This window comes from Leucopleurus acutus, assembly GCF_964270905.1.
Source record: "Leucopleurus acutus genome assembly, chromosome: 10".
NCBI classification, from domain to species: Eukaryota; Metazoa; Chordata; class Mammalia; order Artiodactyla; family Delphinidae; genus Leucopleurus; species Leucopleurus acutus.
The window spans coordinates 31,729,000-32,017,357 of NC_139153.1; the positions used below are offsets into that span (position 1 = coordinate 31,729,000).

The 288,358-nt window shown below is 44.0% G+C and overlaps 2 protein-coding genes across 18 annotated transcripts in view; both read right to left on the minus strand.

Annotated features, from left to right (window-relative positions):
• Positions 1–1,035: 1,035 nt before the first annotated feature.
• FLNB (filamin B) lies at positions 1,036–139,529 on the minus strand. 3 transcript variants are annotated; one of them, XM_082848665.1, is made up of 47 exons: positions 139,102–139,529; positions 83,249–83,497; positions 80,899–80,996; positions 78,342–78,489; positions 69,343–69,461; positions 68,435–68,512; positions 67,367–67,529; positions 66,611–66,808; positions 63,696–63,833; positions 61,919–62,045; positions 60,814–60,950; positions 59,192–59,385; positions 58,067–58,180; positions 57,326–57,469; positions 56,949–57,072; positions 56,454–56,614; positions 55,375–55,465; positions 54,937–55,106; positions 50,184–50,301; positions 47,532–47,794; positions 45,676–46,273; positions 44,579–44,752; positions 43,415–43,577; positions 42,691–42,851; positions 39,047–39,214; positions 37,926–38,018; positions 36,776–36,899; positions 35,594–35,750; positions 34,323–34,512; positions 32,062–32,309; positions 29,094–29,165; positions 28,264–28,366; positions 27,180–27,320; positions 24,710–24,838; positions 23,804–23,977; positions 22,936–23,094; positions 22,411–22,614; positions 21,222–21,374; positions 20,996–21,118; positions 18,232–18,498; positions 17,469–17,606; positions 15,995–16,110; positions 12,422–12,554; positions 9,437–9,613; positions 4,923–5,141; positions 3,584–3,787; positions 1,036–2,651 (listed from the first exon to the last, which is right to left on the minus strand). In XM_082848665.1, exons 1-47 carry the CDS (start codon positions 139,391–139,393, stop codon positions 2,464–2,466), a joined length of 7,902 nt encoding a protein of 2,633 aa, XP_082704791.1. In that variant the 5' UTR covers positions 139,394–139,529; the 3' UTR covers positions 1,036–2,463. The 3 variants fall into 3 exon arrangements, with proteins under 3 accessions (XP_082704791.1, XP_082704792.1, XP_082704793.1); XM_082848666.1 differs by lacking the exon at positions 37,926–38,018; XM_082848667.1 differs by lacking the exons at positions 63,696–63,833; positions 66,611–66,808; positions 67,367–67,529; ... (4 more) ...; positions 83,249–83,497; positions 139,102–139,529 and adding an exon at positions 62,555–63,545.
• Positions 139,530–188,192: 48,663 nt separating this feature from the next.
• The window catches only part of SLMAP (sarcolemma associated protein), a 150,808-nt gene continuing 50,642 nt past the window's right edge, over positions 188,193–288,358 (minus strand). For 2 of the 15 annotated variants that reach the window (XM_082848668.1, XM_082848675.1), the window contains exons 3-24: positions 275,167–275,314; positions 258,384–258,456; positions 254,098–254,134; positions 252,399–252,461; positions 247,940–248,035; positions 247,609–247,680; positions 246,123–246,263; positions 244,686–244,827; positions 242,963–243,127; positions 242,826–242,876; positions 242,284–242,334; positions 237,031–237,093; positions 223,373–223,432; positions 217,962–218,042; positions 217,620–217,679; positions 205,779–205,901; positions 204,280–204,354; positions 201,708–202,028; positions 201,191–201,308; positions 197,845–198,016; positions 193,878–194,012; positions 188,193–190,331 (exon numbers count right to left, since the gene is read on the minus strand). In XM_082848668.1, coding sequence (XP_082704794.1) covers positions 190,239–190,331; positions 193,878–194,012; positions 197,845–198,016; positions 201,191–201,308; positions 201,708–202,028; positions 204,280–204,354; positions 205,779–205,901; positions 217,620–217,679; positions 217,962–218,042; positions 223,373–223,432; positions 237,031–237,093; positions 242,284–242,334; positions 242,826–242,876; positions 242,963–243,127; positions 244,686–244,827; positions 246,123–246,263; positions 247,609–247,680; positions 247,940–248,035; positions 252,399–252,461; positions 254,098–254,134; positions 258,384–258,456; positions 275,167–275,314 — 2,340 coding nt within the window. In that variant the 3' untranslated portion in view covers positions 188,193–190,238. Of the gene's footprint in view, positions 190,332–191,707; positions 191,798–193,877; positions 194,013–197,844; positions 198,017–201,190; positions 201,309–201,707; positions 202,029–204,279; positions 204,355–205,778; positions 205,902–217,619; positions 217,680–217,961; positions 218,043–223,372; positions 223,433–237,030; positions 237,094–242,283; positions 242,335–242,825; positions 242,877–242,962; positions 243,128–244,685; positions 244,828–246,122; positions 246,264–247,608; positions 247,681–247,939; positions 248,036–252,398; positions 252,462–254,097; positions 254,135–258,383; positions 258,457–275,166; positions 275,315–276,628; positions 276,689–288,358 lie in introns of those variants that run through there. The other 13 variants (XM_082848676.1, XM_082848674.1, XM_082848678.1 and 10 more) reach the window with 13 other exon arrangements.

Here is a 288,358-nt window from a genome sequence, read left to right on the forward strand (position 1 = left end):
TGTTTTCTTCTTCGGGCAAACTCAGCCGACTGCTGCCTCTCCAGACCCACTGGGCAGAGCCTGCATTCCCCAAAGCCCACGGGCCTCCTGGGGTCCAGGACCAGACATTCACAGTGCAGGCCCACAGACAAGGGTGCTCCCTTCAGAAGGACGGGCAGGAGGAACCTCCTTGTCTCCAACCCTCCTCCCACCTCTCAGAGGGACACAAATCGCCATCCTTGATCAACAGCCAGGTGTCAGGAAGAAACACAGAAAGATCTAGAGTCTTCCTTCCCTGCCCTTCCGTCCACCGCTCACCCCCAATACAAGGCTGGGGGTCCAGAACAGACTTCCCATCATCATGGCAACTGCCAGAGGCTTGCCTGGGGGGGCGGCTCCTGTTCCCACGGTGGGATAAGCAGGGAGGCAGAGCTTCCACTCTAGGGACAAAAAGGCAGGGGGCCCAGGGTCTGCCCCAAGTCAGCTTTGGGACTGCAAACATGTCAATGCAGCACCTGAGTTAGTGTCGTCACCATAAAATCATGTCACAGCACTGCTGCAGGGCAAGAGGAGGCAAGGGCTAAGTGTGTCCTAAGCACACAGCAAGGAGAAGCTTCCCGAACAGAAAGGAGGAACAGAGGCAGAGAGGATGGAGGGAAGGCGGCACCACCAATTCCAAACCCTGCTGTCCAAGGGCGATGGGATGACAGGTGATACTGCTTCCCTATTTCAAGGGTTTCCCAGGTCATCAGGAAAAAGACTCTCTCACCTTTTTTTTTTTTTTTAAACCATAGCCTTCCCCTCAGTGGGTTTCACATCTGGGACTCTTAACCAGGTCAAGCCCTAGCAAACCTCTCCGGGAGGCTGTGTTGGTGCCAGGACCCCTCACCCTGAGGCCTGCGGAGAAACAGAACGTCCCCCCGCAAAAAAGAGGCGAGGCTCCCTGTTACGACAAGTTGCTTAGCCTGCGTTCTTTCGGCCAGGGTTTGGGAGAGCCGGTCAGAGACGCAAACCATTTACCAAAGGACACCATCCAAGAACACCTGGGGAGCTTACGGAGCGAACGCTGTATTTAATAAGTTATAAGATACAATTTACAGTTGGCATTTGGTTCCAGTTTTGCTTCCACATCCCGGTTTACGAAGCCTGTGGTCCTCTCACATCAGGCTTCGGGCCACTCCAGTTCCTAACAGGTGGGCTTTGCCAACACTCACCCTCAGCTGCTACACCTCGGGGAGGGTCACCCACCTCACCCTGTCCCATCCATGGACACACTCGAGATGACAGTGGCCACCTCCTCAGGACGAAACAGCAAATCTGAAAGGGCTGCCGGCCCAGACCACACGACACATCCGGGCCCTGCGGTCAGGCAGTCCCCGAGTGCTTTCACTTTATTCCAAAGCAGGTCTGCAAGAAGGCATGCAAAATGCCTGGTACCCCCCATTTTCGGAATTTTGCACCTGCTCACTATTGCTTTCCAAAGAGCCTCGGGTTACATGTGGTCAGGGCCAAATACGCTTTCATTATTTCTGCAAATGGTCAAGGACCACCAATGAGCTGCTGTCCTTCCCTCCCCTGTTATTCCCTGACTTTCAGGCCAAAGGTTGGCAGGAGTTTCCGTCTATAATTATCTTCCAGAAAAAGTTCACGCTGGGGCTGCCTGGGGGTGAGTGTGGAGTGTTAGGTCACGTGACAGGCCTCTGCTAACACCTGGACCCACCTGCGGTGTCTCTGGACATGCTGGTGAGACTCATCAAACAGACAAATGGCTGGAGCGTATGTTAAGAACAGGGCTAGTGTTGGTTAAAAAAAAGGGGGATCTTTGGCAAGTGGGGGGGCTGCTTGCCACTGCAGAGTTTCCTCAGACCCAGCGACTGAAACGGACTTTGAAAACAAAGGCAAAGACATGGCTGTCAAGATGGTCACATGCAATGACTCTGCAGGGAAATAAGTAGCAGGATGAGGGGAGTGGCACCAAGAAGCCATTTCGGCCAGTCTGTCACCTCGGACACTCTGCACTTTGAGAGACGGGGGCGGGGTGGCAGTAGTGTTAAAACTGGTGTCACCCAATGGCCTTTTCTTACGTGATAGGGTCATCTTCTTTTCTAAACGACAACATAAACTAGGCGTCCCCATTTTCCCTGCCCTTCCGTCCAGTCCTGTTTTGCAAACTGACTAGACAACTTCATGTCTTAAAAATATCAGCCTTGTCTGTTCTTGTTCTGTCTGCAGGGGGTGATCTGTGCCAAAAGAGGTCCAGTTTGCCGGGCCTATTGAACAAATTTGCATTTCCTGAGTCCCCAACATGACCCTGAAGAGTCAAGTTTAGGACTTCTTTCTGAAGGTACTTAAAAAATCATGGCAATGTTTTTGGGATGGGGTTTCAGACCCACAAACGGGCTGGAGGACTTTGTATAAAACGAGTTACAAACAAGCAACAAAAGCAACCACCAGAACGCCTCCCAGGACTTGATGAGAACTGTTTTAAGGCACAGTGACATGGAAGGGGCTGCCAGGGATGTGCTCCTCTCCCCACTTCACGGCCAGAACGTAATCCCCCTTCTCCTTGACGATGTATGTCACACTGTATTGTTGGTTGCCCACATGCTTCATGGAGACTTCTTCACAGGGGGTGGTGGGCCCGTGGACCCCGATCAGCAGCATGTTGGAACCTGGGAGGCAGAGGAAGGTGGTTACTCCATGAAGATGCATCCCAGAAGGCAGAGGAAGAGGGGGGGATATGGGAGCCAAAGGAAAGATACCAGTTACTGCCTGTTAAGCTTCTCTGATGATGCTGGGGACCTTTGAGAGGTGGGAGAGTGCAGCAATTGCGAGCAGGACTCTCATGGCTTCAAATCTCTGCCCTGCCACTTCCTGGGTGGGTGACCTTGGATATGGTACTTCACCTCTCTCTGTCTTAGCTTCCCCATCTGTAAACAGGGGATGACACTAGCACCTACCTCATGGGCTTCTTGTGAGGTTTAGAGGAGTTATTGCATGTGAAGCCCTTAGCACACAGTAAAGGCTATGTAAGTGTTGGCCACTCTGATCTCATTTATTCTCATGAGAACCTTCAGGAAGGTCCTATGACTATTCCCATTTTAGAGCAGAGGAAACTGACTTTTAGAAAGAGATTTAGTAACTTTCCCATGGTCACTCGGCTAATAAGCTTTGGAAATTAAGGAAGGAAGGGAGGGAGGGAGAGAGGAAGGGAGAAATAAGTAAGTGGTGAAGCCAGGTTTCCAGCCCAGATGTGCTAGATGCCAGAACCCAGGCAACTAACATTGACACCCAAATAAATACCCAAGTTCAAGTTGCAATTACAGCAATTAGTGACAGAGGAGAGGCCAGGTTACTGATACAATGCAATGAGGATAACGCGACCTTTCCTATGTACCTTGAGGTCATTTGGAAAAAATCAAGAGGCAAATCATTTAAAAATATTAAGTGCAGAACAGGGCAATGAACACGGTTACTTGCAAATGTCTGGGTTACATGGGTGGGTGCGCACTGCAGACCAGAGCAGGAAAGACCAAAGTACACAGAACAGAGGGTGTCTGTCGCCCCATGCCCTCCATTCCCCGAGCAGGGCCAGGCTGCCTACCGGCTTTGCTGCAGTCCACCAGGAAGGAGCTCTTCTGGCCCACAAATGCCTTCGAGAGCCCCGCCCCCTTGGAGGTCACCTTGCTGGCATCTGAGGATGCCTTGGGGATGGCGCTATAGCAGGTCTCCGTGGAGGACCTGGTCACTGACTCCACCAGGATGGATGAGGTCTCGTTGGCCGAGCCGGGGCTGACCAGACGCTGGCCTAGGACATGGAAGGGAGAGAAGCAGGCATGACTGACCAGACAAGGCAAGTACCCCATGCAGAAGCCCCAGAAGAGCCCCGGCTCCCCAGCACCTGGATCCAAGAGCCACCACACCCCTACCTCACGCCCCCCAACACCTGGATTTAAATGCCACAACTTTTCCATCTCACCCCCATAATGTCTTCTGTGGGGTTCTGGAGTCCTGCCCCACACAACTAAGATCTGGTTTCTGGGTATATGGGAGAGTCTGGCCTCGGCTGACTTGACCTGGAAGTCCTTCCAGGTCATAAGCATGGGCCCCAGGAATATAACCACATGCCGCCCTATGGAATGGATATCTTTCCATTTATATAAAATACTCTACGTATAAGCAGTGTAAACATGTGGGACGACACCGACAAAATACCAAAAATGATTCGGCATATTTTTTTTTTTTTTGGGTGGTGCGGCGGAGCCTGTGGGATCCTAGGTCCTTGACCAGGGACTGCAATTGCGCCCTCGGCTGTGAAAGCGCTGAGTCCTAACCACTGGACTGCCAAGGAGTTCCCCTCTCGGCATATTAGAAGATGGTTTTTCTATCTGAATTTTTAATTTACTTAATTTTAATTGAATTTTCTGCAATGAACCTATGCTACTTATATGACAGTGAACCAAGCAGAAAGAGACACGTGGAAGGAATTCACCACAATAGTTATGGTGGTTACCTTGGGTGGTGCGGTGAAGTGGTTTTTACTGTTTGGTATTTTTTCCAGTGCTCTGAAGGAGGCACATTTTTATAAATTTACTAAAAACTTTTGATTATTTTAAAAGTGAAGGTTAGAAATGAGGGGAATTTTCAGGCCCTGACCTAAACAAATACGTAAGATCTCAAATATGTAAACATTCCTTCTTTTCTGTTTGAGACAGAAAACCACCTAATGTGCTTTCTCAACTTCTACACCCCTACTCTGCCTGCAAGTTTTCGAACATGCAGTCACTCTGACATGTCCTACCATTTCTTTACATTCAAGATTCAAAGCAGATTCAACATCTCTAAAATCATCCAGTTTCTACTATCGAATAGCTCTGCTGATAATCTGACAAGATCACCTCCACAGGGGGAAGAATAACTTTAAAGGTGTCTGTGGTTGTTACCTGTCACCTTGGCCTTGAACGGGCTGCCCACAATGTGGTTGGGCCCGCCATATTTGACGCCAATTAGGTAGCTTCCAGGAGCCATGGGGGTGTACATGACTTTGTACCCTTCGGGGGTTTCCTGGCAATCCATTTTAACCTTGGATGGGCCTTCAATGGTGACGGACAATGTCCCTGGCCCTGCTCGGGTGGTGTTGATGAAAAATTCAGACTGGATACCTGGGAGAAAGGAAGCAGGAATAAAGATCACGTGGAAGGTTTGGAGGGATGGGGAGGGTGTGCTTTGGGGAGCGTTCTGGGGGCCCTGAAGCAGTGGCGGGGCACACGGAGGTTCCCTCTCAGAGGGGTCACCTTGGTGGCATGGGAACCCACCAGTACTAGCTCTGAGCTGCTGGCGCAGAGAACCTCAGGCCCTGGGGGATGGTAACCCCTTTCCAAGGCCCAGGCAGGAGTGTGTCCAACATTCTGTCCACAAGCACGCACCGCCTTGTTTTCTCCTCTGGGCACGAGCTGTGGCTGAGGGCGAGAAGCCTGAGTCATCAATGAGAGCCTGAAATGTTGCTTCCGCCCCCAAGGGCCAGCTCTGCCCCCAAGGGTGGGGGAAGCGTGGGCCCCTCTGACCTTTCCTTTCTCCTCTGGTTGGACTTGGAGAAGCCCAGGCAGCCCAGCGCTGCCTCCTTCCTCCTCAGGCTCCTAGCCCCAGACACCACGCTGAAGACCGGGGTAGCCGCTAGGACCTGCCAGCCCTGCCACTTTGCCTTGAACACAAGAACAGGACCAGAACAGCAGCTCCTGCTAATACCCCTGGCACCACTCCGGCTCCAGATCCTGTGCCCGTCATTTTACATGCCCAGTGATTCGTCTTTAACAAACGACAATGAGGCTCAAGGAGGTTCAACCACATGCCAATCAGAGCTACAGGAGAAAGGGGCAGAGCTGGTACTGAAGCAAGTCTGAGGGGGTTCAGACCCCAGGCCCGTCTCCCGGCCTCTGGATGGGCAGCGGGGCTGCCTCAGATGCCCTAACTGCAGCTCCAGGACATCCTACTTCTTGCCTGCCTGGTTCATGAGGGCCTCCTGCACAGACATCCTCCCTCGTGACAGAAGGAAAGCTGGGCCCAAAGACAGTGCCAACCAATGACCACTGTGGCGTTCCTGCCTGAGCCCAAGGCCCTGAAAAAGGCCCCACTCCCCCAGGCCCCTTTCTAGTTCAGAAGGGGAAGAGGCGGTCAGTCACCAGCTGCACACCTGCTACAGTGCCCTCTACGGGGCATCCCCGGCATAGCATTCTGCGGGGCTGGGCTTCTTCTAGAGCCCCGGACGCGCCCCAGCTGGGAACTATTTTGGTTTAATTATAGCTCGGAGGCCGCCGGAGAAAGAATTACTGTTCTGGTTATCAATAAGACAAAGGAGCTGCTATCATGCAACCCGGAATGCAACCCAGATGTTTCTGGAAAAGCTCCCGAGGCTCCTGTCCCAGCACCACCCCCTCACCCTGCCTCCACAACTGTCTCAACCTTGTCTCTATACTGTGCAGCCCAGGAGCCCTTCACTCAGCCGCTGCCCTGCTGAAGCAAGGGCGTTGGGGGAAAGGGAGGGGTATTCAAACAAGGGACAGCGTTTCCACGAAGCAGCTGCAAGTGACAGCAAGGAAAGATACTTTTAAAGTGAAGATGAAAAGACCTGGCTGCAGTAGAAAGGACAGGATTGCTCCATTCCTAAGAAACATCAGTTCATCCTGATTGTGAGGGTCCAGAAAGGAAGATGAGGTGGGAAAAGAGAAATAAGGAATTACAGGGCAAGAGCAACCTATCAGGTGGGCTCCTTTATTATTCCCATTTTACAGGAACAAAGTGGAGGCTCAGTGAGGTCAAATAACTCACCCTAAGACACACAGCTGGGGAATGGCTGAACTGGGGTTTAAACATAAGGTGTGTCTAACCTGGAGCTAATGCACTCGCCTGAGAGCAGATGGGAGAGAGAAAATCCACATGCAGGAGTCCCTCTCATCACCACCTCCAGCCAGAATCAGTACCCCAGATATCTCTGGGCATGGCGGTGTTCCCCTGTACCCCCGTGTATATACAGATGAGTTCCTGTGAGTTTAATGCATGTTTAATGCAGCCCTACTCCATCTTCAAGGTGGGTGAGGGGTAACGGGAGGGAAGGAGGCTCTCCCCTTACATCTCGTGCACACTGGGGTTCCTGGGGCATTTCATCAGGAAAATGGCTCTTCCAGCCAGAGAGTCTGGAACTCCCTGGTCTAACTCCTGACCTTCTCAGTCCCTCTGCAGCAGACAGTCCCACCCCAAATCCTCCACATTCCCCTGCTCTAAAACCTGCAGAATTGACCATTTAAAGCGTGAGCCAAGAGATACCGCCAGCCCACCCATAAAAACACAGGGAAGCTTGCTTTGTTCCGAAGGTCAGGATGCAGGCCCTCCAGCAGCCGGGCAGAGACACCTTTTCATTCCACACACACTGCAGCTGTGTAATCCTGGGATGGATATTTGGAAAAAGGCCTGGGAGCGGGAAGGCTAGAAAAACAAGACGCCTTCCCCTTGACAAGAGCAATATTTACACAGGATTTGAAACAGGCTTGTTCTGTACCTCTCCCTCCTGGCTGGAAGTCTCCCTGCAAGACCAGCTCCTTCCCTCAGCAGCATCCAGTGCTGGCAAAGCACAGCCTGAAACCTGAGCTCCTGAGAAGGCTTGCGAACAGCCAACAGGAAGCACGAGAGGCCCTGGGCACAGCGGGTGTGACCCAGCAGGGGGATGGGTGGCTGCTGGCAGCACAGGAGACCTCAGTGGCTGCTGCGGGGCCTGGACCAGGGCCTGCTGGGGCTCCAAGTGCCAGGAGGACCCCACCTGGGCTTCAAGGGTGGATGGCTTGTCAGGAGCCAAATGCCTGCACTACTGCCTGGGGACCTTCCAGGGCAGCTGGGAAGATAGGTGTCCTTGTGTAGGACACCCCACAAAGCAGGCCAGGGATGTAGCCACTGCCTCGGGGCGAGCCAGCCATTTAGGGAGGCAGCAAAACTCAGGGGTTAAGTGAGCAGGCCTTGAGGTTGTGAACCTGGACTGGTTCTGGCTCTGCCCGCTCCAAGCTAAGTAAGCTCAGGGAGTGACTCGACCTTTCTGAGTTCTCACCTTGCTCATCTGTATAATGGACACTGCCTCGGGTGAAACAATACAGTGCCTTTTACAAAGGGCAAGCTGCTGGCCCAGAGTTCAGTGTGGAGCCAGACAGGATGGGCCTGGGGAGGTGAGAAGTGCTCGTGCAGACCCTGTGGGAGGTTTTGCTGAGGCCACTGCTGTGGCCAGAGTCGCACACCAGCCGGTCAGTCGCTCCTGCACCCGGGCAGGGCCCCTCGTCCCCTTACGACACTCACTCCACAGGGCTGGATGCCGGGAAACCACGGCCACTCATCCCCTTGCCTGTGGGTCTGCTCTGTCCCACTCACCATGTGGGGTAGGGGGGAGACTAACAGCAAACTGTGCGCACACAAGGAACTCAAGAATCCTTCCTAAGAGGCCCCAAAGTAACACTCAGACGCAAACTGCGTCCCAGTGAGTCCACGCCTGCAAAGAAACGTTAAGTGGACAAGCTCCCCACCCTGGCACCTTCCAGTGACACACTAGACACCCCTGATGCCCACCTCTACATTCACGGTATGGACACTAACTACAGCCTTTACGAGGCAGGTAGATCTGTAGGTTTTGACATGGAAAGTTCCTTAAGATGTCAAGTGACAAAAGCAAGTTGTACTGAAATACAAATAGCACTAAGACTATTCCTATAAAATAAAACTCCACGTCTACCTTTTTAACAAACCGACTAGCTAAGCAACCAAGTGACCAAGAATGAAGACCAACAAAGAGACAATTGGAAGGTCCTCCCCTGATCTGTTAAGCCGTGTTTCCTCCTGGACCCAGAGGGAGGGAGGGAAGAGAAGCAAGATGGAACTTTACATACTTCCTCACTGCCAGTATTTTTCACAATCAAACGTGTTCCATCTGTGGCAAAGGCTAAAAAAGAATTTGACTGTTTTCGTCTTTTCTCCTCCCCCGTTAGGATTAGAATAAAAAGGAGCCAGGCTGTGACAGGTCTTACTGCCGACTGAATGTGTTTCTAGGAGGCCAGGGTCCACGAAAGGAGCTGGTGGGTAGGGGACCTCCCCAGAGGCCCGTTACATGCATCATGAACTCTGTGCAGGCAAAGGACCCCTCAAAACAAAAGATGCTGTGTTGTATTCCCTATCAGTGTCCCGGTCCTAAAAGAACCTGGCAAAGGAAGACAGCTGCAGCACCACAAACGGTAATGAGCTGTGAGAACGCAGCCATCAAGCCCTCACTCTGGATTTACCGCAGGTCAAGCGAGAGCCTCCCAAGGGTGCATTACTGACGTTTCCCTGGGGAGAGAGGATGGCCGGCTTCCCGGGGGCTTGAAGAGTTCCACCTGCTCTTCCCCGGGGACAACTCCGTTAAAGACAAGAGGCAGAGGCAGTGTGTTACCTGTGGTGCCCCCCTCCAGCCCTGAGCCGTAGGCGGACACCAGGGCAGGGTTCCCCGCTTGTCCGGGTTCCCCGACTCGTACTTTGAAGGGACTTCCAACCACGTGGCTCCCGTTGAACTTGACGTCGATCGTGTGGACACCATTCTCGTGGGGGATGAAGCGAACAGCATACTTATCTGGGAGAGTGAACAAAGGCACAGGGTAAAAGTGGGCCCGTGGACCCGACCAAGGTGGGTGGGGACGAAGGACAGGAGCCCAGCCTGAGAGGGCCGATCTTACATCACTAACAAGAAATGGCCCTGCTGCAAGCCTGGCACCCAATATGTTGGTGATCAAAACCAGATGGGCCTATTTGTCTGTACCTAGACAGCCCTTTGGGAAATGCATCCAAATCTCAAATTCTGTGTTTAATCCTCTGTGGCTTTGGCCTCAGAAAAACACTTCCTTTATGAAAAGCTCACTTCTGGCGCAGCTTCTCTGCTTGGCCAGGGGAAAAAATGGTTCCAACTGAGACTAATGCTCCTTAATTAAGCTCCAAGCTAGCAACGGCCCCACGGGGCAATGGCCAGGTCTCTCACTGTGTGTCTGGCTCACAGCATGTGGTAAGACGACCTATAAACTGAAATGGGCACCTAGAATATCCTTCCACCATGCACCACTTGACCACCCCTTCCTCCTGGAAGTGCTCCCAGCTGGGATGCAGAGTCTGTTCTCCTCCAGTCAGTCTCTCAGCCTCTCCCTGGCTCCTTGTACCCTCCATCCCCTTTAGAACTTTTGTTGCTCAAAGCTCCACCCAAATCCTCTTGTCTTCTCCTCTGGACTCTCTCCATATGGAGCTGCCACCCATATCCTTCAACACTGCACGTCCCCCATCAGTCCCCAGCTGGTACCCACCCCTCCTCTCTGAAAGCCAGTGTGCTACAGGGAAAAGTGATCCCACCCCCATGTCCACGTATGGTCCTTGATTGGGTCAAATTAATGTGGGATAGCAGGGGGAGAAATCCCTCTTTCCCCAAGCCTAAGTCAATTAGCACATGGCATTTAGCCACACAGGAAGGGACTCAGGAACAGGCATGTATGTTCAGTGAGATAGGAGGGGAGGTTTGCTGGAGACTTCTGCAAAAGGAGCATCTAAGACTTCTGGAGAAAGAATCTTGAGGAGAGAATGTCTCTCTTGATTGGTGTCATGCGCTGCTGCAGCCACCTTACCACCAAGAGGAAGGCCACTTTCAGAATGAGGTCCACAAATCAGAAGAAAGAGCAGAGATGTTTGGGTCCTTGGAGAATATAGCTGAATGGCTGAATTAAATTGGTGCTGAAACCCATCTTAGATCTTGAACTTTCCACTTACGTGAATTAACAGACCCCCTTGTAATGGACCGTGTGTGTAATGGACCCCCTTTATTATGTGAATTGGCCTGAGATGGGTGTTCTGTAATTTGTCACCAACGGCATCCTAACTGCGTCAGGCTGGTGGTCTCAGACACTGCTAGGGCTTCAAATACTGCCTGGGGCTGAGGACACCATATCTCACTTGGTGGTTAAATTCCAATGCAGTAGAGATCTATCAAATGTTCCCACTTGGATATCTCAGGGACACTTAAAAACCTCTCAGAAAATAAAGTATTCAACTCTGTAAGGCAGCGACCAGCCCTTGCTCACCCATGGCTGCTGTCCCGAGCTTTGTTAACTGCACCATCATTTTTCTACCCCATCACCAAGCTACACGTAACCTTTCTGAATTCACTTTCATTCCCTATGGCCAACTGGTCACCAAATGTTATAGTTCTCTGACCTCAAGTCCTTCCTCTGCATTTCTAACACTGCTGATTAATCCTGTTTTCTCAAACGGACCACTCTGCGAGCGTCGGCTTACCACCTTGCCTTTCAGATGTACCAACACATTCACTATAATGTGGTCAGACTTAAACCATTATCTAACCAGATATGGGTTTAGAGCCCACACATTCGTTCCTTCTGAGGCTCCCCACTGCCCTTTCTTCTTCCGCCCAGTGGGAGGAAGATGTCTAAATGCCAACCCAGGTCCCAGGTGTCTACCCTCACTGCACGCAGAGCAGGGTACACAGTAGACGCCCAATAAGGGCAGTGGTCACAGGGCTCTTCCTCATGTATCAGGGCCCACATTCAATGTTACCTCCTCCGAGAAGTCCTTCTGACCTTGTCAAAGCAGAAAGCCTTTTCCTCTCATGCTCTGACCATCTTTACCATTTGGTTCTCAATTCTGCTGTGCTGTTGGTGATCAGCTGGGGTCCTCACCTGTGCACTGCACCTTTCTGGCTCACACTCTTTAGGTCCTCACTAGACTCTGTGCTCCTCCCTGAAGGCAGGAATCATGACTTCCTCAGCCTTACCTTCCTGTCAAGTCTCTGATACTTAATAAATTTTCACTAGAAAAATGGTCTCGTTCAAGTTGATTGACATCACAGAATTCCGTACACCAAGGCAGCGAGCAAGAGAATCTCATGCTATTAAGTCCTACTGGGGACCCAGATTCTCTCTTTCCTTTTTTTAGCCGCACGGCTAGCGGGATGTTAGTTCCCCAACCAGGGATTGAACCCGGGCACTCAGCAGTGAAAGTGCAGAGTCCCTGGACCGCCAGGGAATTCCCCAGATTCTCTTTTCTTAATTGACAGCAATCAACCTTTTTCTCAGAGTAAAGAGAGATCAGAGTGTACTTATTCATTTCATAAGGTAAACAATAAAGATCTGTGATATTTTATTAAAATATGAGAGAACATCACAATGAATGTCATGTGAAAGAAATCTGAAAAACAACTGAAAATAAAGAAGTATATGTTTAAAAAAAAAAAAAAAAGCCTGCCCCTGGCAAATGTTTATACCCTAATTTATAAACAGTGTCTGGCAACAGCAAAGGGAATCCGAAGGCCTTGCAGAGGCTGATGACCCCTCTGTCAGGATGCATGTTTGCAGAAACATTCCTGGTGCGGGCGCTGGTTGCTTACCTGGCTCCAGCTCAGACACGTGGCATTCCTCCACGGCTCCAGAGGGGCTGTGCACCTTTGCATCGATCTTGCCTTTTGCCCCATTCAACCTTATAGCAAAGGAGGCTGGCTGGTTAACTTTTAATCCTGATTCCTGAGAATTTAATACATGAGATGCGTTACAGCCCTCGGCGTTCTTGTTCAACAGCATACACAGACCCAACCCAGGATTCCAGCGGGGGGACAGTTCTCATGTAAACAGGCCTGGAATATGTTTTTCTATATAACACCTGGCAACAAAAGGGCAGGTTGAGTAACTCCACGTTTCTAGCGTTAAATATAAGAAAGGAGAGACACACATCTGCATGGTCTTGTATCTAAACCATCTTGATTCAGAGATGGTTCCTAGGTGTGGGGACTTAAGACATCCTGGCCAGCAGGATTACAGTTTCAGCATCCCAAACAAGAGCTGTACAGGCCAGAAAATCCAGAATCTTCCAGATCTGCCCCCTCCCTCAAAAAAGAAGAAAGAAAGAAGGAAAAAAAAGACTTCCTCTCCCCACCGCCTTTTTAGGAGGAGGCTGGCAGCTGATAAAACCCTGCACTCACTAACATGAACGAAGGCTTTGTATCTCAAGGGTGGAGATGCAGAGAACTTTTAATAAACTTGTAAAGGGCCACACATGATTTTTCTTTCATGCAGTACTGCACAGTGGCTAAAAACCAGCAGAACCTGGATTTACTGCCATTTCCTAGCTACATAACTAAACTGTTGAACCTGTTTGAGTCTCAGTGTCCTCCTCTGTAAAAACAGGCATAATAACCAAATCTACCTCAGAGAGCTGCTGTGAGGATTAAACGAAGTTATGCATTCAAGGCACTCAGCACAGGGCCTGGTCCATACATAGGAAAGTTTAAAAATGTCAGCTCCTATTAACATGCATTTAGAAGTTGTTAGTCCCCCCAAAAAAGCCATGGGAGAAGTGTAGCTTTTGCTCTTGAGTAGATCAGTTTCACTCTCCATGCTTTGTCTTGGAAACTACATCCTCTGCTGGGAGAAGGGGATTGGAAGTTCAGATGCTTAAGATATCTTAAGATTGGCCAATTCTGAATAGCAAAATTTTACAAGCCAGCAGTTTTGATGTAAACATGGTTGGACAGCTACTCAGATGATAACTCTAAAGCAGCAGGGCTCACACTTAATGTGCAACCGAGGGTCTTGCTGAAATGCAGATTCTGATTCAGTGGGTCTGAAACGGACCCTGGGACTCCCTGTTTCTAAGAAGTTCCCAGGGGATGCTGAGGCTGCTGGTCCAAGGATCACATCTTAGCTTCAAGGCGCTATAAGCAGTGCTGCCTCGTTCAGTAGTCACTAGCCACATGTGGTTATATACAGTTAAATTTAAATCAATGAAAATTAAAAACTCAGTTCTGGACTTCCCTGGTGGTCCAGTGGTTAAGAATCCGCCTGCCAATGCAGAGGACATGAGTTTGAGCCCTGGTCCGGGAAGATCCCACATGCTGCGGAGCAACTAAGCCCGTGAGCCACAACTACTGAAGCCCAGGCGCCTAGAGCCCGTGCTCTGCAACAAGAGAAGTCACTGCAATGAGAAGCCCGCGCACCGCAATGAAGAGTAGCCCCTCACTCGCGGCAACTAGCGCAGCAACGAAGACACAACACAGCCATAAATTAAAACAAACAAACAAACAAAAAAACTCAGTCCCTCAGTTACACTAGCCACATTTCAAGGGCTCAAGAGCCACATGTGGCTCATGGCTACCATACTGCTCATCGGAGATGTGGGACATTCCCACTGCTGCAGAACATTCTACTAGACTGAGCTGCCCTAGAGGAGGACTGAACACAAAATTAAGGAGTCTTTGATCGCCAGACCACCCCCATGCCACACCCTCCCCTACAGAATGCCAGCCAACTCCAATTTTCTAAGAAGTCTCAAAAGCAAGACAAAACAATACATGCCTCTCTTTCCTAACCAGCACCAGATGTTGCCGTGCAGCCTTGCCAATAAATCTCCAGTAAATAATTTACATATCACTTGCCATCAGGTGACGTGGGGAGAACAGGGGACAAAGTTGACACACAGGTCCCTCCTGTTGTAGCAGCTGGTTACACAAGCTTGACGGACATACCAGCCTGAGGCATACTTGTTTAAATATTTTATGACCAAACTGTTATAAGAGGACTCTATGGAAGTTTCTTGGAGCCGATTTCTCCACATCAGCTCCTTTTGGACAGAAGCGTTTACGTTACCTGAATTCCCTTGCCACTAAATCCTCAAGAGGGAGATAAACGCCTCACAAGATCCAAAAGAAATCTTCCAGATGCGTGAAGGCAGCTCTTTGCCCTCCGCAAATGCCAGCTTTATCTCCCTCCGTAGGTTTTAGTTAAGTTGGCCACAGAAGGAACTTCTGTTAAGAAGTCTTTAAATGAAACACAAGAAAAACATCTGCACCACAGTGACCAGTCAGTATCCTTGGTACTCTCCAGATGAGGCCGCTTCAATCTGTAGACCGTGACCCTGGTCTGGGTTCTGTTTGGGTTCCCTAATGTTTGAGACAACTAGCAGTACCAGTCCCCCTCAGGGGAAAGTTAGACTCTCAAATGTAAACCAAGTACACGGAACCAATCTGAGATATGAGGTTGAGTTTTCATCAATCCAATATGTTCAGGAACTGGGGGGCAGCTGAAGGCTATTTAGAAACCCCTCTACCCAGAAATCACATTCTGGGATTTTGGTGTTATTCCGCAGCCAAACTGCTACATCTGATTCAGTGTCCTAAGACCCAAGGGCGTCCCCAATACTTCTTAGTTTGGCTGAAGGCTCTAATGCAACCCTGAATTAAGCGCCCTGTTTAAGCCAGGGTGAAAAGTTGCATTTCCTGCCATTCTAAGAGGTTGGGCTATGTAACCACCTGCCACATGCCAGGGTTGGGATTAAGGCGGCCGCTGTTAAGAGCATGGTTCTGGAACCCCCAAGACCTCACTCTGCCTCATTCTAGCTGGTGCCCATAGCTGGATCCTCTCTGCATCTCAGTTGTTCTATCTTTAAACGAGGGGTGGGGGTCAAGAAAAGCTACTCACCAGACTGTGGCAAGGATTTAGGGAAATAACACTGATACAGTTCTTAACACAGTGTTTTGCACGCTTACTATAAATAAATCAGCATCATAAAATAAATCACAATTGACTTTCTTGAGGAAAAGGAAGCCAATAATAGCAAGCTGGACATCACTGGACTGTTCGTTTTGTGTTTGTTTTGTTTTGAAAGCCCTCCTTAACCCCTGACCAATTATTAACAGGCCTTCTTTGTTTCTCTGGAGTGAAGATTTAGAAAACAAACTCGTCTGCAAATGTTGAGGAGTTTTGCTGACCGTGGCTGCTTTCTGCTCGCCCCAACGGTCTCATGTCCTGAATGTGACTCTGCTGCAGGAAAGGTCCCCTACACCTGGCAGCATCCGTGGTCAAAATGTGCTGGGGTCCCTGGCACAGTCGGAGATTGAAGGGGCCTTGGGAGTCCAGGGCCTCACTGGCTGGGCTGTGGCCAAGGAGACGGATGTTTCCTTGTGTCTCACCTGAAGGCTCAGAACAGTGAGGCGGCGGGCATCGTCAGAGGGCGCGATCACCGGCACCAGGTAGGGACTTTCTGGGATGTGCTCATCATTGAACTTGATAGACACCTCGTAGTTACCTGTGGGGACAGGAAAGACCCATCATGTCAGAGATTCTGGGAAGGTGGTTCCAGAGTGGCCTCTTGTTTCTCTAGCTAGGGCCAAAGTGCCTTCCGAGAGACCCTGGCCCGCTCCATGGCTGTGGCTGATTGGGTCAGAGAGGGTCACCTGGCTCACACCAGGCCAACGCAATTTTCTTACTTGGAAAGGGCAGGGATTCTTTTTTTTTTTTTTAATCTTAGATATTCTGTTTAATAATTTCAAAGAGCATTGAAGCACTGAAGTGTTTGTTCTGTGTTTTGCCAGCATATATGTGAACCCCCACACCGATCACGCATCAACGTCTGGTGTGTATTCCCAATTTCTCTCCAAAGGAGAGGCTTACGACAGAGCATTTTATTAAAAATTATAGACTTAAGAATAAGAAGGGCTTCGTGTAACTAGGATCCCATTACTGATCCTGAACTATGAAGTGTAAGACATAAACTCTGAGAACGGGGGTAGAAGCAGAGTGATAGCTAGGAAAGAAAATCTAGTCAAGGAAGAAGGTCAGGGATTCTTAGCCTGGGCCCACACAAAGGGTCTGTGTACAGTACTCAGGAGATCCAACAAACTCGAATGGGAAAAACGCACATCTTTATTTTTCCTAACCTCGAACTGAAATTTAGCATTTCCTTCCTTTAGAAAAGTTGACAAGAAACCACAGCACATTAAGACTTGTGATTCTGTCAACAAAAACCATCACTTTCCAGCTTTATACATATATCTTGACATACCATTTACACTCACTGCCACTTAGAAAATAAGGTAGGTAATAGACCATCACCAAATCGTACGATTTAACGTATTAATGAAAACGTGTATACGTTGCTATGTTGCATAGTTGTTCCTTTAAAAAGATTTTGATAACAATCTTTTATTAAAATTGATTTCTTTTATAATCTGAAGTATTTTATTTCATGTGTTTAAAAATATTTCCTGAGATGGTCCCCATGGGCCTCACCAGATGCCAGAAGGATTCATGGCACACAAAAGGTTAAGCACCCCTGATCGAGGAGCTCAGATGCTGAGGCCACTCTTCTGGGGCAGCCACACCAGCCACTGGCCACAGGTGGGCAGAGAGAGGCTGGTCAGTGGGAAGAATGAAACAGTTGAACAAGAGCATAAAGCAGTGAGGCCAAGAGACAAGGAGAACAAGAATTCCTACCCCTTTGAGGCGTGGCTGGATATCCTGCAACTGGATTTCCAGGACGCATTCCCATGGGCCCATACAGATAAATTCCTCTTCTACTGGAGCTAGCCTGATGAGTTTCTGTTCCTTACAACCCAACCATCCCTACACAAGGAAAACGTCCTCCATTGGCCCCCGAGTACCTACCAGGCTCTTGGGCAATATAAGACACACCACATGATCCGTTTTTATGGTCATCAAACGTAATCTCGGCCTTACTGGGGCCCTCAACAGCGATGGAGAGGCCCCCGGCACCTGCCTCCCGGGTCCAGATGCTGAATTCAGCTGAGACAAAGAAACACCTGGTCAGTGACTGAGCCCGGTATAGGCCCCTCTTCTGGCTCAAACATGGGGTGCTGGGTTCTGTTTGTTGCCAGCCCTTTCCTCTTTCTCTAACCCCAAGCAGAACCCAAGCAAGGGCATTGGTGACGTTTGCTAAGCCCCATCCATGACTACACTAAGCTCATGGGCGATCAGACATCTTTGGAATACATGCAAACCAAGTCAGAACAAGATGAGAACATTCAGTTTCATCCCCAGAGACTTTCCCACCACTGCAAGGGACCGTCACAATCAGTTTTATAGAATTCTAGCATGTTTCGAAGAACATTAGCCTGCAAGATGCCCTGGAAACGGTTTTATGACCCTGAGGCTCTCTTAGAGACTCACAACACACACCCATAAATTACAGGCTCCGAGAAGTCCTTCAGTAAGACATTTGTTTAGCTTTGGGTAAGCAATTCCCAAATGTCTTTAGCCACGGAAGCCTTGTTTTAAAGAATGCCCCTTCACACCATCCCTCAGTAACACACAAAGTCTTCCTTTCAGAACAGGGTGAAGAGTGCAGGATGCTCACTCTGCCAGGCTGAACTCAATCTTCTCAAGTAAAAAGCCTGCCCAGAACGCTCACCTGGGACTCCTGCTTCTCCTCGCTCTAGGCCAGGGCCTCCTGCCCGGACCTTCTGGGCGCCCCCCTCACCCAGAGGCCCCACAGTGAACTGGAAGGGGCTGCCGGTGACGTGCTGGCCGCGGTACTTGACGCTGACGGTGTGAACCCCCATCTCCTGGGGCACAAACCGGACACAGTGCGAGTTCTTTCCCACAGGCACAATCTCTGCCTCGGTCACTCGGCCTGAGGGGCTGGTGACGTGGGCCGACATGTCACTGCTGTCGATTTCTGAAAGGGGGCAGAGAGAAAAAGAGGAAGGTCAGGGCGAGGGCCTGAGGGGGAACAGGACATGCAGGGCAAGCAGCAGACGGCAAAGCGAGTGTAGGCCAGGGGTGCGGGGTGCTCAGGCTTCCTCCCTTCCTGGTTGGATGCCTGCCCTCCTGTCTCCCTCAAATCCCTGGGTGGTCGTGGCCAGCATGGAGAGTGCAGGGCCCTTCCAGCCACCCGGTGCAGAGAATATTCTGGGGGCACTGACACATCTTGCCTCGCCGAGCACTTTGACAGCCTTCCTGGCTGGAGCTGAGTTAATTCCACACAGCAGTGTCAAACCAGAGCTTGGGCTGATAGTTATAGCATGTAAACAGCAACAACAATGATGGCTCAGATGTTTCTAAGCAGATGTGACATGGGGCCATCAGTCATGCTTACAGGGGCTCTTTTCCATAGGTAAGGACAGAAAACACAAGAGCCCTCATCCCTCATTGTCAAGAAGCCTTGGCATTTCTTTCAGGCAACAAGACAAAATGCGTTTAGAGGAAAAGGTGAACCCAGGTTGGTCCCAGTGGCAAAGGGGAAACCATGCGTGAGCAAAGCTTTGAGCAAACCGAAAACAAGAGGCCACACTTCCAGAAACATGACGCCTCGGGTCCCCAACACCAGGAAGCAGACGCGTCTGCTCCACCCAAGGTGCTCTGCCATGCCAGCGACCGTGCCTGCACTGACGAGGTGGAGACAGGCGCGCCGCATGCTGGGTGACCAAGTAACGCCATCACCTACAGCAGCACGAGACCGCACCCTCCAGCCCTACAGGATCTGGGCAGCAGCTCATGACTCTGAGCCCTGAGGACAGAGAAAGGAAGGAGGTTGAGGGGAGGGTCACCCCACATGGCCTGGGTCCGGAGGATATCTGGAGGCTGGAGGGCCATCCTCCCCTCTGATTGACAAGAGAGGGTGTTTTAGGTAATGATGGAAAAAGTTAGTCTCAGCCAGAGTCATCTAATACCACTGAAAAGAGTAAGAAGGAGTCAAGAGCTAGACAAGACTTGAGGGAAAGGGTGACTGACCACATCACACAAAGATAAGAGACAAACAGGCAAAGGGAACAGGAGAGAGAATTCCCCAAATGAGAAATGTGAAGCAAACGAAAGCACAGTCCACTCGTCTAGTGACCAGAGAAATGCAACTGAAAACTGGATACCGTATCTTTCCATCAGATTGATCAAAGTGAGAACCAAAGACAGTGGCCAGTGCTGGTGGGGAAACAGAGAGACAGGCATCAGTTCGTTTTCTGGAGGACAGGCTGCCAAGGCATAGCAGCATCTGAAACGTACTGGCCCAGCAATCCCACTCCCGGGCACCCATCCGAAGTGATGACAGATGTCACAGAGCACAGATTAAGGGGGTCAAGGGATGGAGATGAGCATACATGAAATCAGAAAACCCAATGAGGACATGCACCTAGACGTGAATTGGAATCTTATACAGTCATGAAAAGGATGATGGGGAAGTATACTTTGGTGTGGAAAGATGCCCACGATACAGTGAGTGATAAGTGCACCAGAGGGATCTGAGACCGAGCCCGTGTGTCTAGGAGGCTGGAGGCATCCAGGCTCCAGCTCTGGGCCTGAAACGTGAACCACAATCTCCCTGGACGGTGGGATATGAGGTTAGACTTACTTCCCGTTTTTGAGCACCTGAACTTTTTTATGATCACAATCAACACGGTGCGTTTTAAGTGATTCTTAGTCTGGACGCTACAGTAATGAGGTTTTTACCAACGGTGTGTCTAGAAAGGAAGAACCCATCAGGTAATGCTGAGAAGGCAGAGCCAGAGATATACCACAAGTCAGGAAAGACGGGAGATGCCGTGTGGACCTTCCTCTGGAAGCTAGAAGCTCATCACAACATGAGCTTCATCGGAAGACGATTTAGATTTTCTGTCTCCATAGAACCTGCAACTCCATAGCACATGGCAGAGGAGCCTCAAGCCTTCCCTTACACAGTCACTTCTTAATAGAAAGGATCTGGGCCACATTTCAGACAGACGACGGCTGTGTTGGGCAAAGGGCTAGATGTGGTCCACCCACCCAGCCTTACTTCTCAGGCCTCACTCCAATTTTAGGAATGAAAGATATGAACGGGAATTAGAAGGATGTCACTGGGCTGACACCTCCTTCCAGATACAAGCATCAGCAGGGCCAGTTCTCTCACTATTAGTCTAGTCGACAGACAGTAAATGAAAGTCTAAAAGCTTATCTATTTGTCCCCCATGTGGTACGATAAAGCTATTTTCATCTGGAAGAAGGAAAAGTAAATAGATTTACTTTTCTTGGATGGGCCTCTGTGAAAATAAGTATTAAAAATATTAATGAATAAATTTAAAAAAAAAATTAAATTCAAAAACAGTCCCCCCCCCCAGCAGACTCAGATGGTACATTCTGGGCCAAGCCCGGACTTGGTTTCCGGTGGTGCCCACTGCCCTGACCCATGAGCCCCTCGTGCTCACCTGGGATCTTGAGGTTCAGGTCACAGATGCTCCCAACAGTGGCCACAGATGGGGCTCGACTGGTACGGGTAATGCTCTCCTTGACTCTTCCCTCCCCGCTGATCTTCACGGTAAAGGGGCTCCCTGCAAAAACCGAGCAGGCCCTTGAGAGCAGCCCAGAGGCCACGTGTGGCATTTACAGAAAACCCAAGCACGGGACAGGGAGAGCAGATGGGGCCACACATACCAGGCACGTGCTCATCGGCGAATTTGGTGGAGACGATGTAAACGCCAGGCACGGTGGGGAAGTAGGAGACCTTGCAAGTGCCGTCCTCCAGGTCCTCTGTCTGGATGTCCACTTTGCTGGGGCCTTCCACGGCCAAGGAGATGCCGCCATAACCTGCAACACAGTAGCCCGTGGCTGCTACGACAGCAGCTCATCAGGAAGGGGGAGCCTGATGAATGCAGAAAGGACCTCCAGCCCTGGAAATGCTCCAGAAAGCAGAAAGACAGTAACGGTGGCCCCTGTTGGACAGCGCTGGGCACAGGAGTCAGTTAAACGCTCTGAGAAATCCTGGAGTGAAATATCCTGGCTGAAGGTGGCCTTGACCACACTCTCTTCTCAAGGGTATCCACTAATATCCCACCGACCCTCTGTCTTGCAGAACCCGCTGCGGGGGACACTTTGGCCACCTGCTTCCAGGAATGGCACGTGCTGTCTGGGGGTTTACTACCAGCTGCAGGCCTGAGAATTTGACATTTTTAACTGCTCCTAGCTGCCTCGGATGCCCAGCCAGGGAACCACTAAGACAGCAGATCTAAAGCTTTAATAACCTGAGGAATCAACAGAGAACATAAGCCCATCAGGACCACAAAGTCTCCAGCTCCTTGCCTTGGGAAGGTGACTTTATCCAGAAATCACCCATGCAAGCCCATCACTCAAAAAGGCAGAAGGTGAAGACTCTGGGATGCGGAGTAGCTTGGAGTGGCCCAACCTAATTCGGACCATCTCTAAGAGGAAACAGGAAGAAACTCCTCACTTGCACGAAAGCAATGCTCAGCTGAACATGACTTTGACCCGCTGGCCCAACATTCTTAGTTTGAAATGAGTCAAGGAGACCCTGGAGAGCTGAGACAATGGTGGGAATGTTGATAATGAAACAGATCTGCGAGTTGTTGTGGCTCTGGGTTCAAATGCCAGAAGCAGATGGGGCTGCTAACCCTGCGAGCCTCAATTTTTTCATCTAGAAAACAAAGATAATACCTACTTTGTCACTGCTCTTGGGGCTTAAATGATAATCATGTGAAAGGGTCTGTAGCTTGAAGGACGCTCACAAAGAAAAGAAGGTTGGCAGGATGAAAAGATGCAGTAATGTGAGCAGGAAGAAGCCAGTTAAAGCTCCGGGCCTCTTCCCCTGGGACCACCCCCCACAGACCTGCATCCCTCGTGTCCACGATGAAGTCAGACATCTCAAAAGTCCGGCCTTCTGACAGGCCACGGCCGTAGACTTTGGCTCTGCGGGCATCCCCGATCTCTGACTGGACCACCATGATGGACACGGGGCTGTTGGCCACGTGGTTGCCGTTCTTCTTGATGCTGACCAGGTGTTCACCCACCTCCCGGGGGATGAAGGAGATGCCTGGATCAGAGCACAGATTGGGGGTTATGAGGTGGGAGGGAGGGGTGAAGGGGAGGAAGCAGGAGGGAGACACACTGGCAAGAACAGAAACAGGACTTCCTTCCTGACTTTCTGGCAACCCAGGGTATCCAAGAGGCTCGTCAGCAACATAAGGCAGAAATGCCTGGACTCTGACCATGCATGTGACCCAGCAGTTTATCACATCACACTCCAAGGTGCTACCAATTTCCCAGGCAAGGACTGGGATCCCGGGCAAGGAGGGAACCCCCATCTCCCACTCAAGACGTCCCGGCTCCTGCCGGGAGGGCAGTCTGAGCTCACCGATGTGATTGTTGGGCAGCCTCTTCAGGAGACAGGGCTCGTCGCGGCCGGACGGGGCCTTGATGCTGGCCGTCAGGGTGCTGAGGTCAGTCTCACTGATGTCGAGCAGGAAGTCGGCGGCAGAGCCCAGCTTCACCTGAGAGCACCGTCTGCTGTCGTCTGGGAAACACCAGCCCCAACACAGCTCCATTACACGTGGTCACCCTGGCTCTCCAGAGCTCTCACACCACATGCCATTTATAGATGAACAGGCAAGAATTAATCACGCAAACTTAAGTGACAAAAACACTCCCCAGACAATAAGCAGACCTAACCAACGAAGAATGACTGCTACTTATGTCTGGTTACAGGGAAGACCTGAGTCCACACAGACCACATTTATAACCCACTGAGAGCATGATCTGAACAGAGAGCACAACAGGGGTCAGAAGCAGGGCTTTGAGTCAGATAATCTCCACCTGAATCCCAGAATACCCACATGAACTTGGCTAAGCCAGTCTCTCCAACCCTCAGTTTTCCCATCTGTAAAAGGGACACAAAAATCTATCCAGAAGTGATGCCGACGAGCATCTCTGAGCTCACTCATGCAATAAGTATTATTTGAATGCCTCTATCTGAGGGCCTCCTTATTTGGACGCTGGAGTCAGACTGGCACAAATAGCGCCCTCCAAGTGATGTGCTTGCTTTTCCCGGGATTACCAACTGAAGGAGGAATTTAGCCTATCTAATGTTGGCCTTGCACCCTTAGTTTGTTCCCAAGGAGACGCTGTGAAACCTAAATCTCAGACGTGCCTAGCCTGCTGCGCCAGGTGTGATGGGAGGGGGGCCTATTGGGGCAGGGAGTCCCCAGCAAGTTGGGCAACTCTACCTGTGATCTTGGCTGTGAAGGGGCTGCCAGGGATGTGTTTGTCATTGTACTTGACCAGAATGCTGTAGTCGCCTGGCAGGGTGGGCAGGTAGGTCACTGTGCATGTCCCATCTTTGTTGTCAATGCAGCTGATTTCCGCCTTTGAGGGTCCCTCAATAGCCAAGTCCAGGCCACCTGTGAATGAGAGGAGGGAAGGAGAGCCATCAGGGAGGGTGTTTCTGTGTTTCAAAAGGCATCACCGCTCATCCGGGACAGCCCTGCTGCCAGGAACGTCAGACTGACACAAGCCACGGACAAGGGGCGTAGGTCAGAACAAAGCTATTTACATGGTGAAAGTGTCACTGGGAAGACACTCCACCATCTGAATCCTTCCTGCAAGTGACCCTGAAGTTCAATTCTTCCATATGTGTGGGACGAGGAAGGGATGGAACCCCACGCGCCAATCACACGCACGGGAGAGAGTGTCACACACGGACTATCACTGCTGCTTGGGGGCTGGATGCCATCATGAAAATCCCATTAGAATCGCAAATTTAGAAATTCCTGTGATGACAATGCCCATGGGCACAGAGCTAGAATAAGCCACTAAATGATTCATGTGGCCCTGTGGATACATGTACAGGTGCAAAAAGAACAAAACCAAAAATGTTATCTATCAAAACACACGTAAATTTCAGGAAAGTCACATAAAACATTTCATAGTATGAATGTGATTTTAATCAGAACACGAAGGACTTTAAAATTTCTGTTTTGGGTAGAAGACAGAGGAGCTCTATATAAGAGATTTATATGAGAGAAAAGACAAGACAGATACTACCATTCAAGAGCCTTATTTTTAAAGGCTTCCCTGGAATTGCATCCCCTTAACTCTCCAAATGACAGCTGAGACCCACAGAACCACAGTACCTTCTCCTGCGTCCTCGGTGACAATGGTGAAGGTGGCGGTTTTGTTGGCCACTCCATACACCAGGCCCGGGCCATATGCAGAAACACTCCCGCTGTTGGGGTAGTTCACGTAGAACTGGAGCGGGCTCTCTGGGTTTGCAAAGAACACACACAAAGTTGGGACTCATAGGGGGTTGGGGGGCTTCACCTAACAGCAGCGGGTGTGGCATCTCCTGGGCAGAGCAGAATGCAAGAGGAGACGCTGTGGGGCTCCCCATCCTAGGATACCCAAGGGGGTCTACTCACTATCGACCCTTCAGTGATCACATGAGAAAAACAGTCCCCAGGGTGCTCCAGACTGGAGGGGGGCTGAGGCAGGGGAATCTGGCTCAAATGGACAAGTAAGGAGGGAACAGCTACACCGGGGCTGGGTGATGGGGGGGGAGCAGTGGAGAAGAGAAATGATCCACTATAGATGGAATGTGACTGGAGAGGTCCTTTGGGAAGGCCGTTTGCCCATGACTTTCAAAGTCTGTGAGCCCAGCCCGAGGAATCTATCCCACTGTGGTCGTCTCCACTCAGGCCCACTCCCAGCCCTAGGCAAGTACTTCCATTTCCACAGAATTCAGGTGCAAATTAGGAAAAGAACCCAGGGTCCAACAACAGGGGGGTGGTTAAATCAACATTAGTCTACTTGCAGGTCACTAAAAATAATGAGGGAGATCTATGTATACTAACTTGAGAGATTAGCCATAATGTGTCGCATTAAAGAGAAAAAGGCAAATTGCTACATAAATGTCAATATCCCATTATATTAATACCCTATATAATATTAACACCTATTATAATACCTATATAATAATATACACCCATCATAATATATTCCTATGTAATATTAATACCATTATCCCAGTCCAAAATAGAACAAAATTGCATGCATATTTGTAGGTACAGAGAGAGACATTTGAAAAGATACACACACCAGCATTGGAAGCAGAAGGAAAATGGTAGAAGGACATTTTTACTTTTTCTGTATCTGCATCTTTAGAACATTTAAACAGAAGCAGATAAATACATGTTTGCTTTAAACACATAGTATCCGTACACATACACATAAACTAAAGCAAATATCAAACTGGGAGAAGTATCTGCAACTCCTATCACAAAGGGCTTATCTCTCCAATATTTAGCCTGCTCTCAGAAACTGATATGACAAAGGCCAATCGTCCAAGAGAAAAACTGAGCCAAGGATACACACGTCCAGTTCAGAGAAAAAGAAATACAAATAACATTGATACTTAGCCATATAGAAAGTTGCTCAATTTCATTCACAGGAGAAATACAAACAAAGCAATACTGGTTTTTAACTATCAGTCTGGCAAAGATCCAAAAACTTGAGAGCCTATTCCACTGGCAAATTGGCGGAAAAGCAGGTGCTCTCCTGCATGGCGGGTGGGTATGTGAACGGCAAGAGATTGCGTGAAGGGCGCTTTGGTGAGATCTGTCAGAATTGCAGGGCTGTTGCCTGTGCCCTGCAATTCCTGCCCTGGGAACCAAATACCTCAGATACACCCTGGCAGGTGTGAGATGATGGATGTGCAAGGCTATTATTCACTGCAGCATGACTAGTAATCACAAAAGGTGGGGAAGAACCCAATTGTCCTCCAGTGGGAGAAATGGTTCACGTGTAACGTTCACCCAAATGGCCGGACACCATGAACACTCTCTACTATTCAGATGCGCAAAGTTCTCCAAGATATACTATTAGATGAAAAGGGCAAGGTCAGAATAACGTGTAGCGTAGGCTACTGTTTATGTAACAAAGGGAGAGGGATTAGACATCTGTATTCCCATCTGTTGTAGACTCTTAAAAATATTCTGAAATCTAGCATAAAACATCAACAACAGTCAGGTTCAAGGAGAGGGCAGATGGGGGATATGGGTGGGAAGGAAACCCTTCTCCACATCATTTTTAAACTATGTAGATAGGTTATGTACTCAAAAAAAAAGAAAAAGAGTAACACTGCTGGTTGATGGACATGAAACTTGAGCTGGCTTTCCTTGTCAAGGGCAGTGTGACAATAAGGCAGCTTGTCCTCTTCTCACAACCTCTTCTCCCGTCCCACGCTGCTCTGGGCTCTGCAGGCCCAGCTGGAAAGTCCCTTGACGTGCCTCACATTTTTCTCCCAGCTCACCCTTTGGCCATGCTTGGCATAGTAACAAAGACAAACAATCGTGGACCAAAGGGCCTGCACTGTGACCCAGGACACTTAGCTGTGTCATCCCTGATGGAAATTAGCTGGATCTGCTGGGGTCATAGCCTGTTTGGTTTTGCAGGGACGCCTACACTGCATTCCCAAATCTGCCACTGAAAACCACACAGCAGGTGACTCAACGACTGACTACAACCTCCCAGATGTTCACGTCCTGAATCTTGGAGTCCTGCAGGGCCAGGGCGCTGCAGTCAGCCAGGGCGCTGAGCCCGACTTACCAGGGATGTGGCTGCCCATGTATTTGATGTGCATCTCGTGGAGCCCGACCTCAGTGGGAGCGTATCTGACAGTGACCGTGCCATCCTTGTTGTCCACAATCTCAGGTGTGGCTGTCTTCCCAGAAGGCATGTGGACCTCTCCTGTTGGAGCACATGGAGACAGGGCAGTGAGCCCACCAAGACTTCCCCCAAGAAGCTGAGCACAGAGGCACACGTGGCCTTCACAATAAAGGTTTTCAGATACAAGAACACTTCACACCGTTGCCTAAAACACCACGTTCCACAACCGGAAGCAGAGACGTACCTGCCTTTATTTTGTTCTATTTTGTTTCCACAAAATGCAGCAGGCAACTCACAAGTAAAGGGTCTTCTACTTTTTTTTTTTTTTTTTTTTTTTTTTTTTGCAGTACGCGGGCCTCTCACTGTTGTGGCCTCTCCCGCTGCGGAGCACAGGCTCCGGACGCGCAGGCTCAGCGGCCATGGCTCACGGGCCCAGCCGCTCCGCGGCATGTGGGATCTTCCCAGACCGGGGCACGAACCCGCGTCCCCTGCATTGACAGGCGGACTCTCAACCACTGCGCCACCAGGGAAGCCCGGGTCTTCTACTTTTGTACTGATAAATGAGAAGCTCAAACAGGACTTGAGAAGACCATGAGACCAATTGGATTGGTAAAGCGTCAACTCAAAGAGAAGCAGGCATTGAAAGGAGGCTAGGAGAGGAAGTAACTCTTGTACAACAGACCTCAGTGTCAATGTCACATCTGGAAAAGTGGAAGAATAAGAGAAGGCAAGAAAAGGGGGGAATAGGAACGTGATGGTCGAGAGAGATCTAAACACAGTGGTTCTCCCCTTACAGAGCATCTCCGGCCCTCTCTCCAGGATGCAAGTTATAAATGAACCACCTCTTCTGAGATACACATATACACACAGGACATTCTGCAATCCCATGGGCTCATGGACTGACCCAGGGATGCTGGGTTCCGGACCCCAGGTCTGGGGGACAGGTGGAACCAGCTCCTGCGCACTGTTTGGAGAGCTAGTGCAAGTTGAGTGAGAACAAGACGGCTTTCACGACAGTGCTTACCGGTGATTTCTCCTTTCCTGACTGCAAACGGAATGACCAAGTCGAAAGGCTTAAACCCCAGGCCGTTCATGTCACTCACTGGGACATAGGCCTCTTCAGTTACCTAAAAACAGGAAGCAGTGGTCACTGGGTAAAGTGGACAACAGTGTGAGCTGGGGAAGCTTCAGGGGGCAGAGCAACTGGGAATTTTGCAAGCTCGTACAGCCAGGATTTGGGGATGCGGCTGCCCATGCGTTGCGGGCTTTGGCTAACGGGCTCTGGGGCCAGAGCAGAACCTGAAGAATTGGAGGAATCATGCTGACCAATTGCTAAAAATCCCTAGGCTGTTTGCTTGTGAAATTCCCAGTAGCGCCCATGGGAAAGCGGAAAAGTGAGAGACAGCAATGTCTGTGAGTCCCAAGAGGTTCCACCTGGAAAGGTTTAGTTGCCTGTGGCCTGGAAAAGAAGGTGCGTTTTAAGTGGCAGAAAGTAGCAGCGGTGGCTTTCCCCCTGAACAGAAACCAAATGTGCAAGTGGTGGCTTTTAGAGTCTGCAGGAGGGCTGAGACAGCTGTCCATCTTTCTCTTTAAACGTGGAGACAAACTGCACCGAGCGTGATCACAGACATGGTGGCGGGCGATTCGTGGAGCACGAACGATGACACAGGTGGGTCTCATTACAGAGAAAGCCGGAATCATTGTGATGCACTGATCAGTGGGGACAAACCAATGACCAGGACACCCAGAGGGCTTAAGCAATCCCCAAAAGCAGGCTGCAGCTTTTCTGCAATGAAGGCTGAGGAAACAAAGACATGGAAAAGGGAAAAATAAAAACAAAAACAAAAAGTGTACCCAGGGCCTGAATCCGGGGGGACATGCATTTACCGGTGCTTCCTCCACAGCTGCGACTTTCCCATCTGTGGCCTGGTCAGTGGCAAATGGAAATTAGTTGGGAATCACATTGAGGGACATTGCGACTCAGTAGATTCTACAACCCGAGGGCTGCTTCCTCCCCATCTGTCTTGCCTAGCAGAGAGCTACTCCCTGTAGCGGGAGCCTACCTTCTTCCCACCATTGTGGAGAGCAAGTTGGCATCTCCTCTTCCAATGTCAAATCCATATGCCCTCTGAACCCATGACCCACTTCTAGGAAGCAAGCCTATAGAAATACTGGCAGGAAAGTCTATAGGTAAGTCATGTGTGCAAAGGATTTTACTGGAGCCATTCATTGTTGGGAAAGGCTGAAGTAACCTAAATGTCCATCTGTAAGGGAGTTGGTTAAGTAAATTATATGAGTCTGTACAGTGGACCCCGGTGCAGCCATTCTGAAGAAGCGATCAAGTCAGATCAATTAATATGGAAGGGTATTTACAGCATATTGAGGGAAGGAAGCAAGTGGCAAAGCAATGTGCATGGTTAATCTCATGCACAAAACTGACATGTTTCTTGTATAAGCAGGAGAAAACCTAATGCTGGTCACCCCTGGAGCATGAAATTGGGAAAGGGGTCTCTTGTTACTTGGTATGTGTCTATAGTTACGTTCTAAAAGTTTTTATAAATTCATTTTTTAAAAACCAGAGACTTTGTGTTCCTGATCCAATCACCCTGAGAAGGGATGGGTCCCCTCTCAGTGCCTTCTTCTCCCACAATAAAAGAATTGAAAAGCCTCCCTTCTGGAGGAAAACGTCCGTGCTCATGTTTAGCCCCTTTTGTGTATTCTGGCATCTCAGAAAGGGGGCTTCACTTACAAAGGCAGCTTTGTAAGCGTCAACGTTTGCAACAGCCCTATCCCCCACCCCCTGGACCATCTCAGGTTGGGCGACTCCGGGACACATTAGCCGGGAAGATCTTTCAGTGGCTACGCTATAGCCTTTGATCAGTGACTTCTTTTTTTTTTTTTTTTCCTTGGCAGTACGCGGGCCTCTCACTGCTGTGGTCTCTCCCGTTGCGGAGCACAGGCTCCGGACGCGCAGGCTCAGTGGCCATGGCTCACGGGCCTAGCCGCTCCGCGGCATGTGGGATCTTCCCGGACCGGGGCATGAACCCGTGTCCCCTGCATCGGCAGGCGGACTCTCAACCACTGTGCCACCAGGGAAGCCCTGATCAGTGACTTAACAGTGACAGGCAGAGAAGCTGCTAGACCCGTGACTTGCTGTGCACGTCTGTGAGATGTATTTAACTGAACCAGCCTGCTGGGGCTCCTGCAGACATTTGCTGCAAAGGCAGTACAGGGTGTTCATGTCCTTTTGGCCCCAAGCCTGCAGGGGAAGACAGCGAACCTAGCCCCAAGAGGCCAATGAATAGAAAGTGAGCCCATCTAGGTAAGGCTGGAGGAAGCTAGGAACGGGAGAATGAAGACCTAAAGCATGTGCCCCGAGTGTCATCCCTTCCTGCCTTCAGCAGTTGTTAGGGGGCTAGTTCGTTTTACACAAAGGATCCTTGCTCTGTGTGCATTCCAGGGCTGAATGGACTTTCATTCCTAACGAGTTTGGTGGCCTCCACTGCAGGTTTCTGACTCATCTGCTAAAATGGTCCTTGGTATTTTCTTCCTGATTTCCTCACTCACACCCTCCAAATGTGGTCTCTTATCTCCAGCCCATCCCACCAGCAGGGCTGTGACCTCTGCCCAATTCTAACCAACCAGATAAAAACTCCTGTGGGCTAAAAACAGATTCTTACAACTACAACTGGGACTTCTCTGTAAATAAGAAGGACATAAACTTTCTAGCTGCATCTTTTTCTCCCCTGAGGAGAAAAACACTCCCAAATTAACAGCGTCAAAAGTGTTTACATCCTCGAGACATAAAAAGGCTCCAGGTCTCTGGCACAACGTTTATAGATAAACAAACATCTATGGAAAAGAATAAAGGTTCAGCAGATTATAGAGTGGGAGACAGACACGGGCTTCTGTCTGGAATGGAGTCTTTGTGTCCTTCTCTGCTGCTGCATAAAGTGAAATCATTAGATGGAGCTTTGTAGGCTGTGCGTGGGGCCAGGCCACTGAGTTCTGTAAACTTTGTGGTCTGCTGCCCATCAAAGGACACAGGTGAGGACGGTGCTCAGCAGCTGTCCAGAGCAGGCAGTCTGGGTTCAGTGGACTTGAGTCTGATCCCCGCTCCTATACGGCATTTGTAAAAGGGCCAACAATGCTTAGTTTTAAGGGTTAGATGAAGGACTGCTCCTGAGGTTTCTAACCCCTTTCCTGGTTGAAGAACCTCAATAATCAAAGGAGGATCTAAAAGTCACTCAGATTTGAAAATTAAAGGGCCGAGCCATTCTCTGGCTCAGAGGTTTTGCATAATGGTTTTCTTTTATTCCAGATGTTCCTAGCTTCAAAAAGACAAGTTATTTCCCCCTCATCATCAAAGTCTGAATCTTTCCAAAACACAACTGGTGGTACTTTGAGTCCTGGGATATCAGAGTCAAGTCTCCAGACATAACAGCCTCGGGAACCTCTCTCCTCCAGGGGAGGAGAGAGGAGGAAGAGCAAGCAGGATGAAAAATTGTAATGTTTTACTCATAGACGTTTTTGTCAAAGCGTATCTTTCTGAGCTGGGCTTAGGCCAGGACATTGCCTAAGATCCTTAAGAATGATGGACACTCTGGTTGCCAGTGATTTCCTAAAACTCCTTAGAGCCAAAGGGTCCCTGGGTTTCTAGAGATTACACAGGATTCTTCAAGGTCATGACTGCTTAAGACAATTTTTTTTTACAGAAAAGAAAAAAAAAGTGGCCGGGGATGTCTCAGCCAGGGTTTAACCAACAGCAGTCATTACTGTTCCTGCTAACAACAGCATGCTCTAGAGAAGGAATTTTCCTTACCATGACAGTGAAGGGGCTGTTGGGAATATCAACGCCACCAAAGCGCACGTAGATGACATAGGTGCCCGGCTTGGCGGCCGTGTAGAAAATGTCATAGGTGCCATCCTCATTCTCGATGACATCAGCCTCAGCCTCAGTGCCGTCTGGGGTCAGAACCGTGCAGGTCACTTTGCCTTTCCCGGCGGTCTTGGCGTCTACCACAAAGCCCACTTCCTCGCCAGTTTTCACAGTGGAGGCGATTCCAGGACCTGGAGAAAAGTTTAGGAGGAGAGAGTGGAAGCTTCAGCCGCGGACAGCAGCTGAAGGCCCAAGAACAAATCACACACGTTCGTGTTGTATCTGTGAATGTTAGACCTTCAACTACCGCTGTGCAGAGGGATGTCCCAGAGATGCCCTGGGGAAGATGCTGCTCCAGGGAGCATTCTATCCATTACTTATTAAATAAGGTGTATCTGCAAGTTCTGAGTGATAACCATGTGTTAAACCGGCTTTGCCAGCATTCAAGTGTATGGGGATGAAGGTCATCTTTCATCAGCAAACACGTATTGGGCATTTTCTTAAGTGCCAGATACACACAAAGGTGAGCAAACCACAGCCTCAGCTCTCAATATGCTCAAAATCTAACAGGGCAGATGCATGCAGGCTGGACACCAAGAATGACAGCTCAATCTGTGTTGGAAACACCGAGGGGGGACTAAGTTATCAAAAAAATAATCAATGGTTCTTCAAAGAAGCATCCTGCAGCACATCTATGGAAAGTTCTAAGAATTTATATCCCAGGGTTGCCACATTGACAGAGGGCTTCCTGAGAAAGGGGAAATGGCTGAATTCTGAAGGCTGGGTACCCTTGGCTAGGGAAGACTTACAACCTCTGTCTCCAAATGATGACCCGTCTATCTGTCTGTCTCTCTGACTTGTGGCACCCCTTTACTGAGGATCCACAGATCAGGGAGTGCAAAAAACTATGAATTAAAAGCACCCTGGCAGAAAAAAAAAAGCAAAGTGTGTAGAAGCGACAGGGAGTGATAAGAACATGCTGAGACAGTGAGTAGTAAGGGAAGACTAAAGTTTGGCGCTGAATGACAGACTGAGAGGTAGGGCCAAAGGAGCCCCCAGGCTGAGCAGAGTATCCTGCCTGAGCTGCGGGAAGGAGGAGAGCCTGGAAAGCCAGGAGGAAGTTCCCACCCAGTATTCACATGCCCTCAGGTTGGCAAAGACAATCCAGTTGTCTCTGGAACAGCACAGACCTAGGAGGTGGCAGACTGGCCATCGTTACAAAATTTCTCAGTCTTGTGGTGGATGAGCCAAAAAGTGCCAAGCTGAGCAATTTACAGCCTCACCCTGAAAGCCAAAAGATTTTCTCCTTTCAGAACAAGACGAGAGGGCTTCCCTGGCGGCGCAGTGGTTGAGAGTCCGCCTGCCGATGCAGGGGACACGGGTTCGTGCCCCAGTCCGGGAAGATCCCTCATGCCGCGGAGCGGCTGGGCCCGAGAGCCATGGCCGCTGAGCCTGCGCGTCCGGAGCCTGTGCTCCGCAATGGGAGAGGCCACAACAGTGAGAGGCCCGCGTATCACACACACACACAAACAAGAACAAGACGAGATATGAGAGAAATAGGACACATCCAGGGTGGACCTCTGTTTAGTTTTATTTAAAGAGAAGCAAATCAGCTTCATTTCAGAGATGGGGATTCATGGTTTGAAATCTGCTTGAAGCAACATCAGGGTTGCCCATGATATTCAATTGGTCGTGTCTTAGAAATGGAAGGAACTGTTATGCTCTAATATTCCTGGAGAATTCCCGAGAGACTCAGACGTAAGTCCTGAGTGTTGAGGAAAAACCTAGATCCTTTCCTGTGCTTCTCTAGCCCTGGCCTGAAATGCTCTTGAATATATCTCAAATAACTAAACCATCTACTCATGAAAGGCATAAATTTGATGCTTTTCATGGGAGCCACAGTTGAAATCGCAACAACTGAAATCTCCACAATCACCCACTTCAAAAGTAACTGTAATAGTTTCCATGTGCCTGGCACTGTGCTAAGCACTTTTCATGTCTGACCTCATCTAATCTCTGCAATAACAGTCTCTGATCCTTGGAAGAGCTTCTTGAACTTAAATGTTTTCCAAAAAGATCTTCCATCTAAGTCTGCCTGAGGCTAAGAGTGGTGGAGCATCTTGCCCTGATCACACAGCTATTAAGTGGCAGACGCTGGCTTTCTGATGCCAAAACACACGCTCCTGTCCTTGATCTGCACTCACCGGTGGCCAGGCACTTGCTGGCATCGCCCGTCTGTGTGGCCCGGATGCGGTAGGGAGACAACGGGATGTCGTCCCCACCGTAGGTGACCCCAATCATATAACGTCCAGTCTTGTCGGGGATGTAGGTAACAGCGTATGTGCCGTCTTTATTGTCATGGACAATGGCTCTTTTGGGTTTTCCCTCTTGGTCCTGTGGGTCACAGAGAAATGCTATTTAGGATGTTGTCATCAAGATGTAGAAACCATTCAAAGAAAACCTTGACAGATTTTGCTCATTAATTAATGCCTCTAGCGGGAGGAAAAAAGAATTACTGGCTTAATACATTTTGGGAGGTGGTGGGAGCAGAGGGTCATAGATCCCTTTAACACTGTGATGGACATGGTCAATTTTTAGTGAATTTTCTGTCAAGGGAACGAACAGTTTTAGCTCCAAATCCATCGAAATGTAGGAAGACAAGGGGGCAGAGGCTCCTGCTTCTGCACCAGCACCTTCACTCTCCCTTCCGTCTTTACTAATAGGAACCTAATTCTTAGCTAGGTATGCTGCTTCCAGAATACGAGACGCCACTTCCTAGTATCCTGGGCCACTAGGTACAGCCATGGGACTTATGACAAACTTCTGGCAAACGAGAAGAGAGTGGAAGTCTCATGAGGGACTTCTGACAGGGCTGCTTAAGAGAGCTGATTGAGTCGGAAGGTCCCATCGTCCCTTCTGCTCTCTTCCTCTTTCTGGCGTGCCATGTGGATTGGATGGCCAGAGCACCAGCAGGCTCATGGTCCATGAGGAGACCTTAGGGACAGAAGCCACACGTTAGGACACAGGAGCGGAGAGGTGGAATGGAGCCTGCTTCCTTGATAAGCACATAGCACCCAGGCGCCTTGCCCGGCCTCTGGGCCTGTCTAACAAGAGAGAACTATCCCATGTGTTTAAGCCACTCTTATTTGAGGGTTGACTGTGATATGCAGCAGAACTTAGTCTTAACTAATCCAAAGGGTAATTTTAAACATTCAAACAACAAAACATAGGAATAGATATGACAGAGAGCAAAATATATGAGATTCACCAAAATGTGGTACTTGAAGCTATACTCTCAGACTTCTCAGGCAAGCCTGTCTGTTGTCCTGTACAATTACCGACTCTCTAGTGAGGAAATCAGACAAACATTTGTGTGAGGCTAGAAATTAGTTGTTAAAATCCTGGTTCTTATCCCTGGCTGCGAAATTAGGTCTTATTAATGAAGTTTGGCTCCAGAAAAATCATTCAAGGTTACCGTTATCTGAACAGCAAGCAGGCCTTCTCCGGCATCTCTGGCATCGATGGCAAACTCCACAGGCAGGCTGGCAGGCACACCATAGGTACTGAGGCCAGGGCCACTGGCGGTCACTTTGCTGGCATCGTATGTGGGAAGGACCTTGACCTTAAAGGGACTTGACAGACATACACACCCCAGTTCAGTATGGATACACTTCAACCCAGCTACATCTGACCTCTCTTACACAAGAGACTGGGATTGAGAGGGAGGATTTCTACAGCATATAAGACTTAAGTGCCAAATCCAGCAGAAATTTACAACCGTGTAACCATCATACAACAGACCAGCTTTCCATAAGTGCATTCCATGGGTTACAAACTAATTTCCAAATTAGTTTGGCAAACATGGGGTTAAACACATTTAACCCACTTTTGTTTTACTAACACAATGATCACCAAAATGGAAAGAAAAAATATTAAAACTGATGTTTCCATATTATCTTGTCCTCTTATTTTCTATTTTTAGTATGTTTTAGATGATATAAGACCTATTAGTCAAATACCACATAAATGTAATTTATAAATTTTACCTTTCCACAGAGCTAGAGCTATATGTATACCTTCATGTAAAAATATGCACATTTGGGGTACAGGTGAAACTTTTAAATTCTAAGTATGATAAAAAAATCTTTGGAGACTCTTCTGAGAGGTAAAGAACTTTAAGCAACATTTTTTCTATTAATAGGAATGAGGAACAGGTTTTTATTCAACACCTTCTGGGAATGCTATGGCCAACCAAATTCTCAATTAAGAAGTAAAAATTGTTGCCCTAATCAGAAAACAAGTTGCATGGTCACCAGAAAGAAGACCTTGATGAACTAACGCACTCCTTACTGTCAGCTCACCTTTACATTAAAGATGGCTGAAAGGAACAAATGCGGGGGGGCACCAAGAGAGCAGGAGGCACAAACATCAAGGCTAGTGCATTTTAACACCTGTGCAGAGCATGCCGGTTCTCAGTGATGCTGATCAGATGGATGGCTGGGTAAACGAGTGGACAGATACATGGGTGGATGGATGCGTGGGTGGGTGCACAGATGGATGGATACATGGATAGATGAACGGATGGGGGGGCCACCAGAGCAGTGCTGGTCACCAGAGGGGTGGGCTTGAACCCCTTCCCTAAGTGACAGAAGCTTACCTACGAGGGATCTCTTCATCAGCATATTTAACAGAGACCATGTAAGGCCCCTCCTGGGACGGGGTGTAGGTCACTGTGTGTGTGCCATCCCCATTGTCCACCACGTTCACGGGCTCCACCAGACCTGAGAACAGAGACGAGAGGGCTGAGGAACTGCCTGGCTTCCCCTTCACTCCACCTGGGCTGAGTTCATGAAGGACCACATTCATCCATGAGAGCTATTGGTTTCCACTGATAACACAAAGGCAAGCAGGCCATAATCAGAGGCCTAAGAAATCACAGGAGAAAGATTCCCCAATTCACAGCTGCAGAAATGACCCTGAGAGACACCTTTAGCTTTCTGTTGGCTGAACTACACTCCGTCGGACCTAGAGTATAATTAAGGAGACTGCCTGCACTTGTTGCTGGAGGGCATATGGTGAAGATGCTTGTTGCAGACATGCTATCCTTTCAAGCTGGTTAGGCATGCTTGGGATGAGGTAATTTTACTCTACAGCCAAGAAAGGGTCAAAGAGTCCAGAACTCTGAACAGCAAAATTTAACCAATGGGCCAGCCAGTTAAAACTTGTATCCAGGGGCTTCCCTGGTGGCGCAGTGGTTGAGAGTCCGCCTGCCGATGCAGGGGACACGGGTTCATGCCCCGATCCGGGAAGATCCCACATGCCACGGAGCGGCTGGGCCCGTGAGCCATGGCCGCTGAGCCTGCACGTCCGGAGCCTGTGCTCCACAACGGGATAGGCAACAGCAGTGAGAGGCCCGCGTACCGCAAAAACAAAAAAAAACAAAAAAAACTTGTATCCACCTCTGAGCAAAGACCATCACGGCAGCAGCATGCTGGGTGTAGGGCGCAGGGCAGGTGAGGTGCCGATCTCATGAGGGTGAGAGGGCTCTCAATGTGACATCTGCAGGGGATGGTTAGAGGTCACTTTAAAGCATAATCAAGGCATGCATTAGGTTGGTAGATTCTAGATCCCAGTTCTGAACCTGAGTGTCAGGATGCATCAGCTGAAGGGTAGGTAGATTAATCAAAGTGTGGCATACTCATTAAGCAATGCACATGAGGCAGGTACAAGGCAATTTCAGAGTTAAGGCCAGCAAGAGACATTCGGGTTACGTAAATCAGAGCAGCAGCTAATAGGAAAATGCAAACCTGTCTCCATAAAGTCACCCTTCAGGTCCCGTTTAAAGAACTCTGACATGGCTTTCAAGGGGCTGAGCCTTGACTGGGAATCCGTCTCATCAGCTAAAATTAAAAGGCTGTTATTTCAGAGTCCTCTGTAATAGACGTAGATATCTCAGCAAAGCTTTTCTCTTTCTCCCCTCTGCCCTGCCCTGTCTCTCTCTCTCTCTGTCCCTCTACCCCGCCCCCACCACACACACACACACAGGTCTTGAAGCTCAGTAACTTTGCGGAATCAGATTCCAGCCCTATGACTTCATTTCCCCCAAAACCATTTCTGCTCTGAGCTTCAAAGGGCATAACCTCCTGCTGAAACCCATTAAGGAGAAAGTTCCTCTTCAAAGAAGGAAGCCCTCATTTGCCACTTCTGTGAAGCCAAGAACACATCACTGAGTAAAAATCCAGATAAGTTAAGATATTAGGCAGAGAATGGCACATTTTAAATGCTGGAAGAGGAAGTGTGATCACCTACTGAAAAAGGTAAATGTCAACGCACATCAGGGCTCGTCCCAAAATGGCCTGCTAGCCTCACCCAACCCAAATTCCAGGCTGCAAAAGGGGAGGCCAAGTTGCCAGCAAAGCCCATTCCCTAAGAGACCACCTCTCTCCAGGGAGCTGGGACAATGACAAAGCTACGTGTCACATGGGCTGAGTATTGCTCATTTCCAGAAATCTGGGGTGTGTTCCCACATGAGCACCAAATCCAACACCCACGCAAATCCAGACCCACCCCAGTCACCTCACAAATGCTGAAACACATCATTAAGCAGTTGCGATAATTTTACATGTGAGAGCCCAGATACTACTTGCTTCATCTTTCTACTTTCAAAAAATAAAACAAAATTTTAAAAAGACATTTAGGGTCATATTATTAAATGACAGAAAAGACAGGCCGCCGGAAAAATAACAGGCCTGCCAATTTTCTAAGCATAAACTTCTACAGTTTAGCTAGAACATGGAGCAATAAAGCAATTTAAGAAATTTAACCTAAAGTTCATGACTAAACTCAAAAGCAAAGTGCCTGCTCTGGGTCATGGCTGCCCCAGTCCAGGGCAGGTGAGTGTCGGCAGGAAGGCAGGATGTGTACTTACCTCGTGGGCCCATGACCCTCACTTCCAGTGGGGCCAGGCCGGCCTTGCTGCTGTCCACCGTGAAGGACTGCAAGACACGAGCTCGGACACCCGAGCCCACCCCAGGGCCAGCGATCTTGACCTTGCTGGGGTCCACAACATCCTTCACAGGAACCCTGAAGGGGCTGCCTAGAAAAGAGGTCACAGGATTCTAAGTACAGCCCCCCCTAGTGCCTGGAGACCCTCCTTGTGTGCACCCAGAATTGCACCATTGCTCTACCCAGGCCCTCACTTACACCAGCCCCAGTCAGTTTCTCCTGCCTTGCTGTGTTGTGCACCCAAGTGCACCTACTGTGTACAGACATGGCGCCAGGTTCTGGGCCCAGAGTGCTTAACAGCTCTCCAGGAACCCCATGCAGGAGAAGGATGAGGTAAGCAAGTCACTGTAACATCATACACAACCCATGTTGGGGACTTGTACAAGGTGCTGGTGGAGCACTCAGAAGACAATGAATCTGGTCTCTGGGAGACCAGAGGACGCTTTCCAATAACATATGAGACATATGGGTGAGCAGATGTCACTGAGAAGGGTTTCAAGCAGAGAGACTGGCATGTTGCAAAGGCCTGGAGGTGAGGGAGAAGACAGGCTGTTGAAGGAACTGAGTGGTGGAAGGAAGGCATGGAGAGGACTGCAGGCTGTGCAGTCCACATCCAACATCCTCTCCCATAAAAGGCTCCTCAGGGGCCCCTGGACTCCTGGCCCTGCAACGTAGCTAGCACCGCCCTCCCACCACCACTCATGGCTTTCTTGGTTCCCTGGCCATTTGGGTGAAGCCTTGCTTTCTCCCTGAGTGTAAGCTGTGGTCCCCCTGCATGGCTGACCCCACCGCTGACACTGGGGCCCTCTGACTCTTTGAGGGTATTGATTTTAAAGACTGATGAAGCATGGGAAAGGCAGGGGGATTGGAATTTGAGAAAAGCACTAAACACAGAAACAGGAACTGGGCCAGGACCCTCATGGGATTCCTCTACCAAGGGAGACCAAGTAAGACTTCCCCAGAGGTGGGCCAGAAACAGAAGCCCCAGCACCCCCAGCACCATGCCTCAGGCTGCCAAGTCCATCACCCAGGGGCAACACCCATCTCCTGCAGAAGTTCTCATCCTCCCTGTGACGCCTGGTAGTTAACGATGTCTAACCGCCACAGAAGCCGAGGTCTCTCTGCTTTGTATCCTAGAACATTTGTACTTTGTAGAATCAGGGGTGGTAAATAACAAAGATCACACAAAGAACCAAGGCCCTGGCTTTTTTAACAATAGCAGGGCTTCAATGGTATCTGATTTCTTGGTTAACTGAAATCAATGGCTGACCCTGGCAGAGACAAGCACCACGCTCCATGCTGGAGTTTAGTGATACAAAAGGGAATTTTATTTTAAAGAGAGATCGTTGAGGATTTCAGTATCAAGAAGTGATGGCAATGAACTAACTTTGAAGCCAATCTCCAAGGTGGCCTCCAATGGAAGTGGTCTGAACTCAGCATGAAGTAGCCAAGAACCAACAAGGTAACTTTAGGTCTAGAGTGGCAGATACCAGGCAATCTATGCCAGTCTCCCATTCTGTGCTCCAGGCAGACATGATCAATCAATCACAGCAGCCTTTCTTCCTGACGCAGTCATCCCACTTAATCCAGTGGTCAAAACAGCCATCACCAACAGACCACAGCTGACCCACCAGAGGAAACCTGGATATGCCATCGCGGGTAAGACAGGATACTTGGTTAAAAATAACCCTACTATGGGTTTGTGTCAGGCCAGGAAAAACCAGGCTAATATTTAACCAACCAGAATTTCTATGAAAGCAAATTAGAAGCTACCAGGTTCTTGAATGTTTCACAGCAGAACCTCATGCGCTACCTTTGCTATGAAGCCTGACACTAAGACAATCAACCAACGCTTTACTGAATGACTCTGACTGGGAAAATTCTGGGGTCCAGGAGAAGTTGGCATTTGGCTCTGGAAGGCAAAAGAGCCTGAAAAATAAAAAAGAGGCACCATCTACATCTGATGAAAAAAACCCTAAATGGGTCTCTTTCTGTTGTTATGCTCCAAGTTGGCCATTTGCTTCAAGCTTGTGCATCAGCCACAGGGGCCCAACCTCTCACCCCCTTCTGCAAGGGGAATTCCAAAGCTGATGGCATCCACCAGATTTTCTCAATAAGGTCAAACTAGTTTTGTTGCCTCCACTACCAGGAAATGCTCATCCCACTACTGCCTGCCTGGTGGGAGCCACCAGGTCATCTGCCCTGGCAACAGCCTTCTACCCATTCTCCAAGCTCTATTCTCCCATCCCATGAAGTGCACAGTTGCAAAACTCCAAAAGGTCCTCTTGGCTCTGTATTGTCCCTGAGCCCCGCTCTCTTTCTTTGTAAACACTTGGCAGGAAACTCACGGACGGCAGGAGCTTTGTCTCGTCTGTGGCTGAATTCTCCCTGACTAGTGATTATAGGAATTAAAAAATCTATATTGGAAGAGCTGCAAGGACAAGTTTGATTAGAAATGTCATTTAAAATGAATTATGGCTTCAATGAACATCTGAGTAGAATGAGTTTGGGCTGAATTTCAATGCTTTCTGATCAACGTGAAAAAGGAGGAGCGAGCGTGAGTGCGAGTGTGTGTACACATCTGCACATGATACGGGGAAAGAGCAGACAGAGTCAGGAAAGCATGTGGTCAGTGGACACTCCAGCTTCCTGGAAGTCAATCCATAAACCTGAAAGTAGGGCCCTCAGCCTGCCCCCTCCTCTCTCTGTCTCATCCTGGCTTATGGCCTTCAGAACAACACTGCCCCACCCGAGGTTTCTCCTGCTCTCACCACACATGAGACAAGGCATAAGGTGACTCAGGAGCAGCCCTGGAGTCCTTAGACTTCCGTCCATACCTTACCACACACTCACCTACCCTTCTAGACGTGTGTTGGGTGGCAATCATTTCACTATATAAACAGAACTAGAATCTATGGAGATTCCCCTGCTGGAGCATGAAAGTTGGAGGGCCCTTCACTATTTAAGTCATATTTTTTTAATGTTTGAATAATTTATAGCAGTGGTTCTCAACTACAGGTGATCTTGTCCCCTAGTGGATATCTGACAATATCTGGACACATTTTTGGTTGTCACAAAGTGGGTTAAAAAAATACCAAACAATGAACAGGAAATTACTATTATTATTCCTATTTTACAGTAAGTGTACATACTACATCATTAAACAGAAATTAATATATAAGACCCTGAATTTGTGTGTCATTATCAGCTACCAGGACTGTCAATGGAAAACAGAAAACAAGATGTGTATAAGACGAATAAGAACTAACCACAAAATAAAGTGAAGATTTTCAACTTTGTAAAGAATCAGCTTTCCTTTAAGATCTAGGTCCTTCAACATGTGAACAATCATTTTCAGTTAAAACTCCAAGCCAATGGTTTTTGGCATAATACTGGTCCTCTTAGGAGTTGGGATATACTTGGAGATGCAGCCCTAAGGAAAATTCTCACTTTGCAGCTACTACAAATATCAGACAGTTTTTCCCATTCAGTGAGACAAGCAAAATCAAACCCACTTTCATGCAAAAATCAATAATTCTTTGGGTGCCCTTCAGAAGGATAGCTTACCGGGGATGTGGGCTCCTCCATACGTGATATTCACGTCGTAATCCCCTGGAGCAAAGGGGATGTACTCAGCACTGCAACTGCCATCTTTGTTGTCTCTGCAGTTTATCTTTGACTCCGATGGTCCCTCGACAGTTATGCCAAGACCCCCAATTCCTGCCCCTCTGGAAAGTGTGAGTAAAAAGGCCAAGTTGTACTAGTGGTTCATGCCAGTCTGCTTATTTCCAAAATTCCTTTAAAATCCCTCTATAAACTATCCCATTTCGCCAACCAGAAACAGTGTAATATAAATAAAAACAGCTTCGGCCCTTCCTTTCCAATGCTTATCCTTCATTGTTGCATTGGCTGGGTCTGAAAGTACAATTCAGGTGTGAGACTTGTAACCAGTTTTAATAGGAATACTTCTAATATTTCACTTACATATGAAATTGGTTCTATATTTTTGAATTATCACGTTAAGTAGCTTCCATCTAGTCCTGGTTTGTTCAGCAGTTTTATGACTATTATCAAGTGCTTTTTGGTACTTTTAAAAGCATACTTGGTCTTTCTCTGTAATATATGTCTCTATGGAAGAAGGCGCCTCACATATGAAATACAAAGCCTCCCAAAAGTTGGGAGACCATGATACATATGTAGGATACACCTATAAAACTTCCTGAAAGCAGTTAAACTACTCAGGGCTACTCCTTTTACAGAGTCAACACACAGATCCCAGGACCCTGCTTACCTGGTAACCACAGTAAAGACGTTGGGTTTGTTGGTAAAGGCCTCTTTCAATCCAGGTCCTTGAGCTTGAACCCGAGATGGTTGGCAGCCTTCGGTTACAGCCACTTTAAAGGGACTGTTTGGGATGGGCACATCATCATATGTCACCTCCACTACATGGAGGCCTGTTCAAAACAACATATAGAAACATATTTGCACAGGAGTCACTTACTTGTGGCAAATAATACTCTAGCAGTCAAGTCTATGTGTTATCCCATGTTATTCGAAAAGAACAGGTTGAACAAACAGCAAAGTTGGTATGATTTGATTTTTTTAAAAAACACAAACTGTTTGCGCTTTTGTTCACTTGGCAGTCACATACCACCCCCCATCCCCCAACACACACGCAAGGCCTCTCCTCCCAGCAAATATCACTAAGTCTGTTTTGAAGACAGTCATCTTAAACACACCATCCTGATTTGAGAAAACTCCACCTAGCCACTAACCGAAAGACAAAGAGAAACTCATGAAATAGAATAGACAAGCATCCACGAAAAGAAAGTGAAAATATCTACACCATAAAGTTTAGGGATTATATATCCAGATAATGAGGACATACGGTGCTTTTTTTTTTTATGCTTTATCAAAATTTTAAATTAAAAAATTTAATTTTAAAATTTAAATTCTTAATATTCAAGAAAGAAATTAATTATGTTAAAAAAATTGCACAGGGAATTCCTTGGTGGTCCAGTGGTTAGTACTCCATCCTTCCACTGCTGGGGGTTGGGGTTTTGATCCCTGGTCGGGGAACTAAGATCCCACAAGCCACGGGGCATGCCCAAAAATAAATAAATAAACAAAATAGGAGGTAAAAATTAAGGGAGAACTTTCCCCCTTCAGGAAAAAAAACTGCACAAACGAGCAACATGCCATGACATCACCCCATAACCTGCTCAGATGAGGCTAAACACAGCCCAACTGCTACACAACAGGGCCAGCACGCCCGGCACTGAGCAAGCAGGTGGCTCTGTTCGGGAGAGAGGTTTCCACATTTCCCGGTCACCGTGCATGTGCTTCTGCTGAGACGGTCAAAGCACGTGGGGCAGGAGTTAGCGCCAGCCACCGGGAGGAAGCAGCCCCGCAGAGCTCTGAACGGGGGTCCTGCTCCGAGGAGAAGTCAACTCACCCTTCTCGAAGGGCGTGTATTCCACCTGGTAGGTCCCATCAGCATTGTCTGTGACGAAACACTCGGTGGAGGCCCCGGAGGGGTTGGCAATATGGGCCTTGATGTGGTCGCCTCCGACCTGCGTCAGGGGCCGTGAGTCGACCGTGAAGTCGGTGGTGGCTTCCCGAAACACATCTGCGGAGCAATCACACGGATAAGAATGTCGCTGTCACCTCAGTGTCAGGAGCAAACCCAAGAGCCAAGGCTCTCGGCACTTCAGAACACACTCGTTTAGGTGATCGCAGACACCCGGTTTCTCTGACTCGGAATCAGGAATATTAATGCCTCCCCGCCTTCAGTCTCCTTGGCAAAAGAAGCTTCTTCCTAAGCCAGGTAACAACACAACTGCCTGCACACTTCTTGGGACAAAGGTGGGATCTAGGTGGGTTAAAGGCTGAAGACAGCAAGTGTGGTATTAGCCAGCAGTACATTTTAAACCTTTTTCAGATAAGTGCCCAAAATACAATTATGTTGTGTTTCCACATTTAAAGAGAAAAAAAAACAGGGGCTTCCCTGGTGGCGCATGGGACACGGGTTCGAGCCCTGGTCTGGGAGGATCCCACATGCCGCGGAGCAACTAAGCCCATGCGCCACAGCTACTGAGCCTGCGCGTCTGGAGCCTGCGCTCCGCAACAAGAGAGGCTGCGACAGTGAGAGGCCCGCGCACCACAATGAAGAGTGGCCCCAGCTCGCCGCAACTAGAGAAAGCCCTCGCATAGAAACGAAGACCCAACACAGCCAAAAATAAAACTTAATTAATTAATTAATGAAAACACAAACAAGATTTCTGGCTTTGTCAGGAAAAAAAAAAAAAGGGAAAATCTGCTGACAGTGTTGGGAGTGTGAAGAAACAGAAAGCTGGGGTTGGGCAGCAGAAACACCACATGCTCACCCCTTCACTCTGCTCCCCTCTACTGCTCCCTGATGCAGAGACCACAGGTGAGTTATCTTCTACCTGGCCCGACCCCTATAGTCATTTGAGTTTGCAGCCCTGACTCTCTGAGCTTCCAGTGAGCCCCTGTTACTTTGGCAGCCACCCTCTTTTTCATGAAACCCACCTTTTCCTTCTATTCCTGGCCCAAAGACTTTGACCCTGCTGGTGTCCACGGCAGGCTCCACCTTGACCCTGGCGGGGAAGTGCGGTACAAGCTCACCGCCGTACTTCATAGTCAGCGTGTACATGCCGGCGGTCAGGGGCACGTAGGTCACCGCATAGGTGCCGTCTTTGTTGTTCTCGATACAGACTTCAGCTTTTGCCCCCGAGTCCGAGACGGCTTCCAGGCCCAGGGCCCCCGGGCCTGCTTCTGAACAGTCCACACTAAGAAGCCCTGCCTCGCCCACTTTCCCATGCTCCAGCCCTGGGCCCGATGCCACAACTTTGGAGGGATCAAACGGCATTTCAATGTCAGCTTTGAAGGGAGAACCAGGTATGTGGACTTCTTCAAAGAGGATGTTGACGAAGTACTCCCCGGGCTTTGTTGGGAGGTAGGAGACGGAGCAGGTCCCGTCGCCATTGTCCGAGCATTCAATTTTGGCCTCACAAGGACCTTCCACGGTTAGGCCCAAACCTCCAGTTCCAGCTCCTTTGGTGTCGATGATGAACTCGGCAGGCTTGCCCACAAGACCGCCTTCAAGGCCAGGACCGTGGGCCTTCACCTATTTGGACAAAGAATAAAAATCAGACTCTGCCCGAAACTGGTATCGCTGCTCAGCCAGCACCGCTTTCAACAGCCAAGCCTGCCATCGGCAGTGAACTGCCCCTCAATGAAGCGGTCCTTCTCCCTGGGGCCTAATGTGTCACACACACTCACCCACAGCACTGAGTTACAGCCACAAGCAGTGGATGCTGCAAACGGCTGAGAAAGGGAGACCTGGCGGTGAACTCATTCAACACGAAAGGGCGTGTCAGAGGCATGGCTTTCTCTCTCCTGCCAGGCCTGGCTCGAGGGCTGGAGCTGGACACCTAACATCTAGTCCAACAAACACACTCGGGTTTCCTGGGTTGAACACTCACTGAATGGCTTTCATGGACCTCACTGTTGCTTTGGCTGCTATACCTCCCTCAACAAATTCTGAATAATAAAAAACTGAACTATAATGGTGAATACATGTCATTATATGTTTGTCCAAACCCATACACTGTATAACACCAAGAGTGAACCCTAATGTAAACTATGGACTTTGGGTGACAACGATGTTGACATAGGTTCATCCATTATAACGGGTGCACACCACTCTGGTGGGCGATGGTGATAATGGAGAGGTTATGCATGAGTGGGGGAGGCGGGATCTGGGAAATCTCTGTGCCTTCCTCTCAATTTTACTGTAAACCTAAAATTGCTCTAAAGAATAAAGTCTAATGAAAAAATTAAAAAACGAACAAACATTAAAAAAAAACCCACTTGCTTTTAAAAGAGGGAGGGGACGAGGCTTTCATCTCTTATTCAACACATAACACAGTTTTATAGGATTCATGCCGTTCAAAACACCGGAAATAGTCTCAAACCCTTGACTCAGGGCTACTAGGAAGAAATGATAATGAGTAGAACATATTTTTATACTTCATTATAATAGCTCACCGTGTGTGCCAGATGCCAGACTGAGGCCTCCACACCCACCATCTGACCTCACCCTTACAGGCTCACTTTGAAGCAAGTACCGTTACCGTGCTGACAAATGAAGGACAGGAGTCCCTCACCAAACCCTCACAGCCAGAGTGAGAGAAGGAATAGGGCTGGGGCCCAGCTGCCGAGGGGACCCTTCATGCTGGATTGTAGGAGGGAGAACTACGGAGAACGGGCTGTCATCACAAAACAATTATCTAAAAGGTCTTTGCTGGGCAGAACCAGAGGACTAACTATATGTTATTATCTGCCAACAGAGGACAAGTTCTGGAACAAAAACGAAAGCTGACCTTGGTGGGATCAGGCGGCAGTGAGGCCTCCACCGTGTAAGGGCTCCCGGGCACGGGGTGTCCATCGTAGGTCACGTCAACAGCATACAGCCCCTCCTCCCGGGGAATGTACTTGGCCGTGCTGCTCTCCCGGCCCGTCATGGGCGCCACCAGGCATGGCACAACCTTCCTTGAGGGGCTCAGGATCGTCACGTCCAGCTTCCCCTGACCTCCCGCTCCCCTGCTGTCAATGGCGAACTCCTGATCCTTCCCAACTTCGACTCCTGGAAAAAAGGAAACAAGCCAAAGGGATGAGCTGACCCTGCAGCAAAAACACAGCTGAGGGCAGAGATGGTTCCTTGGACACAGGACGTCTTCTCAGCCTCTACAACAGACCCTGGCTGATGCAGGACAAGAGGCAAGACCGAGTAAGAATAATCACCATTCTGGCCTCAATAACAACCAGTACAAGAACATTAATGAATTCCTTATGATAATAATAATGATAGTCGTCATTCACTGAATGCATTTTACATACCAGGCATGAGGACGGCATATCATCTCCTTTCATTTTCAACACAATGCTACAGGGTATTTATTAGTAACCAAGGAATTTAACAGAAGGGGAAACTGAGGCTCACAGGGGTTAACTGACTTGCCTGGGGTACATACATGTCCACCAGACCACAAAGCTGGGACTCAGATCTAAATTTACTTGACCTCATAATCTGCAGTAAGTTATAACCTGATACTGTTGTCTCTTCTTTAATTACTTTTGGTGTTAACTTTATATCAAAATACTCCCAGAAGCCAATGTTTTATTTACTAATTCTTGGCAGCAAATTCAGTCCTACAGCCAAGAACGCAAAAGTCACAGGGTTGGCCAATGCAGAGGCACTGAAGCAAGCCCTGAGAATTGACTCTCTGTATTGTGCTGATACATGAAAGGTCTTTGCAAAGCAGGGCCACAGAAAACCCATGTGTTACATTTGACAAAAACAAGGAAAGGACTCTGAACCCAAACAAAAGCACTGGGAGCCTAGGGTCCCCACCACAACCCAGGCAAGTCCTGACTTGGGCAATACAGGGCCTGCCAAGATGAACAGTTTCAAGCCACAAGCAAAGAGGTCTCGGAGCTCCACATCCCAAAGACTTTTCCTAATTGGCATCATACTTTTCCTAGTTTGGAGTCAAAACCCTCGGTGTCTTGGAGAAAGGAGTAACAAGGAGACATGTTAAGGATTAGACAGTGACTATTCTTATGCTTAGAGCTGGCTGCTGCCAAGGAACAAAAACCAACATCGGGCTCTCGCTTCAGAGCCCCCGGAGCTGGGAGCTGGCCTCACTCACAACTCGTACATTTGGGTCACAGGGCACCGAAGGTGCTCACCGAGGGTCCCGCTGAGACCTGGAGAAACCCACAGAACTAGAGGCCTGCCCTGAGGGTGTGCACAGAGCCCCACGTGACCCTGAAACCAGGAGACCATGTACCACTGAGATGCAGCCAGGCTGTGGCCGTGCCAACAAGAGGATGGAGGCGTGAACGTTCTCTAACATTAACGTTCTCTGACGCAAAAAGGCAGGCTGAAGACCTATGGGTATTGCAGGGTAACTTTAGTGCAAAGTAAGCGTTGCCAAACATTTTCTGCTGGCACTAAGTATGTGCAGACGCAGAAAGAAGATGTGCGAGGACAGAAACTAAACTGGTAACTTTGGTTAACCCTATAGGGAGTGGGAAAGGTAATGCTTCAACTAGAACATATTCTTGTCTGTGATGTTTTTTTTTTTTTTTTTTTGCAGTACGCGGGCCTCTCACTGTTGTGGCCTCTCCTGCTGCGGAGCACAGGCTCCAGACGCGCAGGCTCAGAGGCCATGGCTCACGGGCCCAGCCGCTCCGCGGCACGTGGGATCCTCCCAGACTGGGGCACGAACCTGTGTCCCCTGCATCGGCAGGCGGACCCCCAACCACTGTGCCACCAGGGAAGCCCCTTGTGATGTCTTTTAGATGAAAAATGGATTTTTGTATGACCTGTGTAAAAAGTACTTTTATGATCACGTGTTAAACTTGACAAGCTGAGTGACAAGTACATGAGTGTTCATATTGTACTATTCTCTTCACTTTTTCATTTATTCATTCAGTTATTTCATCTATTTAAATGAGCTTGTACTAATAAGATACCTGACAAGCTAAAGGAATATCCAGACTTGGGTGGGGAAATGCACTGTAGTTGTGGTTTCTGAGAGCCCGGACGTTGGCTTTTATGCTTGACCCTAAGGTGGATTCAGTGGCCAAGGAGTGTTGGCACAATAGAAATTTGTCAGAGGGCAACATGCCCCAAATTCTCTGTCATAAAAACTTTCTGCTGTGATGCCAGCAGTTACCGAGGACTGACTATGACCCAGCTCCTGAATTATTAGCTCATTTAATTCTCACAATATTCCCTTGAGTATTCTTCCCCCACCTCCACGGAACAAATGAGAAAACGGAGGCTTGGTGAGGTGAAGGGGCAGGTAGGGTCACAGAGCTACTCCACGGGATAGCCCTAATTCAAACCTGTCTGTCTGACTGCAAAATCTCATATGGCAGAATTTGCTTCCCTGCAAATTGTCTTTGAAGGGGATGTAACTGCTCTTCAATGACCCATCTCCCCCCACCATTCATGACGCACTTACTGTTTTCCAGCCCATTAATTTTTATCCTGCTCAGATCCAGCGGAGCGGCCACGCCCACCGTGAAAGGGCTTTTAGGGATGGGATCGCCACCGTATGTAACCAGAACCTGCATGCTGCCCTGGAATGAGAGAGAAAACCGAGGACACGTTTGGGTACCAACATCCTACCTTGCTGTTTCAACCTGCCTTCCAGGTCTTTCATTCTTCCCAGAGACACAGAGTATAAGACTCCAGCTGATTCAGAAAGCATCTCAGATATATTTCTCTAAGTTTTTGAGCTCCATGGCAAGAATGACAGAGAAATAATCAGACGAAAAAGAGCAACTAACAACAACAGGGACAGCTTAATGAGCACACCATGCTCATCCTTTTAAGCATTTCCTTAATTCAATCTCAAAACGGTCCTAAGAGGGCGTTCCCGCTGTTCTTACCATTTTTCCAGGAGATGAAACTACAGCTCAGGAAGGTAAAATCACTTGCCCCAGTGCAAGAGCGGGGCCTCATGCCCACGGTACCCAAACCTGTGTCAGTCCTAGCCGCTCTGCCATGTCACCTCCCCACCCAGCTAAACAACCAGCCCTGGCCATAGGCAAAGCAGGGAGGCCAGGGGGCCTCCAACCGAACAAAATCTTTTGTCTCCATGTCCTGGGATTTCAGGCCACTAGGCTGCGAAATGAATTTGCAAGAGTTTGCCCGGGGCTGTTCTGAGACCACTGCACAGTATCGAAACTCGCGCATCTGTGGCAATGAAAGAAAAGTTGCCAGTTGTGAAGGCAGACTGAGCCTGTGGGGTTGGCAGTCCCCTCGCCAGCAGCCCCGAGGCCATGGAGGCACAGCGCGGACAGTCCTGGCCCACTCGCTGCTGGCTTCCTCTCTCCACGGTCGGCTGAGTCCCCTCCCTCCAAACCAAGGCTCCATGAAAGCCCACAGCTGTCTCAGTAGATTAAGGCCCTCCTCACCTCAAATGTCTGGGCATCACGTAAGAGGATGTGGGAAGGGAAGGAGCAAGGGGGAGGGAGGGATGATTCCTTGCAGGAATACAGAGGGCTCGCTAAAATTCAGTCCCTGCTGAAAGCTGTCACGGACCAAGTGTTAAAAGGGTGTAGCTTTTGGCCTATGAATATTTTCTCACATTCCTTGTGTAATAAAGAAGGAGGGAAAAGACAAGACAAAAATTAGTTGCATCAATGAAGGAGGGAGGACTGACTTTCCAGGATGTATTAGCACTGCACACAAAAGCAATGAGCCCACTATCTGAAGAGTATAATATCTCATGGTAAGATGTACGTGGTCACATTCAACAGAGCGGGGGCTGGTTTGTTGCTTCAGCCCTCAAGGCACTGCCAACATGCCAGCTCTTCCCGAGGGTATGCCCCCAAACCCCGAACTCCTCGAGGGCTAGGCCTCCCAGCTAACCAAGGGTCCCGGAAAAACCTTCTCCACCACCCACTAGAATTCAGGAGACCACTTCTCTGGAGTGCCAAAGGAGTGAGGGGAAAATCCTCTTTCAGTTAAGCCCATCTGTCCCATGAAAGAAAGCATATTCTCATTACCAGTTATACAAAACACAACAAAACTGAGACAGGAAATTAACTGTACCTTAAATAACCTAATGAGGGGGAGAAAGAAAGCTTAAGAGATCTACACCTGCGATGGCCTGTAGCATTTCAAGATTTCCTCTGAGGCCCCAGCCAAGGAACGGCCTATGCATTTTCCCCAGGAGGCTAGGAAGTGAGGAAGATCTGAGCAGTGACCACCAGTGCATTTCAGAGACTTTGCTGATGGCCACACAGTTGTATTTTATTTATTTTGGGGCCACACCACACGGCACGCGGAACTTCCCCGACCAGGCATTGAACCCACGCCTCCTGCAGTGAAAGCGCGGAGTCTTAACCACTGGGAAGTCCTGCCAGATGGGTTTATCCTCTCCCTTCCAGGCTTCTGTGACCTTCATCTCATTCGGCACGAGACCCACGAGGAAAGGACCGAGAAAGCTACCCACAGCCCCCTCCTCCAGAGACCTCTGTGACAGCTATGGCCACCAACAGTAATAACCTTTCAAGGGAGGGACTGTTCTCCTGTGAGGCCCAGTGAGCTCCGGGGGCTTCCTAAAGGCGCCACAGCAGCATGTGGAGTTCTCAGTTCCCAGTGGCTCCTGACTCGGCATGTCGGGGAGCTGTTGCCACCGGCTCCTCAAACCACTCTGTTCAGGGAAGCTTGGGGTGAGAAACTGAAGACATTGAGGCCACAGACAACGAAAAGCACAGAAGGCAAAATCCTCCAGGGAAACTGTCATTGTATAATGGCCCTTCTACCTTTGACCTCTGGGCGGGTCTTCAAGCCCCAGCCCAAGAAGTCCACTCCCCGCTAAGGCAAAAACTCTGACCACTGTCTTCCAACAAGAACAGGATCAACCAGCAACGTCCATCACTGGTCCACGGCAGGCAGGTGAGCTGTGGACTGGGGCCCTGCAGGGGACAGCAGCCGCCTGCAGGTGTCACGGAGCAAAGAGCCAGCAGTTGGGTGGGGGCCGCAGTGCCTCACACAGCAGCCCAAAATCTGAGGGTTAAGCATTCACCCTAAGCCAGGATCCACCCTTGTCTCTCCACACACACTCAACAGCTGCATTTCTGGAAAGTTCCAGCCTCTTAATCCCTAAAACCACCACAAGAAGGTGCGCCTGTGGGCAGCGACCTGAAAAGTAACCCCGTGCGGCTTTCTGGGCTGACCCAAGTCTCTTAACCACATCCAAGAGCAGAGCTCAAAGGCACGCTTATTTCACCCAATCTTGAGCTGTTAGCTGTCAGCTCTTCAGAAAAGAGAGTTCAAAGTAGAATGAGGATGTGTCAGCTCCACTCTCCTACCAGATTACAAAGTTCTCATGTCGTTTCTGCTTGTGAGTTGAGGCTCCACTTCGTTTATTCACCCATTCGGCCATAAATCATACAAAGCAATTACAGCACCAGACCCTGTGCTTGGGGCTGAGAATGGAAAGATATATTATATAACATGATACCCTAACCTTGGAAACTCACAATCTAAGAGTAGAGATTTAATCTGTTTGCTTTGCCATAGAGAAACAGGCAGAATTGCAATCTGCCCAAATAATAAAACAGTAAACCTCACTCTAAACAACAAACGAGAGGGATGGGAGAGGCACCGTGGAGTCATCGCAGTAAAGGCAGGGACTGACAGCATTTGCACAAATAGCCCCAAGAGGCCACCAAGCATGCCAACAGCCCTCAGACCTGCTGCGATCAGACATATGGATGAACTTGACCTTGGGGTGACTCTAGAGTAAGGCGCTTCCCACTCTAGCTACGTTTCAAATGTGATAAAACAGGACTGGGCTCCCGACCTCCACCTCCACCTCGACTGGCAGCTGGGAGCATCCAGGGCATCGGGTTCTAAAGTCCTTTCTGGGGGTGCAGGTCAAAACCTGAGGCTGTCCTGATGTCTGCAACTTACTTTCTAGCAACTCAGCCGAAACACAAAAAGGTATATAGGATCAAGAGTCTCAAAATGTTTTCACAAGAGTCTTGTGATCTTGACCAGCGATCATGGCCATGCTTTCTTGTACCTTCTCCTAAGGAATGTGGAGAATTGGCAACAAAGATGCTATCAAGCTGGTGTTGCCAGTGGTAAGGCTCCCATCAGCCCTGATAAGCATCACTAGGAAAATAATTACCTGAATAATTAGCACAGAGCAGCCTGATGAGAAAACCGTATTCATCTACAAAAGTTTTCGTTTTACCATTACTAATAATGAACCCTCATTAGGGTAAAGAGAAAAGGAAGAAGCACATGTGGAGATAAAGGGCCACATAGAACCTGCCCTAGAGAACCTCGCACTGCCAGGCAAGTTCTCATAGTAAAGATTCCATCTCCAAGCATGTGTAGCCCCCAGTGCAGGGGGGACACCCACACCACTCCCTCAACCTCACTGTACCCCTCATTCTTTCCCACTACACCCTGGCCAGGTCCTCACTGAGAGGGCCCAGGGCAGAAGTGATGCTTTTCAAACAGTGCTTCTATAGAAAGCATCGCCCTTCCTCTCTTAAAAATGGCATTTCTCACATAGGGGGACTCTTCGTCAAGAATGAAGGAATCTCAGAGGTTTGGAGTGACTGTTTAGAACGCTATGCATAAGTGGGAGAATCCAGGCTTTTCTATAGGAGCTCCCCAGACCCTAGACGTGTAGCCATGAATCAAAATAAAATTTTAAATAAGTAAACATGAATTCATACAGAGAGGTAGATTTTTAGGCCCTTATTGCCTCAAACAACCAGAGCAAAGCAGCCGGGATGACAAAATCCTGTCTGTATTCCTGTATTTTGTAAAAGGGAATAATTTAGTGCTTGAAGTACCATTTCGGGCTTGAGGGACTAAAGGCTCTTTGAGAAAGACCCCACTGCACCACCTCGTAAAAAGGGTAAACTAAGGCAAAAGGGCCAGCAAGGACAAAGGCACGGCGATTCTTTCCCTGTGAGTAATTAGTAAAACACTAAAACCAAGAACGGAGGTGGGAAATGGGGGTGAGAAAAAAGAACTAGCTTCCTGCTTGTTCTTGGGGAATCCTCCAGGCCCTCCTGGTAGAACCCATCAGGCTTTTCGTCAGCGTTCCCAGAGGGGCTCAGAAGGAAAGGGGGAATCTCCTCCTGCCACAGAGCAGCACAGCTCAGAGCACAGATTGCCGCCCCCCCTCCCCGTGTCCAGAGTGACCCAGCCCAGCACCGAGTGGGGAGGGGCCCTACCTGCTGGGTGGGCGTGTATTTAACGGTGTGGGAATAGTCATAATTATCAATGACGTCCAAATCCTTCACGGTGTCGCCAGGAAGGGGGCTGCTGAACTGCACGTTGAGGGGGGCTTTTCCGGCCCCTTTGGTGTAGACGGTGAAGTGGGTCGGTTTCCCGTTTTCCACACCTGGGAGGGGACAGTGAAGTGAGGAGACAGGCCCAGCTGGAGGGGTTTCACTTTTAGCACCAGTCTGACAGGTTCATCAGCACAGGCTTCCGCAAGGCAGTAGGTGGAGACAGGGGCTGGCGTTTGGCCAGCGGCTCAGCTGAGCAGGGCCCCTGCTGAACTGGAGCCCCAACAGAGCCCCTGCTCCAGGGGAGGTAAGTCACTCACGGCCCTGGACCAACCATGCCCACTGCCTCCAGGGTGACCTCATGCACACATGCCACCTTACCTGCTTTGCTGAGCCCCGGGCCTTCTGCCTTCACTTTGCTGGCGTCGTGGGAAGGGTCGACTTTGACTCTGAAAGGGCTGGCGGGAATTTCCTGTAGCAGAGACACTGTCTCAGTAGGAAAAGTCCCTGAAGCCACTGCCTGAGCTTAGCCTTCTGCCCAAAGCAAAGGAGGAGACCTCAGCATGACTTCCACTCTAGCAGATGGTGAGCAACTTCCGTCACCATTAGTCAAGTCTTCAGGCGCTAGCATCAGGTAAGGACCATCAGTGGTCACTCATGAATACCTGGATCCCTGACATCACAGCTAAAGGATGGGTTTCCACAAACCACTCCGACAACTCTCAGCCTTTGACACCAAATGCTGAGTACTTAGGATACAAAATACTACCAAAAATAAAACCCCAAACAACAATAATACACGGGGTCGGAGGAAGGAAAGGGGCATTCCTCCAGGGACAACAGAGAGTTAGGGTTTGAGGAATGCAAGGAATTGATTATAAATGCAATGACTGCAATTCTTCAAAAAGAATCTTTCAGAATAAAGGCAGAACAGGTTAAGTGGATGAAGCCAACTCAAGACCAATACCTTTAAGGCACAGACCTTTCTCCTGAGGTCCCTATCTTTACGTAAGATGAATCTGAATCACCAGAATTCCACTATTCCCTGTTTCAGGGTACTGCGCCTTCTTGTCTTCATTATCACATATAAATATGAATTCTATCTGAAATTCAAAACCCCTCTCCCTAGAAAAGTTTAAAGCCTGAGGCCAAGGTCATCATTGCAGAGAAAGTATAGCACACATCTAGAAACGAATTACGTTTCATTCAAAAACCGGATGAAAGTTTGTAATGATCCAATTTCTTTCCAGAGTCTGGCTTTTAACCACTGACTACACGGCCCCACTTTTGTTAGAAAGTGATACAATTTTAGTTCTGGGTGTTTGTTCCTTCTTGGTTTTAAGGAAGCAGAGAGGAAAACTATTGGGCAGAGTTCTCAAGACACCTTCCCTGTTGCTGAAAAAAGCAAAAAGGAAATATGAACACAGGTGGCCAGAAAGAACCCAAGTCCAAACACACACCTGAGAGGCAAAGAGAACTTTGATAGTGTATCGCCCGGCGGCAGGAGGCACATATTTGACAGTAAACGTGTCATTGGCGTTGTGAATAATGTCAAAATCCACGTCTTCCTCATCGTCACTTAACACCCGGGCATCACATTTAATGCCAACGCTGACATCACCTGGAACAGACCAGCTTATTAGCACCGGTTTACGAGAAACAGCACGTCCCATGCAATCACTTCCAGCTCAGGCTCACACCCCAGAAAAGCAACTGGGAAGTTTCCAGTAAGAAACCAGAGAAAGGGATGGTACTTATAATGGTTTTGCAGACAGAATGGAGGATTAGCAAAGATATCACCACAGAACTGACACACAGGCTCATCAGATGAACAATTACCTATTCAGGTGGGTTACTATCTCCTGGTTCAAAGTTCATTACCCATGAAACGTTACAAAGAGAACTTCCTTCCCCAAGAAACAACGAGCACTGAGTCGGGTGAAGCCCCCTCTCACCTTCGCCAGCCTCGGTACAGTCCACTGTGAAGTGAGTAGGCTCGTGCGCCTTCAGTCCACTTCTCTCCACTCCTGGCCCAAACACTTTGACCTTCTGGGGATGGCTACCCTGCCTGATGTTGACCTAGAGAGGACGGGGAGAAAAGTTGTAATCAAGTTCTTCTCCCCGTGGATCCAGTAAAGACACTCTCAGTTGTTAGAATGTTATACTTCTGGGCAATCTACAGCACTCGGCCCTTTGGGCCACTCCATCTTCCAAGGCCCACCAAGCATGGGTCTTTCCATATATTTGCCTTGGCCATCAAGCATGGACTCCAGACTGGCCTCAGGACTGGGCTTTTTCATTACCACGACCAAGGTTTCACCTCACAACCTACCCTGTAAGGGCTGTGCGGGATGTTGACACCTCCCCAGACCACGGCGATGGTGTGCTTGATGGGCTTCACCGGGGTGTACGAGCAAGCGTAGGTGCCATCCGTCCGGCTCTGCATCTGGACGTCAATGGGCTGGCCGTCCCCGTCCTGCAGAAGGGCAGAGGCTAAGAACAGAGCTGACCCTCACACTGTCTCCATCCACTGTGGCCTCCCAAGACAACCAAGTCACTGCTCACTCATCCCACAAAATCTCATGGAACACCTATGATAGCACCTATGAACACAAGTGATAAAACACTACATGCATGTATGTACGCATTTTTACTTACTAAGAGAAAACGGTCCCAAAAGAAAGCCATGGTCACTCAGTGCTTCTTAATTTTAATTTCTGCATTTAAATCCTTGGGCCAAATTCAATTAAATTAGATAAATATATTTGATAAACCCTTGTTTACAAACCCTCCCATCACAGTGTGAGTAGCTTCAGCCACACTGAAGGACATTTACAGGGAAATCTGAAACAATCAAGCCTCATTTCCACGGAGCACAAATCATAAAAATTTGCCCCTTGCTTTACATGTTAGAATCTCACTTAGTCCTCACATAAACCCTACAAAATAAACACTGTTATTCGCAGTGTGTGGATGAGGAAACCGAGGATCAGATGGACTGAGCGACTTTCCATTACGTGGATGGATCCTGTTACCTGACAATTACCTGCACAGGTCGTCCCTAGAAACTTACCTGAGCAAATATCTTTAAGGGAGCTTTGCCGGCAGCCTTAGGATCCACGGTGAACTCGGCCAGATTGTTGACGATGCAGCCAGATTTCTCCAAACCTGGCCCGTATGCTTGCACCTGGGGCAAAGGGCCAATAGTGATTCTCCTTCTGTGTAATGCCCTAACTGTGCTGCTATCAGAAGACTGGTAACCAGGAAATGGGAGAAAAGGAAAACAACTGTGTCTGGCTTCACAGTACCTACATAATAGGATGGTTATGGGAAGGAAAATGCTAAAGTAGGCTGGGACTTAAAAATAAAAACATGCAGGAGAAAAAGTCTGTGAAACCAGGCCCCAAACTGGCCTGTGCTCCCTGCCTTAATCTGTGCAGTAACCGGGGCAGGGACCTCCAGCCATGCCCACCTCCAGTTTCCATGCTCCTGCTTTGTGAGGGCTCAGAACCTCTCCCACTGACAACACTCCAAAAGTTTGCAGCCCCAGAGAGTAAAGGACCAGCAGTCGGCCAAAGACGAGCAGCTGCCAGCCTGGACTGATGTCACCCTACGGTCAGCTGTCCAGGTGGGCCAACAGCAGCACACAGGGCGGGGGCAAGGGCTTCCTCCTGTCAGCCAGGCTGGCTCAGACTCGATGCTAATCAGCTTGCTAAATGTTTGAGAGAAGCTCTTGCAAACACTGCTCCAATTTAAGAGAAGGGGAGCTGGGGAGGAAAATTTTAAAACCTTTATCTATGGATCACCTTGAAATAATAACTACAGCAAGTGGCAAGACTGAAATATGATGCTCGGGGTTGCGAGAAAATAGCAGCTTACAGAGCCCCCTCTGCGGGCCAGGCACTGTTCTAAGGGCTGTCTTCATTCACATTACCTCCTTGAATCATGACAGAAACTCTGAGAGGCAGACACTCGTATCATTCCCATTTGATAGAGTCAGAGAGGTAAGTTACGTGCCCCATGTTACAAATGTACTAAGAGGTACTACCAGGCTTCTAATTCAGGCCTTTTTCCTTCCTAAGCTCTCAAAGGCTCTCCTCTGCGATTTCTCCACATGCTGCTCAAGGAAACTCTGTGGGCACTGGGAGGAGTGCCAGGAGCCAGAGAAGAGAGCACAGAACATGACAAGTTGATTCACCAGATCCGGGTTGTAGTCTCCCGAGGCGGGGTGGATGTAGGCCATGTAGGGACTGTCTTTGATGTCCTCATCGTCACACATGATGTGAACGGCATATTCACCGGGCTCCTTGGGCCAGTACTTGACATCACACGATCCGTCGTTCTGGTCATCATACTCAATCTTCGCCTGGGAGGGGCCTTCAATGGCAAACCCTGGGGGATAGGGTGGGAGGATCCCCCTGGTTACATGGCGGAAGGTATCTAGTCTGGGTTACTACTAACCCACTCCCTCCGCCTCCCTGAAAACCAAGTGTTAGCCAGAAGATTGAAATCTGTTTAAGTCCCTTTCCCACAAAACCAAGCCTACTGAGTCTTCACTAGAGACAGAAGGTTGGATTTTATACTTTTTTTTTTTTTAAACATCATCAAAGAGGAAGGTCAACCAGCAAATCTTTCTGTTGGCAATATGGCAACACAAGCCAAAAGCCTTAAAACAATGCCCATCCTTTGTCCCACCAAATCCACTGCTGGGCTTTTATCTGAAGGAAGTAACCAAGGATGTGTGTAAACAGTTAGATACAATGATATATATACAGCATTGTTTTTATAGCAAAACCCAAACTAGAGAGCCTAACAGTAGCTATATCGATGCACTGTAATTCCACAGAAGCCATGGGAAATCAAGACATATCCTATATTTGCCTGAGGCAGAAAGATATAAAGGCTACCCCCAGGTATTTTTGCAGCAGATCAATATTTGTATGCCTATGTACAGGGAAAAAGTCTGCAAGGATATACCTAAAGGCTTAATGTTACCTCTAGTCTACAAGGATATACTGGATTGGCCAAAAAACTTCGTTCGGGTTTTTCCATAACACCTTATGGAAAACCCGAAAGAACTTTTTGGCCAGCCCAATATTAAGATGTTTATTATTTCTCTAAAAGGAAAAGTTCCATGTGATTTCCTCTTTTCCCCTCTTTGCTTATTTCTATTAGCTAACAAAGAGGTCCTCAAACTTTGGCCGCTGGGCCAAATCTGACCCACTGCCTGTTTTTGCAGATAAGGAACACAGCCATACTCCCTCACCTACGGATTTTCTATGGCTGCTTTCACGCTACAATGCAGTCATATAGTTGCGACAGAGAGAATATGACCCGCAGTACTGATAGATTTACTATCTGGTCCTTTACAGAGAGAGAGGTGCTGACCATTGTTCTAAAATGATCATATATACATCAGACGTTTACTTAAAATATACTCAGTTATGCTCCAAAGAGTATTTACTCCCCAAATTTCTAGTTTGAGCAAAATTCATTCACTGATCTAAACTCAGGATCAGTCAGTAATATCTGCCGTGTGCCTACTGTGTTCCTGGCGCTGTTTTAGACACAACATCCATAAAAGGCCTCTGCCCTCAAGGTGTAGTGGATGAATGAATGCTGGTGCCAGAGGCAGAGGGCAGCTGGAAGGTCGGGGGAGATGGGAACTGCAATTCCACAGCAGTACCCAGAGGTGGCCTCAGATGGTCAGGCGGCCAGGAAGCCCCGGGGAGTGAGGCTGAGAGGAGGCCTCAATACACAGCCTGACACGTAATCCAGGTACCCTGCAATCTCAGCTCACCAAAAGCTGCTTCCACTCACCCAGAGACCCCACCTCAGAACCAACGGACTCTACCACGAAGTCCGCCGACCGCCCAACAATCCCGCCATGGAGGCCAGGGCCCCATGCACGGACTTTCTGCATGCCTGCTTCAGGGCCAACTTGAACTTCAAAGGGGCTAGAAGAAAAGGAACAGAGGAACCATTAAAGAGGAGCAAAGAAGGGGCTACGTACAGCTATAAGCTCTTTACACATATTCTTTCCACTGGCCTGATACTTTTCCCTGCAGTCCCAATCTCCAGCCAAGCCCTTCCTCCAGCCAAGCAGGTTCCCCCACCATTGTTATGTCAACAATATCATGTAATGGGGCTGCTTCAAGCCACACTGCCTTAAACTATCCTGGTCATTTACCTTTTGTGTGCAGGGCTTACAAGACTGTGAGCCCGGGAAGGCTAAGAGAATGCATACTTTTCTATCTGCTGCTTATGCTATAACAAGAAAACTAGGTTGACTAGGCTTTATCTCATACGTGAATGAATGTGCTTTAACTTTGGCACAGGAGATTCTTAAAAGTTTGCTTAGATTCTCAGAAACTTATAATATGCCCAGATATTTCTCAAAGTAAACTGAATTTATTCAGAGTTTAAAGTTGCCCCCAGGAAAGCTGGAAAGTATGTGAATGCAGGGAAGGCAACTGAAGCCCACAAGGCAAAGCTGTAGACTGTGTCCCTCGGTTCCTGACCACACTCACGCAGAGGATTTTAATGTAAACCATAGCAGATTTTGACATTTTATCCATGGCATTCCCGAACAGAGGCACACAGTGAAAGGAGAATCGCAGTATATATAAGGGATATAGACACTCAGCCCATTTGCTCTGTATTACTGTTCCTTCTGGCCTTCTGCCTCCCACCAGCCCCAAACCGACAGCATTTGATTTAAAGCAAGGCAGCTGAAACCACAGCGACTTTCTGCTGCTTTTGAGAACAGGCCAAATGTCTGTGTGCTGCTCTGAAAAAAGAAAAAAAAGAAAGCTTTCAACAAAGCAGCTCTCTTTCCCTCCTGCAGCCCAGGAAGCCGCCACCATGAGTCTGCCCTGGGCCAAGCATGCCTCTGGAGAAGACGCAACTCCAGCTGGAGACTCACCTCTTTGGAATGTGGTGTCCCCCCCATGTGATGGCGATGCTATATTTCCCCGGGGTGCTGGGGTAATACTCAAATGTATATACTCCATCCAGAAAGCCTTTCTGCTTCACCAGCTCCTCCAGACCCTCTGTGGGAAGGAAGCACACCATCTTTCCAATGCAATCCTAGGCTCAGAACGAGAATCCACAAGACAAGGACAGAAAGACAGCGATATCCAGGGGGCTTCCCTGGTGGCACAGTAGTTAAGAATCCACCTGCCAGTGCAGGGGGCACAGGTTCGAGCCCCGGTCTGTGAAGATCCCACATGCTGCGGAGCAACTAAGCCCGTGCACCACAACTATTGAGCCTGTGCTCTACAAGCCTGCAAGCCACAACTACTGAGCCCACACGCCACAAGTACTGAAGCCCACGTGCCACAACTGATCCCACATGCTGCAACTACTGAAGCCCACACACCTAGTGTCTGTGCTCTGCAACGAGAAGCCACTGCAATGAGAAGCCCACGCCCCATAACGAAAAGTAGACCCCACTCGCCGCAACTAGAGAAAGCCCGCACGCAGCTTCACGCAGCCAAAAAAGAAAGAAGCCACCCATTTTAGCCGCACCACAAAAACTGGAGAGGGAGCAAACCCTTACGAGTATTTGGCATGAGGCTGAGGTTAGTATCCCGGTATATCCTTTTCAACTAAAGCCAGATAATGAAAGCGAGAAAGCTCTTATATGCTGTCTCCAAGAGGACAGGTTTTAGAGGCTACCCCACAAACTCCAGACTGAGCCATCAGGCAGGAACTTGTTTTATGTTGAGCCCTGAGGTTTGGCTGGGAAAGCCATTTAGTAAAGCAAGAATCCAAGGTCAGAAAAAACACGCCTCCTCAGTCCCTGTAACAACAAGCCAAGGGGGGCGGGCAGCCCCAGAGCAGCCTGACACCAGGTCTGGGCAGTCTAGAGCCTCGGCTGCCCTCAGGGCACTGCCTGCCCCAAAGCTCAGTGCTCTGAGATCAAACATTAACTTTCTGGAGCTCAGAACACTCCTGCCCCAGCCTGTAGGAACACAAAGAGTGAGAGCAGTCCTGGAGCAGGAAGCTGAAGATTCCACGAAGCTTGGAAGTGAAACGGCCAAGGCTGCTGCACCTGCAACTAGAAATGCCGAGCTGCTTCTCTGATCTGGGGGAAAACTGGAGGATGGAGCAGATACCCGTCTTCCTGCTCTCTGTCTCCTTTCCCAAGACAGAGCAAGAATGAGCTGTAGGGTGCAAGGCACTCTTCCACAAATGGCATTAATCTACAAAGAAAACTTAATCTTAGGGAATTATCCTCCTTCCATAAGCAATGATCATAGTAATTAGGTACCTGACATCATTTCATCCTTTATAAAATGTAACCTGTAGAGGGAAAATTACTGGCTTTGGAAACTGAGCTTGAATTCCAGCTCAGATGCTTACAAGCTATGTGACCTTGGTCAAGACCCTTCCTCTCTGAGCCTAGGTTTCCTCAAAGAAAAGAAAAGGGGCCACTTCATGTTGCTGTTCTAACTCCATTATTTATTGCTATTCCCAGAAGCCTTAAAATAACATGAGGCTGTCAAGCCACCACTGTTCCCACATCCAGGGCAGACATTATTAAATGATCACTGTTTCCTTCTGCATGGAGCCCTGAGAGCCTCAAATCTTTGACATAGCTCTCTGGGATAAACTGATCAGAACTGGCTGTGCAATGATCCATGGCTGCAAAGCTGGCCGAAATCACACCTGAGATGGGGAAACAAAGGAGCACTTACTAGGACCCTTTACGGTTACGCCGAGCTCTCCACTTCCAGCAGCTTTGGTGTCAACCTTGAAGTCTGCAGTTTCTCGGATGCGAATGCCTTTTGGCTGTAGGCCTCGGCCACTGGCCCGGCAGGCATTTGGATTACAGGCTGCAAGCACAGTTTCAACATCAATTCAACCTTTCATTCTTTAGTCCGAGTTGAGCAAGCCAAGGTAACTTTGAGCCACCCGCCAAGAAAATGTTTGCTTTACACAAAGAGTATGCAGCAGCTGTCTGAGACCAGGGGTCCAGTTCAGGGAGCACACCAGGCTAGCAAATAAAGACACAACATAACTTTGTCCGGGCACACTGCACAGGGACTGGGGAAAAATTACTTTGGCAAAGAAAGCAGGAGAGCACAGCGTGGATTTGCTGGGCTCCTGGTAGTGGCTGAATTCTGGCGTTTATCCTCTTGGTGGTGAAAGAGAGTTAAGACCTAGGGCTGGACATTGTTCAAACCTCATTGCCATACTCAAGGGCCCAGTAATTGGGAAGACTGGGTCTACTTGGAAAATGGAGCACTTGAAAACATCTGACCTTGTTCCAAACTTTAGATCAGCCATTTCTAAGTCTAAATGTTGCTGTCTTCCGCAGGAAGAGCCAGAGGATAGCTCAAAAAAAGACCAGGTCAACCCCACCTCTGCCAAGGCAGACAAACATTTCAGTGCTGTCTGTTACAAGGTCCTCAGAATGTGGGCAGCTATAAATGCAACAATTAGGAATAAACACCACTCTCAATTTGAATTCTAGCTCTAGTTAAAAAACCCAAAGTTGTAAGTCTAAAAATTAAGTACAAAGGTAGCTTCTAACATTCCTTACATAAGAGTTCCACAAAACTGTTCCATGGGGTTTGTCAGAAGGTTGACAAAAGACATTCTTGGGGCTTCCCTGGTGGTGCAGTGGTTGAGAGTCCGCCTGCCGATGCAGGGGACGCGGGTTCGTGCCCCGGTCTGGGAAGACCCCACATGCCGCGGAGCAGCTGGGCCCGTGAGCCATGGCCACTGAGCCTGCGCGTCCGGAGCCTGTGCTCCGCAACGGGAGAGGCCACAACAGTGAGAGGCCTGCGTACCGCAAAAAAAAAAAAAGACATCCTTGTGCCCTAGGACTTTTTTGACAACATGAGCTACCTTCTCATCGAGTAGAGAAACAGGAGATTAATGGGTAAAATGTCACATTGCTCCTTTCCAAACATGACACTGCATATCTGACAGCTCTCTATACGCTAGGGGGGTCACAAACTCCAGAAGACAAGACTCTTTACAGAAGGAAGATAGTTCCTCCTCTGGCTCCTCCTCCCTGCAATGTCCTCAGGTGGACATTCCCAAAGAGACATACACACACCCTTGGAGTAGAGATGCTTTTATGTGGTTCATGGATGAGCATAACGTTATTGGTTTTCCATTGTAAAAGTGACATAAAGCTTCTTTTTTCTTAAAATCATTTAAGTGGAGGAAGGTATAGTACATCAAAAGAAAAACTATTAATTAAATACTAACTAATACAAGTGACAGATGGATATGCCAGAAATGAAAAAGGTCGTCCATGAGTGAGAGGAAGTCAGAAAACACCACTGGAACTAGGAAAGCTGTTCAAAATTCTTTCTTGCATTATGTCAAAGGGAATTCTGCTCCTGAATACATTGGGTTGTTTTTTTTTTCTTTGTCAAGGGGAGAAAAGTTGGTCATACCAGAAATAAGTCACAACAGGATGACAGGACTTCCCTTGGAGGGTTTAAATGTGTCTTTAAAAACAACAACAACAACAACAACTCATGGAAATTCTGAACATGGGCAACAGTCTCAACATCAAAAGGATAACCACTCAGTTCATATAAACACTAAATGGAACTAAAGAGCTTGAAGGCAACCACCTGATTTTCCACTATCTTGAGATGTCTTAGTGATGTTTAAATGTAATTAGAGAGTGGGTTTGGGGTCTGGCTGGACAAGTGGTACTAACACCTGCACTATAATTTCCCGAAGTCACAAACAGCACAGGTCCGGTTGACAACTGCAGGCAGCACAAAGAACTGGCAATGGAAGCCCCACCAACCAGCCCTTACCAAGCGAGATGCCTCTGGCCCAGTGCTTTCAACCAGGAAGCCAACAGCTTCGGGGTCCAGGCTGGCCCAGAGGCAGGATTCAGAAGAGGAAGCCAGGTCTGCAGGTGCAGATGCAGAGGACAGAACAGGGAGAGGCAAGTATTGGTTAGAAAAGGTAGCAGAGTTGGGGAAAAAAAAAAGAGTAACAAAGTCAGAAGGAAACAGTCTAACATTAGAGAAAAATGCATGCTTCTGGCTGCAGAGGAAGTTTAACAGCATGGTTAAGGGGCTGACAGAGACCATGGTTCTATTCCTACTGAGGCCTACTCCATAGTCACTGATACCTTATGATACCTAAGCCTTGTGTCTACGCCTGCAAACTGGGGATAACAATAGCCCCTGCAACACACTGGCTGGTGTCATGATTAGATGCAAGTGTGCTCAGTGCCTAACAGCCAGTAAAGGAGGCTGCAGGGCACCAGCAATGCCACTGCTGTTAACATCAGCCACAAACGCCACCTCCTCAAACAGCTTCAGTCCTGTATCTCTCAGTGAGGATCATGAATCCTAGTATGAGTGTTTTGGGACAGATTAAATAAGTTAATACATAAAGCACTTAGGTCACTGCATGGCTCATAGGAAGATATTAGTATTAATATCTTGAGGACAAAGTAGATACTAGTATTAATGTCTTGAGGATACTTCCTGCCAAAGGGGCCCTGGCAGCAAAGGGACAGGCCTGAGTTCAGTGCTGGGCCCTGACCATTCTCGTGGCCTCACAGCCCAGTCATGCACAGCTAGCCTGAATGACAGAAGCAGATGTGGTCAGCTCCCCTGGCACTCACCTTCCCCGACCTGTACAACGAAGGGACTCTTGGGAATGGTGTCCCCAGCAAAGGAGACCTTGACCACATGGGGGCCAGGCTGCACTGGTTTGTACACACATCGATACACCTGGTTTCCTCTGTCTTCCACGAGCAACTCCACGGTGTTCTTCCCCTGGGGATCTTCCACCACCACACCAATGTCACCCACGCCAGCACCTAGCAGACAGAGAACATTCCACGAGCCCAAGTCACCCTCTAGAAAGCTCCCTGCTGATGAGGGCAAAAGTAGGTAGAAAATGCAAACTGCAGGAGACAGAGAGGTACGCAGAAGGTTCACACCTGGACCTGTTTCCCGGTGGAGGGGAGGAGGGTCATGGCCAACTTTCCTTTTCTCCCATTCTCTATTTTCTACATTGAAAAGAAAACTGACAATTCAAGAATTGTGGTTTATTCATCTCCTTTCTTACCAGCCCCCACCCAGGACCTTGCATGGAATTTGGTCCAGTAGATGATTCATAAACCTTAGTTCTTTGGAATATTTATTTAGCCAAGTCAGAAATGTATACAGAAATTATTAATAATAATCAAAGTTAAGCTTGAGTATGAGATTTTAGAGATGAAAAGCTGATTTTGAAAAATCTAAGACTATAACCAACACATTTGAAAAAGCTGTTTTTGTTGTTGGTTCTTCAATTTAAAAGACGAAATGTCAGGCATCCCAAGCCTTCAGGTTCCTGAGGATTATCTCAGGCTTTGCAAGAGGAGAGGTGTTACCTGCTGTGTAGATGTCAAAGTAGGTGGGCTTATTGGCGATGTTCCCAGCAGCTTCCAAGCCCGGACCTTTCGCAGTGACTTTACTGGCGTCTCCCTGGGCCTTGTCGACATTTACTTCGAATGGGCTCTTGGAGATGTGCTGTCCTGCAAAGAGGACTGTGACCTACAAGTGACAGGCAGGTGAGACATCATCACTTCTTCCTGCTCAGCGACAACACTGCATCAAGCCACATACACCGACAGCCTTCTCGTTCATCCTCCCGATCACACACACAAAGGTGAGGGAACCAGGAGCCCTGGGGAAGTGGCCTCAATGGGACTCCCATCTGGCTCCACCAGTCACACAGCTAGGCCTGGGACAGCACGCCTTTAGCAAACTAAAACACATCAGACGTGCCTAAATTAGCCTCTATAGTAGGATATACACAAATACTTATACTTCAATCTCTAGACAACAGGCTCTTAAGGCAGCTGCAAGTGAGACCACTGTCTCCCTAATATAATGCACAGTTCTAGAATATCAAACCTAAGAGTCAAAGTATTTTTCAAGGGACCAAGATCATTTTCAGATACATGGATGTGAGACACAGTACAGATTTCCATCTAAACTTTGAGTCAAAGTTCTCATCTTTTAAATTTTAAGGGTTATCAGGTTGGGTGGGCCACTGGCCTCCACTATAGTCATTTGGCCTTCTGTGCACCCAGGCTTCGATGCTGACAGAGGCTGCAGAGCACCGTGAAGAAGGATACTTAAGCATTAAAGACAAAGAACCCACAGCTTAGCATTTACACTCCAGGCTTGCAGCTACAATTATTAGTTACCTAGGTGGAATCACAAAAATCTTATGACATTGCAAAGGACTTAGTGAAATTCAACCAATCTGCACTTAGTAACTAATGTGTTAAGTCTGACTCGGAGGGATCCCAAATTTTCTACAATGAACGTGGATACTTTTATAAACAGAAAGGAAAATCAGAAGTGAACTTAAGAAAACCACTCTTCTTCCACATATAACGATGCAGGCTCAGAAGGGCAGTCCAAGCAAAGGTCATGACGTCTTATCTTACTTTGTGCAGTCCGGTGACCTTGGGCAGATACTCCACAGAGTATGTCTTGTTCTTATCGCTGTCAGGGGTCACTTGTGCCTAGGACGGAAGAAGAGCAACAGTTAGAGAAGGTGCCGGCTGTGAGTGAAAGCATGCTATGCCAGCCAAGGTCCTGCAGCAAGGTGCCAGGCCAGGAATCTGCCTTGGCTATTTTCTGCCCCACCACTCCTGCAGGATGCCCCAGGAGGGAAGCAGCCTGAAGTCACAGAAACAAAATCACACAGCACACAGGAATAACCCGGTCAGGATTCTCCACTGTCTCCTGGCTGTCACTCTCCAGATGAGAGAGACTATGAAGCAATTAATTTAAACCTTTATTGGCCCACTAGTTATTAAGACCTTATGAAATGCCAGGCCCCGTGTCAGGTACCAAAAATAAAACAAATCAGGCACAATTCCTACCCAGTGGGAGAAACAGACAATACGCCAGTAAGCTTAGAACTTCAGATGGTGCTAAGTACTGGGAATAAAATATAGTCTTAAGAAGGTGAGTAGACAAAAGAAACAGTTATGTGCAAAGGCCCTGAGGGAGGAACCAGAGGATGGTCAGCATGGGAAAAGAGTAGAGACTCAGTATTTTTACTGTATTGTATTTTATCAGTAACAATAGCTAAATCCTTTATAAAATAAAGGATACTTTATTTCATTATATTAAAAATTGTGTCCTAGGTATGAATTTATATGATTTTTCAAGGCACAATCCCTGGGCAAGTTACTCTAACCTCTGTTAAGACTCAGGATCCTTTTGGTAAAAAACAGCTTTTGTGGTGAGCTTTCATGAGGCAAATGGAGGCACAGTCCCTGGGCCTGTTACAAACTCCACAAGCTCCATGGGATGCTAACAGGGAAGGCAGCATCCTCCAACATACCTCCTCTTTGTTCCCTTCTGGGTCCTCGACAAACACCATCACGTCTCCTTGCCCGGCGCTGATGGTGTCCACAGTGAACTTGGCCGGCTGCTTCACCATGTTTCCAGTGAGCTCGATTCCTGTCACAGGTTTACACAAGCACATTACACGCTGGGCCAGGCCCCAACACAGGCTATCACCCATCATGTCTCCTTCTGGGATCTGAGAGATGGGATCCAGCTCTGCCACTGTCACATGGGAGACGGCGACAAACTGTGATGAGGATAATCAAACAGGTCAAAACCCCTAATTTTGTCCTGGTTCTTTAAGCAACATCCAATTCTGAAATATTCAGCACACTTAGGTCAAAAGGCTATACAACTGTGAAAATGACGTGGTAACTAATAGCAGTGGGGCTTGCCTTGAGGGGGAAGACGAATGAAGTGCAGAGAATGGCTCTTTTTTTTTTTTCTTTATTTTTGCAGTATGCGGGCCTCTCACTGTGGTGGCCTCTCCCATTGCGGAGCACAGGCTCCGGACATGCAGGCTCAGCGGCCATGGCTCACCGGCCCAGCCGCTCTGCAGCATGTGGGATCTTCCAGGACTGGGGCACGAACCCGTGTCCCCTGCATCGGCAGGCAGACTCTCAACCACTGCACCACCAGGGAAGCCCGCTCATTTTTTATTAAAGAGAATTTTTTGTTTTTTGTCTTGGCCATACCACGCAGCTTTCAGGATCTTAGTTCCCTGACCAGGGACTGAACCCGGGCCACCACAGTGAAAGCACCAGAGTCCTAACCACTGGGCCACCAGGGAATTCTATAAAGACGACTTTTTTATTACTTGAAATGTTTTTAAATTGGATTATTATTTTTTAATTAAACTTTTAATTAAGATGATTGAGCAAATTAATTTGAGATAGATTCACATACAGGTGTAAGAGATAATAATGCCCATTACCCAGTTCCCCAAATGGATACATCCTACAAAACTCGAGTACAACATCACTACAAGGGAACTAACCTTGACAAAGTCAAGATACAGAACATTTCCATCCCATAGGGAACTCTCGTGTTGCCCTTTCATAGCTACCCCCTCAGAGTGCTACTCTGTAACCTCTCAGGGTACCAATCTGTTCTTCATCTCTATAATTTTATCATTTCTAAAATGTCATATAAATGGAATCACACATTACGTAAACTTGGGGGATTAGCTTTTTTCCACGAAGCATAATTCTCTGCAATTTCATCCAGGTTTTTACGTGTATCAGTAGTTTGTTCTTTTTATCACTGAGTAATATTCCATGATATGAATGCACTACTGTTTAACCATTCACCAAGTGAAGGACATCTGGGTTGTTTCCAGCTGTCTATTACTGATAAAGCTGCTATAAACATTCATGCACAGGGTTGTGTGTGTGGACATAAGTTTTCATCCCTCTGGATAAATGCCAAGGAGTGCAATTGCTAGGTCATATAGTAGTTGCATGTTTAGTTCTTTTTAACACTGTCAAACTGTGCTCCAGAGTGGCTGTAGCATTTTACATTCCCATCAGCAACGTATAAGTGTCTTGTCTTTCATCCTCTTAACTGCAAAAAGTTTCAAATTGTTAAAAAAAAATTTTTTTAAGTAAAATCCAGTCCTCAGGCCCTTTGTCTACGCAACATTTTGAGTTCTGTTTGAGATGGTGTCCAGGTAGCCTGTAGGACGTAAGCTAAGGAAGCTTATCTTGCAACAGAGTGGGGTGATCCAGGAGTGCACCCTTCATTGACAGAAAACCCTCACACAGTCCAATGCTCATGTACCATGCCAAGAGCTCAGCAGATCATACTTTTACAAATGTTTTAAGCTTTTTAACTTTGATGGGGTCCAACTGATCTTTTTTTTTTCCCTTGATGGATCATGCTTTTGGTGTCAAGTCTAGGAATTCTTTGCCCAGTCCTAGATCCCAAAGATTCTCTTCTATACTTTTTTTCTGAAAGTTTTATAGTTATATGTTTTACATTTAAGTCTGTGATCCACTTTGAGTTAATTTTTATACCAAGTGCGAGACTTAGGCCAAGGTTCATTTTCTCTGCCTCTGGATGTCCAACTGCTATTGAATCTTGTGCGGAAAAGGCTCTCCTCCCTCCACTGAGCTCCCCCGTGCCTTTGTCAAGAATCAATTGTGCTTATTTGTGTAGGTCTCTTTCTGGGTTCTCGATTCTGTTCCATTGATCAATGTGTCTATCCCTCCACCAATATCACATAATCCTGATTTCTGTAGCTTTATAATAAGTCTTGAGAGCAGGTAGACTGAATCCTCCCACTCGTTTTTTCAAAATTGCTTTCCCTACTATAGTTCTTTTGTCTTTCCATATGTTTTAGAATAATAGTCTTTTCTATATTTATAGAAAAAAAATCTCGTTGGGATTTTAATATCAATTGTGTTAAACTTATATGACAATTTGGGGAGAAATGACATCTTTACTTTTTCAACCCACAAAACCAGTGTATCTCTCCATTTATTTAGATCTTTTTGACTTCTTCATCAGTGTTTTTGTAGTTTTCAGCATATAACTCCTATCATGTTTTAGTACATTTCCACCTATTTCTCAGGGTTTTTTTTGAGCAACTGTAAATGACGAGGTACTTTTAATTTCAGTATCCTCCTGTTCATTCTGGTAGACAGAAATACAATGGATTTTTACATGCCGATCTTAACATCCCGTGACCCTGCTGAACTCATTTGTTCAAGGAGATTTTTTTTTTCTGGGGGTAGATTTTTTATGGTTTTCTACATAGACAATCATGTCATCTACAAATAGGGACATTTTATTTATTGCTCTCCAATACGTACGTCTTTTATTTCCTTTTCTTGCCTGACTAGACTGGCTAAAATCTGCATCATTACGTTGAAAAACAGTGGTGAAAACGGACATCCTTGCCTTGTTCCCAATCTTAGGGAACATGTTCAGTCTTTCACTATTATAATGTTAGCTGTAGGTTTTTTGGGGTGGCTACTCAAATTTCAAACTGAGGAAGTTCTTCTCTATTCCTCTTTTTTCTGAGTTCTTATCATGGATGGCTACTGAATTTTGTCAAATGTTTTTTCTGTCAGTTGATATGATCACGTGACTTTTCCTCTTTAGCCTGTTAATATATGTTGACTGATTCTCTAATAATGAGCCAGCCTTGCATCCCTGGAATAAACCCTACTTGGTCATGATGTATATAATTCTTTCTAAATATTGCTGAATTTTATTTGCTCACATTTTATTGAGGACTTTTACGTCTATACTCATGAGTGATACTGGTCTGCAGTTTCTTTTTTGGCACTGCCATTGTCTGATTTTGTTATTAGAGCAAAACTAGCTTGATAAAATGAATTGGGAAGTCATTCCCTTCTCATATTTTCTGGAAGAGATTGTGTAGATTTGGTGTTAATGCTTCTTTACATGTATGGTAGAATTCTCCAGTGAAATCATTTGGGCCGAGATTTCTTTCCAAAGATCTTTCAAATTACAAATTTAGTTTATTTAATGGATATAGGACCGTGCAGGTTATCTATCTCATCTTGGCTGAGTTTTGGTAGTTTGTGGTTTTTGAGGAAAGTCTATTATAGTTATCCATATTTTTGCTTATCACGTTCTCTCTTCCTGTTATTCCAAAATTCCTTCTTTCATTGTTTCCTTTCTCTCCAGAGAATTTCCTTTCCCAATCCTTTCAGGGGATGTGCCCATAACAAATGGTTTTAGTTTTCCTTTATCTGAGAATGTCTTATTTCCACTTCATTCCTGAAGGATATTATCCCTGGATATAGGATTCTGGGTTGACAATCCTTTTCCTTCAGCACGTGAAAAATGTTGTGTCACTTCCTTCTGGCCTCTGTGATTTTTGATGAGAAATCTGTCATTCTATGTTTCCACCATACGTAAGATGTCATTTCTCTCCTGCTGCTTTCAAGCTTGTCTAGTTTCTTGAAGTCTGTCTAAGATGTGGCTTGGGGTGTGTGTGTGTGTGTGTGTGTGTGCGTGTGTGTGTATCCTGCTTGGGTTTAGCTCAGCTTCTTGAATCTGTAGGTTTATGTTTTTTGGCAAATTTGGGAAGTTTTCAGCCATTGATCTGTTGAAGACATTGGGTCATTTGTTACTATACCTGGATTTACATTAGGTTTCCAATAAATAACCTAGTTTAAGAAAAATTGGTGATAGATTGTTATATAACAAGATAATGTTCATACCCTGTTAGGTAAGAAATGCAAATTGAAGAAAATATAGAGTCTGAACTCATTTCGGCATATGGCTGGAAAGAAATACCTCCAATTTTTTTTTAAATTTATTTAATTAATTTATTTTTGGTTGTGGTGTATGGGCTTCTCATTGCACTGGCTTCTCTTGTTGCAGAGCACGGGCTCTAGGCGCACGGGCTTCAGTAGTTGTGGCTTGCGGACTCTACTGCACAGGTTCAGTAGTTGTGGCACACGGGCTTAGTTGCTCCGCGGCATGTGGGATCTTCCTGGACCAGGGCTCAAACCCATGTCCCCTGCACTGGCAGGTGGATTCTTAACCACTGCACTCCCAGGAAGTCCCTAAAGAGTTATTTATTTAATTTATTTTTGGCTGCATCAGGTCTTAGTTGAGGCACGCGGGATCTTTGTTGTGGCGCACAGGTTTCTCTCTAGTTGTGGTGTGTGGGCTTAGTTGCCCTGCGGCATGTGGGATCCTAGTTCCCTGACCAGGGATCGAACCTGCGTCCCCTGCATTGGAAGGAAGGTTCTTTACCAGTGGACCACCAGAAGTCTCTCTACATTTTTCTTTTGCTTAAAATTTACATAATGATTGGGTCATTTAACAAAAAGATTTAAATATTTATAAATACCCGCTCCATCTGACTCTGACAGCCTGAGGAACGACCTACTCTGCACACTGTCCAAAGCCGGGGACTGGGCTTGTCTACCCTGGTTAACCATGGTTGGTTAGAGGCTGAACCACGTTCCACACTCTGTAAACTCCTTTGGAGCTAATGCTTACCGTGCAGAGAAACAACTGTTCCCTAGGATTATTCAGAACGAAGTGTGCTGAGGGCTCACTATACAGCAACTGCTCCATACAGAACACAGGTTTCATTAAAGGTTTCTGCTTAGCTCATGCATTCACGCTTTCAACATACCAAACTCCACAAGGGATCCCACCACAAAGACCTGTTTGTGGCTGTAGATTAACCTCACCCTGGCCCTCTCTCCTTTCAGTTAATGGGTCTCAGTGAATGGATCTGCAAATGCTAACCGGCTGGTAACTGCAACCTGATCAACATCCAAAATAAAATAAAACAGGGACTTCCCGGGCTTCCCTGGTGGCGCAGTGGTTGAGAGTCTGCCTGCTGATGCAGGGGACATGGGTTCGTGCCCCGGTCTGGGAAGAGCCCACATGCCACGGAGCGGCTGGGCCCGTGAGCCATGGCTGCTGAGCCTGTGCATCCGGAGCCTGTGCTCCACAACAGGAGAGGCCACAACAGTGAGAAGTCTGCGTACCGTAAAAAAAAAAAAAAAAAAAAAAAAAAATCAGGGACTTCCCTGGTGGTCCAGTGGTTAAGAATCTGCCTGCCAATGCAGGGGACGCAGGTTCGATCCCTGGTCCAGGAAGATCCCACGTGCCATGGAACAACTAAGCCCATGGCCACAACTACTGAGCCTGCGAGCCACAACTACTGAGGCCCGTGCACCTAGAGCGCGTGTTCTGCAACAAGAGAAGCCACCACAATGCGAAACCTGCGCACCGCAACAAAGAGTAGCCCCCACTTGCTGCAACTAGAGAAAGCCCGCACGCACCAATGAAGACTCAGCGCAGCCAAAAATAGATAACTAAATTAATTAATTAAAAGAGTACATACTGTATATAAATAAATAAATAAACAAACAAACAAACACATAAATAAATAAAACCAAACCTACCAACCGTTTTAGAAACTAGAAGATGAAATGTTCTCTATGCCTTGGTTCTGTTGGCAGAAATAAAACAATGTGGCCACATAGGAGAGAACAAATTGTCCCTCCCCTTGTCTCATCATGTACAACGTAATATCTAAGGTGCTGCCCATGTGGCCTCACATGTGGCCCTGCTGCCTAAAATGACCATTTTGTCTTCCTACTTAAAAAGAAAAAAAATTAAACACAGAATTACCATATGATCCAGCAACCCACTTCTAGGTATATCCCCTCAAAACCGCAAGTACGGACTCAGATACTTATATACCCATGTTCACAGCAGTATTATTCACAATAGCTAAAAGGTAGAAACAACCCAAATGTCCACTGACAGAAAAATGGATAAACAAAATGTGGAATATGTATACAATGGAGTATTACTTAGCTTTAAAAAGGAATGAAATTTTGATACATGTAACAACATGGATGAACCTTGAAAACACCATGCTACATGAAGTAAGCCTAACACAAAAAGACAAATACTGTAGGAGTCCACTTATGACTACCTAGAGTTGGCAAATTCATAGAAACAGAAAGTAGAAAGGTGCCTGCCAGGGCCTGAGGGGGAGGTGGGGATGGAGAGTTACTGTTTAATGGACACAGAGTTTCAGTTTGGGAAGATGCAAAAACTCTGGAGATGAATAGTGGTGATGGTCTCACAACACAGTGAATGTATGAATGTACTTAATGACACTGAATGGTACATCTAAAAATAGTTAAATTGGTGAATGTTGTGTTATATGTATTTTACCACAACAAAAAAATGCAAAGAATACACACATATGCATACATATGTGTGTGTATGTTTCCTACCTAAGTGCATACAACTTATAAAGAGGCAGATGAAGGAAATGGCAATGACTAGCCACATTCCTTGACTGCAGCAAGAGGTCATTTTCTAGAAAACAGCACCATGAAAGGAAACTGTTTCATATTAACAATGGGGAAACATGACAGCCAGTGATAAGGTTATTGCAAACAAGCACTTTATGCCTTGATTAGATTCAATCCATTTGACCAATTTTGTTGACAGGAGATTTGGCTGTTTGCAGCTTTTTTGCCTTTAAGGAAGAATAATCTTTCAAATCAGATTCCTTATTCCAGTCACCGTCTTTGGTTATAGCTTAGAGAAGCACTTTTAAAGCAAGTGTGGACATGCCAACCTTCAACTGACTGCACTGCGGGGAGGGCTTCAAACAAAGTCCCCAGTCTCCATATAACACAAATGATTGCACAGACCCCACCTCATTGCCAAAAGGACTTCAAACGGTAAGTGGGTCTCTTCCAGAACTATCTGTCCTCTGGTCTAAATCACGCTAAAAAGACAGATGAGAAGGACTTGGATACTGAGGCTGAGAACAGCACACGGTCAGCACCACTGCCCTGGTCGTGTGTCATCTCAAGACTAAGCTGATGCTGGGACTTCCTTGGCGGTGCAGTGGTTAAGACTCCGTGCTTCCACTGCAGGGGGCATGGGTTCTATCCCTGGTTGGGGAACTAAGATCCTGCATGCCTCATGGCATGCCAAAAAAGAAAAAGAAAAAAGAAAAAAGAAAGAGAGACTAAGCTGATGCCAAGTAGGGCAATGCTATCTTCAAAGGGAATGAGTACATAGACAAGAGCTCTGGATGTTTACAAAGTCAATGTCATTTTAAGAAAAACAAGAAAGCGGAAATTATCCTAGATTAAGAGTCTAAGGTAAAATAACAAGCAAATGTAGAAAGTGAATCTTAATCAGATCTTGGTTTGTAAAACGAGAAAAACTGTAAAATACAATCGTAGGACAAGAGAGAAACTTGAATATAAACTGGATATTAGTTGTCATGAAATTATTGTTCATTTTCTTATGTGTGATAATGAATACTGTGGTTACAAAAGAGGATGTCCTATTCTTACGAGAGACTTGGCTGACGCACTGAGGAGTGAACTGTTACCATGCCAGCAAATTATTTTCAAATAATTCAACAATCACACACATGCACACACACACACACACATGGGGCGAGAGACCACATTAGCATGTTAAGAACTGTAGATTCTAGGAGAGGACATACAAAATACTTTGTGTGTGTAAATGTTATCCTAACTGTAATTATGAAAATGAAGAAATAGAATGCACTCTTCCCCCTTGCCACAGAAAAGGGAACAAATTGTATCTTGCTGTACTTATCTTTACCAGAATCCACACTGGGCTGAAATGCAACTATTCTCTTTAAGTCAGGTGCCAACCAGAAAACCAAATTCCTCAAAATGCCTTTGACCCACTCTAACGGTCTGAGCAGAACACTCCGTGGCAGCTGGCTAAGAGAGCATAAACAGGATGTCTTAGCAAGGAAGTATCTGCCAGGGGTTAACAATAGCTCCCACTGCATCTGGAAACCTGCAGCAGCTTTAGCATAACTGAAGGAGAAATGAATCAGCAGTCAGAAGACCCAGGCTCCTGCCCCACCCCACCATGGTAATCTGGGGGACCTCCCCCACCCCCTCTTCCCTCCACCCCGACCTCCCCTTTCCTCTGTGGATTGGGCCTCTGATTCCTCATCTGAAAAATGGGAACAATAGTCCTTTCTTCATCCCAGGGTTACTGCACCCAAGTCACAAAGCAACAAACTCATCAGTCTCCATCACATTAAAGCAGCAGCGTTTCTGAAAGCCTAAATTCACAAGGCAGAAAAAGATGGTCATAAACAAATGGACCTTTAGGTAGAAAACATCTGACACAGGAGGCCTGGGGTGTCTTTAAGTATGAAGCCTATACATTCTTTTTTTTTTTTTTTTTTTTTTTTTGCGGTACGCAGGCCTCTCACTGTTGTGGCCTCTCCCGATGCGGAGCACAGGCTCCGGACGCGCAGGCCCAGCGGCCATGGCTCACGGCCCAGCCGCTCCGTGGCATGTGGGATCCTCCTGGACCAGGGCACGAACCCGTGTCCCCTGCATCGGCAGGCGGACTCTCAACCACTGTGTCACCAGGGAAGCCCGTGAAGCCTATACATTCTTGATTCTCAATAATCAAGACTAGAGGACAAGCCTCAAATCCAACACGACCAGTGCTTACCTCTGCCATAGGCCCTGGCTTTCTTGGGGTTGAGTTTCGGTTTAAGAGGAGCCCCTGGCTTGAGCTTGGCTTTGGGGAACTGGGACAGGTAAGTCATCACCGAGTGCTCATCCACATCCGGGTGAATAATTTCTTCAGGAGTGATGACCTAGAATAATGACATGGTAGATGAACACCCAGAACATATCACTTTGCAACTATAGAAGTTTTTGCAAAAATCTCTTAAAGCAAACACTACTCTCAATAAAGTGAAACTACATCAAACTGGCATGGCAAAATCAGTTTTTTTTTTTTAACCTTTTAGAAGTGTCACCATCCCCTTTGGAAGCTGAGGACCCTTTCCAGACAATTCTATACGTAATTTCCAGAGGTTCATACCTCCCCACCCTGAAAAAAAAAAAAAGGCCACTCACTCCTTTTTCCAGAAAAGATAAGCTATATCAAGTAAGGAAGAAGAAATAAGAACATGTGGGATTAAAACATATTACCAAAAAGTGCATAGATAAACTGGCCTTTTTCTTTGCTCTTTTATTCATTGTCTGCATTTCTATTGGCTCAGCTACTAATAAAAAAATAAAGCCAAAAAGATAACACAATGACATATTAGATATGTGCTCTTGTAATATACACCGAATGTTTCTGTCCTTCCCAAATTCATATGTTAAAACCCTAATCCCTGGTGTGATGGTATTAAGAAGTAGGGCCTTTGGGGGTAAGTAGGTCTAGATGAGATGAGATCATGAGGGTGGAGCTCCCACGATGGGATTAGTGCCCTTATAAGAAGAGGAAGAAAGACCAGAGCTCACTCTCTCTCCACCTCAATGTAAGGACACAGCCAGAAGGCAGTTTGCAGCTGTCTGCAAGCCAGGAAGAGAGCCCTCACCAAGAAGTGTATTTCCTGGCACCTTGATCTTGGAATTCCCAAGCTCTAGAACTGAGCAATAAATGTCTGTTGTTTAAGCCACCCAGTCAATGGTATTGTTATAGCAGCCTGAGTTAAGACAGGTCTCAATACATTAAAAGTCATTTAAAAAATAGGAAAGGGGAAATTTTCTCCTGACATTCAGCTTAGGAGCAAGATTTGACCTGTGCTGGACAGGTGGCCTCCCTGAAGGTGTCACAGTCCCAGTTCCACCAGCTGACCCAGCCCTAAACAGCACAAAAACTTCTCCTGCCACCAAAAGGTAAGCCACACCTCCTCAGAAGACTCTGTCTCATGAACAGGTCAACCAAATGCAGATAAACAACATATGTACCCAGCTTCCCCCACTCCATGGTAAAAAAGAAAAGAGGCAACATTCTGATAATTAGCCTGCAGCAACAAAACAGCTATTTGGGTTGGTACAGTCACCTCCAATACGTTTTGTAAAATGTAGGATGTACGTTGATTTGGCATTTCTCCTAGGCAGCTCCTTCAACAACTTTACACACTGCCAACATCACATGAATGCCAAAAGGAGATGGGTTTTGGTTTAAGGGGAGACGAAAAACATATCATACCACTTCCTGAGGGTGGAAGAGCCAAGGAATGGGCCTTGGAGAAGAGACATGATGCCAAAACCAAACCAAAGAAATATAGGCAAGATTTTCTACCTCCCAAGGGATCCTGTTACAAATACAGTGAACTCAGCTCTGAATACCAACTCAAGACCTTAATGGAGCCTGTAATGAGGTCATCCATCCCCTGGCACTGGCTACCCACAACTTTTCTTGATTGAGTCTTTGAACATGGGAGTCACAGTGTCAGGGGTTGCTATTTAAACTCCTTGGAAGGGCTTAGAAGATTGGACCTCAACTAAGCAACGTGGCTACTGTAGACGGTATCCAAGACATATTCAATTTCCAAGTTCTGTTGTTATATTCCTTTGTTAGGATTATGAGCAATATGAATTCTTAAACACTTTCCATTAATGGCGAGTTATCCTGGTTTAAACTTCTTAAAAAGTTCTAAGTGACTTTCTTGAAGATATTGGATTTAAAAAAATGTTTAATAGGTTAAAAATGGTCAAATACTGGCAATTTCTTATGGTTAAGGTCCACATTTGCAGCCTGGCATCCAGACATGGCCTTTGTGATCTTTGGAACAGAAATACTAGAAAATTCAGGACTTCCCTGGTGGCACAGTGGTTAAGACTCTGCACTCCCAATGCAGGGGGCCAGGTTCAATCCCTGGTCAGGGAACTAGATCCCACACGCATGCCGCAACTAAGAGTTCACATGCCACAACTGAGGAGCCAGTGAGCCACAACTAAGGAGCTCGCCTGCTGCAACCAAGACCAGGCACAACCAAATAAATAAATAAATGAATAAAATAAATATTAAAAAAAATACTAGAAAATCTGTCACATGTGACAGTGAAGATCTTTAGGGGATCTACAAGCACCTAAGTCAATGAGAACCTATTAATATGGGTAAACTGAGGAAGATGGGAGACAGCCACAGACAATGCTCATTGAAAGCTGACCACTGAGGAGGTCAGACTGCCTGCCAGACCCAAAGGCATCCACAGAGCATCAGGGGAAACAGCTTCGTGGGACACGCATGCTTCTACACATACCTGTGGGACACCCAGCCAGTCGTCTGCCTGCTGCATGGCTTCTCGTGCATTATCCACAGGCTTTCGTGGATCCCAGGATTCCCAGTCTGGGCACAGACCTATTAACATCACACAAAAGATGCTGTTAGTATTAACTGACTGAAGAGGTTAAAGGAAACCAGGTGCCTAAACTAAACTCACTCAGTCTCTTGAGAGAACAGTTTCTTCCAAAAATCTTAGTGAACTGCATGCTTTATGGGCCAAAAGTATCACAGATATGAGTGGGCCAAAAGTATCACAGATATGAGTATGCCAAGGTAGAAACTATTCTGCTTGAGCTGAGACTTCTTCTTCAGGCTGTTATCTTCTTGCATTCAGAGAGGAATTTATCCATTCCTTAAGGGTGTGGTGTAAATAAATGAACAAACAAAGCCTGTAAAACCATTTGGGCCTGGTACCTTTTTGCAGCAGAGATTGTTTGGACACATCACACTCACACTTCTGTGCTCTGGTCACCAAATGTGTGGGGTTGACATCAGCTGTGTGTCCTATGATTTAACTTAATTCTGACAGTATCTACCTGGAAACAGCATCAGAACCCACAGGCTAAAGGGCTCAGTCCCACAAGACTCCTCCAACCCCAACTTCAGAGCCCAATCACAAGTCCAGATTTGTCACCTGGGCTTCTGACCAACCAGCTACTAATCAGAGGTTCCTACCACCCCCTCCTCAGGTTGGATTGTTTCCTAGAGTGGCTCACAGATCTCAGGAAAACAGTTCACTTACTGGGTCACTGGTTTAGTATAAGGGGATTTCACTAAATGGAAGAGATGCACAGGGCAAGGTGGGGGAAGGGGCAAGGAGCTCCCATGTCCTTTCAGGCACACCACCACCCCAGGACCACCACGTGTTCACCAGCCGGAAGCTCCCCAACCCCTGAAGCTCAGGGATTTTTATGGAGGCTTCATTACACAGGCTGGACTGATTCAATCACCTGCCATTAGTGGTTGACTCAACCTCTATCCCCTTTCCCCTTCCTGGAGGTCAGGGGACAGGGGAGAAAGTTCCAACCCTCTAATCACTGATTGGTTCCCCCGACATCCAGCCCCCATCCTTTGGGGCATCCCAAAAGTCACCTCATTAACAAACTCAGGCATGACTGAACGACACCACTACCACAGCTCTTTTCGCTTAGTAAATTCCAAGGGTTTTAGGAGCTCTGTGCCAGGAAAGGGGACAAAGACCAAACATATATTTCGTATTATAAGTTACAAGATCACAATCCCAATCCTGGATGTACCTAGAAGACTGAACGAACATCCTGTGTACTTACAACATTCACTTGCTCTAAGGCCTAAACCTAGAATTATCTCAAAAACCTTTGTTACCACAAGAAGTATAGGGCTGGAGTAAAAATCCCCAGGTTTAAACTGGAAAGAGGCACCCTAAAATGTGTCTTTGCATGGAAGCAAGAAAGAGGGCCCTGGGAAATGAACTAATGCTGAGCTTTGAGTTACTTCTGGATGACACCAGCTTACAGGCTCTCAAGGAAGACTGGGGCCTAGGGCCAGCCCTCCTTCCCTATCCAGTTGACACCAGCTAGTTGAGCGTGTTGAGAACGACTAGCTTACTTAATACCAACGTGCTCAGCATATACAGAGCAATCAGTAAATGGAAAATATGATTATTTGGGCAGATTTTTTATTAAAAACAAGTTTGGACGTGCACATAAACACAGGCTCTGGTTTTTCTATTGAGAGTGTATCAGCAAACTCTACCCATCAATCTAAACCCTCCAGTGAGGATAATTACTACCTTGGTGTACATTCAACCACTCAGAAAGGAGGAGCCCATCAAGGGTGGAAAAGACTCCAACTGGATCCTTACCAAGCACTATTTCACAGCAATGCAGAAAGAAAAGGTCAGAGAAAGCCATATATAGTCAACCCAGTGGTTGACAAAGACGGGTACTTTCCACTCAATATAAGTTTTTAGATTTTCATGCCAAACCACCTAATAGGGCACATGTTAAAGCCAATGGGAAACTAGGCACCAACTGTGGAAAGAGGGAGAAGAAGCAGGACTTGGGGTCTGGAAGCCGAACTCAAGTTCTGCTCCGAGCATGAAGGCAAATTCATTCAGAATTTGCGTAAATAATTCAACAAGTCTATGGATAGACCTATAAGACCTGCCATCAGAAAGGCAAATGGAGCCATTTTTAGTTCCTTTAGTTATCTTACAATGGGCTAAAAACCAGGAGAAATAGACCAATCACAGCAAACCTAGCTTTCCCACCAAAAACCAAGAGGTTTAGGGGTCCACATACCCCACCCCTCCGGAAGGGATGGCTCAGGCAGCCATTGGCACTTACCTGGAGCACAGCTGTCTACCAGGGCTCCCAGGGCTTTGCCATCTTGCCAGTTCTGGTTAAAGTTGGTGATGGGCAAGTAGGGGATCTTGTTCTGAATCCACCCCAGCAGCCTCTGCTTTGGCGTCTGCTTCTTGGCATCGTCGTCCCCTTCATCCTCCCACACAGGCATGGAGATGGAGTAGTGGAGGATCAGCGTCCACACCAGGCCCAAGATGAGCTTCAGGTTCCCATCCACGATGGCTTTGCTGTCTGAGCAGAGAGACACAGGCCTGGTCAAGCCTCTGGTTTGCACAGGTATGAATCACATTCTTTGTAAGAAAGTAAATGGAGTCCTCAACAGTTAGAGAACCACACTGAGCTATATGAGAGTGAAGGGATGCAATGCTGGCATTTGCTTCAAAATACTTAAGGATGCGAAGAGATGAAATAAGATTCCAAAACGTTGTTAACCAGTGTCATTGGATTATAAGTCCATGAAAACGCATTATTCCACTGTCTCTATTTTTACATGCATTTGAAATTTTCCATAATAAGAGTTTTTTTTTTAATTTCAAGAAATCATTTCAGAAATATAGACAGTAACAAGAGGTGGCTGCATTCCAGAGATAACCACCTGTTAACCTGGCAGTATACTGTCTACAAGATCGTGTGCACACATGTGTATGCGTTTGCTGCCGGAATTTATATTATACTATAAATTATAGTATATTATACTATAATATAATTTATATTATACTATATGATCAGTCTTGAAATCTTTCTTTTCACTAATCACTATGTCCTAGATATCTTTTCCCTATAAAAAGTTGTTTCTGTTTACACCCCCATCTACATGTTTAAGAGGTCATTTTCCCTCAGATCTCACAAATACTGGGTGTTATCAATCATTTTCATCTCATTTCTCTGACAAGTTAGTCATTCATAAAAGAAGACTGTTAGTTAGCTTAACGAACAGTTAAGCTAATCTAATTGGGCAAAGTGTTGCCAGGAGGATAAGTGACTGGCCAAAGGCATGGCCCCTTTTCTAGTCATCCCCCAGCTTAACAGGACATGCCCTGCCACTGGCCAGCCCCTTCTGGAACTCTCACTGCCACTGGTTTCTACTTCCTACTCCCCTTGGCTTCCCTGTGGCTCTCTGTCCTTTTTCCAATCTCCATCTACACCCATCAAACTTCAAACATTATCTCCAAGATATCTGTCTTTCTGCCTGTCTCTCCATTTCCTACACCCTAAACAACCTTTGTTACAACCCCCCATTCTGCCAGGACCCCAAGGTGAAAATGTCCGAATCATCTTAGACTCCTCCTCCAAAGCCCTGGAGCAGTTCCCACAACAATTCTCTCCCTACCTCTTGGCAAATCCTTTTCTACACTCTCCCCCAAAGTACGTGGCCCCTCCTCCCCTCTCTGCTTCCTCAACAGCCATGAAGCTCCATCATTGTTCACATAACCTGAGAACCATCCTTCTAGTCAGGTATCCCTGTGCTTCCCCATTCACCAATGGTCCCTGCTGCCCAGGGTTAAACTCTCTAGACATGTAGCACCTTGAGAGACCTACACAACCTCCACCCGGCCTGCTTTTCCACCCTTGTCACCGCCACCCACCACATTTCACATTCCAGACTCCTCACTCCTGGAGCACATCTTGCTGTGAACCCCCTGGACTTCTCCACCTCTTCTGTATTCCCTATGATGACAAGGCCCTTCACCCCATCCTCCTGCAGGACAAACCCCAGATAATCATTCAAGGGCCAGATCTAACAGATAGTGCACTTCACTCCCACCAGCCTCTGTGTAACCACACCAGGGTCCTCTCATGACAACAACCATTCATTCCTCAGCCTCCCCCCCACCCCCACTCCAGGGATGCGAGCTCCTGACGGGGAGTAACTAAGCCTTCTTCATCTTGCAGCTCCCCACGCCCTGTCCCTCCCCCTCCCACCCACCCACCGCAAGCCACCTGAATGTTGGTTAAACACACGTCAAAATTGCACTTAATGAAACCCAGCTACAACCACATGAAAAATAAACTCACATGCTGTTAAGGAGTAAATGGCATGCCATTCAATACTGAAAGGGTGGGGCTTTTTTTTAAATCAACCTGTTTATTGTTATGTCCTCTTATAAGAAAAAAAAACCCTCCTAAAAGCTCACACCCAAACCCACAGAAATCAAAGGTAATTTCACAGTTGCAGGTCAGTCATAACAAAACTTGATCACGTAAAACTGGATAGCATAAAGATTATCACGAACTGGTTGGTCAGACACACTAACTTCGAGCAATCCTCATTCAAAGTTAAGGTGCCCAGGGATTTTCTACATAATGAACTGTATAACTAACTATTAAGCAGGACTGTCTGCATAACTCACGGGGCCCAGTGACAAATGAAAATACAGGATTCCTTGTCCAAAAAGTATTAAGAATTTCAAGATGGCAACAGCAGAGCATTAAACCAAGCACACAGAACCCCCCTGAGCACAGGGCTCTGTATAGCTGCCCGGGTCGTGCAACCATGAAGCCAGCACTGCTCCTGAGGTCCTGTGGCCAAAGGAGTGGTGATGCACACGAAACACTGAACCCCTGCACAGAATACAGGTATCCAAGGAATTCATTCTGCTAGACCAGCTGACAGTCCTTGACTGTGCCTGAAATTTTAGGATTAGATGTCCTGTTACGAGTGCGTCTTTAAAGTGCTATTGATTACTGAGTTACTACCTACCGATGGTAAAAAAAAATTCCACGTCAAACCATTTTCCATGCCAGTTTCCTTTATTCAGCCTAAGGGGAGAAGAGCAGTCTTCAGAAGGGTGAGGGGAGATAGGGGGAGAAGCAGAGCGTGTGTATGCTTATTGCTAATCCGGGTAAGGGGTGGACCCGGCCACGTCTGGTCTTGCACCAGGCAGAATCTGAACAGGTCAGAGTCTCATCCAGCCACAGGCATCCGTCTGCAAAGCTCAAACTTCCCCGAGTTATGTTTTAAATGCTTTTCGAAGGCAAACTTGCAGATTTCGTCCATAAATCAAAACGTGAAACCAGTTTGCTCTATTTTTACCCAGCTTACACATGTTGGTTTAAAGGAATGAGACATGAGTCTTTTTCAAAAAGATTTGGGGGAAATATGACCCAGTAAAAGTCTGAGCCAAATTCACGAAACATACAAGGCCCAGAACTTCTGTTTCCAATGAATTCAAGGTGGGCGTCCAAATGGGAAAGCCCCCATTAAGGTCTCATTGGGATAAATGATACTTTCATTCTGCTGTTCTAAGAAGCTGTCCTCATTCCAAAAGTGATTTTGACAGGTGAAAGTTCAAATGCTTCACCAAGCTCTTGGGACAATAAAAAGATGGCGACTTGCCCAAAATGCCTCCCCATTCCCACCCATATGAAGTAGGAGGCTCCCCAAGCCTTGAAAATGAAATGCTACACAGCATCACAATGTCCATGTGTAACCATCACAGCAGACTACAGAACTTTCAGCCGTGAGCGTGCCCTGTGATGTTTATGTCAAGTGTAAACATGCAGCAGAGGCGGAAGGAGGAAAAGGCCAGGTCAGCTGGAAGCCTCTCAGGCAGGATTCCACCTTCCTGAGTTACTGAGGGCCTCTTTCAGGAATAAAATAAGCCAACGCCCACCATGCCTGCCCGACCTCCTAGAATCTGCTTAGATTGTCAGCGGGTTGGAATCTGGCCACAAGCTTCTCCTCCCCAAATTCAACCAATCACAATCCCCATGTAACTGGTCCTGGCTCTGGACAACACTGGCCCTCCAACCACACACACCTTCTGGAACTACTTAAAATTAGCCCAAGTTGCATACAAGTGAGGGCAATGGCTTTCCCCCCCGACCCCAATAGCTAGACAGTTAACTCAAGCTATTACAAGTGGTAGGATGGGGTGTTTTCACATCATTTCAGCACATGAGTTTCCCAGTCCTGTTAAGCAGCATTCTGGAATGGGTGCAAGTATGGGGGTGGAAACCAGCTGCTTTTAGGCAATCTTCAGCAGCATCTTAGAAACATCTCCTTTGTAGACAAGTTCCCCACCAGGTAAGAGAGATGGTGATCTTCTACCTCTCTACTTTTACCAGGAGGGCTGGACCCAGGCAACCATCAGCGCTCCTACTCCGTTCACGGGGTCAACCCTCTCTCCTGGCTGTTGCCAGGGTGTCAGGGGTTGGGGGTCTGGGAGAAGGGGCCTGGGGGGACACCATCCCTCATTTTTGCTCTCCTGGCTAAGGACAGCAGATCATATTGCAGCTGGCTGCTGGGTCAGAAGCAGCCAACATGTGGCTGTAGGAATCCAGGAGAGGCAGGAGTCTCAGGAAACCTTCCAGTGTGCTTGGGGACAAGTCACCAAGGCCATACTCTGCACTATGACTTGGCCGCCTGGGGAACAGGCTGCCACACACCCTGCTCCCTGTCCTCTCACTCTGTTACCCTCTGAGAGGCAGTGTGGCAGACTGGTCGCAAGAACGGACTCTGAAACCGGCAGCTCAACTAGGTATGCCACTTGACAACCTGCTCATCCTCACTGAGCCTCATTTTTCCTTGTTTCCCAAATGGGAATATTCACAGTCACCACCTTCACAGGGCTGCTGTAAGGAGTAGGTGGGTTAGGAAATTCTAATAGCCAAGCACACTGCCTGGCACACAGCAGGTGCTTAATTACCCCCTTCCCTCCCTTTCTCATTCACCTAATATCTGAGTACCTGCTATGTGCCACTCTTTCCTAGAACCAGAAGCCCAGAAGCTTTATTCCCAGTTTGTACGCAAGCAGGAAACAAAAAGGTAAGAAACTACCTTGCGAATTAATGGGAGGATAAAATGTTCAATATGTCACTTCTCTGAATCAAGCAATTCATCCAGAGGTTAGGCCTGAGACCCCCAGAGAGGAACAAAGAACTGCCCAGGAGCAAAACTACTGATAGGGCTTCCCTGGTGGCGCACTGGTTGAGAGTCCGCCTGCCGATGCAGGGGACACGGGTTCGTGCCCCGGTCCGGGAAGATCCCACATGCCACGGAGCGGCTGGGCCTGTGAGCCATGGCCGCTGAGCCTGCGCATCCGGAGGCTGTGCTCCGCAACGGGTGAGGCCACAGCAGTGAGAGGCCCACGTACCGCAAAAAAAAAAAACAAAAAAAAACTACTGATAATTTATCAGGACCCTCCTGAAAGAGAATATGGTACAAAGAGCAGCCCATGTGAGCCAAGGGTCTGGCCCTCCTTGACTTCCAAGCTTCACCTTGCCACAGGCTCATCCTTGATTCCTGGCCTCAGCCCACTTGGCCCAGAACTCTCTCCCCAGCTAGCTAATGCCTCTTCTGCATCCAACTCTGCAAAACTAGAACAGGTCCCCTATTAAGTGCCCCTTCGAGGCTGTGTGCCCTCCTTTCAGTGTAACTACAGCTGCGCTTAAATAATCACCTACCGGGAATTCCCTGGTGGCCCAGCGGTTAGGACTCGGTGCTTTCACTGCCGTAGCCTGGGTTCAGTCCCCGGTCCAGGAACTAGGATCCCGGATCCCGCAAGCCGAGTGGCACGTCCAGAAAAAGAAATTTTAATAAGCACCTGTCACGTCTGCCTCCTCTGCTCAAGGTGTCAGCTGCGCAAAGGCAGAAACGGACCATTGAGCTTCCCGCTGATCGCGCAGCCTGGACCCCTGGCTGTTTGGGGGACAGGCTGGCACAGGCACACGTCCCTGCCTGCTGAGCTCCAGTGCTCTATGAGGGGCGGTGCTGCCTGTGTAGAGTGTATGCAAAAAGTACACGCACAGCCCTTTCCGGCAGGGTTTAAACTGCTCCAGACTGTGGCCACCTCCGCACCCCCAGCAGGCAACACAGCACGCGGCACAGAGGGCAGGCGGGGGAGGTGAGACCCTTAAGGTGTAGGCTCTGTAGGTATGGGCTCCGCGCCACCACACTGGTTGTAGGATCCTGGCCAAGCCATCCAACCCCTGGGCACCTATAAGTCGAGGATAATGTTGGAACAGGAGCACAGGGTTGCTGGGAAGACTAAGTACGATAAGACACCTCCAGCACTCAGACCCCCACTCAGTCAGTTTTTGTTAAATGCTGGTATTGTTACTATTATTCTTACCACCAGTGACTTCAACATGCTTCTGTCAACATTGAGACAACAAGGCAAAGGCAGAAGGTAAAAGGAAAGCTTAGCAGTGACAGGTGGTGACCTGCAAGTTCGCGCTGGGGCTTCCTGTCAGCATCGGTTGTTTGCAGCGTCCCGTGCAGAGCTGCCCCAAGGTAACCCCGCACTGCAGCGCTCACATCACCTGGCCCAGCACCACACAGCAGCCCGGTGCTCACTGATATCCCAGGTCGGCTTGGCAGTTTCCCTCCGTCCTGCTTCCTTTCCCAAGCTGAACAAACTATGGCTGAATTGTCAGTCAAGAGGGCACCCTGAACTGAAAGGAGACAGTTTACCACTTTCCTCGGTTTCTCAGTCAAAACCAAGCCCAGGGACTTCCCTGGTGGCGCAGTGGTTAAGAATCCACCTGCCAATGCAGGGGACACAGGATTGAGCCCTGATCCGGGAAGATCCCACATGCCGCGGAGCAGCTAAGCCCGTGTACCACAACTACGGAGCCCACGTGCCACAACTACTGAAGCTCACGTGCCTAGAGCCCGTGCTCTGCAACAAGAGAAGCCACTGCAATGAGAAGCCCGTGCACTGCAACGAAGAGTAGCCCCTGCTCGCAGCACCTAGAGAAAGCCTGTGCACAGCAATGAGGACCCAATGCAGCCCAAAATAAGTAAATAAATTTTATTTAAACAAAAACCAAGCCCAGGGGCTTCCCTGGTGGTGCAGTGGTTGAGAATCCGCCTACCAATGAGGGGGACACAGGTTCGAGCCCTGGTCCGGGAAGATCCCACATGCCGCAGAGCAACTAAGCCCATGCACCACAACTACTGAGCCTGCGCTCTAGAGCCCACAAGCTACAACTACTGAGCCCGCATGCCGCAACTACTGAAGCCCGCGCGCCTAGAGCCTGTGCTCCACAACGAAGAGAAGCCACCGCAACGAAAAGCCCGTGCACTGCAATGAAGAGTATCCCCCACTCGCCGCAACTAGAAAGCCCGCACGCAGCAGCAAAGACCCAACACAGCCAAAAGTAAATAAATAAATTTATTTAAAAAAAAAAAAAAAAGAAACAAGCCCAGACGCCACTTGTTCTCGAGGTCATGCAGAAGACCATCTCAGTCGGCTGCCCAGGACGGGAGTCACATTTCTGGGGGTGCAACAGTCCTTGCATCCACACATCAGAGGATGAACGGTGCACTTTGACCCCTTGGCAGGATGAAGGGGGCCAGGCTGACTTCTCCACACATACCCCTGCCCCTACCCCTCCGGCTCAAGGCTTCTCTCCAGGGCCTGGAACCAACAAAAGGCTAAAGAGGACAAGACAGACTTTTCTAACCAGGTGACTCACACCTCTAATGACTAAAGGATACCATGGCAAAGTCTACTCTCTAGCCACTAAAACCCTCCCTCCCCTTCTCCCAGGCATGTGGCTTCCTGCTAGACGGTCCCGCAGTCTCCCCAGTTCGGTGATGCGGTTGCCTCACCAGTGGACAGCAGAAGGAAATGTGCCACCACGTGGCCTTGGGCAGTAGGTGGGCCTCCTCTGAGCACTCTCCCCACAACAGCCAGCCAGAGCACCTGGCACTGCAGTCACTGAGCTGTGACGTGTCCCAAAAGAGGCCAGGCAAGGTGATGGAAGGAACCTGGGTCCCAGCATAGGGTGCCCCGCCAACCTAAAGCCTGAAAAAAGCCACTGTATTTTTCTAAAAATCTCTTCGTTACGCCAGTTTAGCCGTAATAAGAGGATGTTCTGGGCCTTGAAGACCTTAAATCACATGGGCTTATTCTTATTTCTGTCAGTAAGATAAAATACAGACCACAATGAAATAAGGGTGGATCGGGGCACTGGGGTCAGCTGGATTTCCGATTCTTTTCCTTGCTCATGAACTACTCAAGGATGAAAAAAGAACTGTTTGAATTAACAAATTTTACATACTGCTATGTCAGGGTTCAGTTAAGAGAGTTCATTTGGAAGGCCTTTTCATGTTAGTAATTTTTCAAGAGTTGATACAATAGACCAAGGGTGGCAAGTGGTGTTGGCACATGAGGTGAAACTCTTTCACTGTGTTGAGAAAGCTTCTGAGGCCCTGTCTTGTTTCAGTGAGGAAGACTGCTGAAATGGATTACCAATGCCTGCCATAAACAAGGAAGGGGGAATAGAGAGGCTCAAATTACTGTGCAGATTAGCAATGCCTGCCCTGGGCACAGCTTGAGGAATGGTGGCTAGGATTTCTTTGCAAGAGAATGGAGTAAGCATTCCCAAATCCCTGATTTGAGATTTCATTTATAGGTCCATAACACGTTACTTATGCATAACCCCAGATTTCAAATTTTTTGCTTTGCCAGCTATTGCTTCTGTTCTCTCTCATTTGCCGGACTTCTGCCAAGAATAATTAGAACAAATTATTTCATAAATATCTTATTTTTATTTTGGTACAGAGATTTTGGTGGACTTTCAGACCATAGATACTGTGATGGTGCCCTGTTTCGTAATTTATCCCAAACACCTACTTTCTGGTTAAGAGGTATCCTTTATTTAAAAGTTGCGTTTATGGGAATTCCCTGGCAATCCAGTGGTTAAGACTCCACGCTTCCACTGTGTGTGTGTGTGTGTGTGTGTGTGTGTTGGGGGGAGGTGGGCAAGTTGGATCCCTTGTTGGGGAACTAAGATCCCACAAGCTGCACAGTGTGGCCAAAAAGTTGCATTTGCATCACCCAGTAGGCTTTCTTTTCAATGCCACTTTTGAAAAGTTACCACTTTTGAGAATTCCTTTATATCCAACAACGAAGTCCGCTGAACTAAATGAGACGAGTATAATAAAGGGCCTAGGAAATAGTCTCTTCCCACTTACTATTAGTGGGAAATCCCTGAAAAGTTAGAAAAAGGAATCTAACCTTGTTAGATAGGTTAAAGAAAGAAGGAAAAAAGAGGGACTTCCCTGGTGGCGCAGTGGTTGAGAATACGCCTGCCAATGCAGGGGACACGGGTTCTATCTCTGGTCTGGGAAGATCCCACATGCCGCGGAGCAACTAAGCCCGTGCGCCACAACTACTGAGCCTGTGCTCTAGAGCCTGCGAGCCACAACTACTGGAGCCTGGACACCTAGAGCCCGTGCTCCGCAACAAAGAGAAGCCACCGCAACGAGAAGCCCGCGCACCGCAATGAAGAGTAGCCCCCGCTCACCACAACTAGAGAAAGCCCACGCACAGCAACAAAGACCCAGCGCAGCAACGAAGACCCAGTGAAGCCAAAAAGTAATTAATTAATTAGTTAATTAATTAAATAATAGAAGGAAAAAAGAAAGGTGCACCAAAATGTATCTAAACTAGTTTTTTTGACCCCAAAGCTGCAGGTCCCTGCACTAACTGGTTGCATTGCTGCCTCACGGTTCTCCTGGGCGACCAGCAGGCCAAGGGCCCCAGGGATTCCGGAGCTTGACCTGTGAGTCAAGGAGCCCAGAGTCCAGCCACTGGGAGGTGCGGGTAAACCCCAGCACGAGCTCCCGAGGCCTCAGCATGGAGGCGTCTGTCCCTCACTCACAGCTTCGAGCCACAACGCTCTGAGAACATGTCCAGCTGAAATAATAAACGCTGGCTGTGAATGGAGGGCCTCGTCACCTTTTAACTCCAGCTCAGTCTGTCATGTGGCGAGGCCACCCCATCTGAAACACAGCTCACTGTCCATGCTGTGCACACATGCACAGCCCACTGGGAAGCCCACAAGGAAAGGAGTAAGGGCAGGAGGAACCACGACTGGGAAAGACTCCTAAGCACCTCCTCTCCTGACATCAACAGCAGCCAAAATACGACAGCAGCTCTTTCTTCCAGGCCTCTCCTCTGGGTCACATGCATCACTGCATGCAACCCTCACAGCAAGCCTATAAGGATGGCTTTTGTGGTTAGTCCCATTTTACAGATGAGAAAACAGAGGCTCACAGAGGTGAAGGCATCTGCCAAAAGTGACATAGGGGAGCCTAGATTTAAACCCAGTTCTCGCTGTTGCCAGAGCCCAAACTCTTATCCTCCCTACTTTTCTGAATACTCACTACGTCATGGCAGCTCCACGAGGCAAGTAGTTACGACTCACATTTTACAGATGAGGAGACTGTGCACAGGGACAGGACCCACCCCCGGGCAACACGGCCAGTAAGCATCTGTGTATGGGAGGGGAACCCGACAGGGCTTCTGCACTTCTAACGGCCCCAGTCATTCCCAGGATCCCTAAACGGCCATGGTTCTAGGAGAAAAACACGGTAAATGGACAGCATGGAAAGTGACAGCACAAGACCTGGGAGGTACAAGCGGGAGTCAGAGCTGGATCATTTTCGTCTCCTTTAGTCTCCTTTGTCTCAACCATGACTTGCTCAGCCTCTACTGCACCCTAGGAGCTGGGGATTCTAAAGATCACCGCCCTGGCCCTGCATCTGGGAGGTCCTCCTTGCGTGTACCGCTGCTCGGCAGGGGAAACTGAGGAAGATGGGAGAAGACCCAGCTCTGCTCTTATTCACCCAAACCTATTAACATGTGTTTTCCCTGGAAAACAGAAATTAGGACATTCACGTACTTGAAAGCTCACTTTATTCATCTGTTCTTGCATCCAACAAATAACTTCCTAGCTGCCTACTGGGTGCCAGGCCCTGTGCCTAATACAAATTACAGTTTCAAGTAAGAAAATAAGCTAAATTGGCTTTAAAATATTCCACAAAGAGATACAGCATTATTATAATGTAAACCGGCATTATCCCACAAGGCAAGACACTGAAGATCGCTTAAAGAAAGAGAAGGAAAAAAACACACAACTTTATGCCTTTTGTCTCTCATGCTAGGCTATGTCCCTTGAGGGTTCTTTTTTCCTTTTATAATTAAGAATAAAAGTTAAAAAATAATAACGATGATGAATAGGATAGGTATTCATCCTTCTACCGCAAACTTGTAAAAGTTGAGCCTTGTTACAAAAATCAGATCAAGGTGACTTCCTCAGTCTGAAAGGGGAGAAATCAGTTTGCATTTTTCCCCCCGGTACCTCACCTCATGTTACAAGTCATATGAGCCTGTTATAGAAATGGCAGGCTGCCCAAAGATTGTGAAGTCATAAAAGGAACAAAACTCCCAATTTAAAGTCTTGAATGGGAACCAAGCTGAGAGAAATTCCAAATAATTTATAACTGCTGGCTCTCACCATTACCAACAGCAAGAGGAGGAGGTTGGAGAAAAGGAAATTCTCAAGGGATAGATACTGGGGCACGGTCTCCGCTTTACCTATATTGCCATTTTCCCGACAGTTCCTCTCTGTACGAGGTCTTTAGCTCAGTTGAAGGCTCAAATTTGTACCCCTGAATTTGGACCTTCAAACCACGATTATATGAGGAGGCCTCCGGACACACGTGCTACCCGACCACAACAGAGCCCAAACGTCGGGCTCCTTCTTGTAAATTAATTCCACACCACCAACCCCACCCCGTGTAAAGAACATGGGCTCGGGGGGGCAGGACTGAACCTACTCAAACAAAGGGGAGCTCACTTGCTGAAATAACTGGTAGCCAAGTAACCCAGAGGTCAGGGACACTAAGTCACTCAGTGAGCCTGGTTCCCCTCCCAAGCGCAGCCATGAACTGGCCGTGGGACTGGGGTGGGTCACTGCCCTGCTCTGACGCATCTGTAAGCTAAGCATTATAACTAGACTCACCTCACTGAAACATTGCGAGATAATGTAGTCAAGCAGGTAGCATTCTGCCTGACGAGGGTGCCACCACTTCAGCAAGGACTATTACAACTACCATGATGTCACTGTAATATTACAGACACACACCCATGTGGGGACTTCACGGTGCCCCGTTAGCACTGTGAAAGGTTCAACGCCATTCAACTCTGATTCAAGACTGCTCAGAGCCGAGTACCCCAGAACTCAGCCTTCTAACTCAGCATTCCATTTGCTAATGACCACAAGAGCCAGCCCATCAGGGACCCGGGATTAAGCCTGATAGAATCAAGATGTTCTTTTGCTCAGCGAGCTGCTGAATGAACTGGCAGCTTGCTAAAATCTGCAGGCCACCCCGACTTCTCCAGCAGATTCCTGAGAAGTCTGCAGGGGCCAGGCTGGGCCACTGCTGACAGAAAATTAAATGCAAGGTCAAAAAATTCAGTTTGAAGCACAAAGTATTCAAGAAAGTTCCCTAACGTGATTCCTTTTTCTAATGGGGGGAGGAAGAGGGGTTTGGGTATTACAGTGACCTTTAACCGTTAAAGCAGTTCATTATTATCATATAATGGGGGGGAGGGGACTGAAAACAATTTAAATGCCTTCCCACAAATAACTGGTTAAATAAACGTTACAGAACATCCATGCTAGAGAATAACAGGCTGCTGTGAAAAGAATAAGAAAGATACGTGGGCTCCAGCAGAGACAGGCCTCCATGATATATTAAGGGAACAGGACGATTTGTAGAAAAGCATTGTTCATGCAATACTGTTTGTGACAAGGCATGACTCTGCGTCTGAAAAGCAAGATCTGGAAGCACGCACAACAAACTGTGCCCGTTGGCTCTCTCTAGCAAAGACTCGGGCTGATGGCAAAGATGGGCTTTCTTTTTGTTGTTGTTGTTACATGCATGCTCCTGTGTTGTTTGAATTTTTTTTAATTTAAACTATACACCTTGCTTTTATAATAAATTTTGACAAACATTCCCCAAAAGGAAGAAGCATAGTAATGTATATGTTAAATAACTCTTCATTTGGACAAAATTGCTTGTCAGGATCTATAGGCACTGATGTGAGAAAATTGACAAATTTTATCAAATGATGAAAGGTTGGAATTGGAGTAAAGGAGTGGCCAGGGTAATGACATAATTGGGCTCAAATATGCATGGAAGATCTCTTGAAGAGATAAATTGTTCACCAATAGTGCAATTGCTTCTGGGTAGAGGAGCAGGGAATAGGGGTGGGGGAAGCAGGAGGGAGCCAGTTCCTCATCTTTTTACACCACATGTGATCTTCACAATGGGCCATGATACCCATCAACAAATACGTGAGGCTTTTCAGGCGTGTATGGCTGTCTTTGTGGTGATTTCCTCTGCTCATCTTTCACACCGTGGCCATTCAAACACATTCCCATCCTCAGCGAGATACACCCATCCCAGACAAGCAAGCTCCCTGCCTCAGATGGCCTCTGCCACTTCCAAACAGCTGGCCCTCTAGAGGAGTGGAAGATGTTGACGAAGAGGGAGTCATCTGGTTGCCTTTGGGCATGTCTTTCAAGCCAACCAAAAGAAAAAAAAAAAAATCAACCACCCACCTTCCTGATCCCTTCACGTCCCCTTCCCTGGTACCCTGAGAGTGTTCCTCCCATGATACAGAGGCCCAGCCTCTTATTTATACATGAAGACCTGGGACCGGCCCAGTGCGATCCCCCCGACTGACTTCTCACTACTGCCTATGAGATACCACTGTTAGCCCCATTTTCCAGATGGAAAAACTGATAAGATGATAAGTTAAGCCCAGAGTTACAGAGCTGATAAGTGGTGGAGCTGGAATTTGAATCCAGGCCATCCAACTCCAGAATCTGCATTGACCATTCTGCCTGGAGACCAGACTGGGGCTGCAGAGAAGGAGACCCAGACATGGATGTGATGGTATTGCAAAGGCTTTCAAAACGGGCAAAAGTCAAGGAGGAAATAAATGCTGAGGGTTATTACATCATCCTCCTAAAAGAGATTTATCACTGTGCCCCTGAACTCTGTCCCATAATAAATGGCCCTGGCAGTAAGATAAACAGACCAAGCACATAGCAGGTCAGCTTTGCTGCTAAAATGGGAACACATCCTAACATTCCTGAGGTACAGTGTCCAAGTGCAGGGCCAGCAAGTGACACACACTAAATACCCAACACCTCACCCCAACCACAGCTGCCACCGTTGCTGAAGGCACACAGCCCACAGACAAATGTCTTCCTCACCAGTTCATCTAACGAGTCCTGTGCTTGGTTCAGTAGCTACTTCCTGCCTAAGCAAGAACACCAGCTCTGCCTAAACTTGGCTCTGAGGAGTATCTGTCCCTCAACCCACACTCAGAAACCTGGCCCTATCCTCTGACCACTTGGGCCATTTACTAGGAGTCTTTTTCCTTAAATCAACTCACTTTTCCCTTTTCCCTTACCCAAATGAATGAATGAATGATGCACTATTTTTTTAACTACTTGTGAAAACATAACTGTGACAACTTTTAAACATAGGTTATGTAACACCTAATATATCATCTTGAGTACCCACAAGTACCACATCTTAGAAAAGACTGCACTAGATGTTAACTGGTTTTCCAAGACAAAAGGCTTGCTGTGGTCAAAGCTGGGGACAAACGGAACTGAACAATTTTAACCTGCTGCAGGACTTCTCAGAGCCTTTAATAGGCAGATGTACATTGACAATCTCCAAGAGAACACTAGGGTGCCACACAGTACTTCCCAGCTTTACTGGACTAGAGACCTTTTTTTTTTCCTGAATCACGATATTATCTAATAGTTTTCTTTCTTTTTTTTTAATTTATTTTTATTTTATTTATTTATTTTTGGCTGTGTTGGGTCTTCATTGCTGCACACGGGCTTTCTCTAGCTACAGAGAGCGGGGCTTACTCTTTGTTGTGGTGTGTGGGCTTCTCATTGCGGTGGCTTCTCTTGTTGAGGAGCGCGGGCTCTAGGCGCGCGGGCTTCAGTAGTTGTGGCTCGCGGGCTCTAGAGCTCAGGCTCAGTAGCTGTGGCGCAAGGGCTTTGTTGCTCCGCGGCATGTGGTATCTTCCCGGACCAGGGCTCGAACCCATGTCCCCTGCATTGGCAGGCAGATTCTTATCCACCGCGCCCCCAAGGAAGCCCCTAGAGGACTTTTTTAATACTATCTCAAAGGGCACTAGTAGTCTCCAGAGGACACTTCGGTAATTCTTCCTTAAATTGCCCTTCAGATCTCTACAAACACTTCTCCTGAACACTCCCATAGGCTGCGAGATTATGTTTTATAAAACCAGTAGGTGTGGGGTGAAGGAGACAGACAAGAGACACAAAAGGACAACAGGAAATAAGTTACTAAGGCTTTCTCTAATCTACAACTGTTTCAGTGGCAGTAATTAAGAAACTAGAACCTTGAGACTTGAAAGCAACCAGTTTTACAGATAAAGGTAGATAAAGCAGGTTCTCAAAGGTCAGTTCTAGTTGAGAGTCTCAAAGGGGTGCACATCCCTTAACCACGGTGTTTATGAAATTCTGGTGTTTACCAACTCACTTAAAAACCACACTAAGAAATATCTTACTGTTCTTGTAAAAACTGTAATTCTTAAACACGGGCAATGATTTAGAGGAATCCAGGCTGAAACCGGCCTCCTCCTTCCTAGGTTTGCTTTATTTTTTATTTATTTTTAAAAATTTATTTATTTTATTTATTTATTTCAGGCTGCGTTGGGTCTTCATTGCTGCGTGTGGGCTTTCTCTAGTTGCAGTGAGCGGGGGCTACTCTTCGTTCCGGTGCGTGGGCTTCTCATTGCAATGGCTTCTCTTGTTGAGGAACACGGGCTCTCGGCGCAGGGGCTTCAGTAGTTGTGGCACGTGGGATCCGTAATAGTGGCTTGCGGGCTCTAGAGCACAAGCTCAGTAGTTGTGGAGCACGGGCTTAGCTGCTCCGCAGCATGTAGGCTCTTCCAGGGCTCGAACCTGTGTCCCCTGCATTGGCAGGCGGATTCTTAACCACTGCACCACCAGGAAAGCCCCTAGGTTTGCTTTAGAGCTTCTAATGTCAAAATGTTCTTCAAACAACGCATTGCCAAGTGGGAAGAGTCAGAGACAGAACCCAGCAATTTGGACCACTGGTAGAAAGAGGGAGGAATCATCCTGATGTGGGCAAGTGGAATGTCAAATTATGTGAGCTGGGGAAACCTCCAGAACCTCCACCCAATTGCCACTTAGCTCTAAACTGCCTACGCAGGGGAGAGGGGAGAGCTTAGTAAAAGTTAGCAAAAAATATTTGTGTAGTAACTGAAACAAACCCAAGTAGCATTCCTAGTGCTATTTAGGAATGAAATACTCATAAGCATAACAATAATAGCAATGAACCACACAGCGTGGGTGCTAATTAAATCCACTCTCTGTGTAGTCCTGGATCCAAATCTGAGGTTTACTCAACTGTAATGTAAGTGTCCTAGGGGCGGGGCCCAGGCTCTGTCTGCAGCATCAGTGTGATCCTGGTACCTAGTATGATGCTTGTCACATAGGAAAAAGAAGACAAGGAAAGGGGGGAGGGGGAAGTAAGACACTACTACCATCCACTATCTAACCAACAACCACCCACTCATTAATAAACCAACCGATCAACAACCAACCAGCCAACTGAACCAGACAACCACTGATCAACAAATCTACCAAATAAATGACCAATTACCAAACCCAATTAGACTCCCCTGACCACCCTCCTTTACCAAATCCCACCTCTCCCCAAATCCTGCTGGCCACCTCTGAATGGATCCCCAGCCCAGGAGCCATCAGCTAATGTCAGGCCCACTTGACTGCCTACTCAATCTAAGCACACAGATCAAAGCTCTACCCAAATTTTCCCACTAGCCCCAGCAGGGCTGCCTCATACCCCTCAGGCACAGCTCCTTCTCAGGGACCTACAAAACAATTTGACAGCTGGGTAGGGGCAGATGGGGAAATTGGTCCCCCAAAATAAGAAAATCAAAAGAAATTGAAGTTAATAAATGTTTTATTAAGTTCCTGCGTTTAACATTATATCTTCTTTATTAATGGCTAACTTTGATATTCACAGAAATTTCATTCCTTTTTTTTTTGGCCGTACCACGTGGCATGCGAGATCTTGGTTCTCCGACCAGGGATCAAACTCATGCCCCATGCAGTGGAAATGTAGAGTCTTAACCACTGGACTGCCAGCAAAGTCCTAAATTTCATTACATTTTTAAAATGACTTACAGGTTAGTTTTCTCACATCCCAAGAATTCCCAAATAGGCATCATGACGGCAGAGGAATCAGTCAACAGTAAAATAAAGGAACAGTCACAGCCAAATAATATAACAAAACACAAATATAAACAAAGGGAAAACTATTTTTTAAAAAGTTTCAAATTATTATGTAGCAATACACACAAATACATTCTTTTTGTAAAGTGAGAGATGGGTGTGTTTTACTGTATTTGATATGATAGGCTCAGGGCCGAAAGTCTTAAAATATTCCAGCAATTCCAAAGTCCAAACCCCTCAGCAGGGTCCCAAGGCCCCTTGCGGTGGGTCCCTGCCTGTCTCCCCACTTGCCCTCATCCCTCGCCTCCACGCGCCCTCTCCTCTGCTCCAGAGGGAGCACCCACCCACCTGCACATCCTTCCAGGTCTTTGCACAGGCTGCTCCCTCTACTCGGAACGCCCTCCTCTCCCACCTTTCACTCTGTAGCTTTCTTAGCCAATGCTGTTCAAGATTCAGCCTCCTGTGACACATTCCCTTCCCCTTTGGCATCATGATTTATGATATCTATAAAGAATATCTCACAAAGTAGAGAAAAGTGGAACTTCTCCTATGATCTACGATGAAGCTAAATGTCCAAGACATTTAGCAAGACAAGCCACCATCCTCAACTGCCCTACAGCTTCCCATGACCGATGGCCTAAGTCAGGGACTCTTGCAGGGGAGGATGGGGCGGCCGGGGTTGGGGGGAGGTTATGAACTGGATAAGGGGAAAAAGTTTAATCTTTGTTTGCAGTAACCTCTGACTAAAATGTAGCAAATCTTTCCATTATGAATGGAGACCATAAAACACAGGTGTATTAGCAACACCTGTGGTTTTGTCACCAACAAAATCTTTTCCCATCATATTACAGTGTCAGCAATATCTCAAAATATCCTCTAAACTCATCACTACGTCAAAATTATGGTAGCTATTAGACTTGCTGCTAGATTTTGTTACTAAACATTTTAATACAGATGTGCATTTATTACCATTGATATATCCAAAAATTTATTTCTGATAACTGTATTTCAATATAACTCGTTGCCTTTGTAACCCCATGTATATTATTTTATGCATAAAGAAACAGTGCAGTCTTCAGAGAGCAAAGGGGTCTAAGACACACTAAGTCAAGAACCCTGGCTCCAATTAATAATTTTTAGAACCAAGAAGTTGAAGGGCTTCACTGATGGGCGTTTTGTTAAATGGACCACAGATGGGTGGAACCATACCTGCCAGGGCAAGGCCTCAATCATCTCTCATGAGAACCCTTGGAGGTCACTGTGAATGGGTCTCCCCACCAATCTGGCCCACCTACCACCACCCGAGTTATCCTCTTAGGGCCATAAATATAATCATCTACCTTACTTTCAGCCTTGACATCTTCCATTGTTCCCCAGGGTCTATAGCAGGGATTAGCAAACTTTTTCTGTATAGGGCCAGACAGTAAATATTTTAGGTTTTCCTGGCCATAAGGTCTCTGTTGGAACTATTCAAATCTACTGTTGTAGTGAGAAAGTGGCTATAGACAATATGCCAATGAATGGGTGTGGCCTGTGTTCCAATGAAACTTTAGAACAGGCAGAGGGCCGGATCTGGCTCCACAAGCCATAGTTCAAACTACAACACCACTAATAGCATCACTGTTCAACAGAACTTTCTGTGATGATGGAAATGTTTTATATGTGCACCGTCCAATACAGTAGCCACAAACCACACAGGACTGTTGAGCACTTAAAATGTGGTTAGTGTGACTGAGGTGCTAAACTGTACATTTTACTTAATTCTTTAATTAATTTACATTTAGCCAGCCACTAGTGGCTGGCAGATAGCACAGGTCTAGACAGTCAAGTCCAAGCCCTTTTACACGCCTTTTGAGGTTCTTCACAACCTGGCCAACAGCACAACTGACGGTCCATCCAGCCTCAGCAAGTCCTAAGCCCTGAGGCCAGAAGGTGATTACAGACGCTCTCGAGTTCCACACTTCCCACATTCTTTGCCCAGGCAGTTCTGCAGCCCAGAACATCCTGTCTCGTGACTCTGCCCCTTCCAACGCCACCCTGGCCTTGGGCCTCCCCTGACACCCCAGATGCAACTTACCACTCTTCACGCCTCTCTGGGAGACACGGCGAGAAGTCCTGTCCTACAAAACCTGCTACAGCAACTTGGGCACACATTCTCTGGCTGTTTTACTTCTAAGATATTTGAAGGTAAGGCCATGTCCCTAGCACAGGGCCTTTAAAATTAGTAAGGAGGCACTAAGTTTGTGAAATGAACAAAATTTAATTATAGCTGAGTACCTAATACAAGCTGCCTTTTTAAAACTTCTTTCTGGGGAATTCCCTGGGAGGCCAGTGCTTAGGACTCCATGCTTTCACTGCTGGGGGCCTGGGTTCGATCCCTGGTTGGAGGACTAAGATCCCACAAGCCGCAGGGTGTGACCAAAAAAACAAACAAACAACAAAAACCTCCACTTCTTTCTAAAATTAACAGATTTACCAGACGGATTTCAGATCTACAAGTACAGAGGGATATGACCATTTGGGTTAACATCCCGTTCCACCACCACCACAAGATCTCACCCTCCCCCGTCCTCAATTTTCCTCATCTGTAAAATGGGTTGACAGTTTCTTCACCTGGCAGGAATGGAGAACACTTAGCTCCCATTCATTCTTGGCAGCAGTGCCAAGAGACATACATGGCAGCTTCCTGGTAGATACAAATGCCCCCATGAACACAGGGAGTTGAGGAGGCATACAAACTAGACTTGGCAGGAGCAGAAGTGCAAAACCAGCAGGGTGACCATAGGATTCCTGCACCAGCCTTCTGTATGGTATATCTCAGGGCCGGCAGGGAGGGCATGACCTTTACAAAACAGTTGTGCTTCCTCACATCCTCTGAGCACGCTGGTCACACCAGCAATGAAGTCACTTAGGGTGGGTCATTGCACACAGCAGACATCCACCAGCCCAAGAGCCACAAAGCTGAGTGTTGCTACTCCAACTGCTCAGATGACATCCTGCCATCCCCATAAATGTCATGGCCACTGCCCACAAAACACTCCGGAGGCTGCAGTTTTTGCAGCTTCTGGGGCTCCTCTGAACAGATAAGAAAATCTGGTCATTTGTTATCCTGGTTTTTCTGACCCAAGGCCCTGTTTCCCCCTCTTACTCAGCTGTCTTACTCACCAGGCTGGGTGCCAAGTAGCTGGGCCACTGTTAACAATTAAATCCACCCTCAGAGGGAGGAAGAGAGACCAGCCACCTCTGAGGGAATTCAAAAGAGTGGACTGGGGCAGTTTTAAGTCTAGGTACAAAGAAAGGCTTTGAACTCCAGTAGCCCTGTTGGAACAAGTTCTTAATCTGAAGGAATCCGAGTCACCTCATATGTTGGTACTGATATATACGGAGTGTTTTTTCCTAATCATCCTCAGGTTTTCCTAGTTCTAAAATACCCCATTATAGTCAATTCACATTATATTCAAAGCGTGAGAAAAGGAGATGAGTCTCTCCTGGTGATTCCATCCATCCAAGCGGCCCCCAAACAGATCAGGGCTGCTCTGCTATTAACGTTGGTCATGACCATGATCCCACCTCAGGCTTGCCTTGTCCAACGTCTTAAGCCTCTGCACTTCTGCTGCTCACAGAAATCACTTGAATCTCAACCCAGAAAGATGATGACGATGATGATAATATAAACGTACACTGCCCTTCCCCAAAAGAAAATAAAATGAGCATTTCTTGGGGGTGGGGCCAGGGTACCAGTAATTGTTAAAGCTTTCCAGTTGGTTCTAAGGTTGCAGCCAGGGTTCAGAACCACTCAGCAACCCCACGGCACATGACTCTGATCGCACCAAAATCCCCACCCAGGAGGTCATCCCTTTCCTTGACAGCGAATGAGCCTGAGACAGACTCACCCAAGAGGGGTGAACAAGGAAAGAGAAAGGAAGACAAGTGTGCCCTAGAGCCCAGTGCAGCCCTAGGGTACTGGGTCAAGCCTCCTTTCTCACAGGCTTGTCTTAAAGCAATGAAACCACATCCTAAACAAAGAGAGAATGATTCTGCCAGTTCCTTGCAATAACGATGCTGCAACAGTGAACAGAGTACCGGAAGGGTCCTCTTAGAACTGTGTTTCAATTTTTCTTTTTGAGAGAATACCCGCTAATAATAAACTCTTACACAGGGGAGTAGAAGGGTGTTGCAGAAATGAGGGGCAAGCCAGACACTCACTGGAGAGGCCTTGCTCTCATTGGTTCTCTGGGTACCCCATTTTATAGAGGGATCAGAGAGATGGAGAGGGGCCCAAGTGATAAATGGCCAGGCTGTGACAAGGTACATTCAAAGGTAAAAGTGTGACCAGGCCCAACTCTTTCGATGACATCCTCTAAAACACCCAGTCAATATCAGCCACCCACAAAGTACTGAGCACCTTGACTGTAGTACTTCAACCACAATACGTACAAACATCCTATTTTACAGATGCCAAGACAGAGGCTCCAAGAGGCTGTGCTATTTGCTCAGCACACAGGGACACTGTACCAGTGAGTGGTGGGGCCCCAGGGGGATGATGTGGAAGAAAACGGGGCTTGGGAGGATCTGTCTCAGCCTCCCCATTATGTGAGCCAACCTGGAGACTCAGGGTCAATGCTTCCAAATACTAATTTGACAAGAAAGCCAGAGGCGATGCAGGCCAGACCTTCAGAAGCCACACTCTGAGCCTCCCATCTGCTCACCAGAGTCTCCACGCCTGCCCTCAGCACTTCCGAGGGCAGCACTGCCGTGGGTAACTGCTTAAGTGGAACCTCCAACAGGACAGAGAACTCTGAACTGCAAAACCCAGCCCATGATCAGAAAGAACTCCCACTCGTCTTTTTCCAGAATGTTTTATAGGAGATTTCAGATCACATTAAACGGCTATAGTTACCACATTCAGCACCTGATTTAAATCAGGTTCCCCTTCTGACAGCCCACTCATGCACAACAAATCACCCTTTAAAAAAGAAAAATTTAAAGCTCGCTCTATTTCAAGGTAAAAGAGGGCTTTGTGAGTGTCTAAATCCAGAGGACTTGCCCCAGCTGCCCAAGGGGCCCCCCATAGTAGAGGGCAAGCTGACAGAGATGGTGAGGGCCTAGGTGGTACCAAGTATGCATTTTCTAGAACCACTCTGAGCAGCTTAATGAACAATTTCCACATCGGCCTCCTTTTCTCCCCAATTTATGGGCCTACTCAGAGCTGCAAAACAGTCCCGACACCACCTTTGTAGCTCCTGGAGTGTTCGCCGAGAGCAAGCCAATTTTTCCAGGGCATTGGGCCAACGGTGTAATCGCACGCCGTGTCAGAAGCTTCTGGTTGTTCATCGGAACTCAGAAACCTGGCTGGGGGCTGCACGCAAGCGGGAGGCTCCGTCAGGCTTCCTGTCCTAATAAATTCCTCCCCACCCCACCTGTGAAACTCCATTTCCATTTATTACCAAAACCGGAGCCCTGGCTTTTCCAGCTGATGACATCACTGACAGGCTTCTGACAATGGCTCTGAGAGCTTAAACCTCGCGCTAATACCTAGCAAGAGCACATTCCTCATGAGTGAGATCAGGGTTAGCTAATTACCAATCTGGCCTCTACCCCAGCGCCCAAAGCCACAGCCTAATGAGATGCCACTGCAGTTCTCTCCTAGGACACTCCTGAAGCTGCAAATACCACCCCAAAACAAACGTGAAAACCCTGGGCATTTCTGAGCAGGCAGTGGTACCTAGGGTTGCCAGATTTTGCAAATAAAATAAAGAACATCCAGTTACATATGAATTTGGACAAATAATAAATAATTGTTTAGTGTAAGTATGTCCCATTCAATAACTTGTAACGTGAGAGAATTGCTTGCTGTATTTGGAACATACTTCTACTAAAAAGTTAGTCATTGTTTATCTGAACTTCAAATTTAATTGTTTTCTCTGGCAATCCTGGGGGACCACCACAGGGGACTCATAACCCCTTTGTTTGGCTTATGTGATTTCCTAAACTGTCAATTACACATTACAACAAATGTATAAGTTGCTCTACCCCAAAAAATATAAAATATAAATAGTATGAAAAAAAAAAAGCCACACATACCAAGTTGCTTTTAGGGAAAAAAAAAAACTGGGGGCGGGATGGGGACTCCTGAATTACGTGTAGGTAAAAATCACTGTAAGAAATTGAGTTGGCAGGGGAGAGGGAACAAAAATCCAGAGGGGTTCTGCACTCACACTGCTTCACAGGTCCTTACTCCACCTTAAGGAGGCCACCACTAGAAGTTAGATGATGCACTTTGAATGTGGTTTATGCAAGAAAACCCACGGGCCTCCAGCCAATGCACTGACTGTGAGAAAATATCCTGGTCCTACACGAAAAGACGGGTGATCTGCCCACATAGGTTCCACGGGGCCAGGATCCAGACCCCGGCACTGGAGTAGTGATTAACAGAGTAAGAAGCTCAGGTAATATCTGTGGAATGAATCTCCCTGATTAGGACTTTATTTCTAGAATAATAATGATTCTGAGAGTGGCCCATGGTAATCCATTTACTTACCACTCCATCACCTTAGGTATACCAGGCATAGAATAGCATAAGTATATATAACCTGGAGATTCCATTTCTTAAATTAGCTCAGTTAACCAAAACTTTATATACAGAATCTCTGATAATATGGGCCAATATTCGTTTGCTGAACAAACAGTGAAATAAAATCAAGAACATGTGTGCTTAAAAACAATGGGCAAATGAATGTATATGTATAGGTTTTAAATTAAAATATATCTTACTTTTTTTTTTAAGGACTAGAAATTCGTTCAATCAATATGTACCATGCACCCACTGTGTACCAGGCCCTGTGTTAAGCATTCCACACCGTCATCTCCCTTCATGCTTCCAACAACCCAATGAGGCCAAGACCCATCATTATCCCCATTTCACAGATAAGGAAACTGGGGCTCAGAAACTTGCCCAAGGTCATACTGCTGGTGAGAGGTGGGGCTGGGATGTAGAACCAGGTCTTTCTGACAGTCTGGGGGTTCGAACGCTCTCCAACCCTCCTCTTTCTACCTCCAGACCACACAGTGAAGTAGCTGATCACGGTTCTGGACCGATTTAGAAAACTGTCATGTACCCCAACCCTTAGAGGTAAAGAGCCCTCATGTGGAAATCTCTCCTCTGCAGCTTCTTAGGGGCTGGGGGGTCAGGGAAGGGGGAGCACACCCTCGAACGCCAGATCCACCTGAGGCACTTTTCCAGTGGCTCCTACTCAAACACTCCCTTCTTGGCCACCCAACTCTTTATTTCAATTAAAAAAAAACCCATGGGTCTTCCCTGGTGGCGCAGTGGTTGAGAGTCCGCCTGCCGATGCAGGGAACGCGGGGGTTCGTGCCCCGGTCCGGGAAGATCCCACATGCCGCGGAGCGGCTGGGCCCGTGAGCCATGGCCGCTGGGCCTGCGCATCCGGAGCCTGTGCTCCGCAACGGGAGAGGCCACAACAGTGAGAGGCCCGCGTACCGCAAAAAAAAAAAAAAAAAAAGCCCAGCTTGTAACATGTGAGAATTGCCTGCCCAGTATATAAGAGTGACTTTCTGAATACTGCGGGATATTTAAGAGTCCCAATTACAGTCCTAGCAAGCAACTGCAGGAGGTGCTAAAAAAAATTTTAGTGATTTTTTAAATACGCCATACTCCCCCTGGCTGTGGGATATAAATATTTCTCAAGGGAATCATATGAAATAGGACTGTAAAGCTTCCAAATTTGGAAAACTGTAAAAGCCAATGTTTACAGTACAAATGGGAATCAACCTGCCACTAGCTACATTTAAAAAATAAAAATTACACATACACACACATAAATTAATTACTAATTACATAAGAGGCAGTGTCGCCAGCTGGAGATTATAACTCAAGATGTTATTTTTTCCCCAGGAAATTGATTAATGGCTGAAAACCGTTGAGAACCAAGATATTCATGCAGTCTCAAAGATCACTTATTAATTACAACAGGAGAAAGGTACCATTTCAGTGGAGAGTGGCAAACACCATTCTACTCAAGAGATGGCACTTAGCATCTCTAATCAAAGGACAAACTGACATGATGTGCCTCTCGGTGTGATGCAATGGGAAGCATCCAAGACCTTTGGAAATGCACTTGTCAAAAATGTGTTCTAGATTAAAGGAAAGGTTGAAGTAACTTTGAAACCAAATTCAATTGAGTAATCTTTAATTGGTTCCTGGATTTTTAAAAATGACCATAAAGGACACTTGGGAGCATCTGAGGACATTTTATACGAGATATTATTGTATCAGCGCTAACTTCCTGGGTATGCAGTGACATTGTGGTCAGGAAAATGACCTTTATCTTAGAGAGACCTGCTGAAGCATGCGGAGGTGAAGGGTCATGATCTAGGTACTTTCAAAGAGTTCCATAAAAGATAGCTCTGTGATGTGTATCCTTAGAGAGAGTGACAAAGTTGTCAAATGTGGCAAGACATTAACAAGTGGAGACTAGGGGGAACTTATATGGGAGTGTGCTATACTGTTCTTTCATATTGTCTGCAGGGTTGAAAGTTCCCAATGAATTTGGGAAGGGCAAGAAAAATTACATTATTGCTAAAATTAAAATTTTTTAAACAAGTCAAGCATTTGGAAAATAACTATAAGGGAAAAGTTCGCTACAGCTGTGGCTCTTGAGCATCTGTGTTAACTAACATGTATTAATTTTCTTGGCAATTCAAGAAAGAACACACTTTCTTCCAGAGACCAACTTTTCTCCCCGGTGTCAAAACGTCTAAGAAAAGTAGCAACTGCTTAGATCCAGGGAGGCTCAGAAAGTGTCCCATTTCATCTCCAGATATAGAGACTGGCTTCTTAGGAAAAGCTTACCAGGCAAAGGAAAAGTAAATCTGAAAACTTTCTAGCTTTGTTTTCAAATTCAATCCCTATACATTCCATCACTGGGCCATAGAAAGGAATGAAGTATAGATACAACATGGATGAACCTTGAAAACACTCTGCTCAAAGAAGCCAATCACAACAGACCATATGTTGTATGATTACACTATATGAACGTACAGAATCGGCAAATCCATAGAGAGAAACAAATTAGTGACTGCCAGGGCCTGGGGCAGGGAAAGGGGGCGTGGGGACTGACTGCTAATGGGTACAGGGTTTCTTGCGGGGGGATAAAAATGTTCTAAAATTATATAGTGGTTATGGTAGTACAGTTCTATGAACATACTAAAAAGTATACAGTTTAAAGGGGTGAATTTTATGGTGTGTGAATTATATCTCAGTAAAGCTGTTTTTTTAAAACAAATCCTACCCATTCCTCCAGGCTATAAGTTCTGCCTTATTCTTCCTAGCAGAAGGCAGTTACAGGCAGGACGAAGACAAGCCAAATCTCAGAGGCCTGGGACCCAGTGGTCTGGTATTTAACCTAGCCACAACTCCCTGTGTGACCTTGAGCACATCCTGTCCCTCTCTGAGCTTTTATTTTCCAGACTGTAAACTCGGGGCCTGACTAGGAAGCATTTCAAGGTTCTCCAAGACATTCTATGAGAACCAACTACAAGTTTTTCACCACTATTTAAAATAGCATAGTTATGAGCTTCCATGGACTTAATAATAAAACTTCATTCAGTTCATCCAAGATCAAGTTTCAGGTTCACAGAACTGAGTTACTTCCTTTAGATGATCTTGGGATTGGATAACATGGCATCTCTACTCATACTTAGCATTTGGACTCAGTTCAAAAGACATAAAAACAGGGGAGAAAAGTCATTTTCAACAATGAGCAAGGATTTTATAGACGTTTTCCCCAGCACATTTTCAGGATTTCATTTCAGCAAGCAACATCATGACCCCCACCCCCAAGTGTTAATGCTGGAGGACCAAAGACCTATGAATTTGGTAATTAGGGTTTTTCACACCTAGTAAAGGTTGGTTTGGTGAAGAGAGAGCCCTTCACCCAGGATCATCCCTACAAACTCATTTCTCATCTTCTGGGCAGCAGAAGCCAGACACTGCAGTCACAATGGACAAAACTCTCTGCAGAGCCAAAGGCAACACGCTGGAAGTAATCAGTGCTGATTAGTGTTTGGGGAAATCCTTGGCCCAAGTACACACTTTGATTCAGTTTTTCCAGTCGAAGCCATCCCAAGTCATGCTGACTTGGGCCTGGAAGGAGGAAATTCCCATTCATGCCTCTCAGACGGTGCTGTCTCCTCTGCAGGAAGGGCCCACATTGGAGCAGAAAGGAGAGCTCAGAGAGGTCCCAAGGTGCTGATCCTGGGCATGGCTTTCAGGCACGAAGCCGGCGTCCACGTGGCTGGGCTGGAACTTCGTCCAGCGTTTTCTAGCTTGGGAGAGAGGCCCTTGACACTATTTATTATCAACAACTTGAACTTAGAGAAGGCTTTTCAACCAGACAAGGAGAAGCACCTATCTGTCCCTTCTGGACCGTCAGCCTACGTCACATCTTCTGCAAGAACAGACTCCACCCACCCGTCTGTCTTAAGGGGCCCAGCCTTAGTCTCCACAGCTGACGGGATTGGGGTGGGGCCTCCAGATGTGAGCTGAATCACATTCTCCCTTGAGCTCTCTGCATGTGACTAAACTGAGTGAAACGGAAACAGCCAGAGGCCATGGGGCAGCCGTGCTGTGTGGGGTGCTAGCAGCGATCATCTCTAGACAGATGGGAACAAAACAGACTCCGGGGAAACAAATCAGAGGCAGTCTCTGTGGCTTCCTGATTCTTGGTTCCAAGTCTTCCTGAGCCCCACCACAGGACTGCCCCAGGTTTGTGAACCCACAGCTGTCTGTAGGAGTCATTGGCTGTTTCTGATGCTAGGTATGGGGTGGGGTACATGTGACAGGTGCCCCTAAGCGCAGGAATTGGTTCAGAGCTAGGCATACGACTGAAGGGGTCTAATCATCGAATCCTGGGACTTGGATGGGAGTTATAGGAAACAAATTTTGTGTTTGCCACTCTCGTTCTCTCTCTCTTTTCTGGCTGGGCTTGGATCTGGAAGGTCAAAGGTCCAGAGATGCAGCAGCCATTCTGCCAACACATGGAGCCCAAGTGGACATAGTAGAGATGAGAAGATCAAACCCTGGTGACCCATTTGAGCCTGGGGACACAGCCATGCTTGGTAGGGGCTCTACTATGGGACTTCTCAGTTACTGGGCCAAGTGGCTCCCTCTTTTAAGTACGTTCATATGGGTTTCTACCACATGCCATTAAAAAAAAAAAAAAAAAAACCTTGATAAAACCCTCCTAACAAAAAAACAATTTTTTTCACTTAAAACTTGGCTCAAGTGAGTTTCTCTCACTTGCACTTAAAAGAATGCTGCCTAATAAATCACCAAAATGACTTAGCCAGTCTACATAGCTAGAGTGTAAGGCATATTTTCTCAAAATTACTCAACACTGAAGAGAAAATTCCATGAAATTTCCCAATTCCTTCCCAGTCCATCAGAAGAATTGAAAAGAAGTCTAATGACCTTAGTCAACAGTACGACATGGTCCAATCCTGGGCTTCTGCAATGAATTCCCTCCCAGCACCATGCTAACTGCCATAAACACTCCCGGCATAAAATCACCAGTAAGATAAGAATCTGAGAACTGTTTTGTGGCATAAGATGAAAGAGAGGATACATTTATAGACGTGAAAGCTCCTACGAGGTGAAGAAACCACAACAAAAACTAATGAGGCCCTCTAATCAAGCAGAGCTAATGCAAATCTGCAGTTCAAGCGGCGTGAATGAGAAGAACAAGTTCTCTCACGGCTGCGTTTCCAGGCCAAGTGTGGAGGCCACGCTGGTATGGATCAGGAATTGTTCGGGAGTCTCGAAGACTTGTTCAACCTCAGTTGCAGAAAACCCACACAAACCAAACACAGGAAGCTTTTGCCAAGAATGCAAAACTGGCCTGCACCTAAGACAGTCCCTTGAAGGGCAAAGGAAAGAATGGGGTCAACTGGGAAACTGAAGAAATGAAATGGTTTACCAAACTGACCACAAAAAGAATCTCAAGAATGCTAAAATCTCTAACCTCTCTAATGAGATTCCCTAGAAAGAAAGCAGTGAGGGCACCCAGGGCAACACAACTGGAGGAGCCCCTTATGGGCTGCCTGACAGTTGTGTGGCTGGGACCACCCAGCCGGTGACACTTAAGACAGGCTGTAAGGCCTCCTAAGGGAAGCCCACAAAGACAGCCACGCCAGGATTTGTGAAGCAGGTTTGTAGCGCATGGCCCAGATGACTCCACACAATCACAGAACTGCTCTAGCCTCAGCTTGCTACAATGGTCTGGGGATCCCAAGGCTGCAATCAGGCTGTTTGGCTCAAGGCACAGATTCAAGGCAGGTATGTTTGTTTTCCAGCTGATAAACTGCCTGATATACCAAAGCCATGGGAGTGGAGAAGTTACCCATTATTTGGAAGCTAGTTAGGAATGAAAAGGTTGGCTCAGAGCTCATGAGCTTGCCCCACTGGTGGTGTGAGTTGGGGATGGTGAGGCTTGTTCAGGAAAGGCAAAGAGCCCTCCCAGCCCAGCCACAACTCCCAGATACCTGCAAGCATCCTAGCCTGAGTATGCTTTGGCTCAGAGACTAACCAGCACACCAGGGGCACTCAGCTGCCCAAGATGGATGCACACACCTGACAATTCATCTTCGGAGATCTTTGCTCACACGTCTTCTTGTTTTATAAATGAGAATAATCTGTATGGCTTTTCTTCTGAAAATAAACAACACAAGCTCATTCTAATATAAGTAAAATGATACTGAATCAAGCTAAATCCTTCTGTCTGGAAAGACAACACACACAGCTCTGCTCTCCACAGCTCCACAGACTTGGTGCTACTAGTCCAGGTTCAGCCACTTGCTCACCAGCTGGGTGATCTTAATTGGAGCCTCAGTTTTCCTCATCTGTAAAATGGGGATTAACTCTATTCCTCAGACCTCGTGCAAGGATTAACTGAGATGAGGCATAAAAAGCGACCTAGTACATACTTGGCACTCAACCACTATGGTTAGCACTCAGATGACAACCTAATTCAGTTATGACGCTCAAGCTTTTTTTTTTTTAACAAGCATGCATCTATTTTGTGATCTAAAAAACCAATAAAGATTTAGAGGAAAAAAATCAAATACACTCAACGTTCACATATGAATGTGATGGAGGGGGAATATGTTTTGTGGGTTTTTTTAATATGTATTTATTTGGCTGCGTCAGGTCTTAGTTGCAGCATGCGGGATCTTTCATTGCGGCGCATGGGCTGCAGAGAACGCAGGCTCAGTAGTTGCGGCGCACGGGCTTGCCCCGCAGCATGTGGGATCTTAGTTCCCAGACCAGGGATCGAACCCGTGTCCCCTGCGTTGGAAGGTGGATTTTTAGCCACTGGACCACCAGGGAAGGCCCAAGAGGGAATATGTTTTAAGGAAACTGTCCTCAGACCTAAGCCCCTACCCATCAGGACTTGCATCCATAGGCCAGGAGGCTGCCCACCTCCCCTTAAGGAGAAGGCCAAAGGCTACATAAGAGTGAAATGTAAACAGCCATCAGGTTTCTGGCCAGAGGCCAGCTCCATGGGGGTGGAATGTAGCTGTTTACACATACCGCCCTGCAGTTTCAGTGACTTCCTATTTGCTTTTGCTCCCTGGGTCGGGGTGTACTATTATTCAACAAACACTAATCCTGCAGGAGAGCTGAAGAGGTCAGACACTTCAGCACAGCACTGCGGATTTGCTGTGGCAGCGCCCCAAGGATCTGGCTTGCTTCTGGTGCATCTCTTCACAATGTGAGATTCCACCTCCTTGCTGGGAACATGTACAAGTGTTGAACAACTGAGGCCAAATCCTGAAGCTCCCCACCCACCAATAAAATGTGGTACCATTCTGGGCAAAAAGGAGAATAGTCAGTAAAGTGACTGGGATTCTTCCAAGGGCAAATCAGAGTACTTCTGAATCCTCTGCAAGGAAAAGAAGTCCCACTAAGTTTCCAAGAAGGCTAGTACTGTTCAGTCTGGCCATTGCGGTTCTTGTTTGTCACTCAGCAACTTCAATTACAGTAGATCAAAGTCTGATAGGAAATACACTAGATGGGAAAGCAAGGTGTGGGGGTGGTAACCTAGTTTCACCCCAGTCAGACAAGCTCCAGGTCATCAGGCCTCTGGGCATCAGTTTTCCCACCTATGAAATGGGGTATCTGCATCAGCAGGCCTTCCCTAGATGTAAACTGCAAAGAACAGAGACCCGAGGGACTTCCCTGGTGGCGCAGTGGTTAAGAATCCGCCTGCCAATGCGGGGGACACGGGGTCGATCCTTGGTCCAAGAAGATCCCACATGCCACGGAGCAACTAAGCCCGTGCGCCACAACTAGTGAGCCTGCGCTCTAGAGCCCGCAAGCCACAACTACTGAGCCCTTGTGCCACAACTACTGAAGCCTGCGCGCCTAGAGCCTGTGTTCTGCAACAAGAGAAGCCACCGCAATGAGAAGCCCACTCACTGCAACTAGAGAAAGCCCGTGTGCAGCAACGAAGACCCAACACAGCCATAAATAAATGAATGAATGAATGAATGAACAGAGACCCAAGACACCATTTTTCCACAAGAATTTGCTCAAAGGTGGATCACTTTTCTATCGATTTTTTAAATCTATCAAATCCTACTCTGGCAAAGAAATGAGTCCTTCCCATCAGTCAGAGGCAGTGAACTACCAAAGCCACATGTATCTAATTTTCCACTCACTGGTTCTGATGATCCTTAAGCAATTCTTACTTTGGACAGTAAACAAAGGCACTACATGGGAGGCTGGGATTAGAATATCAAATCGTTCAGCATCTCCGGAGATCTGCCTCTTCCAGGCGCTGGGCCCCTGCTGAGACTCAGCACAGCCTTTCCCAAGAAGGGGCGGAACAGACAAAGCAGATGATTGAGGTGAAAACTGCTCCAGTTGGGGTGGTTCACGGAGAATCACATCCCAATTCTAGGCAGGCCTCAGGCTCAGAGTATTCAACAAGCTTTTCAAGAATGTAGTAACACTGTTGTTCAGGGATTTTTTTTTTCTAGTGACCTACCCTTTATGGCAAGTGATAGTGGTTTTCTATTTATGATTGTATTCTGTAGTTTCCTTTTGAAACGAAAGAATATAAAAATGAGTAGATGTAGGGAACTCCCCGGAGGTCCAGTGGGTAGGAATCTGCACTTCCACTGCAGGGGGCATGGGTTCAATCCCTGGTCAGGGAACTAAGATCCCACATGCTGCTCGGCGTGGCGTGGCACGGCCACAAAAAAAAAAAAAAAGTAGATGTAAACAAAAAATCTGTAGAAAATAATCCTGGCACTCGTAGCAGGCATAAATCATGATGGTGATATAAGAAGGTCAAAGGGCTTCGAGGCTGGTCTGGTGGAGGGCTATGGTCACAAACAGCACCGTGGCCATTTTATAAGGCTTATAGTCTGTGTGGACAGTGCGGTCGGAACACATGAAGAAATGATGAACTCTACAGGGGGCATTTAAAGAGGGCTTCTCCAACAGAAGAGGCATCTGAATTGGTTCCTAAACCACAAGAAAAAATAAATGAGTGGTCGAGCAGAGCGAAGAGCAAGGGCCAAGGTTCCTGCTGTGAAGGACAGCAGGGCTGTCAGCAGTAACGGGCTCAGTGTAGCTGACGTGAACACTGAGGCCAACACCAACAGCCCACTGGGCACAACGTGCTGCGTAGGCTATTTATTCGCAGGGTAAAATTCACGCCATTATAGATGAAGTGGAGTTCTAGTTCACGTAGTTTCATGGAGACAATAAATGGGTTTCAGCAAGGACTGCAGGGCTACCTGGAGCACCACACTGAAGAGGACTCAAAAGTCAAGTCTGGGCTCAACAAGAAAGAACATCATGACTGCCCAGCAATGTCTGCCATGGAGAGAAAAGTGCAGCACGGGTGCCAGCTAATTGCTGACCCCGATTCTGGATCAATGCTCAAAGCTTACAGATGAGGAAACGGAGGCCCAAGGGCAGACCTGACAAAGAGCTCAGTCAGAATAAGAACTAGGTGTGCCAACTCCACGTTCTTCTCATTCTGTGCTCTGCAATCCCCTCTCATCTGAGTCAGAGTATGGTAAAGCCACGGACTCATTATAAAGAAAAGCAAATCTGCTCTTAAGTCTTGAGTCAATTGATTAAGAGGCTTAAATTTATGGGTCCAAAACAATTACGCTTTGTGGAATAAGGGCCCTGGGGAGCTCACTCGTGAGAAAAGGATGGTCTCATTCGAAAGTGCATCGCTGTAGAAAGTTAATCCCCATAAAAATCTTTCCCATGTTGCCGCCCCAGGACCCATATGTTGTGCTGGGCCAGACTTCACACGTGGTCAACTCTGTCCAGTGAATAGGGTAGTCTCCTCTGGCTGGGGCTTTGATGAGGAACCCACTCTGTCCAACGAAGAATTCTCAAAGCTTCCACTTTCCTCCTAACAGAATCTTCAATCTGGAAGAACACTCGAAGTGACTGAGGCTGCTGGTCTGTCAGAAGTCCAAGCCCCATAACCGCAATGTATTTTTAGTTTTTAATTGGGGAGAGTCACTGAGACTGAGCTACATTTTCCTCTCCTTCAATGAGGACTCTGGAAGGCCATCAAACTCCCTATTCCTTACTCACTCCTTCCAACTCTTCCTCCTAGAAAGGGGAGTGGGATGCCTGCTGCTGCCATTTTGTGCCCTCTTGAGATGGGAATCCAACAAATCTGCAAGACTGAGGGTCACAAACAAAGTTACCCGGTATTTTTAAAGGCATGGAAATTATGCCGTTTAAATTTGAAGTCAAATTTTATTTTATATCCAAGACTAACACCTTTTAATTATATTAGACGGTTTAAAAGAAACCTCAAGGCATGCTACAACTTACTTTTTTTTTTTTTTCTGTTTGATCTGCTTGTGAGGTGAAGAGGTAGTCTTACTTTAAGACGGGACAGAAGTGATTACTCTAAGTCACAGGCCATATAATACCACAGCCAATGACACCAGAGTTTCACGAAGTGAAGGGGGTGTCTAAATAACAAACAGCAACCTAGTGTTAGCAGTGATCCACTGTGAGAAGCCCCTCTGAGGTCCTTTCTCCCAGATGTGGGGGAAGACAGGACCTGTGATCTAGGTTAAGCCTAGCCCAACAACCGCCTGGCCAGTGATTGGTTGGGGAGAGGGCAGGTGACACAGGCTGGTCCAATCACAGTGAACCTCAGGGCTTCCCTGAGACTTCCGGGACCAGGAAGCGTGGGTATGGCTGTGGGGCCTGGAACTGCTATACCAGCCTGTCCATGAGCAGAGAGACCAGAATCTTAGAGAAATGGAGCCAAGGTTCTGACAACCTGGAAACCTCTAGGCCAAAGTGCACTAGTGGCCTGCCCTAGCTGGACTTTCCAGCTTCAGGAGCCAGGGAGCATCCTTTCTGGATGAGCCAGGATTAGTTGAGTTTCCTATGACATGGAACCATACACATCCTCGTTGATACATTAACTTTCAAAGTCTGTTTCTTCTGCTTCCTAGCTATGTTGCAAGTCACTAAACGGCTCAGTGCCTCAGTTCCCCCAACTGAATAGTAGAGATAATACCTACTTCATAGGGCTGTTAAAGTTAATGATACTTGATGTAAAGCACCACTTAGCAGTCTCTAGCACATGATGTTACCTCACCTACCTATCCTTGAATGATGACTGAGAGATTCTATCCTGTCCTCAAGCAGCACCCACCGCTCTACTAGTTAGCAATGGTGTACCGACTGCAGGGACTTTTTCCTTTAAGTAAACTAGTTATAGAATATGTTGACAGTAGGAATGAAACTCTTTGTGGTGGAGGACAGAGAAATAAAAAGTGACTAAAGCCACAGTGGCTTTTACCAACTGGCTTAAAAAATACTCTTTTTTTTTTTTTCTGCTGTATCTTTTTTTTTTTAACATCTTTATTAGAGCATAATTGCTTTACAGTGTTGTGTTAGTTTCTGCTGTATAACAAAGTGAATCAGCTATATGCATATGTATATCCCCATATCCCCTCCCTCTTGCGTCTCCCTCCCACCCTTCTTATCCCACCCCTCTAGGTGGTCACAGAGCTCCGGCTGATCGCCCTGTGCCATGCAGCTGCTTCCCACTAGCTATCTGTTTTACATTTGGTAGTGTATATATGTCAAAGCTACTCTCTCACTTCATCCCAGCTTACCCTTCCCCCTCCCCGTGTCCTGAAGTTCATTCTCTGAATCTGCATCTTTATTTCTGTCCTGCCCCTAGGTTCATCAAAACCATTTTTTTTAAGATTCCATATATGTGTGTTAGCATACAGTATTTGTTTTTCTCTTCTTTTTTTAAAAATAAATTTATTTATCTATATTTTTTATTTTTGGCTGTGTTGGGTCTTCGTTGCTGCACGAGGGCTTTCTCTAGTTGCAGTGAGTGGGGGCTGCTCTTTATTGTGGTGCGCGGGCTTCTCGTTGCAGTGGCTTCTCTTGTTGAGGAGCACGGGCTCTAGGTGCATAGGCTTCAGTAGTTGTGGCTCACAGCCTCTAGAGCGCAGGCTCAGTAGCTGTGGCGCATGGGCTTAGTTGCTCCGTGGCATGTGGGATCTTCCCGGACCAGGGCTCAAATCCGTGTTCTCTGCATTGGCAGGCAGATTCTTAACCACTGTGCCAGCAGGGAAGTCTGTTTTTCTCTTTCTGACTTACTTCACTCTGTATGACAGTCTCTAGATCAATCCACGTCTCAACAAATGACTCAATTTCATTCCTTTTTATGGCTGAGTAATATTCCATTGTATATATGTACCACAACTTCTTTATCCATTCGTCTGTCAATGAGCATTTAGGTTGCTTCCATGACCTGGCTATTGTAAATAGTGCTACAATGAACATTGGGGTGCATGTGTCTTTTTTTTTTGCGGTACACGGGCCTCTCACTGTTGTGGCCTCTCCCGTTGCAGAGCACAGGCTCCGGATGCGCAGGCCCAGCGGCCATGGCTCACGGGCCCAGCCGCTCTGCGACATGTGGTATCCTCCCGGACCGGGGCATGAACCCGCCTCCCCTGCATCGGCAGGCGGACTCTCAACCACTGTGCCACCAGGGAAGCCCAAAAATAATACTCTTTTAAGAAAAAAAAAAATCACTCCCTGTGGCTAGGATGTGCAAGAACTGGAACTCTCATACACTGTTGGTAGAAATGGAAAATGGAAAAACTGGAAAACAGTTTGGCAGTTTCTTAAAAAGTTAAACATATCCCTACCATACGATCCAACCATTCACTCAGAATAAAAGGAAATATCTGTCCACACACAGACTTGTACAACAATGTTCATAATAGCTTTATTTGGAAACAACCCAAATATCATCAAAAGAATTACGGTATACGCATACAGTGAAATACTGCTCAGCAATAAAAAGAAATGAATTGTTGATACATGCAATATCAAGCATCAATCTCCGAATAGTTACGCTGGGTGAAAGGAGATTTTTTTTTTAAGTACATACTGTAAGATTCCATTTATATAGAATCCTAAAAATTGTAAACTGACCTACTGACAGAAGGCAGATCAGTGATCGTTTGGGGATGGGAGGGAGGAATTCCACAAAGGCACAAGAAACTTTGGGGGCTGGATAGACATGTTTCCTGCCTTGGTTATGGCGATAGTCTCCCAAGGTTTGTGTGTGTGTGTGTGTGTGTGTGTGTGTGTGTGTATACACACACATATCTCAACACTTATCAAATTGTATACTTTTTTTTTAGATAATTCTTTTTTTTTTTTTAATTTTCAAACTGTACACTTTTTCTTTAAAGTCACTCTGATAGAGACTCAGCAAGATTTCTTTCAGAGCAAAATACGGGAAACATGGCATGTGACTGATTTTTTTTTTTTTAATTTTTGGCTGCGTTGGGTCTTCGTTGCGGTGTGCGGCCTTCTCATCGCGGTGGCTTCTCTTGTTGCGGAGCACGGGCTCTAGGCACGTAGGCTTCAGTAGTTGTGGCATGTGGGGTCAGTAGTTGTGGCTCGTGGGCTCTAGAGCGCAGGCTCACTAGTTGTGGCGCACAGGCTTAGATGCTCTGCGGCATGTGGGATCTTCCTGGACCAGGGCTCGAACCCATGTCCCCTGCATTGGCAGGCGGATTCTTAACCACTGTGCCACCACAGAAGCCCCATGACTGATGTTTAGAACTTGAGATTTTGCCCTCAGTTCAGTAGATGCAATCAGTTCTATCTCTTTTTTAAAATATTTGTATATACTGCAAAATGATCACCACAATAATTCTAGTTACCATACATAGAGACTAATTTTTTTTCTTATGAAAACTTTAAGATCTACTCTCTTAGCAACTTTCAAATATGCAACACACTATCATTAACCATAGTCACCATGCTATACATTACATCCCCATGACTTTTTTATAACTGGAAGTGTAACTTTTGATCCACTTCACCCATGTTGCCCACCCCCCAACCTCTGCCTCTGGCAACTATCGATCTGTTCTCTGCATCTATGAGTTTGGTTTTTGTGTGTGTGTTTGTGTGTATGTGTGTTTTCTTTTAAGATTCCACATATAAATGAGATCAGATGGTATTTGTCTTTCTCTGACTTATTTCACTTAGCATAATGCCCTCGAGGTTCATCCATGTTGTTGAAAATGGCAAGAATTATTTTTTTATCGCTGAATATGTAATACACATACGTTACATTTTCTTTATCTACTTATCCATTAATGGACATCTAGGTTGTTTCCTTACCTTAGCTATTGTAAATAATGCTGCAGTGAACATCGGGTGTATATACCTTTTCTGAGTTAGTGTTTTTGTTTTCTTCAGATAAATACCCAGAAGTGGAACTGCTGGATGATAGTTCTATTTTTAATTTTTTGAGGAAACTTCTTACTGTTTTCTATAGTGGCTGTACCAATTTACATTTCCAGCAACAGTGCACAAGGGTTCCCTTTTCTCCGCATCCTCACCAATACTTGTTATTTCTTGTTTTTTTGGATAATAGACATTCTAACAGTTGTGAGGTGATAGCTCATTGTGGTTTTGATTTGCATTTCTGATGAGTGATGTCAAGCATGTTTTCATGTACATGTTGGCCATCTGTATGTCTTCTTTGGAAAAATGTTCATTCAAATCCTCTGCCCATTGTATGGGGTTTTTTGCTTTTGAGTTGTATGAGTTCTTTATATATTTTGGATATTAATCCCGTATGAGATATATAATTTGCAAACATTTTCTCCTATTTGGTAGGTTGCCTTTCCATTTTGTTGATAGTTTTCGTTGCTGTGCAGAAACTTATCAGTTTGATGTATTCCCACTTGTTTATTTTTGCTTTTGTTGCCTTTGAATGGTATACTCTTAAATGTGTCATTTGCTATATGTCAGTTATACCCGCAATAAAGTAGTTTTTTCAAAGTTAATTCTGAGCTCATATGTTCAGCTGCCTGGGACACCCAGACCACAGCCCCCCCTAGATAGGAACCACCAAACCACAAAATGGATGAGGTTGATTTTGGCCAAAGGTGTTTTTAGAAAGCAACAATCTCATAACATTCATTCTACTGTCAAACCATCCCTAACTCTGGACTTTCCCCCCAATTTAAAGGACAATGCAAACATTCCAGCAATCCCTTGAGATATCTCCTTGAGAAATATCTCCTTCACTTAGACAAAAAGCCATTGACCAGAAGCTCCCAGAGGCAAATGTTAGAAGTTCTCTTTGCCTTTGAGAAACCTAAGCCTGCAGTGTTCACAAACAATAGAGGGGCCTTACATTCTAAGGTTATTAACTCAGGAGTTTCAACACACACTTGGGGAGTGGGAGGGAGAAATCCTGATAAGTGTAAATATCTTTTGTTTTAATATCATCCTGACATCTTGAGGATGTTTTGTTTTCTTTTTAACAAGCTGGGCCCAAACAAACAAAATAAAACTAGGGTACCTTTTAACTTCCCTTGTCCATTTTCAATAATGCACTGTACTAGCATTAAGAGTATAAAAGGGAAATATTTCTCACACACACACACACACACACACACACACACACACACACACACGGGGAGAAGCATAATAAAATACAACCACCATGCAGCTGACGAAATAAAATGTTACAAAGAGTTAAAAGCCCCTGCACACCCCTTCATGTCTGTACACCCTTCATCCCTACCCTAGGCAACCACTATCCAAAGCGGTAATGATCATTCCCGTGAACACAGCTGTATTTCTATTACCTATGTAAAACTTTATAGAAACAGTATCACAGAGTATCTGTCTTTCTGCAATTTGCTTTTTCTTCTCGACATTGTAAAACGGATCCAAGGTGATATGCTTGGAGATGCTGCTGCTGATGCCTGCATCTATCCCCTTGGCCCACGTCTGATTTCAGCCACAGATATGGTGGGCAGTTCTGTGCCAGCTCAAATCTCCTCCCCAGGACCACCTACCTATGCAAGCACATGCCTTTTCTTTTCCCTTTCCGCCCCCGCCCCCCCAGAGCTGGCATGCAATGGGCACCCCGCCTGGAAGTTCGAGGGAGTTCATGTCTCCATCATGAATGAGATGGAGAGAAGAGGAGCTGGTGGGTCTCCAGTTTCCTGTCCTTCTCCAGGTGAATGATTCTAGAGGCATTCTGTACACTTCTCAGGAGGTTCCAGCAGAACTGAGCCCCTGCCGCCCACAGCAGTGACCTTGATAATTCACCTTAATATTGGTTTCTACTTCTCTGTCTCACACACCATCCCTCCTTCCTACTTCTTGGGATCACCCCACCCCAAAAAGGCACCTCTACTTGGGTGCAGGTCCTTGTATCCGGACCACTCTCAGGAGAACCCAAACTAAGCAGAGTTCTAGTTTATTTTTATTGCTTTGTATTCCATGTTTATTGACATAATTTATTTTAAAAGGATATGCCCTTTATGATGGAGTGTTATAAGAAATCAAGTTTTTAAGTGATACTTGATGACAAAGAAATTATCATCAAATGATGAAATACAAAACTACATCCAGTTTGGCTCCTAAGCTATTTATAATGTGTTATATACATACTTGTAGAGCAAAACCGGAAGGTAATATTAACAATTCCTTGTTACCTATGGACAGTGAAATTATAAGCTTTTTTTCCTCTTTTACTATTTTTATGCATTTTCCCATTTCTATGCAAAAACATATATTACTCTTAACTAGGAAAAAACAATAAATGCTTCACAAATTATTTCTATTTTACAAATGATACACAATCAGCTGGATTCCTACAATAAATCAGCATGGAGGAGGAGGTCTTGTAGAAGCAGGAAGGCGTACCAAAGGTATCTGGGAGGGAGAAGAGGGTGTGGGCATGGCCCCTGGGTATAAAACAAAGGCGTTGGGAGAGGCAGAGAGATGGAGGAAGAAGCCTATGGAATAAGACACACATCTTCCCCATCACACTCCTCCTTTCCCCCAAGCAAGTCCAACCCCTTTTCTGATACCACCCACTACAACAGGCTAACCCAGCATCCAGCCCCCTTTGCCCTTCCTGGAAGAGTTCTGATAGGAGTCTGGATCTACCCCTGCCAATAGGACCTGTGTACCTTCAAGAAGTGACTCTACCCTCAACTCTAGAAAAGGCCTCAAGGTCTGAGGGCAATCTATCCCCCCTGCCAGATACTGGTTCAAAAGTATCCATGTGATCTAATTTGGGCCTATGAGACATAAGTAGGATCTGTTGCCAGCTTCTGGGAACTGTCTCTCAGCCTCACAGGAAGAAGTCTCTGCTAATCTCTGCTATAGGAAACCACAAGGGGAATCAGCCTTAGGATCCTTTTTTTTTTTTTTTTTTAAATGTTTTGGCCGTGAGGCATATGGGGATCTTAGTTCCCCGACCAGGGATCAAACCTGCACCCCCTGCATTGGAAGTGTGCAGTCTTAACCACTGGACTGCCAGGGAAGTCCCAGCCTTAGGATCAATGAAACCAAGAGAGCAGAAACCCAAAGAACCTAGGTCCTTGGGACCTCCCTGGCGGTCCAGTGGTTAAGAATCCGCCTTCCAATGCAGAGGACGTGGGTTCGATCCCTGGTCGGGGAACTAAGATCCCATACGCTGCGGGGCAACGAAGCCCACACGCCGCAGCAGCTACTGAGCCCGCGCATAAAACTACTGAGCCTGCGTGCTCTGGAGCCCGCACACGCCACAACTAGAGAGAAGGCCGCGTACCGCAACGAAAAGATTCCGCATGCCACTACTAAGACCCAACGCAGCAAAATGAATAAATATTAAAACAAAAAACAACCTAGGTCCTTGATGACATCACTGAGTCACTGGATCTCACAAACCTATAACCCACACTGTCCAGGCTCAGTGACACGAGTCAATCAATTCTGATGTAAGCGAGCCACTTCGGGGTCCCATTCCTTGCAGCTGAAAGGATTTTTACTGCCCCACTTCCGCCTTGGGGACTGTTCTTGCTGTCCATTTCATCCGGATTCGACCCATACACAATGTCTTAGGGGTCATGACACCATTTGTCCCAAATCTAAGCCAATCAGCATGAACTAACCAAACCCCAAATCTGACATCTCCCTTCAACCTCACTCATCACCTGCCTGGAGTAGTAAAGCCCTGACCCTTTCAATCAGAAAAGCAAGGGACTTCAGCACTTCCTGAATATTTCCCATGTGGCAAGTACTTTACAAAATTTAGCTCATTAAATCTTCACACCCACTCTTGCAGGTAGAAACTATGCTTATCCCCGCTTTATAGGTGAGAACACTGAGCACTTGTAAACCCAGAGAAATCATGTAACTCAATCCTACATCATGCACTAAATCCCAGATTCAACTCCAGAGCTGCCTGACTCCCAAGTCCTCACTCTTAAATATGACCTCCCTCCTCCCAGAAACCCAAGGGAGGCAGGTGGTGTCCTCGGCTAGCACATGGACAGGAAAATCAGACTCAGTCTCATACCCCACTACTTCAGAGAATCCATCCATTCCTGGAGACTAGCCTGAGGTAATTCAGAGATCCAATCTTGGTGTCTATCTTGCTTTGCAGAAACTACAGGACATGCTAATGGAAGGGTGGGGGGATGGTTTGCAAAGAGTATAACAGGCCATTTTGTTTTATCTTATCTACTTACAATTGACATGGGCTCCAAGGGAGCTCTAACTCAAACCAGGCTTTAGGGAGGTAAAATTGGTTATCATTACATAAAAGGTTAAGATCGATCATTATCTTAATACTATAAGAACAATGATACAATTTCAATATATTTAGTTTCTCTAGAATCATTCTGGACTGAAATAGGTTTACTGCTCATTCAAAAAACTCAAATTATAAAAAAATCGTTTTCTTAACAACTCTTCCAAGTCCCAATTCCCTCTGTGCTCCTAGCCTCCAGCACAGCTCCTGGTGCACGGTAAAGGCTCCACAAGTATTTGTTGAACAAAGCATCTATACATTACTACTCTGAGCTCCCGGTGGTGCTCTGTCAGAGTGCCTTTGCATCACAGAGAAAACTTTATTCCCCTTCCAATTCTGTCTCAACCCTTCAGAGTATGTCAAGGACAAAGGCTCAGTGTGCGGGTAGGTTACTCTGAACGCCTCTCCATCTTTGGCTAATTTTCCTTTTAACCGAAAGAGTAGGCCTCCCACTGAAAACAGGCAACATCACCAGCTGGGATTTAATAACACTGTTTTGGGTTTATTTATGGTTACCTTCGATTTACCTAGTGACACTGCTTTTCCATTATGATAGTGACACCAAGTCTCCTTTTCAAATACATTTGTTTTAAAAATGAGTCAACTGCAGGGTTGGGGAGGCGGGTGGTGATGAGTGAAAATGAAATAGAGATATGGGACATGGCAAAAATAATAAAGGTGGTTCCTCTACAAATGACTGAATTTGGGGGAACACTGAAATGGGACAGATCTCCCATTTTACAGATGGGGAAACACGCTGAGAGGTAGGGCCTCTCCAAGGCCCCAGCGATGACAGAAGCAGGCCTGGGACTAGGATCCAGTGTCTAGGTCCTGCCATCTGCCTAGGACCCGAAATCCTGCCAAATCCAACTTGCTCTGGGCCGTTTCCAAGACCAGAAACTGGTCTCCAGAAGCACAGCGGGTTAACTAACACTTGCTGATCTTATTGATAACGCCTGATGGTCAACTTTAATAGCTGGTGAAACAAAAGCCATTGCGTAATGGTTTAAATTTTTGCTCTGTCATGTGGAAACAGTACCCAGGCTGACTAATATCTTCCCAGTATTAAAACATGAAAATCTGCATTCGTCACTCACTCAGGTAAAACCCCCGCAAACTCTACCTTTGGGGAAGGTGTTGGGTGCTCCCTTGCCCCCACGAAAGATGACCTAAAACTGACACTCCCCTAAAAGGCCTCAGTATCAGAAATATCGTCCAGCCAACGACAGAGCAGACAGCTTGTACTCAAGGGCCAACTGGGGGAAGCACGCGGTTACACAAGACACAGATCCCTTCGGCCTGTCTGGGCAAAGACCAGCGTATCCCTGACAAGAACAGAGAATGATGCCCGCCCCCCAACCTCCCACATCGTCTGGTCTCAGGAGCCACAGAATTTGCTGTTGCCAGCCACCTTCGCTCACCCCGACCCAGCAACCTTGATACAGGCCGGTGTGACCCCAGCAGTACAGTTTCCAAGCACTACTGTAAAATTATTGTCGCCAGCTCCACGACAAGAGGTTAGACAGTGCTAGGTTTAAGACCACACCCAGGGCAGCACAAATCCTGGCAGGTGGTGCAGGCACCCCCACCATGGTCCCAGATGTCAAAGGGCCAAGACTAGAAGAAAGAGAAGGCGGTGCCCAGGGCCAGGGCAGGAGGCTGGGGGAGTGGGATTGGGGGTGGAGGAGCACCTGGGTTAACCTGCTTGGTTTCAGGTTGAAAGTGCCCAAGGCAGTCAGCACAGCCTCCCCTCCAGCATGGCTGCCCCCTCTTCGTCCTCCTCCACTAAGGCCTGAAAAGGGTAAGTGGGAGGGGGCAGGGCTACACAGTAATAATGCAATGCTAACAGCAGCAGCTGCCATTGACTAAGGGCTAGAGATGCACATTCTCTTTATACCCGAGAACTCAGTAAAGCAGAGCACTCTATTATCACAGTTTGCACACAAAAGACGGGCTCCTAGAGACAGAACAGGAAGCTGGGGTCAGACGGCTCTCAAGGGGCAGAGCCAAGACTCAGACGCATGAGCAAGCACATCCCCTGGACCCCGGACGGCGTTACAGCCACTTCCGCGAGAGCAACACCAGGAGAGAAAAAAATGGGAGCAAACGACATGCTAAGAGACGAAAAGGAAGGATTAAAGAAAGAAAGGAGGGTAAATGAGCTAGCTAAAAAACAGCTCCATTAGCCAAGTAGGAAGAAAGGGAAAGTGGGGGAAGATGTCAAGAATAGTTGGCACCTGTTTTCTATCCTTAAAGGAAGCTTGGCCGGAAGACCAGACAATGCCACTGGCCCATGGCTCCTGCCCTCAAAATCTGAGGCCACCTCCTCGTCTAAAAACAGCCTATTAGGTATGAGGTATCTTTGACCAATGTATTGGTGTATTCCCACCCACCTACCCTTTACAAAACAGTTAGGCCACGTCTTCTTCCAGTCAGAAGGGGCCACCAGAGGCCCAGGAATTAGGAGGAGAGGGAGGGGGGAGGAAGGCAATGACCACCATTTATGGGGCCCTTACTGTCCGCCAAGGGCTGCATCAAATGCTTTACAGGGAACATATCATTTATCTTCAATAATACCAAGAGTGGGGTACTAATATAGCTTGGGGCTTAGAACCTCAGAGAGGTCAAGCATCTTGCCCCAAGTCTCCCAGCAGGGTCTAATGGACCCATACTCTTAAGCACCCTCAGGAAATGGCTCAATCTGTACTAAAAGGGGTTTACATTCTATCTCCTTTGCCTCAAACAAGACCAAGACAGGATGATTCCCTGGGCCTGGTGTCCTGAGAGCTGTTGAGAAAATGAGGTCTCCAAAAAACCAATGAAGACCTCAGGGCTGCAGATAATCTTCAGACATCTAAAAGTTCCCAGGCAGACAAGGGTGAACCAAGTTGCCCGACTGCATTGTTATGGCGCATAATTGAGACATATTTGAACAGCTAATGGAGCCTAGCAACTAAAAGGTAAAAGACTTTCTGTGCTGGGCTAATCGTGAGACAAGGTCACAATGTATCCAAAGATAATAACTATTATTAAGAGACCCTGGCAGTCCCACTAAAAGTTGGTCCTAAAAGCTTTTAAGAGACAGAAGTGGCTGGCACACCCCCACTCCGTGGTTGACCAAAACATATTTCTAGACGAAGGGAGATTTGCAAACCAGGATGAGCCTCAACCAAGACCTCCAATTTTAATGCTGGCCACAGCTCAGCAATAACTCAAGGATGAATCTTATTACAACCATCCGTGTGACCAAAATGATTTCACCGAACGTTTCCAGTCCACAGCCTCTTTTTTCCTGAGAAAATGCATCTCCCTCTTCCCCATTCTGACCAAAAGGCCGCTGAAAGCAAAACTCCCTAAAAACAGAAAAAGATTGGTTAAGATTTTTCACAAATGATGTTTTTTCTTTATATTTCTCCAAGTTCTTGCAATTTTTTTTTTTTTTTTACAAAGAACTACAAATGCAACTGTTCAATATTAAATAACTTGTTAGAAGTTAATTTCGAAGACATGCTGAGCTGATGGCTTTCCTTTGGGGACTGAAATCTCAGGTGAGGGCTTGAGTCATAGTCTGCCACATACTCACTAGCTGATCTGGGCGTGCCTCAGTTTCCTTGTCTGTATAGTGGGGGTTACCACAATAACTACCGCTCCGGGTTGCGATGAGGTTTCATTTAGCTATTACTGAGAAACATTTATCCCAATGCCTGGTACTATAGGTGCTTGATATATATTCACTTTTTTTTTTTTTTTTTGCGGTACATGGGCCCCTCACTGTTGTGGCCTCTCCCGTTGCGGAGCACAGGCTCCGGATGCGCAGGCTCAGCGGCCATGGCTCACGGGCCCAGCCGCTCCGCGGCACGTGGGATCTTCCCGGACCGGGGCACGAACCCGTGTCCCCTGCATCGGCAGGCGGACTCTCAACCACTGCGCCACCAGGGAAGCCCTATATTCACTATTATTAACAAAACTATTACTATGATCATAGTGACTCTCAGTGGCTTCCTTTTATAAATTCATATTTCTAAGCCTCACATGTCAACCCAGAAAAGGCCTTGTTCTCTATCAGCTGACGTAAATCATAGATGTTCTAAGTCGAGAATGACTGTGAAGTGCTGAGTTCTTTAAATTCAGCATCACTGTCCCAAAAAACGAGGTGTTCTACTGGGACCCCAGACCCAGTTGTCCACTTCACATAATTCCCATTTCTTTATAAGTTGCAAAGGACTATGATTTTGCATTTTTTGAAAGCAAATATATTGCAAACAAGTCAAAGTACCAGCCTTATTCTTCAAACCATCTATGCTAGAGGCTGTTTATTTATTTGATAAGTTATTTATTATATTCCTACTAAGAGCCAAGCTCAGAGCCCCAGAGGTAAACAGGAGATACAGCACCTGCTCTTGGAGCAGCCGTGACCCAGTGGGAGAACAACCCAGGCAAGTCAGGAGATCAATACAGTTTAGTAAGCCATGAAATGGAATGGCACTGGGGGAGGGGGGAGCTGTGGGTGTCCAGGAGAGGGTCTCACGCCCTCCAACCTCGGGTGTGACTCCCCATGCCTGTCAAACAAAAGTGCCAAGAAAAAGGGACAATTATGGCGAGAGATGCATGCCCCACAGGAAGCGTAACATGACACCTAGATCATTTCCTGTAAAGGACTCCCCAGCAGGAGAGGCATTCCCCAGGTGCCAGCTTGCCTCTTTTAGTGGAGATGAGGAATGTGACAAGCCATTGCCCAGGTGCTTGCAAGCCAGGATCCACCAAGGCTCCTTCTCCCAGAACACTTTCTGGGTTCTGCCCCCGGATGGCTTGGGAGCTGCACTGAGGGGCTCCCGGTCCCACAAGCAGCATACCCTCGGCCTTCCAGCCTCTGCCCCTTCTGACAAGGAATCTTATAAACAGAACCCAGAACTCTGTTCAATTAACAGAACTGCCAAGTCACAAAGGCCTTGTAGGGTCTGAGCCCCAAGGCCTCAGCACCTGAGGTTCCCTAGGATGGCAGGGCCTGGTCCGCCACCTCTGGCCTGCTTTACCCCACCAAGGGAACAACAGCTTTGTTCTTGAGCGAGAAGCACCAGGCTGAGCCATGCTCCCAGCAGGCTGCAGAAGGCCAAATAATTCTTGTTTCCCCGGAATATCTGATAAAGCACTTCAGGGAGGTGCACACAAGCAGTGCAGTACCAGCATGATAAGAACTTGATTATTTTCTTGGGGGGTGCAGGGGAGATTGGAGGAATCTGATGTTAGCCACTGAGAATCCTTTCATCCCCCAGGCTACGCGGGAGGCCTGCCGCTGCCTGGGTCACAAGCAGCACGAGGCAGAAAGCAACACCACTCCTGTTTGTCAGAGGAAAGCTGACTGCTGACTGCTGCCTGCCTCTTCTAATCTCAAAATCTTAATTTATGGGACGCAGCGAATTTACACTGTCTCTGCCACAATCCCCACCCATTTCCCCGTAGCTCGAAAGCCAAAATTCCACAGTGTTCCAAATAATCCAACCTCTTTGGTTGCCTGTATATCTGAACGGAAATTCCAGAAAAGTTGTCTGGCATGGCAAAAGCTGACCAGCCTTATGAAAATACCCAGAAAGGTGACCCATTTAGTCAAAAGAGCTTTCAGATCTCCATGAGAAAAGGAATTCATGCCAGCATAAAGGGCCTTCAGAGAGGGAGAACAGGAGTGTTGTGTTAACGCCCAGACCTTTCAACAAGCCAGCCCTGCAATTTCTGGGGAGGCTGAGCACCGAGACGGCCGGCCAGACCAGCTTGCTCTCTCAGGAGCTGCGCTGCAGGAGAAGCCCTTGGGGATACAAGTGCAGCCCTGGAGCACACAGCTCGGTGCCGCGGTGCACAGCAACGGACCTGCCCACAAGTCTCCCTGAACGTGAGTGGGAGCCGCTGGCTTGGATTGGAAGCAGGCAGCCATTTGTAACAGGGCTGCCAGACTGATAAAGGTCGAGTGCCAGCCGGGAAAGAAAGCTTCTGCTCAGCGGCAAGCACAACCCAACACACCCTCCTGCCGGTTAATGTTTACAGGTAGCAGAAGGAAACGATGTGGGGTGGGGTCACTGCTGACAGAGCACAGCTGTGCCAATGTCGACTGTCACCAAGGATCTCCCAGCATAGCTGGACCTCAACAAACTCCACCCATCCACACCCATAAGTGGTGGGCACTGCAAACCCCACAGGACTGCAGCCAGGAGGCACCTCCTCACCTCTGGCTTCCAGGCCTCTCAAAGAAAGCCCTGCCTGGCTCCCCAAAGCAGACCTTCAGCTGGTCCCTGCTGTCCAGACCTGCAGTGAAATCACTGCCCCTGGAAACCAAACAAAGGCAGGGAAGGAACAAGAGAGCTGTCTCCAGAACTGGGAAGAAGACCCCCATTAAAGCTCTATGATACCGGAAACAGTGAAGCAAATCGGCCCGCAAAAGTTTTGTTTTGTAGAAGGAAATTTCAGTTTCACATTAATCAAGTTCAAATGATTAGTTTCAAGCAAAATAAAAACGAACAGGACTAAAGCAGTAGAAAATCTCTCACTACAATATATCTATTTTACTTTACAAGTGTGAAACCCAACTTTAACATTAAAAAAAAAATTTAAAAAGGCACTGTACAGTTTAATGCAGGCAAGCATCATGCCTGGCATGTGAAGTGAGGCATATTTGAGCCTCAGTTTTCTCACCTATAAAATGGAAATAGAGGGCTTCCCTGGTGGCGCAGTGGTTGTGAGTCCGCCTGCCGATGCAGGGGACACGGGTTCGTGCCCCGGGCCAGGAAGATCCCACATGCCGCGGAGCGGCTGGGTCCGTGAGCCATGGCCGCTGAGCCTGCGCATCCCGAGCCTGTGCTCCGCAACGGGAGAGGCCACAACAGTGAGAGGCCCGCATACCACAGAAAAAAAACAAAAACAAAAACAATAAAATGGAAATAGATATAAAGCCACTCATTTTGCAGGGTTCATGATAAGGATTAGAAGTAATAAAGGTATGGCACTCAGGACAATGCTTAGCACACAGTAGGCATGGGGAAACGCTAGATACCATTGAATATGTTAGAGGATGCGTGTGCACACACTGCCATTTGGTACACAAATGGCATCATCGTGTGCATTCTTGGTACCAAGGATAGCCAAGGAATATGCAGAGGAGCACAGGTGTCCTCCTTGCCAAGCTGTCCACCTGTGCCAGGTTTTGATGATGGGGGGAAAGGAGGAAGTCAACACTGTCAAAATAAACCCTCTTCCTACAACACAGACTCAATTTCCCAAGAAAAGTAGCTAGGCACCTTATAAATTCCAGGCCACTTTTCAAGCCCAAAAAGAAGAAAGTACTGCTGTTTAGCATCCAATAACCTGAGTCAATCTGGTGATTATCGAACATGTTTAATGAAGAACTAGATTTACAACAGTAATGTAAAATGGCTTCTAGTAGAACACCATGAAAGGCAGTTTTAATCTTTTTTAAGAGCAGGAAATAGCATGCATTTAGATGGAAATGGCTCATTCCATTGGATTTATTCATTTGGTTCAACTTGTTGGGGGAAGGGGTTATAATTTTAGATCTACCTCTTTAACAGAGTACAATTAAAGATGAAACCTAAATGCAGAATAATAACAATGTGGAAAAAAAGAAAAAGAAAATGTAGACATGCAGGCCTTCATAGGGCCTCCACATAGTATATATGTACCCCAAGGGTGCACAAGATAATCCCTCGGAGCACAGCAAGAACTTCTGTTTGGACTTGTTATCTAAAAAGAAACTAAGCTCTACTGCAGTAACATTTAATATACAGACTGACGGGTGGCATAAGTATACAGCTTATAAACGTACATATATGAGGACAGGGCTCGATTTTTTTTCTTGGCAGGAATGACTTGAGCAACAGTGGAGAGATCCCCAGATTAGATGATCCATTTCAGCTGGGTTCACCTACCTTACCCCCAAGCCCCCTCAAGGAAGATGCTTGATTGGCAGCCTCCAGCCGCAAAAGGCCCTTTGTGAGCCAGCCCCTGCCTACCTCTCCACCACCCCTCCAACCTCCACCTGACACACTCTTCTACTCCTGTGCTCGCCTGACTAACTGTCTGCTCATCTGCCTTATTCTAGTAAAGCTTTAAGTCTCAGCTTAACAGCCCCTTCCTCCAGGAAGCCCTCCAGACAGCCCAGTTCAGCCTGAGGGAAGGTGCTCTTCCTCCCCAGAGGGCTTGTCATCTCAATCCTTGCTACTCACAGGGTGGTCCACAAACAGCAACTAGGAGCTCCCTGGAAGAGCAGAATCCAGGCTTCACTCCCCCTAATCTAGTGAATCAGACCGACATTTTTACCAGACCAACATTTTAAAGTTCCCAGATGATTCATGTGTGCCTGAAGGTTTGAGAAGGACACTCCCTGGTGACTTGTCTCTCCTCTGTGTTCAGCAGTGTGTAAGGCAAGCCGGGGACATGACTCGCATTATTCCTGTGGCCCTAGCACTGAGCCTGGCTCAGAGTTTATCTTTCATATTCTTGTTGAATGAGGAAAGAAAGAAAAAAAGGATCTTGGGGGTCACCTTCATTAGAGGTTCCAAGCTGGGGGAAGGGAATAGCTAACACACCATACAGACAGTGGCAGGACTGGCCAGAGGACAGATGGAAGACAGAGTCCATTATACTAATAATGACAACACCAGCATTACGCTGTAACTTAAACAAATCAAATATAATGCTCTCAGCAACGCTAAGATAGGAACTATTATTCTCCTCCATTTTACAGATGGGGAAACTGAGGGTCAGAAAGGTTAATGCACTGGATCAGAGTTGCACAGCTGTTAGGGGGCAGAGTGGGGATTAGAATCCTGGCAGTCTAGCTTCAGGCTATACTAGCTTCGGGTATGTGCTGACCCGAAGGCTGCTTATAGAGAAAGCAGGATGACGAGGTACCCTGGCCACGCAGCCACTACAAGCAGGGCCCAAAGGTTCCGAACCTGAGCATCCGCTGCCCAAGGAGCAAGGCAGCCATCCTTAACTAACCCACGACACGGCCTCACAGCACAGAACGAGGACCCTCCTCCCCGGGTGGAGGGTGAAGGGGGAGTGCCCAGGAGACATAGTTTGGCTCCAAATCAAAGCTCTCCTTCAGCACAGACTCTCCAAGAATGAAGGCAGCTGCTGACTGGCATGCTGGCCCCACCGGTGCTGGAGGAGCCTGCAGAGGCCCAGCTGCCATCTGGAAATGATTTGGCCCAGAGATTCCTGAACGGGTGGGAGGCTGGAATAACCAGCCGCTCCGAGCTCCCATCCACCTCTCAGAAACAAAGCTGGTGTGAATGGGCCCTGGAGGCAGCCACAACATAACCAGGGGTCACCCCCTTCCAAAGAGGAGACAGCCTCTGGGCAGTCCATAACCCTATTACCGCAACAGGAATCAACATTAGCCAACCAAGCTGGTCTCCCCCGTGTGGTGCCGATTTTAAATGTCCTTTCAGCGTGCAAACCCTCCAGCGTGACTTTTGAGACTATTACTGGACAGCACCTTACTTATTTAACAAACACACAGCACCAACTATGTGCCACGAACTGTTCAGAGCACTTTAAAAAATATTAGCTTGTTTAGTTTTTATAACAACTTTTAAAGGAGGTAGTTATTATCCCCATTTAAGTTATAAGGAGACCAGTGCACAGAAGTTTCTTAATAGCTACTTCGAGGCAAGTAGGATTTGAACCAAGAATCAGAGCTCTTAATTAGCTCACACCAATGTGTTACTTTGTTCCAAATGGCCCAGAACTTGTTAATTCTGACAAAGCATGCTACTTTGCTACCTTTTAAGCATTCTCTGGATATGAACTACATTGCCTGAAAGACACACTGGCATTTGCTAAGTAGTTACAGAAAAGAGCAGAATTTAGGATTATTTGTGCATTATTTTGGTTGGGGTGGGACACAAGGAAGGAAAACAGGGTGAGTGGTTGGGTGACCCACCACCCTGGAAACTCCACCCAGTGACCCGAGGTCTTGGGAACATACACCCCGCCCGCTCTGCGGTGCTGGCCTGGCACAGGTACCTTAAGCAAACATCAGGGTCGGACCACATCCTTTAAAAAGGAAAGAATTCCTTTTCGTAAAGGATCAAGCCAAAACACACCACCCAAAACTTCTAGCCTGCCTTGATTGTCATTCTTGGGCTGGGAGACCCCTTCTTCTCCAAGTTGGCTGTGCTGCAGAAAGGCTTTTGGAAAAACAAGTAAATAAACCTGCCAGCTCCTGGCAGACAACTAGAATTAAAATATGCTGAGGCCTCACTATGAACTGCCCAGGATATAAGAAGGAACTTTAACTTGAGGATGGAGCCTAGGATGGGCCCACCTTACAAGGAATCACAAACGTGAACAGCCAGGGCTGCCTTGCAGGGAGTTGTAGACAGAAAAGCCACAGTGCTCTGGCGACGTTTGACCACCTCATGTCACACAGCTGGCGCCTATAACCCAACTCTAATGATTCCCACAATGAAATACTGCTGGGAGTTATCCAGAGTATACAAAACCCTGTATTAGTTCAAAGATATCTTCCCAGATTATGGAAGTGAAATGCTATCCTGTGAGTAGCAGGAAATCTCAAAAAAACCAGACCAAAAAAACCAGTGAAGACAAGGCGGCCATTCCCCCAGCAAATTCACCTCAACACAAGATGCAATACGCAACCTGAGTCTGCGCACCTCCCGACACGACACTCGTCTCACGGGCCCTCATCACAGTTCAGAGGACCAACCTCATCCCTCACCTAAGGCCTTGCTTTGTTGGAGGCCAGACGCTCAACGTGTGGATGTCCAGCCACAACCCCAACACCCCAGACTTGCAAAACTTGGTGTTAACATGAGCTTTCTGAGGTGGGAAACTGGTTGTATTTTACTCATTTCTGACACTGAAAGGTAGGTCAGTTAAGGCTCGATTTCAACAACTCGGCAGACCTGGTTTACCAGCTGGGTGACCTCCACAAGTGACTTCCCTCCCGTTTCCCCAACTTTAAATGGACGTACTAACACTAACAACCAGCACAGTAATAACAACAAACATTTTCTAAGCACTTGGCCAGAACTGGGGCAAGCCCTTAACCCTCCCAGGGACTTGCTAAAAGCAGATCATCATATAGACAAGGAAACCAGAACTCAAGGATTCAAGGTGGTGATCAATGGGGTGGGTGATGAACAGAACACGTTTAACACCGAGTGGGTGCCCCCAAATTGGAGCGTGTGTCACTGTCGGCACAAGGTAACACAGCGTAGGCAGCGAAAGCTTGAACTGAAGTCCACGCTGGATGTGAATTTTGTCTGAAGGGCCTTTACCCAGCATAGCCTCAGGAGCAGAGGGAAGAGGCCTCAGGCATTACCTGCTCAGGAGTCCTGGCACTTGGCAAGTTTCCCTCCAGCCTCCAGAGGCTGGAAAACCTGTTTGTTGTAAGGTCCTTCTGGAGAACACTTAGGCAGCCAATGACGGGAGTCATAAATGTGGTCACAACCTTTGACCCATGAATGCCACCCTGGAGAATATGATCCAAGAAATTATTTAAAAGGAAAAAATAAAATAAAATGATGTAAATTATGGTGGGAAGAGGTCCATAGGCCACAACCAGGGAAGGGGAGGCGAACCCTGGCACGTCAGGACGGTGGAAGACGCTAGGGCCTGGTTGGGTTCAGGAATGAAAAGCATGAGGATCAAGAAGGAAAAGTAAGGGACCAGAAAAAGTCTAGAATGAGACCCCCAGTTTCGGGGCACTGATGGGAAGCCATGCTGGAGGCAGCTGCAGCCTCCATAAACAGTTGCTAAATTAGGCAGTCCAGGGTTTTCTGGTGCTGTGGTTTGGGTTTTGTTTGTTTTGTTTTGCTTTTTAAAGAGATTTCATGTCATGTTTGGATACTCCTGCTTTACTTTAAGTTTCTTTGTTCAGTTAATTAAATAAATATACAGTTTTAAAGCAAAGAAGAGATCCGAGTTGAGCCCAGCCAGCCCTTGAGATTCCTCCGAGGGAAAGCTGGTTTCTGCAAAGGAAAGAATTCCAACAGAAATCTGAGGTTCTCCTTCCCTCGTTACACGAGATGGGCCCACAAAATAAGACAGCGTGCCACCGGGCTTCCCTCTGCAGAGAAGCTGCCCTCGATGGGGAGGCTGACTGGGCCGTGGCAGCTGCCTGGACCCAGGAAGCAGCCCTACCTGCCAGGACAGGTGTGGGGGAGGACGGGGGAGAGGACGGAGGAGGCTCAGCCTAAAGGGAACCCGTCCTAGGCAGGAGAAAGTCCCAGCAGCCACACCCATGGCCCTTTCTTCCTGTCAGGGGGTCACTCTAAGACCTGGTTTCCTCAGGAACAGACCTGAGACCCAGCCCTTGCTCCTCCCTGGCAAGAGGCTCACCTAGCAGAACACACACACACAACATAGGTGCACACACATTCTCTGCACACTTACATGCTCTGCACACACACTCTACACACTCGCACACTACACACCCCCTGCCCCTCCCATCACGGCCTCCACCCTCAGCAGCCTTGTGACCTTTCCCGAAGCCCTCAACCAGCCCAGGTCATAGTGGGACCTCACTCTCATTCTTCCTCCCCAGTTCCAGGGGGAGAGGAACCCGACACCAACTCCCTCCCTCCTCTCAGGAAGATCTTGGTGTGGGGAGGGCGGGGAGAGGAAGGCAAAGTCTCCTTTAATTGTCACCCACTTCCTTCAATTCTCCGCTAGACCCTCGCTAGCTTGGGCAAGCCCATTAACCCTCTGGACCTCCTTGTCTGTAAAATGGGTCTAACGACGCCCCAGCTCACAGCATGTGTAAGGACCGAAATACGGCTGTTGGAAGCCTGTTAGAAGGCTGCGCACTAGCTGGGACTCCCTACTAGGCGGCAGTTACTGTGACCACCACCATCTCTAAATTATACCTTCAGCGGCTGAGCAGCCGCGGCGCAGAGCCAGAGCTGAGCTGGGAGCAGGAGTGAGGAAGACACACCCCCCCCGAGGCTCCCCTTCCCACCTCGGGGCCCCCACCCCTTTCGGCGACGGCGAGGTCCCCATCTCCACCTGGCGGGAGGGCCCCAAGTTCAGAGAACAGTCCCTCCCCAGGCCTCCCTACCTGGCCTCCGAGCCAACGCCCATTCCGCGGCCGCCGAGCGCAGCGGCCTGGGCGCAGCTGGGCGAGCACTCCTGGGAGCGTCTGACTAGGGCCCCAGCCCCAGGGACGGCGGACCAGAGGTCTCCAGTCCCCCAGCTCCCGCAGAGGCACCCCAGGTGCAGAGAAGTGCCACAGCCCCACCTCTCCCCGTGCGGCCCCAGCCCGAACCTTCAACCCACCGCCCCCCAGAGACGCACTGCCGGGGCGCACGGCGCGGAACTCTCACACGACAGCAGCACCCCAGGGGATGGCTCCCAGGAGGGGGCCTAGGGTCCCTTTGTCCTCATCCCTCGGGGACGACGTCCCCCGGACTCGGAGCCCACACTCAGCCCGCGGCTGCCGGGCGCCGTGGGGTCGCGCGACAGGGAGCTTCAGCCCCCGCGGAGTCGCACGCGCGGGGGCGCGAGGTGTACATCGCCGGCGCCTGGCCCAGCCAGGGCACTCACCGATGGACACGAGCTTGATGTTCTCACGGTCCAGGAACTCGAGCGCCACGGACACGTTCTCGAGCTGCATCTGGCGGAAGGTGGGCCGCTGGTGGTACTTGCGGTACATGTGCTTTTGGCTGAGCACCTCCAGAAGCGCGATGAGCCGCAGCCCGTCGCTCAGGTCGGTCTGCAGGTTCCCTATGCGTTTGTTCACGCACTTGAGGTGCTCGTTGCACCAACGCGTGAACGTGTTCTGCTGGATCTTCTTCCACGGCGCGTCCTCCGCCAGGTCCTTCTCAGTCACCGGCATCCTGGCGGCGGAGAGAGCAATATGCACAGCGAGCTGCCGGGGACGGGCGTAGGGAGGCCCAGGGGCCGGGGAAGCGAAAAACCGAAGCGGAGCGGGAGCGGGATCGGGGCTCGAACTCGGTGCTTCCGAAGCCGCGGCCGGGGCTGCTCTGCGCTCGCCTGCCCGTGGCCGCGCGAGGCGTCTGGCCCCGCGCCTGCGCATTGAGCCGACCCGCCCCTGAAGCCCCGCCCCGTCCCAACCCTCTGGCGGGAGTTCCCGGGCCACGCTTTCCCCCTGCCGCTCAAAGAGGGCACTGCGTCCCGCGAACTGCAAGGCGTCCCGGGACGCCGCGCTCTGTGCTCACAGCCTCCGCTAAAGGAAGCTAGGCGGGAGACCCGCCAGGAGAGGGTCACCCGGTCCCAGAGTGAGGGGACGTGCAGAGGTAGGAACCTGGACAGAATGGGCAGGGACGGCCGTCTGGTTCACGGGGGAGAGGTTGGCGGGGAGGGGTATTTCATCCACCTACAGGTTCAGTAAGGTTTAATAAGGGCTTTATTGAGCTCCTGCTGTGTGCCAGCCTCTGTGTTAGGCGCTGGGGACACCGTGAAGGAAATGGACAACTTACATTTCATCTTAACTAAACTCATATGAATTATAATATCATTCATAGCATTTATTGAGTGCCTACTCTATGCCAGCCTTCTTAGCGCCTGCCAACCAATGGTAAATAAGAAAAATTTATAACTTAACCTTGAGGAGCTCATAGACTAATAGGAGAGAAAAGTATAAATCAACTATCACAGACAGCTTAATGGTACTGATAGAAATGAACAACAATTTGCTGTGTATATTAGTTTCCTAATGCTGCTGTAACAAATTACCAAAACTTTGTCTTTGAAAAAACCACACATTGTTGGCACTTCCCTGGTGGCGCAGTGGTTAAGAATCCACCTGCCAATGCAGGGGACACGGGTTTGAGTCCTGGTCGGGAAGGATCCCACAGGCTGCAGAGCAACTAAGCCCGTGTGCCACACCTACTGAATCCCTTGCACCTAGAGCCCATGCTCTGCAACGGAAGAGGCCCGCAGAGAAAGCCTGCGCGCAGCAACGAAGACCCAATGCAGCCAAAAATAAATAAACTTCAAAAAAAACATACATTATTATCTGTAGTTTAGAGTCCCTCACAGGTCTCACTGAGCTAAAATCAAAGCAACTGGCAGGATGCATTCCTTTCTGGAGGCTCGAGGGAACCCATTTCTTTGCCTTTTCCAACTTCTAGAAGCTTCCCAAATTCCTTGTCTGAGGCCTATTCCTCCAACTTCAAAACCAGCAACATCAGGCAGAGTCTTTCTCATGCTGACATCTCAGGTTATCCACAGTCACATCTTCCTCTAATTCTTTTTTTTTTTTTTTTTTGCAGTACGCGGGCCTCTCACTGCTGTGGCCTCCCCCGCTGCAGAGCACAGGCTCCAGATGCGCAGGCCCAGCGGCCACGGCTCACGGGCCCAGCCGCTCCGCGGCATGTGGGATCCTCCCGGACCGGGGCACGAACCCGCGTCCCTTGCATCAGCAGGTGGACCCCCAACCACCATGCCACCAGGGAAGCCCCCTCTAATTCTTTTAAGGACCCAGCTGGGAAGAGGGGTTGGGCAGGATGAATACATATCAAGGGCTTCCAGCCCTAGAAGTCAGCAGATTTGTGGTGACATTCTGTAACAGGTCATTTGTATACAAGGTGAAGTGCTTTCTTCAGACAGATTGCCGCACTGGAAATGCTCAAAACCACCTTGGGGGAAAGACAGTATTGCCCGGCCCTGGCCCATTGTTGGGATCAGTAAGTATCTGAAGTCTCATTCCCCTCCTTAGTGGTTAAGTGAAGACACGTGCTGGAGGTCAGCTGATAAGCACTAGACAAAGCTGGACTTGTACCTGGGTTTAACGCCAAAGTCTGTACTATGCCTCAAAGACCCCATGGTGTTCCCAGCCTGGGCCTTGCCTTTGTCCACACAATCTGAGCAACAGATTCACTAGAGGCAGTTTAGGTAATCTTACTTACCCCATGCCCAAGGCTTCAGGTTCCTCATACTTTCCTCCATCCAAAGGCATCCATCAAAACTTATCAGCCAGCGTCTCACTCCGAAGGGGACCTCCTCCCTGCTAGGTGAGACTGGAGCTAATGTGATCAACTCAGCTAACTCAGCAGCTGATAATGTACTAAGGTTCTCCTTTCTTATGAGATATTTCTGTTTTCACCAGGTCTTGACACACATAACTAAATAAGTTCTGCATCTAAATATCCAGTCCACTTCACTCTGAGCTGAGACATCCCTGTCTTAGGATGAAGCTGGTGATTCTCTCCGGTCAATCAAGACACTTAAGAGTTCCCTAGGAAGCAGTTTATGGGGAGTGAAGGGGATTCAGCAACCTTGGTGGAGGAGGGTGGTCAGTGGCTTTGGTGACAAGGAGAGGAAGCAGACAAGGTCTTCAAATGGCTCTTTATCAATATGTGATAAAAGATGAGGGCTGAACAACTCAGGGCAGGCATTTCTGCAGGGAACGTTTTAGCCAATGCATTCCACAGTTTTGCTGACAAGGCCTTCACTTCAAACACCCAATCTGTTTTCTAAATTTTTTTCCTAGGCTTCTTTGATCTCTTCTTGGTAGAACCATCCAGAATCGAAGAGTGTAGAGAAGCGAAAGGCTCAGGCTTTCGGTGTGAATTCTGGCTATCCTGGCTCGATGACCTTGAACAAATAACCTCAGCAAGCGTGTTTTCTCATCCGGGAAATGGAGCCAACACATCAACTCCTGGGGTTATTAAATAATGCAAGCAAAACTCTTAGCAGAGTGCCTGGAATACCATCAGCGCTCAATAAATGTAACTGAAAACTGGGCAAAATTAACAGAGACTTCTCAACCAGACGCTGAAAAATCTAGAATTAGCTGCATTTTCCCAGACTCCAGTCTGTCTCTGTAAGAAGCCAAGGCTCCTCTCCATGTCTGTTACCCACAGATGTTGACACCAATCTGTTCCAGCCCGGCGAGATCCCAGTCAGAAGGAACTGACAAAGAAAACATAAGTCGAGCAGTAACCCCTACATGTCAGGATGGACCTGACAAGACAACAGCAAATTCACAGACATCCACAAGGAAGAGTCTACCTGTACCTGAAGATGAACATCGGGTGGAAGGTTGGAGCACTGTGAGCCTGCTTCTCAAAGTTGTGCGATTTGCCAGGTCAGCCCATGGGAGTAGGATTGGAGGGAGCTCTTCTACCCAGGCAAGCGTGCAGAAGTTCCTCCAATCCCACTTCCAGGCCTTTGCTCAGGCAGTCCCTCCGTCAAGAGTGCTCTCATCTCTCCCCTCCAACTTGGAAAAAGCGTGCCCATCCCCCAGTCCCCTCACCCTCACAGCTTGTGTGGTCCCAATGCTTGTTTTATACTGAGGTTTACTTGCTGTTTTCACTTGCTGAAGGAGGGCAACTGTCATCTCTGTCCCCTTGCAAGATGCAAGGGTTTTAAGACCTAACAGAGCCTGCACTGTCCAACATAAGTATGATGAAAGCCACGCTGTAACTTTAAATGTTCTAAGGATACCAAAGAGTTATTAAGTACCCTTTAAAAAGTAAAAGGGAGCTTCCCAGTTTCCACCCCTGGTCTGGGAGCTAGATCCCACGTGCACACCGTACGTAACAAGGAGTTCGCATACCACAACTAAGGAGCCGGTGAGCCACAACTAAGGAGTCTGCCTGCCACAACTAAGACCAAATGCAACCAAATAAATTAAAAAAAAAAAGAGGTGTAATAATAATAGTGGTAGTATAGTTGTAATAGTAATAATAATAACAGAAGCTTCTGCTTCTTAAGTAGTGTTATTCTCATTTAATCATCACAACAACTCCAGGAGGTGTTGTTATTATCCCCATTTTACAGGTAAGGAAACTGAGGCTGAGAGGAGTAGTCATATGCCTAAGGTCACAGAGTGACAGAGACTGGATACTAAGTAAAGACTAAGAAAGGCAATAGTCATGATTAAGAGCAGGGACTTGCAGCTGCCCCTGACTTTATTTCCTTACCTGTAATCTACATTAACAATGTACCTCCTAGGAGTTTCTGACAAATGGGAAGCTAGATGTATAGCACTTAGCATGTACATGTCAGCTGAGAGAGCTGATACTCCTATTATTGTCATGATTATGTGACAATGTGAGTGGACATCAAAGAGGAAGACTGAAAGTTCCAGGTTTAGAAGCCTGCTTTCCAAAGGGAACAGAGGCGAAGACGAAGAACCAGGACTTGCAAAATAAATTTCTGTTCTCCCCAGATGCATCTTTCTCCCAGGGCAGGGTCCTTCTCAGCTGTAATTTTACACCAATGTCCACACCCTGCCAGAAAGAAAGAGAGCAAAATGTAAACGAGAATATTTGCTCTGTCTCCACCCCCTAGAGAAAGAGGAGCTGGTTCTCTTCGCAGCTCCCTGGAGAAGTGGGAGGGTTCACGCTCCACTGCCAGCGCCGACTGCAAAGGTCCTGGGACCATGTGAGTGGGGTGCTGGAAGGAAGCCCACTCTGGTGGGGAGAGCGGGGAGGGCTGCTGGGAGATCTGGCCTTCCCCAAAAAAGGTGGCAAAAGGCAGCAGCAGCGTGCAGGGGCCCCACTAGCCAGCCCTGCCCTGAGATTAGGTGAGGCGGCTGCTGGGAGAAGGCACAGATCTTCACCCCACTCACCCACCTCCTCAGGTGGAAATCAAAATGGGCAGAGCAGTGATCACGAAAGCCATTCTTTACTGGATTCACACAATGGGCTACGTGACTGTGGTTTTAGCTCTATTCTCTCCTTTGATCCTGCAGCTGTAGTAACTGGCCACTTCCTAGTGCTAGATACTAAGCTAAGTATGTCCGTGAGTTATCTTTTTTAATCGTCTCAAAAACACTGTGAGCTTGGTGCTATTGTTATCAGCCCAATATTACAAGTAGGGAAATTGAGGCTGCAAAAAAAAAATCAGTTCACTTTCTCAGAGTCCCTTGGGAATTAGGTGTCAGATTCTGGATTCAAACCCTGGTCTCACCAACTCCAGAGGCCAGTTCTGAGTCTCTAAGCTCATCAGGCTCTCAGAGCCCACAGCCCTGACTTCCAGGAGCACAGTTTGTCCAGCGATGGCAAAGGAATGAAGGCAGTGGCCACTATCCACTGGGTATCTGTGTTGTTCATTCAGCAGGTGCGGGAGTCAGGGTCTGCTGAGGACCTGGGCTTCCTCCCTCGAGGCCTTCCCTTCCCAGCCCAAGGTGGAACTCACTGCCCCATACTGCACCCCAGACTTGCTGGAATCACCAAAAAAAAAGAAAAATTAGTTTGCAAATGACTGGGCCCTCTTCCCCACACAGTCTGGCTTTGGCTTCTTTGGCAGATTTATGTGTAGGTCTGGTTTGTTTTTTTAAAGTGCAGACAAATGCCACAGGGCACTTTTCAGCTAAAGAAAACCCTGTCTAGCCGCTGCTCACCTGGCAAGCCCAGTCTGTCTTCCAACTGGAACAGAACTGCCCCTTTGTGGATGGCTGGACAGCTGACAAAGCCCTTTTCCATCCTTATCTCATCCACTCCCTCCGCCCCCACTGCTCCGCGGGCCAGGATTAGTAGTATTACTCTCAGAGCACTCAAGGACAGGGACTGTTTATCCCTAGGGTCTAAGAGAGTAGAGGCACTGAATTGCCGGGAAGGAGGCTCCAGGCCACGTGGTTAGCTAGAGGGTCAGAGCTCAACGTTGTGTCTTCTGACTCTAAAGCCTTCTCTAGGGCTCCTTTTGGATATTCAAGGGTGTTTACTGCACTGTCTGTAACAGCCACGTGCCCCTTACTGGTGGGTCCCTCATATGCACTGTAGCCTTGCTCCTCCGTGTGGTCCCGCCAGCAGCTCGGGCAGTACCGGGGGCTGTGCAGAACCTCAGGTACCACCCTGGACCTGCTGAATCCAAAGCTGCAGTTTAACAAGATCCCCAAGGCGACTCCTGTGCTCATGAAAGTTGCCAAGTCCCACATTACAGTACGTCCATCTGGTGGACCACCTTGCCACATTTTACAAAAGGATGTGATGGACCTACATAGGCTGATGTAAAAGGATCTCAGAACTTATTGTTACATGGGGAAAAAGAAAAGCAAGTTACAGATCAAAATGAATTTGTATGATTCAATTTGTATACACATTAAAAAAAACCAAACACTAGTACACGTTAATATATGCACAGAGTTGACCAGCCAGGCAGCCTATTAGGGTGCTAGTCTAGAAGGGGAACCCCAACAGCACTGAACTAGATCAAAACACAGTGCCATTTAACTCAGGTTTCCACGCGGGACAGACCTGTGGTAACCAGTGCTCAGAGGGAAATAGCCTCCTCTGGGGGAAACTAGAACATTCCCTTCTTCGGCACTAGAAGCAACTCTAGGCTGTGCCACCGTGCCAGAGTCCTGCTCAGCTAGACGACGATTCTCTCAGGTCCGTGGTCTGTCAGCTTAGTCCTTGGTCAGAGATGTGTGCCTCCCCGAGACCTAGTGATCTGTTAGTGCGTCACCTGAATCTTAGCCCATAATACAGCCCCCAAGAAACTGACTGCTTAGACTTCCCTGGTGGTCCAGTGGTTAAGACTCCGTGCTTGCAATGCAGGGGGCACAGGTTCGATCCCTGGTCAGGGAAGTAAGATCCCACGTGCCATGTGGCGCGGCCAAAAAAAAAAAAAGAAACTGACTGCTTGGACAACTGCAATTCCAGGGCAATTCCAAGTAAGTTAAAAGGTCAGATCTCATTCTGTGTACGTAATAAATTCTTTGTTTCAAAAAGAAAGAGGAATGATCTATTTTATTAACAGAAAATCAGTTTCTCCACATCCTGCCTAAGTAAATTTTGAACCACTGTTTTTAAAATATCAAGTTGAGGGGATGCCAAATTATAAGCCTGCCCAGGGCACCTCTGTGTCTCAGTCTGGCTCTGTATGTGCATAAAAAAAACAACAACAAAGAAACCTTGGAAGGATTTATAGGAAACAGTTAAGCAGGCCAATCACTAGGAGGTAGAATTATAAGAAGTTTTACTTTTTACCTTAACGACTTTCTTTCTTCCTTAAATGTTTTGAAACATGCACTGTTGGTGGGAATGTAAAATAGTAAAGCCATTTTGAAGAGCGGTTTCTTCAAAAGTTAAACGTATGATCCAGCCATTCCACTCCTAGGTAATTTACCCAAAGGAAATAAAAGCGTGTGTCTATAAAAGGACTTGTCCTTGGATGTTTGTACCAGCTTTATTTGTAATTACCCAAAACTGGAAACATCCAAAGGTCCATTTAACAGGTGAATGGATGAACATACTGTGGTGCATCCGTAAAATGAACTAGTCAGTACTCAGCAGTAAAAAGTAAGGACCTACTGACACACACAGCAACATAGACGAATCTCAAAATTCTTATGCTCAGTGAAAGGAGCCAGGCAAAAAAAGAATACATACTGTGTGATTTCATTTATGTAAAACTCTAAAAAATGCAAGCTATTTATAGTGACTGGACAGCAGATCTGTGAGTGTCTGGGGATGTAGGGGGTAAGTGGGGAGGGATGTGAGGGAGAGATTACAAAAAAGTATGAGGAAACTTTGTGGAGTGATGGATATATTCCTCATTTTGATCATAATAATGGTATCATGAATATATATTTGTGTGTGTGTTTATGGGTATGTGTGGGTGGGTGTGTAAAAACATCACATTATGCACTTCAAATATGTGCTGTTTACTGTAAGTATATCATAACAAAGAAGAGAAGAGAGAAAAGAAAAGAGAGGTAGGGAGGGAGGAAGGGAAGGAAGGGAGGGAGGGAGGGAGGGAAGAAGGGAGGAAGGAAGGAAGAAAGGAAAGAAAAAAAACAAGTCTTTTTTAAGTTTATGAGTAGAAAAAAGCAAAGGCACACCCACATTAAAATGTGTGCTTTTTCACTTGTAAATCTCCTGGTCTCCTCTACCTATCATTGCAGAAAATGCATCAAATGTGATCTTTAATTCAGCTCATTTTAAGACTATCTGTTCCTTTCTCTCCCCCATGTCCCCCACCAAGTGAAGTGGAATCCTGCTGAAATGGAATCAGATAAGGTTTCCTCACTCCACTATGGCCCCCAGCTTCTCCCCATGGAGGTTACAGGCTGCGAGGAATGTGATGGCATGTTTAGTTTGGAGCAGACTTTGGCCAGTAAATACACTCTCAGCTCAGACCAGAATCAGCCCTGATAGAAGATAGGTCCTTCCAAAATAGCTGGAGGTCAGTCCTCTGTCCAAAAGCTCCATGTAGATCTCTAACAGTGAGGAGAGGGGAGGGGAGGGGAAGGCGGTAACCACAGCATTCTCCTCAGTATCACTGGAGCCTAACTGGGAAAGCTCTTGGCTACAGAAACTCACTGAGAAGTAACAAGAGAACAATCAGAAGATGGCTGGCCAAGCTTAACGAGGTCTCTGATAGTCCCCCGTTCTCCAAGTGTGAGAGGTTTACATCTCTGTTGGCCTCAATGGTTGACCAGCCATGTGATCCCAAGTTGGTTAGGACCAGAGGGAGTCCACTGGACCAGATGGCTTTCTAGAATGCAAAACTCTAGTAACAACAATGATAATCATGACATCTGGTGCTGAGCACACATCTATTGCCACGTTTAATCCTTACACAACTGCATGAACTAGGAACTGAGTCCCAGAGAGGTTAAGCAAGCATCCTGTTAATAGGTCTGACTCCAGGGCCCATGCTCTGGGCCATAGCACCACACTGCCTCCCAGGAAACCATGGGAAGTCCAGGCATGGCAGAGATTCTGGACTCAGACCCAGGTTCAAATTCCCATTCTGCACTGATGAGTTATGCAGGAATAATAATAATACCTACCTCACACTTGCAAAATCACGTGGGTAATGAGGGCGGAGCATAGCAGGTGATCAGGAAGTGGTAGCTGCCATCATTTTCATTATCATCATCATCACCGTCAGTGTCCAGAAGACCATCCAAAGCTGCTTCTCAATAAAAGAAAAACAAGGACCAGCATTGTAAATAGTAAAGGCTGAGGCTAGGACCGGAACCTAGGCAGTGGCTTGGAACCTGTGATCCAACAACTACAAATTTTAATTGCAGTATTATATTTTCCAGTTCTGGGACTTCCATTTAATTATTTTTTATAGTTTCTAGTTTCCTGCTGAAATTCTTATCTAATTTCTTGAATGCATTAATCACAGTTATTAGAGTCTCACCTCAAGCCTGGGGTTTTATTAAGGAACCGCCACCATGGGTCAGTCCTCACTCCAATTTTCGTTCCCCCAGACCTGGAGACACCAAAACCCTGCCAGCTTCTCAGCTGCTCAGCTGCCCCAGTCAGTACACTCCTTGAGGGGAAAAGCAACTCCCCAGTTACAACTCCCTTGTCTTTCTCAATCATTTCTAGGTGCTCTCGACAGGAGGGGTGACCTGATACTAGCTCGCCTGCCGTGGCCAGAAGCAGGAGGCACCAGCCCTCCCCCCAACCCCATCCTCTTGCTGCTTCTCTGCCAACATGGATAAAGGCTGCAAAATTAAAAAGCAAAAAGAGAAAAGATAGGTGATATTGCAGTTTTCAAAGTTGTGTTATTTACTTATTTGGGCGACATTTTTCTCTATTTTATTTCAAGAAATACTACACAATATAGTTTCTGAAGGAAATGAATGATAAAAGCTGCCATTTATTGAGCACTTCAAAAGGTCTTAATTGTTTTAAGCATTTTACATGTATTAACTCAGTCCTCATTAAAAGGCTGGGAGTAGGTTTTGCCATCTCCACTGCCATGGGTGAAGGAGCCAAGGCCCAGAGAGGTGAAGACATTGGCCCAAAAACACACAGCTTTTTTTTTTTTTAACATCCTTATTGGAGTATAATTGCTTTACATTGTTGTGTTAGTTGCTGCTGTATAACAAAGTGGATCCGCTATACATATACATATATCCCCATATCTCCTCCCCCTTGCATCTCCCTCTCACCCTCCCTATCCCACCCCTCTAGTGGTCACAAAGCACTGAGCTGATCTCCCTGTGCTATGCAGCTGCTTCCCACTAGCTATCTATTTTACATTTGGTAGTGTATATATGTCCATGCCACTCTCTCACTTCGTCCCAGCTTACCCTTCCCCCTCCCCGAAGACACACAGCTTGTACAGCATAGAGTAGAGACACAGACCCAGGTATGGCCAAACATTCTTCTTTGTGACCTAAGAGCAAGGCATGAGTAATTATAAGGAATTCGAGTATCCAGACTTGAAAGGGCAAGAAAGCCCGAAAAAATTTGCAGACCACCAGAAAGAAAATGGCTAAGGAGGATGAAGCAATGTCTTGGGGCAAGAAAGAGTTCTGAGCTCTGTTTGGTGAGCCCCAGCTTTGAGGACAGGTAACTTTGCCTCAGTGTCTTCATTTGTAAAATGGAAACGATAAAAGCATTCATCTTACCCCGTGGGCTGTTCATTCCAGGACTTTAGCACTCAACCGCCTTTCCCATTTCCCAGCTCCTAGCAGAACCTGAGACCTTCCCTGTTGAGGGAGGTTTGCTTCAGGTAGAGGAAAACTAGGATTCAGCCAGCTGCACACCTGCCCTGAGCCAAGCCTCATCCTCCTTTGGAAGGAACCTAGATTCGGATGCCAGGCCCTGCAGGGGGGCGGAGAATGGAGAGGGTGCTTTCCCAGGCCAAATGCAGAATCCCTCCAAGTCTGGATGGTCCTACAGGGCAGCGAGGCCCTTCCCACTCAGAGGGCTCACTCAGTCACAGTCTGTGCGCGTTTTCTGAGCACACACCAGTCAGGCAGGACTCGCCTGGTTGCAGGTGACTGAAACCCAGCTGAAAGTCTGAAAGCAAAAAGAGAAATGATTGTCCCTGTAACCAGACAGTCCAAGGGGGTGGTTCAGACGCGTCTGGATCCAGGGGCCTAGGTGACACCTTCAAGATCCACCTCTCTCCCTCAGGGCTCTGCCTTCCCCTCTGCTGGCTTCCTGCTCAGGCAGGCCTCCCCACGTGGTGATGAAGCCGCCCTCCAGCTGCGCCAGGTTCACCTCCTCGGCAGCCCCAACCCGGAGAGAGCTCCTCTTTCCCAGAACTTCCAGCAGAAGTCCAGGGCTGATGCTAGTTGGCTCTGCTGAGCCTGACCCGCTCTCACAGTCTGAGGGACGTGGGCCTCCCCATGTGCAGCCCTGGACTGTACGTTCACCCCTGGGGGGTGCAGGCAGCCACCTCACTGTTGATATGGGGAGGCATCGAGGACAGATTTACTGAGCCCCGCCTCTGCCAGACACTGTTCCAAGTCCTGTAGATGTATTTAAATCTCACAGAACTCTGTGAGTTAAATGCCATCAGGTGGGGCGGGAGGGGCCGTATAGGAGTGGGGAAGTGGGAGGTACAAACTATCGGCTGTAAGAGTGGCTCAGAGATGTATCGTACAACACGAGGAATATAGCCAATATTTTGTAGTAACTGTAAATGGAAAGTAGACTTTAAAATTTGTAGAAAGGGCTTCCGTGGTGGCGCCGTGGTTAAGAATCCGCCTTCCAATGCAGGGGACGCGGGTTCAATCCCTGGTCCGGGGAGATCCCACATGCCGCAAAGCAACTAAGCCTGTGCACCACAACTACTGTGCCTGTGCCCTACAGCCCACGCACCGCAACTACTGAACCCACATGCCACAACTACTGAAGCCCACATGCCTAGAGCTCATGCTCCGCAACAAGAGAAGCCACCCCAATGAGAAGCCCACGCACCGCAACGAAGAGTAGCCCCCGCTCACCGCAACCAGAGAAAGCCCAAGTGCAGCAACAAAGACCCAACACAGCCAAAAATAAAATAAATAAATAAAATTAAAAAAATAAAATTTGTATAAAAATAGAGACTTCCCTGGTGGTCCAGTGTTAAAGAATCCACCTTCCAATGCAGGGGACGCAGGTTCGATCCCTGGTCAGGGAACTAAGATCCCACATGCTGCGGGGCAACTAAACCCATGCGCCACAACTACAGAGTTTGCAGCCTCAGTGAGAGAGCCCACGTGCCACAAACTACAGAGCCCACGTGCCACAACTAGAGAAGAGAAAACCTGCACACCACAACTAGAGAGAAGCCCAAGTGCCACAACTAAAGAAAAAGCCCGAGCGCCACAACGAAGGGACTGCGCACCACAATAAAAGATCCCGCGTGCCTCAACGACCCGATGCAGCCAAAAAAAATTGTATAAAAAATTTTTAATAAAGATAAAGAAAATAGGAACATACACACAAAAAACCATCAGGCAGGTGAGGAAACTGAGGCACAGAGAGGCCAAGTTACCCCAAATTGCACAGTTGGGAGACAGCAAGGCATGGCTTCACACGCAAGCACCTACGGAGCCCGCCCTCCTAACCATTGCACCACACGGCTTCTACCATTTCTCCCTCAAGCTCTGGCCACACGGAATCATTTCAGTTCCTCAAATGATTAAGCTTTCTCTCACCTCCTGGCCTTTGCACTCGCTCCTCTTCTGTTCAGCACCCGCCCTTTCCCTTTCCTCCCAGCCTAGACTGAAGCAAGCTGGCACTCAGAGAGTCTTCCCTGACCCTTCAGACCAGACGGGCCCTTCTGTGTGCTCCCAGCCCCAGGCACCCCCTGCGATGGGTTGCAATTGCCCATTGCTTGATGATGTGCCCACCAGGTGTCAGCTGTTCTCGGGAACCATGCTACATCTGAGCAGTTGGTAGGGGACGGGCTGGTTCAGTAGTTGCATTAGTTTCCTGTGGCTACTGTGACAAATCACCATAAATGTAATGGCTTAAATCAACACAAGTGTATTCTCTTTCAGTTCTGGAGGCCAGAAGTCCAAAGTCAGTTTCACTGGGCTAAGGTCAAAGTGATGACAGGGCTGGTTCCTTTTGGAGGCTCCAGGGAAGAATCTGTTTCCTTGCCTTTTTCAGCTTCCAGAGGCCACCTGCATCTCTTGGCTTCCATCTTCAAAGGGAGCAGTGTAGCATTTTCAAATGTCTTCCTCTCTGTTCCTCTGGTTTGTCATCACATTGTCTTCTGTCTGACACAGGTGGAGGATACCCTCTTATAAGGACTGTTGTGATTACATCGAACCCATGTGGATAATCCAGGATCATCTCTCTATCTCAAGATCCTTCACTTAATCACATCTGCAAAATCTCTTTTGCCATAGAAGGTAACAGTCACAGGGTCCGGACGTGGACTTCTTGAGGGGCTACTACTGTTCGTCTGCCACGGGGGTGAAGTGTGAGGACTCCCAGCCTGGAAGCCTGCTCTTGAACCCATGTGGTTCAACCTCTAACTTGCTGTGACCAAGTGATTTAACCTCCCTGTGCCCCAGAGGGCAGAGGGCAGGAGGTGACTGAGTAGAGTCGTTTGAGGAACCAAAAGCAATTCAGGCTGGCTGCAGGACAGGGTCACGGGAGGAGCCTCTTGGCTTCAAGCCCCAGCTCTGAGTCAGTTTCTGCATCTGTGAAATGGAGATGATAACGGTCCCTACCGCATAGCCCTGGCTGTCGGAGGATTAAATGAATCAAGACATGTGAAGTGTTGAGCGCCGTGCTTTGGCACAAAAACACTCGATAAAGGTTGGAAATTAGATGTTGTCTTAGTTTGGGTTTCCTCGCAAGCAGACCCAATTCTAGGATTCAAATGCAAGACATTTATCTGGGAAGTGATCCCACGAAGCACTAGCAGGGGAGGTGAGAGGTGAGACAGGAAAGGAAGGAAGCCCATAAAGGGTGCGTTAATGAAGGGCTGCTCCTGGGACGAGGAAAGGGGAGGAGCTGGGGGCTTTACCATCAGTTATTGGTGGAGGGCTACTGGGAGAGGGGGTGCTGTTCATCCGAGGCCCTTTTGGACTAAGATGTACAGGCAGAGTGTGGACTTACGATGACTAAATAAGTTAGTTTATGAAAAGCACTCACCCAGTGAGCAGGTGACCAGAAAGTCATCAGGCAGAAGGGCTTGGCTGCCAGCAGCTGGAAGTAACTGGTGTAAGCTGAAGGGGGTCTGGGTGTGTGCTGAGCGTGTGCTATAGTCGTACCAGAGACCATCCCGCCCGGGGGGCCTGGACTCTGGGGACTACACACACAGTGGCATCCCCCGAAGAGTGTAGCTCCCCCTGTCTTGGAAAGGGGCAGGGCCAGGACTGAGGCCCGAGCCTCTGGGCCCCTCAGAGCAGGTGGGAGAGGCTCTTACGCAATGTCATGTACTTTCTCCAGGACAGGCTGAAGTGGAAATGTTAGCAGATCCCCACAGGTACCTGACAGACCAGCTCGGCAGCCCAGGGCCCCAGAGGCCGATAGGAAGGTGGTGTCTGTGGTCAAAGTCCTGATGGGGGACAGAATGACAGGCATGTGCCTGTGCAGTGAAACAGTGAGGTGTGAAGGGCCCAGGGGTGAGGGGTCCATCGGTAAAGGCAGGGAGGAAGATGACCTTTTAAAGAACAGAGGCCATGAGGCTGTATGGATTTGGGTGAAGGGCAGGGCTGTTGTGGCTTTCTGAGATATTTCAGGCATGAATAATGCTCAGATTGCTGGGGTGGACACGGAAAGAAAAGTGGGGAGTAGTCCTGAAAGATGGAGAAAGGCCAGCTACTCTGCAGTCACTGCAACTTGGGGCCTCAAAGGCACTTCCCCGCAGCAGTGAGGGATGAAGGCTGTTCCAATTTCAGGGCCCCGGCAGGTACCTCATGGCAAGACCTGAAGCCCAAGGAACAAGGCTGGTTTGTACATCAGGCCAGAGCTCTGGGACGCTGCAACCCAACATCTTCCCAGTCCTCTCTCTGCTCTAAACCCTCGAGAAGTCCAGCTGACAGAATGTGCCCCGCTGCTCAGAACGTGGGATTCGGGACAGGCCTTGACCTCATTTGAGGTTCCAAAAATAGACCTTTTTTTTTTTTGAGGTACTACTCTAATCCTGGGGCCCCCTGGCTCCATGATCTGTAGATATGAACTTATCTATCTTCTGAGAGACAGAAGAGGAAAATTCAATGTTACCTGCTAGTGTCCTCGATCCAGGAGAGTCTGTGGTCAAGGACCAGACAGCCTGGGCTCTGATTCCAGCTCTGCCATTCACCAGCTGTGTGACCTTGGGCAAGTTATCTGACCTCTCTGAGCCTCTACTAATTTCCTCTTAGTACATGTGTTGATCATAATCATACCGACCTGGTAGAATTGTAATGACTAAACAAGTTAGTTCATGTAAGACACTCAGCACAGTGCCAAACACATAGGAAGCCACTGACTTCTCTAGTTAGTGTGTATTATCTCATTAATTCTGATAGCAACTCAAGCTGTGCTCACCCAGTGCCTGTATGTCCCCCTCAGAGCAAATCATCTTGCTGTGGTGGATTATAACTTCCTGCTAACTTTTCAGGTCCTTCCACAGAAGTTCCTGGAGCCAGGAACTCTGCGTTGTTTACTGCTTTTCCCAGCACAGCACACAAGTGCTCTAAAGATGTTGATTTTGAAAGTATCCCTGCTTTACAGACCAGGAAGCTATGGGCAGAGGGTTTCAGGGACATATTCATGGTTCCCTAGTAATGGGGTCATCCAATATACAGTCTCCAGCCCATGCCATTCTGCCAATCTGCAATCCTTGAGCACATTTTGTATGTCAGGCCTTGGACTGGGCACCAGGGAGAGACACAGAAAAGAAGGTAAACCGCAGCCCCGCCCTTCAGCATCCTTATCTTTAAAAGGGAGATCATACACTTTTCAAAAAAAAGATATCCAAATGGCCAATAGGTACATGAAAAGATGCTCAACATCACTAATCATCAGAGAAATGCAAATCAAAACCACAATGAGGTACCACCTCACACCTATTAGAATGGCTATCGTCAAAGAGATGACAAGTATTGGCAAAGATGTGGAGAAAAGGGAACTCTGGTGCACTGTTGGTGGGAAGGTAAACTGGTGCAGCCACTCTGGAGAACAGTATGGAGGCTCCTCAAAAAATTAAAATAAGAACTACCATACGATCCAGCAATCCCACTTCCGGGTATATGTCCTGAGGAAATGCAATCACTCTCTAGGAGAGATATCTGTACCCACATGTTCACTGCAGCATTATTCACAGTAGTCAAGACATGGAAACAATCTAAGTGCCATCAGTGGATGACTGGATTAAGATATTATTCAGCCATAAAATAAAAGGAAATCCTGCCTTTTGCAACAATATGGATGGACCTTGAAGGCATTATAATAAGTGAAATAAGGCAGACAAAGACAAATACTGTATGTTCTCACTTGCATGTGGAATGTAAAAAGCTGAACTCATTGAAATAGAAAGTAGACTGGTGGTTGCTAGGGCTGGAGAGTGAGGGAAATGGGGAGATGTTGGTCAAAGGGGACACATTTCCAGCCTTATGGTGAATAAGTTCTGGGGACCTAATGCACAGCATGGTGGCTGTAATTAACAGTACTGTATTAGATACTTGAAAGTTAAGAGAGTAGATCTTAAATGTTATAACCACAAGAAAGTGGTAATTATGTGAGAGAATGGGGGTGTTAACTAACCTTCCTGTAGTAATCCTTCATTACACTGGACACCTTAAACTTACATGTTGTATGTCAATAATATCTCAATAAAGCTAGAAAAAATAGAGATCATACTATCTCCCTCAAAGGGCTCCTGTGGGCTGAAGTGACGTTTTGACTGCTAAGAGCCTGGCACAGGGTCCAGACTGAGGTAAGGGCTTGGTTACTGGGTGCTAGTACCGGTCTGTGGGCCTTTTCTTGTTCCTTCATCTGAAATTTCCCTTTTCTCCCTTCAGGCCTCCCGAGCCTGACTAGCACCCACTGAGCCACGTTGTCATCTCCTCCACGAAGCAGCTCTGCTCCACAGGCCGGCTTAGTTCCTTCTTCTGTGAGTTTTTTTTTTTTTTTTGGCTGCACCACGCAGCAGGCAGGATCCTCGTTCTCCGACCAGGGATCGAACCGGTGCCCCCTGCAGTGGAAGTGCGGAGTCCCAACAACTGGAACCCCAGAGAAGTCCCCTGTGATCCTAAAATGCCCAAGATTTTGATGCACTCCCCAAACTAGGTTAGTTCTGGACCAGACTGTACACTCTACGAGAAGGGGCCTGGGTCCATCTCAGCCACAGCTGTATCCCTGTATCTGGCAAACGATCAGCCACATAATAAATGCTGAGTGAATAAAGGAAACAAATGAGTAGGAAGGAGAATGGATGAATGGATGGATGGATGAATGATAGATAGATGGATGGGTGGATGGGTGGATGGATGGGAGAATGGATAAATGATTGAATGGGTAAATGGATGAATGAATGAATGAAGAGGCGCCAGGCTGAAAGGCAGCACTTCATCCTGCAGGCTGTGGATATTGCTGGGCTGTGGGGCATCCACACATGTGTGGCCTGGAGCCTGACAGTTCAGGCCTGAGGAATCTACATCCCGTCCCCACCCTGGGTGGGGTGTTTGCTCTACTCTTATTTCCACAAGGCAATTAACTGCAACCACCCTCCATCCAGGCAGACAGATTCTAGAAAGTCAAACAGCCCTTCCCTCCCTGACTAGGAAAAGAGTGACAAGGTCTTGCCATCCACCAGTGGCTGGCTTCGGGATCCTCGAGTTTGCATTCCCCCAAAGCTCACAGCCCCATCTTTTTATTTTCCTTTTATATAGAGCAAAACATTATACTCACTAGCCTTCTGTTTTATCTCAGGCATTTGGTCTCCTGTGACCTCTTTGGAAATTTATCCTCCTGAAAGATAGCGTTCACTGATAGAAATCATATGTACTCTGCCCTTGATTTTATTTTCATTTGACATATTACCTTTTCATGAGAACAGATACTATTTACCTGTGTAACTGCTGGTAGCTGTGGCCAGGCCCTTGCTCTGCAGTAACGTAATTTATTTAATCATCCATCATGTCAGACAACTCGTGTGCTTTACAAGGTCTCACTATGCTTGGGTGTAGAATAGTGTGGCCAGCGTGCTACCTTTGTGTAAAAAAGGGTGGAACAAAGTACGTATATTTACCTGTCTGCATATAAAATACCTCTGGGATGATTCATGAGGAAATGGTAACATTGTTCCTTTCAGGGATAGAGATGGGGAGAAAATTTTTGCCTTGGATCCTTTGGTAACTTTTGCACTTTAAACCAGGATTTTTTTAAAAAAGATAATTAAATTAACATGAAAAATATCAAGGTTTCCTGCCCTGTCCCACTTGAGGGTGGTTTAGACTTATAGACTCACTTCCAAAGAGTTTGGAAAGTGAAAAAAATAGTAACTTCACAGTAGAGAAGCCTGACAGACACCACCTTAACCACAAGCTCAAGGTGAATCTCACCAGCGGCGTCATGCGGGTGCCATGGACTCCTGATAGGATGTGATGAGAAGGGCACTTGACCTCTGTGGTGTTCTCTCTAAAAGCTTATAACCCAGGTCTACTGGGGAGAAAACCACACAAACTGGTGGGCATTGGACAGGAGACCTGCCATTCCTCCTCAAGACCATCCATGTCTTTTTTTGGCAGTGCAGCTTGCGGGATCTCAGTTCCCCAACCAGGGATTGAACCCGGGCCCTCAGCAGTGGAAGCGTGGAGTCCTAACCACTGGACCACCAGGGAATTCCCAAGACTGTCCATGTCTTGAAAAACAGGGAGAAACTGTCACAGACTAAAGGGGAGCCATGATAAGTAAATGCCATGTGCTTCCCTGGATTGAGTCTTGGAACAGAAAGAGGACATTGGTGGAAAACTCCAGGTGAAACCCAAATCAAGTCTGGAGTTTAGTTAATAGCTGAGTGCCAGTGTCCGTTTCTTGGCTGTGACAAATTCACACGGTAATAAAACGTTAATAATGGGGAACTGGATGAAGGAACTCTCCACATTATCATTACACCTTTTCTGTAAATCTAAAATGATTCCAAAATTAAAAGTTCACTTAAAAAAATAAAGATTTCTCAAGTTTTAATGAGGAGTAAAACAAAACAAATAGCCCTACTATACCCTTTCGGAATAGGAGCTTGGGTCCCCTTTTTCCTTCTTCGGTCTGTGGTTGCAGGAGCGCTGCGTGTTATGAGTCGGAAGGATGGGGCCATTTCCCACATTTCCATCAGCACTTCTGCTGGTGGAGGTCTGATTCAGGCCTGGTGTTTGTCTGGGGTTGGCTGAGGCTGTTTCAACACGAGCAATTGCGGTTACCATATAAATAAAATTAATTCCCTTGGTGTTGAGGTTTGCATTTGTTCATTCACCTTAGATGGTGTCCAGATGTTTTCTCCGGGGGAAATGGCTTCAGGCTGAGGGGGTCTGGATCCTATTGTTTTGGTGCCACATATGCTACTGGCCAGCAAGATGCCAGCTCTCGAGGGCAGAGTTTCTGAATCTCAGTTTGCCTAACCATGAAATGAGATGATAACTTCTCTCTCGTAAAGAACATATGAAAGCACTTTGCAAAAAGTATCATCAGTTCGAATATAAGACCTCAAACTTTTCTACTGGGGGAATAAACGCAGCATGGAAAGTGAGCATTTGAGAGTTGAGGGTGGGCTGGGTATAGCCCAGAGCAGCAGTCTTTGAAATATGATTTTCTTTTGGTGGGGGTGGTGGTGGTGGTGGAATCTCAGATTTTAGCTTTATTTTTACTTATTTATTTTTTAAAATAAATTTATTTATTTAGTTCTGACTGCATTGGGTCTTTGTTGCTGCGCCCGGGCTTCTCATTGAGGTATCTTCTCTTGTTGCGGAGCACGGGCTCTAGGCGCGCAGTGTTTGGGAGTTGTGGTTCACTGGCTTCGGTAGTTGTGGCTCGTGGGCTCCAGAGTGCAGGCTCAGTAGTTGTGGTGCACAGGCTTAGCTGCTCTGCGGCATGTGGGATCTTCCCGGACCAGGCCTCGAACCTGTGTCCCCTGCATTGGCAGGGGGATTCTTAACCACAGTGCCACCAGGGAAGGCCCTGATTTTAGCTTTGAAATTCATGAAACTTGACGTTCTAGTCCATGCAGGGCAAACACTAAAGGCCAGGGTCAGCTCCATGGGCGTGCTGCCCTTGCAGTCGACAGGGTTGTGGGCTTGGAAGGGCCAGGCACTTAATTTAATACTCTGCTGTCACCATCTTGAAATTCTCCATACTCTCTGAACCCTACATTTTCATTTTACACCAGGCCCTGCAACACGATGTAGCCTGTCCTGCTAATGGCACTCAGTGTACATGTGCGAAGGCCACAGGCCAACTGGGATTTTGAGGGCAAGGAGAGGAGTGGCTGGAGTTGCAGAGGAGAGGAGATGTGAAGCTGTGGCCTCAGGAAAACAACTCCTAGAGAAGGAGCTGCAATGGGAGGTAGGATTTTCAGGAAGTCTTGCTCTACTAGGAAACTTGCCTTTTAAATTCCTGAGAAACCGCCAATAAATTCTTCGTTGCTGATGGTGGGTTGGATTTGTTTTTGGAGGGAGTCCTGTGTCAGGACTGGGTTCCACTCCACCTCCTGCGCCAGGGAGGAAGGCAGGGAGCATGCGCTGGGTGTGCCCTGGGTGCCAGCTGCCATGTTGGGTGTGTTCACGCCGAGAGGAGAACAAACCCAGAAAGCAGGGCTGAGGCACCCTGGCCATTCTCCTTGATCCCTGTTCTAGTCTGAGTCTGAGCAGGGCATCTGTTATGTCCTTGCGTCTCCAATGCTGGGATTTTGAGGGGCAGGGACAGTAGGGCTTTTGAGGCTGCCCTGGGCCTCAGCCTTTTGCTTTGTGCTGGAACTCCACTTGGAGGCTGGCCAGCCCCCTCCCCTGCCTCTGACTTTATCCCCAGCCACGCCTCTTGCTGTGGCCCCACCTGTGCCCTGCCTGGCCCCTCCTCCACACCTTTGCTCCCACCTGAAACCACAGCCCTCCTAATGCTCCAGTCCAAGTCCTACCTGGTCCTCGGGGCCAAGGCTACATCTGGACCCTCTCTCTAAACACTCACAGCACCCGGACAATAGTACAGTCAGTGTTTGCTGGGCCACTGTCTCAAGGTCTATTTGTTTATGAGGGTTGATGAATTGGGTGTCCAGCCCCCTGCAGTTCCCATAAAAGTGCAGCTTAGTAAATGGCTAAGTGTGTGGGCTCTGGAGTCAGAGACCTGAGTTCAAATCCTGTCTCTACCAGTGTGATCTTGGGCACCTTACCCAGACTTCCTGAGCCTCACTGTGCCCACCTAGAAGGTGAGAATGGTGTCATGGGTTTGTTGACAGAATGTATAAATGAGAGGACAATTAACTGTGGCTGTTGAAGTTATTATTATGACTGGGGATGGATGAGGACGACTCTGGACAGACTCAAATAATATAGACAATAATGGCCAGACATAGTGTGTTCCAGGCAGTGTTCTAAGTGCTTTATGTAGGAGTTATTTAATTCTTATGATAACCTGGAAAGCTGGTATTATTTCCCCCATTTTACAGAGGGGGAAACTGAGATCCACAGAAGTGGTTATTAAGTGGTTGGCCCAACATTACAGTAACAGGTGGAGCTGGGATTTGAATCCAGACAGTCTGGCTACAAAGCCTGTACCCTCACCCACTGGCTCTGCTAGCCCTCAGACAGCACCATGCTGCTCCCTGTCTCCAGAGCCTGGGCTGGGCCGCTACCTGCCTCTCCCGACTCTTCTGGTGCTGGGTGCCCCCACTGCCAAAGGAAGGAACCCTTGGTCTTTAAATACTTTAGCTTTCCGGGTAACTAATATTTACTGAGCAAAAAGAATGCCCCAGGAACTATGCAAAAGATTAAAATATCTCATTTAATCCTCAAGGCAACCCTAGGAATTAGGTATCATTGTTATCTCCATTTCATAGACGGGAACTGAGCTCAGATAGCTTAGATAACAAGGCAGAGTGGGGACTTGAATTGAGGTTTGTGCTACTCTCCTTCCCAAATGGAAGCAGACAGTGGGTCCTTGGGGCCCTTCTCCTGTCTGGAAGCCCACCCACAAGCCACAGCAGCAGACTCTGGGAGGCTGGAAGAGGGATGGCCCACCCCCTCCCTGGCTCCAAGAATGTGATGAGGTCAGGGCGCGCTGGTCCCATGCCAGCTCCTGTTACCACCACCCCTACCCACCACTCCCCTACCCACTCCTCCCACTCCACCCTCAGGCTAGAAGAGGCGAGCTCGGCCCCGGGGTTCTGCGTTTCCTGGAAGGCAGGATGAGGAGGGAGCAGCTAAAAAATCCGTATAATGGCCACAGATGATTTCAGTGCAAGCTGGGTACTTTAAGTGACAGTAAGAGCAGAATGGAGGGGCTTGGCCCATAGGACAGTCCAGGAGGGCTTCACAGAGGTGGTAACAAACCCATAAACTTCTTCCAGGGCTTCAACCAGGCTCTAACGGCGCAGCTGCCTTCCAGAGACAGCAGGAGGCAGATTTCGCAGGGAGGTGGTGCCCTTGCCCACAGTCTGCTTTGCCCCTTCCTGGCTGGCCCAGCTGGCACTTCAGGTCAGACCTTGGCCCCAGCCTCTCTCCTGAGCCTGAGTCAGGGGAACACAAAGCCTGGAGCCTCCTGGAGTGCAGACACCCAGCCCAGCTGCTGGGTGTTCTCTGGGCAAGGACAGCCACCAAGTCTCAGATCCTGACAGAGAGGATGTCTCCTCCATGCTGAGACCACTGGCTCCTCCTTAGCTGGCCTGGATCCAGGACTGGTCCATTCATGCTGCCTGATTACTTGTGTAGCACTGAGTTCAAGCCCTAGATCTGTCATTCACAAGCATGATGTCAGCTCACCCTGCTGAGCCTCAGTTTCCTCTTTTCTAGAATGGGGGTGTTAATAGTACTGACTCTGCAGTGTTTCTGGGAGGATTCGGAGACAAGGCCTGCGGACTTGTCTGAGCTGTGAAGCTCCCATCACTCACATGTCTGTACACTGACAGGCTGGGCCAGCCGGGGAGGGACTATCTCTATGCATTGGATGTACACAAATTTTTCAGTCTATGAGACAACTTATGAAAGTTCAGTGACTAGTATTTAATGCTGACCTACTACTATAAAGTATTCTATATTTATATGACTTCAGAGACTCTTCTGCACTAGGACACCCTCCCTCCAGTGTCCAACAACCAGTGCTAGCCCCAGGGCGTGGGGCAGATTTGCGTATTTATTTGTCTGTTCCGTAGGCTTAGATGTCCAGGATCCAGTCTAAAGTTTCAGGATGCCTTCAATACATAACTTTTTTTTTTGAATTTTTATTTATTTATTTTTGGCTGCGTTGGGTCTTTATTGCTGCACGCGGGCTCTCTCTAGTTGCGGTGAGCGGGGCTACTCTTTGTTGTGGTGCGCGGGCTTCTCATTGCAGTGGCTTCTCTTGTTGTGGCGCATGGGCTCTAGGCATGCGGGCTTCAGTAGTTGTGGCGCACAGGCTTAGCTGCTCCACGGCATGTGGGATCTTCCCGGACCAGGGCTCGAACCTGTGTCTCCTGCATTGGCAGGCGGATTCTTAACCACTGCGCCACCAGGGAAGCCAATACACAACTTTTTGAAATGAAAATATTTCATTAAAAAAAAAAAGTGCCTGACAGCTAGTGAGCACTCAGGAATGGGAGCTGGTTGATGGGACCAGGTACTGTGCTGGGCAGGGTGGGCGATGCCTCAGGGTACAGAGAGTGGACTCTCTAATGCCTGGGAGGAGCCGACAGTGTACCTCTTCTGAGCCTCGGTTGAGGCCTCTGCAGAATGGGGATAAGAGATTCATGATTCAGTCACATAAACATGCATACAGCAGGGACTTAATAAGTGTTAGATTTTGTGATGATCTCATTCAGCTTTGGCCACGTTATCTCCATTTTTCAGAAAGGAAAAAGCACAGAGAGGTGGAGGAGCTGTCCCAGGTCATACAGTGGGAAGCCTGACAAAGGGCCCTCAGGCTGCACCGTCAGCTTCCCCAGGGCTCAGATGAGGAATCAGTGGGTGCGGACCACAACGCTCAGGCTGGGACAACTGCCTCAGGTGCTGTAATCAGCCAACAGCTATACGCAGGGCTCCTGACTCCCTGTCTAGCATGTCCGCTGAATCAGTCTTCCTCTGGTGGCCACCCTGCCCTGAGCAGTGCTTGCCAGCCCTGCTTTCATTCAGTACCTTTGGGGAAGCTTACACCCAGATTCCTCATGGGAGGAGGGACAGTGATGTTAGCTGCGTGTCTATCACATTATTTCTTTTCAGTTTCATAACCCTGAAAGCATGTATCAGATGTCATTAGCCCCATTTTATATGAGTAATCCAAGCCCAGAAAGCTTAAGAAATCTGCCTGAGGTCACACAGCTTGGACATAGCAGGATCAGGATTCTAACTGACCGGTGGGGCTGAAGCAGTAGGAAAGACAATACTAAGCATGGGGACCTGGGCGTAAAGAAGCTCCCAGAAGAGGTCTGAAGGCATGGCCGGCCCACAGACCCTCCTCAGAAGCAGATCCTGGCCTGGTTATGTCAGCTAGAAGAGGAAAAACAAGGCAAGAAGGAACACGAAACTCTGTCCAGGGTTACTGAGTGTGCTCCCATATCCGCTTGTCCCTCACCACTGCCCAACTTTCAACTGGCAGCACCTGCTTTCTCTGAGTTGCTAGGGGCCACCCTGTGTCACACAGCAGGTCTGACATGCCCTGGAACTAACACCCGCTCCATCCCAGTGTCCTCAAGGGGACTGACGGCAGATGCCTAAATACTCCAGCTCCCTGGTTCCTGAGTCGCCTGTTCCATACCATTTCCCAGTGTTCCCCTGTAGGGCTGTAACCAGACCACACTCAGGTCTGCTCACCCAACATGCAGCAAACAAAGGACCCGAACTCCCTGATGGCTTTCAGGGAAGGGTTTTTAAAGGCAACGTTAGGGGTGAGGGCTGCAGGGTGTGTGATCAGCTCATAGACTTTCTTCTATTTGGTGGTGAGGTAACAGGCGATGCTTCAGGAATCCCAATCGTCAAGCTTCTGGTTCCAACCTGCCTGGGGTCTGAGTGCTTGTGCTCAGCATGTAGTCACCATCCTCCACCTGCGAGGGGGGTCTTGGTTTCTGCAGAACAACTCAGATACGTGTCAGATTGCTATGTGTAGCCCCTGAGGAGGAACTAGGACTCTGTTTTATCACTGAGCTATCATTTAAGCTAGCATTACTTTTCTTTCTTTTTTTTTTTTAACATTTATTTGGCTGCATCAGGTTTTTGTTGCGGCACGTGGGCTTCTCTCTAGTTGTGGCGTGTGGGTTTTCACTCTCTAGTTGTGGCATGTGGACTCTGTAGTTTGTGGCGCGTGGGCTCTAGTTGACGTGCCCGAGCTCAGTAGTTGTGGCGCACAGGCTTAGTTGCTCCGTGGCATGTGGGATCTTAGTTCCCCGACCAGGGATCGAACCCGCATCCCCTACATTGGAAGGCGGATTCTTAACCACTGGACCACCAGGGAAGTCCCTAGCATTACTTTTGTTGATTGACTGTTTTTCCTTTGTTCCTCTATTCCCTCACTTCCCTAATTGTTAACTTCTTGTGCCTGCCATTTGGAACTCAGGGAAGGTCTAGAGACTAAAGCTTTCTCTATAAACAAGAAACAGGGGACATGGGGGGGCTTTTGTATCTGGAAGGCCCTGCAGAGTCCTACTTGGTCTCAGTCCCCCCTTTTCTTTGATATGCCTCAATTCTGAGGAGAATGGGGGCAGGACAAAAAAAGAGAATAAAGTTTTGGATAGAGAGGTTAATCATAAACTCGGCAGAGGAACTCTGTTTTAGGGGGACTCAGCTTCAGGACTAAGCCCCACAGTGATAACCTGCTCTTTAACACATTCAGCATCAACGTCTTCTCCCCGTCCACTTCCCAGCTTCCTGAGGTCCTCACCTCAAGATCTCCTTTGGGATCATCTAAGTCAGTAGTTCTCAACCAGGGGCAATTCCCCCAGGGACATTCGGCAAGGTCAGGAGGCGTTTTTGATTGTCCAAGTGACAGATGGGAAAGATGCTACTGATTCTAGCAGGTAGAGAGGCTGCTAAACATCCTAGAGTCCCCAGCAACAAAGAATTATCTGGCCTCAAATATCAATAGTGGGACTTCCCTGGCCGCCCAGTGGTTAAGACTCCGTGCTCCCAACATGCTCCCGATGCAGGAGGCACGGGTTTGATCTGTGGTCGGGGAACTAAGTTCCCGCATGCCACACAGTGAGGCAAAAAAAAAAAAAAAAAAAAAAGTCAGTGGTGCTGAGGTTGAACATCTCTGACTTAACTAAGACACTCAGTGGCCCCTCCCTGTTGATAACCCTCTAGCATCCTTGGCCAGACAGGCATGGCCCAGAAGAGCCCCTGTGTGGAAAGGGTAGACGGGTGGGCAGCTAGCCGCTGGGATCGCCTGGCTTTTGCCTGCCTCCATCTCCCCTTCTACCTCCCACCCACTCTGGTTCTGCTGCTGTTGTGGCCCCACAAGAAGACCCAGGGTGAGGATGGGCATGGGAGACAAGGCTTGGCCAATCCTAAAACCCCAGCCCAGACCACTGGGATGTTGTTCAGGGAGGCACATGACTCCAGCTAAGCCAGTCAGAATTTGCTCTGGGACTTTTCCGCCAGAGACTCTCCTTCCACCAGGGCCAGAGAGCTGGCAGGACATGAGCCTGAGGCGTCCAGCGCGCAAGCAGAGCTCAGCGTCAAACCTGACTAAGAAATGCTGAGGGGCAGAGGCCTGACACATAGACAGTGACACAGATCAGAACCTTCCCTTTTTTGGAATTGCTTTTCTGTCTTGACTAATAGGGCCTTGTCTCTCCCACTGGGCTGGGAATTTCCTGTTCTTTTATCTCATCTCCAAGCACCCCGCCTCCTCCCACTTCTAAGAGTCTGGAAGACAGGCCTGCCCCACAGCAGAGTCACCCAACTGCTCATTTATGACCTAGGGCTGCTCACCTCCCCGTCTAGCTTGTGGCAAACACCTGAGCCAGTCTCTCACCACATCACACGGACGAACAGACTGGGCTGGGGAAGAACCCTGTCCACCTTGCTAGGAAGGACCCCCCGGGGCAGATGTCTTCTGTGGCTCCTTTGAGGACTGGATGTAAGCTATGGATGGCTCCCGGGGGGTTCACAAAACTCCTGATGCCCATTCCCTGCTCGACCTATTTTGGTTTTTCAAGAGAGCTGTCTCTGAATTTTGGACCCAGCTTGAATCCCGAATCTGCGGCTTCCTGGCTGCATAAATCTGAGCGATTCACTTCCTCTCTCTGAACCTCAGTTTCCTCATCTGCAAAACGTGGAGAGTGGAAACACCAACCACCCAGGGGTTTTATTGGAGTAAAGATTAAAGGAAACAGTACAGGCAAAGCCCTTAGTCTAGTGTCTGGCACTTAGCAAATAGTCAACACCTTGGGGGAATAATAATATTCTGGAAATATTTTCTGCTTGAAAAATAGAGGAGACGCCCTGGGCCACCCCTCCCATGCTAAGCTAGCAGGGCAAGGACTCCTCCATCTGTGGCCAGCTGTCAGGAGGTGGGTGTGGAGGCCGGACCCTCTCCCACCAGGGAAGGGCCTGGCGTGTTCGCACCCGCCTCCCACCCCGTGGACCCGACACACCCAGACCCCCACGCTTGTGAGTCAGCCCCACTCCTTAAGGCGCAGCAAAACCCACAGGTCACTTCCTGGCCACCCCCAACAAAGGCCTAGAACCCGCAGTCCAGGAACTGGCCCCTTATCGCTCCTCAGGCCTGATAAGAAGGGCAGGAGGGTCTGAGTCAGCCAGGAGTAGCCGTTTCACAGCTCTCCCTTGGTCTACGGACTGTTCCCAGCCCCACCTGGGAGCTCAGAGCCCCTCCACTTCCCCTTCTCTTCATGCTGCCCCGAGGGTCTGCCATTCAGCCCTTCGGCATCATTTCCAGAAGGAACCAGCCCAAAACTCTGGTAGGAGCAGCAGGGCACTCAGTGGAGTACTCCCTGGAGTTTATCAGATAAGCATGCACTTCTGGGGCCCAGGGAATGGGACAGGGGACGGGAACAGGGTGAAGAAGGAGGATAAAGGTGAAGGGAGGGGGGCGGGGCCACGCCCTCCCACTGGAGCACGCCTCTGGGAGGGGCTCAGGCTGCAGCCTCCTCAGTGGCCCCCCAGCTTCCCACCTGGCTCCACTCTGATCCAACTATCCTCCACCCAGCAGCTAGAACCACCCTCTTTTAAGCCGCATCTGCTTGTCCCACCCCTGCTGTAGCTCCCACTGCCCTTTGGGGAGAGGCCAGCTTTTCTTCCGACTGCCAAGGCCTCATTCTTGTCATGCTCCAGATGGAGCTACTCACAGTTTCTGGAAAGGAACTTGTCGTGCTTCTGGCTCTTGGCTGCTGGCACTCAGAGGAAGTGGGTATCATAGCTTTCTGGGTGAGTGGGTAGAGGTTTGAGGGAAGGCTTCCTAGAGGAGGTGGCACTTGAGCCATCCTGGCATTCTGACGAGAATGATGGAGGCACAGGAGAGGGACACAGGCAATTACCAAACAAGCTGACAACACCAATTCATTCAGCTTCCACCTGAGCAAGCAGCCTGGACTCCTTCCAGGAAGTGGCTTCTAGTGGAAGGAGCAGGAAACTCAGCACTTAGCAGCTCTGTGACCTTAGGCAAGTGTCTCTCTATCTCTGATCTCATGTGAGGCCACCTGTCAGGACTGCCAGGAGAGAGGAAAGCCTGCAAAGTATATAAATGCCCAGTAGGTGCTTAAGCCATTCGATCTGTGAGGGGGTTTTCTCTGGGTTGCGTCTCTGGTCCAAGTCAAGGGAAAGGGCCAGGCTTAGGGGGAAATGAGGCCAGCCTAACCCAGATTTTCCAATTGTTCCTGACCGCGTGTTTGCTCCTTGGGGCTGGAGGGAGGAAATTCCCTGCACAAAGACAGGAAGGCAGAGGTGCTCTGTGGCAAAGGCAAAGCTTACAGTGGCGCCTGGTACGATGGGAGAGCCCACAGCACCAAGAGAGCCAGGCAAGGGAGTCACAGCAGAGGCTCCAACACCCTGGCACCTCTCACCATCTAAGCACGTCAACTCAGGATGTCACGGGGGGGGACCGAGGCCCGGACAGACTGTGGACCTGCCCTAGGTCACATAAAGACCACGGCCTCCAATTCTGCTCCCCCTCCACTTGTTTTCAAGTTCACAGCCATTGACTGAGGACATTCTGTACAGTTAACGAGAAGGTGGTAATCCCACACCAACTGTGGTTTTAAAAGAATTCATTATACACACACACACACACACATATATATGTATATATACTTTTTTTTTTCTTTTTGCGGTACACGGCCCTCTCACTGTCGTGGCCTCTCCCGTTGCGGAGCACAGGCTCCGGACACGCAGGCTCAGCGGCCATGGCTCACAGGCCCAGCCGCTCCGCGGCATGTGGGATCTTCCCAGACCGGGGAACGAACCCGTGTCCCCTGCATCGGCAGGCGGACTCTCAACCACTGCGCCACCAGGGAAGCCCTATACACATTTTAAACAGCTTTAGCAAAGAGTAATTTATATGGCATACAGTTCACCCATAGGAAGAATACTGTTTGATGAGTGAATTTATACAGGGGTTCAACCACCAACACAAGCCAGTTTTCAAACACTTCCATTACCCAATTTGCTCATCTGCAGTCAATTCCACTCCCAGCCCCAGGCAATTACGGGTCTGCTTTCTGTCTCTATAATGTTGCCTTTTCTAGAAATCCCCAACCTCTTTAAAAAAAAAAGTTAGAAGCCCAGGAACGACCCTGCTCTTTCCCAGGCCTAAAAAGGGGAACACTTGCAAAAAGGTATGTCTGTGAGGGGACCTAGAGAGTGTGGGGCCTGATTCCTCTTGGTTGAACTCAGAGAACTCCCAGATGAACTTAGGGTCAGAGAGGCCTGGGTGGGGAGGGGCCTCTGTGGTCCTACCAGCCCATGCCTTCATCTCACAGACAATAATCAAAGTAGCAGCAGCGAGGGACTTCCCTGGTGGTCCAGTGGTTAAGAATCTGCCTTCCAGTGCAGGGAATGAAGGTTCGATCCCTGTTCAGGGAACTAAGATCCCACATGCCCCTGGGCAACTAAGCCCACGTGCTCTGGAGCCCACGTGCCACAACTGGAGAGAAGCCCGTGCACCGCAACGAAAGATCCTGCATGCCGCAACTAAGACCCAATGCAGCCAAATTAATTAATTAATTAAAAAAAAAACAGAAACAGAAACAAAAAATCAGGACTTCCCTGGTGGTGCAGTGGTTAAGAGTCTGCCTACCAATGCAGGGGACACGGGTTCGATCACTGGTTGGGGAAGATCCCACCTGCTGTGGAGCAACTAAGCCCGTGCGTCACAACTACTGAGCCTGCACTCTAGAGCCCGCGAGCCACAACCACTGAAGCCCGCGTGCCTAGAGCCCGTGCTCCGCAACAAGAGAAGCCACTGCAATGAGAAGCCTGCCCATTGCAACGAAGAGTAGCCCCTGCTCGCCATAACTAGAGAAAGCCTGCACGCAGCAACGAAGACCCAACGCAGACAAAAATAAATAAACTCATAAAAAAACCAAAAAACAACAACAAAAGAAACAAAGTAGCAGCAGCGATGGCTACTACTCAGGGCCTGGAGTGGCCATGTGCTGGCTACCCCTGGGGGCCACCCGAGGAGGGAGTATGGATCAGGGTGCAGAGGGCGGGAGTTCCTCTCTTCCCAGGACCAGTGTGTGAGGTGCTCACTAAATGCAGAGAGGTCCTCCCCCACCCACCGCAGCCTGGATAGCAAGGGCCAGGCCTCTAACCTGCTCTCTCAGGCCCAGCCAGTTCTAGTTCTAGCTGGAAAGGCTCTTGTTTCCAACCTTTTGGAAAGCTTCTGGGCCCCAAACCCCCCTGCTAAACTCACCGTGGTTCACCAGCGTCTGAAAAGGAAATTGCCGCTGCACCAACTTAAAAGTGACCAGGGAAATCAGCTTCCACACTAGACCCAGAGCAACCACCCAGAGAAGAGCTCAGTCCCAGAAGCAGGGCAAGTTTGGAAGCAAGGCTGGGGGCTGGGCTGGCCTTTGCCTACAAATCACCTGGGCAGGTGAGAAGCAGACAGGCCTCCTTCATTCTAATCAGCAACTTGCTATGTTTTCTGGAGACTGGAGGCACACTATAAATTTCTTTTTTCTGCAATGACCAGGCCTAGGAGGGAAGGGGAACTTTCCAGTATATTCAGTAGGACAGCCTTTCTCACCCCAAAAGGAGCAAAGTTGTGAGTCTGTGAGTGCGAGTGACTAGAATTAATAATAACAATAGTGAACATTTATTCAGAGCTTCATAAGTACCAAATACTATCTTATGAAGCAGGTACCATTATCACCCCCATTTCACAGATGAGAAAACTGAGGCCCAGAGAGGTGAGGAATGTTCAGAGCCCCACGCAGTGAGGCGTGGGGCTGGGAGCTGACCTCTGGAAGTTAGCTCCCCTTATGTCCCCTGCAGTACTGACTTCTGCCAAGGAGATGCCTTGCTCTCCCCTGAGGCTTGTTAATAGGCCTACACTCAATCCAGGAACACCTGAGACCAATCAAAGCTGACACCAAAGTTACCCATGCCTCTGCTCTTTCTAGCACCCCAAACTGCCCCAAGAAGCCAGGGGTCTGTGATGCTGAGTAATGGAAAATGAGTTAGGTAACTTTGTTGTTACAAGTTGAACTGTGTCCCCCAAAAGGAGATGTTCAAGTCCTAACATCTGGTACCTATGAATGTGACTTTATTTGGAAATATGTTCTCTGCAGTTGTAATCAAGTTAAAATGAGGTCATACTGGATTAGGATGGCTCTAAATCCAAAGACTGGTGTCCTTATAAGGAGAGGGAGATTTGTAAACTACAGATAAACACAGGAGGAGGCCATGTGATTACAGAGGCAGATATTGGAGTGATGTGTCTACAAGCCAAGGAACCCCAAGGATTGACAGCAGCTACCAGCAGCTGGGAGAGAGGCATGGAAGAGATTCTCCCTCAGAGCCTCCAGAAGAAACCAGTCCTGCTAACAACCTTGATTTTTGACTTTTGGCCTCATGAGCTGTGACAGAATAAATTTCTATTGTTTTAAACCACACAGCTGGTGGTAATTTGCTATGGCGGCCCCAGCAAACTAATACAGTCACTTTCTCAAATCTCTTCAACCAGCCCTGTCATTATGCTGGTTCCCACATTAATGACTTAAGTAAATCTTTGACATGTGGTCACTACCTAGTAGTATGCAAACCTTTCTGAAAATGACACTTTGCCATGGCATAGACACAGAACTATTACTTCAGTTCACTCTGCCCATGGTCTGCTAAGCCACGGGCCCCCACTGCCCATCCCTCTGTCCCAGGCAACGGGATGCCGGGACACGGGGACCGCCCAGGCCGAGCACCCCTGTGGATGGCACTCCACCCAGATGGTGGCAGCAGGGAAACAGCCCTCTCAGTCTTGGTCTTTTTTAGCAGCTGGAGGGCAGAGGCAGCCTGGCGACAGAAAGCTGAGAGGTGGAGGGCTAGGGGAGAAGGGACCTTTCCAATCCTGGCCACATCTGAGGAGCTGGGCAAAGAAAATACTAGTAACCTCGTGCCAGAGGTGATGGGGGCTGGGGCTTCGTGACACGAAGCAGACGGCCAAACAGCCCACTGAGGACAGTGAGGTCATCTGGAGGCTGACTCACTGAGGCTGGCAGTGAAGAGTGTGCATGGCAGAAGTCAGCTCCCCCTGAACCCTGAGCAGGGTGCACAGGGTGGGCCTGGGAGTCGGGCGCCTTGTCCTTCATCCTGGGGCTTGGTACCAAGGCTCATCTCATTTCTCATGACACCTTCAGGGCTGAGGCAGGTGGTGAGATGCGAGCGGGGCAGCGGGCTGGGTTTGAGGTCATGTCCTTCATTTACTCACTGTGTGATCAGGAATAAGAATCTGACCATCAGCTTCCTTATTAGGAAAATTACCACCTTTCCCACTAGTTCCCAGGAAGCCTCGATGGACTCAGGGCCGAGAAAGCACCTCACAAAGGGCCTGGTGTAAAACTGGCACATAAATGCTAAAAAAAAAAAAAAAAAAAATTAAGTCATCCTCAAATGCAACTCCCTTGGCTTTTTTGAGGAAATCACTCTGAGCAAGGAGGTGAGAGGTGAAAGCAATTAAGTAATTTTTTCCCCAAAAATGGAAAATATCTTTTAATTTACAAAACTTACTGCATTTCATGAATTCTAAGATGCACATTCCCCCCCACCCACCTCCACATATTAACATCTCAAAAACCCAGATATTGGTGATGTAATTTGGTAGTGGTTTTTCTTCATGGTAGTATATAAAATAATGGTGTCTTTCAAGCAATGGCATCTTAGACTTATGGAACTTGGTCTAAAATTGATACATGCTCATTGTATAAAGTTTAGACCACAGAAGTATACATAATAAAGATTCCCCAAATTCCATTCCCCAGAGACCACCGCCACCCTGAAGACAGCCCACTTTGTGTGGAAGTGCACGTTTCTGTTTTTGTTCTCTTTAATCGCCCAGCAAATCTCCACAGACCAGTCACCCAAACCTCCTCCAGTGCACCAGAAGCAAATTAATGCTTACCTAAAGAGGGCAACACATTACATATTTGGATTTTGTGATCAGACACCTTCCCAAGCCCCACCCCACGGGGCTGGCGCCTCCCCGCTGCCCAGCCCTGTCTGGAGCGCAGTGCCCTGTGCCGACCAGAAGGTGTGGCGCTGAGGGACTCCATGACTTAAGCCTTTTAAAAAAATGTACGTGCAGTGCAGTTTGTAGTTTTACCAGTCACAAGTGACTAAAACAGGGAGGGACGGGGCCTGGTCTGGAAAGAGAGAAAGCGGTGGGAAATCAGAAATGTGTGTCTTACGCAAGGACAGGTTTTTTAACCCATGATATGATTTCGCAGAGCCATCAGGAGCCCTCACGCGCAGCTCTGTGCCAACTTAACCAAACGGGGAAGAAGAAGGCACACGGCGTCAACGTTCATGAACAGGTAGCGGCTGTCAGGAACACTGGACTGTGAAAGAGTCTGAGAACCACGTTTTTCAAAGGAGGAGGGGAAAGTGACTTGTCCAAGGTCATTTCTCTAGTGATCGGCGGAACCCGCCTGGAATCCGCTCTAGTCCATCGGCAAAAGCAAACCTGGGGCTTTTTCTACCATGTCACATGGCCTCCAAGGGGATGATGCCTTCTGCTCCCATCAGGCTACATGCAAAATCTGCTCGGCCGAGTCTGCCTGCATGGCCCTCTGTGGATCACAACTTCAACAGAAGACTGAAATGAGAGGCCAGGGGAAGGAGGCAGGGAACATAGCAGCCTGGGGGCCCGCTGGTTATGAATGAGACTTCTGTTTGCCTGCCCCGTGCGTCTGGAATTTTGTATGAAAACAATGAACTGGAAGGAGGTGAAAGCGTGCTCCCCAAAGCAAGGCCACCACACTCCCCTGCCCCACACTCCCACCTCGCCTTATAAAAGACCTGCTTTGTTTCAAGCAAAGCAAAGGAGAAGCTGGGGAATACGCTGAGATTTGGGGGAGTTCAGGTGTTTGGGGCTGACATTGCCAACGTCTGGGACGAGGCAGCCATCAGAAAAATTGGGAGCCAAACTAGAACCTGGGATTTCAAACAACAATCATCTTCATGACTGCCCTCATGTTTACGTCATGCTTTACACAAACTTGCAAAACGCTTCCTCAGGCCTTTTCTCAACAGAGCAAGAGCTTGGAGACGGAGCATCAATTCCTTCAGCCTTCTCGCTTGCTGTCCGGGTGGCACTGCTTTGTCCGTGACCGTCCCCATCCCTGCAAGTTGGGTAGGCTGGGCTGGGGTCCCGGCTTCCTCGCCTGCTGGTTTCAAGACCTTGTGCGGGTTAATGGGTCGTGATGCCAGCTGCGTGAGGGCATTTGAGAGTGGCTGCCCGGCAGGATGGCTGTGAGGGCTGAACAAGCTCCTAGGTAAGGGCCTGGCTCATGGCAAGACCTCAGTCGATGCTGGCCACTGGTTGTTCCAGCTAGTAAGAGGCTTACAGTAAGGCTGGGGGTATGGCCTAGCCTGGAAGCACCTGGGTAGGTCTCCGGATGTAACTCCTGCCCAGATCTGGGGTGTGTGGGGGTGTCTGGGTGGAGGGGGGAGCGTTATGTGAGGCAGGCTATGGATTGAGTGATGCTGCAGGGAGGGTGGGGTCCACAGGGTTGGGGTCACTAGTTGACAGAGTCCGGCTTTCACTAAAGTGTACAACTTTTCACTAAAGTGAAAAAAAAAAGTGACACACCAGTACTGAGATCTAATGAGGGCCAGATTACATCACTCCTCTTCCTCAACCCTCCCAGGGGTCCTCATCTCAGTCAGAGAAATAGTTACAATCCTTTCAGTGGCCCATAGGGCTTGGGTCCCCACTACCTGTCTGACCTCCCTTCCACACTTGCCTCCTCACTTGCACTCAAACATGACAAGCATGCTCCTGCCTCAGGGCTCTTGCACAAGCTGCTCTGTCTGCCAGATTATGTTCTTTCCCCTAGATATTCACGCAGCTCCCTCATTTCCTTCAGACCTCTGCTCAAACACCACGTTTTCAAAGAGGGCTTCTTTGACAACTTTTTTTTTTTGGCTGTGCCGCTCGGCTGTGGGATCTTAGTTCCCCAATGTGCGGAGTCCTAACCACAGGACCACCAGAGAATTCCCTGCAGATCGTTCATTGGATCATGACACATTTTATCACATATACAAGTTTGCTCTTTCTCTCTCTCCACTAGAATCTAAGTTTCATGAAGATAAGGATTTTGTTTGGTTAACTTGCTAGTGCTTAGCAGTATGCCTAGCATGCAATTGGCGCTCAAAAAATATTTGTTGAAATGAACAAACCACCGTGGTCTGCCATGAGTCATTTTTCATTGCCTAGAACTGATATTTCTTGGCAATTGCTTTATGCCAGGCATTGGACTAAGCCCTTGCCATGCGTTAGGTTATTTAACCAAGTACTATTATTACCCCATTTTATAGATGAGAAAACTGTACCTCAAAGGTTGGTTTCCTTACCCAGGTAATAATGGCAGAGCCAGAACTATATCTAGTTCTGACGACCCCAGAGTGTGGGTTCCTAGCAACACGATACTCATTCCTGATGCACCAGGAGTCTGAAAAGATAAACACCAGAACTATAGTAGGCTTACAGCTGATCTGTATCCCTTCTTCATATTTTTCTAAATTTGTTTTCCCCAGTAAGCAGGTATTAATTTTATAATGAGAGAAAAAAAGAAGTTGATCTGCTTGTCCATCCGTCCACCAGGCTTGACCACAACGGTGGGACCCTAAAGAGGAAGGTTACCCACTGCTCTTCTGGGAGCCTCTGAATTCCAGAATCTCTGGGAACCTGATGAAGAGCAGGAGGGATCTAAGGACCCCTGCACAGATGATGGTGGCAGAAAGACAACTTTCAGGTCAGCTGTGAGGATTGCAACTATTACCAGAAGCAGCAAGTGCTAAGATGGAAGAGAAATTTCTCTACAAGTGCAACTGTGCAACTTCTTTTCCGATTCTGGCACCACACAGACAGGAAAAATGCTTCAAGGTCTGATACCAGCTTAAATCTATGCCACCTTCCCCAAGTTGTGCTTGGCTTTGAAGCTGTGACAAGGCTTGCATTTTTCACCCAGAACCAGCAGGTCAACTTTTCCAAGAAGGCAACCCAGTTCCCCGCCTTGGTGTGGGTTTCTGTCCCTGCAGGGTCTGGTCAGGAGGAAAAGGATGCTGTGACAACTCTGTGACTAAATCCTCCAATAGTCAGTGAGCACCGCGGTAGGGTCAAGAAACCAGCACTTCCGGTAAAAAAGTTAAAAGCTAAGAGCGTGTCCTGTTCTTAGGGAATACAAACTAGGGAAAAGGAACACGATGGAAGAGTTGACATTCTCCGACAGTTTAGGGAAAAAGTGTGTGTTAGTGTACACATACACAGAGAGTGATAAAGCAAATGGGGCAAAGTGTAAACAGTCAGTGAATCTGGGTGAACGGTAAATGTTGAGCTCCTTGTGTTATTCTTATGTCTTTATTATTTTTTTATTTTTTGTGGTACGCGGGCCTCTCACTGTTGTGGCCTCTCCCGTTGCGGAGCACAGGCTCCGGACACGCAGGCTCAGCGGCCATGGCTCACGGGCCTAGCTGCTCCGCGGCATGTGGGATCTTCCCAGACCGGGGCACGAACCCGTGTCCCCTGCATCGGCAGGCGGACTCTCAACCACTGCGCCACCAGGGAAGCCCTCCTTGTGCTATTCTTGCAATGTTTCTGAGTTTGAAATCACATCAGAATAAAAAGTTACAAAGAAAAAGAAGGGTATGTGTGCTGAATTAACTAACGCGTTCAGCTTAGTGTTTAGAGAAGCTGAACTAAGGGTCTAATTCCTTTTCTTGTGCTGAACTCACCCAGGAAATGGAGAAAACTAATCATCTCATTCCTCCTCTTCCCATTGGTCACACTGGACCATCGTAAGCTTCCTGGTATGGGAAACATCCTGCTTGGACAAGAGCTTTGATCATAAAAATGCAGTTAATGCCCGGAGCCTGAGATTGGAATCTTTGGAAGGGACTGTAGGAGGCGGAAGGGGAAACTTGGTACCTCCCCACAGGGAGGTCAAGGCGGGGTCAACATGGAGAAAATCTGAAAACTCACAGGGCAGAGTGTGATGGTGCTGGAGGGTGGCAAAGGCGACTGAGGCACAGCCCTGCCATTAGGAGCTCACAGTTTAATGGGGGGTTGAAGCTACACACAGGTGACCCCTGGGGTGGAAAGTGCTGGGGGAGGAGAAAGGTCACAGAAAAAGTCCTCCAGGGGCTGAGGGCAGGGAGGCTGCTTGGGGTATTTTTGAAGGACACTGGGAGAGACGGAGAGAGAAACTCCCTGCATAGAATGCGGCCTCATGATAACTTCCCTTTCTGCTGAAGCCAGTTCTGCACAACCAAAAGTGTGAATCCTCCCCTGCAATGGGGCAGCCTTTGCACACCCAGCTCCCTCTGTCTCAACCATTTCTGCCACCTTAAATCCCCTCTTCCTGGTGTCCCCCCAAACCCGGCTCTTCCTCCAGGCCTAGCTCCAATGTGTGTGAAACCACTCACACACCTGCCACTTTCCTACCTTCCCCCTGCAATGCCTGCAATAAGTCCAAATCTTTCCTGCCCTTCAAGGCCTGTCTGAGCCTTGCCCCCTGCAAATTTCTCAAGCTGCTCCCTGGAGAAGTCATTTGATTCTGAAAGGAGAGGCATCGGTGTGACTCAGTGGTTCAAACATTTAATGCTTCCTCAGGAGGCATGGGGGAAGCTCTTTTGAACTGACCAATCCTACCACACTCTTTGCACTGCTGATCCTTCTGGGAGCCACTTTTGAAAATCCCGACAAAGCACTGCTGCACTCCGCCTTGTCACATGGCACGGACAGCTGGGGGAGTCAGCTCACTGGGCCTTAGGCCAGCCTGGGCAGGTGCATTCCTTAGCAGAAGAGAAGTCCTGAAAGGAGGAGGTGAGTTCTGGGTGGCAAAGAGATCAGAACTAGGACGGGTGCAGTTAGAGAAACAAGGACTTAGGACTCTGATGGCAAGGGACACTTTCTGTTATGAAATGCTGCCACATGTGGTCGTGTGCTCCCTGTTGCACAAGGGAGCCAAGTGAAAGTGGGGAAGCGTATAAAGATTTGTTTCGGCCCACAGCAGAAACTCCCAAATGTCCAACCCTCAGGGCAGTCTCCAGTGGTCTAGGGGGACCTGAGAAAAATAAGGGCAGCATGCTGAGGGCTTCATAAAGTTAGCCCATTGAAAGGACTGTTCCTTTGCAGGCCTCTCACTGTTGTGGCCTCTTCCGCTGCAGAGCACAGGCTCCGGACGTGCAGGCTCAGTGGCCGTGGCTCACGGGCCCAGCCGCTCCGTGGCATGTGGGATCTTCCCGGACCGGGGCACGAACCCGCGTCCCCCGCATCGGCAGGCGCACTCTCAAGCACTGTGACACCAGGGAAGCCCGGACTGTTCCTTTTTTGATACAGGTCCCAGAGTCCGAAAAGCTCTGAGAACCAAGTCTTTGGTTTGGCACCAAAACTCAACTGGCAGATAATCCTGTCCTGAACCGACACATGGTTATTTATAGCTTTTACTTATTCCACTTAGTTCAATATTCATGTGGTTCACTGCAGAAATTTTACATATTATGAAGTATTGTATGTACCACATTACCTTTTTTAAAAAATTATTTCATTTCTTTTATTGCACTGGGTCTTAGCTGTGGCCTGCATGTGGGATCTAATTCTCTGACCAGGGATCGAACCCGGGCCCCCTGCACTGGGAGCACAGAGTCTTAACTACTGTGCCACCAGGGAAATCCCCACATTACCTTTCAAAATGTAAAAACTTTCAATTCCAAAACAAATCTGGCTTCCAGGGTTTCATAAGGAACTGTGGAACACTACTATTACGTGCATTCTATTTTTTAGAGTGAAAGTAAATAGTAACTGTGGCTTGTTACGTTTTTAATAAAAATTGAAAATGTTATTGCTTGGCAAAAGAAAAAAGTTGGCAACCCTATGTCTAGTTCCAAATTTCTGGAACATTTTATTGTTCTAAGTCCAACCCTGGCATAAGGCATTTCTGATGCTTTACAAATCTAGGCTTGATTAGAACAGAGCTTGCCAGCTAGTTAGTCACACTGGCCAAAAAGAGCCTGCAGACATGTTTCATTTGCTTCACACAGTGCATTCTCCCCTCCCATCTGGAAAATGAACATGAAGTCCAGTTTCCAGTTCCTCTTGAAAATTCAGAAGCTGTTAACAACAGTCCTGCATGGCATATAATCAGCTGGAGTCAAGCGGCAGGTGGCCTCCGCTGCTTTCTAGTCAATCCCTCTCTGCAGACTGTAACACCCAGTTTGTATTTTTTGTTGTGTTCTGTTTTTTAATATTTTATTTACTTATTTATTTGGTTGCGCCGGATCTTAATTGAGGCTGGCGGGCTCCTTAGTTGCAGCTCACCAGCTCATTAGTTGTGGCATACAAACTCTTAGTTGTGGCATGCATGTGGGATCTAGTTCTCTGACCAGGGATCGAACCCAGGCCCCCTGCATTGGGAGTGCGGATTCTTAACCACTGTGCCACCAGGGAAGTCCCTAGAACACCCAGTTTGGTCCACTGTCACTGGACAGACATACTAGAAGAGACTACGTTAAGACTGCTGGTCAGGCTTCCCTGGTGGCGCAGTGGTTAAGAATCTGCCTGCTAGGGCTTCCCTGGTGGCGCAGTGGTTGAGAGTTCGCCTGCTGATGCAGGGGACGCCGGTTCGCGCCCCGGTCCGGGAAGACACCACATGCCGCGGAGTGGCTGGCCCCGTGAGCCATGGCCGCTGAGCCTGCGCGTCCGGAGGCTGTGCTCCGCAACGGGAGAGGCTACAGCAGCGAGAGGCCCGCATACCGCAAAAAAAAAAGAAAAAAAAAAAAAAAGAATCTGCCTGCCAATGCAGGGGACAGGGGTTTGAGCCCTGGTCTGGGAAGATGCCACATGCCACAGAGCAACTAAGCCCGTGTGCCACAACTACCGAGCCTGTGCTCTAGAGCCCACGAGCCACAACTACTGAAGCCCGCGTGCCTAGAGCCCGCAACAAGAGAAGCCACCACAATGAGAAGCCTGCGCACCGCAACAACATGTAGCCCCCGCTAACCGCAACTAGAGAAAAAGCCCGCATGCAGCAACGAAGACCCAACCCAGCCAAAAATTAAAAAAAAAAAAAAAAGACTGCTGGTCACCAGCTCCATATAGGAACTGCCCTAGCCAATACCTCCACAAAACTAGGAGGCTGCTGCTCTAGGGAAGGCCAGGAGCAGAGAATTCTGGGAGGCTTGGAGGCCAAGAGCAACTTGCTTGGCTCAGTGATCTCCTTAGCTGATGACACAAAAGAACTTGCTTGATTAGGAATTCCTTCTCACTTTCACAGCAACTCCGGCCAAAGCTGCAATTATCAGGAATATTGTCAGCCTGCCTGAGGCTCAGCTGCTGAAAGCCTGTAACATGGTCCTTAGTCCACAAGAATGACAGCATTTCAAAATATGGTATTAATGAATTTAAAACATCTATTTTAAAAAAAGGCACAATACAAAGCAAAATAAAGATAGTGATTTTTGGTTACTCAACTGGTGATTTTTGGTTACTCAACTGACACCTGTCCAACCAGAGTCAACACTTTGGTCACAGTGGAGTTTGCATAGGTAAACTATGCCACTCTTATAGAGATGGTCTATTTAATCAGAACTCTTTTCTTCAAATACAAGGCATGGAAGACAACATATGAAACACCCATGTACCTGTCATCCCAAATGAACGCGTGCCTCTTAAAAAATTAATTAATTTGTGGCTGCGTTGGGTCTTCACTGCTGCGCGTGGGCCTTTCTCTGGTGTGGCGAGCAGGAGCTACTCTTCCTTGCAGTGCGTGGGTTTCTCATTGCAGTGGCTTCTCTTGTTGCAGAGTATGGGCTCTAGGAGTTCAGGCTTCAGTAGCTGTGGCTCGCGGGCTCTGAGCGCAGGCTCAGTAGTTGTGGCACACGGGCTTAGCTGTTCCGTGGCATGTGGGATCTTCCCGGACCAGGGTTTGAACCAGTGTCCCCTGCATTGGCAGGCGTATTCTTAACCACTGCGCCACCAGGGAAGCCCTACCCTTCCCACTTTTGACAAATGATATTAATCTTTTTCATCTACTTTGAATACTTTTGAAAAGAAGATACGCAGGACTCCCTATATCATATAGAATGCATTAAAAAAAACTTTAGGGCAATTTTAGGTTCACAGAAAAACTGAGTGGAACACAGCATGTGTTTTTAAAAAAATTAATTAATTAATTTATTTTTGGCTGCGTTGGGTCTTTGTTGCTGCGCACACACTTTCTCTTTAGTTGCGGCGAGCGGGGTCTATATTCTTCGTTGAGGTGTGCGGGCTTCTCATTGTGGTGGCTTCTCCTCCTGTGGAGCACGGGCTCTAGGCGCGCGGACTTCAGTAGTTGTGTCTTGCGGGCCCTAGAGCGCACGTTCTGTAATTGTGGCGCATGGGCTTAGTTGCTCCGCAGCATGTGGGATCTTCCCAGACCAGGGCTCGAACCCATGTCCCCTGCATTGGCAGGCAGATTCTCAACGAATAAGCCACCAGGGAAGCCCAGTATGCATTTTTTTAAAAAGCCCTGAGGGAAATTCCTATTTACTTTTCACACTTCGAAATAATTTATTATTAATATTATGGACACTGACCAGGAGTTTTGGTTTGGTTATTAGAAAGCTTAGAGCCACATGTGCTGGGTGGCATGAAGTAATCTTTTCCCCTCTCAGCCTTGGCTCAATTTTATATCCTCACTCTTGTCTTACTGTCTTCTTTCCTCTTCCCCTGCTCATTTTAAGCACGCTATTCCATGCTCTTGGTATCTGTGTAGATCACCATAGACCTTATTGAAACAGGCAGGGCATAAACAAATGCTTATTCAGTACCTTTCTACTTGGTAATTGGTAAAAACTAGGTGCAGCTCTTCTCACTGTTATTTAAGCGTATACCTTAAATAAGGCTTAAAGTCTGTACAAAACAAGGTCCTCCCAGTCAAATTTACATTCACGGTAATAGAATGTTCGCTGCCACTCATTGGTTTTATTCCAGACCAGCGGGAGCCACCATCATACGATCTACCAGTGGCTGCCACTAACAACCAGAAAGCAGTGATTCAAGTCCATCTTCAGACTTGGATTTGACTTCCTATATCCAAAAACTTTTTATTGAGTACCTAATATATGCTGTACACTATACTAGGCTCTAGCTATACCAAAACAAGTAAAGCCCCAGCTGCAGCCCTCAAGGAGTTTATAGTCTAGTGGGGAAGACAGAGAAGGAACTGGCAATTATAAACTATAGCCCAGGGAAAGAGGGGTAAGCTGTGGAGAGACGTCCATCTGTCCAGAGTGTCCAGTAAAAACTGTCCCTGTAGCTTTTCATACAGTGGTGGACGATAAAGGGCATAGTTTTAAGAGAACAATCTACTTTGGAAACTCTTGATAAAAACTTCTAAATTTAAATTGTAGGTATAACAGTTATCTTGAGGAAGCACAAGCTTGATTATTTGTCATCCAAAGAAATGAATTTCCTAAGTACTCTCTTGCTTTGGAATTTCTACAACTTGTCTGTCATACATCAATTATACAAGGGAAGAATGTAATCCTTACAGAAGTCTCTTTGTTTGCTTTGATACATTTTATAAAATCAAGTCTTCCAACAATTCAGAAGTCTCCCAATGGGAAATCAGGTGAGAAACCAGTCTCCAAACTGGCTCCCAACAATTCCTGCTGCCTCTTGGTGTCCATGCCCTTGACAACCCTGCCAAATTGTACCTGGGTTAATCTGTGTGAGCAACAGAATGTGGCACAGTGATGGTACATCCCTTCAGAGATTCAAAGACTTCCATCCTTTGTGCTCTTCTCTCTTCAATCCCTTGCTCTGGGGGAAGCCAGCTGCTGTTCGAAGCAGCCCTATGGAGAGGCCGCCTTGGTGAGAAAATGAATGGAGCCTTAAGCTAACAACCATCCGAATGAGCTTAGAAAGGCCTCCTCTAGTCCCAGCCAACAGCTTGACTGCAACTTCAAGAGAGATCATGGTCTAGATCCACCCAGTTAAGCTGCTCTTGGATCCTTAGAAACTGTGTGAGATAATAAATGTTTGCTATTTTAAGCCGATAAATTTGGGGATAAATTGTTATATAGAAATGGATAACTAAAACAAATTTTGAGGACTTTGCTATAAAATGAGACCAGAAAAAGTATTCAAAGACAGATGATTTAAGCGGGTCGAAGGTTCTATTTACTCCAGGTACTACCACGGTACGTACTCATCTTCACTGATAACAAGGGCTTTATGTGGACACAGCACATATATGTAATTCACCACCTAATTTTTGGCTTAAGTATTTAAAATACAAAGCTTTTTTTTTTTTGGTCTAAAGTTACATAATTAAATAAACTCTTCTCATGGATTTTTGTGTGTCTGATTTTATTAGCTACATACATGAAGTACTAAATTAGAATATCCCACTTTAAAACTACCAAATTTCGTTTGTGGAAGAAAATGTGATTAGATCTATATACACTGAGGAAAATAAAAATCTGGTTAAAAATATCCAAAACAGGGCTTCCCTGGTGGCGCAGTGGTTGAGAGTCCGACTGCCGATGCAGGGGACACCGGTTCGTGCCCCGGTCCGGGAAGATCCCACATGCCGCGGAGCGGCTGGGCCCGTGAGCCATGGCCGCTGAGACTGCGCGTCTGGAGCCTGTGCTCCGCAGCGGGAGAGGCCACAACGGTGAGAGGCCCGCGTACGGCAAAAAAAAAAAAAAAAAAAAAAAAAAGCTGTAAAAAAATATCCAAAACACATTAACTCTCTGAAAGTTAGTTATGGAGTATATGGGGTGGAGGGTATGGGGGAAGGTTAAATAAGCATAGGCTAATTATCTCAGAACAAGTTTTCAACCAAAACCAGAATGGCATAACTATGAAAAGATTTACGAACAGCGAAGTAATTTACAGTGGAAACCTGTGATTCCAGAAGTGGAAATGGTTGAGGTTTTTCAAGTGCCTTTGGTGCTCCTTCCTTATTGGTGTTCTTTCATCTGCTTAAACAGCCTGCCATGAGGAAGCGTTCTCAGCCCAGCAGGAATGGATCTCTGCCATTTAAGAGGGGAAAAAATGCTGTCCAAACACACATGCCTGCTTCAAATTCTACGTGGAACAAGATCAGACAAATAAATAAAAATTTAGGATTAAAAAAACCCTCTAGGATGTAATTTCATAGAAGTTTGAATCTCTGCTAAATGAAATCGGGCTACCTAGATGTACTCTGGCCAATTCAAGAGGTCAAAATGAAAAGATGAAGTGAACAGCAACTGTGGACAGGTGGGAGCATAACCAGAAAACGTTCCTTTACTCCTCCATCAACCACCCACCCCCCCAGTCCCTTTTGCTTTTATTCTCAATGCTCTTGTCTTTTTCACTTTTTCATAGGCTTTATCTCAGTGTCCTTGTAAAACAGGGTAACAAATCATATAAGCTCTGGGTTGAAATCTTTAGGAAAATATATAGCTGCTTAATCTGCTGAATGAGCAGCACTGTAAACACACGCAACAAGATATGGTGAACACTTGCCTTCATGTGCCAGGAGTTATTGGCTCCATCCAATCCACACCCTGGTCTAAGACACTTTCCCCTGTTTAAGAAAAGAAATCCTCCACAAAAACAACAAAAAAAACCCCCCATATAACCCGATTAAAAAATGGGCAGAGGATCTGAACAGACATTTTTCCAAAGAAGATACACAGATGATCAACAGGAACATGAAAAGATGTTCAACATTACTAATCAGGGAAATGCAAATCAAAACCACGAGATACTTCACACCTGTTAGAATGGCTATTACTGAAAAGAAGAAATAACAAATGCTGGAGAGGATGCGGGTAAAAGGGACCCCTTGTACACTGTTGGTAGCACTGTAAATTGGTACAGCCACTATGAAAACCGTAATGGAGTGTCTTCAAAAAATTAAGACTAGGGCTTCCCTGGTGGCACGGTGGTTGAGAGTCCGCCTGCCAATGCAGGGGACACGGGTTCGTGCCCCGGTCTGGGAAGATCCCACATGCCGCAGAGCGGCTGGGCCCGTGAGCCATGGCCGCTGAGCCTGCACGTCCGGAGCCTGTGCTCCGCAACGGGAGAGGCCACAGCAGTGAGAGGCCCGCGAACTGCAAAAAAAAAACCCCAAAACAAACACTAATTCAAAAAGACATATGCACCCTTATGTTCACTGCAACACTGTTTACAACAGCCAAGATATGAAAACAACCTAAGTGTCCACTGATGGATGAATGGACAAAGAAGATATTGTGTATATACGCAACGGAATAATACTCAGCCGTAACAAAAAATGCTACAATGTGGAGCAGCACTTACAACAACATGGATGGACCTTTAAGGTATTATGCTAAAGTGAAATAAGTCAGACAAAGTATGATATCACTCATATGTGGAATCTAAAAAAATAAACAAATGAACAAACAAAATAAAACAAAAACAAACTTATAGATACAGAGAATAGATCAGTTGTTACCAGAGGGTAAGGCTGTTGGTGGATGGGCAAAATGGGTGAAGGGGGTTAAATGTATGGTGATGGATGGTAACTAGACTTGTGGTGGCGATCACTTTGTAGTGTATATAGATGTTGAATTATAATGCTGTACACCTGAAAATTATATCTCTGTATAAATCCTTCACTAGTTGCAAGGTGTAGTTCAAACCATTTTACAGGGCAAAACTCCAGGACAGTACATAAAACCTTAAAAATGTTTTCCAATTCTAGGAAAATCAATCTCAGATGTTAGTGGTTTGTAAATTCAGGTACTTCTAGAGAAACCAGTCCTGTTCCCCAGACTACCTAGAAGGAAAACTCACCTTTGGCTCTGCAGCCAGATGTCTCTGGGTAGGATGGTTGAAGGTGAGAGGAAATGCACTCCTTTTCTATGGTTCCACAGGTTGCTATGTCTTCCTCTAGTATCCTGTACTGTGACTGGCCCGCTTCCTTGCCTGTATTTCTCCTCTACACCAAAAGCTCTATGACAGCAGGAACTGAATATTGCCAGAACCTGGCACAATGTCTCACATCAGACACTCAAAAAGTATCTGTTAAATGAATGGATGTAAAGCCATCAAAGCCTGGAGACACAACATGGAGTAGCAAAAAAATAATCATCCTCATCCTCAACTTTATAACTTACTGTAATTCTGACCATGAGTCAAAAATTCTCTGGGTTTTCTCCCTGATAGGCAAATTGGTGAGAACGAATTGCTAAGACCTCTTCCAGTATTCTGATTCTACGTATGTATGTACAAAGCATGTTTAAAATTGTAAGACTGATGTTTAAATGAACACACCAGAATTCATAAGTGCAAATGAACATTAACTCCTTTAAACGTAGGTACTTCGACAAGGTACTCATTCAATTACGAAAAGCAACTTAGAATTCTGCTTGTTTCTAATTTAAAGCAAAACCAAATAGCTTTTTAATTTACAAAAGCAACATATATTTACCACTAAAAATAAATCAGAAATCATAAAAAGGGGAACAGAATTGACCCTCAATCATACAGATAGAAGCACTAGTGTAGCCTGGATAAAAAATCTTTCTGAGTCCTCCTGCTATAAACATATCCTGTATGTCTACATTTTTTTCTTTATAAAACCAAGGTTATTCTACACTGGTAACCTCTTTCTTAATATAGTATGAATATATCCCCACATACTCTGCAAGCACAGCAATCTGTAGCGTGGCAATATTAATTTATTTAACCGATGACCCACTGCTGGATAGTTAGGTTGTTTACCCATCACTATTACAGAAAAATGCTACACTAAATGTCCTGGTAATTAAAATTTTGAACACACAATTATGCCCTCAGAATAAACTTTCAGACGTGAATTTTTTGGGAGGAAGGCTGTACAGTTTTAACACAGTTGACTTGTATGCAGTTTTTTCCTCTTTGGTAACAGATTTCCATCCTTTTGATAGTAGATGTAATCACTGGAAGCAGCCAAAAGTCACTGGGGGTCAAGTCTGGTGATTGAAGTGAGATCAAGCTAGGCAATACTATTTTTAGTTGAAAGTCTCTGATTATGCAGCAGTGTGACTGGTTTTCATATGTGACTCGGAATTGCTCTTGAAGGCAGTCACAACAGGAATTCCAAACTGTTGTAAGCAATTGGCTCATTTTCAAACTAAGCATATTACTTCCTAAAGACACAACTATAAAAGGGATGAACAGAGCTGGATGCTTTCTTAGGAGTCATTCCCACTGCAGTTCTATCTCATTCACACAGAAAGTCTCAACAGTTGAGTCAATCAATTCACTTTAAATAGCTGTACTTGTTCACCTAAAACTTAAATATTTGCAGTATTTATTGACCACTTGACACTTCACATACATTATTTTTAAAATTTTCATACTACCACTAAAAATAGAGATATTATTCTCTCCATTTTATAAATGAGGAAGTAGAGACTCAGAGAAGACAAATGATTTGCCTAAGGCAGAGCCAGTATGCCAATACGGATGTTTTAGCTTTAAACACCACGTTCTTTTCATTTTCTGACCTAGCCACGTAGCACCTTAATATAATTTTTAAATGTGTTATAGGGTTGTTCAATTCTTTTTTTTTTTTTTGCGGTACGCGGGCCTCTCACTGTTGTGGCCTCTCCCATTGCGGAGCATAGGCTCCGGACGCGCAGACTCAGCGGCCATGGCTCACGGGGCCAGCCGCTCCGCGGCATGTGCGATCTTCCCAGATAGGGCACAAACCCGTGTCCCCTGCATTGGCAGGCGGACCCTCAACCACTGCGCCACCAGGGAAGCCCGGGTTGTTCAATTCTTAACTGCTAGCATTAAAACTTCTTAATAACTATCACTACAAGTGAATAATCCTACTCTTTATTTTTTTTTATTTTTTATTTATTTTTTATTTGGGGTACGCGGGCCTTTCACTGCTGTGGCCTCTCCCGTTGCGGAGCACGGGCTCTGGACGCGCAGGCTCAGTGGCCATGGCTCACCGGCATGTGGGCTCTTCCCGGACCGGGGCACAAACCCATGTCCCCTGCATTGGCAGGCGGACTCTCAACCACTGCGCCACCAGGGAAGCCCCCTACTCTTTATTTAACCTGAAAGTAAACTGAACAAAACTGGGGGTACTGCTTATGAATAGACTCGTTTATATTCTTAAGAAAAACTGGCAGTTCACTACAAAAACCCATTTATTCAATTTGAATAAAGTAAATATTGATGCTAGACTTTACATTTAAAGAGACTTGTCTGGCAAGTGAGTCACGTTTTAACAATAACCATAGTGAAAGGGAAAAAAATTAGAGCAGTAAGTTAAATAAAAGGCTAATAAAACCTGGAGGAAACAGCTCAGTGTTTTCTTTTAAACCCTGAAGAACACCCAACGTACATTATGTTGCATAAAGAGTCATTTCATGAAAAGACTATTAACAATACAATAGTAGAGTCAGTACGAAGAATTTCAATGATATCCAACTCAAAAATGCATAGGGAGAGTAAAGTTATTTTATTAAATCATGCACATCACGTGTGTTAGTGCAAATAGTTTAATCTGTACTCCAGAAATTCTATTGTACTTTATATCTTTACAAAATAGATTTAAAACAATTATTTACTTTAAAAAATGTAATTCTGAAGTTAAGCATTTCAGAACAATATTTGCAATAACCTATATACAGGAGGTACTGGGTACCACTGGCATATTAGCATTCTGTGGTGGAGTGGCTTCCTGCAACAGAAAATGATGAAATGAACTATATGACAGTATTTTCTACAAGTCATTTGTGACTAATTCCTCCACAAATCTAGTGATCCTCCCAACAGCAAAACCCAAATGGCTTAAAATATAACCTTTAAAGTATAAACAATGACTGCCAAACATTACAAGGCAAATTATATCCTAAACTTCTATTTCAATATTCGGCTAGGCCTGTGGATTGCCACAGAACATTCAAGCCAATTCACTGACATTCCCTCTCAGTTTTCACTGACTGAAAAATTTAACTATGTGATACTTCAGGATATTCTATGACCTATATAAACTTCATTGACATAACTGTGGTGCCGCACAAAAACCATAGCTAAACCTTCACTTCCGTGTTTTAAATTTGTAACATCAAGCAGTGTTTAGGTGCTTTACTGTGCATGGAACACTATTAATCTTGGGAATAGTGCTTCTCATTAACAGAACGTCCCAATTAACAACAATAAAAAGAAAATAACCATTTGCCTCCCCAACCAGGAAATCTGTTGGTAGGTAACAACAGCTCACCTCGAACATGAATTAGCTTTGAAATATCATTAACCAAATTAAGTCAGTAAAAGCTTATCTAAAGAGATATTAATTCTTTCTTCAATTAAACATGCTTGGAGGAAGAGATGATAGGAAAAAAAAAGTCATGCTTCCTAAAATGCTGTATATGAGAAAGTAACTTGGCTTTTAAAGAAAATATCTCTTTAAATACATGAGGTTTAATAAATTACATTCCAATTGACTCAACAGTTTGGTTTACTGCACTGAAACTGTATAATTACTATGTTTTTGCTCCCAGAAATACTTCAGTTTGCTCAAGAAAATACACACTCTCATGGAAAGTTTTTCAAAGTTGATGTCCTCCACATCATCAAGTCACATTAAGGCTGAACAAACGTGCATATATTCCCCAAATTATCACTAGAACAGAGTATTTTCCAAGTGTATTTCTCCTTAAAAAAAAAAAAAAAAAATCCACGCAAATAGTTGTCTCTAAGTCTTGTTCCCAATAGCTCAGTGGTTTTATAACAAGTAAAAATGGCGTAAATATGTAAAAAATATATATATATATATGTGTATATATTCAAACTGATAGGCACTGAGCACACAGGGCCTCTCTTCCCATGTATGTATCAGTTGTTTGGTTTGGGTAGTTATCGAATCAAAAAAAATGAGTTATCTGGCCATTAGAATTCAGAGTAAAATACCCATAAATTTAATGTTATAAATAATTTGGTGTACCAAGAAGCCTACTTTAGGCCACCATAATATTCAGAATTTCAACATACTAATTTAAAAATTACATGAAAAATTGCAAGCAAATTATTGCTTACAGTAGAATAAAGTCACAATTTTATATCCTCTTTATAGACAGATACATTTTATATAATTTAAAGCAATGACCCTACAGCTGTATTCTTGCACTTCTGCTGTTTTAAGAGGTAAAAAGGAAGAAAATGGTTCTGGTTTGTCCCCAGCATGAGTGTGGTGCCAGCTTCTAGAGGGAGGACGGTGTACGGACTCAAGAAACGCTCTCATGGAGAAGCTCTGGCCAGACCTGGCACGTACAGCACGATGGCTGTCACCGCAACCAGGGCAGCCAACATGGGCATCCAGGGCCAGGGTTTCTGTGTGGAAAGAAACCAAGAGTCAAAATCACATTCTCCCTTCTTTTTTCATACCTATTAACCCCTTGGTTCCAGAGAGTCCTGAATACTTGACAGAATATTAGAAAAACCTTATCTTTGCATAAGAATACATTTTAAAAAAGGAAAAAAAGGTGAGGGAGTGCAGGTGTGAGGAGAGCCATAATAGCAGGAGCTGTTTTAGAGGACCATTGTGTGGAAGCCGAATACATTGCAGGAAACTCTTGGGCAGTTTTCAGTTTTCTTTGAAGCCTAATAGTGACTACTCTAAGAAACTCTTTGAGCTCAGCCTGTTTTATTTACTCGGGTATCCACATATTACAGCTAACTGATGTCCATAAATGCCTGGAGTATGTTTCTGCCTAAAATGTTTATTTCTTGATAAAAACCAGACTCACATGTTGGCATAGTTTTATATAAGGGGCTGGTGGGTAAGGTGATAGAAAGAAAATGGTCTAAGCTTTGATCCTCTAATCTTAAACCACAGAAGACAAAATCAGAAGGGGTTCAAGATGGCAAAGTGATGTTAGGGACCCTGCTTACCTGATGCTTTTGGTAAAGACCATGTCCAGGGTAATAATGCCACGTGATCATCTCATATGCTCTACTAACCAGTATGCTTGTTGGAGGTGAGCATGGATGGGCTGTTCTCTGTTAACTATCAGAGGGCTTTACAATATCCATTTGCTTTGTTTGAAAACTTTATTTTCACTAGTGTTCTGAGTTGTATTGAGAAAGCTAGCTTTTAAAGAAATATTGTGATGTTGTAGATCAGGGCTCAGAAAGACATGGGACAGGCTGATACTCTCACAAGTAAATGCATACTGAGGTTGAGATTGTGAGCCAATGGTCCATTATGCCACTCTCATCCTTTTTCATCTTCTTAGCCACAGTGTAATATAGGCAAAGGGTTGAAACAACGAAACTCTACACCGTGGAAAAGAAGAGGGAAGGGAGGAGGGGGAAGAAAGCTTGCTGAAAACTTCAAAGAGGCAAACTCTTCATTTCTCATTCAGAGCTGATTAAACATAGAATTGGGAAGGGGGTACTAAGCTGCAGCAATTCACAGTTTACTCCGGTTTGCTAGAGACAAAGACTCAGTTAAAGGCAGCATATTAACATCTGGTTAGGTTGGGATTAATTCATAGTTAGCTTTACTACAAAAGAAACAAGACAATATGTTATATGATTAGTTGATCATTCAGTTCATTTGTATGACACAATACATAGCATACTAAATGAAGGGTTTGCTTCAGGTAACAAAATACCTGTGTGGTTTTGCCATGCACTATATTACAAATATGGCACAAACAGGTGACGGGAACAAACAGACAAGGACTCAACAGTAGTGCTTGTACCTTTCTCTACCACAATGGACCGAAACACCAAAACAGGAAAGCCAGGAATAGGCCGATGAATACGGCTGGGACGGGTTGTAATATGGAAGGCTAAAGAAGGGAAGGGATATTAAAATCATTTTATGCTATAAAAAAATCATATAAGATGATTTAGAACCCAGGGGGGTGGGAGGGAGGGTAGAAAGACATTTTAAAGACATCTAATACAATCCAGAATGATGGACTGTGGTATGTAAGTTGGCAAACTACCAGTTTAAAAGGAACAGCTGGAGGCAATGTGGGTGTCCCCAACTCCCTAATGAAATGTAGCGTGTTAAGACAGAGCAATGAAAATACCTCACCAGCTGATGCTCTGCTTGACAGTACATTATTTTTGTTCCATACTCAGAAACCATTATTTGACAATGTACTCCTTTGGAAGTGGCTAAGGTTTATTTTATCCCTCTATCAAAAACTTTTTTTTTTTTTAAACCAAAACTCTTTTGCTTGAGATAGTATTGCTTTCAAGCTTAAAAATAAATGCCCTGTGATGCATGGCATTTATTTTTCTAAATCAAGCAAGAGATCTGACACAACATATGAGAAACATTTAGTATATAAAGACAGGCAGCTGAATCTCAGGGCTTTCAGTGATGTTACAAGAATATAAGTAATTTTTAATTTAATTTTATTATTATTATATTTTTGGCTGCACCACGTAGCATGTGGGATATTACTTCCCCAGCCAGGGATCGAACCTGTGCCCCCTGCAGTGGAAGTGTGGAATCCTAACCACTGGACTGTCAGGGAATTCCCAGTAATTTTTTAAATTGGAAGGGAATTACTACAATGAGTGTTATTACAGAGTAATATGTCATTACCGTAAGTCTAATGTCATAAAAATAGGAAATCTACCCTTAAAGTAAATTATTTGTATAACTATAAATAATAATAGCAACGTTACTTTCAAATAGGCTCTAAATCATATAGAGGGATCCATTCTGATTATCCTAGATGTCTTCATAGGTTAATTTAGTAGAAGGTAGACTGAAATTCCATCATCAGAGAGATATGAATTAACACAAAAGAGAGAAGTAACCAAACCATTATGATCTGATTTCAGAAGAGTTCTGTAACTGACATTTTTGAAATAAATGCAATCCATTTTTGCTTATCATAAAGCCTCCATACCCAATTCATAAATTTCTGAAAGGCTTCTACCTAAGCAACAAGTCTTTATTAAAAAAAAACAAACAAACTAGGACTTTCTTTAGCAAAGAACAGTTGGACACAACTCATAAGCATTCTGAGTATGACTGTGTAACTGGATGGCCATGCAACATTACTCTTTTGTACTTGTGCTGCAAGTTAAGCAGAGTGCCTTTCTCCATAGGAAGTATGCGGCTCATGCCCACTGCAGTGTCCAAGCCATGACAGGGGTTTGGAATAAGTCAGAGCACAATCAACCACACTGAACATCCATCAATTAGGGCCCACAAAGGCAATGATCATTAAAACGTATAACACAACATTTATTTAGTATAACATCTTTTAAAAGACCATCTGCCTCTCTAGCAAATAAAATACAAATTAATATTATTAAACTCAATTTATACCAAAATGTTCCAATTCCACACACACACCCCCCTAGAGAAACTCACCAAATACTTCCTAATATTTATAGGAGGCCCGGAAGACACTAAGCTTTTTAGAAATGTGCCTTAGTGAGAACATTATTAGTACAAAATGAAAACCATCAAGTCTCCATTTTTGGATACAGCCAAATGCTAAGGAATCGTCACGTATCACTCTTTCTTCAGTGGGTCCCTGGTGGTATAGTGCTTTGTTTCCCAGAGGGGGAAAAACCAGAGCCAGATGAAGGCTTAGTGACAGAACTTCAGATTCATTTGGGAAAAGCTGACAGTTCTTAGGTAAATTATCTTTTTGCAGACAAGGCTCTTCCTCCAGGTAGTCCTTAGGCTCTTCTAGGTGTACAGGTTAAAGGGGCAAATTCTTACTCAAAAATCTGACAGCCCAATGATTCCATCATGGAATCTCATAATGAAAAGCTTAGTTCACGTGTACTACAGGTCTTAGTTTCTCAAATCAGTAATAAAGTCCTCTGAAGAATCAGTTTCAGGGCTCTCACCTGCCTCTCAATCAAAGCTAAGCCAAGTTTGCAAAGACTTACATTATTTCCTTTCTCTCGGAGCAGCTTCAGGTTGTCTTTACATTGTTTGAGCTCATCTGTGATTGATTGTTTTTCCTGCTCAGTCATTTCAAACTTCAACTTCAGTTCTGAGAGTACAGTCTGTGTCTTTTCATACTAAAGGCAAAGAAAAAAGAGTGTGCAGACTCAACTTAAAATGGGTATGAAGTTATGCGTCTAGTCAGGCTTATATACCAGGCCCTGTTTAGTCACCTGCAATACCACAGTCAAGTCTTTTTGTTATAAGGAGAATAAGAATCACTTGCACTAATAATAAGAAGCCTTTAATGTTTACTTGATTCTATGTAAGAATTTTATGGCCCTGGTGTTAAAAAAAATTGAGATGTCACCACTGTGTCATCTGTTTCTAATATAAGGGGTCACTTTTTCCACTAAGAGAATTAGAGGAGAAAAGTAAAATTCCAAACTGAGCAAAAGAAAAGCAAGTGAAGAAAAACTCCATAGCCTAATTAAATGGCAAGGTTAGGAAGTCTGAGTTTATATCCTGGTAAGTAATGTCAGCCAAGCTATTTTAGTCTTGAAGTAAAAAGTATTAACTCTCATTAGGCCTCCCTTTACCCAGCATCATTGGGTATTAAAGTGTTCTGGATAAGTAATTTCTAGGCAAATGAAGCAAAGAAATATATCTAAGGCACCAATCACTATGATTGGGACATTTCTCTCTCTCTATTTAAGACTTATAAGCATCAATTACAAATAATTTTTAAAAATCTGTTTCTGATATTTTTCCATAGCGAAACATGCCACTTCCTGCTCTGGAAAACAGTTCACTATATATAATATGACTTTCAGACACACTACCTAGCCCTTGAACATAGGTCAGATTAATGCAAAACATGGTATGGTTTGCCCCTACTTTAAATGCCCCAGAAGGCAGGAATGCTAGACTGGTTTCACTTCTAGATATTGCATCTTACATGCAAGCTGGGCTCTCAGTCAAAGAGCAAAGACTGTTCTGCTGCTGGCTGTGCCTTTGTCTCGGCCTCCACTGCCCCACTTTGCCGTTTCTGAAGGTTTTAGAAGGAAGAAAGACAGACAAGGGCTGATTATAAAATAAATATACCACAGGTCTGGCATACCAGAAAGATTCCTCCTCTTCCCTAAACACAGCCCACGAGGCTGGAAAGTCTATAGTTCCTTTCCGCCTGTATCCTAGAAATTTCTCAATAAAGGACACATTTATATGGTGCTTCTGAATAATCCAAACACCTTGGAGTGATTAATCAGGAGCTCATCATTATGCACTCCAAAGATAAATATTACAGATGCAAATGTATAAAAACATTAATCAGAAGTGGTGGAGGCAGGGGGTTAGGGTCAGCAGCGAGTTCACCATCAAGTGGGAAGAAAGACACGGGTACAGAGAGGGAGGTAAAATATGAAAGGAACTCTCTGTTACCTAACAACGTTCCCAGAACAAGTCTGGGTAGTATGCCAGAGAAGGAACTAAGGAGTAAGATTCATGGACTTCATGACAGCTTTTTTTGTGGGGTCTGTGGACTTCCTTCCAGAGGCAAAAGGTTACTGGCAGGTTGCCAAAGCAAACTCAGTGTACCTAGACTAGTCTCTGCACTAAGTCTCTTAGAACATAATCAATTCTCAATGATATGATTCTTAACAGTAACTAATAAAGAATAAGTGAAATGTGATTTGCTGACCAAAATTTTCCCTTATTTTCCTTTTCCACCATTCTTACATCCAGCCTGCCCTTTATACCAAAGCACTTAATCGTTTCTCTGTTCCAGGAGTTGTGGAGAATGACAGGAAGGCAGCTTAGTCCTGAAGATCCTGCTGTTTACCTTCAGCTTGTGAGTGGGTGGGAAGGACTCTGGCCCCAGGGCAAGATGGTGAAGCCAAACAACTTTCCTGAGTCAGTCTTTGCAGGGTGGACTTGTGTGCTCAATGTTTTATGAATTCTTAAATTACAGATATTCCTACTAAATCAAAATATATAGATGCTTTCTTAAGTCAAATATAAAGATGGTATACCATTATTTTTCTCTTAACACTGAGGATTAAATTTTACTTTTCTCAGGTACTTTTTCTTTTTTAAATGTTCAAACAAAAGCTGCCACATATATAAAATTTAATTGTCAGAACAAAGGTCACCTTCTGTAGCCTTAGTGTCACACCTCCCTTGGATATCATTTTGCTCCATCTTGCTTTCTAACTCAGAGATGAGAAATGAGCTCAGTTCTGATTAAGAGGGAAATACCACACAATATTACCAGCACCTCTGGTTCTTCTTCACAAAAATAATCATATCTGGGCTTGCTTAGTTTGTAATATTTTAACCTGTGACAGTGCTGAAGATACATAATCATTATATTGTGCACATTATGATTCTATGAGAGAAAGGAGAAAAAGGGGAAATGTTGAAAGGGAATATATGTGCATTAATAAAAGGTAGTAATTCATTTGCAGTGGATTACACAGATATAAGAATCTCATTAAAGAAGGTTTTAGTTACAGACTAGTATCCAATAGTTGACATCAGGACAAACGGAAAGAAAAGCAATTTCACATCATAAAGGAGCATGGTATGGTGACTACACTTCATTTCACAATGAAAACATTGAACAAGAAAATAGAAAAGAAACATACTGACAAGATCAGACATATTTTTAAATGTGCTGCATTTAATGCAATCCAAAGGCTACCAACAATTTAGATGCTGTGACAACATGCCACTGCCATTTGTGGGAACAGTTAAAGCATTTCGCACTGATTGGTCAGTGACCAAAAACAGGCAAACAAATAATGCAACAAAATGGCTAACGCATTCAGAGTAACATACAACAGAATTATCTTCCAACCACAGCATTCTTCCCAGATTTTGAAAGAATTATGGCATGTGGACTGGAAGGACACAAAGTGCTTACAGTATTAAATACTAGTATATTTACTTTGGCACAAAATTTGTGTTCCAACCAAATAAAATGAGATTTCTCCCAAAATACATATCCTTAGCAAGAAGATAAAAAATGAACATATTACAAAATCAATATGGCCACATGTGAATAAAAAATGTTACAGTTTTTTTCTTTAGGAACAAACATGAAGACAGAAGAACAACAATCATTTCCAAGTTCAGGATACTACAGGGAAAGAAAAGTGCAAAGGAAAACTACATTGATTAAACAGATCTTCTAAAAACAATTTTGGGAAAATTTGTTATTTAAGACAAAGAGTTGTCTTCAACTTCCTTCTGTTTAAAACAAATCCTTCATTTAAGAGGGTCTACAACTGGGGTGAGCCCTGCCGGGTAGATGAAAATACATCAGCCTTCTCCATCCCCTAAGTTGGCCAGAAGTCAATGCAGGGAATAGTATAAGGCCAGTAGGACTGATCGCAGCTCTTATTGCCCCACTCTCAACTTCAAGGCTCTGCTCAGGAAAAGCCTGGGTGGGGTCTCTGCTCCAACATCAACCCTCACCATTTTAAACATGGTTTTTTTTTTTTAAAGCCACCAAAAAAACGGTCACAGAACATGTTTGGCTGGCTGGGTATGAGCTGAGTTTTCTCATCAGCAACTTTTCAGGCCAGTGTCACCTGAGGGGTTTAGACAGCATTATGGTGTGGCCCCAGTTAGCTTTCCAAAAGTATTCTAAATTAAATATGATACTGTCTTTGAAAGATAAACAGTGAATTAAGTAATCTGGTACAAAGGACTTCTCATATAGATCAACTAACTGGTAGAGAAAAACTTTTAACGCAATTTTGTATATTTATATTTTTGAGACCAAACCTTACTGATGAATTCTCTATATACGGATCATGATACACAGCTAGAAATCACCAGAGATGCTCCCAGTATCAACTCTGTGACAGGTAATGCTTCCCTTTAGTTCTAACTAGCATGAATATCTGATTTGCTTTTGGCTTTAAGTCCAACCATAATTGGGCTCATAATGTCTTTTCGCTTTACCTCTTTCTGTACATCCTTTGCTTGGTTTTCAGCCTTACTGAGAAGAGTTTTTAAATCAGCTGAATCCCGAAGATGCTGTTCTTTCAAGGATCCCACTTGATTCTCAAGCTCTTTCCTAGTCATCTGCAGGATGCTGAGATCACTGGTAAGCTCTAAACTCTGCTTCTGAGAACTGCAACATAAATATTGACAGTTATTCATGTAGAAATCAGACACAGCAGGAAGTCCAATTTCTTATACATTTTACTAGGAGGGATGGAGTGGATTTCAGATGAGGAAAGAAAAGTGTAAAAAAGAATGATATTTTCAATAAGTAAAAGCATTAAAACACTAAAACAGTGAAAGTTTAAAGCTGTGTCCTATTTTCAGATAATCAAGTACACACAAAGTTTGAAATTGTAAAAATAGAAGGTGACTAATTGTATATTTTGTCATATCACATTATATTAACTGTATCATAAAAAGATTCAGTGTAGGTCTTCTACAGGAAAAGAAAGCACATATTCCAACTATTTTCTTTAAGTACTTGACAAATAGGATGGCAGACAGAAACTTAAACCTTAGGAGCCACTTCCAACTTAAGTAAAGATAAACCTACTGAAATGAGAAGACACCAAACTGGGGAGGAAAGCACAAGACAAAGAACCAGGAGTCTGGCTTCTAGACCCCAGATCTGCCACTATTTAGTTGTGGGATGTTGAGCAAGTCACTTAACTGGTGCCATTTCATTCTCTGAGTAAAGCATTTCCTGAGCTCTGAGATCTGTGCCAGGCACCATTCGCACAGACACAAACAACACAAGGAGAGTCTCAGTGCCCTCCACTGTCAAACAAGAAGACAGAACTCAATAATTTCTGAGGCTGTTTTCCAGCTTAAATTCTATGATTGCTGTTACAACCTGATGTAAAAAAAAAAGTCCCATTTACACACTAGGAAAACACCTTGATAAGCAGGAATAGAAATTCTTTGTTCAATTCCTTCTACACCATGGACAACAAAGAACAAAAGACCCGTATATTGAAGCTGTGTTAAAGAATTTGGCTCCCATCTGCAACAGAAATAGCTAAAGGAGGATAAGGTTTTCAAGACATCCTCTCAGGATGGATCGTAAGACTCAGACTCAATATTGTAACTGAAGTACTATAGAGTATAAATCCCATGCTGATTAGATGCTAGGCAGATCGTAGGGTGTACGTGTGATGTTGTCAGGGCAATATAGCTAGGAACTATATGGCATGTAAGACACTGTAAAGGGAGACTAGCTTCTAAATACTACTTACATGCTGGGGAGGCTTAACAAATTAACTTAGAGAACTATTAAATCAGAAAAGTTTAAAAAACAGAATTAATGTCTTAAATAGTTTTTGTGAGTTTAGACAGATAACTTGACCAGAATATATTCCACGCTTCTGGGGCCTAATATTATTAAACCATATGCTTCTAACTCATGAGGAGTTTGTAGGATTGCTTTTCAACATTTAAACAAAATTTGAAGTCATTAAAAAAAAAACATTTAACAATCGGCCAGATTCCAATTAATCATATCTCAAAAATAAGGGATCAAGTCTGAATCTTTAAAGTATCAAAAATTCCAAAACAAGAATAATTTAAGATAATCAGTACTGGAAACCAAATATCAGTATTTCTTGCTTGAGAGAATACGAAACTAAATGGATTCACCAAGATCCAAATGTATTCCAAATATGAAGAACTTGAGTGTCGGTATCATCTTACACACACTTTATACCAAACAATTTGCCCACATGTTCTGTTACACAGATGAGCAGTTGGTGCATACATATACACAAACGTATGCGTGTGTGTCTGTGTGGCAGCATCCATTTATTTATTTGTTTGTGTTTTGGGCCTTTATTTTGTCCTTTTCATATTTTGAAATTGTTTTCACAAACTTTTACATAAAAAACAAGCATTTGTTTTGTTCTTTATTATTAGTTATCTTTAAACATTCAGAAAGTAATACACATAGAAAAGACTATGGAAAGATATGACACTGGAAGAGAAAAAAATGCTTTAAAGATACTGATATTGACCATATGATGTTGTAAGGCGTTTTAGAGAATAAGTCAGCACGTCTTGCTCCTTCAACTAGTTCTTGATTTTTAAAATGTAAAACCGATATTAAAGTTGCCTTTGTTTTTTTTTTTAATTGAGGTCCTGTGAGGTTATATAACATTTTTTTTAAGATTTTTTTTTTTTGATGTGGACCATTTTTTAAAGTCTTTATTGAATTTGTTACAATATTGCTTCTGTGTTATGTTTTGGTTTTCTGGCCGAGAAGCATGTGGGATCCCTGATCAGGGATCAAACTCGCACCCCCTGCATTGGAAGGTGAAGTCTTAACCACTGGACCACCAGGGAAGTCCCGCCTTTTTTAAATAAGAGATAACAAGGAATACTATTTTCTGATATATCTAGTCCTTTCATTATCATTTTTCCCTAAAGCTTGTTTTCTATGGGAACTGACCTTGGTCACTGAGTTTTTGTTAATCTTAATGCTTTTCAGGAGTATAAATACAAGGCTAACAAGAGAGCAATGACTCCCATTTTTGGTGTACTCTGGGGAGGGAGATGGATTAAAGAATGGCTTCAATAATAAACACGTACTACTTTCATATCTGAATTAGAATGTAAACATTGTATAAATAAAAAACATGGAATGGATCGAATTTTTAAGGAAGCAATAAATTTTAAACTATGCAACAAGTGTTGATGAGAAAATAGGACTCCACTAAATTTGCTGGAATAAATCTATTACATTCATTGGTTTGCCTGTAAGGTAATGGATGTTAGAAAGATTTAATTGCTTTTAGCAAATTTTTGATCTCACACATTGTTACTTTTTATGTAACCCTGTTTGAAATTCAAAAGCTGGATTTGTATCTTTCAACAGTATCAATTCTTTATCATAGCCATCTCCTGATCACCCTTATAAACAGAAGGGATCATTGGCAAGAAAGAAAAACAAACTTGTATTTGAAATTTATTATGATTTAGTTTAAAGGGCAAGTTCAATCATAGATCTTTTGCTGTCTGTTTGTTTAGATCCGTTTGTTTAGATCTTTTGTCTATCTTTTGGTGCGGAGAAGGGGCATTTAGTGAATCTATATTCCATGAGTACACCAAAAGGAAAGGACATGCAAGTGATGGCAGGAAAAAAAGTGCTGAAGTACTCATTTAGCGTGGTTAACCAGCCAGATAGCCAAAAAGAGTCTGGATGAATATTTTGCTCCAAAAAGGTATTTAAGTATCAAAATTAAACTTAAAATTTAGATGAAAATCTAAAGATAAAGAAACATTTTGAACCTAAAAAAGAGTTCTTGCATACTTGTGCAATTCTTTTTCTTGCCGCTGCAGTTCTGATGATAGCAAAACGTTTTCCTTTTTTAGAGAACGGCATTCGGCTTCCAATACATTCCATTCCTTTCTCAACTTCTCTAGTTCACCTAAAATAGTCCCAAAACACATTTGTTAATATAGGAACATAACTATTTTTCCCCTTAAACACTTACATTTTACATGGCTATTCTTTGATTCCTGTTACTTTGCAGTGGCGCCTCAGGGAAGTTCCCATCACCCTGAACTTCAGTAATATTTTTTTCTCACTTCACTTTTATAAGACAAATAATTTTTAACAGTATTTAAATAAAATGTAAAATTGAAAAGATTTTCAATTTATTGTAGAGCTTACAGACCTGAAGAATGCTTATAGCCCCAATATAAAAACACTGCTTTATACAACCAATCGTTGTCAAAGACAAAACTAGCCTGAATGGTTATTTTCCACAAGTTATAAAGTTATCGTTATCAAGAGTTAAGAGCTTTATGTAAAATACATTTCTTACCTTGTAGCCTCGTTGCTTCTTCTCTCTGCTGGTCCTCACATTGCTGACATCGAAGCTGAAAAGTATTTTGCAAACTCATGATTTCTTTCTCATATTCAGATGCTGCTTTCCGCCACCGCTCAAGCTCGGCTCGCACTTTCTTAAGCTCTTCTTGTAGAGAAGCAATGTCAGTGTCCCGCTCAGAGGCAGCCTTTTCTGCTGCTTGATGAAGGAGTAAAATTTCATCTCGGGCACTAAGCAATTCATCTCGAGTGCCGGTGATTTCACTATCCTTCTCCTCCCGGAGATTCTCAATATTGATGTGTAACCTCTGCAGTTGGGCTACAAAAGTATATTTACTCATCATTTTCTTAGTCCATAGTAATCAGGAATAAAAGAACAGCCCATATGGGACTGTAGTTACTACATGGCCCAGGCTGTCAGAGCTGTTTGTTGCTTTTGATTAAACTGTACAAGCAATCCATGTTTAATGCAGAAAATGTCAAAATACAGAAATACAAAGAGAAAAAACCCCCAAAGCGACCTTTATTTCTCCCACACAGAGAAAACTGTTTCTAACATTTGGTACTTCCTCTCCTAGATTTTTTCTATGCATTTATACACATATAAAAACAAAAATAGGGAGGGATCATAATAAATACAATGTTCTCTATGCGGCTGCTGATGAATATTTTTCAATAACAAAAACCAGCTATACTAACTTTTTTGACTAATCCTTTATTTTAGACACTTGAGGCTGTTCAGATTTTAATTACTATAGACAATACACCTTATAAAGCAATCTTGATTTTTTTTTTCCTGAGGGTGAATTTGTAGACATAGAATTGCTTGGTCAAAGGGTATAAGCATTAGTAAAACCTTTGATGCTCTTGACTCAATTTTCTGTTCAAATGTCAATTCCTTAAAGAAGCTTTTTCTGATGGCTTATCTAAAAATAGCCCTCTGTCATTCTCTAGCCCTTTACTCTGCCCTTATTGGACATCACACTATATACTTATTTGCTTATTCATCTTTTCCACTAGACTGTACATCTCATGTGTGCTATCCCCAATACTAGAAGAGTAAACAATCAAGAATTATTGGTTGAATTAATGAATTAATAAAGTTAATGAATATTGCCTAATGAAAGGTATATATTTTAAGGATCTGGTCTTGTCCTCAATAACTTGAACTGGAAACAATTTGTATAAAATCATACTTGGTTCAGAACTAGAATACTGGTCTTGATTATAATAACACAAGAAAATTATAGGTATAAAAAGTTCCGTAGGTAGAAAAGAAGAATAATTAAAATAATTAAGAGGATTTAAGCCTTGTGTAGGAAGAAGTTGCCTAATAAATAAACATTAAAGAAAATATTAGACCTTTTAAGTCTGTGGGAAACGTTAAGAGGTAACAGGTTCAAAAATCTGAAAAGACACAATGGCCATGGATAACATGACCATGGACTTGTGGATAAAATCCTGAAATATACATGTTGGCACTAGAGAGCACTCAATGATGCCCACGTAAGACAGCTTTAAGACAAAAGGAAGCACTACATCATAGAACGTTCAGGGATAATTGCCCATACACAATACAGGATGGAAGTATAGATTCAAATCAGATTTATATAAACTAATGGATAATGGCATTAAACTATAAGAGTGTAAAGAGCTTTCAATTTAAAAAGATATACAATCTACCCTAGAAATTCTTGTTTGACCATAATACAATTTTTTAAAATAACTCACATGTCCCACTCAAAAATAAGAAAACCCAAAAGACTGGTTTTTCTTTGGGATATTTTAGGGCAAATATCATAGGCCTTATACAATGACTCCCCATTTCGTGTCAACAGAGATTACTTGTCTATTTAACTTCTTCTTACTGTACCTCTCAAACTAAAATTTTAAAATAACATTGGTTCCTTCTTTGACAATGAAGGCTAATTAATTTTACTTTAGGAATTTTACTGTGGCACAGGAAAGACATCTCCTGGAGTATCTCACAATTATAACCTCAAAGTACCAGGAGCTCTGGGTCGAAGAAAACCCTTGACAGGCAGGGGTCTTTCGGGTCATTTCTGTAATGACCCTGTGATAGCCCATACAAAGAGATAGCAAAATGGTGGATACGAAGAGCAGCTTTACCAATGAAGGGAGTGCAGGGACCACTGTTCTATTCCATTTGGTAAATAATTTTTGTTGCAGTGCAAGTGTGCTATGAGCATTAGAAATAATATCACCAACAAGCTAAAAGTGCTGATGCACAGAGCTACTCAAACTGATTTCCTGTCTGAAGGTCTCCTTTGTAGTAAGTCACTACATAACCCAGAAAATGACAGTCTTACCAAATCCATATCTTCAATCTTCCTCTTCCCACTCCAAGTGGGAGGTACTACTGGAGTACTAGGGAATCTTCCCTTAAAAAAAAAAAGGGGCCACAAAGAGCCCAGTTACAGTCTCAGATTCTAGGGAAGAACCAAAGCCTTGAGAAATGGGAACCCTTTGCATTCTTACTTTCCATTTCTTTTGAATTGCTACAAACAAACAAACAGTAACAATCCCAAATAGCCTCCGGTGTTCCATACCTTGAAGAACCTGTATTTGTTTACTGGATTCCTCAACTTGATTTCGATAGGCTTTTCTTTCTTCTTCCAAAAGAGCTGAAAGTAAAGCACAGTATTTCTAATTTAATGAAAATATTCAGAATCGAGCAGCTGGAAAGTTCTAAGAAATTCTCTCCTAAACCTCACTGAAAGAAACAAAAGTTAGGCAGTGTTAGCAGTTAGGTAGTTTAAAGATTTTTTAAGGAGCACAAAACAGTAGTAAGTAATAAATGTATTCAACCGAGTAGTAGTTGTCTATACCTCGTATTGCCAAGATAACATGTGCTGTTCTTTACTTGAGAAGCATTCTTTTTTTTTTTCTTTTTTTTGCAGTACGCGGGCCTCTCACTGTTGTGGCCTCTCCTGTTGAGGAGCACAGGCTCTGGACGCGCAGGCTCAGTGGCTATGGCTCATGGGCCCAGCCGCTCCGCGGCATGTGGGATCTTCCCAGACCGGGGCACGAACCCATGTCCCCTGCATCGGCAGGCGGACTCTCAACCACTGCGCCACCAGGGAAGCCCCGAGAAGCATTCTTAATAGTTGTTAATCAGGATTTTGAGCTTAAATGTGAAAAACAGACTTAAAATCCTCATGTTCACTGCCAAGTACATAGTAAGTACTTACTGACAGGAAGTTCATAGTTCCCCGTGGGATGCAAATCTTCGTCCTGGTCAGGAAGGCCATTTTAGAGAACATGAGGATTCTAAGACTTTGTAAGGTACTAATTGACTGCAACTAGGTAACTGCTGTGAACGCTATAGAAAAGTAAGCTCTAGGGAATAGCACAGACTCCAACTGGCCTATGACTCTTATCGGTTGGGACATTAGAAAATTCTATACCTTAACCTTGCCTGGTTCCTCTCACTTACTGAAGAATCCACTGTAAAACTGCAGGGGATATAAATTTCCCTTATCTTATACTGAGTAGCTAATATTAGGTATAACTAAAACGTAGAAATTTATATTTCTAAGTTTTTTCCCTTTGCTGTACTTAATGTGTAATTAACTTTTAAGATATTTCATTGGTACAGGCCTTTCTTTTTTTTTTTTTTTTTGCGGTACGTGGGCCTCTCGCTGTTGTGGCCTCTCCCGTTGCGGAGCACAGGCTCCGGACGTGCAGGCTCAGTGGCCATGGCTCACGGGCCCAGCCGCTCCGCGGCATGTGGGATCTTCCCAGACCGGGGCACGAACCCGTGTCCCCTGCATCGGCAGGCGGACTCTCAACCACTGAGCCACCAGGGAAGCCCTCAGGCCTTTATTAAGGCCTGTACTGTATTATTAGTACAACTGTAATTCTCCTCACTTTACTGATCTGAAACATAAGCTCAGAGAGCATAAGTGATGTCCCAAGATCACATATCTAATAAAGTTGTAGATTTGGAAGAAGGTAACCATGCCTCTGGACTTGGAAGTTTGGGGCCATTCAGTTATATCTTGTTGCTTTCACATCCCCTAAAGAATCAAAGTAATCTTGATCTCACCTTGAAGTTCAAAGCATTTTTGTTTACTTGCTCTAGCTAGTTCCTGGGCTTCAATCAATTCCTTCCGAAGATGCTGAATTTCTTGTTTTGCCTCAATTTCTGACTGTGCACCCTGCAAGTCATCTGACAAAAATATGTTTATTTTAAAAGCAAGAGTTAGTATCATACCATAATCTCTATAACCAAAGATTAGCAATCTTTCTCATGTTTGAACATGCATAGTTAACAACAAAGCACAACTAAGTCTAATAAAATTTAGAAGCAAATTGTATTAAGCATTTTAGTCATTTTACCTTGGAGAAAGAACACAAATATGATTAAATTATTTTAGTAATTCATGGCAATGGTACTGTAACATACATACTAATATATACTAAATTATATATTTCACTTATATAAGGCTTATGTAGAGCTTATGCAAGGTTTGAAATTTAGTAGTATGATCATAATGCTATTCTTCTTTATCAATTTTGAAATTTCTTCATAACAAGTCAGAAAATTTTCACTTGGAACTTAACTGGAAATGTAAAAATAGAAAGAAACTTTTCTTCAAGAAAAAATATTTTAGTATGATTTCCCCAGCTGTGGAATACAAAATAAAAACTAAGCTGAAAGCTCCACTGTGCTCCCTTCATCATCACTGTTTCCTCAACACTACATACATAACAAGTAAGTATTTGCTTAATTATCATTATTATTTACAATTAATTAATTTATTTATTTTTGGCTGTGTTGGGTCTTTGTTGCTGCGCATGGGCTTTTCTCTAGTTGTGGCGAGCGGGGGCTACTCTTCGTTGCGGGGCACGGGCTTCTCGTTGCGGTGGCTTCTCTTGTGAAGCATGGGCTCTAGGCACGCAGGCTCTAGAGTACAGGCTCAGTAGTTGTGGCTCACGGGCTCTAGAGTGTAGGCTCAGTAGTTGTGGTGCACGGGCTTAGCTGCTCCGTGGCATGTGGGATCTTCCCGGACCAGGGCTCGGACCCGTGTCCCCTGCATTGGCAGGCGGATTCTTAACCTCTGCGCCATCAGGGAAGCCAAGCCCTGCTTAATTAGTAAATGATGTAACCTAAGTGATTTTATCAAAATAAATTAGAGCCACCATTACACCTCAAATAAGCTCCCTCCCCTAATTCTTTTATCTCTAGTCACTCTGCTCATCATCTTTCATTGTATTAGAACTTTCTACTACTGAACACTGCCTGAAATAAATGTATCATCAGGTAGGCCATATTCTTCTAGTACATTCTATTTGACTACTACTTTGGTTTACAAACAACTCAGGCATAACTTCAATCTATCAAAAAAGAATTAAGAATAAAATTTCACAGTGTAATCACTGCAGGTCTTAGATATTACACACACATGTTTTCATCCTCATACCTTACTTCTCCCTGTCAAAAATCTGACTCTAGGTTCATCTATTTTAGCCATTCTATCAACTCTTCCTTCAAACAGTCATAGTAAGGGTGGAGGCAAAGAGAGAGATTGAGAGAGATTTTCCAGTGGCAGGTGCATTGTCACAGCAACTACAAAACTTCTATTTCAATATCACACATTGGGGGCTGCAAAGGTTCTAGCTGCCCATCTCTGGAATTGTCATTATGTAGGACAACGTCCATATTCTTAGGAGTATTAAAGCAGGAAGTATCATGATGCCTTTATCTTTTTTTTTAAAAAAAGTTGATTTACAATGTTGTGTTAATTTCTGCTGTACAGCAAAGTGACTCAGTTATACATACATTTATTCTTTTTCTTATTCTTTTCCATTATGGTTTATCACAGGATATTGATTATAGTTCCATGTGCTATATGGCAGGACCTTGTTGTTTATCCATCCTATATATAATAGCTTGCATCTGCTAATCCCAAACTCCCAGTCCTTCCCTCCTCAACCCCACCTCGTCCATGGCAACCACAAGTCTGTTCTCCATGTCTCGTAGATATGTTCATTTATGTCATATTTTAGATTCCCACATACAAGTGATATCATATGGTATTTGTCTTTCTCTTTCTGACTTACTTTGCTTAGTATGATAATCTCTAGTTCCATCTATATTGTTGCAAATGGCATTATTTCATTCTTTTTTTATGGCTGAGTAATATTCCATTGTATATATATACCACATCTTCTTTATCCATTCATCTGTTGATGGACATTTAGATTGCTTCCATGTCTTGGCTATTGTAAACAGTGCTGCTATGAACACTGGGGTGCATGTCTCTTTTCGAACTGGGTATATGCCCAGGAGTGGGACTGCTGGATCACATGGCAAATCTATTTTTAGTTTTTTGAGGAACCTCCATACTGTTTTTCACTGTGGCTGCACCGATTTACATTCCCACCAACAGTGTAAGAGGGTTCTCTTTTCTCCACACCCTCTCCAGTATTTATTATTTGTAGACTTTTTAATGATGGCCATTCTGATGGGTGTGAGGTATAGTTTTGATTTGTATTTCTCTAATAATTAGTGATGATGAGCATCTTTTCATGTGTATGTCTTCTTTGGAGAAATGTCTATTTAAGTCTTCTGCCCATTTTTTGATTGGGTTGTTTGTTTTTCTGTTATTGAATTGTATGAGCTATTTGTATATTTTGGAAATTAAGCCCTTGTTGGTTGCATCATTTGCAAAGTATATGTAAATATCATTTGCAAGTATCATGATGCCTTTATCTTACTTTCAAGTGGTTTGGCAAAAAATATCTACATAATATCCTTCAGTAGATATTTTCCTACTTGTATGTTAGGGTTTTTTTCTAAGCACTTTTGACAATTTGGGCTACATAATTCTTTGTTTTGGGGCTGACCTGTGGATCGCGGGGTGTTTAGTAGGTTCATTGGTTTCAACCCACTAGATGCTAATAGCACTGCCTCTCAGTTGTAACAACCAAAAATGTTTCCATATATTGCCCAATGTCCCTGGGGGTATAAAATTGCCCAACCTTGAGAACTACTGTTCCATGTTAATAACTTTATAACCAAGAGAAAACAAATCTACACATAGGCTTCTTTCCCACAGAAGCACTGGTTAGTAATTCTGAAACTATTTTCTGTATATTCTAAAAATGTTTTAAAAAATTCATAAATTGTAGATAATGGCATCCAGGTTTCTCACTATTGGGAAAGACAATGACAGATATGGAAATACGAAAGACAATTAATTCTGTGGTGTAAGGTATGAATTAGAAGATCTGAATGTATAAAATAGACTCTAATAGATCTGAATGCATAAAAATAAATAGATATAGAAATAAATATAGACATGTGAAGCAGTAAAGATAGCCATACATGTATGTATGGATATGAATATACATACATCTATTTCTTAACTCTGTCCACTCAAGTGGGCCTAGAAGTAATGAACACACCATATACTCAGATCTTGGTTTGTAAATACCATTCTCTAGTTTAAAAAACTAGGGCTCTGTGGAGAAATGGCTGATTTCAGGACTAAATCTAAGTACAAGATGAATGTAGAACATCTTTTTTGTGTCAGAAAATAAGAAAGGACTCAAAGAATGATTGGGTCCAAAAAGACATAAGGGGCTCCCACTGGCCAAACATAAGACAATTTGAGTATCAAAATAAATAATGACAGTGACAGATGATAATCCACTGAATAAAACATGAATCCATAAATTCACACTGATATAGAAAAAGAAAGGAAGGAAGGAAAGAAGAAAGGGAAGGGAAGAGAAAACTCTTCCATGTTGTAGAAAGCTTGCTAATAAACGTAGAAGGATGACAGAATTATGAAATCACTACTTGGCAACTATGATTATAATAAATGATTCAGGCAATCATCATAAGGAGACATTAAAGCTAAGAAGATAAATGTTTGAGGAGTAACAGGATATTTAAAGTTAACATCACCAGCGATAGAACAATTCAACATCAGGTGCCTCCTGATATGATGCCCAAAATTATTTCTGTTATATTACTGCCAAAGATGCACAACTTTAATCTAATCATGAGGAAACATCAGATACAACCAAACTGAGGGACATTTTAGAAAATGACCATGGTTCTTCAAAAATGTCAATGTCATGGAACACAAAGAAAAACTGAGGAGCTCTTCCAGATTAAAGGAGACTAAAGAGACATGACAGATGAATGCAACGCACGACTCAGGATTTTCTGAGGACATTATTGAGACAACTGACAACATGTGAATAAGGTCTGTGTATTTGATAATAGTAATATATCAGCTTGTAGTTAATTTCCTGATTTTGAGAATTATACGGTAGTTATGGAAGAGAAACAGAAAACACACATGAAAATATTTAGGAGCAAGGTTATCACACCTGCAATTTACTCTCAATGGTTCAGGGAGAGAGAGGGAGGAGGAAGGAAGAGGGAAAGGGAGATGGATAAATCAAATTTGGTAAAATGTTAACAGCAAATAGGGTGAAATGTTAACAGCTGGAAAATCTGGATGAAGAGTATATGAGGTTCTTTGTTCTATTCTTGCAACTTTTCTGTAAGTCTGAAATTATATCAAAATAAAAAGTCAAAAGAATAATTTCTACATATATACATAAACAAATAAAGAAAATATGGCAAAATACTAACAATTGCTGAATCGAGGTGATGGGCACATATGGAAGTTTTTGGCATTCTTTAATTTTTCTTGTGTTTGAAAGTTTTCGTAGGTCTCTTGAAATTACCAATCCTAATGCTACAATCTTGGAGCAATCATTTCTCCCTATATTCTTATCCTTAACCTATCTTCCCCTTCTGCATTCTATATTGCATTGTGACACTAGAGCAATTTTCTTACTGAGATCAAGAACTTACACTGCCGGGGCTTCCCTGGTGGCGAAGTGGTTAAGAATCTGCCCGCCAATGCAGGGGACACGGGTTCGAGCCCTGGCCTGGGAAGATCCCACATGCCACGCAGCAACTAAGCCCGAGCACCACAGCTACTGAGCCTGTGCTCTAGAGCCCGAGAGCCACAACTACTGAGCCCGCACGCCTAGAGCCTGTGCTCCACAACAAGAGAAGCCACTGCAATGAGAAGCCCATGCACCGTAACGAAGAGTAGCCCCCGCTCGCCACAACTAGAGAGAAAAGCCCGCGCACAGCAACGAAGACCCAAGGCAGCCAAAAAATAAATAAATTATTTTTTAAAAAAGGAAGATAAATGAAAGCCTTACTGAGCTAAATAAAAACTCATTTTATTTAGATGTGCAAGTCAAATGGAAATAAATGTTTTTTAGAAACTATGATGAGGTGAAAAGATTAACGGAATCTGTTTTCCTTTTAACACAAATCATGTCTTTAGAAGTGCTTGGTGTATAGTCTGGGCCAGGAACCAGCTTTTCTCAGACTAAGGCTAAATCCTATAAAAAGGTCTACACCACAAATAACCCACCAAACAACCAGCTGTGGCACACAGAATACATGATACTCTAGATTAAATTTGTTGTCACTATTTCTTCAGAAGAGTGACTGGAGATTTAACTTAAAACCTGACCTTTGCTTTAAATGTGGGTGAGATACTCTGAACCACGGGGTAAAGGGCCAAATCAAAACATTTCTGCCTGAGTTCTATTTTGCACGTGCATGTTTGTGGAAGGCTAATGTAGCCATAACATCTGTTACCTCAGCAACTGACAGAAGTGACCTAGCAGAAGCAGCTGGCCAGGTGGGTGCCACCCTCTTTCTACTACTATCACCCATTCCTTTGGAAAGTCTGGTAGTTTAGTTGCAGGCTTGGTTGGCGAGAACCTTCACAGTGGAGGAAGACCACTTTCTTGCTGGATATGTGTAGTCGTGTGAGATAGCCCTAGGTGGTAGCCTATGAATTTAACTTTGGCAGCAGCCTCTTACTGTTGATTCTCACCCCTTTGCCATTCCTTCTGACCAGCCGGGTTCCTTCTTGACAACTGGATCTTTTGTTGGCTCCTTTGTCCTTCCCATTGTTCTTCTCTTTCTCTATAAATTCCCCCTGCTATCGCAGTCCATCCCTATGCAGAGAATTCCCAAACACTGTTACTGACTTCTTTCTGACCCAGTCTTATCTTTCTCCACATCTGCCCCACACAGCCTGTGTTGCACCACACTTTCCTACTGGTAAATGTTATTCCTACGTTAAACATTAATCCTATTTGTAAATGTCAGTACTATTTTAAGGAAAGGCATGGCTCCCTTTTCCCTCTTGGTGTACCCTGACTTATCTTTAACCAACACATTTGGGAAGCCCGTTCTGACTACTGCTCCACCCCTGCCCTGCCCCTAGCCAGGAAATTAGCTCTGCTCTCCAAAGTTTTCACCACACCTATTAAAACACTCATTACACTATCAACATGTCTCCTTACTCCATAGGACTGTAGCCTCCTCATGTGTCTTATCTCTGTATCTCCTGGGCCAATAAATGTCACAGAATTAAATGAAAATGGCTTTCCAGTCCTAGTTTCTGTATCACACTTCCAACTGCATTTCTGGTTCCGAGGGTGACAATACAAAACTTCTGAACGTGAAAGGAAGAACTTTTAATAATTATGCTGGGACAACGGGTATAAATGGTTTCAGGTTAAAAAAAAGGCAAACCAGAACCTATGGAAAACCTTCCTGTTCAACATGTGCCAAACTAAAAATATCACATTGTCTTTCCACCACATCATTTAGACTATGTCCCTAGTTATTTATACGTCCTGCAAGTTGGCAGTTGGATCTAGAATCTTGATCAGATTCAGGTTCAGTTTTTTGTCACTGAAAAAATACATCACATGTGGTATGACACACTTTCAGGGTCATCTCAAATGATACTTCTTCCATGAATCGCCTTTCCTCCCCATCTTCTAAGATAAACAGAAAGGAACAAATATAAAATCTGGACATTCTTTCTCCTTTCTTTGACTCCTAATGGCAACAACCACCAAGAAACAGCTTATCATCTATACCTCTTCTATAGCCAATTTGTCTAGAAACTCCTCAAGTCCCAAAGAGAGTCTCATTAGACTTTGAAACCACTGGAGTCTCTGGCACAGTTCCCTAAATAGAGCAAACTTGCATTAGACACTGCTTGGACTGAATTCCAGTCTTCTTTTTGTCTTTTTTTTGGGGGAAATGATTTCAAGCATATAAAAACCTGTGGATCAAGCCACAGCTTTATTTCTCTCAAAAGTGGCATAAATTGGTTGAAAATAATATTTCAGGAAAAATTACTACTGCTATCATCATTTCATTAATATCTCATGGTGAATGTTTAATCTACTTTAGATTCTTCTCCTAACCCTAGATGACTAACATGACAGGTAGCACATTATAATTCTAAAAAAAGATTGGCTGTTTTTTAAAAAGGAAATAATAAAATTTGAAAATAATGGTTCAAGAAGCCAGGCATAGGGTTTCAATGAATAAAATAAAGGGGCTACTTTCTACAACTCTCAAGGTTAATAACACTGTGGTCTAATAATTTATATTCTTCATTTAAGAGAAAAGTTGTGTCAGTCTAGCGAATCTAATTACACAGACAACAAAACATAACCACATACACTCAAGCATAACCCAAGTGTTTCTCATAAATGTCAGTAAATACATTATTTTAAAGAATTTAAGACTTCCCTGGTGGCTCAGTGGTTAACAATCTCTGCCTGGTAATGCAGGGAACACGGGTTCGAGCCCTGGTCCAGGAAGATCTCACATGCCGTGGAGCAACTAAGCCCGAGTGCCACAACTACTGAGCCTGTGCTCTAGAGCCAGCAAGCCACAACTACTGAGCATGCAAGCTGCAACTACTGAAGCCTGCACGCCTAGAGCCCGTGTTCCACAAGAGAAGCCACCGCAATGAGAAGCCCGCACACCGCAACAAAGAGTAGCCCCTACTTGTGGCAACTAGAGAAAAATCCGCGCGCAGCAACGAAGACCCAATGCGGCCAAAAATAAATTTATTTAAAAAAAAAAGAATTTACACAACTCTTACAAAGAAAAACAATGGATGAAACAACCATTTAGGGCTATCATGACTGTTTCTTGGAGACTCTTCTAAAATTTCCCGCTTCTAATGGGTGATTTTTCTTTATCTAATTACTGATTGATTTAACAATTCTATTCTTTTTTTTTTTTTTTTTTTTTGCGGTACGCGGGCCTCTCACTGTTGTGGCCTGTCCCGCTGCGGAGCACAGGCTCCGGACGCACAGGCTCGGTGGCCATGGCTCATGGGCCCAGCCGCTCCGCGGCATGTGGGATCTTCCCGGACCGGGGCACGAACCTGTGTCCCCTGCATCGGCAGGCGGACTCTCAACCACTGCGCCACCAGGGAAGCCCAACAATTCTATTCTTAAAATCAAGCTGCAAAATCTTTCAAGAGGTGTTGATAAAAATACCACTTCATTAAACAAAAGTTGGCAATCATACAGAAATGTAAGGAAAGTTTTTGGGTTCTGTTTTTGTCACCTTAACTGAAAGCAAGGTTAGGGAAACTAACCCATTTTCATCAATGGCACTCCAAACAATTACCAGGAGCATTCGTACACCCACCCTCCTTCCACATACACCTTGTGTTTTCCAGTCTCTATCTCCTACAACTTCCCCTTTTATACCCTCTTCCTTGAGTCTGATTCTCTAGCCTATATCATGGGCACTTTTACAGATATAATTTAGCCTTCCCGTTGTACTCAAGGATTAAAAAAAATTTTGCCCTGACATCTGGCAAAGTAAACAAATTAATACATTATTAACTGGAAAAGATCCACAACCAACAACTGCTTTTCCCTAAAAGATAAAGTAGGAAATATTTTTTTAAATCCCACAATCTTATTTAATTAATGAAAAGTTACCCTTTAACTGATAGGTTTGCCTTTTTTTAAAGAATAAATTTATTTATTTAATTTATTTTTTGGGGTCTTTGTTGCTGCACATGGGCTTTCTCTAGTTGCGGTGAGCAGGGGCTACTCTTCGTTGCAATGTGCAGGCTTCTCATTGCGGTGGCTTCTCCTGTTGCAGAGCATGAGCTCTAGGCATGCGGGCTTCAGTAGTTGTGGCACACAGGCTCAGCAGTTGTGGCTCACGGGCTCTAGAGGGCAGGCTCAGTAATTGTGGTGCATGGGCTTAGTTGCTCCACAGCATGTGGGATCTTCCCGGATCAGGGATTGAACCCGTGTCCCCTGCATTGGCAGGTGGATTCTTTTTACGTGCAGGCTCAGCAGCCATGGCTCACGGACCCAGCCACTCCGCGGCATGTGGGATCTTCCCGGACCAGGGCACGAACCCGTGTCCCCTGCATTGGCAGGCGGACTCTCAACCACTGCGCCACCAGGGAAGCCCAGCAGGTGGATTCTTAACAACTGCACCACGAGGGAAGTCCCCAGATAGGTTTGCCTTTGTTAATCACCATCATTATTATTATTATTATCAGTATCTTCATTATGGGGCTTAACATGTTATGTTCCCAACAACATATTAAGCGATCTACTTGTACTGTTTCATTTAATCCTCACAATAATCCTATGAAGTTGGTTTTCCCCAAACCAACAAACGAAAAAACACTGAAGCACAGAGGGGTTACGCAATTTGCCCAAGGATATATTACAAATAAATGGCAGGGGCTTCCCTCGTGGTGCGATAGATTCCACGCTCCCAATGCAGGGGGCCCAGGTTTGAATCCTGCTCAAGGAACTAGATCCCACATGCATGCTGCAACTAGGAGTTCACATGCCACAACTGAGACCCAGCACAACCAAATAAATAAATAAATAAGTGAATTAAAAAAAACAACCCACAAATCAATGGCAGAGCTGGGTCAGAACTCAGAGATCTTTGGCTCTTAGCCTCTTGGCTAGAGCCTGTCACTTTCCTAATGCTCTTGTGGTTTTATAACTTTGATGTAAGAGGTCTATAATTAATTCATTCAACAAACATCTGAGTTTTTCCAAATATCTGGCATTGTGGTAGGGAAGAGGATAAAAATAAAATCTAAAGCAGATGGACACATAAAATTACAAAAGCACTAAAGCAGTTGAATATAATTAACACAATCATAAACACTATTTACAGGAGTTACTCAGTTTTCCTGGGTATCTCCCTTGTATACAGGAGGTATACATGTTATTAAACTCCTGTTGATGTTGTTTTTTTCTAAAAAAAAAAATTACTACTTATAAATCAATCTGGATTTGGCTGCTGAAAAGCTTTCTGGGGAATTTCTACAGTAAAAAAAGATCATAAGAACAGCTACTTCTTTACGACGGGTGTCCCTTCCTCATTCACCTCCTTTCTTGTTTCTGTGTGTCCCCCAAAGGCCCAAGGTTCCCAAACTTTTTCAGGATCAGCAAAAACATTCTATGCATTAATGGTCTTACGTTTCTGAGAAGAATCAGAAATGCTCCAAGATGAGATTTCTGGCCTGTACACACATTAACTTAGATTTATTATTACCACACTAGAAAAAAGGCATGTCTTGTAAACACCAAAGGTCACCTGAGAAGAGTGTGGATCGGTAAGAATACTGGAAACTATTATCATACTTAAAAACAGGTTGGCAATTGGTTGCCCGGGCCAGTAATCCTCAGGGCTTCCCTTGGTATGGGAATTCAGCCAAAGGTGCCTCAAAGAGCCATGTCAGCTTCAGTGTCCAGGGGGGAGAAAAGAGAAGGCCATGATGCCCAGACTAAGGAATTCGAGAGAATCTGGGTAATCTCTTGGTTAACCAACCCCAATCCCAATCATTATACAACTAGGAGAGCAGCAGGATCATGCAGGGTGAAACTAAGGCTTCCTTATATAATCCAAAACTTAGGGTCTGTACTGGGAGATCCCTTAATAGCCCAGCCAGAAGCAAAGGCATTTCTATACAAAGAAACCTCCACAGGCTGCTTTTGCTGCTAATTTCCGAGAGTTGCCTGGTATTGGTCCACTGCTACTAAAATGCGTAACCTAGTGAGCTGAACTTATATGTCAACTTTTCTTGTGTACAATAAGGCAATTATAAAAGAGACTAAATGCTGGGTGGGAGAGGGAGGGGATATGGGGGTATATGTATACACATATAGCTGACTCACTTTGTTGTACAGCAGAAATTAACACACCATTGTAAAGCAATTATACTCCAATAAAGATGTAAAAAATAATAATTTTCTCTAAATGAGAAATGGATCAAAACACTTAAAAGTGAATCTTTGGTGTAGCAGCTCTTGTCATGATTGCAAAAAAAAAAGGAAGATTAAATGCTGACAATCACAGATTTATCAATAAGCCACCCCCAGGCACTTTATTTTAAAAACACTTTTATAAATGCTAATTTAATTCCTACCCATTTCATTCTAAACAAGTAAATATCAAATAAATGTACTTCTTATTTAGAAGTGACACAAGTGAAAGAATTTATTATATGCACTGCTCATCTTAGCCCCACCCAAAATTTCTAGAAGAGTCCTAAGAACCTGGGGATATTTACTGGAGAATGAGGAGGGCCAGAAAATGAGGAAATTTACAACTGCTACCATATGATAACAGAGCAAACAGGTAGTTCTTTCAAGAAAGTTAATATTTTTAATCTATTTTTAGTTTACATTAAAAGTGGTAATGAGTTTCTATCAGAGACATCAAGGTAAACACAAAAAAACCACAGCTGCATTTCACATTCTACCACTTACTGCCTTGCCTTCATATAACTTTGATCGATACAAACTATTTTACAACTTAAATGTTTTTCTTTAAAGCACTGACACCAACATCAACATTTTAAATTTTAGTTCCTGATACTTTAGAGAACCTATCTTAATCTTTTAAGTTAAAACTTAGTTTTAACTAAAGCTTAAAACATCATATAATACATGATTTTGTGGCAAAGGGTGAATCTGATGCCCTGGTTTAAAATGTCTTAAAAACAAGTTAAAATACCTTTTAATAGGGACACTTTAGCAAAGGGTTCATTTAGGTCTTGCTCATCCATTTGGGCGTCTACAGAGGGGGGAAAAAAGATAATTATAAACAGTAAACTCTATTAGCAAGCTATCATTACCAAAATAAAAAACTGAAATTTATACAGCTATTGTATTTGGATCATTGAAAGTAGTTTTTAAATTTATCCAAGATTCAAGGGAGTGACTTGATAAATAGAAGTATTGCTCTTTCCTCCAAACACAAACTTTGAGATCTCCACCCACACTAACCTACATACCTAAACTGCTTGGTAGGTAACAATAACATCTACAGATTTATAAATATTAAGTTAAAACTCACCTGTAGTGTCGTCACTACTTTTCTCCTTGCTTGGACTCAGGGTATCTGATAAATCAGATTCCTTTGCTCTTGCCTGGTTCTCTAAGAAGAAATAAATAAATAAATAAATAAATAAAAGTAGAATCTCTTTACAATTAAATAGCTTATATCAATAAAACTGCTTCAGGCTATGAGTGCTCTAAATCTACTGGTATGCGAAATACTTTTAAAATTAACTGAGGTCACTGAATCTCTTACTTCTTCACCACTCTAGTCCAAAATGGAATGCTGGTTATTACACGTAGCTCATATTAAATTATAATGTGGATCATGATTGCTGTGTAGAGGAGGGCTGGGGCTTTTGTTCAAGGCTGTCCACTGGCCAACTGGAAACAAAAATGAAGCAAGCTTTGCTAAAGTATTCAGAGACCTGCAACAAATATAGCAAAATTCCCAGGACAATGTGGATACTGTATGAAGATGATGAAAGAAAAGGATTCTATTATATAAAAGCACTAGTTAGGTTGCCTTAGTAATATTTATACTTATGATAAAAACTCTTTTTAAAAAAATCACCATTGTCTTTTATAAAAGTAACATATTAAAACAAGAAAATTAACAGCCTTTTATATCTAAAGTAAGTATTACTGTACCTGAACCACAGGCCTGAAATTCTTTGCTTGAGTTGATATTTCCTTAAACTCAAGGACCTTCTCACTACTTGGCCAATTCAAGCTATATTAAGATATAGCTTAAGCTCCATTACCTCTAAGCAAGTCTTCATTTCTCCAGCATGTTGCTCCTTTTTATTTATCTTCTCTGGGACATAGGGTTTTATAATTAATCATGTTCTATTTTATATCATTCTCTGTGTATACATATATCTTGTTTCCTTAGTGAGATTATAAATTCACTAAACATATAATTACTTTTTATAATGTTACGCACTTAACTATACTGTTTGCGGTAATCTGTATCAAAAAGTTAAATGTGTACATCCACTTCTAGTACTTTTCCTAAGGAAATAATAGGCAACATATGGTATATATACATAAGGACGTTCATTGCAGCATTGTTCATTATGGAATGCAAAATGTCCAAGATATATTCACTACTATTAAGGAAAACTAAAGTCTGTTAAGCCATGTATAAGATGACCCCCTTTAGACTGAAAATGGCTATACACTTAGCTATGAATTTTTTGTTGTATATATTCATTCAAGTCTAGAAGGATCTACAACAGAGATACCATGGTCATTTCTGAAGGTAGGGATGAACATTTATTTTCTAACTTCACACTGTTTTATACATTGTTTGAAAAATTATAGCGAACATATAATTGTTTTCATAATCAACTAAATCAAGAGATATTTTTCATTTTAGAAACAGAAACATATTTAAAACCAATACTGTCAAAATAATTAATATTAAAATATAACTTGTTCCATTAAGAACTATTCCATATAAGAATAAGAACTAAGCTATTCCACATAAGAATATATTAGAACTTACTGCTTCACTTGTGAAATGAGTGATGGATTACAAGAAGCCTTTTGCTTCCTTTCTCACTGCCATTTCTCGTCAAAGGCCAACTGGGGAGAGACAGTGAGTTTTTTGTTTTTTGTTTTTTTTTGCGGTACGCGGGCCTCTCACTGCTGTGGCCTCTCCCGTTGCGGAGCACAGGCTCCGGATGCGCAGGCTCAGCGGCCATGGCTCACGGGCCCAGCCGCTCCACGGCATGTGGGATCTTCCCGGACCGGGGCACGAACCCGTGTCCCCTGCATCGGCAGGCGGACTCTCAACCACTGCGCCACCAGGGAAGCCCCGACAGTGAGTTTTGATTAGAAGTGAAGTCACTGATTACTGAGGTCCATGGGAATCTAATCTGTGACCTCTGGTGCATTCACAGTGTACTACAGTCAGACATTTCTGAATGTACTAGTTTTGATCACTAAGTTACAGTCTCAAATAAGGCAGGCTAACACATCTTGTCTATATATAGAAAGAAAAGAAACCACTGTGGGAACAAAAAGGAAAAGACAAAAATGACTCTTTCCTAATTTTAATATTCTTGGCAATTTTATGATCAAGATACAGAGGTAAACCAAGAGGAACGCATTTTCAAAAGTATTCTTCTGTCTTAGAAGGAACTTTTATTTCCTATTTGGAGTAGTAGCCAGGAAGGTAAAATTGCCTTAGAGGTGGGACTATCTTCCATTAAGATCTTACTAGAATATAAGCTCCATGAGTGCAGGAATTTTTGTTTTGTTAACTGCTATAATCCCATTGCATAGAACAGTGCACAGTACATAGTAGGTGAGCTAAAAAGAGGACCATTAGAAACACAATTTTACTTTGAGTAAGAAGGCAAGCTTTTAGCAAGTCAAGTCATGGTTCACCATTGTTGTGTCCTGATACTAGAGTTATTATATGGAGGCAAACAAAATCTATTCAAGATGAAACACAGGACACAACAAATGAGTGGTAGAGTCTCTACTGTTCAAAACATCTACTTTTCAGCTACGAAGCAGCACCCAACTTTCCAGTATTAAAAGTCTTTACTAGCTGATTTTCTGTGCAGTATTTAATCATTAAAATGCATACCAATAGTATATAGAAGTAAATGGAGGAATGGCTACCAACATCAATACCAAAACTGTTCCCAAACTGGCAAGTCTAAAATAAGGTGAATATTTTCACTATATCTTCAAGCAGACATAACGACGGATGGGCAAGACAAACACAGACCACTTCCTACACCACTGGAACCATTATTTGCAAAGAAAACAAGGTCAAGGATCAAGGGGAAAAAAAAAAGGAGAACTAACATTTGTTGGACAACGGACCAGTGCTTCCTGCTTTATAAGCAATATTTCATTAAATTCCCACAAAATCCTCTAAGTTATATACTGTCGATCCCATTTTACAAATGAGGAAACTGAGGTTTAAAGAGCTGAAGTAAGTTGCCTGAGAGCACATAGCTAGTTACTAGTAGAACCTGGAATTAAAAGCTACTGTTTGACCTACGCTGTATTCTTTCTACTTCCACCTTGAAATCTACTGTAAACTGCAAGTTGAGTTAGGACTTAAATAGAAGGCATACGCAACTTATGATTACATTTTTCATTAGGTGCAATACCTGAAGGAAATACTACCAAGACTTGTAACAGCTGGTAATTGGCAATTTCCAACAACTGATATTTAAAATCAGTTTTAAATATCATTCCATTAAAAACATCAGCAATGAAAGCATTTAAAAAATAAAACAATCCAGCCAAACCCAAAAGAAAATACTGTATAGCCAGATATAAAGCATTTAAAATGTAATTTATTTCAGCCAACTAGTTTGTCACAAGGATTAGTGTACCTCTGCATGCTGTCTGTGGGAAGTACCAGTAAAATGTTGACTGCTGATAGAAATATCTCTGGGTATATAAAACATCTGTTCTATCATTCTTTTTTTGGCCACGCTGCACAGCTTGCAGGATCTTAGTTCCCTGCCCAGGGATTGAACCCGGGCCCGGTCAGTGAAAGCTCTGAGTCCTTACCACTGGACCACCAGGGAATTCCCTGTATTATCATTCTTTTTTGGGGGGCTGTGTTGGGTCTTCGTTGCTGTGTGCAGGCTTTCTCTAGTTGTGGCAAATGGGGGCTACTCTTCCTTGAGGCGCGCGGGCTTCTCATTATGGTGGCTTCTCTTGTTGCGAAGCACGGGCTCTAGGCGCGCGGGCTTTAGCAGTTGCAGCACGTGGGCTCAGTAGTTTCGGCATATGGGGCCTAGGGCATGCAGGCTTCAGTAGTTGTGGTGCACTGGCTTAGTTGCTCCGCAGCATGTGGGAATCTTGCCAGACAGGGCTCGAACCTGTGTCCCCTGCATTAGCAGGCAGATTCCCAACCACTGCGCCACGAGGTAAGTCCCCGTATTATCATTCTTAAAGGATGTATTCTATTCACTTGCATGGAGCTAGTTGCCATAATTTATTTAATAAATGCCCTTATTATTGGACACTTATGTTTTCCTTTCTTTGCCTTTAAAACAACACAAACAAATGTGCTTGCACATTTGTCCAATTTGTTCCTTAAGATAAAAACTTAGAAGTGAAATTGCTAGGTCAAAAAGCATGTTCTTTAAAACTTTAAATACATATTTTATAGCCAGATTTCAAAAGGAAATCATAAGATTTTCTTTTTCAATAATGACATCACATAATTTCAAGGAAATATATTCTAATTCAGAATGCATTAAATAGAAGCACTTGGGTAGCAAGATACTTTAATTATAAGAAGCACTGATTTTTTTCTAAGGCTCTACTTCTACATCAAAGTATTGGCTATTTAACCAACTAATCTGAATAGGTATTTAGGTGGTGAAGTAAAAGCTATTTTAAAATCTGTTCTCATCCCACTTTAATAAGATGAAATAAATTGCCATATGTACTAAAAATAGTTCACTGTTCTGAAACTCAATGCCTGTTTGCCAGAACAATATTAGTGATGCATATTTTATGCATTCTTTCTCCAAATATGGCATCTGCCATGCACAAAATTCCAAATGGAAGCCACCAGATATATGAAATAACACTATCCTTTAAAATATTTTTAAAAGCCAAATGGATCCAGTTACTTTCATAAAACAAAACGTAATGAAGTGGAGTATTGCAAACTTTTATCACTCATTGTTTTAGCTAACCAAAATGATTGTCAATTTAGTTTTAAATTTTATACTGGTATGTTCTTCTGATGAAAGTCCTAGAATGAATAATGAGCATATCCCACTAAATTTATTTGCACAATTTCCCTATACATAAAAGTGACTTGACAATACGATGCTTTAAAACTCACTTTTCTTCTCTAAGCCTGACAATTGTAACAGAAAAGAATCAACAGAATAAATTACTTCAAGCAATTACAGGACTGTTCATTAAAAAATATAAGGTTCTACATAATCACTTTTGTTTAAGTCAAATTGAAATGCTAACAGTTAAGATAATATTAAATATCATAAGGACTATTAAAGGTATGATAACCAACAAAATGGAACTGCAAGCATTTTTCACCTGTTTCAAAAAAGATTTACATTGCGTTTGATTAAAATTTTGAGATCAAAGCTGAAAATAATGCTGGAAGTGAGACAGAGAGATTGCAACAAATCTTTAATACCTAACGAAACCTATTCCAAGCATTAAAAAAAACCCCACACATATATACCCATTTAAAAAGAAACTTTCTGATGAACATATCCTTCTTAAAACAGAACTCCAACTATTTTATATTATTATCTGATATTGTTACTAGATTGCCATTTTGTGAGCTGTAAGACATAAATTGATGGTTAAAGTACTATGAACTTGGAAATGTATACTAACCTTCATTATCCAAAAGAGTTGTCAAAACCCACAGAAAAATGCCACAGAAACCCACAGAAAACGAACCTTTTGAAAGCTTTGTTTCTTCTACCACTTTGGTTAGATGCCCCTCGACGATCAGCTTCTCTGCCAAAGAAAATAAACGTTACTATCGAAGCCCAAACTGAGTAGCAAGCACTTCCCTGAGCTGGGCAGTGTAACACATTCCATGACCAAATTTAAAGATGATAACATTACTCCCATGACTAGGCTTGAACAAAAACTTGAACCTGGAAGGGGAACTAAGAGAACTGGAATGATACTAGATGAGTCAGGTTAATGCAGAAATCCGAGGGTAAGGGAACTGAACTGCTTTCAGTTTTCATTAGCTTTCACCTTATTTTAAAAGCCTTGAACTTTAAAAAAAGGACTCAGAACAAACAAAGCAACCTTCTTTAAATCAAGGATATTAAGTTGAAATAAAGGAATTCTGAGAAGGTATTTCATTTAAATAAAGAAGTAATACAAATTATATTATATCAACAGTTTACTTTTCCCTATTGACACAATTTAGCAGAGATGCCTATATGACATGTTTCAGTAAAATGAATAATTTTAGAAGAGCTAATTACTGAAAGAAATTTTAAAAAACTTTTGCTTTTGTTTTATGGGGGAGTCTCTGCAAATGTATAATGTAGTTTCTTTATAATTTATTTAAGGTCAGATTTTCATATTCTGCCTTTCAGTCAGGAGAATAATATATCTATTCTGTATACACCATTATCTGATTCTATATGTCAGTTGGTCTCCTTCATTTTACACTTTGAAGTATGTGAAATTTCTCTATTCTTCTATCCCTCAACTCACTGCAACTTGGTCTACACCCATTACTCAACCACTGAAACGGCCCCAAGATCACTATAACCTATCTGCCAAAGCCCATGGTTCCTTTTCTTAATTTTCATTTAATATAGGCTCTTTGCAGCATGTGGCACTGTTTGCTCCTGCCTCCTTGAAAAATAGGAAGTCGAAGTAATAAATTTAGATAATTTTAAAAGGCATTAACCCTACAAGATATGTAACATAAGCTGTCTTACCCATCCTCTGTCCTACTCCATTCCATTCTTGAAAAATCACTTCCTACAAACAACAACTTTTAACTTTTAGCCATTTCTTCTGGTATTTACATTTCTATTTCTAAATAATACACTGCTATTTCTTAATTTTTCCATTTTAGGCATTATTTACTGACAATCTCTTACAGATGATTATGCTCTCATATCCTATTATCATCCTCATAAGAGTTACATTTTGTCCATCTGTAATCAGTATTTATATTATGACTATTATCTATATCTGAGTCATATAATATGCGATAATTATATTTCTTTCCTTGTGCAACATTTACTATTTTGGGAACTTACAATGCCCTCTTTTGTTTTGCTAATTTAAAAAAATATATCTCAAACACAGCCCAAGTTCTTATAGAACCATAAAACTCTCAATATCCTCAAACATATCAGGCAGTCTATCACATTATATATCCCTGTCTCTCCCTTCTCCCGGACCTTTAGTCTTCCTGCTCCAGTCTGAGGTGTATCCTGTACAAGATCCCCTGCCCCCAGATCCCAAATCTTCCTCTTCCTGTTTTATTCCCTTGTTTTAGTGTAATATATCCCCTGATAATTTCCTGATAAGGGGTGGGTAGAAGGTAAATGTTTTGTAACTTTGTTCCTCTGAAAATGTTAGTGTTCTACCCTCACATTTGACTGGTTTGACAGATACATAATTCTACAGGACATAATTTTCCTTCAGAATTTTTTTTTTTTTTTGCGGTACGCAGGCCTCTCGCTGTTGTGGCCTCTCCCGTTGCGGAGCACAGGCTCCAGACGCGCAGGCTCAGCGGCCATGGCTCATGGGCCCAGCTGCTCCGTGGCATGTGGGATCCTCCCGGACTGGGGCACGAACCCGTGTCCCCTGCATCGGCAGGCGGACTCTCAACCACTGCGCCACCAGGGAAGCCCCCTTCAGAATTTTTAAAGCATTGTTCCACTATCTTCTAGCTTCATACTGGAAGATGAGTCTAATGCCAGTCTGACTCTTGTTCCTCATTATGCACTGTAGAAGCTTCTTGTGCTCAGCAATGCCTGGTTTGCCTGTCCTTTCTGGGCACCTGAGAAGACTGCACATTCCAAGTCCCTAGCACTCAGGAAGGTCCATGTGGCTGGTTCTAGCCAGGGCCGAAGCATTTAAAAGAGAGTACAGTAGGATTTTTCTACACTTGTTCTCCCCCCACTCTAGAAACTATGTGTTTAGATTAGCCTAGATTCCTGAGTAACAATATAGAACAGAGTGTTCTCCCTCACCATGGACATGTAGCATAAATGAAAAGTAATGTCTGTTGAATTAAGCCATTATCATTTCAGGATTTATTTGTTGCTATATTATAATTTAGTTTATTATGATTAATAATACAGTATGAGATCCTTTGTTTTTCTCTGGCAATTTTCAGAATCTTTTCTCTATCCCTGGTGTTCTTAAATTTCATATACCTCAGTATATGGTCTTGTTTTTAAAAACTGAGGTTAAATTCACATAGTGTATTAATTTTAAAGTGAACAATTCAGTGGCATTTAGTATATTCACAATAATATGGAAGCACCAACTTCATCTAGCTCCAAAACATTTTCATTATCTCAAAAGAAAACCTCTTATTCATTAAGAATTTACTTCCCATCCTCCAAAATCTCTTACCACTCAATTGATCATTTTATATTTCTAAAATTAGTCTCTACTCTCATTCTCTTTGTCCTTGTGTCCTATGTGTTTTATAATATTTTACTATGAATGGATCCATTCACCATATTTAATCAAAAGTTTACTGCCTCCCTTTTAAAACTCTTTTCCTTTGACTTCTAGGATACTACTCATTCCTACTTCTTTTATGTGCCTGCTCATTCCTTCCTTCTCAGCTTTTCACTGACTTTCTTTTATTCTATGATCTAAATCTGTATATACAACTCAACAGCAAGAAAAAAAAAAAGACAAAAAAAAATCTGATTAAAAATTGGGCAGAAGATCTGAACAGATATTTTTCCAAAGAAGAAATACAGATGGCCAATAGGTACATGAAAAGATGCTCAACATCACTAATCATCAGGGAAATGCAAAGCAAAACCACAATGAGATATCACCTCACACTTGTTAGAATGGCTATTATCAAAAAGACAAGAAATAACAAGAATGTGGAGAAAAGGGAACCCTGGTACATTGTTGGTGGGAATGTAAACTGATGCAGCCACTATGGAAAACAGTATGCGGGTTCTTCAAAAAATTAAAAATAGAACTATATGATCTGGCAATTCCACTTTTAGGTATTTATCTGAAGAAAACAAAAACACTTACTTGAAAAGATATATGCACACCCATGTTCACTGCAGCATTGTTTACAACAGCCAAGGTAAAGAAACAACTGAAGTGTTCATCAATGGATGAATAAAGAAATTATGGTTGGTATATATAATGGAATATTATTCAGCCATAAAAAGAATAAAATCTTGCCATTTGTGACAATATGGATGGACCTCAAGAGCAATGTGCTAAGTGAATTATGTCAGACATAGAAAGACAAAGACCATATGACCTCTCTTATATGTGGAATCTTAAAAAAAAAACCAAAAAAAAAAACAAGCTCATAGATACAGACAGCAGACTGATGGCTGGCCAGAGGAGGGGAGTGGGAGGTGGGAGAAGTGAATGAAGGGAACACAGTGTTTAAAAAGGGGGAGAGGAGGTAGGCAAAATGTAGACTTCAAAAGCCTCGTGTGAAAAAAGTGATAGACTTGACATCATATAAATTAAAACTTTCTATATGATCAAGCTCACCATAAACAAAGGAAAAGGGCAAGTGCAAACATGGAAAATATATCTGAAAAACAAATAACAGATAAAAGGTTATTATTCGGGCTTCCCTGGTGGTACAGTGGTTAAGAATCTGCCTGCCAGTGCAGAGAACACGGGTTCAAGCCCTGGCCCAGGAAGATCCCACATGCCATGGAGCAACTAAGCCCGTGCGCCACAACTATTGAGTCTGTGCTCTAGAGCCCGTGCGCCACAACTACTGAAGCCTGCATGCCTAGAGCCCGTGCTCCGCAACAAGAGAAGCCACCGCAGTGAGAAGCCCGTGCACCACAACGAAGAGTAGCCCCCGCTCGCCGCAAATAAAGAAAGTCCACATGCAGCAATGAAGACCCAACGCAGCCAAAAATAAATAAATAATAAATAAATAAATTTATTTTAAAAAAAGGTTATTATTCACTCCATTAATTCATTCATTGAACAATTAATTAGGGAGTGCCTACTATATGCCAGACACTGTCCTAGGTGCTGGAAACACTAGAATGAACAAATGACAAAATCCCCGCCCTCCTGATTCTTACATTCTAATGGTGCAGGGAGGGACAGGCAATAAAAAAATAAACAAATAGTATGTCAGATGGCAGTTACAGAGAAAAATAAAACAAGAAATGAGGAAAGAGCCTGTGGAGAAGGCAAAGATATGACGCCTTCCAAAAATGAGTAAGAAAAAATCAAACACAAGAGTAAAAAGGCCAAAGAACAAGAACACAGAATTCACAGGCCAAGAAATGCAAATGTCCAGTAAACATGAAAAATTCTTGGTCTAGCCACTAACGCAACGCCACGGCATTATTTGCCCATCAGGTTGGCAAACGTTCAGTACTGGGAGGAGTGGGTAAATGAGTAATCTTGTGCCCCTTCACAGTGGAAGAGTAAATTAGTATCTTTTTTTTTTTTTTTTAGAGGGCAATTTGGCAGGAACTATCCAAATGTTGAAAGCACGTGCCCGTTGACCCCACAACCCCTCTTCTGTATATCACACTGGAAAGAGAGAGGCTTGTACAAAGATTTCCAATGCAGCACTTGTCTGTACTGGGGGAAAGCAGAATACAAATTTTTAAAGTTCTGCCAAGCAAGAAAAAATTAGTCTTTGAGATTTCAAAAATTCTTTTCTAATAGCATTAACTACCTGCTACACTTGAATAATTTCTAAATGTGATGCCTAGTCTAGCTCTCTCTCTCTCACATCCCAGAACCCTAATGCCTAACTGCTTCTCAAACATCTTCACCCAGAAATCCCACAGGAACTTAATCTCACCCCTCAAAACTGAATTTATCTTCTCTTCCTTTCTCCTATATGGATTTGGTAACTCTCCTCTTCCATAGCTCTTCATTTGTATCTCTATTAAGCTATACTACAACTATTTATTTATGTCCACCTTTCCCAACATACTACAAACTCTTTGAGGAATATACTCATTCCTTCAAGTACTTACTATGCACCACATACAGTACTAGGTACTCTTCATGGATTACCAAGACAAATGTGATAAATCTAGGAATTTAGGGTCTAGTGAAAGCAGGGAGGCATCTTATTAATAATTTAATTCTCAACACAATTATGTCACATAATACAGGTTCCACAAAAGCTTGTTATATGAATATAGCAAATAATGAAATAGTATAAACACAGGTTCTGAAAGCCATTCCAATCTTTCTCTAGGATGTTGAAGATTGAAGTACCACCTTTAAAAAATTATAAACACACATTAGGAGTAATTTATTGCTCAAAACTCTCTCACCTTTAGAACAAAATCTTAAGTCCCTACCATGATCTACAAGGTCTATAAGCCAACTATGGCCCCACAGAGCCAAATCCAGCCTTCTGCCGCCTCAGTAAATAAAGTTTTATAGGAACATAGACAGGTCCATTCATTTACATATTGTCCATGGCTGCTTTTCACAACAATGGCAGAGTCTGGTAGCTATAACAGAGACCTTTTAACACGCAAAGCCTAAAATATTTACTATCTGGCGTTTTATTTATTTTTTAAAGGCATTTTTATTCTAAAACTCCAATTTCAGACCTGCCTTGGGTTTTCATATGGTTTCTCTCCATCTCACACACTCTTTCTGCAGACACATGTACAACTCACTCAGCTTAGTCCCAAATCTGTTCAAGCCCTACATAATACTTTTATCACTCCCTATTGTCTTATAACCTTCTATTTTTTCTTCAGCAGATTTATCACTACCTGACATATTATTAGTTTATTAGTTTTCATCTCCTCAAGAGAACGTAAATTCCATGAAGGCAAAGCTATCTTTGTCTTGTTCATTTCTATACCTCCCAAAGCTAAAATAATGCCTGGTATATACATAGTAGATGCTTAATAAATATTTGCTGAATGAATGAATTAGGCATTTATGTTTAAAGAGTTCAAACTTGGAAAAATTATTTGAATATTTTCCTCATTGTAAAAAACTAAGGATTAAATACATATAAAAAGTTTCGAACAGTACCAGTATTAAGCTCTAGATAATAATTACCTGCTGTTATTATCACTATTGAAATTATTAAGCTTATATTACCAATCTAGTGAATCATTAGTGGCCTGTGATTAAAGTATTAAGGAAAAGAATATTGTTTTTAAAAAAGTTTCTAACCGCTAGTTCTCAAACTTGGGGTGGAGACCTCAACTCTTTTAAGAAGTACTGAAAATCAGAGACCCCTCAGAGACAAAAAAGAACTTCCATATAATAATAACTGCAGGTCTTGAAAGAACTATTTGCCTTGGCACAAATGAAAGATAGATTTTCTTTCTTTCTTTTTTTTTTTTTTGATGTGGACCATTTTTAAAGTCTTTATTGAATTTGCTACAATACTGCTTCTGCTTTATGTTTTGCTTTTTTTGGCCGCGAGGCATGTGGGACCTTAATCCTCAACCAGGGATAGAACCCGCACCCCCTACATTGGAAGGCAAAGTCTTAACCACTGGACCGCCAGGGAAGTCCCCAAGATTTTCTTTCTTTTTTAAAATTCCCTCTTTTTGAGGGTTACTCTGGAGAGATTATTATTCATTTTCCCCTGTTTTAAAACCATATTTATTATGAAACAACACTTAGAAAGGGGCATAAAACACAAAGGTACGGGTTAATAACATTTTTTTAAAGTTAATGTCTGTATGACTACTGCCCAAATTAAGAAACAGAACCTAACCACCACCTCCAAAGCCTTCCACATTGCCTTTTCCAATCAAAGTCCCATGAGGTAAGCATTATCCTGACTTCTGTGGTATTTAATTTCTTGCATTTCTTTATAGTCATACTACTCAAGTATGTGTGACTAAATAATGTAATTTTAGTGGTTTTGAACTTTATTCATCCTATATACCTCAGTGTTTTTTATCCATTTAACTACTGATGGTCTTTCAGGTTATTTTCAGTTTTGAATTACTGTGAATAATACTGCTGCTGCGGACATTCTTGAATTGCGCCTGATATACGTGTTTAGGCATTCTGTAGGGAACCTACTAAGGAAAAGAACTGATGAGTATAAGTTTGACAACATTTGAGAACCACCACCAAAGCACTTTGTTTAGTCAGAAAACATATTACAGAATTGCAAAAACTGCCTAATATTGTCAAAAGACTGAACAGAAGAGAACCAAATGTATTTCTTGGCTGATAAAAATATATACTATCTGTATTACTGTGTGGCGCAAAATGAAAGTGAGAAACAAGGCAAACAAAAGAAGCTCAAAGGGAGCACAGGTGTGCCTAGTTCTTAGCCATTTTCCTCACATGACAGCTACAACCAATTGAAAGCAGAAAATAAACTCAAACAGTACTATCATATACGGATGTCAGCTCCCTAGGGATCTTAAACAGACAGAAAAGTAGAAGAATAAAAAAGAACTGCATAATTTGCTGTTGTAAATGCCAACCTGGAGAATATTTCTAAATCTCAAAGTTAGATTTCATTAAAAAGAAAATGTTATGACTAGGGCATCAAAATAATGTGCTTGAGACCAAATTTTTAAAATGGCATGCATATTGGTAATTTAAAAGTTAGACAATCCCTAGATTGTTGGAAACATATTACTTTAACAGGAGCAATAAAGCTAGATCAATTAGCTTTCACTGTCTTGAAAATGGGAATAAAAAGGAAGAAAACAAGTTACTTCAACGTGAAAGCTCCCATTAACACCCTCTCCAAACTCTGCCCCACGCCCCTGCAAAAGTTTTCTACCTTCTAGTTAACACGTATTCCTGTGTGCCAGGAATTACTTAGAGCACTTAGTAAACATTATCTCATTTAATTCTCATAATCCTATGAAGTAGGTACTACCATCCCATTTTACAAATGAGGAAATTGAGGTTTGAAGAGATCATACCACCCAGAGTCATACTGCCAATGAGGGACCAAATCAGAATTCACATAAAGGTTCCTCTGATCCACCTCTAAACATCATAAATGAAAATGAGTTACTTAGAAGGTCATTAAGGGAAATACAGCTAAGAAACTGAGATTAGAATTAACATCAAGGGGCTGGTAGTGCAGTGGTTAAGAATCTGCCTGCCAATGCTGGGAACACGGGTTCCAGCCCTGGTCTGGGAAGATCCCACATACCGTGGAGCAACTAAGCCCGCGAACCACAACTACTGAAGCCCGTGTACCACAACTACTGAAGCCCACGCGCCTACAGCCCGTGCTCCGCAACAAGAGAAGCCACCGCGATCAGAAGCCCTTGCACTGCAACGAAGAGTAGCTGCCGCTTGCCCCAACTAGAGAAAGCCCGTGCACAGTAACGAAGACCCAACGCAGCCAAAAATACATAAATAAGATAAATAAGTTTATATTAAAAAAATTAACATCAAGATACAACCAAAGTAAAAATTAACAATCAGCATTCAACATCAAGCCAACAATTTATTTCCCTTCAGAGAATAGCAGCTCACATAGTAGAAAGAAAGCTTTAGAACTGCACAGGGTGACTCTGAGAGGTTGCTAATGTGAATAATAGAGACTTTTTCACAAGGTTATTTGTTTCTGCAGCAAAATACTTAAAGCAATTCCTATTACAGAAGATAATCTGCCTTTCCCTAAAAACAGTTCCAGAGGCTGTTTGCCTTAAAATCTAAGAATAAGGAAGAACAAAAGAAAAAAAAATTAGAATTCAATGACAGATTTAAAATTCAACGAAATGAACCAATTTCCAGAATACAGAAATGGATTTTTTTTTTAAAGGAACAGTCTATATACCAAAACACTACTGGCATGAATTTAAGACTATCTTCTGTGCAATTATACTGGAAGAAAATCTGGCAGAAATATTGGAAAGCTAGCTGACTGGGGAGATGGTTGGTACAAATAAACAACAAACAAAACCCCTCCAATATATCTTACATTGGACAACTACTCTAAGAACAAAGAAATAAAAAATTAGCAACATCTAGTTTAAACTCAAGAGTTTTCCTGTAATGGGGACATTAACTACTAAGAGAAGGGAACCACACCAAGTGTTTTCTATTCTTTGGCATAAATAAACTGCTTTGGCTTAGAGAAATAAAAGTTTAAAAGATGAAAATTTAAAACTCTGTTTCAAGTACAATATGTAATCAGAATAAGCCTGAAATTGTTTAGAGAGGCTGATCTCATAGAGTGATGAAAAGTAAACAGTCACAAGAGCAACACTGATTCAATGCATTACTCCAAATAAGGCAATTTCTATGTGAGAGCAAGGCCCTAAGAGCATGGAGGATGGAATGAGAGAATCATACACAGATAGTGACTGTAATTTCAAAATGGGGGTGGGAGGCAGGGAGAGAATTTTTTTTTTAATCAGGAAAAAAAATAAGACATGAAATATTAAGAGAAATAGACTTTTGCCTAATATGATAGTAAAAATGATTAAGTCGCATAGTAAGCATGGATTAAGAATACAAAGACATGAGGTTTATTTCATAGGACTCTTAACTCCATCATCAAAAGGCAGATGCCCTTGGGGGAGTGGGCAGTTTGTCTCTACAAAGCAGACCTCAGAGGAAAGTTTCTCTGGCACCCAGACACCTCGACAAACAGTAGCAAGAGAAATCAAAGGGGCAGGAAGCAGTCCAGAGAAGGCTGTTTTTCACTCCATGCCCACCAAGTGATGGCAGGTCTCTACATCCTTAGCTTCTCTACCTTTTACACCCTTCATCCTTTCACTCAGCATACAAGTTAATCAAGTGGCAGAATTCACAAAATATGTATGAAACAGATTTAGAGATGTACAACTTTTAACTCAGAAAGCATCTTTAGCAAGCATACAAAAGTCTCAATGTAGTCATTAAAGTTTATATGGTAAACCTTGAGTCACTAAAATTTGCAGGGAACATGGTATGTGGAGCTCTGCTTAAACCAAACTTCATGCCTGAATCTCTGAAGAAGAAAATTTGTGAAAACTTTTTAGTAAGTTTTATTAAAGTTACTTGTTAATTCTAGATTTTATATGATGTATTTTTATATAGAAAATTTACTTCACAGTTCTGGAATTATGCAAAAGGTTATATTTAAATCTGTTCAAAATCCAATCTCTATGCCAGAGAATAAAAGCTTTTCTCCTAGTGACTTCCCCGGCAGTCCAGTGGTTAAGAACCTGCCTTCCAATGCAGGGGACACGGGTTCCATCCCTGGTCGGGGAACTAAGATCCCACATGCTGCGGGGCAACTAAGCCTGCGCGCCACAACTACTAAGCTCCGGTGCGTCAACTAGAGAGCCTGCGTGTTGCAAACTACAGAGCCCACGTGCTCTGGAGCCTGAGCGCCACAACTAGAGAGAAGCCTGCCCGGTGCAGCAAGGAGCCCACGCGCGCAACGGAAGATACCACGTGCCGCAACTAAGACTTGATGCTGCCATAAATGAATGAATGAATAAATAAATAAATATTTTTTAAAAAAAGCTTTTCTCCTAAAAGAGAATTAAAAGGAACAGTCTGTTTTACCATAAAAGGAAAACAAATTGAAATGTGTTCCGACCCATTTAATTTCTTCAAAATCACCTTATAAATGGAGAGAGCCAACAACCAAATTGTTCTCTTACGGAGTCATACACATAAACTGAAAAAAAAAATCTGTCATTATATTTAAAATAGGCATGATGAGACTTCCCTGGTGGTGCAGTGGTTAAGAATCCGCCTGCCAATGCAGAGGACACGGGTTTGAGCCATGGTCCAGGAAGATCGCACATGCTGCGGAGCAACTAAGCCCATGCGCCACAACTACTGAGTCTGCGCTCCAGAGCCCACATGCCTGGGGCCCATGCTCCGTAACAAGAGAAGCCACCGCAATGAGAAGCCCTCACACCACAACGAAGAGTAGCCCCCGCTCTCCACAACTAGAGAAAGCCCGTGCACAACAAGGAAGACCCAACGTGGCCAAAAATAAATAAATAAATTTTAAAAATAAAAATATAATAAAATAGGCATGATGACTCCTATGGAAGCGAACTACTTGCTATCTAATTTTTAAAACACCAAGTGAATTTACACTATACAAGCATAGTAAATAATGAGAACTAGATACTTAATATTTGCTTTTTAAAAGACGAAACAAAAATATGAAGTATTACTGCTCACAGAATATACACTTCATTGTCAAGATCATAAATCAGTTCAAGATGCCTATCAATGAAAATAACGGCAAAAAAGTTTATGTGTGCTTGTCAAAAAATAATCCAAAATTGTTTCAAAAGTTCACTTGAGTAAGATTTTTGCTGAATTTGCCTAGCTTGCCATAATACTTACTAAGCACGACAATTTCAATAATGGCACCTTGTCATCAAACAATAAAAATGTCATAAAATAATGAAAATGAGAACAAGTCAAACCAGAGGTAACCCTTACTACGCCAGCTCCAGCTATCCAAATTTAAGGAGCCAAAACAGATTTGGAAAATTTGAGATACAGCTCTTGCTACTTGCCACCAAAACTCAGGAACCAAACAGATTCAGATAACAAGCTATATCCCTAGCTACCTGAACTTACAACCCAAACTTCCACTATTTATACTTAAGAACCCAGTGGATTCAGACATCTAGGAATGCTTATACTTTATTTTTTCTGTTCTTTGGTTCACTCTTTGTCCAAAAAAACAGCGTTTTATAGTCTCATTTCCCCTCTGTGTATCACATTTAGCATTTACCCATGCCATTACATAGTCCTTGTAAACATTATTTTATTGGCTAATATCCTCACTGAGGGGATTGCTGTAATTTATATAACTTCTGCTCAATCTCTGAATGTTTATTTGCCCCCATAACTATGACCCAATAAAAATCTCCAAACATCTTTTTCTTTATTTAAAACAAACATTGCTCTGTGTTAAAACTACAGCTAAATATTTTAAACATTTTATAATAATACTTTAAATGATTTTTGCAAACAGTAACTTAGTAAAACATTATTTTGATAGTTCTCTGTTCTTATTTCTTTAGGCTCAAAACATAAATCCCAAAAGCTCAAAATAAGAATAACTTATTTTAAAATGGTCACATAACTAAGCATAAAACCCTTCTCTTAAAGATATATATTTTAGGTTACACATCCTACTTTTAGTTGGTTTCAGTGGGTACCAATTATTTTGCCCCAATCCCTGCGTCTGCTGACTGTAAAAATGAGATTTAGCAACCAGAAGGTAACAAAAAGATGCACTAATCTTTGCTTTATGAAAAAACAAAGAACAAAGAAATGTGCCATATTTATTAAACAATTTGGCTCAAAGTAATATTAAACTTACATTCAACATTATAGTCTCTAAAATGGACAAAAACAGAAGTTCTTCTAAAACTACTAAATGAAATTCCATGTTTCCTTAAAGCATCTCTAAGGAGTATAACATGTGATCTGTTGAGTTTGTGCCTGCTATAACTACCAGGTGTGACCCTTACGATCCACAAATGCTCTTGAGATTGGCAGGGTGGGAGCAAAGGGTGGAACAGTAACCACACATGCATGCACACCCATAAAATGAATTCATGAGCATAAATACTTGGAAAACCACTCATTTCAAAGAGAGAGCAAACAGGAAGAAAAAAATGCCTGACAAAATGTGTGTCTGATAGGAAAAAGTATAGATTTTATCAATGAATCTTTACTACACAGCGTGACCTTTAATTGTTACTAAGAAACTAAGAGAATAACACAACCTTGTGATTGTTACAGATTTAAGCAGTCACATGATTTTCAAGTAAGATGGAATACACAATTCTTTTGTTCAGAATTCAGCATTCAGAATTCTTTTGTTCTAAATCACCTCAAAAGCCAACCTGTCTATCTTTTAAATATTATTAAAATTAGCAACTTCCCCAGGGTAGGTAGCAGATGTCACACTGTAGGACAATCTATTACTACTTCTTTTCTAGAAAGCTCTTGCTACCCTAAGGGCTATCTCCAGAACTGAGTGTCCAAACGAAATCACTATTTTTGTGGCTTCATTTAATCATTTAAGATATTTATCTAAGAATCTCAAAATCCAAATCTGTGATAGAACTAGAACTTAAGTAAAACAGGTTAATGTTATTACTATCTCCTAAGTATCCAGACAGAGGTTTTGTTGCTTGACATTCTATTTTATTCCCTATTCAGTAATGCTTTTTACTTAAAAAGCTTGAAACTGTCTCTTTTTTGTGGGCAATACGAAATGCTCACCTCCATCGTGAAGGCAAATACAAGAGAAACATTTTTCTCAAAAGAGAGAAACAGTATGAAAAGAACCACTGCCGTCTGAAGATGGCCTTTGTGCACTTCTACCATAACAAACACGTTGAGATGTTAATTATTCCTCTCATTTTTCAATTTAGACCCTGACTTCATTAAAATCAATGTGAAAAATACTCTGTACTCACTCTGGCATTCTATGAATTGATGAATAAAAGTGCAGTCCCCGCCACTCTTTGAAAGCAAGTGCTCTAATAAAGAAAGAAACACCTTTAAGGATACAGTTTTTGTTGCTGTTTTTGAAAACCAACAGCAAAGGTAGGAAAACCAAAATGTATTAACATGGGTAACTGAATAAGATTAATAAAAGTTTAATATATTTTAATACTAACAGCAGACATATTTTGGAGTTAAAGTTAAATGACTGAAAATTATAATTATATAATCTTAATCTGTACCCCAAATGGTTAGCTTTTAAAGGTGCAGTTTCTATCCAAATAGCTCAAGAAAACCATAGAAATATATTGCTTTAAAAAGCTTCTCCCACTTTTAAAATACATCTTTTTCTTGAGAGCTTAACAAACACCCTTAAATAATTTAAAAATTTTATATTTGTTCTTACTGAATTAATTTTCAAATGACTGTTCTCCAACAGTCCCCCTTCAAAGATATTCATCTTAGTTAAGAGGCAAACAGTAAATATTTTAAGAATACCATAAAATGCCTTAAAATTTTTAAGAAACTGATATAATATTTTAATTTTTACACTTTCATTTCACTAGTAGTCTTTCCCCTTGAGTCACTTAATCTATACTTCATACACTATCAAATCATTACATTGTTATCTCTGCCTAAATGATTAAAATCAATGCCCGTACATTTTAAAATAAGAGCTTGGTAAATGGTTTTGCTCAGGTCAAACAGATTTTTTTGTTTTCAATAAGTAAAGAGAATCAAAACCTAACACAGTAGTTTAATAAATGTTTCAGCCCTTTTCTTACAATAAGCTTTATTTACTTTGATTCAAAGAGTTAACTTCTAAATCTGGACAACATCCTTCAAGTACATATTTGTATCTTTCAAAACTACCAGATAGACATTGGAAGTTCAAGTGTTAAAAATATATTCCAACATGATGACTATCTAGAAGGTGTAAACACACAAAAACCTGTCAAAGAGGACGAGTCAGTACCACTCTGATTGTAAAAGCTTCTTTTATCTTCCAGCTGGCCTCACCCCTCATCATTTCAACTTTGCTTAAGAGGCAGGCATCTCCTACTCTGATGGCTGGACAACCTCTCTTGACACCCTTACTGATGGCCTTCTTCTTTACCTTCATATTCAAATCCCTCATTATCCTTTATCTACTTACATGGTATGCCGATATATATTTCTATATAAACACACATACACAGTTATATACAGTTTTAACTACATATAACACATACATATATATAACTACATACAGTTATACAGAAATACAATGAAAAAGAGAAAAAAAGGCTAACTGCAATAGAAATTAGAAATTAAAAAAAAAAATCTAATAAATAGCATTTGCCAATTGCAGCCAAGAAATCCAAAACAGGAGTCTTCAGTTGAATAGTAATTACCAAAATAAAAAGTTGTTTACATAAATCCTATGTAAGCTATAGAACATTTTCAAAACTCAAACTGTACAATATCACTGTTCAATATGAAAACTCAGTAAAACCAAATTTTAGCCTAACTAAAGGACTTTATAAAACATATTTAAAAATATATATATTTGGAACCAAATTTCAGAGAAGCATCACAAGACTTCAGATGAAATTTATTAATGCAGGACATCCCACCATCACATACCAAGCCAAAAATCAAACTTTTTACCTACTCTGATTTTACTATCTGGACTCTACATTAAAATATCTACTATACTAGTTTGGATAAAATGCAAGATTAATATAAAAAGATAAATATACATGTGACTTTCACAAAGGTTATTTCCTAAGATACATGAGAGGAAAGTCTTTCAGGTAGTACATGTAAAGGATTTGGATCATGACACTGTTAACACTTCATCACTTGAATTCAGGACCTTGGGAATTTCACTTTGCAAAAAACTACAAAAGATGTCACTGATAATCCAAACCAAGAATCAAGGATCAGATACTGAAAGTGCTGGGGCAGGGGAGGGGGTGTGTCCTGTGCTACTAAATAGAGCTGTAGGAATGTAAAGAAAAAGCAGATACAGAAACATAATAGAGAATCATAACACTTAAAATGTGTTTTATTTATACATGAGTTACCTATGGGTTTTGATTTTTTTATACCTGTGTTGTCCAGTACAGTAGCCATTAGCCACATGTGGCCACTGAGCCCTTAAAAAGTTGCTAGTTTGAACTGAAATGTGTTGTCAGTGTAAATCAAATATATACTGATTTCAAAGACTTACTAAGGAAAAAAGAATGTGAAATCCTCATTTGCAATCTTTTAATATTGATTACATATTGAAATAATATTTTGGATATAGTGAGTTAAAGTAAATATATTATTAAATACATTATTAAAAATTTACCTATTTCTTTTTATAATTTTAATGTGGCTACCAGAAAATTTTAAATTATGTATGTGGCTCTCAGAATAGTTCTATTAGACAGAGCTTTTCTGTACCTTCTAAGATATATTTAAAATATGCTTATAACATTTTAAAATTTACAGTACAAAACTGTGCTTATAGCAGCTACTTTAGATTTAAGTAATCTCAAAAATGGGATTTAATGGAGAAGTATTATTAACCCTAATTTCTCCAGACATTTTTGAAATATTCTCTTATAACCATACTTGGTTCTCGCTCTATTTAAAGAGTAATTTTAGTTAAAATCATATCTGATAGCACATTATGATTGTGGACTTTGGCAATATTTGAATACTTGATAATTGGTTTCTTACTATATCATAAATAATTCAGAATAGACCCATCTTATTCCAAAATCCACTTTGTAACTAAATCCAGTGTATGAATCTTTTGTGCATATCCAGATATTTACTACTCAGTTTCTTTAAAGACATTCTATTATTCACTCTCACACTACTCAATTTAGCACTACCAGAAAAACAAATACCAGCAAGGGAAAAATAATCATAGCAAGGAGCACCCTAAAGTGTCCGAAATATCTTATTCAGTGTCTTTTTTTGGGGGGGGGCTGCATTGGGTCTTTGTTGCTGCCCTCGGGTTTTCTCTAGTTGCAGTGAGCGGGAGCTACTCTTCATTGCAGTGCACGGGTTTCTCATCGCAGTGGCTTCTCTTGTGGAGCATGGGCTCTAGGCATGGGCTTCAGTAGTTGCAGCACGTGGGCTCAGTAGTTGTGGCGCATGGGTTTAGCTGCTCCGTGGCATGTGGGATCTTCCAGGACCAGGGATCTAATCCGTGTCCCCTGTATTGGCAGGCAGATTTTTAACCACTGCACCACCAGGGAAGTCCCCTTATTCAGTTTTAAATCAAGGAGCTGTCTACAACTATTCTCCTCTAAATCAACTGGAATTGGCAAAAAATTTTAAGCAGTAATTTAACAATTCTAAATAGTATAAAGATGGTTCAATGCATATAAAAAGATTCTTTTTTAAAAAATAAATATAGTTATTATTTATTTTTGGCTGCACTGGGTCTTTGTTGCCGCGCAGGCTTTCTCTAGTTGCCACGAGCGGGGGCTACTCTTCATTGTGGTGCGCAGACTTCTCATTGTGGTGCCTTCTCTTGTTGCGGAGCACAGGCTCTAGGAGCACGGGCTTAGTTGCTCCGCAGCATGTGGGATCTTCCCGGGTCAGGGCTCAAGCCCGTGTCCCCTGCATTGGCAGGCGGATTCTTAACCACTGCGCCACCACGGAAGGCCCCTTATTCAGTTTTAAATCAAGGAGCTGTCTACAACTATTCTCATCTAAATCAACTGGAATTGGCAAAAAATTTTAAGCAGTAATTTGACAATTCTAAATAGTATAAAGATGGGTCAGTGTATATAGAAAGATTCTTAACTGAAGGAATAGAATGTTCCCAGCTCGAGTTAACACTAACATTATCCATGAATACATGCTCAAGTCAAAAGGGTGATGGATTTGAATAAGAAGTGTACATGCCAGAAAGAGAAAAAAGGGCAAAATAACGACAACAGAAAATATAAATTCATTTAAGAATGAGAAGCTTTTAGAAGATGAGGATTAAGTCTTTTTACATGTTTGCTAAATATACTTTAGTAATAGTGGTGCAATGAATATAAACTACACCTTTAAAAAGTCTCAAATTGAAACTCAAACTGAAATTTTAAAATGTCAATGTATTTTCACAAAACATACATAAAATAGTCAAATAACAATGATTAATGAAACATTTTTAAAATTTAGAGTTTCAAGATTTGTTATATACAGATTATTTAGCTCTCGACCTTGCGGCTCACATATACATGATTACCTGAGCCTATTATGCCAGTTCTTGATTAAAATCCAACCAACCAAACCGAATCAAAACAAACCAAAAGAGCACCTCCTAACTTTAGCAGAGTTTGGTTGCTGCCCAAGAACTATAAAGATATCCCCTGATACATGGAAAAAGTATTTAGTAAGAAATTCTTGGGTATCGACCTTGATGTCTTCCACCAACTTCTGTATAAAAACTGAGTTGAGAGGCACATAGATTTGTAAACACAGAAAACAGTTTTATTCATTTTGTACTCTAAGCAACCAATACAGGATTTGGCATACAGTTGGTGCTCAATTAATGTTGGGTGAATGGGGTGGGTAGGAGGAATCTTAATGACTGAAGGAATATAGAAACCATTGAGTAGAAACCCCATGTTGCACTAAGAAAACCAACAGAGGCTGTACATTTTTGGCAAGAGATAACCCAAGCTATCCAGAAAGAAGGGTCATGTATCAAGAACAAATAAAGAATTTTTCAGATGGCAGAAATGACTGACACTGTTATCTCTGATTGATGAAACAGACGGATAAAGAGAGCAATTTCTATGATACGTTCAAAGGCTCACTGGCCTCTGAAGTAAACTCCTGGCCAGGAAGGGGGCAGGGGGTGCACAAACATTAAAAAATGGTGGCCAATTATCCCCAGGAAGCGGTATTTGATGGAAGAAAATGGTAGTATCGTCTTTGAAAATATAGTGGGGGAAAAAAGCTATACTATGTTATATAAGCCAGTACTAAAGTTGAACATTATCATTTTCTTGTTATTTGAATAATTGAAATTTCCATATAACAAGGGATATCTAACCATAGATCACAGAATTAAGAATTACAAAATAAAGGGAAGCTTGATTTTTACAAGATGGGATTTAATAGTCAATGAGCAGCATGCTTTTCATTCCAAACACTTAAAACCTAAAAACCCTGACTTCTCTATCCTGCTTAAATAGTAAAAGGATATCATGAAAGAAAAATATTTAAGTTTTTTACACTACCTTTTTCTGTGCTCCCATTTATTTTAGGTAAGAAGTCATCAACTTGTGTCCCTAGGATTAAGACAGTGTATCATTGCCTGATCAAAGAAAGTATTATTTAAAACTGGTCTCAAAGTGTAACCATGGCATTTTGTATCCCTACTTACATTAAGACCGATAGAACACTTTAAATTTATTTTTACAAGAAGGGTTCAACTTCCCATTTTCTATCATCTCAGAGAAAACCTACAACTGCTTAGTAAGCTGCCAGTGAACCTCAAAAGAAAAAGGATCCTGCTGTTGATGTGTTTTTCTTATTTAAATATCTCTAAGCAGACCGTCTCAGAGGCAGAAATTTCATTCATCTCAAGGACTAAACGATGGTGCCCACTGGTGGCAATCAAGCATATTTTTAAAGGAAATTTTCGGAAAGAGGGTAGATACTTTACACCTAATACGTAAAACATCCTTCTTAAAGAAATAAGTACCCAATGTGAGATAGTAAACATCAAAAATTTAATAATAAAAATTCAGCTTTAAATAAGAAATTTGGTGACACCTACCTAAGCTGCTGCATTCTTTAAGAGTTTTCTCTTGAAGATGTTCTAACCGTACTGTAAATAAAAGTCCAAGAAAAAGATATTTCACAGATAAAAAGAAAAAATCAAATCAAATCTATTTCTGGATTAGCTTAACTTACCTTGTAAAGCTGTTAGCCTTTCATTGGTGAAGTCATTATCAGCTTGCAAAGCTTCTATTTTTGCCTGGAGCTCCTGTTCTTTTTCTTCCATTTCATCTATTTTATGTTGTAATTCTTTTTTCTCAGCTTGTCCCTTCTGTTGGATTTCCTCTTGTTTTCCCTCTGCTACCTGTTGAAAAAGAGAAAGAAAATTCAGCTGTTTTAATAAAATCGAACCTTGATTTAAGAGGTCTAAAGCAGGACTGCTTTTATTCACATAAACTTCTACGGAGAATATTCTATATTATAGAACATATCTGTAAATGTCAAAATGATGTCAAAAGTGATATGCACTGTGTCATGCCTCCATATCACTTAGGAGAGAAAAACTTGTAGCAAGCAAGCAAACTCAATACATACGGAGATTATAGGGGTCAAAATGAAAAACACATTTTTCAAGAGGGAAATAACGGTTTCCCCTGAAATTACTATTGTTCCAATTAGTTTGTAAATTCTAAAATGTAACTTATTCTGAAATTTTAAACAAAATTACGTTTAGCTGAATGAATGATGATTACAAGAACTTTTTAAGATGACCTCTTTTTAACAAGTCCAATATTTAAAGCTATTATAGGTTAACCAATCACACAAAGAGGAGGTATGCTCTGGTCTTCTCTAACAAATGTGTATCTTCTAGCCACTCAATCCATGGTTAGAATTATATAAAGATGCGTCTTCACAAACTCAGTTCTAACATTTTACAGCAGTGGTCCCCAACCTCTTTTTTTTTAAAAAAAGCATTTAAAAACATTTATTTATTTTTATTATTAATTAATTTATTTATTTTTGGTTGCACCGGGTCTTAGTTGCAGCACGTGTGCTCCTTAGTTGCGGCCACGGGCTCCTTAGTTGTGGCATGCAAACTCTTAGTTGTGGCATGCATGTGGGATCTAGTTCCCTGACCAGGGATTGAACACGCATCCCCTGCATTGGAAGGTGGATTCTTAACCACTGTGCAACCAGGGAAGTCCCAGTCCCCAACCTTTTTGGCACCAGGGACCAGTTGTGTGGAAGAGCATTTTTCAACAGATGGGGTGGGTAGGGATGGTTCAGGTGGTAATGTGAGCAATAGGGAGCAGCAGATGAAGTTTTGCTCGCCCGCTCGCCCACCGCTCATCTCCTGCTGTGCCGCCCGGTTCCTAACAGGCCGCAGACCATTAGTGGTCTGCGGTCCGCGGGTTGGGGACCCCTGTTTTACAGGACCAACCTGGTATTACCTATGGTCTGGTCTGTCCTCATCCTAAATGTCCTATAGCTACAAGGAGATGCAGCTGAAGTGAAGCCAATGGCCTCCCTAGAAGGAATCACTCCAAGGTTCCCTCTGGGCTTGTGCTCCACTAACATAGCTGGGCCTTGATTTTGGGACACCCGAAAGATAAGCAGATTCCAGTTTTTCAAAAGTCTAAATATCTTGGGTTTTGCTGACTCTCATCTATTTCCTGTTACATATTTTAAAATGCCTATTATGAAGTACTATTTGTTTCCATCCAAAGGAAATATGTCAGCTTTTACAAACTTTCAGTTATCTGTGGTAAGGGGGTTTGGGCTAAATGGCACCTGATTTTTACTATGAATTTAAACCATTACCAAATTTTACATCAACAACTATTCAGCAATAACTAACTCTTAAGCTATCCAGTGTATTAGGGATGATTAATTTACATACTTCTAGGTTGAGAAATACCTACCTTTAATTTATCAGATAAATCTTTAATCTCATTAACTGCTCCATTATATTTATTGGCTAACTCTCTTAATTCTTCCTGAGTCCGTTCATTCATTTCTTTCAGGTGGGTACATTCATCTTCAGTATTACTCAGACTTCGCTGTAATTCAAATTTACAGGCAATTGATTTAGCATAAATGCACATTCTAAATTCAATTTATAAAAAGTGTAACTCTATGGGCTGTTCTAAATCAGCATCTACCCTGGACTTTATATAAAGCTGAGTTAAGTAACATAAGAATTTCAATTTACTTTAGGTACATGCTAAAACAGAAAATACCAAGAATTTGGAAAAACAAAAAACAGGGGGAGGGAGAAAAGGACAATACTTTATATAATTACACTTTTTTTTTTTTTTGTGGTACGCGGGTGTCTCACTGTTGTGGCCTCTCCCGTTGCGGAGCACAGGCTCCGGACGCGCAGGCTCAGTGGCCATGGCTCACGGGCCCAGCCGCTCCGTGGCATGTGGGATCTTCCCAGTCCGGGGCACGAACCCGTGTCCCCTGCATCGGCAGGCGGACTCAACCAGTGCGCCACCAGGGAAGCCCATAATTACACTTTTTAAAGGCCATTGGTTATGAGTTTTAGCCTTGAAAATATTTTAAGCCTATCAATTCTTGAAAACAAGTTTAATAATGTGCACAGAATCAATTTAATAAAATTAGAAGACAATTAGCAATTTTCTTTCCTTGCATGTCATATTAATGACATGACAGTGAATCAGTCACTTTGGGATGGGGCTATTATAGAAACTATCCTTATATTAAAATATGTTTACTATTTAGTTTACAATGGACATTTTAACTAAATCCAGTAACATGTAACTTCTGTGGTAATTTTCCAGTACTTCAAAAGAATAACCCATATTATCAATTATGTTGTTTTAAAGCAATGAGAATCACATTTTGATTATTCCTAAAAGACCTAGAAAGGACCTCAGAGATAATTTCCCCTGTGAACCTCCAAACAGGCACAATTTTCCTCTCTGGAGGATGGGTAAAGTAAGAATAGTGGTGTTGCTCTCTACCTTACACTGACTATCCTCAACTGGAAGAAAAACAAAACTATGTGAAATGAGATCAATTCCCTGGCACGTATCGTGGTCCACTGTGTGGAGGCTGAATCCTAACCAAAGGGCAAATAGTAAAATTCCCTGGTTAGGCTTTTATTTCCTCAGCCACTGACTAGAGACCATAAGCACCAGAACTCACAGGGTTATGTTGAGAATTCCTGACAATGAAAACAGCATACTGCTCCTTCCCACCAGATAGACAGGAAAAATTTTCTAGCTATATAATAATACCCAAGTTTGAAATGTCCTGAAATGCTAGCTAGCACTTTTAGGCTAAAATTTTAAAATCATAGTACTATTTAGTATTTGTTAAATTTAAATACCTCAACTTCTGAAAGTTTTCTAACCACTTCAATTTTCTCCTGAAGAACCCGCCTCAGGGACTCTTTGGCTGTCGTCTCATAGTTGTGTTTATCCTCCTGTAATGCTATAAGTTCCTTCCGTAAACTATCTTCTGTTTGATTCTAGGATTAAAAAATATTTATAATTATAGCCAAGTTATTTTTTAAAGTATTTTCCATTTAAAAAAACAACACATTGTAATGCTCTTTGAGTTCTATATTAAGGTACCTCCAAACACAAATTATGTTCACTCTGTATTAATTGAAGCTGTTATTTAAAAGCTGCATGAATAAATTATGCCTTCACAAATATATTAATTCACACTTCCAACAGAAAAAAAATGTCGAAATAAACTGAAAATTTCTCTCAAATATACAAAATGAATGAACTCTTCTACTTGCCATATTCTCTGAAAGCCACAACATTTACATTTATGGGCAAAAATAATCTCTTACCTCTAAAGGGGTCAAGCATTTTAAAATAATAACTAAACCAAATGGAATAACAGCACCCTGTGGAAAAAGCTGATTCCACGTCTAAGGCAGGAAATGTAAAAGATGAGTATGGACTATCTTGTCTGATATGACAGCAGGAAGCTATCAAAGTCTGCCAGGGTTCTACCAAAAGAACCCAGGTGCCAACCTGAAGAAGTTCCTATAGACCAAAGGTGGGATAACTGGGAATCAATAAGGAAAACAAATGAAATAGGTTTATACACATGAAATATATTTAAATCTAAGTTGGGGGAAAAAAAAATACTTCATTGGTCATTCTTTGGTGGATGAAAAGGAACCAAACCATTATTTTGAAATCCAGTAAATAAAGGGAGAAACTCATTTATCCTGCCTTGCCTAAAGAAAATGTATCTCAGGATAACAAAATGGTTTATGCGGGGAAGTTTCTCTTTATAGAAGTAACTCAGCTAGTAAATGAAGGAAAGATAGAATTACAACATCACGATTTTTGCAACCCTTAATAAAAGAATGGATCTAGGAAAGGATAATCAAAGACTGCTAATATCTCAAAAAGAAAGACAACTAGACACTAGGGTGCTTCCTGGTGAAAGTACACAATATTATCTACGAAGTGTTGAAAGAAAAAAAAAGTTGAGCCTACATCAGAGTTGATCTAAATCTGTAGATCAAACTACAAATTTATGGTGTGGAAGGAGGAGCTAGAAGAATGTTTAAATATCAATCCAGATTGAGGAAAATTATACAGAACAAATGACCCAGTTTCTCCAACAAATATCAACTATGATGGAACAAAGAGAGCTGTACATGGGTATTCACTATACAGTTCTTTCTATTTACATGTATGTTTGAAATTTCCCATAATGATAGAAGATTAAAAAGAATGGTGAAAATGTATAAAAGTTTTTGCATGTATTCAAAATGACAGTCAAAGACATGAAGCCACATAAAAAAACTATGCATTCTTCTTTATGTACTTGAGATTAATACTTACTTTGGAGCAAGCCTGTAATTGGTTTCCCATAACCTCTAACCGTGATAAGAGTCTATCTTCATCTATTAAAGCCTGTTGAAGAAAAATTAAATATCAGTAAAATCCCAGAGGAATAAAAAAAAATATATCAAAAAGGTTGCTACTGCCAGAAAAGATCTAAAATCATAACGCTGACCAACATCCACTGAAAAATGCTAAATTTTCATTATTTGTTCATTAGGAAATAACTTTGCCTTTGCTTGCCACAAAATTTTAGTTTTAGCTTAATCAACAGCTAAGGGATATTAAACTGTGCTTAAATGTTTCTTGAATATAAAGGCAACTGGAATACCTGCCAACTGGTATCTGAAGCCTCCTGGGTGATGGCTAGTAGCCGCTGAAGCGTGGCTAACTTCTGTTCCAACATCTGTTCCCGATGTAAGGCCTCCTAATATTATAAATCACAAAAGAAATTCTAATAAACTCAGCATGATACCTTTGAAGAGTAATCAATTTTTAGCACATTCTGAAAATATTCTCATCTTACAGCCCACAGTGTATCTTACTTGCAAATCTGATAAATCTACTTTGTAAAATATATTTAGGCCACATCATTATAGCCTCATTTGTTGAGCTGTGAGTAGTGCTATTAGGGGTGCTCTAGTTGCAACTTCCCCTATAACAGAAAACAGGTCATCTGTTTTTGTTTTTTTACTTGTAATTAACAAGAGTCTAAAAAACCAAAAACCTAGGGCTTCCCTGGTGGCGCAGTGGTTGAGAGTCCGCCTGCCGATGCAGGGGACGCAGGTTCGTGCCCCGGTCTGGGAAGATCCCACATGCTGCGGAGCGGCTGGGCCTGTGAGTCATGGCCGCTGAGCCTGCGCATCCGGAGGCTGTGCTCCGCAACGGGAGAGGCCACAACCGTGAGAGGCCCGCGTACCGCAAAAAAAAAAAAACAAAAAACAAACCTAGAGTAGAAAATCTGACAAATTCTTTAACCCCTGCATTTTATATATACACATTTAAAAGATGTGTGTGTGTGTGTGTGTGTGTGTGTGTGTGTGTATGGCGAGAGAGAGAGAGGGCGAGGTGAGAACAAACTCATTCCAAACTAAATCCAAACAATCTGGTTAGCAGCAAAGATACTTCATAATGGCTTAGCTACATCAGTAGACATCTCCAAAAGAAATAACTTTTAATTTTTCCTTTTAAAAGTGTTATATAAACACAGTGTTTTATATATATATATAAAGAGAGAGACTGCTTTATTCTCACAGTCTACTCCATTTTCAGGTGTTCTAATTCTCTCTGTGACTGTAAAACGCTTAGCCATAGTCGAATATGCCAAATATAAGTAAGAGTCCACCAAGTGTTAGTTCAATGTAATTAAGGGGTCAAGGAGTTATATAACTATTTGGCAGCTCCAAAGGAATATTTTTACAGAGAAAGACACTGGCAAGCAAAGCCTTATTTCTAGGCCACTTGTTCACATTTGATAGCTGTTAAGAGGGTCTCCATCACTGGAAGTCAAGGTGAAAATGCTCACACAGCATTCAGTTGCGGTTTTGGCACATCTTTAAATTCACTTTCTTCTATTTCTGTCATTATCCCAAGAAGAACATTTACTACTATAATATCTCTGAGCCACCTCAACTGAGAAGTATATACTTCAAACATAGTATTTGAGGTTTAAAGCATTCATTTGTTGCTCTCCACATCCTTGATAAATAATGATTAGGGAAAATTTGGTCTGATTAGAGTCAGAGGTACTGCTTTTTTTTTAAAAAAAATAAATTTATTTATTTTATTTATTATTTTTGGCACTGGGTCTTAGTTGCTGTGCACGGGCTTGCCATTCTTCGTTACGGTGTGCGGGCTTCTCAATGCGGTGGCTTCTCTTGTTGCGGAGCACAAGCTCTAGACGCGCGGGCTTCAGTAGTTGTGGCTCGCGGGCTCTAGAGCGCAGGCTCAGTAGTTGTGGTGCACAGGTTTAGTTGCTCCATGGCATGTGGGATCTTCCTGGACCAGGGCTCGAACCCGTGTCCCCTGCATTGGCAGGCGGATTCTTAACCACTGTGCCCCCAGGGAAGCCCCAGAGGTACTGCTTTTTAATATAACTCTAAAAGTACAGATTAAGGAATCTAATAAAAGTCATTCCGCCTCAGAACACACATTAAAACACAGCTTACATTTAAAAGGGACTAGGTGCCAAGTTTATTTTAAACTTCTAAAACATTCCTAATATCCAGGAAGTTACACTAATGCTGCAAAAAGTTTCACTTAAAAACAAAGCCACCAAACAACCACTACTTCCACTAGATGGTGTAATTTCTCCTTTTTTACTCAATTCCATTTAGAGTTTCATAACTCCATGAACCACATCCTAACAGAAATCTAACACTTCCAGGAACAGCTTTTAGTTCTAAGGCATGAAATGCATCTATTTCAGTTTTTATTCAAAAGGTTTACAACTTATATTAGAACTTCAGCAATTCAAAAAGACGTATACAGAAAAGACAATCCAGTATAATTTTCCCTCAAAGAATCAGAAAAAGAACAGTGGAAGATTATGCCATTATGAATATTCAAAGAACTGACAAGAAAGATGGAAAGAGTACTGGAGTGAGTCAGAACATTAGATTCACAGTCCATGTTAACTAGTAACTGTAGTATATAGCCCTGGGAAATCATTTTACCATATTTCTCATATGAAAAGTGAAGGTTAGACCAGATTAATCTCAAAGTTTTCTTCTACCTCTAAAAATAAGAGAGATTGGGCTTCCCTGGTGGCGCAGTGGTTGAGAATCCACCTGCCAATGCAGGGGACACGGGTTCGAGCCCTGGTCCGGGAAGATCCCACATGCCACGGAGCAACTAAGCTTGTGTTCCACAACGACTGAGTCCACGTGCCACAACTACTGAGCCTGCACGCCACAACTACTGAAGCCCGTGAGCCTAGAGCCTGTGCTCTGCAACAAGAGAAGCCACCGCAATGAGAAGCCTGCGCACCACAATGAAGAGCAGCCCCCGCTCACCGCAACCAGAGAAAGCCTGCGCGCAGCAATGAAGACTCAATGCGGCCAAAAATAAATAAATAAAATAAATAAATTAAAAAAAAATTAAGAGCGATCTAGGTCAATTAATGTGACTTCCTACTGAATGGTAAACAACTACTAACATTTACAGCATACGTTCTATGTGCCAGGCACTGTTCTAAGTGCTTTACATGTATTAATTCTTTTTTGTTTGTTTGTTTTGTTTTGAATATTTATTTATTTGACTGCGCTGGGTCTTAGTTGTGGCACACAGGATCTTCGTTGCGGCATGTGGGATCTAGTTCCCTGAACAGGGATCGAACCTGGGCCTCCTGCATTGGGAGCTCGGAGACTTAACCACTGGACCACCAGGGAAGTCCCTTGCAGCTTGTGGGATCTCAGTTCCCCAAGCAGGGATCAAACCCGGGCCCTCGGCAGTGAAATCACCGAGTGCTAACCACTGATTGCCAGGGAATTCCCTGCATTAATTCATTTATTCTTTACAATTCTGTGAAGTAAGTGCTATTATTATACACATATCATAGATGAGGAAAATGAGGCACAAACAACTTTCCCAACAGGTCAGAAGTTAAAGCCAAAGATCAAATCCAGGGAATTCTGGCTAGAGTCTACCTACGTTTGTAAATACTAAACTGCAAATGTGTAAAACCACTTTTCAATCCACCATTACATTATGCCCAGTGGAAAGTAAGATCTGATTAATGCATTGATAATTTTCACAGATGTGTACATTCTTAACTGAGGTAGAACTGCTCTTAGTGACTGACCTATAAAAGAATGTAGGGACACAGGATCACTGGTTTGGTCCTATCATTTTAAACAAAAGGCAACTGAAGACCTACATATGTAAACTGACTCCCCCAAGGTCACAGAACTCATTGAGTAAGAGCCAAGATAAAAACCTCAATCTCTAGACTCCTGATTCAGGGTTTTCCTTAATCATGCTCCCTCACTAGAATAATAAGAACCATAATCCGGTCTAAATCTACCAAACTCAGAAAAAAAAAAAAGAAAGAACAACCAACCACTTGTTTTCTTTTTAGAGATCTGTATGGCTCTTTAAATATGGCATTAACTTCTTCAGGAGCCCATTCTAAGTATCTGCCCTACCGAGAGATCTTTCTACAGATTGAGCAGCACAGAACAGTAGTTAAGAGAGAGACTCTGAGGTCTGACTTGTCTGGGTTCAAATCCCAGCTCAACCACAGAACTCGGTGTGTGATATTGTGCAAACTATTTAAACTTCCGTGTCCCTCAGTTACTCCATCTATAAAAATGGGAATAAAATATGTACCTTACAGGAATTTTGTGAGGATTAAATGAATTAATATAGGTAAAGTGCTAAAGTCTGCTAGAGTCTGGCATATAGTAAGTACTACATAATTATTTGCTATTAATAGTTAATATTTTAACAGTTCATATTATTTGCTATTATAGCTATTAATAACAATCAAAATCTGTCCGGATTTAATTTTATTTAAAAGTCACCTTTGGATAAAGAACAACTGTGGAACTTCTTCATATGTGAAGAAAAAAACTTCTCTTGTACAGAACCTTATCTTCTCTAGACTTAACAATCGGATTTTTTAAATCCTTTTTTTTATAAGACCTATTTTTAATTTTTTTTGTACTTTAAAAAGGTATTTCTTTTGTACTTGTATCCAGCCAGTATTTCTTTAGCCTATATTTGTGAACTAGCAAAATCAAATCTAAGTTCTGCTTTTAAAGACTAAGAATTCTCAAGATATATTTTACCTGAAGATACTGAGAAAGCTGGAATAGTTCCTGAGAGTACATACTTGGAGTGTTAGCAGCAACCTAGAAACAAAATGATACACCATTGACAGTCACACAGAATATTTGCAGAAGACATTAAAGCCAAATCAAGTCCTTGCAATGCCTATTTACTGAAATATGCAAAATAAAAATTATTTTTCAAATGAACAATTTTCTTTAGTTTTCAAAATATTTCTGCTCCATGTCTAGAATTTATAAACGGTATTGTATTATGCTGATCAGTTTGGGATTTACAAGCAGGATGGTGCAACAAGTGCTACCCATGAAAACATTCCTTGATAAACCAAATCACAAACTTACGGCACAAAGGCAATACAGCCTTTTCTTTACCCAGAAATAATACCTGCTAAATCAACAGATCTACATTTTTCCCCTTTAAAATTCATTGTCAAATAGTTCTTCAACATGTCAACAAGTCACAATTCGTTTAGAAGTAGCCATCTTCAAAATGATATTTGTATGTGGGCACGTGGGGAGAAGCAGGGCACGAAATACAATACTTTGTCCAATGGCCAGAGGCAATGAAAAAAGGTCTTTTTTTTTTTCCTTTAAACTGTAGGTAGGTTTTAAGAAGAAAAAGATGGGAAATAATAGTGTTTAAACATTAAAGTCACAGCCAACATGCTTAGAACTCAAGAGTATTGGAAGAAATAACTTCTATAAGGGTTTCTCCTGGGCGTGGAATATAGAACCACAGAATTATTTTTTTTAAAAAAAGGCACTAACAGGTTGCTGTATCATTCATTTATCCATATTCTCAACACTACCCAAGCCTTATATGTTAACTTATTAGCGTTAACTTATTAGTCTATTTTTACTAATATGCTAAGTAGAAGACAGAGAGGTGGCATTATTTTTTTAAAAGTTAGTCCTAAATCAGCAAGGCCATTATTTACTTCTGAAATGACTCTTGGTATTGCTGAAGTTGATGTTTAACCACTTTTACTTCTAAAAACGGAATCTAACAGAGAACTTCAGTTTCAGGTAGGCTTTCATTCTTTATCCAAATGGAAGGAAAAAAAAGTAAAATGTTTTTCCCAATAGTTTAGTTACTTTACTAAGAAAACTCAACATACACTTTAATGCCAAAAGATACAAGAGATCTTTTTTTTTTTGCTACTTAGCAGTAATATCTACAGTTTAATACACCATTATTTCTGAACAAAAGAAAAATATTTTCTAACAAGTAATTACTGCAAAGTTTCTGTCCAAATCAAGTTAAAACTGATCTTCAAGAACAATTAAAGAGAAATTTCTGTAAGCCCATATTTGTGTTATTTCCATGTGTAGGTATATTTTGAGTAAATTATCTGGGTGCAAAGCTTTAATAAATATTTCTAGACAGAAATGCATTATAGAATAAAAAGTAGTAACTAACACTTCTTACCTTTGGCTAGGCACAAAACAAATGCTTCTAGTCTAGAGTCAGCCACTGACTTGAGATAACAAAGGCTTTGTCCTAAGAAACATCCATCCTAAATTCTCCAGTTTTTGAAGATCAGACTAGAATAACTATACAGCTATATGCATTCTTGTATTTTTGTTACAAAAGAGAAGTAAGTTTCTAGGTAAAGCATATTAAAAACAAACAAACAGAAACATTTTCAAAAGCAATATAGCTGAATCAGTTTGGAAAAAATAATCATTAGCAACTTACTTTGTCAACAGGACTTGGTAATGGAGCATGGATGACACTGAAAAGTAAAATTTAGAATTTTTATCTAATTTCCTGACAATAGAGGAAATAGAGTATGACAGTACAAGAATATCTTAAACCCCAAAGTTGGCACACTTGTTTTCATATAATTAAAAGAATGTGAATTATTTTTAATCCTTCATAAACATATAGAATTGTTAGAAAACAAGGTAATAAATACACAAACCTTTTACACATTAATGTATTTCTAAACACAAATTCAAAATCCAAAACGTATTAAATGCCCTTGCTGGATCTACTATTAATGAGGGCTATGGTGAATTCCTTGGTTATAAGAACTTCTAAACAGAAAGGAAGCACTCCTTAAATTATCCATTTAAAATTTTAGAATGTGTAAATTAAGTTCTCTTAAAATTAAATACTTCTATACAGAAAGCCTTAAAAAGCAAAGTTCTACTGTAAAGAAGGCTATAATTTGAAAATACATTCTAGTGGAGAACAACTTCAGCTAACCAAAACATTAGTACTACTCTTCTCTACCCAGCCACCTCACACACTGAAAGCTTACATGTAGTTATGAATCTAACTCAATATATCGCTTTAAAACTAAACAGTAACACAGTATTAATTGGTATTAATTGCCTTTTGGGCCTTATAAAGTACATAAGAGGCAGTACAGTGTAGCAGTTAAGCATGCAGGCTCAGAAGCTATACTGACTGGGTCCAAATTTTGGCTCTACTTACCAGGTATATAATCTTGGGCAAGTTATCTAACCACTATAGGTCTCAGTTTCCTCATCCATAAAATGGGGATAATCATAAAACTAACCACATAGGGTTACTGTGAGTATTAAATGTGTGAATAGAAGTAAAGAGCTTAAAAAAGTACCTTGACATAGTAGCACTTGATCACTACTACCACTCCCATGAGAACAGAGCCGCTAAGGAAGCCAGGGTTCCTGTCTTAACAAGCACTGTAAGATACTGTAATGTGGGTTGGTAGGGTGAGTAGACGGAGCACAGAGCAAGACTGCCACCCATGGTCCCTACCAATTGCTCCTCACTCCATATCCTAGAGGCCAATCTGGTAATGGTCTGCTTGATGGTTGATTAGGTAAAGTTCCTAGATTCAACAGGTTAATCACGTGTAAGTTGCTGACAAACTGATCTTGCAGGACTTAAAAATAGGGATGACAATTCTGATTCCATTGTAGTAACTGCAAACATCCTAAGAATATTTCAATTTAATTAGTCACAAATACACTAAGATGCTGAATAAAATGGAATATTAAGTATTAGCCCCCACTTCCCTTCTGAGCTCCCATGATATCCTGTAGAGACTCCCACTGAGACTATATAATCCCCTGCTCTACTCCTTTGATTTCACATCTGTGTTCTCAGCACTTTGAACAATTCACCTCTGCATCCCCAGAACCTATACAAGGCCCTAACAAATCTGGTGCCTAATGAAGGTTTAAAAAATTACATACAGCTTTAGTGTTTTTTCCTCTGCCTCATAAAAATGCAATAGACGTTTTAAACATAAGTTTCTTTTTCTTGATTTTATACAAGTAATACATATTGACTAGGGAAAATGTGTGAAGTAAAGCATGAGGAAATAAATAAAAACTACCCAATGCCAGCACCCAGATATAGCCATTTGGGGTATATACCTTTTCTCTGTAGATATGCACATACGGGGAAATGAATTTGAGAAAGTCTAAATAGAAGCAAATGGTATTAATGGAAGCTTTTTGTTTTTTATTTTGGCTGTGCTGGGTCTTCATCACAGTGCCTGGGCTCTTTGTTGTGGCGCACGAGCTTCTCTAGTTGCGGCACGTGGGCTTAGCTGCAATATATGGGACCTTAGTTCCCTGACCAGGGATTGAACCTGGGCCCCCTGCACTGGGAGCAAGGAATCTTAATCACTGGACCACCAGGGAAGTCCCAGGAGGTTTTGTTTTTGTTTTTTTTTAAACGAGTTTTCTCAGTGACCCAAGTACAAAATTTTCCGTTCTCATGAAAATCTGGTTGATAAACAAAAGGCTAAAAATCTAGCAAAACATTCCATAATTGATATATTTGTACTTTACAGAAACTATTGTGGATACAGGTGTATTTTGTTTGAGTTATGGAAAAAAGTTCATATGCAACAAGGAACTGTAGAAGGAAAACTTATTTAGTGTTAGGGTGGTGGGATTATAGGCAATTTTTCTATGTTTCTTATTATTTGAAAATTATTTGTGCAATAAAAATCAAGGAAGAAAAAAGAATCAGCTTTTTGAGAATGGTATACCTACTGAAGACCTTAAAAATATTAAATGGTATTCTGGCATACTTAAAAGCATCTTGATTGCTAGAAAATACTAGATTACAGTAAGAGAAACAGTATTCATCGTGTGCTCATTATGCACCAGGTACTACACTAAACTCTTTAAGTGTACAGTCTTGCTTAATCCTCCTCATAAAATTCCTGCTCAATAGGTACTATTATTAACTTCATTTTACAAATGAGAAAAGAGAGGCCTGATCAAGTCATAGAACAGGTGGAGTTGGGCTTTGAACCAGACTATCTACCTCTAAAGACCGTTCTGATCTTCCTCCAGCTTGAGGATTGCCTGTTCAAACTTCATCTTCTCCAGAAAGTCAACCAGATTACACACAATGAAACTGGCAGCGAAATTTTAAATGATGCTAACATTTAACCACATAAGAAAAACCAAACAAAGAGAAGGAAAAAGGGACAAAGATGAAAAGCACTGGGGGAACAAGAGGGATAGGAACACAACTCACTGATGTAGACTTTGAAAAAATTCATATGCCCTATCGGATGGAAGCTGAGAACAGACATGACCCTTTATGCAGCTGGTCAAAGCTTTTGAATCCATGAAAGAAAAATCTCATTATCAAATACAAACATCCAGGTCTTTAAGAAGCCATTTGTTATTAGTTGATTAATAGTTACTCTTATTTTTAAAACCTTAACTCTTGACTAACTCATATTAAAAGCTAAGTCACATTAATGTTCCCAAAGTTAACTATATTTTTAATAATTAAACTATAATTTAGAATAGGGAACAGTTTAACGTTTTAAATTTAAAATGTTTAAGGGCTTCCCTGGTGGCACAGTGGTTGAGAGTCCCCCTGCCGATGCAGGGGACACGGGTTCGTGCCCCAGTCCGGGAAGATCCCACATGCCACGGAGCGGCTGGGCCCGTGAGCCATGGCCGCTGAGCCTGCGCGTCCGGAGCCTGTGCTCCGCAACGGGAGAGGCCACAACAGTGAGAGGCCCGCGTACCGCAAAAAAAACCCCAAAAACATAAAATGTTTTAAATTTTCTGTTTTATTCAGATATCCTGAAAGGTTTTTAAAAAAAAACAAATTGGTAGCCTCCAACTGAAGCATAATATACAATAATTCTAATGAAAGCACTATTATAGTAATAAGAGGATCTCTCTCTGCTTCCTTTTTCCCTCTCTCTTTCCTACTCACTATTCTATTTCACCTTCAACTTACTGCTGCTCTCAACCTCCCACCCTCAGATATTTGTTTCTGCTTTTGTAGGACAGAAAATATTATGCTGGGTGTAGAAACAAGCCTCTACCATATCCAATATTCATATTTATTTATTCAAAATAAAAAATGCTTAAGTTTAAAGACTGTTTAGCTCCCTCTAACACTTCATAATAATAATCTGTGAAAAGTACAAGATCAAAATGTATTTATGCTTACATTCTAACATTTGCATTTTATGAGCAATTTTTCCCTCTCAAGTTTGTCCTCGTCTAAGTGACCTTTCCACTGCTTCATTTTAAAAAAGAAAAAACTACAGAATTGGAAAATCCCTCCAAAAACTCCCACCAATATAGACTACTAACTGTGTCAACATCCTTAAAGTCCTTTAAGATTATGACACTGGCATTAGCTTCAGAGGCAACCATAGTTTAAGAAGTCGTATATGAAACGCAGATCAAAATGAATACAATTATCACTCATTAATAACTTACATACTCCAAATATTCTAAAAAACTAATTTTCCAGCAAATATAAGTTATAAAGTCAATTTTGGAAACAAAATAACTGTGCCTCCTTACACATTATTATTTACTACAATTGTAACTAATGTGAAAAGCAATTATACTGTAGTACATTATATTCCAAAAGTACTACATCAATTTTCTAACATTATTAGAATAATCCTGAAGTATAAACAGTATACTATCATCTAGAATATTATTAACCAATGTAATTAATACAAAAAGTTCATAGCTCTATATTATACTCACTCTGAGCGGAGCCGGGCTTCCATACCATCTGGTAGAAAAAGTTTTATTGTGGAAACAATACACCCATGGGTAACTGGTTAAAACAAACAAATAAGATGGATAAAATAATTGTATAAAAATATATACCTTCATACCTCTCATATCTAAACATATATTTTATTCTTAAATATAGTAACTTCCAGGAACGAAAATAATTTTGGTGGTTTAACAATATTCATTCCCCTGGAGAAATGCATTCCTATCTATAATGAATCACAACTGCAAGGCAGAATCACAGATAAAACTGCTTTGAAAAGTGCCCTAACGTCCAATGCTATAGCAACAATGAACCAAAGGTCACTGGAGTATATGGAAATACAATTGAGGGTCGGGGTGGGGGTGAGGGGGAGACGCACTTTCTCCTCTATATGCTAGCATCAAAATCTAAGCACAACTAGTGGGGCTTCCCTGGTGGCGCAGTGGTTGAGAGTCCACCTGCGGATGCAGGGCACATGGGTTCATGCCCCGGTCCGGGAGGATCCCACATGCCCCGGAGCGGCTAGGCCCGTGAGCCACGGCCGCTGAGCCTGCGCGTCCGGAGCCTGTGCTCCGCAACGGGAGAGGCCACAGCAGTGAGAGGCCCGCGTACCGCAAAAAAAAACAAAAAACAAAACAAAACAAAACCCTAAGCACAACTAGTACCCAGTTTAAAATTTAGCCCTTAGTCCTCAATATCCTGTCCCCAACCTATAACTCCTATCCATACCTCACAAAACTCTAAAGTTCTGTATAATAACAGCTTGGAATATGCCATTCAATACCCCATTTTATGAGCGAGAAAACCAAGACCTCAGACTAGTGAAATTGCTTCTACAACTCTCTGCTATTAAGTATCAGAGCTGTTGGCTAGAACTCAAGTCTGAAGTTCCCAGTTCAGTATTTAAAATTATGGTTTTGTGGGGCTTCCCTGGTGGTGCAGTGGTTGAGAGTCCGCCTGCCGATGCAGGGGACGCGGGTTCGTGCCCAGGTCCAGGAGGATCCCACATGCCGCAGAGCAGCTGGACCCATGAGCCATGGCCTATGAGCCTGTGCGTCTGGAGCCTGTGCTCCGCAACGGGAGAGGCCACAACACTGAGAGGCCCGCGTACCACAAAAAAAATAAATAAATAAAATAAAATTATGGTTTTGTTTTTTCGGTGGTTGTTTCCTCCTCCACCTCCAAACATCTTTATATAACATTATATCAGTCACTTTGTAGATAGCTTCTTCTTCTTTTTTTTAAGGCTTTTTATTTATTTATTTACTTTTGGCTGCATTGGGTCTTCATTGCCACACACGGACTTTCTCTGGTTGAGGCGAGCAGGGGCTACTCTTTGTTGCGGTGCATGGGCTTCTCACTGTGGTGGCTTCTCTTATTGCAGAGCATGGGCTCTAGGCTCACGGGCTTCCGTAGTTGCAACATACAGGCTCAGTAGCTGTGGCCTGCGGGCTCTAGAGCGCAGGCTCAGTAGTTGTGGCGCATGGGCTTAGTTGCTCCGCAGTATGTGGGATCTCCCCGGACCAGGGCTCGAACCCATGTCCCCTGCATTGGCAGGCGGATTCTTAACTACTGCGCCACCAGGGAACTCCTAAAGATAGCTTCTTACCATTGCTTCTTACTTCCTCCTTCTTCTGAAGATTTCAAGAGACAAAACCTCTCAAAAGCAGTACTTGTACAGAGCTTCTCTTTCTTTTACAGAAAAAAATTATTTTCATAGTTTAAAAGTTGATGGTTTTGGGGAATTCCCTGGTGGTGCAATGTACCAATGTGAGATGAACCAAGGGCTAATACTACCTGGGCAGTTCGAGGTTGCTGAACTATTGAAAGCAGTTAAATATCAGTTAAAGATCATGTCTGACTAAGCTGATAATCTAGTCTAGTCATGCCTGCCTTTGGAAAGGTTCTTGTGACAACTAGGTAAACAGATGCATAGAAATGTTAGTAATCTTTTCAATTCGCACAAGGCAAGTATTTAAAGCAACCTGACAAAAATGTTTCGTTCTAATACTTTTATTAATGACTCTACCTAGCAGCATTTCCTAAAATGGAGTGCTAGCAGGTATTAACAAAAAAGGATTTTGGGGTCAGAAGAGTTTGGAAAATACTTGGTTAAAAGACATTTAAAGAGTTTTTATTTATTTAAACCACAGGCTTTCTCAGAGCTTAATGGGCTTTTTGTCCATAATGAAACTCTAAAGGTTATATGTGTTTTCCAAACTTATTTGACCATTGAGAATTCCCGCTCCCCTTTTTAGGAACACTGGAACTGGCACTATGGTATAACATACACGGTATACATGGTATTATGAAGAAACTACTTTGGAAAATACTGCTCTAAAGCCTTTTTTTTTTTTTTTTTTTTTTGCGGTACACAGGCCTCTCACTGCTGTGGCCTCTCCCGTTGCGGAGCACAGGCTCCGGACGCACAGGCTCAGCGGCCATGGCTCACGGGCCCAGCCGCTCCACGGCACGTGGGATCCTCCCGGACCGGGGCACGAACCCGTGTCCCCCGCATCGGCAGGCGGACTCCCAACCACTGCGCCACCGGGGAAGCCCCTAAAGTATGTTTGAAGCACTTTTAAAACAAACTTTGCTCTAGAAATTCATCCAGAAACATTATTACTGTCATACTGCCAAGATTCAAAAACAAAATTAATTGTAAAACACAATTTTAAAGTTTTTTGGGCGGGGTAAGGAGGCTGTAGGAACACTGCCACGTTAAGTGTACACATGTATTGTAAGCTAAATGCAAATTTCAGAAATGTTAAAACATGAAAAACATGTGTCGAGGGAAAACAAGGTATATCTGCAGAGAAAAATCTGCAATTACCTGCTGTATTTATGGCACTTCATTAAAAATCAGAATTAAGACTATACATGCTGACTGCCATTTAAATGAGTTCTTTCCCTATTATCTTATACAGATTATTTATTTTGCTTTGGAGTTAATATATTTACTTTATGATATACAGTCAGCCTTTCCTATTACCTCTTTACACATACACCACTTAAAGAACCAATGTTCACTGTGATAAGTTTAAAAACTGTTTAAGACCCTGGACTGGGAGACTGAAACTACTAGAATGTTGGAGTCTGGTTCTGTCTCCTTCCCTCCATTGAGTAGGAAGGTCAATACTACAATCTACTTGAGTAGGTTGAAGGGTCTCTTGAGATGACCGGCAGTAACGGGAAGTAAAACTCCAGAAACATTAAAAAAAAAACAAGACCCAAATGAGAGGTTTTAACATTTCCAGGATGGGAAATTATTCATATGCTTGCCTTTTTAAAAAATAATTAATTAATTTATTTTTGGCTGCTTTGTGTCTCCATTGCTGTGCTCTGTCTTTTTCTAGCTGCGGAGAGTGGGGGCTACTCTTCGTTGCAGTGCGAGGGCTTCTCATTGCGGTGGCTTCTCTTGTTGCGGAGCACTGGCTCTAGGCGCATGGGCTTCAGAAGTTGTGGCTCGCAGGCTCTAGAGCCCAGGCTCAGTAGTTGCGGTGCATGGGCTTAGGTGCTCCGAGGCATGTGGGATCTTCCCAGACTGGGGCTCGAATGCTTGTCTCCTGCATTGGCAGGTGGATTCTTAACCACTTTGCCATCAGGGAAGTCCCTCTAATTGCCTTTTGACTGCAATCTAAAACGAAAGTTACCAAACCTTCATTCTGTTATTTTTTGCTACATAAAGCTTCTAATTCTAAGACTGCTTTTTTTTTTTAAGGTTAGAAAAGAGACAGGGCAAGTTAGCTGGATAGACAAGTACTCTTCAAATTAAGAAAAAAAATTTTTTTAACTTGAAGTATAGTCGATTTACAATGTTTTGTTAGTTTCTGGTATACAGCAAAGTGATTCAGTTATACATATACATACATATTCTTTTTCATATTCTTTTCCATTATGATTTATTTTAGGATATTGAATATAGTTCCCTGTGCTATACAGTAGGACTTTGTTGTCCATTTTATATATAGTAGTCTGTATCTGCTAATCCCAAACTCCTAATTTAATCTCTCCCCCACCCCCTTTCCCCTTTGGTAACCATAAGTCTTTTTTCTATGTCTGTAAGTCTGTTTCTGTTTTGTAAATAAATTCATGTGTCATATTTAGATTCCCACATACAAGTGATATCATATGATATTTGTCTTTCTCTATCTGACTAACTTCACTTAGTATGATAATCTCTAGTCCATCCATGTTACTGCAAATGGCATGATTTCGATCTTTTTTATGGCTGAGTAGTATTCCATTGTGTATATATACTACATCTTCTTTATCCATTCATCTATTGATGGACGTTTATGTTGCTTCCGTTTATGGTACATGGGTTACTGTAAACAGTGCTACGATAAACACTGGGGTGCACGTATCTTTTCAAATTATGGGTTTTCTGGAGTTTTCTCCAGATACATGCCCAGGAGTGGGATTGCTAGATCCATATGGCAACTCTTTTTTTAAGGAACCTCCATACTGTTTTTCCATAGTAGCTGCACCAATTTATATTCCCAACAACAGTGTAGGAGGGTTCCCTTTTCTCCGTACCCTCTCCAGCATTTTTTACATGTAGGCTTTTTAATGATGGCCATTCTGACCAGTGTGAGGTGGTACCTCACTGTTGGTTTTGATTTGCATTTCTCTAATAATTTGCAATGCTGAGCAGCTTTTCATGTGCCCCTTGGCCATCTGTATGTCTTCTTTGAAGAAATGTGTATTTAGGTCTTCTACCCATTTTTTGATTGGGTTGTTTTTTTGTTATTGAGTTGTATGAACTGTTTGTATATTTTGGAAATTAAGCCCTTGTCGGTGGCATCGTTTGTAAATATTTTCTCCCAGTCTGTAGGCGGTCTCTTCATTTTCTTTATGGTTTCCTTTGCTGTGCAAAAGCTTATAAGTTTGATTAGGTCCCATTTGTTTATTTTTGCTTTTGCTATTGCCTTAGGAGACTGACCTAAGAAAACGATGGTACGATTTATGTCAGAGAATGTTTTGCCTATGTTCTCTTCCAGGAGTTTTATGGTGTCACGTCTTATATTTAAGTCTTCAAGCCATTTTGAGTTTATTTTTGTGTATGGTGTGAGGGTGTGTTCTAACTTCATTATTTACATGTGGCTGTCCAGCTTTCCCAATACCACTTGCTGAAGAGACTGTCTTAGAAAAACTTTTTTTGAATTGATATTCTATCATCCTGTCTTCATTTGTGAGCTGGAGTTCAGTGATTAAAAGAAACATTTTCTTCAACTACTTGTTTATCTCAGGTATAATTCCTACAGGAAAGGTAACACAAATGCTTTATTCTTCTGTTTTCAGAATGAGAAATGGGTTTCCTAGGTTCTTCCAGAGGTGATCAAATCTTTTTTTCTTTTTTAGTTTCATTGTAACTTTATGGATTTGAACATATTTGATATATTTCAATCCACTGCTCTTATTATTGCTTGATACTCAAATTGTCTAACATTCAATCAGCCAAAATTCCACGTTAATTCCTGAGTTCTTCTAACAGAACCTCAGCAGTCTTAGATAACTCCATTGCTTCCTGATATAACAAAAATCTTATAAATTCAATTTATACATTTCCTGCCCTAGATTCAGAGGCAGCTATTTCCCAGAGAAGTCCTCTTTCGACCGATTTATTTGATGGGAGGAATCCTTTCTCTAGGTATGTGGATTAATTTGCTACTTTATTTCTCTTGGAGTGATATTGCTTGTTGGTTTATCTTTTGACTTGGTTGGTTCTTTGGCTTTACCTGTTGGCTCAATATTCACTGAAAACATGCTGGCTACAAAGGAGCATGCTGGGAATGACAGGAAAAACCAAGAGGACTACAACCAGGTCCCTGTCCTTGAGCTTTCAATTCAGTTTGTAGACAGAACTAGAAATATCTAACATAACAACAAAGGGGGAAAAATGCTATAAAGCACTGTGGGAATTTGAAATGGACAAGGGCAGGGGCATTTATGAAGAGGGTAAAGAAAAAAAAAAGAATAGGATTTCAAAAGCTATAAATGGAAAGGCAGAGAGAGTGGCATGAGCAAAGAAAAAGAAAACGAGAAGGATGTGAGAGAGCTGCACATCTAATGAGGGCAGCTGGAGGAGATTGGAGGGAGGGGGTAAAGAATATATTTCAAGGCCCTTTAGGTGCCAGTAGTTAACATGTATAGGTGCTAAGCACACTATACATGTTAACTACTTATGACAAACCACGTAAATAGTTATTTTTATGTTCTATTTTTACAGATGAAGCAACTAAAGTCAAAGAAGCTAAACTTGCTTGAGATCCCATTTTGGCAAGTGGCAGCGCTAGTATTCAAAAAGAGTTTCTTCTCCTTCTTGCCTCTAAATAACGTTGCTTAACATACACTAAGGGAAGTAATGGGAAATAAAATCAAAAGGTTGAATTGGATCCACATTTTTGAGGGTCTCAAGTGTACAGGTAAGCATTTCAGACTTTATTCTACAGTATGACACAGCAACTTAAGGCTTCTAAAAGCAGGAGAATGACATGAATAAAGCTGTAACAGAAGAATATTCTGGAGGCAGTGGGTTGGCAAAATATGGTGGCCAGAAGTGGAGAGCTACTGTAACATTCTAGGTTGGCATCAGGAAAAACAAGTAGTAGCAGGGAAGGGAGGCAAATGGTGTAGGTGACAACTGCTAAAGGTAAAGAAGAGACAGGATTCAGAAAAGATACCAATATTCTGAGCTAGAGTGTTTACAGAATGTTGGAGCAATAAATGAAATTGGTAAGTTAGTGGATTGCTCTAGTTTGAAGGTGGGAATTAGGCTTTGTACAGAGTAATTATAAGGTGAAAGTAGGACATTCAAGAGGAAACAATCAAGCAAGCAGCTGGAAATACAGGTACAGAGCCAGGAAGTAGGGATTCACAGCAGACAACATGAGAAGGGAAATTTGGGACTTGAGGATAAGGGAAAGCCCATAAAACAGTTGCCAGAAACTTAACAGAGCAGAGTTCTTAAACCTAGTTGTCCAAAAGAACAACCCAAGGCTTTTTAAAAATAGGTATGCCTAATAGAGGGAACCTACGTCAACATAATAAAGGCCATATATGACAAACCCACAGCCAACATCGCCCTCAATGGTGAAAAACTGAAACCATTTCCTCAAAGAACAGGAACAAGACAAGGTTGCCCACTCTCACCACTATTATTCAACATAGTTTTGGAAGTTTTAGCCACAGCAATCAAAGAAGAAAAAGAAATAAAAGGAATCCAAATCGGAAAAGAAGAAGTAAAACTGTCACTGCTTGCAGATGACATGATACTATACATAGAGAGTCCTAAAGATGTTACCAGAAAACGACTAGAGCTAATAAATGAATCTGGCAAAGTAGCAGGATACAAAATTAATGCAAAGAAATCTCTTGCATTCCTATATACGAACGACAAAAAATCTGAAAGAGAAATTAAAGAAACACTCCCATTTACCACTGCAACAAAGAGAATAAAATACCTAGGAATAAGCCTACCTAAGGAGACAAAAGACCTGTATGCAGAAAACTATAAGACACTGATGAAAGAAATTAAAGATGATACAAACAGATGGAGACATATAACACGTTCTTGGATTAGAAGAATCAACATTGTGAAAATGATTATACTACCCAAAGTAATCTACAGATTCAGTGTAATCCCTACCAAACGACCAATGGCATTTTTCACAGAACTAGAACAGGGCTTCCCTGGTGGCGCAGTGGTTAAAAATCCGCCTGTCAGTGCAGGGGACACGGGTTTGAGCCCTGGTCTGGGAGGATCCCCACATGCCACGGAGCAACTAAGCCCATGCACCACAACTACTGAGCCTGTGCTCTAGAGCCCACAAGTCACAACTACTGAGCCTGCGTGCCACAACTACTGAAGCCCACACACCTACAGCCTGTGCTCTGCAACAAGAAAAGCTACCGCAATGAGAAGCCCATGCACTGCAACAAAGAGTAGCACCTGCTCACCACAACTAGAGAGAGAAAGCTTGCATGCAGCAATGAAGACCCAACACAGCCAAAAATTTAAAAATAAATAAACAAAGAACTAGAACAAAAAAATTCACAATTTGTATGGAAACACAAAAGACCCCGAACAGCCAAAGCAATCTTGAGAAAAAAAAATAGAGCTGGAAGAATCAGGCTCCCTGACATCAGACTATATTACAAAGCTACAGTAATCAAGACAGTATGGTACTAGCATAAAAACAGAAATATAGATCAATGGAACAGAATAGAAAGCCCAGAGATAAACCCACACACATATGGTCACCTTATCTTTGAAAAAGGAGATAAGAATATACAATGGAGAAAAGACAACCTCTTCAATAAGTGGTGCTGGGAAAACTGGACAGTTACATGCAAAAGAATGAAATTAGAACACTCCCTAACGCCATACACAAAAATAAACTCAAAATGGATTAAAGACCTAAATGTAAGGTCAGACACTATAAAACAGAGAAAAACATAGGCAGAACACTCTATGAAATAAATCACAGCAAGATCCTTTTTGACCCACCTCCTAGAGAAATGGAAATAAAAACAAAAATAAGACTTCCCTGGTGGCGCAGTGGTTAAGAATCCACCTGCCAATGCAGGGGACACAGGTTTGAGCCCTGGTCCGGGAAGATCCCACATGCCGTGGAGCAACTAAGCCCATGCGCCACAACTACTGAGCCTGCACTCTAGATCCCACAAGCCACAACTAGTGAGCCCTGATGTCACAACTACTGAAGCCCGCACACCTAGAGCCCATGCTCTGCAACAAGAGAAGCCACCTCAATGAGGAGCCCGCGCACCACAACAGTAGCCCCCACTCACCACAACTAGAGAAAGTCCACGTGCAGCAACAAAGACCCAACGCAGCCAAAATTAAATAAATTTGCATATTAATAAAATAAAAACAAAAATAAACAAATGGGACCTAATGAAACTTAAAAGCTTTTGCACAGCAAAGGAAACCATAAACAAGACCAAAAGACAACCCTCAGAATGGGAGAAAATATTTGCAAACTGACAAAGATTAACCTCCAAAATCAACAAGCAGCTCATGCAGCTCAATATCAAAAAAAAACAAACAACCCAATCCAAAAATGGGCAGAAGACCTAAACAGACATTTCTCCAAAGAAGATACAGATTGCCAACAAACACATGAGAGGATGCTCAACATCACTAGTCATTAGAGAAATGCAAATCAAAACTACAGTGAGGTATCACCTCACACTGGTCAGAATGGCCATCATCAAAAAATCTACAAACAATAAATGCTGGAGAGGGTGTGGAGAAAAGGGAACCCTCTTGCACTGTTGATGGGAACGTAAATTTATACAGCCACTATGGAGAACAGTATGGAGGTTCCTTAAAAAACTAAAAATAGAACTACCACATGACCCAGCAATCCCATTACTGGGCATACACCCAGAGAAAACCATAATTCAGAAAGAGTCAGGTACCACAATGTTCACTGCAGCACTATTTACAATAGCCGGGACATGGAAGCAACCTAAGTGTCCATCGACAGATGAATGGGTAAAGAAGATGTGGGACATATATACAATGGAATATTACTCAGCCATAAAAAGAAACGAAATTGAGTTATTTGTAGTGGGGTAGATGGACCTAGAGTCTGTCATACAGAGTGAAGGAAGTCAGAAAGAGAAAAACAAATACCGTATGCTAACACATATATATGGAATCCAAAAAAAAAAAAAAAAGGTTCTGATGAACCTAGGGGCAGGACAGAAATAAACACATAGACGTAGAGAATGGACTTGAGGACATGGGGAGGGGGAAGGGCAAGCTGGGACAAAGTGAGAGAGTAGCACTGACATGTATACACTACCAAATGTGAAACAGATAGCTAGTGGGAAGCAGCTGCATAGCACAGGGAGATCAGCTCAGTGCTTTGTGACCACCTAGAGGGGTGGGATAGGGAGGGTGGGAGGGAGACACAAGAAGGAGGGGATATGGGGATATATGTATACATATAGCTGATTCACGTTGTTATACAGCAGAAACTACCACAACATTGTGAAGCAATTATACTCCAATAAAGATGTAAATAAATAAATACATACATACATACATACATACCAAGGGAAACAAACAACAAGAAAAAAATAGGTATGCCTAGGTCCCACACCTAACAAGTCTCCTTCTTAGGGCTGAAGGGTGGGATCCACACATGTGTAGCTTTACAAAGCTCTGCAGGTTAATTCTGGTGCATATCCTGGGTTGAGAAGCCATCTTTTATTTATTTATTTTATATTTATTTATTTATTTATTTATTTTTGGCTGTGTTGCGTCTTCATTTCTGTGCGAGGGCTTTCTCCAGTTGCGGCAAGCGGGGGCCACTCTTTATCGCGTTGCGCGGGTCTCTCACTATCGCGGCCACTCTGGCTGCGGAGCACAGGCTCCAGACGCGCAGGCTCAGTAGTTGTGGCTCACGGGCCTACTTGCTCCGCGGCATGTGGGATCTTCCCAGACCAGGGCTCAAACCCGTGTCCCCTGCATTGACAGGCAGATTCTCAACCACTGCGCCACCAGGGAAGCCCGAGAAGCCATCTTTTAAATGAACAAAAGAAGACTGCCATGCCATCAGACAGATTCTCTCAATCTGGCAAATTTGGCACATTCTGTGTTGAATCAGCTTTGTGATTTCCGTTAGTAGCAGGAAAGTGGAAGTATGTAAAGCTTATGGTGAAAGTTTCCAAGAGCTAGAAATAAGCAAAACAGCATGGCCAAAAATCACGGAGTAGTCAAGGAGTTGGTGAGAGTACCTCTGAAATGCGAATGATGGGTTCCAAAGGACAGATGGGTAAAGAAGTCTGGGGCTGAAGGTACTGAGAGAGATGGGCAAACTTGATGGCAAAAAAAGATGGTGCAAATGATTGGCAAGGGTTTCAGTAATAATTAAAGCACCCGACCCTGAGCTAAGCACTTTATGTTCACTCTTTCAGTGTTCACATTGAACACTGTGCCACAATGTGAACACTCAATATTATACCACAAACCTTGAGATAGTTAGTAGTATCATGAGTCCCCTTTTACAAGATGAGGAAATTAAAGCTGAGACAGGTTAAGGAGAGGTAACTGAGTAGTCACAGCAGAATAAAAAGGGCAGTGGGTAACAAGAAGGTTGCCAATACCCAATCCTCATATAAGCCTCCAGATTAGGAGGACGGTTGTCAAAATCTTAGTTGAGATGAGGTGGTAGAACGAACTTTTGTAAAATGGCAGATAAAGATTTATGAGACGTTTGAAAATTTATTCAACCAATATGTGCCAGGTTAAGTGTGGAGAGTCTACAATGAAGACAGACACACTGCCTGTTCTTGAACAGCTTACAGGTTGGTGAGGGAGGCAACCATACAAAGAGGACAAGTACAGTGTGCAACAGGGACATGGAAGGGCATTTTGTTCAGCCTAGAAAGCTTTCTAGGTGAAGGAAAGATCATGTGCAAGGGCTTGAAGGCCAGAGGGGCAAGACCTACTGCGGGGAGTAAAAGCAATTCAGTGCAGTTGTAGCACAAAGCAAAAGGAAGATACCATTTGCCTTACTCATAACAGGCCCTTTGTTCATAGAGGCTTAACCTAGGAACAGAGTGGGTAAAGTGGGACCTGGACTGATCAGCTAATTGGACTTATATGTGAAGTTTATAGAACTAAATGGTCCCAAGATTTGCAACAGAGGGTTACTGTAATGTATGACCCAGAAAACTCATGCCATCTGAGCAGTTTGTGGGTTTGTGAACAGAGGAGTGGCCAGCAATCGGGTTGTTAAGGCTCCCATTCCAGAAGGATCTGATAGGTTGGCTTTCTCTCTTTCTCCCTTCCTTTTCCGTTTTCTTTCTTTCTTTCTTTTTTTTTTTTTAATCTATTAGAGGGCTTCCCTGGTGGCATAGTGGTTGAGAGTCCACCTGCCAATGCAGGGGACACGGGTTCGTGCCCCAGTCCGGGAAGATCCCACATGCTGCAGAGCGGCTAGGCCCGTGAGCCGTGGCCGCTGAGCCTGCATGTCCGGAGCCTGTGCTCCGCAACGGGAGAGGCCACAGCAGTGAGAGGCCCGCATACCACAAAAAAAAAAAAAAAATATATATATATATATATATATATATATTAGAAAGTCATCCCATTTGTTTACAATAACATTTTATATCTATAGGGCAGGGTATTACTAAAGTGCTGACCAATGAGTCTTTTCCCTGAAGCCACACTGTGTGGAAAGCCAAACATCAAAATCAGCTTGTTTTGGAGAGCTTGGAAAAGAAGACACACTAATATGAACTGATACGTTCAATGACCTCAGACTCATCACATTTTTAACAAAAATCCTGATTTATACATACATACACACAAATATAAAAACATATATATTATATATATATATCTTTAAATTTTCCTTTTACACATATATTATTTTATACAAATACATAAATGTCATATATCCTAGAGGGGTTTTATTTCAGTTTTGCTACTCTTGCCCTTTTTAATTTGGCTCCCACTTCTCCTTTACTCCTCCTCTCCAATCAAACTCCAGGAAGACTCACATTAATGACTAGTATGTATGCATTCTTCCATGTTTTCCCATGTTCATAAAATCATACACAAACACATGCATATAAATGTACATTTATAGAGATGGATGATACTTTTTAAAAATAATGAAATTACTAAAGTAATCCTTTCCTCACTCAACAATATATCTTACAGAAATCCCTGCAATTCACATAATACTAATGTAGTCTTTTTAATACCTGCATGAAGGGAAATATAAAAATTATCCTTCCATTGTTTTTTGTACTATGCACAATGATGCAAAAAAATCCTTTCACAGATCCCGACAAACTAGTTTTTATCATTTCAAGTATCTAATTTGATATCCTTATTATAAATGTATTCAAAAGCACTATAGAGCATCTGTCTCCTAGAGTAATGGAAATATAAACAAAAATAAACAAATGGGGCCTAATTAAATTTATAAGCTTTTGCACAGCAAAGGAAACCATAAACAAAATGAAAAGACAACCTACAGACTGGGAGAAAATATTTGCTAATGATGCTACCAACAAGGGCTTAATTTCCAAAATATCCAAACAGTTCATACAATTCAATAACAGAAAAAAACAATCCAATCAAAAAAATGGGCCCAAGACCTAAACAGACATTTCTCCAAAGAAGACATACAGATGGCCAATAGTCACATGAAAAGATCTCAACATCGCTAATTATTAGAGAAGTGCAAATCAAAACTACAATGAGATACCACCTCCCATGGGTCAGAATGGTCATCATTATAAAGTCTACGAATAATAATTGGTGGAGAGGGTGTAGAGAAAAGGGAGCCCTCCTATACTGTTGGTGGGAATGTAAATTGGTGCAGCTACTATGGAGAACAGTACGGAGGTTCCTTAAAAAACTAAAAATGGAGTTACCATATGACCCTGCAATCCCACTCCTGAGCATGTATCCAGAGAAAAACATAATTCAAAAAGATACGTGCACCCCAATGTTCATAGAAGCACTATTTACAACAGCCAACACATGGAAGCAACATAAATGTCCACAGACAGATAGACATAGACAGATGAATGGATAAAGAAGATGTGGTTTATATAGATGATGCAATACTACTCAGCCATAAAAAAGAATGAAATCATGCTATTTGCAGCAACATGGATGGACCTAGAGATTATTATACTAAGTGAAGTAAGTCAGATAGAGAAAGACAAATATCATATGATATCACTTATTTGTGGAATCTTAAAAAAATGATGTAAATGAACGTATTTACAAAACAAAAATAGACTCACATAGTTTCATTTCTGAATTTAATTTATTAATACCCTAATAAGGATTTTTTTATCTATTGTCACAAATGAAATTAGTTACAATTTTCTTCGTTGTACTTTATCTGTATCAGACTTTGGCACTAATGACAGGCTGCTGGCTTCTTCAAAGGATTTTGAGAGCTTCCCACCTTCACCTATGTTGGAGTATTTAAACAACATTGGATTTATCTGTTCTTTAGTAAGACCAAATTCGGCTGTGAATGCCCATTTCTGGTCAATCTTTAATAACACTTTTTAGTCTCTTTTAAAGAAATCAACTTAAAAGTTTCCTACATCTTGGGATAATTTTGCCAGGAAAACATTAATTGACTCTAGTTTTTTTTTTTTTTCTTTGCCATAGTTTGGCATGTAACAGTCTCTAATAATTCTTTTGGTATATCCCATATCTTTCTCATTCCTTATATTTTTTAACCTAATAAAGGAATCAAGGCTTATTAATTACCTATTTTATTTTACTGTTTTGTTTTAAAGATCCAGCCTTTGGGTTTGTTTAATCCCTTTCAGAGTTCTTTGTTCACTTCATTAATTTCTGCTTTTTTATTTCTTCTTCCCAACTTCTTTTTCTTGTTGTTCTTTTTCTAATTTCTTCTAAGTGCCAAGTTCCTTCATTGTTTGTCTTTCTTCTTTAACACGGAAAATATTTAAGATTATAAATTTTTATCTGAGTAAAGGATTTACTGTATTTTGGTATGAAAGTCTCCTTTCCTTTCCACATAGTTTGAAATTCCCTTTTTGATGTCTTCTTTGATCCAGGGGTTATCCAGTAGTGTTGTACAATTTCAGTAGGATTTTCCAAGTGATATAAAGCTTATCATAATACTGTTTAGCATAGAGCATCTTTTTTTTATTTTTTAAAGCATATGTTTAAACAGTAACACTCAACTCGTGACACAGCTGTATCCCAAGAGGCCATGCATAATATAAGTCAACTTTTTGAAGGCAATTAATACCAAAAGAAACAACATTTTAAATGATGAAGAAATTTTTCTTTACTTTCCTTAAAGTTGGCATAAAAGATAAATTTTCAAAGAAGCCTGCAAGAATCTATGTTGTCAAAATAATATTGTACTAATAGTAACCCTGAATCTCAGAGTTGTCCTCTTAGCTTTCTACAGCATTTTCTAAAGTGGCCCCCACAGCAAGATGGGGAAGAAGAGAGGGAAGGAGTTTGGAACTTACCTACATCTTATAACAGTCACCCCCTTGAAGATCTGCATATATGTTAGCATGTTATAAGGTCGGAGAAGTCCTGACTATCTTTGGTTAACTAAGCATTCCTAAATGTATTTGATTACTTCATTCTTCTATCAATTAACACCTTTTAATTCTCTTTGAGAAATGCAAGCCAAGAAAATAGATATTCCTTGGAGAGAAAGACAGTGTAATCAAATTCTGTCTTCTCTGTGGGCTTCTCACAGCTGGGGTTCTGTAAATGTTTGCTGAATGACTTGCTAGCAGAGGAGGTGTGATGTGGCAACAGCAGATATCAGAGTGTCCACTGCAGCTGTTCTTAGTATGTTTATACATAAGTTGAGCTCTCTTAGTAAGGAGCACTCAATATTTTGCATCAAAATACAAACTTTCCCTTCTATTTTAAATTGTAAATGAAAATTCCTAAGACGTTGGCCCTACACACATCCAAATTTCAAAACCTAACACCTTAAAAAAACAAACAAGCAAACAAACAAAAAACCTAACACTCTGAGGAGGCCAACAAAACCCAGCAAAAATAATACTGCAGTTGCAGTATGTAAACGTATATGCACGTGTACACACACACATTATCATCACCAGCACCCCCTGGATTCCCATATCTACTGTGCAAAATGCCAGAGACTAATGACTTAGGGTATTATCAGATCAGAGTGTGCTCAGAGAAACAAAAGCAGAAACTTGCCAATCGGTTCCACTGTCTATACTAAACTGAGACAGTGGGACTGCATACTTTTGGTTCCTATTTATTTAGTTTTATGATTCAGCCATATAATTTTTTGGTCATAAAGTAAACAGTGAACTAGGTAGGGCCAAAAAGCCTCAGAATTGTAAAATTAATCTAAATTTATTTAGCTAGAGAAAGCCTAGTTTCAAATACTTGAGACATGAAATTTTATATTCGTGGTAGCTGCCTACAGAATTCTGATTTTGTTTGGGGCAACAATGAAGACACAACCAAAAGGGACAAATCATAATTGATCTATGACAGTCACGGATCTCCTGCTTCCCTTTGCCAAGTAACTTCCTTCCCAGGCTCCTTTGTAGCTACAGTTAAAGGTATGTATGTGACCTACCCATGCAGCCAGTGAGACAAAAGAAAGAATCTGCTGGAAGGAGTCTATGAAAGATTATTCTTTCAAACATGAAAAGAGAGCCACACAAAAAGGCATTTTGCCCCCACCTTATCTTTTTTGCCTAGGACACTGGTGTGAGGAAAATAAAGCCTGGGGCTGCAGCCATCACCCTTAGACCATGAGGCAACAAGCAAAAGCGTAAAAAACCAACATGTAAGGGATAACAGAATGGGAGGACAGTAAGACCCTCTGGATTCCTAATAACATCACTGAGCCAAGTGAACAGTCTGGACCTACCTACCTCCAGGCTTGTTGTTAATAAGTTAACAAGAAATATCCTTATGGTTTAAGCTCCTATTGGTTGAGTACAGCATCACCACAGCCAACTGTTTTCTAACTGACACAGCAGTGCCCTGTGTTTTCATACTGTGATAAAGAATATAAATTATATAACATTTTAGAATTTCAAATTTTAGAAGAACGATAGGGAAAGTGAGAGACTCAACTTTTCACTGCATAAAATGTTGTACTTAAATTGCTTTTGCAAGCATGAAATGTTTTGTAACATTAAACAATAGAATAAAAAATTAAACAAACAAGACAAATAATAGGAAAAATCGATCCATACCCGTACCTTTCCGTGTGTTCTCCGTCACATCTACCCCAAACTGGATAATGTCACCGGAAAGAATTTCACATGGTGGACTTTCTTCAGAGCCTCGACTCAATCTCTGACTATTTATAAAGGTACCATTACTACTTTTAGTGTCTTGGAGATAAAACTGCAAAAATAAAATTTAAAAAAAGAGCCAAAGATTAGTAGTAATAATTCCAAACCTACTTTTAAAAAATAGTATCAATACTTCCAACTTTGCAAACTACTGCAGGTAGATTTTTTTCCCCTATCAATTCAAACCACTTATTTCAGCTAAGATTCTCCTTCATTACATATGAAATTAGAACCCTGAAACTGGGTGATTTAAAATCCAGCTGGACAAAATGGTATATCACTTCAGAAAACAGTTTACAAGGTCCTCAAAATGTTAAACAAAAAGTTAGCATATGACCCTGCAATTCTACTCTGAGGTATATACCGAAGAGAACTGAAAACATATGCCTTCACTAAAACTTGTACACGAATGTTCATAGCAGCATTATTCCTTATAGCCAAAAAATGGAAACAACCCAAATGCCCATCATCTGATGAACGGGTTAACAAAACATAGTATATCCACATGAATTATATTATTTTGCAATAAAAAGGAATGAAGTACTGATTCAAGCTATAACGTGGATGAACTTTTAAAACCTGATGCTAAGTAAAAGAAGTCAGTCACAAAAGACATATATTATATAATTCCATTTATATGAAATATCCAGAATAAGCAAATCCATAGAGATAAAAAGCACATTAGTGGTTGCAAGGGGCTGAGGTGCTGGGGCAGACGGTGGGATGGGGTGGGGTGAATAAGTGCTAATGGGTATAAGATTTCCTTTTGGGGTGATTAAAAGGTTCTAAAATTAGATAGTGGTGATGGTTGCATAACTCTGTGAATACACTAAAAACCAACGAATTGTTCATTTTAAAAGACTGAATTTTATGGTATAAATTATATCTCAATAAAGCTGTTATTTTCTTTTTTTTAAGCCAGCTACACAAAACTCTAATTTTATCTTTCCATCTCACTCTGACTTTGTAACTTTGCTCCTAGGATTTCTGGGTTAAGTCAAAGGAAGTGCTGTTTATTCCACAGGCAAGGACAATTGGTATTAGGTAACACCTATATTAATTGCTATCAGTTAACTAACATACGTGGTACCAGGCCCAACACTTCAGTAAACTCTTTGTGATAAACATTTTGGAGACACTAGAAACTAAAATACTGGAATCAACTATGAAGGTACCACTTCCTGGCCCCCCCAAACTTGCCTTTCATCACTTGGGTAATCTTCCTTCTTTAACAAGGGAAGGGACAGCAGGAGGCACAGGAAGCCTACCTATTTATCACCTACCTATTCCAAGAGAAATTAGGAACAACTGGGATCACACACAATAGACTTACTAGGAAGAGAACAACCAATAAAAAAAGATGTACCTTTCTTTTTGCATCTTTCTACACTCTCCAGCCCTGCTTATTCTAGCAACACATTTTCACTGAATGCCTTCCTAAGGAAGAAAGGAAAGAAGAAAACTAATATTTATTAAAATACATGTTGCACCACCAGGCCCTTATTTAACCTTAACATTAAAGCTATGTTATAGATATTATTTCCATTTATAAGTGAGAAAAGTGGGGCACAGGCAAGTATCCTTCCAAAGTCACAGAGCTATGGAATACAGAAGCAGGGATTTATATCATAGAATTAAAAGGGACATTTTTCCCCCATTACTTCACACTGACCTTTATGTTTCATTTATCCTTCACTCCTTCCAAAAACCCTCTTCCAAAATGAAACACAACAGAAGAATAAGCAATTTGCAGAAGATACGAAAATGACATTTCTTTTCATTAATTCCTAGGTGACAATTTAAAGGCCACCAAGCTGTCTATAAATGACTTAGTCTCTGTTTATAATTCAAAAAGAGACCAACTGTTACTTTCGCTAGCAGTTTATATAGTTAATTACAGATCATTAATAAAGAAAATTGTGTTGATATGTTACAAGTCCATTTGAAACTTAGAGGCCTTAATATTTCACACCAGGGAGATAAGCACAGGCAATATGCTCAAGTAGGAACAATTATCCTCAAGATTTTTTCTACACTGGAACCTACTATTGCACTGTATAAACGAGTTTGTTTTTTAATTTTAATATATTCTTGGGAAATGTGGCAATATCTGAATTCTGGTTTGGTCATTTTCAGTTATATGTGCCTTGGCAAGCCAAATAAGGGGATTATAGATTTACAGGGGTTTCCAAACTTCAAATTCTGATCCATTAGTGTGTTACTAAGTCAATTTAGTGGGCTGTTACTAGTGGTTTAAAAAAAAAAAAATTAAGAGAACAAAAGTAAGAACATATGAAATGAGGTTCAGTACTGTTTAGAAAACTTTGTTTGAAAAACAAAAATGTGTGTGTGCTTTTCTATGTGTATACACATACACACACATATATCTCAACACCTCATGTTTGTAGCTCTTAACTCTAAAACCATAAATTTTCAAATTAAAAAAATTTTTAATCAATATTAACCCATGTTCTTTTCATTCTAACATGTCTATATTATGTCCAAAGCACACCATGGTATCTTTGGCCTTCATTTAGCTTGAACACACCATTTACGTTAGTTGCTCATTGATCCTCTGCTCTCAACCAGCTAATGGCTTCCAAACACCTTGGAAGAAAGTCCAAAGTTCTTACCATTACAGCCAATAAAGCCCCACATGATAGGGCTCCTGGTTCCCTCTCCAAACTCATTAACTCACACTATTTTCCTCCCTTATCCCTCTCAGCCACACTAACCTCCACTCATGCCCCTGAGCCTCCACACTTGAGTATAGCTAGACTGCAATTGTTTACTTCCCTGAAGAAATATTTTCACTGATTTAACCTTCTGCCCTTGGTGTTTTGAAAAACTGTTATTAAAAATAATGTTTCTGCACCTTCTATGAAACAATCTGCCACTATTCAGTCTACGTTGTACAGAAGCTATTCTATTTACTATCAGGTTAGACAGGTATAATAAATAAGTCAACTTATTTGCAAGGCACTGGGAAGTGACTGTGCTTATAGTCCCTGGATGCATTTCCCGTAGCAGGTATGTCAGTTGGTCCTTTGTCACTTTCAAACCAGAAATATCTTTCTCCTCTATGCTGATACACCTTTTTCTATCAGGCTTTTTTATTTATTTATTTATTTATTTATTTATGGCTGCATTGGGTCTTCATTGCTGCGCGTGGGCTTTCTCTAGTTGCTGCGAGCGGGGGCTACTCTTCCTTGCAGTGCGTGGGCTTCTCATTGCTGTGGTTTCTCTTGTGAAGCATGGGCTCTAGGTGCGTGGCTTCACTAGTTGTGGCACATGGGCTCAGTAGTTGTGGCTCTCGGGCTCTAGAGCACAGGCTCAGTAGTTGTGGCGTACGGGCATAGTTGCTCCGTGGCATGTGGGATCTTCCCGGACCAGGGATCAAACCTGTGTCCCCTGCACTGGCAGGCGGATTCTTAACCACTGTGCCACCAGGGAAGTCCCAAAAGAGAAAATTTTTAACTACTCTAAAAAACAAATCTTGCTGAAGCTTTAACTATCTTTATTTCCTAGTAGCCTAAGGAATGCCCAAGCATCTCTGGTGTTTGTATTAGCCAGTGGGCATTCACTCTGATGTTGAGCAGATGTGTAAGGAGCCCGGAATTTATAAAATCCCCTGGAGCTCGTGGCCAAAGTTCAACTTTCACTGTTTTCAGGCTCTATCTTCAATTAACTCCCTGCCTTCCCCTGACTGAAGGTTAAGCTCCCCCAAATCAAGCACTGATGGTGATCCTTGAACTGAAAGGTTGTCCTTACCCCATCAGTCACTTTTCCTTGTTTCTTGCTTATTACGATTACCTTCAAAGACGCAGGCACAGCACTTTACAGGTTGCATAATTTGCTCTTTGGCCTTCAGAAAGTTTTCTGCTCTTTCACTCCATAAACAAATACATTTTGCATCACTTTCAGCTTCGCTACAATTTGTAAATGCTTTCATTTCCACTATAATGATAGACTGCTTCTTTCTAGCTTTTCTACGTTGACAGGTTTTTGCAATATCCAACCACCAATAGGGATTTCCCTGGTGGTCCAGTGGTAAAGAATCCGCCTCCCAATGCAGGGGACGCGGGTTCAATCCCTGGTCGGGGAACTAAGATCCCACATGCTGTGGGGCAACTAAGCCCGTGTGCCACAACTACTGAGCTTGCACCCTCAATGAGAGAGCCCGTGTGCTGCAAACTACAGAGCCCACACACTCTGGAGCCTGTGCACCACAACTAGAGAGAGAAGAAAAAAAGAAACCCACACGTCACAACTAGAGAGAAGCCCGTGAGCCGCAACTAAAGATCCCACATGCCTCAGTGAAGATCCCACACGCCTCAACTAAGACCCGATGCAGCCAATAAATAAATACATACACACACACACACACACACACAGATATGATGATAGTAATTATTAAAAAAAATCCAACCAACAATAGATTAATAACATTTGAATTAAAGCTTCAGAACAAAGCACAAACCCAGGACATGTGCCACAGGCCAGAGGCCAGAAATTCTAAGTCCATATAGGGGGGGTTTTAAAAATGTGAATGCAGAGTAGATTCTGGATTCTAGATGGCAGATACTACATCATAGATTTTTTTTTTTCTTTTTCTTGGCCTGCACCACGCAGCATGCAGAATCTTAGTTCCCTGACCAGGGATCAAACCTCTGTCCCCTGCAGTGGAAGTGTGGAGTCTTAACCACTGGACCACCAGGCAAGACTCCATACATTATAGATTTTTAATTTACTTGAATCACCACCTAAAATCAAAAAAAGTGACTAAGACAGCAAAACCAAAATCCCATGGGCAACGTTTGCAACAAAAATTGGTGACAAATTATCCATATGAACCTCAAAATACAAGCAGGGAAAACCACCAACAGTCACAAGACCTTCATGAAATCAGCATCTGTGCAGGAGGATGTGTATATGGAAACAATGCAGGATTTGAGGGACTTGAGAACCTCAGAATAGTCACTAGATATTTACTGGACAATGTGATAGCTAATTTGAGAAGAGAAGATGAAAATGGGAAAGGTTCAGCCCAATCCACTAACAAGTGAGTATGAGATAGATCCTGAAAAAGGCTGGAGCAGTCTGAGTCTTATAAATTCTTAAAACCAACCTACCAACCAAAGCTGCCTTCAAGGATAGGGCTCCACACTGTGGGAAAGCTGTTGGGTGTGGAACCAAAATTGATCAGGGCAGGGACAATAGAGACAAGGAAAGAAAAAGACCCAGATAAAAGTAGAAAAGGGGAAAGGAAGCCATCGTATTTTTAAACATTTTACAAAAACAACAGAAGAGGGAGCTCTGTGACATCAGAAAATTTATCCTGAATCATGACCCCCTTCTGTAAGTTCAGGAAAACAAATTACACATAAAAATGAGCAACAGAAAAATATCAGTGTCCCATGCCATACAGTTATTTTTTAAAAAAAAATAATAAAGAGCAAAATAACATTCCCTATACATAATGACAGACAAACCTTGGGAACAGATCAAAATTATACTATTTCAGAACAAGTTAAAAGACATTAAGAAAATAACTCAAGGCACGAAAAAGAAATATAAATCACAATTACAAAACTCAGGGAAAGGTGAAAAGAACTCAAAAAGAAATAGAAAAAAAAGGGAAATCATTTCAGGAATGAGTATAAAATTAAAAGGACACAAGTAACTAAATATAACAAAAAATGTCTTAAGAGAAATAAGAAATAATGAAGGAATTTTTTTTTTGAATCAAAACAAATGAAGAAAGTGAAATCAGCAAAATGACAGAGTAGGCGGCTCCAAGCTCTTATCCCCACACAAAGGCTGAAAAAACAAGCAGAAACTGTCAGAACCAACTTCATCAGAGCCTTGGAAGCAAAGTTTTACAGCAACCATTTGAACACTGAATCAAGAATAAGGCAACTTAAAAATGGTAGGAAACCTTGGAACTTCCCTGGTAGCGTAGTAGTTAAGAATCTGCCTGCCAGTGTAGGGGACACGGGTTCAATCCCTGGGCCAGGAAGATCCCACATGCCACGGAGCAACTAAGCCCATGTGCCACAACTACCGAGCTTGTGCTCTAGAGCCCACGAGCCACAACTACTGAGCCCGCGACCACAACTACTGAAGCCCATGAGCCTAGAGCCCCTGCTCTGCAACAAGAAGCCACTGCAGTGAGAAGCCCGTGCACTGAACGAAGAGTAGCCCCTGCTCGCTGCAACCAGAGAAAGCCTGCGCACAGCAACGAAGACCCAACACAGCCAAAAAAAAAAAAAAAAAGTGGGAAATCTTCGTGGCATTCCTCACCCTTGTCCCCTCCCTTCCCCCTGTAAAACAGAAGCCTTGAAGACATCAGCCTGAATTCCCACTGTGGGACCCTGTTACCTAGTTCCAGAGAGAGCAGACCTAAATTGCAAATTATTGTGTCTGTCTACTCTAACGTGTCTGGGGGCTACCTGAAGGTCTGACTAGAGGCTCTCACCTCTGTTTAGCCTAACTCAGAACTCACCCATGATGGAAAAGCAGTGGCTTGGCTTGCTGAAAAAGTGGGATTTATCCAAAGTGGTTCAACATAAGTCAATCAATATAATATACCACAGTAATAGAAAAAAGGAAAAAAACAAAATGAAACCACAAGATCATCTCAACTGATGTAGAAAAGGCATTTGACAAAATCCCATACCCTTTCATGACATTTAAAAACAAACAAACAAACAAAAAACAACCCAGAAAGCTAGGACTGAAAGGAACTTCCTTAACATGATAGAGGACATTTATGAAAAACCCACAGCTAACATAATACTCAATGGTGAAAGACTGAAAGCTTTCTTCCTAAGATCAGGAACATGGCAAGAAAGCCTACTTTTCACCATTGCTACACAATACTGTACTGAAGTTCTAGCCAGACACAAGAAAAAGAAATAAAAGGCATCCATATTGGAAAGGAAGAAGTATACTATGTCTATTCACAGATGACAAGATTCTCTATATGGAAAATCCCATAGAACCCATAAAAAAGCTACTAGAGCTAACAAGCAAATTCATCAAAGTTGCAGTTTACAAGAAAAACAGAAAAATCAGTCGTGTGTATACATCAGCAATGAACAATCCAAAATGGAAATTAAGAAAGCAATTCAATTTATAATAGCATCTAAATAAAATACCTAGGAATAAATTTAACCAAAGAAGTAAAAAACTCGTACAATGAAAGCTACGAAATACTGCTGAAACAAATTAAAGACAAATACAGGCATAGCTCGTTTTATTGCACTTAACTTTACTGTGCTTCACAGACATTTCATTTCTTACAAATTGAAGGCTGTGGCAACCCTGGGTCAAACAAATCTATTGGCGCCATTTTTCCAACAGCATTTCTTTTAATTAAGGTATGTACATTGTTTTTTTTAGACATAATGCTATTGCACACTTAATAGACTACAGTATAGTGTAAACATAACTTTTATATGCACTGGGAAACCAAAAATTTCATGTGACTTGCTTTATTGCGATATTTGCTTTATTGTGGTGGTCTGGAACTGAACCCACAATATCTCTAAGGTACGCCTGTAAACAGGACATCCTGTGTTCATGGATTGGAAGACTAAATATTAAGGTGTCAATATTACCCAAACTGGTCCACAGAGTCAATGCAATCCCTACCAGAATCCTAATCGCCTTTTTTGTAGGAATGGAAAAATCAATCCGCAAAGGTATATGGAATTGCAAGGGACCCTGAATAGGAAAAACAATCTTGAAAAAGAACAGGGTCCATCCAATAGGAAAAGAACAGTTTCCTCAACAAATGGTGACGGGACAACTGGATAACCACTTGCAAAAGTTGGACCCCTTCCTCCCCCTATATACAAAAATTAACTCAAAGTGGATCAGAGACGTAAATGTAAGAACTATAACTGTGAAGTTCTCCTCAGCCATTATTTCTTCAAATAATTTTTTTCTGCCCCTTTCTTACTCTCTTCTGGTATTTCCAAAATGCATATGTTGGTACACTTGATGGTGTCTCATAGGTCCCTTAGGTACTGTTCATTTTTCTTCATCTTTTTTCTTTCTAGTCCTCAGACAGAGTAATTTCAATTGCCCTAACTTCAAGTTTGACTCCTTCCTCCTGCTCAAATCTGTCACTGAATCTTCCACTGAATTTTTATTTCAGCTATTGTATTAATACTTTTACAATTTCTATCTCTCTACTGATCTTCCACACTTATTCACACATTGTTCTCCTGTTTTTCTTTAATTTGTCCATGGTTTCCTTCAGCATTATGAGCATATTAAAAACGGTTAATTTAAAAAGTCTTTGTCTAGTAAGTCCAATGTCTGGGCTTCCTCAGGGATGCCTTTTGTCAATTTCTTTTTTTTTTCCTGTGAATGGGCCATAATTTTCTATTTCTTTATATGCTTTGTAATTTTTTTTGAGAATTGGACATCTTGAATATTGTAATGTGGTAACTACAGATATCAGGTTCTCTCCTCACCCTAGGGATTGCTGTTGTTACTTGATGAAGGCTGCAGTCACCAGTTTATTTACTGACTTTTCCAAACGATTTTTTGCAAAGACTATATTCTTTGTCGTGTATCATCACTGAAGTCTCTGTTTTGTCATCTCCATGGTCATCCAGTGACCTAACAGAGATTCCCTTAAATGTCAGGATCCAATAAGAAAAGGCAGGAAGGGTGTGTTTTGTCTCTTTAATCCCCTTGGCAGATGTCAGAGAAGCTGTTCTAGTCTGTGGGGTTTGAAACAATGGCCAGCCTCTGTGCCAGGCCCTCAGCAATAAAAAGCAGTGACAAAGGGCTTCCCTGGTGGCGCAGTGGTTGAGAGTCCGCCTGTCGATGTAGGGGATACGGGTTCGTGCCCCGGTCCGGGAAGATTCCACATGCCACAGAGCGGCTGGGCCCGTGAGCCATGGCCGCTGAGCCTGCGCTTCCGGAGCCTGTGCTCCGCAACGGGAGAGGCCACAATAGTGAGAGGCCCGTGTACCGCAAAAAAAAAAAAAAAAAAAAAAAAAAGCAGTGACAAAAACATACAACCCCAATTTTTGAAAGACAAGCAAAGTCACACCAGGAATCATGGGCCACCATACCCATAGTTAACCACCACAGGGCTAGGGGATGGAAATGGTAGCCACTGTGCAAAACACTGAAATTCTCAGAAATTTATCACCCTCTTCTTCACTAAGCACTCCCCTGGATGCTGCAAGTGTTTGCTTAGACTCCAGAGTTCCAAAATAATTGCTTCAGACAGTTCATGCTAGCTTAACAGTCATCCTGGTGAAGAAAACCAATTTTTGGAGCTTCCTCCTCCATTATTTTTTATGGCGTCACTCCACAAGTCCCTAATCTATAATAACAGCTACCATTTATTGACTGCCTGCTATGTGCAAGCACTTCTGATCTTCACAACAATCCTACCAAGTAGCTATTACCATGTCCATTTTCTAGATTAAGAAACTGAGGCTCAGGTATATTAAGTAGATTGCCATGGTCTCACAGATAGCATAGATTTGACACTGTTATTCCTTCAAAACCTCCACAACGCCTTCCTTCTCTCCTACTTAGACTAAACAGTCTCTGGTCTTTGAGTCCAAAGTTATGAAATCCCACTTTGTTTATGAAGTTTTCCTGAAGCAATCAGAATAGGAAGAGCCAATTTCAACTCTAACTCCACTATTACGGCAAATTATTTTAATCTATAACGTTTACTTGGCACCTGTCTGGAGAGATTGCACATCCATAAAATCAAATACGGAGCAACTGTACACTGAGAATAAATTAAGAGAGTATGCATTAAGTACCAAAATCCTGAGAGGCAGGATTAGGATTAATAACGTTAGGCACAGTCAGTTGCTAAAAAGACACTTAAGAATAAGAGAGGTGACCTGAATGAAAGGCAAGGAGAAGGAGGAGATAGAGGAGGAACAGGTATTACAGTATATTTATATACAGTTAAGGCCCAGCCCTAGAGGGTAACCAAAAACAAACAAAGGAAGAAGTGGGGAAATATAAAATAGAGTGAAGCTATAAAGAGAGGGCCTGAGCACTGCACTTAGGAGTTGAGATTTCTTAAGACAGAGCTACTACTAAAGGATTTGATGAAAATACTGTTTTAGGGAGATTATTCCAACAGCTCTGATAATCTAGCAGCTGTGTGTAGGATGAATTACAGTGGGAGTCACTAGAAATAGGGAGATCCATAACTTGTACGTTTTTGCCACCAACAATTTAGTTATTTCTTAGACTACACAAACTTAGTTTATATGCATGTTCAATATGGATTTGTTTATATAACCTTCCTGGCTTCCTGACTAGCAAAGCACCACATATTTCAGAGGCTGGAATTTGTAAGTTGTGCCACTGAAGGGGGAAATAAAAGTTTTATTCACATGCCATAGGGAAACACATAGAAAAGTGGTAAAATATTCTCACCAAAATAAAATCTCACAAGTAAACTAGAATGAACTTGTCAATATACACCCAAAGGTCTTACAAATGTTATGAAATTGCCAGGACTTTTTCCATCTCCAAGTGACATCCCAGACACATTTGTTGTAAAGTAACTCTTTCTTGTGGAGCCAGTCCATAATAGAAAGAGAAAGCAAAAGTATTTCTATCTCTCTACATAGGAACAGAGATACGATTATGTAGAACAGAAGTAGAGAAGATGGGGAGGAGAAATTTTTTTAATTTAATGAAAACATTACAAAACATATAAAACACAGCTAGAATGATTACACCCTTCTAAAATATGCAAACAAAATTGTGACAACCCTTCACTGAGAACTCAAGACAAAGTAAATTAGATTTCTGAATCTTAGCAAGATGCAAAATAAACATATAATCAGAACACTACAGTTCTGAGAGGTGAGGCTACTGAAAGCCTGTACCAAATTCCAATTTGGAAGAGATTAACCTATTTCCTATAACCCAAAACTGATGGGTTGACAGGCAAATCCTGATTATTTTCTCCTCTCACAGTGTGTTAATCATAGCAAGATGCATTCTTCTTTGTCTTTGAAGCTCCTACTGAGGTAATTAAAGAACAGATACTGATCTCAAACTCAATCTTTTAGACCCCAAGAGGTCTTAACCTCAAACGTTAAAATTTTAACATCAATACCTAAAATAAACATGTCTTTATTAAAATACCACATATTTTAGCATATTAAGGATAGAGTAAAGGGATATTGTGATATTTTAAATACATAATACTCTGACAATAATTTATAGATCATTATTTTCCTCACAAAATGTTAGCTTAAACCATCCTGAGGTCAGCTGAAATAACAATAAAATAATTGCACCTCCATTCTTTATCTCTGATAGTTAAAAAACCTCACCCATAGAGTAACAGTCTTGTTTGCCACAAAAGGAAATCATTGTGATCACATTTGTGGGAAATACAGAACAAGGTCACTATATTTAAAGGATGTAGCCCTACATATTGTTTAATAATGCACACTATGGGCTAAATCTAAGGACAGTTGATATTGATTTATACAGTCACTAGGAGGTAGGGGAGAAGGAGAAATTAATTTTTTTCCATTAAAGATTAGCAAAATTGGCAAAACAGGAATCTAGATCTTATTTAGGAAAACAAAAACAAAAAACTGCCCACACATGAAACAGTCTATTTGGCAAACAAACCAAATGGAAATGTTAAAAGACACAAATAGTACATCTGCCCCCCAAAAGAACATTCATAGCTTTTTAAAATGCTTAATAAAGTAATCAAAATGATTATGATGGCCTTTTCTATTCTTTAAGCATAACCACTCAGGTTGGCATATAATTTTAATGTTGAAGACAACTTGTTCTTTACTCACGTCTCCCTGTTTTTAGTGACAGTTAATTCTTCAAGAGATTTATCTCCTCAAGGCTTTGACAATTCACACATCCATAGGGGAGTTCTTTAAAAATTATAATACTTCTACTTTGAAAGAGAAGAGAAAACAGTTACTGAGGACTATAAGTGAATATATAGAAATAATAATGATGAAATTTATGAAACAATGGGAAATGACTATTGGGACCAAAGAAAATAAACCCCTTACGGGGTTGAGTATAGTGCAGAGGCTCCCATTTTTCTGCCCCCTACATGATTCAGATATTCAAAACATAGTCTATTCCCAATATCTCTCATGACATTTCCCAATATCTCTCATAACATCCACTGTTTCTCAGGATGAGTAGGTAATGCCCCCAATTAAGAGTCACTAATTCTTTTTTTAATTTTGAACTGAAATTTAGTAACAGAAAGTATCACATTCAAATTCCACCTCTACCTACGGCTTTAATACAAGGCCTTAAACATTTTCCCAAGGTTTTAAGGGCCAAAGGTGAAGCTGCTGGGAAGTTTTTCTTTTAGAAGGGTTGTTGATTTCTTTCACTACCATGAAAGGCAACATCACTTATATCCAGAATTCACCTATGTATACAGAAATTTTAAACACAGAGCAAAGCCAAAGAAGAGTTAATTGTTCAACAGTGTCAAAAAGATACCACATAATTTACAATAATCACAAGTTTTTTTGAGTTCTTACCATATGCTTGGATAAACTACTTTCCATGCAGTCTTCCACTTATTCTTTAAAACAGTCCTATGAGGTAGATGTTTTATTATCCCTATACCACAGATAAAGAAATTAGGACTAAAATAGGTTAACTAACCTGCCAAAGGTAGTAATGGGGAGAGATGTACATTTTAAAGTTTTTAATCTCAACTATTCTGCTATGCTACTCATGTTTGTCTGGTCATTTCACAACCACTATCTCTAATGTTTCTACCAACCATCACATGAATTAGGAATGATTTTGTTCATTTGATGGATCCGCAGGTTGAGGCTGAAACACAAGCAACCCATCTAAGTAACCTCTCTACGGTCACAATAAAATCATAAAACAGCAATCAGGCCTTATGATGCCAAATTATCAGGAAAAGTGAACTTTCAAAATTTCTTTCAGAAACGCATTCACTACCTTCTACCACCTATTTGACATACAATCCTAATAAATTTGAGTTTCCCAGCTTCCATGTCCACGGCAGATTAAAAGGGAACAAGCATATGCCAGGGACTATGCTAGGCAC

Coding starts and splice junctions, on each gene's coding strand:
- FLNB (XM_082848665.1), bottom strand. CDS start 139,393: ATGCCGGTGACTGAGAAGGACCTGGCGGAGGACGCGCCGTGGAAGAAG. Junction 43,578..44,578: donor ATACACGCCCTTCGAGAAGG/GTGAGTTGACTT, acceptor TGTTTTGAACAG/GCCTCCATGTAGTGGAGGTG. Junction 34,513..35,593: donor TGCTTGCTGTTCAGATAACG/GTAACCTTGAAT, acceptor TGTGACCCACAG/GACCAAGAGGGAAAACCCAA.